The following is a 279,697-nucleotide window of genomic DNA, read 5'->3' as shown; positions in this document are numbered from 1 at the left end:
GTTTTTTGCTTTGTCTTGTTTTGTTTTCCATCAGTTTTATTTCCTCAGCTCCTCTGTGGGTGTTTGCTGTTGGGTCAGTGGTGAAGGTCGTGTGCTCTGAAGCTGGCCTGCATATCTGCTTCTTTTTTTTTTTTAATTTTATTTATTTATTTGACAGAGAGAGACACACAGCGAGAGAGGGAACACAAGCAGGGGGAGTGGGAGAGGGAGAAGCAGGCTTCCCGCAGAGCAGGGAGCCCGATGCGGGGCTCGATCCCAGGATCCTGGGATCATGACCCAAGCCGAAGGCAGACGCTTAACGACTGAGCCACCCAGGCGCCCCTGCATATCTGCTTCTTAGCTGTGAGACCTCGGTCAGACTGCGGAGCCTCTGCCTTCACTTCCTCGTGTGTAGAGTGATGATGATAGTCAATTTCAGGGGTTTACAAACATTTTCTGTAAAGGCCCAGATAGTAAATATTTTAGACTCTGTGGGTCGAGAGTCAAAATCTAGGAAAACAAACTTCTACCACTTTTTTATAAACAAAATTCAAAATGTAATTGTAATTGAGTACAGCATTTTGTAATGGGGGTCTACTGATGAAAAGAATGGATATCGTTTTGCTGAACTGGGGTTCAAAGTTAGCATTTCTGGTCATCAAAATAGATTGCGAATATGCATCTGTGAATGCTGGTTAAGTGCAGGACAGCAAATGAAGTTAACTGTTGACATCAGCAGTAGATTGAGTAGAGTCAATACTGATGAGAGATGCAAATAATTTCCATAGAGAATTTGCTATAACATGGATTAGCAGATTCCAATCCATGGTCTACTGAATTCATGTTTTCTCAGCTCTGAAAATATTCTTGCCTGCAGTTGGTTCTACGCAGACCGTGCGCACAGGCTCACTCTTCCGTCCCTTCCCAGCTCAGGGCCGAGGCATTGACCTTTCAGAAGGACACTTGAGCAATATCAGTAACATTGGAGGATTCATCAAGAATCAAGGGAAATCACTTTGTATCATTCGCCTCATTTTTAATTGACTTGATGTTGCTCCCAGTGCCCTTAGCTTTTAGAACTGTTCTCCAAAAGGCCGAGAGTCCTAAATTTATTTTCTCTGGACACACTTCTTCAACTGCTGCAATTAAACACAAGTCAGTGGCTTTCCTGGCTTGGTTAACAAATGAGCCCCTCAGAAATTTAATTGGTTGTTTCATTTTCGTAGTTAATTTTTTTGAAGAAATTCTGCGCCGTGTCGAGAGCGGTGCCAGTGACTCGGTGCGTAGTCTGATGACAATGACCTGCTGTAGTGTCATTGGGTAGTAAACATTCCTTTGCCAGCCAGTTTGATGATGCAGTAATCTACACTGTGCCTTTGAAGGGTGACTTTCAGGGTCCCCTTTTCTGGTTTTGTCACAATGGTATGCACTGGTAATAGGGTAAGGGAAAAAAATATGTATATACTAAATGGCTGCTTCGTGGTTAGGACTGGTAATCCTGGTGATCACCCAGGAAGGGCACTGCATTGACTTTCACAGATGTCCTCGCTTATGTGTTTTTCTTGTTTCCTGTACTGTTAGGATGTATTCTTTTTATTTAAGATACTGTGTTTTTCTCTTCTATGTTTTCTCTTGGTTCTTTATTGTAGTGTGTCTCTCTCCTCCCATATTTCCTGTTTCTTCCTTGGGAGCATATTTTTCTTTATATCTTTGAGCATAGTTAGAGTAGCTACTTTAGAACCTGTGCTGATTCCAACAACTTAGTCCTGGGAGTCCGTGTCCATCGGTTACCTTTCCTCTTAAGTGTGGGTCACCTAGTTCTGTTTCTTCAATGTCTAATACTCTTGGATTTATCTTGGAAATTGTGAATGATACAGACTGTAGACACTAGATTCTGTTATGTTTCTCTGGAGAGTGTTGATTTTTTTATTTATATTTAAAGCAGGCTGTAAACTCTGTGTCTCTGATGTAGGCAGCAGCTGAAACTTCCGTTCAGGTTGTTTCACCTTAGCTGTGCTGCTTGGAGTTCTCCAGTACACATGTGGCTCACAAGTATCCAGAGATTTTGGTAGAGTTTGTTTGTTTGTTTGTTTGTTTTGGGGGGTAGAGTTTAGACATAGAATTTGGTGCTCTCCTCCCTTCCAGGATTTCCTCCCATTCCAGCCTTTGTGGTCTCCACTTGAGGGCTCATGGTGTGGATGGTGTGGTCTGATGGACTTAAGGTAGTAAATTCTAGTTTCAACAAGGTGGGGGGGGGACCCTGTCAGAGAGGAAACTCTCTCTCTTTTTAAATGTTTTCTTTCTTTCTTTTTTTTTTTTTAAGATTTATTTGAGAGAGAGAGAGAGAGAGAGAGAGAGAGCATGAGAGGGGGAGGGTCAGAGGGAGAAGCAGACTCCCCACCGAGCAGGGAGCCCAATGCGGGACTTGATCGAGGGACTCCGGGATCATGACCTGAGCCAAATGCAGTTGCTTAACCAACTGAGCCACCCAGGCGCCCTGGAAACTCTCTTTTTTATTTTTTTTAAAGATTTTATTTATTTGACACAGAGAGAGCTGGAGAGAAAAAGAGACAGAGAGCAAGCACAAGCAGGGGGAACGGCAGGCAGGGGAGAAGCAGGCTTCCCACTGAGCAAGGAGCCTGACGTGGGGCTGGATCCCAGGACCCTGGGATCATGACCTGAGCCGAAGGCAGATGCCTAACTGACGGAGCCACCCATGCACCCCTCAGCTCAGATTTTTCTGACCATCATTTTTAAAAAATATTTCATTCATTTGGGGCACCTCGGTGGCTCAGTTCTTAAGCGTCTGCCTTTGGCTCAGGTCATGATCCCAGGGTCCTGGGATTGAGCCCCACATCGGGCTCCCTGCTCGGCGGGAAGCCTGCTTCTCCCTCTCCCACTCCCCCTGCTTGTGTTCTCTTTTGCTGTGTCTCTATCAAATATATAAAATCTTTAAAAAAAAAAAAAGATTAAAAAAAATTTAATTCATTTATCAGATTATTTTCAGAGTGTATACCCTGAATTTTGATTCAAGAAAGTTGGTATGCTGTTTATGTTTTTTTTTTTTTAAGATTTTATTTACTTGACAGAGAGAGAGCACAAACAGAGGGAATGGCAGGCAGAGGGAGAAACAGGGTCCCCGCTGAGGAAGAAGCCCGTTGTGGGACTTGATCCCAGGACCCTGAGATCATGACCTGAGCCAAAGGCAGACGCTTAACCAACTGAGCCACCCAGGCGCCCCGGAAACTCTTTATAAGGATACTAGAGAAGCTCCAGTCAATATAAATGTATGTACTTGTAATAGGTAAGATGGGGGCCAGGCTGACTGAAATTTAAATATTAGAAAGATGCATGGGGGCGCCTGGGTGGCTCAGTCTGACTCTTGATTTTTGGCTCAGGTCATGATTTCAGGGTCATGAGATAGAGCCCTGCTTCGGGGCTCTGCACTGGGTGTGAGTCTGATTAAGATTCTCTCTCTCCCTCTCCCTCTGCCCCTCCCCACCTCAAAAAAAAAAAAAAAAAGATATGTGATTTATGTTTCTGTCCATTCCTAAGGTGTTTCATGGGCTTAAACTTTTGATTTCATCTCTCTGTGGGTCCTGGTTGTTCTCAGACTCCAGAGCTGCAGCTCTGGGCTATCCAAAGCTTACCCGAGATGTGTTGATGCACAGAGCACACATGCACACTGAAGTGTGACCTTATTTGGTACCCCAAAGAACATAAGTAAATGAAAAGATGCATATCTTCACTAATTATCCGTGAAGTGTAAATGAAAGCAACATTGAAATATGTTTGCCTATCAGATAGGCAAAGATGAAAAAAACTGATAATGTACACTGTTGGTGACAGGCATTCTTAAACTTCTGGTAGGAGCAGAAGTTGGTACATTTTTGCAGTGCCACTTGGTAGTATCAGTATTTTAAAATGCTGAACTTTATTTTTCTTTCTTTTTTTTTTAAAGATTTTAAAAATTTATTTGACAGAGATACAGTGAGAGAGGGAACACAAGCAGGGGGAGTGGGAGAGGGAGAAGCAGGCTTTCCATGGAGCAGGGAGCCCAATGCGGGGCTCGATCCCAGGACCCTGGGATCATGACCTGAGCCGAAGGCAGACGCTTAACGACTGAGCCACCCAGGCGTCCCATTAAAATGCTGAACTTTAGATCCCATAGTCCTACCCCTAGAATTATTTGTACAGAGGTACTCACTCTGGTGATTAAAGATCCATGCCCAGAATTGTTTACTACCTTTGTCTAAAATTGCATATATGCACTGGAAATTAACATAATGTTACATGTCCTGTTTCAAAAAATAAAGATAGTATATATAAGCAGCAATCCAAATGTCTATCAGTAGGATTATTGAACTATGGCATATGCTACCATTAATGGTTTTTATGTGCTGACCTAGAAGGATGTTGAAAATAGCCAGAGGAACAAGGAGTCTGCAAAGCTCAGCACAGTATGAGCCCAGTAAAGTGTGCGTTTGTTTGCACTTCATCTTTGTCCGGAAGGACTTGCACCTAACTTCTCACAGAGGCCCTCTCTTGGGTGAGATAAAGGGGACTCATTTTTTATTTTGTATTATTTGTTTTTCTTTAAATGAGAGTGCATCACTTTTGTGTTTAACACCCTCTCCAGGGGTGTTTCTTGGAAGGAATACAGCACACACTCTGGCAATCAATGGACAGATCCCCAGAGTCCATGTTTAGCAACCTTCAGTGTCGTGGGGAATGAAGGGTCATCCCACCTCCTAATCCCCGGGGTTAGGCTTAGTGGTGGTAGTTGTCTCTCAGCCCCCTTGGGACAGCTGCTGTGCTCTGCGTTGTGGTTTCAGATGTGGGCGGCCTGTGTAAGCCCGCCGTGGGAGGCTCACGTCACTGCTCACTGCAGTTATATCCTGAATCAGGCTCAGAGGCTTTGCTGCAAACACAGGGACGGTCACTTCCAGGTCTGGAGGGTTGGGGGCCCCTCGGACTTGCCATGGGGCCCAGCAGATGCATCTGGGAAGGTGAGTCTGGCCGTCAAGTCAGCCTGAGCTGGTGGCAGAGAGGGCAGACTGCCTGCCATCCCTGGGCCCCAGGAAGAGCCTGGGGATGAACCTTGGAAGCCGTTAGGGGCATCACCCTGGTCTTACCTCCTCCAGTGTCCTGGGCTTGGGTGTCTCCCAGAGACAGCATGTTGGCCATATTTGCTGAAGAATGACAGGCTGTTGCTTCCAGGCCTCAGTATTGCTGGGCAGAGGGAAGGGTACTGAGTTTGTTAGGCAGAGTTTTTCGGTGTGGAAGAGACTCTGCTTCCTCAGTAACTGAGCGGGGGCTCGTCCTGGGGCCAGATGGTCTGAGCTGTGGTGGCCCGGAGTGGAGGTGAGGTCCAGGTGGTGGGGCTGGCAAAACCCCTTCAAACTCCCATGTCCGTGGGGGCCCTTCACGCAGAAGAGGAGCCAGAGTCCGGGGATCCCCCCTTGGAGCTGTGCGCGGGCAGCAGGTGAGGGTGGGATCCCAGAAGGGAGGTCAGCTCAGCCAAGCAGAGGAAGGGGAGGTGAGGGTGTGTGCTCATGTAACGTCCCAGAGCCCTCTTCCCAGGGGTCTGGACCTTTAACCCTGTCTAGAGGCACGGTCAGCATCTGTAGGGGTGTTCAGGATGCATTTCTTTTCCTGTTGGGGCTAGGTGCAGGGGGCACAATGTAAACTGGACGGGTCTCACCCTGGAAGAGCCTGGTGTTAAGAGGTAGCGTAACAGTGGGCTTTGCTGACGTGGCTGCAAAGGGGCTGTGAGGGGGTTTCTGGGCAGAGGAGGTCAGTTAACAGGTGCGGGAAGAGCAGGTGCATCATTTTCCCCCCTTTTGCCCCCAGGCCCCTCAGAACCCTTATTCTAGACCTTTCCCAAAGCATTACCTGCTCCCCTGCTCCTTTCCTGAGCTGACTGGCCTCACTAGGGGGTGTCTGGTCTGGCCCCAGAGACACTGGGGGGCTCAGGAGGACTTCATGAAGGAAGAGGCATGTGATCCAGAAGGAAGTCAGGCAGAGGGGACAGTATGACGGGGATTAGACCCGCAGGGGACCCAAAATGAGTTCCATTGGACCCCCTCTGTCTGTGTCCCTCAGACCTCCATCCTCAGCTCTCTTCTTCCTCCTGCCCTGGGACCCTCCCCCGTCCATGTCTTTGTCCACCTGAGGCGCGTCTGGGCCCAGCTTGTCCATCTCCATGGCCCCCAGACATGCGCCTTCCAGGTGCAGCCGCCCCTCCTGCTCACCCCTCTCAGGAAGCATGTGGAAGGTGCTCCCTGGGCCACCTCTCCCTCCCCTCAGCCTTCTCTGCACCTTGCCTGCCCTCACCCCACCCGGTCTTCTGCCTCCACCTCTCCTGCCCACCGTCCGCATCGCTGTAGGAAGCTCAGTCTTCCAGCCCTTTCTGCCATCAGTACTGGCGGTTCCCACCGGCACTAGAGTTGCCCACATGCACTTGTGTGGCCTAGAGCTGGGAGGGGGGACTCCTTCCACCTCCTGTCCCACTTTTTAGCACAATCCCCATGTCCTCATGTATCTGGTTCTTGGAATTTCTTCCTCCTTCCCCAGCGGAGAGAAGAAAGTGCTAGATAAGTGTGCACTGAAAGAGCAACCTCCATTCCTCTGGAGGGAATTTGATGGATATCACTCCCTTAAAAATAGAGTATGTGTAGGAGGGGACAGTAAGTGGATGCAGGAATTGGCGTGAAGCCAGCTTGGAGGGCGTGTTAACAAGGGCGCCCTGCTCTGGCAGGCAGTCCCCTGGCATCAGGTGAGTACTCAGGGTGTGAAGGCCGGGAGGGTGAGGGGCTGTGTCTGCAGGTCTGGCAGTGTGTGTGGGTTCTGATGCAGGGGTCCAGCTGCAAGGCCCTAGTGGTCAGACCTCATGGCCGGACCTTGACCCTGAGATCATGGAGGAGATGGGTCCTGAGATGGGCTGAAGGCAGTGTCCACAGACCTGAGGGGGGGGGCGGTGCTGGGTGGTGGTGTTAGTCATGCTCCCCAGCAGGACTGTCCCAAGGGGGAGACACTGGCTTCGGTCCTCCTGCTCTGACAGCCATCCTGCAAGATTGTCTGGTGTTGTCTGAGCTGTGATTAGGTCTCCCTGGTGTCATCCCAGGGCCTGTTCCAGGACCAGGGGTATGGGGATGAGGGTTTCTACACCGCCCGGCCTAGTGTCTGTTGTCAAGGATGTGGGTAGCCCCGAGGAAAGACAGACCAGTGGTGCCCTGGGCAAGGTGGGTGCTCCTGGGCTTGTGTGGCAACTGGTTGGACATGTGCCAAGAACAGAGGTACCAGGTGCCGGTGTCGGGCAAGCTGCTGCTGCCCCTGGCCTTGGCTTCCACACCTGGGGGGTGGGGTGGCAGCCCGCCCTGCCCAGCTCACTTTGCAGACGCAGAAGTGTTCTCTGTGGAAAGAGTTCTCAGAGGAGAAGCGGCCCTGTGTCAGTCTCTGCTGCTCACCCAGAAGGGGTCCTGGCCCTGGTAGCTCTCGGTCGTCCCTGCCCTGGGGCCTGCTGAGCTTGGTGGGTCTCCTGGTGGGCTCTGGACTCTGAGCCAGCTATGTGTGTGAGTCGGCCTAGAAGGCTCCTCTCTGGGATGGGCATCCTCTGCCAGCACAGAACCCCGGTCGCTGGGCCCGATGCTCTCGAACCATCCGCTCCTGGGCTGTGGCAGGGCTGGCCCAGTTCTGCAGAGACAGAGGGGTCCCTCCACCCGGGGCCTGGGTCCGCTCTCAGCCGGGGAGTGGCTGCCGTGCCTCAGGCCCCCCAGATCTCGGTGCTCACTCTGCTTCTGTCATCATACACGCTGACCGTGGGCTGATGTCAGGCTGCTTTGTCATCTCCACCCAATCACTGTGCGGGAAGGGGCAGATGCTGTTGGGGTAAACTTGCTGCAGTCTCCCGTGCTGTGGCTGGTGGTGCCAGATGACGAGGGTGCAGTCTTCCTGAGCCTGGATCTTAATGGGGGTCTGTCCTGTGGGTGCACGGATAGGCTGCTGGGCGTTGGGGTGCTGTCTGCTGCCTGAGTGTGTGCGCGCTCCTTGAGGGCTTACGTGCTGTGGTCTGTGAGCACATCTGCTGCTTTTTTGCCTCCTTATCACCCATCAGGCTTGCATAACCAGGCTGGCCCTGCTTCCTGCTTAGGAACTATCAGCGCACCATCTGGAGCTACAAATGGGGTGATAGGACATCAACAGCCTCCCCGCACCCAGGCACTTCCTAACACCCAGCCCCTTGGTCTCCAGCTAACCTCCGGTCCCCCCAAGGGGTCCTGTTGCTCAGGCTGGCACTCCAGCACCGTAAGCCTTGCTCCCCTGAGGTGCTCCCGCTCCCGGGGCAGGTGGCTCAGAACAAGGGTGCGGCCGACAGAGCTTAGGGAGTGCTGTCTGTTGCATGGACACCCCTCCGCCGTCCTCCTCCGTAGTCCTGAGTCAGAACACTGGAACGGGTCTCTATTTAAGGATACAGCAGGGAGAGAGGATGTGTAGATGTTGGCCGTGTGACCTTGGGCAAGGCGTTTGCCCTCCTTGGGACTCAGCTTGCTTGTCTGTAATTGGGACCGTCTCCCCACCTCACGGGCTGCTGTGGGAATGCAAGCGTATGATGCGTGCTACACAGTCAGCACAAGGTTCCCGTGACCCTGCCTCCCTGTGTGACAGGACCTGGGCCCAGCAACCGGGGTTCTGTGCTGGCAGAGGATGCCCATCCCAGAGAGGAGCCTTCTAGGCCGACTCACACACATAGCAGGCTCAGAGTCCAGAGCCCACCAGGAGATCTGTTGTTCAGGGCACCATGCTATACACTGTAGCCATATGGATCTTTCAGAGCTTCAGTTTCTTAGGAGTACAGCTCAGGCCGTGGTGCTCAATCCCTGAGATGGGACATGGGGAGGGTATAGGTGGTGACCTGCTCAGAGCTCTCAATGAGGAGCATGCCCCACAGGGAGCAGCCCTCCTGGGTAGGATCTCATGGGGAGCATGCCCCATAGGGAGCAGCCCTCCTGGGGAGGGTCTCATGGGAAGCATCTCATGGGGAGCATGTCCCACAGGGAGCAGCTCTCATGGGGAGGATCTTATGGGGAGCATGCCCCACAGGGAGCAGCCCTCCTGGGGAGCATCTCATGGGGAGCATGTCCCACAGGGAGCAGCCCTCCGGGAGGATCTCATGGGGAGCATCTCATGGGGAGCATGCCCCACAGGGAGCAGCCTTCCTGGGGAGGATCTAATGGAGAGCATCTCATGGGGAGCATGTCCCACAGAGAGCAGCCCTCCTGGGGAGGATCCCATGGGGAGCATCTCATGGGGAGCATGTCCCACAGGGAGTAGCTCTCCTGGGGAGGATCTCATGGGGAGGATCTAATGGAGAGCATCTCATGGGGAGCATGCCCCACAGGGAGCAGCCCTCCTGGGGAGGATCTAATGGAGAGCATCTCATGGGGAGCATATCCCACAGAGAGCAGCCCTCCTGGGGAGGATCTCATGGGGAGCATCTCATGGGGAGCACGTCCCACAGGGAGTAGCTCTCCTGGGGAGGATCTCATGGGGAGCATCTCATGGGGAGCATGCCCCACAGGGAGCAGCCCTCCTGGGGAGGATCTCATGGGGAGCATGCCCCCAGGGAGCGGCCCTCCTGGGGAGGATCTCATGGGGAGCATGCCCCACAGGGAGCAGCCCTCCTGGGGAGGATCTCATGGGGGGTGCCCTCAGCCCAGTCCCTTGCAGGATGGACCTTGGAGAGTGAGGCCCTGATGCGAGAGTTGAGCACTTGGCTCCTGATCTGCACCTGCTTCGGCACTTGGGTCGGCTTGGGAGACTCCGTCCAAGGAGAAGGAGGAGGTGAGGGCTGGGCAGTAGTGTCTTGTGAGGTGGGTTGGTGGAGAGCTTGGGGGGCAGGGCTGTCATCTGTCTCACTCCACAGGGAAGGGTTTGGCTGGAACCGTGCTGGGGCCTGTTCTCCAGGGACCAGCCTGGACTTCATTCCCACCCATGCCTCATGGGTCAGAGCCCATCAGCTCCCAGCCCTGCCCTTGATGCCTTCTGCTGGGATCATTCTTGGGGGACTGCCCTGTCAGAGTGTCAGCTGCAGGTCCTAATCCTGCCCTGAAGCAGCCACTGTGGGCTCCACACCCTCACTGTTCCCAGGGCTCGGGGCTGGATCTTTCACCTGCCTCAGCAACAACATCTTAAGGATTGACTGCCACTGGTCTGCCCCAGAGCTGGGTCAGGGCCCCAGTCCCTGGCTTCTCTTCACCAGGTAAGGTTGGAGGGCCAGGCTTCAGGAGGACCATGAGGGTGGGAGCCCCACGGGAGCAGCAGCAAGGGCCGGGCTGGTGCGGTGGCCCCTTGGTGCCGACTTACACCCTTTCCAGCAACCACGCGCTGGGCAGCGAGCATAGATGTGTCTTCCGGGCCGGTGAGTGCACCGTGGTGCTGCCACCCGAGGAGGTGCTCGTGCCTTCCGACAACTTCACCATCACTTTCCACCGTTACGTCTCTGGGAGGGAGCAGGTCAGCCTGGTGGACCCACAGTACCTGCCCCGGAGACATGGTGAGGCCTGGTCTGGGTGCCTTGACGGGAACATCCTGGCTTCATGGGGATTGGGGGGCAAGGTCCCATTGCCCTTAACCTCCACGGCCCGGTGAAAGTTCTGTGTCCCGACTAAGAGAGACCCCAGGGCTGGGAGCAGCCTGGGCCCCTGGGAGGGGAGGGCCCACTGCTGGCTGGAGAGATGGGGTTGAAATGCACTTTAGTCACAGCAGGAAGGACTCCAGTAAGACACTGGGGAGCATTTCCAGCAGGAGCTTATGAAGGAAGAGACAGGCAAGATTTGAAAATCACCCTGTCTGGCTGCAGGGGCTCTTGTCCCACCCGGGGCCTCACTGGGAGACAGAGACCTGCCCGCTAGTGAGGCCCCCGGCACCCTTCAGACCCCGCAGTCCTGGGCATGCTGACAGCCACAGCCACATGTCCCCTCACTCTGTTTCAGTGAAGTTGGACCCTCCCTCTGACTTACGGAGCAACGTCAGCTCTGACTACTGTGTCCTGACCTGGAGCGTCAGTCCTGCCTTAGAGCCCCTGACCTCCCTCCTCAGCTACGAGCTGGCCTTCAAGAAGCAGGAAGAGGCCTGGGAGGTAGAGCTGGCTGGCTACTCCAGGGGCCTCCCTCCTGGGAGCGGCAGCTCGGGGCCACCCGCCCCCCGCACTTAGGAGGGCGTCAACTTGGACTAATGAGGAGGGGGGTGATCAGAGCTAGGAGCGTGACTGCACACGTGTGTTTGTATGTGAGGTGAGTGTGCATAGGCTGTGCCTATGTATAGGGGTGGGAGTGTAGTGAGCCTGTTCGTGCACGTGCGTCAGTATGCACGGGGGTCGGGAGTGTGTGTGCCTACGGGCCTGCGTGGCGTGCATGGGTGCATGTGCCCACGTGCCTGGGCGCGGTCGTGTGTACGTGTGCCTGTGTGTTCTTGAGGGCCGATGGCCCTGTCCCACCCTCCGCACCTGCTAACTGTCCTCTACCCCACAGCAGGCCCGGCACAGGGCTCACATTGCCGGGGTGACCTGGCTCACCCTCGAAGGTGCCGAGCTGGACCCCGGTTCCAGCTATGAGGCCCGCCTGCGGGTCCAGATGGCCACCCCGGAGGATGAAACGGTGGAGGAGCAGTGCTATGCGGGCCAGTGGAGCGAATGGAGCCAGCCTGTGTGCTTCCCCTCTCCCCAGAGCCCTGCCCGAGGTGGGGGTCTCCCTCCCAGAGGGCCTCTGCTCCCTCGTGCGTCATAGTGTCCCCCCTTCCACCCTCCCAGAGCCCCCTCCCTGAGGCGGTCCTGCCCTGGATGACCACTCTCCCCTGGAGATCTGAGATTTTTAAGGAGGAAACAAACACCTGCCAAGCGTTGGGCTTCTTGGAACCTGTAGCTACTGTCTGTCCCTGGGAGTGAGTGTGGCCCAGGGTGGCACACCGGGCCTCTGCTTCCGTCTCTGGAGCCTGGACATGGTCTCACCTTCCTCGGGAGGGCTGGGCTGACCCTTGTGACCTGCTAGGGAGGGTGACTGGCCCTGATGACCTTGCAGATGGAGGAGGTGAGGCCCAGGGTTGGGTGATTCATGAGCAGGCATGACACAACTCCTGTGGCCTATGAGAAAATTTCCACTGTGGCCCAGAGCACTCCTATGGGGGCTTTGCCGTGTGGATTTGAAGGAACGTCCTGGGGCCAGGGAGGCTCACAAGCCTGGCCCTTCCTGCCCACAGGCCCCCTGTTCTCACTTCGGGGGCAACCCAACAGCAGTGCCCTTGTTGCTATACCCGTCTTTCTGCTGCTGACCAGCCTGACCTACCTCGTGTTCAAGCTTTCACCCAGGTCAGTAGCCAAGGTGTGCGTGTGCGTGTGTGTGAATGTGTTACTGTGTGCACGTGTGCGTGTGTGGTAGGTGGGGCATCTTGGGCCAAACCAGCCATCCCTCCCCTCCATCTGGTCCTGGACGGAGTGGGGGTTTTTAAGCCTCTGCCCTGGACCTGTGGAGAGTTCCCCACTTGTCAGGTGTGTTGGGGGCAGTAGGGCCCCAAAGAGGCTCAGAGGGACCCAGATTCACTGGGGCGAAGTCACCCAAGGTCCTCATCTCCTGCCTCTGGAGGTGCTCTGTGGTTTGCTGATTTTTAAACGCCTCCTATGAAAACATAGTCCTGTGCTCAGGACCCTGGTGAACGCCCCAGAGTACAAAACAGACCCAGGGCCCATTTGGAGTAAATCACTCATGTCAGGTTATAGGAGGGGGCCCGTAGGAGACCAACCAGGTGTGGACTGGCAGCAGAAAGGGTGAGAGGAAGTTGGCCTAAGGGAGCGGGGTGGGTGGTGGGTGGGGGTGGGGGTGGGGGTGGTGAGGGCCGAGGGTGGGGGTGTTGGGGGGGTGTGGGTGTTGGGGGGTGTGGGTGTTGATGCTGGCCAGATGTGACCTGGGAGCAGAGGAAAGCTCTTTAAGCATGGGAAATGGTGTGCGACAAGATCTGCTTTGTATTTTGAGGATAGAGTTTGGGGGTACAGGGAGATGGGGAGGACCCACCGGGAGGCCAGTGGTGGTGGCCAGGGGGCGGCAATTTGGCTGGAGAGGGCAGGAGAAGCAGAGAGGGAGCAAAGTGGAGGGAGCCACCAGGCCTTAGGAAGAGAAGCTGAGGGGGCAGATGAGCTAGGACCGGTGATCTGCGAGGTGGGGACCTGGAGGGGCCGCTTCCTCCCCTGGGAAGCTGGTGAGGCTGATTTGGACCTGTTGTATTGGAGGCCTGGGCTACCTCCTTGTGGGAGGGCCCGTGGCTCTGTTGCTCAGGGAGGAGTCAGGTGGGATGAGGACACAACAGTCACCCTGTGGCCTTAAACCCACCATCACTACTTACCCCGGAAAGGACGCGTGTCTTGGTGTAAGTCTGTTGTACGGGGTCATTAGCCTGGGAGGCCACAGGGGCACGTGTTGGGTTTTGCCCCAAGAACAGGTTTGGACCCAATGAGAGGCCAGAGAGGCATCAGCACGGATGAGGCAGGGCGGCGGGAAGGGGGTGAAGCTCCCACGGGGGCCTCACGCCTCCTGGAGCTGGGCCCCCGAGGACCCCTCCTTGGGCGTGCAGAGGCCTCCAGCTGTCCTCTCTTGGCCTCAGGGTGAAGAGAAGCTTCTACCGCAACGTGCCCTCTCCAGGGGCCTTCTTCCAGTCCCTCTACAGTGTGCACAATGGGGACTTCCAGGTGCGTGCACAGCCCACGGCAGGGGTTGGGGGAGGGGCTGGGGTCGCCCACGTGTCTGGCCTGCCCAGGATGTGGGCTTCGGGTGAGAGTTGGGGGCTAGTATGGGGCCTTTGTCAGTGCTTTGAGCTTTTTTGGTATACGTAGTGGGTTTAAATTTACACACTGTGTCTCAAATGCATCAGAACAATTAGCTTTATTCTCTCTTGCGGGTTTCTTTTTGTCTTGGGGTAGCAGCCCCTGGGAGGTACATGGTCCTGTTTTAGTGCAAACTACCGCCCGTCCCGGCTTCTCCTCTGAAGACGTCTGTGGGGAGGGCCTGGTGCTCGTGCTGTCCCTGGGGCCCTCAGTGGTCTGTGGGCTCCTGCTCTGGGGGTCACTGGGGAGTGCCTGGCCCCTCCTGGTCCCCACGGGTAGCATGCTGGCACACCCCCCATCTCCCCCTTTGTGGGACATCAGACCCCTGCCCTTCCCACTGGCCTGGTGGCCCCTGCCCCTTGGGTGGGAGGGGGCGGGGAGAAGCTCCCCCAAGTGGTCCCGGGTTCCCCACTGTGGGCAGAGGATGGGATGATATGCTTCCTGGGGTCCTTCCCCATCCCCCTGCCTCCCCCTTGTGTCTCTCAAAAGGGAGCCCAGAAAAAAAATTTAAAAAGGGAGCCCAGGTTTCAAGATTGTTGTCCAAAAGTATAACTCAAAGCTTAAAGCTGAGCATTTTGTCCTTGGTGGAGGCCACCTCCTTCTCCCAGACAGGGGCCGTCACTGTCAAGACCCCTGAGGTGATCGTCCTGGAATGTGTCATCTGGGCTGCATGCAGTTGGGTCCTGCCTCACCCCTGCTGACCACCATCTGGCTCCGCTGGGCTCCCCAAAAACCTCCTCTGTAGACCCATGTCACCTGCCAGGCTACTTAGACCCCTCAGGTGGTGGGCTGTAGCCACGGGTCGGCTCTCAGGGATCAGGGCAGACAGAGGGTGAGGTATGTGTGGTCCATTTGGTGGGGGTTCCTGGTCCCACCTAGGAAATACTTTCCTTTGGGAGGTGGGGGCCTCCTGTGGCTCCACGGAGGGATCCAGGTCTGCTGCCCTCAGCCCAAAGGTGCTGTTCCCACAGCGTCTCCCCGTGTGTGTGTTGGGGGGAAGGGGGGTCCAGGAGAGGGTGCCCAGCGTCTGTAGCTCGTGGGAGTGCCTGGAGCAGCAACCAGGGCTTTTCTCTGTCCTCAGCACCTGTCACCACCTGTACCCTGTGTCAGGCTGCTGTGAGCACCAGGCAGGGAGGTGGAGGATTGCTGAGGGTCCTGAAGGGACTCGGGGTCCCGGGCTGAGGGTGGGCGGGCACATGGCAGGCAAGATAGAATGTTCCAAGCATAGTTGTTGCTTGGACTCTGGGTGAGGACGTCAGGAGACCTTTCTGGAGGAGGAGGGGAGGCTGCTTCCAGGGAGAGTCCCAAACAGGCTGCCTGAGCCCTTCCCCCTCCCCCCCGCCCCACGCTCTCTGTTGTAGACCTGGATAGGGGCCCACAGAACCGGTCTGCTGCCGAGCCAGGACTGTGTCGGTTCCCCACGAGGAGTCTTGGAGCCTGGTGTCCAGGAGGTCATTGCGTGGCTGACCTACGACCCGGCGGATCCCTGGCAGTCAGTGGCCCTGGAGGAAGAGGAGGAGGGCCCTGGCGCCGGCCTCCCTGAGGCGGTGCTGCTAGCTGGGCATGTGGAACAGAGAGGGCAGCCTCCTGCCTACCTGCCACAGGAGGACTGGGCCCCCTCAATCCCCAGCAGGCCAGCTTCCCCACAGCCAGAGGGCAGCAGTGGCGGCTACTGGGCCCTGGGCTGCTCTGGGGACTGCCACCCCTCCACCTTCCCAGGAAACACCCAGAGCTCGGGGCCCAGCCCGGCCTCGGCCTGTGGCCTTTCCTGTGACCAGCAGAATCTGGACGCCTGGTGAGGAAGTAGTCCTGGGGGGGTCGGTCACAGCGAGAGGCAAGACCCCGCTGCATGCGTCCCGTGAGGACCGCAGGGCCTTTTCTTCGCTCCTACTGGGTTTGACCTGGAACCCCGACTTGGGCCAGCTGCATAAAGTCCATTTTGTGGAAAATGGACTAAAGTTTCTCTGAGAATGGAGCCCCTGCACAGACATCCTGTCTGGATGTCAGGCAGGGCAGACGACCCCTCCTCCCTCCCCTCCCCTCAGCAGCCTGCTACCCAGCCCCCACTCCGGGCCCACCACTTCCCTCCCTGCCCTCTGGCTCCATCAAGGCCCCTCTGAGCAGGGGGTGTTAGCCCCACACCTGTTCTGCCCTCACCCCCTTAAAGGGCCAGCTTGCTCCAGCAGACACAGATGAGGTGGTGCTATGACCTCTTTCCGTGCCCTCCTGAGGTACCTCTCCTACTGAGATGACAAGAACTGGCTGCTGGACGGGAGAGGGGCCCAGAGGAGGTGCAGGGGGATGGGCTCTGTCTGCTCTTGGGCTTTCTGGGGTGGGAGGTGCTGATGTTGGAAAGGGAGGATCAAATGGAGGCCGGTCCCTCTCTGGGTGCCCAGATAGAGAGGGCATCTCCCTGTGGGGCTCTGGTGACCCCTGCGGTCTGCACAGAAAAAAGCACCTGTGGCCCCAGGCTCCCCAGGCAAAGGCCCCCTCTGCGTCAGACAGGCATCCCCTCCCCTCTGCGTGCCTGTGGAGCCCCCGGGGTTTTGTGGGGAGCCTCAGCGGAGCCAGATGGTGGTCAGCAGGGGTGAGGCAGGACCCAGAATGTATTTTTAGCAGGTAGAGAACGGGAAGGGTGTAGACAGAAATGAGGTGCAGACATCTTCAGTTCTAACCGAGGATAAAAAAAAATAGCGTGAATCCACTTCCTGGGGCCGACCCCTGGGGAGCCCCGGGCTGGGGTATTATAGCAGCATCTGTGTGGCTCCTGTGGGTTCCCAGGGAACCTAGGCCACCCGCATGTGACAAGTGGCCCCCACAGCGGGGACGCCTCTTCTGTGTGGCCAGAGACGTTGTTCCTGTGAGTCACACATTTTCTGTCTGTGGCACCCAGAGACCTGGCTTTGGGCCGGAGCGTGAGCCTGCAGCCCCTTGGAGGTTGTGTGATGGTAGGTGAGCCATGCCTGCCCCTTCAGGACGAGCAATACCTCCTTGTGTTGCTGTGAGTTCACCTGAGCAAGTCACCTGCACACCTCCGTGCCCAGGAAATGCTAGCGTCCCCCTTTTGAGATGAGACGACCCTTGGACACCGTGTGCCGAGATCCAGTGTGCAGCAGAGCAAGGTTTGAAGACCTTGGAATGAGGAAGTTGCTGAGCCCTGGGCACTGAAGGGGTCAGAGAGCAGGTGACTGGGAACTGAAATCCTGATGTGGCTGGTGTTTCGAGGAGTTGGGGGCATGGCGAGGCTGGAGCTCAAGTGTCCAAAATGTGGCTGGCTGGACTGTGGAGGGCCTGGAAGGTCAGACTGAGGGCTGTGAGGGAAGGGAACTCTCCTGGGCAAGGGAGGATGTGCAATGGTTTCTCTTTCTTTCTTTTTTTTTTTTTTTAATATTTTTTTATTTTTAAGTAATCTCTACACCCAGTGTTGGGCTTGAACCCACAGCCCCAAGATCAAGAATCCCATGCTCCACTGATTGAGCCAGCCCCTCTTTGTTTTTCAATGTGGTGAAATCCACATAATTTAACCATAACTCTTGAAGTGTATAATTCAGTGACATTTAGTACGTGCATAATATGGTCCAACCGTCCTCACTCCCAAAGGAAATCCCCTTCCTATTAAGCAGTCACTCCCCACTGGGCTCTCCATGTGACCTATCCTATATAGCCCCTTGCCTACCTCCTTTCTCTGTGGATTCACCGCTTCTGAACATTTTGTATAAATGCAGTCATACATATGTGACCTTCTGCACAGCCTTCTCCCTCAGCGTAGTGTTTCTGAGGTTCACCCACTTTGCAGTATCGGCACCCCAATCCTTATTGTGGCTAAATGTTATTCCATTGTGTGGATGGACCACATTTAGTTTATTCACCCTTCTGTTGGACATTTGGGTTGTTTCCACTTTTTCTCTGTTGTGAGAAATGCTGCTGGGAATATTCATGTAAAAGTTTTTGTTTCAATACCTGTTTTCTATATTTTTGTGTATATTCCTAGGAGTGGAATTGCTAGATCATATGGTAACTCCATGTTTAGAATTTTTGAACTGCCAAACTGTTCTCCACAGTGACTTCAACATTTTCTATCAGTAATGTACTCGCATTCTAATTTCTCCACATCCTTACCAACTATTGTTAGTGTCCTTTTTTTTTTAAATTTGTTTTGTTTTTTAAGTTTCTTTCTTTAAGTAATCTCTACACCCAAAGTGGGGCTTGAACTCACGACCCTGAGATCAAGAGTCCCATGCCTGGGTGCCTCGGTGGCGCAGTCGGTTAAGTGTCTGATCTTGGTTTTGGTGCAGGTCATGATCTTGGGGTCGTGCGATCGAGCGCCATGTCAGACTCCGCACTTGTCGTGGTCTGCTTGGGATTCTCTCTCCCTCTCCTTCTGCCCCTCCCACTTGTTCTCTCTTTCTCTCTAAAATAAGTAAATACATTAAAAGAAAAAAAAAGAGTCGTGCTCTTCTGACTGGCCCCTTAAATCGCCATTCTGACTGGTATAAAGTGGTACCTTAGTGTGATTTTGACTTGCATTTCCCTGATGGTTGGTGATGTTGAGCATCTTTTCATGTGCTACTCCTGTATCTTCTTTGGAGACAAGCCTGTTCTTAATTGGGTTGCTTGTCCTTGTATTGTTGAGTTGTAAGAGCTCTTTATATATTCTGGATACTAAACTCATAGCAGATATTCCATTCCCAAATATTTTCTTAAATTCTGCATGTTACTTGGTGTCCTACATAATAGATCACTGCCTAACCCAACCCCAACAAACACATGAAAAGATCCTTAGACATCAGGGAAATGAAAATGAAGACCACAATGAGATGCCACTTCACACCCATGAAAATGGCTGCTCTCTAAAAAATGGAAGCTAGTTTTATTCACTTAAAAATGGTGAAAATGGGGCGCCTGGGTGGCTCAGATGGTTAAGCATCTGCCTTCGGCTCAGGTCATGATCCCAGGGTCTTGGGATCGAGCCCTGCATCGGAGCCTGCTTCTCCCTCTCCCTCTACTGTTTCTCCTGCTTGTGCTCTCTCGCTCTCTCTGTCAAATAAGTAAATAAAATCTTTTTAAAAACTGGTGAAAATGGTAAATTTTATGTTATGTATATTTTACCATAATTTTAAAAATAAAAATTAACGAAAAGAAAATTTAATGTTATGTGTATGTTCTCACTCCCTCAAAACAATCTCCCTAAGAACTGGTCCTGAAATAGTGACACATGTGATGGAGGAAGACCCTTGTCCCCTAGAGTGAGAAGGACTTTTCTCATGGACACTGCTACTTCAGACCAGACTTATGCACACACACCTAGCAGATCTCCCCCAGCAGAAGCGACCACTTCCCCCTGGCCCATCAGCACCTCCTTTCAGCACCCTATTCTCCTGGTCAACTCACCCCACAAACCACTCTCAATCACTGCTCTTTACCATCTCTATAATTTTTCCTTCCCAAATGTCATACACATGGGATCGTACAGCATGTAGTTTATTCAGATTGTCTTCTGTCACTAATATGCATGTGAGACTCATCCATGTCTTGGCGTGGCTCGTAGATCATTCCTTTCTGTTAATGAATAGTGTTCCATTGCACACATGCATGGATCTCACTTGGTTATTCACTCACCTGTTGAAGGAGATCCTGATTTGTTGGAAAGTATTTGGCCATTTTGAAGAGAGATGCTGTACATAACTGCAGGCTGGTTTTTGCTTGGATATATGTTTTTAGAGCAGTTGTCTAAATACCCAGGAATGTGATTATTGCCTTACATGGTGAGACCATGTGTAGTTTTGGAAAGAACTGCTAAAGTGTCTTCCCAAATGGCCGCAGCATTATACATTCCACCAGCAATGAATGCAAGTTCCTGTTGCTATCGCTGTTTGTTTTTCTGAAGATATTCTCTAGATATGCAGTGCTAGCTCATCGTTTTAATTTGCTTTTCCCTCATGACACATGATGTGGAGCATTATTCTGTATGCTTATTTGTCATCTGTATATCTTATTTGGTGAGGTGTGTGTTCAGATCTTTACCCATATTTAATTGGGTTGTTGGTCCTCTTTTTCACTCTTGGAGTTTGTTTGTATATTTTGCACTGAAGTCCTTTTTTTAGATGTGTTTTCCAAACATTTTCTCCCCATCTGTGGCTTTTCTTTAGTGGATCTTTCACAGAGTAGATAGTTTACATTGTACTAAAGTAAAACATCACCATTTTTTTTCTTTCATTGACTGGCTTTGGTGTTTTAAAACTCGTCACCAAACCCAAGGTCATCTTTGTTTTATTTTTTATTTTAGTTTTTCTTTTATTTTTACGTAGGCTTCATGCCCAGCGTGGAGCCCAGCGACGGGCTTGAACTCACAGCCCTGAGATCGAGACCTGAGCTGAGATCAAGAGTCGGACACTTAACCGACTGAGCTGCCCAAGCGCCCCTCCCGAGGTTACGTAGAGCTATAATTTTCACAGCTTTGCATTAAAAAAATGTATGTGTGTGGACCATTTGGAGTAAATTTTTGTGTAATTTTAAGGTCTGTGTTCACAGCCCTTTTTTCTCCCTGTGTTTTCTCATTGTTCTATCACCATTTGTGCAACAGACTTCCCTTTCATTATTGGGGTGCTTGTCCCTCTGACAAAGTAGGTGACTCTGTTGGCACAGCTCATTTTTGTTCATTTGTCCCTTCAGCATGACCACATTCTCTTCATTATTGCAACTTTATGCTGTCTTTGTTTTTTTTAAAGGATTTTTAAAATTTATTTTTGTGAGAGATTGAGAGAGAGCGAACGAGCATGAGCAGGGGGAGTGGGAGAGGGAGAAGCAGGCTTCCCGCGGAGCAGGGAGCCCGATGCCGGACTTGATCCCAGGACCCGGGGGTCATGACCCCAGCTGAAGGCAGACGCTTCACCGACGGAGCCACCCAGGTGCCCTATGCTATGTCTTTGGATCCACATATGAGGTCTTGAGTCTTATGTCGGCTAGTCTTGGTTTAGAAATAGTTTGTCGATATCTTTGATGGGAATTTGGTTGGGATTCCATTGAATCTGTAGAGCAAGTTCGAAAAAATTGCCAGCTTAACAATATTGAGTGCATTGCTCCTGAACAAGGAATATCTTTGCATTTATCTATGTTTTTTTCATAATTGAAGTATTTTTATTTTATGTACAGTGAATTGGCATTAAGTGGGTATCTTGGATATCTGCAGTTGAGGCAGGTATCCTGGATGACCCATTCAAGGAAGTTCACGTAATCCAACTTACTGAAGCCAGTGCCCTTGGCGAACCGACAGAAACAAGGGCAGCACCTATTGAGGCCGTATTTCCGGATCAGACGGCGTGGATTTGAGCAGAGGTGGAAGAAGGGAACCCTGGCCAAATTTCCTCGGATGGCTCCATGCTGCTGGTGCCCCATCCTGCTCTCTCGGATGCACCGAGGCACAAGGCACATTTATTTATGTGTTGTTTGATTTCCTTCATCTGTGTTTTAATGTTTTGAGAATATTTTTATGTATATTGTTAGATTTATACTCAAGAACCTTAATTTTCGTATGTAATTTTTTTTTTCATTTCACATCCCAATTTGTCCTATACATCATTGCTGATCACCTCAGTCGATCTAGGCTGCTATCAAAATATCACAGACCAGGCGCCTGGGTGGCTCAGTTGGTTGGGCAACTGCCTTCGGCTCGGGTCATGATCCTGGAGCCCCGGGATCGAGTCCCACGTCGGGCTCCCTGCTCGGTGGGGAGTCTGCTTCTCCCTCTGACCCTCCTCCCTCTCATGCTCTCTGTCTCTCATTCTCTCTCTCTCAAATAAATAAATAAAATCTTAAAAAAAAAAAAATATCACAGACCAGTGGCTCATAAACAATAGAAAGTGATTTCTCACCGTTCTGGAGGGTGCATGTCTGAGATGAGGGGGTTTCTGATGGCAGACTTCTTGTTCTATCCTCACTTGGAGGGAAGGCCCTGGCACCCTAACCTGTTCTAACACCATCACATTTTTTTTTTTAAAGATTTTATTTATTTGAGAGAGAATGAGACAGAGAGAGCATGAGAGGGGGGAAGGTCAGAGGGAGAAGCAGGCTCCCCGCCGAGCAGGGAGCCCGATGCGGGACTCGATCCCAGGACTCCAGGATCATGACCTGAGCCGAAGGCAGTCGCCCAACCAACTGAGCCACCCAGGCGCCCAACACCATCACGTTTTTCATGAGGATTCCAACACATGGATTTGGGGGACCACAAACTTTCACACCATAGTCCTGATATCAATTGACTTTTGTACATTTACCTTCTAGTTTGCTCTTTGTCATCTTTACATTTTCTTACCAAGGGACAGGAACAGTGGGCTCTATTTCAGTTGGAATTTCCAAATTATGACACTAGATACTCAGAACTCTAAATTTCAGAGATTCCCCAGACCTTTCCTGAGCGGGTGAACTGGCCACAGCTAAACTGTGAGTGGGTAGTGTCCGCAGCTTCCAGACAATTTGGGGTTGTGAGGACAAAGTAGAGAGATGGTCCTCGGGGCACAGGAGGGAGATCCATGGCAGGTTCCCCAGAGATGTGTCATCCGAGGCGAGCCCAGAACCCTGGGTGTCCTACTTTCTCACACGTTTATTTTTACTTTCTCCTGTAGCATTTCAGCAGGATGTATCTTACAGAATTGTCCCTTCATCAGGGCTTTGGCCTTCATAACCATGCCATACCATAGTACTTTTCACAGATTCTGCTTCTTGGAGACGAGAAGCACCGAGAGCAACTGGCTGCAAGTGTGTGTGGGGCTGGAGCAGGTTCATGTGGGACCAGCGGCCAAGGCCACCCTGGGCTCCACTCGAGGTCCTCTCTGTTCTGGTGTTGACAGTTGGATGCATATTGAGAAGTAGGTGTGATAAAAATCCCAATGTTATTTAAGCTTAAATATATTAGTTATACCAAACCTGAATTTCTTAAAAATTAACTTTTCTGGTTTTAATGGAAGTAAACTCGTCAACCATTTTTTTTTCTTTTGTTGAGAAAGTCACAGTTTAATTGGCAGCACATTTGCGATGGTACATAAAATAATGTTTATTTTGGAATCACAGGAATCCTACATTAGATGAACTATATAAATATAGCAAGCTTTGATAGAACACTCAGGTGTTTACTATGAACCCATCTGTTTCTGGGGAGTTTTCCAATGGGAGATTTCTCTTTTTTTTAAAAAGATTTTATTTATTTATTTGAGACAGAGAATGAGAGAGAGAGCACGAGAGTGGGGAGGGTCAGAGGGAGAAGCAGACTCCCCGCCGAGCAGGGAGACCGATGTGGGACTCGATCCAGGGACTCCAGGATCATGACCTGAGCCGAAGGCAGTCGCCTAACCAACTGAGCCACCCAGGCGCCCCTGATGGGAGATTTCTAAGCCTTACTGTGACCTTTCATGCTCATTGGTCTGTTTCTATTTTCACTATATCAGGGTCCATTTTGCTAATGTGCATTTTTACTTGGAAATTACCCATTTCCTCTGCGCTTCCAGTGTTCTCTTATTTGATTTAAAAAATTTTTTAAACTTTTATTTTAAGTACAATTGGCAATGCAGGGCTTAAACTCACGAACCTCAGATCAAGACCTTAGCTGAGATCGAGTCAGACGCTTAACCAGTTGAGCCATCCAGGCGCCCCTCTCTTATTTGACTTTTAATGTCTATTCTGTTTCTCTTTTTTTTTCCAGAATTGTCACAGTTAATGAGCCAATATTGATATCTTATTATTCACTGAAGTTCATATTGTGTCCAGTTTCCCTCTGTTCTGCCTTTGGGGCTTTAGGGTCCCAAGTAGGGCATCACATGATCACAGGTGGTCATCACGTCTCTTCAGGCTCTTCTTGGCTCTGACAGTTTCTGAGATTTCCCTTGTTTCAGTGACCTTGACAGTGTTGAGGAGGAATGGTCAGATGTTTTGTGGATTTAGCCCCACTTCTGGGATGGGTGGTTGAGTGTCTCCATCAAGCATTTGGAATTCTTGTGCATTGTTTTCTACTCAGTACCAAAGAAAAAAAAATCTATGTAATAAGTTATTTTTACCAGTGTAAACACCTGGGTAGTTATTTTAGGCGTTGGTTTTATTCCAGCAGTAGGGTGTTTGGTTGATAAATTTATTCCTGCTGTGGCACTTTCTGTTGTCTCCTGTTTCCCTTGACCTAATTTCAACTTGGTGGATTTTCATCAGAAGAGTTACAATTAGGGTCGAGGGAAAATTCAAAATTATTCAAAGCAGCCTTTTACTGTTTAAAAGTTGAGCTTGACTTTCTAGTTTTACTAAAGGTATCATGGTATCTTTTTATTAAAAAATTTTTTAAAGATTTTATTTATTTATTTGAGAGAGAAAGAGAGATAGAAACAGCATGAGAGGGGAGAAGGTAAGAGGGAGAAGCAGGCTCCCTGCTGAGCCGGGAGCCCGATGTGGGACTCAATCCCAGGAGGCAGTTGCTTAACCAACTGAGCCACCCAGGTGCCCCTCATCTTGATATTTTGACATGCCGTATTTGCTCTGTAGTTTCTTTGGTGGTGGAGTCAGAAGGAGAGTCTTTGGGAATTCTGGATAGAGGCATGCTGGTGGTGATGAAGTTTTAGACTATAAGTGAGGTTCAATGGGGTGGAGTCCGGAGCTGACTCCTAAGAGAGAATTCTTGAGATGGCTTTGGTTCAAATAAGTGGTTTATTAAAGCACAGGGACAGGACCCGTGGGCAGAAAGAGCTGCTGCACCGGGGTTGTGGGGGGTGGCTGATTATATACTATGGGTTGGGAAAGGTAAGGAAAAGGGAGGTTTCAAAAGGATTTTTGTACGTTAAAGAAGACTCACAGGATACCAGAGGCCTTGCCATTGTCAAGTTAAGGTTGTTGACCCCTCTAGTAATGCATTAACATTAAGATCGTTGGGAACTTCCTGGAAGAATGTCCCACATGTCCCACCCAGGAGCGGGGGCTGGGGGGAGGTTGCAGGGTGGTGGCTTATGCTTTGTCTTCAGCCAGCCTTCTGTTCCCTCATCATTCCCCCCTGGACAATTCTGACCTTTTAATCCTTAAGGTTGTTGAAGGTGGAAGGTCTCATCTTCTGTAATGTCTTCCTGCTGAACAGGGGCGTAGAGATGTTCCTACCTATGGGTCAATATTGGTCAGTTGGGGAATGTTTAGAGGAGGTACAAAAGGGGGAGGCAGCTGAATCCAACACGGTCAACATATGTGAACCTCCTTGAGTAGAAAGGGTCATGTGTTAGCTGGAAGTTATGGCGGTGAAGGAGTCTTTTGACGCCAGGCACGGAGACACCAGAAATGACAACAAAATAAGGTTAATACTATAATGAGAAAGAGGAATCTGAAGAAAAGATCTTTGATAGTTGACCTTTGATAATTTTCTTCCAGTCCAGGAGTTTAAAGCAATCACTAAAGGAAAGAGATGCTTTAAAGCACCCAGAAGTCTTTTGTGGTAACCTGGACTGTACACAGTATTCTGTCTTTATACTAGCACAAGTTCCACCGTGTGCAGCAGTTACAACATCTAAGGCCATTCTGTTTTGTACAAGTGCTTTATGCATTTGAGTCATTTCAGGATTTAGTAGAGGAATACTGTTTTGGGTATCATTTAGGGCTTTGACCATGTGTCAGACAACATTCTCCAGTCTCAAAGAGGTAACAAGGATGGATGCTAGGTGGTTATACCAATGAGATACAGAACATGTCCACCATGGTTTTAGATTTTAAGGGTTAGCTGGGTCGGTAAAGGTTTTCATAATGCGTCCATGGTGAGGGAGGTTGGAGGGAAGACTGCCCCTCCAGGTCATCCCTTCCTTGAGCAGACAGACCTCTGGGACTGCTGAAAACCCAGTAACAGTTTTGAAAGACATGCCATGGATGAACTCAGGCTCTGAGAAATATAAAACAATATTGGCTTTTAAGTTCAGAGCTGTCAGCTCAGAGAGTGGGGAGAGGTTCCCCGAGGAAGACTGAGGGGATGGCAGGCCAGGATGAAAAGGGAGACGTGGTTCTCCTGATTGGGGACCTGCAACCCACATCCAGCACCGGGCATCAACCTCGCCTCACAGGGGATCTACAGAAGTGTCTATTGGGGGACTGACGGGGCCAGAGCTGCCTTTCGAGAAGGCTACCCTGGCATCGGGTTGCACAGGGCAGAGGAGGAGGGCTCAATGGAGGAGAGGCAATACCCTGGAGTCCATGGCGCAAAGGCAGAGGCTCAAGACCATGTAGATGATGAAAATAGGAGGTGGCAGCATGGGGGCCGGCCAGCACAAAAGTGCCATGTACAGTGCCCACAGCTACAGTGACCGGGAGCCTTCTGTGCCAGGCGTGGCTGACTTCAGTGGGCTCCAGAATAGTCCTGACCACAACCCTAGGAAGTGTGCACCACCACTGCCCTCCTCTCCCCAAGAAGCTGCTGGGAATCACAGTCAAAGACTCCAGTCAGTCTTCACGGAGCCCAATCAGTGGCTCACACTATACACTGTCCCCCCTGGTGGCGCTCCAGTGCGATCCTCGTGCTCGGCCAGAGACTGCTGTCTGCCTTTCTCCACACAGCTCAACAGACAGGAGGGTGTCCCTGTTTTCCACAGGATCTGATGAGACTGATCCACAGACCCTACTACCCCACCCACCGCCAACACTCAGTGGGTCACTCGGGACCTCAGCTATTGTCATGAAGCTCACCATGCCCTATTTCTGTCACTTCCAACAGAAAGCCTGAGTCTGATCCGGGGCCATGCCCTGATCCCACGTGGTACCTTTCTTTTAGAGAAGGCCACCCCTCCACTTCCTAGAAAATGTTTCTAATGAAGTAACCAGTCCATCAGGACTATGGTGTGAACAGTGGTTCACAGCCTGCATGGTAGTAGTCAGTAATTCTAACAAGGGTTGTACCCCCCCTCACAGAACCTTCGTCTGTCCCCATGGAACTCGTGGTCTGCCCTCAGAAAAACCCCCGGGAAGCAAACCTTTAATCTGAATGCTCCCTTCACCTTCTGGTTCAAATCTTGTCCAACCACAATGATATGAAACCAGAAATCAATCACAAGAAGAAAATGGGACACTCAAAAATATGTGGAGATTGAAGAACATGCTACTAAACAACCAGTGGTCAAAGAAGAAATCAAAAGAAATTTTAAAAGTACCTTAATCCCCAAACCAGGCAAAGACCCTATCAAAAAGGAGAATTTCAGCCTGATATCCCTGATGAATATGGATTCCAAAATTCTCAACACAATCCTAGCTAATAGGAGCCAAAAATACATTAAAAGGATCATCCACCATGACCAAGTGGGATTTATCCCCGGGATGCAAGGGTGGTTCAACAAGCGCAAATCAATCAATGTGAAAGAACACCTTAAGAGGAGAGAGAAGAACCATATGGTCCTCTCAACAGATGAGGAAAATTATTTGACAAAATACAGCATTCTTTCCTGACTAAAACTCTTCAGAGTATAGCGATAGAGGGAACATTCCCAAAGTTCATAAAATCCATCTATGAAAAACCCACAGCGAATATCATCCTCTATGGGGAAAAGCTAAGAACCTTTCTCTTAAGATCAGGAACACGACAAGGATGCCCACTCTCACCACTATTGTTCAACATAGTACTAGAAGTCCTAACAACAGCAATCAGACAACAAAAAGAAATAAAATGTATCCAGACTGCCAAAGAAGTCAAACTCTCTCTTTTCACAGATGACATGATACTTTATGTGGAAAACCCAAAAGACTCCACCCCCAAATTACTAGAACTCATACAGCAATTCAGTAATGTGGCAGGATACAAAATCAATGCACAGAAATCAGTTGCTTTCTTATACACTAACAATGCAACTGTAGAAAAAGACATTAGAGAAACGATTCCATTTACAATAGTACCAAAAACCATAAGATACCTTGGAGTAAACCTAACCAAAGAGGTAAAGGATCTATACTCTAGGAACTACAGAACACTTATGAACAAATTTGAAGACACAAAAAGATGGAAAAACATTTCATGCTCATGGATCGGAAGAATAAACGTTGTTAAAATGTCTATGCTATCCAGAGCCATCTATACCTTCAATGCCATCCTGATCAAAATTCCAATGACATTTTTCAAAGTGCTGGAACAAACAATCCTAAAATCTGTATGGAATCAGAGAAGACCCTGAATCGCCAAGCAAATGTTGAAAAAGAAAAACAAAGCTGGGGGCATCACGTTGCCTGATTTCAAGCTATATTACAAAGCAGTGATCACCAAGACAGCATGGTACTGGCACAAAAACAGACATATAGACCAATGGAACAGAATAGAGAGCCCAGATATGGACCCTCAACTCTATGGCTAAATAATCTTCGACAAAGCAGGAAAAAATATGCAATGGAAAAAAGACAGTCTCTTCAATAAATGGTGCTGGGAAAATTGGACAGCTATATACAGAAGAATGAAACTCAACCATTCTCTAACAACATACACAAAGATAAACTCAAAGTGGATGAAAGACCTCAATGTGAGACAGGAATCCATCAAAATCCTAGAGGAGAACTTAGGCAGTAACCTCTTTGACATCACCCACAGCAACTTCTTTCAAGATACATCTCCAAAGGCTAGTGAAACAAAAGCAAAAATGAACTTTTGGGACTTCATCAAGAAAAAAACCTTCTGCAAAGCAAAGGCAACAGTCAACAAAACAAAGAGGCAACCCACAGAATGGGAGAAGATATTTGCAAATGACACTACAGATAAAGGGCTGGTATCCAAGATCTATAAAGAACTTCTCAAACTCAACACCCAAAAAACCAATATTCAAGTCAAAAATGGGCAGAAGACATGAACAGACACTTCTCCAAAGAAGACATACAAATGGCAAAAAGACATATGAAAAAATGTTCATCATCATTAGCCATCAGGGAAATTCAAATCAAAACCACATTGAGATACCACCTTACACCAATTAGAATGGCAAAAATTGACAAGGCAAGAAACAACAAATGTTGGAGGGGTTGTGCAGAAAGGGGAACCCTCTTACACTGTTGGTGGGAATGCAAGTTGGTACAGCCACTTTTTAAAACAATGTGGAGGTGCCTCAAAAAAAAAAATTAGAAATAGAGCTACCCTATGATCCGGCAATTGCACTACTGGGTATTTACCCCAAAGACACAGATGTAGTGAAAAGAAGAGCCATATGCACCCCAATGTTCATAGCAGCAATGTACAGAATAGCCAAACTGTGGAAAGAGCCGAGATGCCCTTCAACAGAAGATGTGGTCCATATATACAATGGAATATTACTCAGCCATCAGAAAGGATGAATACCCAACTTTTACATCATCATGGATGGGAGTGGAGGAGATCATGCTAAGTGAAATAAGTCAAGCAGAGAAAGTCAATTATCACATGGTTTCACTTATTTGTGAAACATAAGGAATAGCATGGAGGACATTAGGAGAAGGAAGGAAAAAATGATGGGGGGCAAATCGGAGGGAGAGACGAACCATGAGACTATGGACTCTGAGAAATAAACTGAAGGTTTTAGAGTGGAGGGGGTTGGGGGGATGGGTTACCCCGGTGATGGGTACTAAGGAGGGGACGTACTGCATGGAGCACTGTGTGTTGAACAAAAACAAAGAATCGTGGATCACTACATCAAAAACGAATGATGTATTGTATGATGACTAACATAATAAAATTAAATTAAATTAAAAAAATAAAAGTTGGGGCACCTGGGTGGCTCAGTTGGTTAAGCATCTGCCTTCAGCTCAGGTCCTGATCCCAGGGTCCTGGGATCGAGCCCCTGTTCAGTGGGAAGGCTGCTTCTCCCTCTCCCATTCCCCTGGCATGTGTTCCCTCTCTTGCTGTCTCTCTGTCAAATAAATAAATAAAATAAAAATAAAATAAAATAAAAGTACTTTGGGACAAATGAAAAAGAGAACCTAGGATGAAGCAAAAGTAGCTCTAAGGGGGAATTCATAGAAATTCAGGTCTTCCTCTATCCACAAGAAAGCTCTCCAATAAACAACATAATTTTACATGGGAAAAGAAGTAGGAAAAAAAAAGAAAAAACAAGCAAAGCCCCAAATTAGTAGAAATAAGGAAATAACAAAAAGGAATGTGGAAATAAATCCAATGGAGACTAAAAAGACAAAAGATCAATGAAAATTAGAGCTGCCTTTTTGTGGAAAAATAAACAAAACTGAGAAATTTTTAGCTAGACTCACCAAGAAAGAGGGAGGGTTTGAAAACAATCAGGAAAGAAAGATGATGGATTCCTGTCTCACATCAAAATCCTAGAGGAGAACACAGGCAGCAACTTCTTTGACCTTGGCGACAGCAACTCCTTGCAAGACATGTCTCTAAAAGCAAGGGAAACAAAAGCAAAAATGAACTTCCGGTACGCCATCAAGATACAAAGCTACTGAACAGCAAAGGTAACAGTCAACAAAACCAAAAGACAAACAACAGAATGGGAGAAGATATCTGCAAATAACATTTCGGATAAAGGGCTGATATCCAAAATCTATATAGAACTTAGCAAACTCACCACCCAAAAAACAAATAATCCAGTCAAGAAATGGGCAGAAGACATGAACAGACATTTCTCCAAAGAAGACATACAAATGGCTAACAGACACATGAATAAGTGCTCCCCATCACTTGCCATCAGGGAAACACAAATCAAAACCACACTGAGATACCATCTTACACCGGTTAGAATGGCTAAAATTAACAATACAGGAAATGATAAATGTTGGCGAGGATGTGGAGAAAGGGGAACCCTCTTACACTGTTTGTGGAAATGTAAGCTGGTGCAGCCACTCTGGAAAACAGTATGGAATTTCCTCAAGATGTTAAAAATAGAGCTACCCTATGACCCAGCAATTGCACTACTGGGTATTTACCCCATAGACACAGAGGTAGTGAAAAGAAGGGCCATATGCACCCCAATGTTCATAGCAGCAATGTCCACAATAGCCAAACTGTGGAAGAAGCCGACATATCCTTCAGCAGATGAATCGGTAAAGAAGATGTGGTTCATATATACAAAGGGTTATTACTCAGCTACCGGAAAAGATGAATATCTACCATTTGCATCAACATGAATGGAACTGGAGGGTATTAATGCTGGGTGAAATAAGTCAAGCAGAGAAAGATAATTATTGTATGGTTTCACTCATTTGTGGAATATAAGGAGTAGCAGAGAGGAACATAGGGACAGGGAGGGAAACCTGAATGGGAAGAAATCAGAGAGGGAGAAAAACCATCTGAGACTCTTGACTCTGGGAAACAAACTGAGGGTTGTAGGAAGGGAGGTGGGTGGGGGAATGGGGTAACTGGGTTATGGGCATTAAAGAGGGCATGTGTGGTGATGAGCATTGGGTGTTATACTCAACTAATGAGTCATTGAACATTACATCAAAAACTAAAGAAATACTATATCTTGATTAATTGAATTTAAATTTTAAAGAAATGTGAAAAAAATTTTTTAAAAAAGAGGAAGAATGATGAGCCATGACAATGAATACCACAAAAATACAAAGGATCCTAAGAGAGTACTATGAGCAAGTAGAGGCCAATACACTGGACAACCTAGAAGAAACAGATAAGTTCCTACCAACAACCTAGAAAGACTGAACTGTGAAGGAAAAATACCTGAACAGACTGATAATTAGTAAAAAGATTGATTTGATAATCAAAAGCCTCCCAACATATAAACAAATGTCCAAGATCAGACAGCTTTACTGAGGAGTTCAACCAGACAGTAGAATTAATACCAACCCTTCTCAAACTCTTTTAAAAATAGGAGAGGAGGGCCCACGTCCAAACTCATTTTATGAAGCCAGCATTATCCTGCTACCAAAACACAAGGACGCTACAAGAAAAGGAAAGGCCAATATCCTTCATAAACATAGATGTAAAATCCTCAACAAATTATCAGCAAATGAATTCAACAAGACATCAGGAGAATCACACAACATGATCAAGTAGGATTTATTCCAGGGATTCAAGGACGATTCCACATCTGCACATCAAACAATGGGATAAACCATCTTAACAAAATAAAAGATAAAAATCATATGATTGTTACAATAGATGGAGAAAGAACACTTGACAAGATTCAATCTGCATTTATGATAAAAACAATAAACCATCTGGGTATAGAGGGAACCTACCTCAACACAACAAAGGCCATATATGAAAAGCTCACAGCTAACATACTCAAGAGTGAAAAGCTGAAAACTTTTCCAGTGAGATCAAGGACAAGACAAAGATACCCAATCTCTCATCACTTTCATTCAACATAGTATTGAAAGCCCTAGCCAGAGCATTCAGAAAAAAAGGAAGGAAGGAAGAGGAAAAGGAAAAGGAAGGAAGAAAGGAAGGAAAAAGGAAAGGAAAGGAAAAAAGGAAGAAAGAAAGAAGGAAGAAAAAGAAAGAAAAGATGAACCCAAATAGGAAAACTGTCACTATTTGCAAATGACATGGTACCACATATAGAAATCCCTAATTATTCCACCAAAAAAAAAAGTTAGAATAAACAAGTAAAGCTGCAAGATACAAAGTCAATATACAGAGACCTGTTGCATTTCTTTTTTTTAAGATTTCATTTATTTATTTGACAGAGAGAGAGAGAGCAAAAGCAGGGTGAGCAGCAGACGGAGAAGGAGAAGCAGACTCCCCACTGAGCAGGGAGCCCAGTGTGGGTCTTGATCCCAGGACCCCGGGATCATGACCTGAGCCAAAGACAGATGCTTAACTGACAGAGCCACCCAGGTGCCCCAACTTGTTGCATTTCTGTATGCTGATGACAAACATTCACAAAGAGAAAATAAGAAAGCAATGTCATTTACAATTGCATCAAGAAAAAAATCTAGGAATAAAAGTAACCAGGAATGAGAAAGACCTGGTACACTGAACACGTGGTCGAAAAGGAAGGAAAAATGTGTATGTTGAGGGGGGGGTTTATGAGTAAAAGAAACGGAAGACGACATAAATAAATGGAAGCATATGCCATGCTCGTTAACTGGAAGAGTTAATAATGTTAACATGCCCATCAAAACCAAAGCAATCTACAGATGTGATGAAATCCCTACCTGAATTCCAATGACATTATTCAAAGAAATAGAAGACAGTCCCAAAATTCATATAGAATCACAGAAGATGCTCATGGACACAATTCAAAGCACTGGGGGCTGGACGTGGAGAGCGGTTCCCAGGAAGGAGCTGGTTGGGGTGCACGCCACCTCTGCAGTGGCTCCCCGCAAAACAGATGCTGAACGCGATGCTCACTTTTTGACTTTTTTCATAAGAGGGAAATCCTCTTCAGGTTTCTTACTGAAGCTGGGTAATGACCTAGATCTTTCAAAATAGCCAAGCATCTTAACGTGAACTTTTAAAAATTGGGGGATACTTGTACGTGAAAGTTACTGAGGGAGTAGATGTTAAATGTTCTCCGGGACACAAACATCAGCACATCCACCATGAAAGGCACCTTCCTCAGCATGTGGAACACGGACTACCTCCTACCCCCAAAAACCTCCTCCTTCCTCTCACTCAGGTCAGGACAACCAACCACAGCTGAGAGTTACCCCAATTCCTCCTTTCTCCCCTTCCCCATGTCTAACCCATCAGCAAATCCTGTAAGCTCCATCTTCAATGCATACCCAGGATAGGACTAACCACTTCTTCCAAGGCCACCTGTCTGCTCCACACTGGAGCCCATCTCTTGCCCGAGTTCCATGGAAAGCTTCATCATGGACCTCCCTTGCCTATCCTCAACCCTCTGTCATCGGTTCTCAACACTGTAGCCAGGATGGCCCAGTGAAACAGGGCCCCATGTGGTCACAGCCCTGCCATGGCTTTCTGTCTCCCTCTGTCACCTCCCTGAGGTCATGTCCTAAGCTGTCTCCTGTGGCCACAGGGCCTTCTTGCTGCTCCTGCACATATGTGCTATGCTCCTGCCCCAGCGCCTTTGCACATGCTTTCCCTTCCATTTAGAATGCTCTTGACTTGATATGGCTCACCTTCTTTAGATCTTTTTTTTTTTTTTAATTTTATTATGTTAGTCACCATACATCATTGGTTTTTGATGTGGTGATCCACGATCCATTGTTTTCGTATAATACCCAGTGCTCTATGCAGTACGTGCCCTCCTTAATACCCATCACTGGGCTAACCAATCCCCCCTCCCCCCTCCCCTCTAAAACCCTGTTTGTTTCTCAGAGTCCATAGTCTCTCATGGTTCATCTCTCCCTCTAATTCCCGCCCCCCATTTTTCCCTTCCTTCTCCTAATGTCCTCCATGTTATTCCTTATGTTTCACAAATAAGTGAAACCATATGATAATTGACTTCTCTGCTTGACTCATTTCACTTAGCATAATCTCCAGTCCCATCTTCACCTTCTTTAGATCTTGACTCAAGTATCACCTTCCTAGTGAAGAGCCTCCTGGCTCCTATGTGAATAGCAAGCACCACCCTTACCTCCCCTTCAGCACCCCAACCCTGTCTCCTGCTCTGTATTTCCATAGCAGTTATCACAGTCACCAGTCCATCTCGGCAGGGCAGAACCAGAGGCCCACACTGATGGTTTCACCACTGACTCCCTCCCATTTCCTGGTCCAAAGCCCTGGAGGAAAAGGTGCCCCAGGGCTCTTGCACAGCTAGGGGGCCTGGGACAAGGGAGAACACCTACTGCACCCTGAACACCATCAGGAAAATGAGCCATACGAGGAATCCACCTGCCCATGCAACCTGAAACCAGACACCTTCTTCATTTACAGGTGAGCACACATACTTCCTCTCCTTGCCCGAGGCGCTCATCTGAGAAAGCTGAGCAGAGACCCATCCCAGGGTCCAAATCTCCCTCTGGCCAAGGTCCTGGGAAACAGACATCTCTCCTCCCTGCACCAACCACCTGTGACTGAAGTCCAGAATCCTCCTGTGGTCAAGCAGAGTGGTGAATCTGGCACTCTTTCCTGTGACGTCATCACAAACCAGGCTGTGCTGCATGGTTTTCAGGAAGGAGCCTGCAGAAGGGTCAGCAGGCCGCCCAGGCTCCGCCTCAGTCTCACACATCAGGTTCCACTTGGAACTAGACCTTCATGGAGACTGGTGTCTTGTGTGGCCTCAGATCTGAACAGAGGAGCTGAGATTTCAGTTCCCAATGAAAAGTGACCTCTTCCACGCAGCACAGGAACATGGAGAGATGGTTTCTCAGGGGTGTGGCTCTGGAAGAAGTGCTTCTGCTGGCTGAATTCAGACACCATGCAGAGGACATCTGCCGTGCCTCCTCCGAGGAAGCAGGGGGCACACTGGGCAAGAATCAATAATGCTGCCTGTGGGCTGCTTCCCACCAACCACCCTGCTGAGCTGAGGGCTTGAGAACCAAAACAGGAAGCAACTCTCTGATCACATCTGCAGCAGGAGGGCTGGCCAGGGAGTAGAGCCCAGTCCCTGTCCCTGTAGCAAGCTGGCCTGCCCATCATGAGCAACGGTCCACCACCACGGCATCACAACCTCCCAGCTATCTGATCCCACTACCCTGCCAGGCTTAGACCTGCTCACACAGTGAGACACAAGACCCAGCAACATCTTTCCACTCCAGCTCAATGCTTCTCACAGAGAAGCAAACTCCACCCTCACAAATGTACTCATCATTAGCTCTGGAATTCCCTGGGTTGTGTCTACACTGACCCACACAGGTGTCCCATCCAGACCACTCCCCAAGTGCCCTAGGGTTTCAAGCTACTTCCAAGCTGCCCTTAGGAAGGCAGGAACTGGCCTGATTAGGCACACCAGCCAAGTGACTCCATGTGCTAGAAACTCGGACAGCATCCTCCCTGAATACCAACACTTCCAAGTCCGAGCTTCAAACCTTCACTCACTGGGCACTGAGCACCATTTCAACGTCGACACTGCTTTCAATTCACTTGTCTCCCATCCTTAAAGTCGGAAACCAAGCTCCAGTTACCACTCTAGGTTCCCTTCGGAGAAATAAGGCAAATGACAGAATAAAACACTACGTGTGCACAGCACACTTCTTATCAAAATATAATTCCTTGGCCTTTCTCATATGGGCAGCCCTACGTTACTCATACTAATGAGAGATGCCATGAGTTCAGTCATTATATATATATATTTGACCTTGTGTTTTTCCTTTTGATATTTGTATCTCAAAGTCAATGTCTATATTGCTTTCTTAAAATAATAATACTACTAATAATGACATGGTCACATAAGGGTCTGGATCTCCACAGCCACAAAACATGGCTCTGGTCCAGATAAGGATGAAGACACAACCTCAGCCAAGGAAGCAAAGCCCACACCCTCAGGGATCCCGACATGCCTCAGAGCTGAAGAATTCCTTTGCTACATGGAGTTGTCTGAGTACAAAGGATGCAGGCACCCTCCAGCATTCATTCTGTTTTCTTCATAAATTCTCCAGTTCAAGTCACAAGTGACTCACTGGGTCAAGCTTCCAGAGCCCAGGATGGGCCACCAGGTAAGCAGACCCCGTGGGGAAGGCTAACAGGGGGCTCGATTTCCTTTGGGAGCACGATGCGCCACTCCCCGAGCTCCTGAAGAACCTACACTCCTCCATGTGTCCCTCTCACAAAGGCCACCGCACCCTGTATCAGCTCTGAGGCTGTGTTTTACTTTAAAACATAATTTCTAATATCAGAATGTGGTTCACAGAAGGGAAAAACATGAACACCCACAAAGGATTCTTTTAATATTTCAGAAGATTGTTTTCCCATTGTTTAAGTAAAACAGGAAATAAAAGCACACAGATAGTCTCTTCAACTAGCAGGTCTGATTCACTTCACTGATTTAAAGAAGAGCAGGAAATAAAAGAGTAACAGATGTTCTGATGACCCATCATTTCCATCATCTAAGTTTTCAATTTCACACACATGCAAAGAAAGAAGCACGAAGAAACATCTCAGCCTGGCTACTCTGAGGAGTCTGAACTGGAGTACAGGGACACATGATGAGGTGGTGTGTTTTGGGTGAGGCTGGTGGCACAGAAGAAGGTGCTCGGCCAGCTCTCCACCTGTGCCTCACCTGTCCTCAGCCAGGAACCTGCTCACAGCCCTCACCTGTCACAACTCTCACATGGGAGACCCACAGCCACCCCTGCAGCTCATCCTGCCCACACCCTCCTGCAGAATGCACTCAGCTATCCTCCAGGATCCCTGTCAGCTTTCCCCAGACCTGGAACTCACCCATCTACGGCAGAGCTCCAGGATTCCCCCTCTTCTTCCAAAATGACACTGGCCCAAGGCTTTCATGGGAAAAGTAGAAAGCTACCTAAGAAATGGTTCACACCTATTTTCCTCTTCTGTCGTATTTCCCTCCACTTACCTTCCTACCTGGGCAAACTGTAAGTAACAGATCAATGGAACATAAACATGCTCTGAGGTATGAATCTTTCATTGTAGCCTTCTGAGGACTCCTTCTACAATAAAATACCACATCCTATGACAGGGGGTTTAAAAACTATTATTTACAGAATAATGCAGCCCAAATCACCTCATTTTTAGTTGCTCTTCATTAGGCAGAACCGTTTCTGTGTAAAAAGCCTTTTCATAGATATTACCTTCCAATAATTTCAGAAGGAGTCAACGGAAGCTCTGTGGGATAACCTGACTCAACCAGGGTCAGGCAAGCAGTTCCAGAACTCAACCCAGGGCTCCTGACACCAAGCTGCGTGAAGCCACTGATGAGGAAAGAGAAGGCTGGCTGAAGACAAAGCATAAGCCACCACCCTGCAACCTCCCCCCACCCCCCACTCCTGGGTGGGACATATGGGACATTCTTCCAGGAAGTTCCCAACGATCTTAATGTTAATGCATTACTAGAGGGGTCAACAACCTTAACTTGACAATGGCAAGGCCTCTGGTATCCTGTGAGTCTTCTTTAACGTACAAAAATCCTTTTGAAACCTCCCTTTTCCTTACCTTTCCCAACCCATAGTATATAATCAGCCACCCCCCACAACCCCGGTGCAGCAGCTCTTTCTGCCCACGGGTCCTGTCCCTGTGCTTTAATAAACCACCATTTTGTTCCAAAGACGTCTCAAGAATTCTTTCTTAGTCATCAGCTCTGAACTCCACCCCACTGAACCTCACTTATATTCTAAAACTTCATCATATGGTGCCCGAACGTGGGGCTTTGAGTCTTTACATCTGGACTCTGAGCTTTGGTGCAAAATTGGTGAGTACTTTCTCTCTTCCTTTACACTCATTTCCAGGGCTCTTCAAGGAGTATGGTCTGGTCTTACTGGAATACATTCATGCCAATTGCTCAGACTGCAATCCTCTAGCCTGTGGCTACTCTATGAGGAGGAGAAAGCCTGCCTTTTTGCTGGAAGTTAGTACCTGGCTGGGATGGTAATAAGATCCAAAAACTTGATGCCCTCTCTTTATTCCTGTCCTTATACAGAGTTGTCTGTCTTGGGCACGGGACAGCCACCTAAGTCACCAGGACAGCTGCCAATCTTAAGACGCCCGTGTGAGGTTTCCTCCTGATTTATCTAATGTGATCCCCTTCACATCCCTGGTCTAGCCACTTCTGGCCACGAGACCTCCACTGAGAGCCGGCTGAAACCAATATCCAATTGAATTAAAACCCAACCGGGTACCGTTTCCTAGGGAAGTTGGCTGTAAAGACTACATGTGTTGGAATGTCACTTAGACCATGATGGATTTCAATCTTTACTGTTTTCCATCAATGTCCTCTAGTAACTATTAAAATTCGGTAATTTCCTCTTGTAAAACTTTTCTAATATTTTCCATGGGTTAAGTTGGCAGGGCAGTAACACAACATTGAGGACGTAGATTAGTATGGCACGAGTGTTTCGGTCCATTCACCAGGCACCCATCGGCAGCCTAGGATGCGATGGGGAAGGGGAGGGATGCCAGCATCCCTCATACGGGCCTTTTATGGCAGGAATGCCTTCACAGGAAGGCAGAATGGTGATCAATAGTGATTTTTGTTTGAGGGAGGCCTCCAGTCGCTTTTAACGCCTGGAACCTCTGACATAGCCTGCGTGGGACACCACCTGGGAGTTGGGGGAGTATTTTGGTAATGGACCTTTTTTACTTTTCTGGGAGCATGGCCTTAGCAGGCTTCTTTGGTTCCCAAGGACTCTCCCTTGGGGTGCCTTTTTATTTATTTATTTAAAGTTGTTTTTTTTTGTTTTTTTTTTTTGACAGAGAGAGACACAGTGGGAGAGGGAACACAAGCAGGGGGAGTGAGAGAGGGAGAAGCAGGCTCCCTGCTGAGCAGAGAGCCCCATGCGGGGCTCAATCCCAGGACCCTGAGATCATGACCTGAGCCGAAGGCAGACGCTTAAGGACTGAGCCACCCGGGCGCCCCATCGGGGTGCCTTTTAACCCACTAGAAACAATTCGGGTTAAAAAACTTAGGAAAGCACTAAGCTCCTGTAACACAGCATGGCCTCAGTGGGATCCATCGGTTAGATCTCCTCTGCAGGAAACAGGGCACATGGACCTAGGGTAACTTCATTGCTCGTACCTAGGCCTTCATTGTTCTACACCAGGACCCCGACCTAAGGGCCTTTTGCAGAATCTGATTGCCCGGTGCGTCCGCTAGTAAACCCTCTCGTGACATATCGGATGATAATTATCTAAATAGGCCTCCTCCGACCACACCCAGGTTTCTGGAGGAAACAGGCCATTCCTAGCGAAGGGGACTCTGGCTCTCTCTCTCTGTTCCTCCTAATAGATGTGGGGGCTTCTCCCTCACTCGTTTCCTGGGTTAATGGCTGTAACTGGAGCCAAATGTGGTTAGTCTCCCTCGGGAGGGGGACGTTAAGGAATATTCCCAAGCAGCTGCCCAAACTCCCTTTGTTTCAGGGAAATTCCCTGTCTCCTCTGGCCCAACACAGTCGGCCTAACCCCTGCCCCCTTGTTGGCGGGAAAACATGGCATCTGCGCTCTAAATGATGAGCTCTAAAACCGGGAGCTCTTTCTCTGCCTTCTGGCAGCACTTTGCCTCTTCTGTCTCCCCCTCCCCCTTCTGTTTCCGCACCACCCTGGGGGCGGCCTGCATGACTGGCTTCTCTACCATCCTCGGTACCACGGGCACCAGGGCTCCTTCTCCCTTCACTGCCAAGGAGCACGAAGAGCAACCCCTGGACCTAACACCACCCACTCCAGATTTCCCCACCAGCATCTCAGGTAAAAATTAACAATGAGGAGGATCCAGGTGGAACATAATTCAGTATTTGAACTAAGTTAACTTTGTTGGTTTAATTAAGATAGACATGTCTTTCAAGTTATCAGCACTAAATGTGAAATTTATTCTATCGGGGTCTACTGAAGGTCAAATAAGCTCACATTATTTCTGTTGCAAGTTGTTAGCAAAAAGATGACTAAAATGATGGTTAATTGTCTCATCAAAGTTTTCATAGAAGTTAAGATAGCTTTCAAACTCTTTGGTAACCTGAAACTTTAAAGTTTGCTTGGATAATAAATGGGATTAATTCAATGGACATCTAGGTCTTTTCCAAATAGGATAAAATGCTAAATCATTGATTACTGGACATAGGGTTGTGCTTTTTCACTTCTTATTGCAAAGAAACTAAGGATATTTAAACCTGTTGGTAAACATGCTTTGTGCTTAACTGACAAATTTGCCATCTAAAGAATTCTGGTATAACAGTTCACAATTGGTTCTACTTAGTCTTCACTGGAGACTAAGGTTTCTAAGAGTGCAAAATTCTGCTAAATGTCATTAAGACGGATGGGATATCTATGGAAAGGAATTTTAGGTGTGGTCAGGATGGACTAAGACTGAAATGAATGGATTTTTTTTTTTAAGATTTTATTTATTTATTTGAGAGAAAGAATGAGAGAGAGAGCATGAGAGGGGGGAGGGTCAGAGGGAGAAGCAGACTCCCTGCTGAGCAGGGAGCCCGATGCGGGACTCGATCCCCGGACTCCAGGATCATGACCTGAGCCGAAGGCAGTCGCTTAACCAACTGAGCCACCCAGGCGCCCTGAAATGAATGGATTTTAAAGGTACACGGGCATAAGACTGAAATTCTCTTCTGTTCAAAAGACAAAGTTTCTTGAATTGTTCATCTGCTCTGTATAAGAAAATGTAAATTAAGGTTTTTTCTCGTCTGTCCAGAAAACCAGTTTCTATGTTTTGTCATCAGGCCTTCAATCACTTGGTTAAGACTTCTCAATATTAAAGGAGCTAAGTTTTGCTAACAACTATAGAACCCTACATATTTGCCTTTCAAATCTCTTATTGCCACCTTGGTTAAATAAAAATAATTGTTTTGCAATGATCTGTAAGCCTATTCAGGCGTGTGCTATACCTAAGGTTTTAACAAACTTCCCGAGATTTAAATTGTAAATGAAGTCCTTTAACTCATTAGGCCTTTTATTTGGTATGCTAAATCACTCCAAAAGTACTGTTAAACAAATGAGAAGCCTTAAGTTACATTTGGGTAAATGCTATTTTCTAGAGCTTATATGCAATTCCTAAATTTTAGTGTTTTAATATAAAGTCTTTATTACTTGATATTCTGGCTATTGAAGTGTTATGTGTCACAGAAATGACCTCATTTCCTTGCCAACTCTATTGTAAACTTGCATCTCATCAGATCTTTCATCATGTCTATTCTGAGTTGTATACTTGTTCTTATTCTCTTGCGAGTTTCATCTTAGAGGAGATTCACAAAAAGGACTTTCAGGACACACACAGGTATTCAATATCTTTAAAATCCTAAAACTAAAATGGGTAAGAATTTCCAGAACTAACTAAAGCTGCACTCAAACTAAGAAATAGTAACATGGGACTCAATGAATTAAAAAGATGATTATAGTTTTGGGACTCTTGGTTGAAACGTTGCTGGTTCTCTAATGTTTACTCTTCCAGACTAAGGAAACTCTCTTATCAATGACTTACAGAAATGTGATAAAATACTCATTTGTAAACAAACTGAAGCATTTAGCTTTTCTCTCTACCTGAACCCTCTAAAATTACAAAGGTCTCAGTAAGTATTCTTTCCTCCATGGCAATCATAGTCATTTGCATAAGTTCAGTAAGAATCTGTTCTCCTTGTAACAGGACACCATTGATAACATTGGTTATTTGACCAAGGCTTTGGCTGGAATGTCATATTTGAGAGACACATGCATAGACTCAGATATAACCAAACAGCTTTAAAGAACTAAGGTTGACTTTATCAGACCTGGAGCCATAAAGCCCCTTGACCTTGCTTACAGTTCCCAGAAGCCTCACCAGGTGAGTAGAGAATGTCACTTCCTGGCAGGTACAGGAACCTCAGGATACTTTAGGGATCTCCGTGAAGAGGAATTCGCCCAAATCTACAGGTATTGCCTATGTGTAAATCATCAGACATGCCTATGTCTGATGGTGAGTACTTGGCTCGGCTTCTGGCCGGGAGAGGCTACTGCAAGTTCAACCTAGAGATTCCTTCTAAAAGTTCCAGCAAAGCAGATTCTAAAAAGATCTATATGATCAATCACTATTCTTGCTGAGCTTATGCAAATGATTAGGCCAAGTTTGTTATAACTGGACTTGTTTTTCAAATTAGTCCTGATTTGGCTATCTCTGGAAATGAGTTATTTTAAAGAGAAAAATTATGTTTCAATAACCCACCTTTGCAGATGTTAAATCCTAGTTTTGATTATCCTTAAATGTTTGCTTAAGTTAGACAACTTGAGGTAAACTTCAGAGAAATTGCCACAATAGCTCATATAGACAATCTTTGTGCTTTTTATTCTAGGTGTTATACAGGATTATTTGAACAACTGGAAAATGGGATCGATTCCCCAACAATTGTATAACTCCACTAGCACCTTGACCAATTCTGTGTGGCTGGGATGATAAAATCATTCCCTAAAAGCCAGAGCACATCCCACTCCATAGGGTTAACTATAGACTTGTGGAGATAATGGATGACCCCACTTTCTTTATGATAGGATTGGCTAATGTACCTGGGGATGCCCTTATATCTTGACAAGTCTTCTCCCACTTGCAAGTGATTCCTTGTAATTAGGATATTAATGCTTTACCTCAAACAAAAAGGGCTTCTTAATGGTTTTGTCTCTCATAGTCATGTTTATCCTAGAAGCCACCTCTATGGATGTACAATTGCAAACAAAGGCTTTAGTTAAGCATACAACAGTGCTCCTGGTAAAAGGAACCTCCAAGCTCACTTTGGGACAGTCCCTGACTGGAATGACTTCCACATCAGGTTCAGAATGTCTTAGACACCAAAGGCCACCAATGGATGTGGGAAGCCGACTTATTAAACACCAGGCAATGCTTATAGATATGCCTGAAATAGCACTTAAAACCTGTCAAACTTGCCTTATGCCTGGACCTGACCATTGTACTTCTATATAGTGTAACTGTTCAGAGGTTCTTGAGTTGACCAGATTTAAGATGACCCTATTAAAATTGTGAAGGACAGCTGGTTTACTGGTGACAATAGTTTCATGGGAAAAGGAGTAAGAAAAGCTGGGTATGCTATAGTCAGTCTAACTCAGACTGTTGAGGCCAGAGCTCTGTCAGGAAACATGTGTGCCCCCAAAGCAGAATTGATAGCACCCACCTGTGCCTTGCTATTGACAAAACCCTTAAAAATATTTATACTGATTCAAATATGTCTTTCTAGTCTTATATGCCCTTGGAGTGATTTCTTTAAAGAAAAGGGGATTATTATCAAGCCATAACTCCCCAGTCAAATATGGGCCTGAAATTATTGCATGCTCAAAAAAATGGCCCTCCAAAATCGAGTAGCCCTTAAAGTCCTGACTGCAGTTCAAGGAGGCCCAGTATTAGATGGCTGGCTCCTGGATGGGACCCAATGGCTATGCAGCTCTAACCTGTGGCCATGGCTTCCCCCAGGCTGGATAGGCCACTGTACTCTGGGTTTTGCCTAGATGCATGGACGCATTATGAAAACCTTTACCGACCCAGCTAACCCTTAAAATCTAAAACCATGGTGGACATGTTCTGTATCTCATTGGTATAACCATCTAGCATCCATCCTTGTTACCTCTTTGAGACTGGAGAATGTTGTCTGACACATGGTCAAAGCCCTAAATGATACCCAAAACAGTATTCCTCTACTAAATCCTGAAATGACTCAAATGCATAAAGCAGTTGTACAAAACAGAATGGCCTTAGATGTTGTAACTGCTGCACACGGTGGAACTTGTGCTAGTATAAAGACAGAATACTGTGTACAGTCCAGGTTACCACAAAAGACTTCTGGGTGCTTTAAAGCATCTCTTTCCTTTAGTGATTGCTTTAAACTCCTGGACTGGAAGAAAATTATCAAAGGTCAACTATCAAAGATCTTTTCTTCAAATTCCTCTTTCTCATTATAGTATTAACCTTATTTTGTTGTCATTTCTGGTGTCTCCGTGCCTGGCGTCAAAAGACTCCTTCACCGCCATAACTTCCAGCTAACACATGACCCTTTCTACTCAAGGAGGTTCACATATGTTGACCGTGTTGGATTCAGCTGCCTCCCCCTTTTGTACCTCCTCTAAACATTCCCCAACTGACCAATATCGACCCATAGGTAGGAACATCTCTACGCCCCTGTTCAGCAGGAAGACATTACAGAAGATGAGACCTTCCACCTTCAACAACCTTAAGGATTAAAAGGTCAGAATTGTCCAGGGGGGAATGATGAGGGAACAGAAGGCTGGCTGAAGACAAAGCATAAGCCACCACCCTGCAACCTCCCCCCAGCCCCCGCTCCTGGGTGGGACATGTGGGACATTCTTCCAGGAAGTTCCCAACGATCTTAATGTTAATGCATTACTAGAGGGGTCAACAACCTTAACTTGACAATGGCAAGGCCTCTGGTATCCTGTGAGTCTTCTTTAACGTACAAAAATCCTTTTGAAACCTCCCTTTTCCTTACCTTCCCCAACCCATAGTATATAATCAGCCACCCCTCACAACCCCGGTGCAGCAGCTCTTTCTGCCCACGGGTCCTGTCCCTGTGCTTTAATAAACCACTTATTTGAACCAAAGCCATCTCAAGAATTCTCTCTTAGGAGTCAGCTCCGGACTCCACCCCATTGAACCTCACTTATAGTCTAAAACTTCATCACCACCAGCATGCCTCTATCCAGAATTCCCAAAGACTCTCCTTCTGACTCCACCACCAAAGAAACTACAGAGCAAATACGGCATGTCAAAATATCAAGATGAGGGGCACCTGGGTGGCTCAGTTGGTTAAGCAACTGCCTCCTGGGATTGAGTCTCACATCGGGCTCCCGGCTCAGCAGGGAGCCTGCTTCTCCCTCTTACCTTCTCCCCTCTCATGCTGTTTCTATCTCTCTTTCTCTCTCAAATAAATAAATAAAATCTTTAAAAAAATTTTTAATAAAAAGATACCATGAGACCTTTAGTAAAACTAGAAAGTCAAGCTCAACTTTTAAACAGTAAAAGGCTGATTTGAATAATTTTGAATTTTCCCTCGACCCTAATTGCAACTCTTCTGATGAAAAGACCAATCAATTATGAAACATCACCTTTGACAAATGACAAGACATCATCCAAGTCTGTATCTGACAAAAAAACCCCACCTAACTCTAGATGCTGGCCACTCAACCGTATCCTAGGCCCAACTCAATAAGCGCTGTTAGATTAAGGAACAAATCATATGTTAAAAACACACAAAGAGTAAATTTCACCTTCCCTTTCTAATAAAAGGTATTTCCAGGAAACATATGATCAGAATGTATCTTGTAAGCAATAAATGAACAGAGAAAATGGGATCCCCTGCAGTGTTCTACCTGCAGGGAAATTAAGTAACTTGCACCAAATGGAGAATGCTGACAGCTACTTAAGTTTTCCTTCGTGGCTCAACTAGAGAAAAGAGGAAAGCCCAGGAGGCTTAGGGTTAATGAGAAATTTCACCTCCAGTCCTCACATGAAGATGACATTGTGCCAAATGTACCTGCTGCTTTCTCTGAATGCTGACGTCCTATGACAAGGCGCATCACTGACTCAGATGCTGATGTCCCAAACTTTGGTTCTCATGGAGCCAGAGCAGAGAAGTGCTGTCAGGTGGGGGTAAGTAGGCCCCTCCGACCTATGGCCTGCACACCTACTTCGGTTTTGGGAGAAGGGGAAACACATACTACTTTTATAAGTAGTAATTATCTTCATTTTCAAGTAGACCAATGCCGTTGTCATTTTTGGAAAAGTAAAATTAGTCTTCCAAGCGAACACCTCAACTCATCTGTTTCTCATGCAACTTGAGTGGGGTCTGGTTGACTCCAGCCTCCAGGCCCCCACCTGGAGGACCCTCCTGCACAATCCTGACAGCAGGGGTGTTCCTGGCTCCCGGCAAGGTCAGCTGCTCTCAGACCTTCCAAGGTGGGGGATGGCTCTGAGGCTTGTTACTGCCACACCTGTGCACTGGGGAACAGGGACACCCTGCTGAACTCAGGGTGCTGCTCAAGGTCCATTACCTGCAGTGTCTGTGCCAGGGGACAGGGGACACCCACTGAAGTTGGAGACTGTGTGCGGTCCTTACGTGCACTCTTCTCAGGGAACACGAGAAACCCTAAAATGTCCACAACCCATCCCACAAAAGCTCAGGGCGCGCTGGAGTTCACGGGTCTCGGGGTACAGCCTGCTGACGGACATCGGGCAGAAGAGACTTTCAAGGGAAAAAGAAAACTTGTCTGAGTTCGTGGGATTAGCTCGGTCCCCGCGGCCTTCGAGGACCCCAACTCCCACCTGGGGCGCATCGTACCCCTGGGATCCCCCACCGCAGCCCACAGCGTGGATTCACCTGGCCAGGAACTCCACAGGTAAACTCTCTCTTCACCTGCCCCACCTCTGCATCCGGGGGCAGCTCCTAGTCCTCCCACAGAGAGGTAGCTCCACCTCCACGCTGTGATTGGTCGGGGAGGGTGGTGCCCCGAGCCCATTGGATGCCTGGCCTGCCTGTACCGGGCAACCCGCCCTCACCCTCCCGCCTCCCTGCGACTGGTCCTAGAGGCGCCTCCTCGCCCCAACACCTGGTTTGGCGGCACAGGCATGGGTGGGGTTGTGGCCAGCCCCCCCCCAACACTGGACCTTTCTGCGGACCCCTCTGGCTGCAGACCAGCCCCAGAGGACTGCCCCTTCCCTTTCCGCACCAACCGGGCCAGCAGGGGTGTTCCTGGCTCCCGGCAAGGTCAGCTGCTCTCAGACCTTCCAAGGCTTGGGCTTTAGGAATTGCAACGGTTCCCCACATTTCCAAGGCAATTTTAAGACCCAAAAAGGAATGCTCTAAGCGGGAAGAGCTTCACCTTATGTTCTCACCCATGGAGTGATAGCGCCTCTTGGACCTTCAAAGCATCCTTCTAGGGTGAGCCCGTTTGTGCTGGAATGTATATACGTATGCTTGGTTCTGCAGGGAAGCCTCCAGGATGAAGAAGAGCCGCCCTTCTGTGCCGTTGGAGTTGTGAACCAGGAACATTTATTTTTCACTTAAAAAGAAAACATATTGTTATTGTCGACACTAAATGAACAAACCCTTTTAAACACTTCAGAGAGAAAGGAAGAGTTTTATTCAAACCCAAGTCAGGACAGCGGCCTGGGAGACACAATCTTCACAAAGAAGGGAGTGCTCCCGGGAAGGAACATTTGGGTCATGTTTATATACTTGTTCTGTATTGTTTTACATACAGAGTAACACAACATCATGAGGAAGAACACTCCAGAAAGTTGCAGACTTTTTCTTATGTTTTCAGTATGTGGCAGCCAGAGAGGTTCTTTTGTTTTTCTTATCTTTATGTTTGCAATGGCATTGTTGGGTTACCATTTTCTTCTCAGAGCAGATGTACAATATGTGCTTGGGGCAGAAATTGGACCCCTGCTCTGAGGTTTTGCCCAGTCATTTTGAGCTTGATAAAATGTTAAAGGATAGCTTCCCTGGGAGCCCAGGATCCGGGGCCATGGATGGCAAAAGACAGAAGTTTCCAATATCATTAGAATTACTCCTAAAGGGAGGAACTTGAAACAAAAGTACCTTTAACAATAGTACCAAGAAATCAAAATGAATCCTACGGAAGGTTACCTGTTCCATGGTTAACACATGTAACAGGGGTGTTCACAGATGCTGGGCTCCCCCCCTTCTCCTGCCCAAATCTCTGAAGCACACATAATTTAAAGTCAGAATTTTAGAACTGCCAGACATCTTAGAGATGTCTGGCACCATTCCCTTAGACTACAGAATAAAACAGAGGAGCTCCTTGTCAAAACACTATTTAAACATGAAGTGCCCCTACAGCTTGGATACACTAAGTCCTTTCCTTGCAGATGTTGACTAATGTAAGTCATAGTCATACCATACAAACACTACGATGGTTGGGAAGTAAATAATCGTAGGTAAGGGAATATTGTAGCAATGTTCATAAGCACCGTCTCACTTTGTAGAAAAGGCTGAGCTGAGTGTTTTTAAACACTATTTCAGACCTGTCTTACAGCACACTCTGAACATACCAGAGCCTGAATCAATTAAAAAAAGATCTTTCAGTAACTTTAATATCAGAAACAGATTATAATGTCTCTATTCCTAGAGATCTTGGAGTATCTTACTCAAAGGTCCTCCACTGATCATGATGGGCATAGTTTAAAAGGCCAGCTGAATTCATTCCAGTTGGCCACACAACAAGAAAATCCTGGTACTTGATATGTTTCCAGATGGAGAAGACCAGAGATAAGAGGGAAAGTTCCGTGTATGGAATACCAAGGGATTTGGAGTCAGTTTGGAGATCCCACTTAGGTTTCTGACACTAGAATCCTCTGTGACTTGTATCATCTCTGAGCCCCTGTCTAACCACCTAGAAAATGTGACTAATAATATCTACATCATAGTTTAGAAGTTTAAGAGGGAGAATTCCACAAAGAGCCAGTGTGATGGCGCTCAAGGGCAGGTGCTCAGGTGCCACAATTACTATTTGGGTCTATTTCTTTTCCAGAAAAAAGAACACATGTTGAAAGCATATTTCTAATAGATGACTCAAAAGATGATTTTCAAACCTTAAGGAAGGTCAAGAAGCTGCTATTGTGTCATATTTCAGAAATCTTGTTGGACTGGTGAGGACAATACAATAGCACCATCGTCACTAGGAGTGTGGAGCTTCCCGTTTCCATACGGCCATGTTGTCCCTCTTAACCTCAGGGCCACCAGAAAGGGTAGCTGGGGTGGGGGGGGGAACACCACAGGCCAAGGCTGCCAGGTGTGGCTGAGGCAAGCAGAACTCAGACATAAGGCTCAACTCCTGTCTACCTTATAGTGCTCTTCACAGATAGAATGCTATTGTCTGTGAGCTCTGCTGTAGGAAAGATTGAGAATTTCCTTCGTGATTTCTTCTCTGACCCTTAGGATATGTAGCAAAGTTACATTTAATGTTTAAATATTGAGGAACTTCCTGCTTTTCTTTTCATTATGACTATGGCTCAATTCCCCTGTGGTCTAAGAATATAATCTAGTTAATTTCAGGCTTTTAAAATGTGTAGCCTTGATTCCTGGCCCAACATATTGTCTATTTGGGTAAATATTCTAGGACCACTTGAAAATAATGTATTCTGCACTAACTATGTAATGTTCCATATATGTCAGTTAGGTCACATTTGTTATCAATGTTTTGTCTGCTTTTTCTATCAGATTATGAGAAAGGTATATTAAAATCTTCAAACAATGCTACTCTAGTCAACATTGCATTGGGGAATCTACCAAGTGTTATAAGGCAAGAAAAACAAAAAGAATAAGAATTGAGAGGATAATTATGACTATTCACAGATAATACGATGGTGTACATAGAAAATCCAAAGTAGTCTATAAATACAACACTGTTAGAATTAAAAATGGCAAACTCGCAAATCTTAGAACCAAGGAAGCGATCCAGAAAACAGCCAGGGGGAAGAGATTTCTTACGTATGGAGGGAGGAACATCAGAATAACGACAGATGTGTCCACAGAGACCTGGCAAGCCAGAAAGGGCTGGAAAGACATATTCAGGGTACTAACTGAGAAGAACATGCGGCCAAGGATACTTTATCCAGCAAGGCTGTCATTCAGAATGGATGGAGAGACAAGGACCTTCCAGGACCATCAGAAACTGAAAGAATATGTGACCACCAAGCTGGCCCTGCAAGAAATATTCAGGGGGATTCTATAAAAGGAGAAAGACCCCAAGAGGAATATAGACCAGAAATTTACAGAGACAATCTTCAGAAACAACTTCACAGGCAATATCATAGTGCTAAAATCCTATCTTTCAATAGGCACTCTCAAAGTGAATGGCCTAAATGCTCCCATAAAATGGCACAGGGTTGCTGACTGCTGACTCTACAAGAGAACCATTTTGCCTACAAGAGACTCATTTTGAACCTAAAGATACATCCAGACTGAAAGGGAGGGGATGCAGAACCATTTCTCATGCCAACAGACCTCAAAAGAAAGCTGGGGTAGCAATTCTTATATCAGACAAATTAGATTTTAAGCTAAAGACTGTAGTAAGAGATGCAGAGGGACATTGTATCATGCTTAAAGGGTCTATCCAACAAGAAGATCTAACAATTGTAAATATCTGTGCCCCCAACATGGGAGCAGCCCACTACATAAGCCAACTGTTCACCAAAATGAAGAATCATATTGATCATAATACATTAATAGTAGGAGACCTCAACACGCCACTCTCAGCAATAGACAGATCATCTAAGCGGAAGATCAACAAAGAAACAAGAGCTTTGAAGACACGTTGAACTAGATGGACCTCATAGATATATACAGACCATTCCACCCTAAAACAACAGAACACTCATTCTTCTCAAATGCACATGAACTTTCTCCAGAATAGACCACATACTGGGTCACAAATCAGGTCTCAACCCATACCAAAAGATTGAGATTATTCCCTGCATATTTTCAGACCACAATGCTGTGAAACAGGAACTCAATCACAAGAAAAAATTTGGAAGGAATTCAAACACTTGGAAGCTAAAGACCATCCTGCTAAATAATGTTTGAAACCAATGAGAACAAAAACACATCAGTCCTAACTCTATGGGATACTGCAAAGGCGGTCCTAAAAGGGAAATATATAGTCATCCAAGCCTCACTCAAAAAAGTAGAAAAATCCTGAATGCACAAACTAACCTTACACCTAAAGGAACTGGAGAAAGAACAGCAAATTAAACCTAAGCCAAGCAGAAGAGAAATAATAAAGATTAGAGCAGAGACCAAGGAAATAGAAACCAGAAAGACAGTAGAGCAGATCAACGAAACTAGAAGCTGGTTCTTTGAAAGAATTAATAAGATCGATACACCTCTGGCCAGACTTACCTGAAAGAAAAGAGAAAGGACCCAGATTAATAAAATCCTGAATGAAAGGGGAGAGATCATGACTAACACTGAGGAAATAGAAACAATTATTAGTAATTATTATCGGCAACTATATGCCAGTAAATTAACTAAGCTGGAAGAAATGCATGCCTTCCTGGAAACTTATAAACTCCCAAGACTTAAACAGGAGGAAATAGACAATCTGAATAGACCAATAACCAGTAACAAAATTGAAGCAGTAATCAAAAACCTCCCAAAAAACCAGAGTCCAGAGCCAGATGGATTCCCAGGGAAATTTTACCAAACACTTAAAGAAGAAATAATGCCTATTTTTTGAGGCTGTTTCAAAAAATAGAAACAGAAGGAAAACTTCCAAACTCATTCTATGAGGCCAGCATTACCTTGATCCCAAAACCAGACAAAGACCCCATCAAAAAGGAGAATTACCGATCAATATCCCCGATGAACACGGATGCCAAAATACTCAACAAGAGGGCGCCTGGGTGGCTCAGTCCCTAAGCGTCTGCCTTCGGCTCAGGTCATGATCCCAGGGTCCTGGGATTGAGTCCCACATCGGGCTCCCTGCTTGGCAGGAAGCCCGCTTCTCCCTCTCCCACTCCCCCTGCTTGTGTTCCTGCTCTCGCTATCTCTCTGTCAAATAAATAAAATCTTAAAAAAAAAAAAAAATACTCAACAAAATCCTAGCCAGTAGGATCCCAAACAGTACATTAAAAGGATTATCCGTCATGACCAGGTGGGATTTATTCCTGGGATGCAAGGGTGGTTCAACATTCCCAAATCAATCAATGTGACAGAGCACATTAATAAAAGGAGACAAGAACCATATGATCCTCTCAATGGATGCAGAAAAACATTTGACAAAATACAGCACCCTTTCCTGATTAAAACTCTTCAGAGTGTAGGGATAGAGGGAACATTCCTCAATTTCATAAAAATCATCTATGACAAGCCCACAGCAAATATCATTCTCGGTGGGGAAAGGCTGAAAGCTTTTCTCTTAAGATCAGGAGCACGACAGGGATGCCCACTCTCTCCACTATTGTTCAACATAGTACTGGAGGTCCTAGCATCAGGACTCAGACAACAAAAGAAATAAAAGATCTTCAAATTGGCAACAAAGGCAAATTCTCTCTCTTCACAGATGATATGGTACTTTCTGTGGAAAACTCAAAAGAGTCCACCCCCAAATTCCTAGAACTCATACAGCAATTCAGTAATGTGGCAGGATACAAAATCAATGCACAGAAATCATTTGCTTTTCTATACACTAACAATGTAACTGTAGGAAGAGAAATTAGGGAATCAATTCCATTTACAATAGCACCAAAACCCATAGGATACCTAGGAATAAATCTAACAAAAGAGATAAAGGAGCTATACTTTAGAAACTACAGAACACGCATGAAAGAAATTGAAGAAGACACAAAAAGATGAAAAATCGTTCCATGCTCACGGATCAGAAGAATAAACATTGTGAAAATGTCTATGCTTCCCAGAGCAATGTACACTTTCAACACCATCCCTATTAAAATACCATTGGCATTTTTCACAGAACTAGAACAAACGGTCCTAAAATATGTGTGGAACCAGAAAACACCCCATATAGCCAGGGAAATGTTGAAAAGGAAAACCAAAGCTGGGGACATCACAATGCCTGACTTCAAGCTCTATTACGAAGCTGTGACAGCATGGAATTGGCACAAAAACAGACACATAAATCAATGGAACAGAATAGAGAGCCCAGAAATGGACCCTCAACTTCATGGTCAACCAATCTTTGACAAATCAGGAATGAACAACCAATGGAAAAAATACAATCTCTTCAATAAATGGTGCTGGGAAAATTGGACAGCCACATGCAGAAGACTGAAACTCAACCATTCTCTTATACCATACACAAAGATAAACTCAAAATGGATGAAAGACCTCAATGTGACACAGGAATCCATCAAAATCCTAGAGGAGAACATAGGCAATAACCTCTTTGACATCGGCCACAGCAACGTCTTTCAAGATACATCTCCAAAAGCTAGTGAAACAAAAGCAAAAATGAACTTTTGGGACTTCATCAAGATAAAAAGCTTCTGCACAGGAAAGGCAACAGTCAACAAAACAAAGAGGCAACCCACAGAATGGGAGAAGATATTTACAAATGACACTACAGATAAAGGCTAGTATCCAAGATCTGGAAAGAACTTCTCAAACTCAACACCCAAGGGACACCTGCATGGCTCAGATGGTTAAGCATCTGCCTTCGGCTCAGGTCATGATCCCAGGGTCCTGGGATCGAGCCCCACATCGGGCTCTGTGCTCAGCAGGAGCTTCTCCCTCTCCCTCTGCCTGCCTGTCTGCCTACTTGTGATCTCTCTCTGTAAAAAACACCCAAAAACAAATAATACAATCAAAAAATGGGCAGAAAACATGAACAGACACTTCTCCGAAGAAGACATACAAACAGCTAACAGACACATGAAAAAATGTTCAACATCACAAGCCATCAGGGAAATTCAAATCAAAACCACAATGAGATATCACCTTACACAAGTTAGAATGACTAAAATTAACAAGGCAGGGAACAACAAATGTTGATGAGGATGTGGAGAAAGGGGAACCCTCTTACACTGTTGGTGGGAATGCAAGCTGGTACAGCCACTCTGAAAAACGGTATGGAGGTTCCACCCAGCAATTGCACTCCTGGGTATTTACCCCAAAGATATAGACTTAGTGAAAAGAAGGGGCACCTGCCCCCCAGTGTTCATAAGCAGCAATGTCAACAAGAGCCAAACTGTGGAAGGGAGCCAAAATGCCCTTCAACAGATGAATGGATAAAGAAGATGTGGTCCATATACACAATGGAAGCTTACTCAGCCATCAGGAAGGATGAATACCTACCATTTGCACCGACATTGATGGAACTGGAGGGGATTATGCTAAGTGAAATAAGTCAAGGAGACAGAGACAATCATCATAGGGTTTCACTCATATGTGCAAAGTAAGGAATAGCATGGAGGACCATAGGGGAAGGGAGGGAAAACTGAATGGGAAGAAATCAGAGGGAGAGATGAACCATGAGAGACTCTGGACTCTGGGAAACAAACTGAGGGTTTGGAAAGGGAGGTGGGTGGCAGGATGGGGTAGATGGGTGATGGGTATTAAGGAGGGCACGTGTTGTGATGAGCACTGGGTGTTATACGCAACTAATGAATCGTTGAATACTACGTCAAAAACTAATGATGTACTATGTTGGCTAACTGAACATAATAAAAAATAAATAAATAAATATGCTTTCTGCATGAAAAACAAATAATGGATGCAGAATTTCAGATCTACAAGATGAAATGTTCTCAAGATATATTTCACAGCACTGTAAATATACTTAACACCTCAGGACTTCATACTGAAAATGTTTAAAATGGCAAAATCAATGTTATGATTTTTTCTACAGTTTTGTAAAAGTACATTCTGTATGATTCCATTTTTATAAATATTTTATGTATTTATTTTAGAGTTAGAAAGCATGGCACGAGAGTGGTGGGAGAGGCAGGAGGGGGAAGAGAGAATCGTAAGCCCACGCTGCCCTGAACACAGACCCTACATGGGCCTGGATCCCACACCAGGAGATCACATCCTGAGCTGAAATCAAGATCAGTGGCTTAACCGACTGAGGCACCATCCATCTCACTGGGCATTAGTATTGGTGCATTCCCTGCTATTTCCACCACCACCATGCTGAACACTCCTGAAAATACATCTGTGAAAAACTGGGCCAGAGTTTCTGCAGGGGGAGTCTGAGGCCAAACACTGCCAGGTGATGGGTACCCCTGCGGCCTGGGATGGGTGCTGCTCACTGTTCTGCCCCACAGGGGTGCCTGACACCCTTCTCTCCAGGGGACCTGTGGGGGCCTCCAAGTCCTCAGGCACCTGAGGGCCACCCGGCCCAGGAATTTACCTTCTCTAGGAGAGGACGGATGGGACATCTTTCTCTGGCCAGGAATAGGAACGCTGATGCCGGGAAAGGAGAGCTCTCCTGGACTAATCGCCCAGCCAGGCAGCTGTGGCCACGAAGTATGTGGAGGAGCCAGAGCGACTGCACTTTGGAGGGAATGAGGACCTTAGGCCAGCCTTGTGTGGGGCATGTGGGAGCAGCAGCCCCTGTTTCTTGGGGAGCAGGGATGTGTGCAGAAGGAAGGAGGCTGGGGTGGAGCCTTCCAAGCCACACCACAGTCTCTCCCTTGGTCCTGAAACCAGCAGGAAGGGAACCCTGAGAGTGGAGATGAGACTCCAGGAGGATTCCCATCCAGGGAAAGGGGGCCCTTGGCCCCTGGAGGGCACTGAAACAGCCAGCCCCACCGACCCGCAGACCATTTGCACAGGATCATCTCCCGCACTTCCTTAGCACGTTGTCCATGTTCGTGTGTGGACAATGATCAGCCCACTCAGTGCTGGTGCACTTCCAGAGGAGGACTAGAAACCTTCCAGTGCCTGCTCGTGGGTCAGAGGACCACCACCCAGAGAAGCAGAGGATGTCCCTCTTCCTCTGGAGCTGGGGAAGGCAGCCACCGTCCTGGGGTAGGACCGGGTCCTGGCGTGTGTTCTTCCTGAAGCCCCCGCCTTCAGTGGGTGTTGCTGTGCCTGAGAAAGGCCCCCTCAGCCCCAGAGTCAGGAGCAGTGAGGAGCTGTCTCCAGCCCTGGCTCAGGATCATGACCCGAAAACCATCCTGTCTTTGGGAGAACAGGTCACCTCCAGGAGCCAGGGAGGGGACTGGCCCCTCTCCCCTCCCCAGGTCCAGGATGCCCGGGACCCTGCAAGAGCTCTTCATTTGGGGTGCCTGGGTGGCTCAGTCGGTTAAGCGACTGCCTTCGGCTCAGGTCATGATCCTGGAGTCCCGGGATCGAGTCCCGCATTGGGCTCCCTGCTTGGCGGGGAGTCTGCTTCTCCCTCTGACCCTCCTCCCTCTCGTGCTCTCTGTCTCTCATTCTCTCTCGCAAATAAATAAATAAAATCTTAAAAAAAAAAAAAAAAGAGCTCTTCATTTGAGGAGGAGTCATGGAGAGCATGTGTGTCTCATCAGCCCAGCAAGTGAAGGAACCAAACTCCCAACAATGCTCAAGTTCTAACAGAAGCAGAACTTCAATGTACTATTTGGGGGCAGCCTCCTCCCCTCATACGTGGCCTTGGGGGACCCCAGGAAAGTCTTCCTGTTCTCCTTCCCACAGATGGAGGAGCTGGCCCCATGCCCCGGGGTCCCCACTGTGTCCCACTGCTGAGGAAGAGCCACCCATGGACAGATGTCAGCAGTGGGGTCTGCCACTGCTCCTGGGCTCCCAGCCAGGGGCCTGGCGGCTGCATGGAAAGACTGAATTGCTTTTGGGGGGAGGTGTGCTCACTGGCGACACCGCTCACCATCCCCCTCTGCACTCTGTAATCCAGGCTCTGTGCCCAGCGTAGGTCAATCACCAGCACCCCACATGTTCCTGCCATGGAAGCAATCATTCAGCATCAGGCCATTGCACAGAGGAGAAGAGCGAGGCCCAGAGAGGGGAGGCAAATGTCTCCAGTCACAGGGCTGTTCAGCAGAGGAGCCGGAAGGCCAGCGCTCCAGAAGCCCCGCTAGCCCAGCCAGAGACTCCCTGAGCCGAAAGCGAGCCCTCCCCTGCCTGCCCAGCCACACACTGGCCCCTAAGCTTCATCATGGCCTGTTCTTGGCCCTGAAGGCGTTGCTGGCTGACTAGGAGAGGAAGTCCAGCTGGTGGGACAGGCTATAGCTACAGGACAAAGTGACACGTCTGAGCCAGCAGGAGCCACACTCTGGTCTCCTTCCTGGAGCCTGCCCGGGAGCAGGAGTCTGGGTGCCCTAGGGGCCAGCATACGCCAGAGTCTGTGCTGACCAGGGAGCCATGGCCCCCAGGGAGAGTCCACTTTGCCCTCTCCCCCTTCCTGCCCGGCCTCACCTCTCCTCACTGTGGGGCTGCAGGACCCAGAACCAGGCCCCATAGGGCTGGCTCGGCTCCAGCTTAGAATGATTTTGCAGTCCCCAGAGCCCCTGGATGTCCTGGGGCTGGAGGGAGGATTGGCTGCAGACAAGGCCTGGGTTGGGGAGGATGAGGGGCCTTGTGGAGGGTGAAGGATGGGGCAGGGGCCGAGCCCTAGGGCCACTGCTCATGTCTAAAAAGCACTGAAATCCCTGAATGCCCACGGGGTCCCTCATTACAGTAATGACCCCCTTCACACTCGGGCATCCTGCTGGTGGGCCCCTCCACCCCGGCCTCCTTCCCACCCCTCTGACTCCAGCCAGGGCAGCAGCCAGGGACAGGCTGGACCTCTGTCTCAAGTCCTGCCATGAAGACAAGGCAGAAGGAGGGAAGGAGAAGGGGAAGGGGCAGATTGATCTCCCTGCCCTGAGTCGGCCTCCACTGCTGCCTCCAGGTCCTCTGGCCCAGTCCTGCACTTAGCTGGACCCTGGGAGGGAGTCTGCATTCCAGGGCAGCTGGGTGAGGGGTATTCAGTGACCTTTGCATACCCAGATGTCCAACCCACCTGGCCTTGCACCCTGAGGCTTGCTGCCCAGGATGGGCATGGTTCTGGGGCTCAGCGGATTTGGGGCCACAGAGTACTTGGCAGTGGTGAGGGCACATGGGGGACCAGTCAGGTGCAAAGCCATGGGTCTCGTGCATGTCCACTGCACAGATGGGTCATGGTCCAGGTGCTGTGTGGAGGTCCTCTGTGCACAACTGGCCCTCTCGGGAGGGAGGCCTGTGTGCTTGGTGCACCTGTCCCCCACCTACCCCTGGAGGAGTGGCCATGTTCAAGAATTTCCATGTCCAACCCTCAGGGACAGTTGGGATCCTGGGACAAAAGAGGGAGGGACTGGCCCAGGACAAATGAGGGGTGTAGAGTCCAACAAGCAGGGCTGCTCTCCAGTCCTAGGCCAGCCCCAACCCTCCCATGAGTCTCACTTTGGGGGTGAGAGCCCCTCAGATCCTTGGGGATAGCTACCCACCCCGTCCCATGTGGGGACAGGACCTTGGGTATCCCCAGGCAGGTGGAGTCATGCACACCTGCGTGTGTGCACGCGCGTGTGCGCACACACACACACACCACTGACTGTCCAGCTGGGGGTCGGAGGAGAGTACACACTGGGAGGGAGGTGAGTGACAAGGTGGGGGGGGGAGAAGAAAGAGGTCAGAGACAGCTGGGCCATGGGGCAGGGGCATCAGGACTCCTGGCAAGAACTCAGATCCATAGCATGGGGAGGGGAGACATACCAGGCTGATGGTCAAGGGTCCCCAAAGGACCCAGGGGGGTTGCCAGGGCACTGGGAGAGGACAGGATCTGGGGTCTGGTGTCCATCACCGCCCTGGGCACTTAGAAGTAGGAAGAGATACCCCCCAAGTCCAGACAGGGCTACAGCACAAAAGGCCTCAGCTTACTCTTCTGTCACTTGGGCTGTAGGGACAGGGTGTCCCTAGGGTCCCACAGGCTTGTAGGTTTGGACAGCCTCGGGGTTTGGGGAGCTGAGGACCCGTGTATGCAGAACGTGGCAGAGCACTGGACCACTGGTCTCCTTGTTGCAGCCTCGGGGCCCCCATTTGGAAGAGGTTCCAGAGTCAGTGCTCTGGTCAGTGTGAGGCCTTAGGAAGGAACCGAGCACCAGGACACGAGAGGGATATGGGACAACGGAGGCTTCTGAGGTTTCTCACATTGCCCCTGGAGCCCACAGATCCTGCTCCTGTGAGACACACAGAGACAGAGACAGAGATTGAACACAGGAGAGAGGGAACCAAGAGAAGTCACAGACTTTCCTCGATCAGCTTGGGAATGACATCCCGTCATTTTGCCCCATTCTATTCCTGAGAGCGCCATCCACCCTGGAGGGGAGGGGATTGCACAGAGATGTGTGACCAGGATTCGGGAATGCTGGAGCCACTGTGGAGACTGCCCAGCACATGGGTGCAGATGAGGCACTTGGACCAGGCCTAAACCTAATGGGAGCCCCTGAAAGCCTGTGTCTCGAGAGGACAAGGTCAGAATCAGTTCATTGCAACTTTCCCAGGGGTCTGGGAGACAGGCAGGAGGAGGGTGGCTTTGCCTGGACCCCAGAGTGGACCCAGGCCCCTCTGAGCTGTGTTCCATTGCCCCGCCCAGCCCCTGGCTCATCCTTGCGTTGCCAAGTGTGCACCAACCTCCTGTGATAGCAGGTATGGAACGTATATAGAGGTCCTTCCCCTGATGGCGTCCCTAGAAGTAGAAGCCAGAATACCCCAATGTGCAGATGGGGAGCCTGGGGAGGCCCTGAGAGGCACAGGCCTGGGCACTCACAGGAGCCCAGTCTGAACCCAGCTCTGTGTCCTCACAGCGGGGACACCGGCTGCACCCAGGCCTCCCAGGGGCTGTGGATGGGCTGTGTGGGTGTCACTGGATGGACGGGGCATGGGGTGGAGGGTTAGCATTGAGCAGCTGGGGGAAGGGGGCCCTTGGGGGCTCTTGTGTGAGGAGGTAAGGGGACCCCAGGCGGTAGTGACCTCACTTCCCTGACAACAGAGCCCAGAATTTGGAACCCGGGTAACCAGGCACCCACATTCCAGAGACAGCGCCCTTCCCAGCTCATTTTGTTGGAGATCCTTGAACGAAGAACATGTTTGCGTGTTGCATCCCGAAGTCCGGAGGCTGCAGGCTGAGGAAAGCGCACCCTGCCAACACTTCCCGTTGCTGGGGATGTCGTGTCAGGGCTCCCCGATGCCTCTGGCCATTTGGCCGGAAGGACTGAAAGGTGACCCCATGAAGCCCAGAGTTGGCCAGCCCAGCCCCACATGCTCTGATCAACCTGTGCAGCTCCAGGTCCCCTCCCCGTGTGTGTGTGTGTGTATGTGTGTGTAAAGAGTGGTCATGTAGGGGTGGGGCCCCCCTGAGCAGGAGCAGGCTGATGAGGGGTCAAAGTCCAGTGGGCAGGTCATCATGTTCCCACCCCAGGTCAAGGCTGGTTGGGTGGGACAGAGTGTGGGGGCGCTGCATCCTTCTGCCCAAGGTTTATCCTGATAGCCCTGTGGGGATGGATCACTGTCCCGGGTGCAGGGCTGTGCATGCACAGGTCTGTGTCTGATCTGGGAGCAGCAGGGGGACTGGGCAGGAAGACAGTGAGGATGGCTGGGCAGGGCTGTGATGCTTTCAGCCGGCTACCAGTCACTGTCTTTGCAGAAGGCCACAGATGACATCGAGAGGAGGCTGGTGGACATGCCCTCCTCCCTGACAGAGGGAGTGACCCCACAGGGCTCTCCAGGAGCAGGGCCTGGGGATTGCTTGGAAAGGCCTCTGACACCGCCCAGACCAGTCCCTGGTGGTCGTTCACTGCGCCCACGGAGGCCGAGCCCGAGGCTGAGAAGGCTGGGGCTGGGTGTCTGTGGTGTGTGGGGACAAGTCAGTGCTGCCCCCACAGGGAGGAACCCAGAGAGGCTGGTGTGGGGCCAGGAGCAACGACTGGGCTCAGAGTACCCAGCGGGTGGACTGCAGTCGGCGAGACGTCCCCGTGAGGGTTCCTTCCTGGCTGTGGCTTCTCTGGGAGGCCCTGGGCTGGGTTCTGTCTCCGCAAAGGCCCACGGAGAGCAGGCACAGGGGTGAGCTTTTCTCCTCTCACAGCTGCTCCACCATCTGAGCGAGAGCTGGCTCCAACTCCATCAGCAGCTCTGGAGGGAGGGGTGGTGCCTGCAGCGACTTCAGGAGGAGACTGGAGGCCAGCAGGTGACCCGGCACCCGCCCACGGAGAGCCTAACGTGGGCCAGGAAGAACTGGCACCTGCTCCTGCCCCAGCCCCTGCTAGAGCTGCTGCCCCTGCCCCTGCCCCTGCCCCTGCCCGTGCTCCCATTCCTGCTCCTTACCCAGGTCCTGCCATGGATCCTGCACCTGCCACTACGGCTGACCCTGTCCCTCCCCTTGCCCCTGCCCCTGGCCCTGCTCTTACACCTGTCTCTGCCCCTGGCCCTGCCCCTATCCTAACCCCTGCCCCTACTCCTGCTCCTGCAGGGCTCCCAGAGCCACATCCAGAGCCCACAGCCCCGCAGGGAGAGCTCCTTGTACAATTACCCTTAGTCCCATCACCTGACCCCGAGGCCCCACAAAAATGTTTCACCCCCCCTCCCCCATGTTCTTTCTCTCCGGGACATATTAACTGTTATTTTATCTTTCCATGTTCTGTATACTGTTTATTATTTGTTTTAAATAAAATTACTTGTTTTCAATTGAACACATCATGAGCATTAAGTACATTCCCAACGCTGTGCCACCACACCCTAGAACATTGCTGCAGATTATCTCCTTCCCCAAAGGAGTCCCCGAACCAGAAGCCCTCCCTGCCCATTTCTCCCCCAGCCCAGACCCTGGCAACCCCTAAGCTGCCTTCTCTCTCTGTTCCTTTATCTATTCCTGATGTTTCTGTAAGTGGAATCACGCAAGATGTGCCTTTGTGTCTGGCCACCTATTTTCAAAGGGGACTCGTTTTCTTCTGTGTTTATTTGACATAGAATTTCCCTTATTCGGTATTAAAATGCCCACTGGATTACAGATCAGACATAATCATAGAGGCAGGCCACTTTAGGAATTATGGGCACAATCTCGGGGCCGAGACCCCTGTTCCTGCTGGGACACCACAGCCTGACCCCAGACAGGAAACGGCTGGTTCCTCCTGTGACCCACACAGAAACCAGGGAAATGCAGAAAGCTGGAAGACACACCACAAAGGGCAAAAGCATTGCTCACAACCCAAGGCCAGAGAAAGGTTGCCCATGCCTCTGGTCCAAACTATGCTCCAAGTCACTGGGTTCCACAGGCACGGAGACCAAACACACGCAAGTCCAAGGGTGAGGATAGGTACGTGGGAAGTATGTATCAGAGATGCGGGAGCTCCCGGGGAAGGACTCGGGCAAAGGAAACCCTATAGGTGCAGCGCTGGTCACCCTCAGACCGGCAGGTATCTGGTCTGGGGACCAGCAGCCCTGGGGGAACGTGAGGAAGCCGAGGTCCAATGCAGGTCCCCTGGAGAAAAGGGTGACGGGCACCCCTGTCTGGGAGAACAGTGAGCAGCACCCATCCCAGTCCGCAGGTGTATCCCTCACTTAGCATGCTCGGCCTAAACACTCAGTGTGATGGCTCTACTGGAGGAGGGGTGGGGGGGGACGATGCCTGGAGGACCTGTGGCTCCACTGTCAGAGGTCGCCAACTTGATCTGTGCACAGGTGGGGAAACCCAGCCACACCCCAAAGAGTTTCTGGGAACAGTAGGCATCTCAGTGGCAGCTGACCTGGGAGATCAACCTTCCAAGTGCTTGAGGTGGGATCGAGCCACAGACCAGCACACTAGCCAGAAATGGAAGAAGGAGAACCAGTTCTTCATTTCAATAGTTTCTAAGTTACCGGTTTGTTCCTATGGTTAGTATACTTTGCATTCTGGGATATCTCTGCCTCTCTAAGGTCTTGAAAATGTTCTCCTCATGTTCTCTGAAAAGGAGAGGTTCTTGAAAAATCTATGGTTTATAGGTAAAAATCAGCCAGAATCGACTTTGGTTGGCACAGCCATGCTGGGAAAAGTATGGAGCTTCCCCCAAATACTAGAAATAGAACTCCGGTATGATCCCATGACCGGGTAGACACTTGCAGGAAATGAAGTCAGTTTCTCGAAGTAAGATCTACACTCTCCCACCCAATCTCCCCGAGGAGGGGTGGCCACCCTTAGCAACAGGGCACCCGTGGGAAGTCGTGGGCAACCCTCCCCTTGAGGCAGGTGCTTCCCTGCACAGGGGCTGCCCCAGGGCTGGGAGGTCTCCACAGCAGCGCACTGAATGTCCTGGACACCAGGAGGAGACGCAGTACAGCCCCAGGCCAGTGAGGGTCAGGACACACTACCCCAAATATGGCACCTTGGCAAATTAAATATAGAAGCTAAAAGAACTTTTGCATAGAGCAGAAGCAAGAAGGTCCCTCTGACCCCCAGCCATCAGCCCTTCTTCCCTGAAGCAGGTTGGAATACTCCCATGTGGAACTTTCTCTCCCTGGACCACAGGGAAGACATGCTTATCACCAGAGTCAAGGAATTTAGGGCCACGAAGGCTATACAAACACACCTGGTTAACCTAACCCTTATCTTCCTGGTTACTTCTTTACCATTGACCTGCCCTAGTCCAAACCCCTGTGTCTATCAATTCTTCACACATTTATTGCTTCTTTGTCTAAAAAGTAGAAGAGCCATCTGCTCCAATCGCCTCTGTTGGTCTCCATGTTCTTGTGAGGCTCCCACCAAAAAAACCAATACACTTTGCTTGCTTTTCTCCTGTTCATCTGTCTTTGTCAATTTCCAGACTCAGCCAGGGACTTTAAGAGGGTTGAGGAAAAGTTTCCTCTCTTGCAGCACTGTGGGGGGCAGGGGGTGTCAGGAAAACCCACTGCATCTTCCTGGCCTTGGTTAAAACCGACCTCTGCTGGGAAGCAGCACAGGGCTATGCACAGCTGGGGGAGCCCAGAGGTGCATGGAACATCTAGGAGCTACCTGGCCCCCAGCCAGGGGACTTGCCCCAGTGACAAGTCCAGGGTGTGATTATGAATATTACGAGGGAAGCATTAAAAACATCAAACTTCCCCACACCAGGCTTCATTATTGCTTCTCGTTGTAGTTGCTACGGCTGGCTTAGTGACTTTTCTGAACTCACTGTCAAGTCTGTGTTCCTTGTTGTGTGTGGCCACTGAATCCCTGTGCTGTTAACTCAGTGGCCATCCAGTGGCTGGGCAGAGAGGTCACCCCTGTTTCTGAGCTATGGGCTACAGATTGGAGGTCCCCACAACGTCCTCCTCGGGTTTGAATAATCTGCTCGAGTGGCTCACGGAACTCAGAGAAACATGTTACTAGATGGCCAGTTCATTAAAAGGACAGAACTCCGGGCCAGATGGAAGTGATGATCAGGGCAAGGTGTGTAGCAGAGGCTTGGAGCTCCCCCGCTCTCTGAGTGAAAGAGGCCTTTAGCCACCTCCACCCTGACCTTTGTCCGTACTTCCTAACTGATGATGTCCTTCCTTCGGGCTCATCTGTTAACTCAAGTCAAAGACCCCCTGGGCACCAAAACGACCCCTCAAGCAATAACCACTGCTGATGTCCTGGTGATTCCTGGGCACAGCCATGAATCTCAGCTTCTTCATGACGGCGCCAGCCCAGCAGCTGCGGGTCCCACAGGTCCTCCGGGGACAGCACCTAAAAGGGACTTGTGGTCCAGCAGGCACGTGTTCAGGTGGCTCTCATCATGCCACAAGGCCTCGATCCCACTGGCCAGGTCGAACCCTATCGCCTGGTGACAGGCCAAGGTCAGTCAGTGAAGCTCCACCACCGACCCCCTAAAAAAGGCCCCCATGTAGAAAAAGTCACCCTGGTCCCTGGGGGTGTGCGCCTGGGACTGTGGCTGATGCTCATAGCTGAAGTCCTTGTGGGCTGCCCAGTAGAAACCACGGTGCAGGGTGCTGAGGAGGGGGGACAGGATCTCCATGCTCACGTGGTCGCGGAACCTCATGTCCACCTCCGTGCACACCAGGTAGTCCACCTCACGGAGGAAGTGTGGAGTTATTCTTAGAAAATGTATTGAAAGCCCTCAGGAGTGATTGTGGAAGCAGCTGAAACGTCAGCAGGGTTCCTATTCTCAGGCTATTGAATGCAATGGCCCGGTAGGAGCAGGATCCCATGATCCCCAGGGGCAGGGCACAGGTTAGGAACTAGGAAAGAATATAACCCTCAGTTCCCCCTTCCGGCACCTGGCATTTGCTAGCACAAACATCCCCCTATTCCCTTATCCCCTGACTGCCTCCCTGTGTGCCTGCACGCAGGGGAGGGTGCAGGCCTGCTTTACAGCTTCAGGATACTTGCCATCCCTTTGTCCTCCTTTCCCACGCTTTGAGGCATCTGCCCTGGCTTTTCTGACAAAAAATGAAATAAAAGCGATGTGCAGAACCCAGCTGCTGCCACCCTACTTGCAGAAGCAGCCCTGCATGGCCGCTCAGATTGGGGTCTGAGAACTTTATTTCAGTGCACAATGACAGGAAGAGCTGCTTGCAGAAGCGGCGGATCATCACACGTGCTGCATGGACACGTCCTCCCAGCACGGGGCTCCGGGGACCTCGAGGACCACCACCCTCCGGCCTCCCTGGAGGGGCACATGGGGCCCGGCAGCCGGCTGATTGGTGAAGACGTAGTAGGTGACGCTCTGTCCCACCGTGAGGTGCTTCTCCACCGTCTTCAGGAACAGCTCCAGGAAGACCATGTATCCACAGGGACAGGGGACAGGCCTGGAGGAGGGTCACTGCCAGAGGCTGGCAGCAGGACCCCAAAACTGGGGTCTGCGCACGTGTGCACCTTCTTCAAGGGGGCAGGACCTGGGCCGCTTTAAGTAACAGCCACCCTGGCCTGTCCTGAGCGAGTGTGCTGGTGGGGCCTCCCTACCTTCCACTCCCAGAGATGGGGGCCATCAGCACCCCATCTTACAAAGGGGAGCCTGAGGCTTAGGAGGCTGGAAACCCATGCAGCCCCACAGTCATCGTGCTGGAGCTAAGAACATTCCCCCTGTCCTGAACTCCCGGGCAAACCCTGCAGGTGCCCTCCCCTGGCTGACCCCCTGCAGGTTCTGTCCCCACCTGCCATGAGTTGAGCACCTTTGGGCATAGCCCTCGTCTCTATGCCCTACAGACTGGGTAGAATCCACAGGGCCGGCCACCTGCCCCACTTGGCTTTGAGTGGGTTGTCGCTGGCCCCCAACAGAGTTGTCTCTGCCCCCTATAGGGTCCTCCCTTGAAGGCTACTGGGCCTATTGCTGACAAGGCCCATCAGTAAACCACTGGTATTTCTAGGAGGGGTCACCCTCGAACTCCCCCAGATCAGGAATCAGGTCCAGCCCATGGCCAGGGAAGGGGAAAGAGGACCCCTGGAAGAAGAGGGGGCTTGCTTAGGCCCAGCCTTGAATCCAAGTGTGTGAGCTTCTGGTCCGGGTCTACATCTCCCCGGCACCAAGAAGTTGCAAGTCTTGTCCAATAACCTCATGTGGCTGGTCCCCCTTTGAGGGGACTACCTGCTCCTCACAGTGGGGACAGCAGCTCTCCCATTGTCAGCAAGTGTGGTAAGCCCCTCTGAGACTGATTTTTTTTAAAGATTTTAATTATTTATTTGACAGAGAGAGACACAGCAAGAGAGGGAACACAAGCAGGGGGAGAGGGAAAGGGAGAAGCTGGCTCCCTGCTGAGCAGGGAGCCTGATGCAGGGCTTGATCCCAGGACCCTGGGATCACGACCTGAACAGAAGGCAGATGCTTAAGGACTGAGCCACCCAGGCGCCCTGAGGCCCTAAGGCTACTTCCCTGTGAGTGCCCTGTACCTGGCAGGTTAGTAAATCACTCACACAGGGAAGGCCAGTACTACATTTAAATAGGGGACAAGCACATACACCCAGCAGACACGAGTCAGGTCACCAGGGGGCAAGTAGAGGCCCAGCCAATGGGGGAACAAGCCACACATGATGCAAGGGGAAAGAAGAGTGCTCCTGGCAGAGGGCACAGAGAATGTAAAGGATTGGAGTCAGGCCCAAGGCACATATGGGACAACCACATAGCTGGGTGGCCCACAGAGGGGGGGCTGTGGTGGGAGAGGTGAGGCTGAAGAGGACGGGCAGGTGGGAACGGATCGCAGAGAGGCTCAAAGGTTATGTTGTGAAACGATCGATCTGGTTACCAGAGGAGAATGGGCTCTGTACAGCAGAGGATAGGGAGACCCTAACCCTAACCCCTAACCCTTACCCCAACCCTAACCCTAATCAAACATCATGCTCAATTTTGAGTACTAACAGCTCTACTCTGAACTCACAAACAAGTCCATCATGCTGGCTTTCACTCATTGCTCAGTATTATACTGAAAGTTCTACCCAGAACAATAAGGCAAGAAGTAAGGCACCCACATGTGAAAGGAAACAGTAGAACTAGGTCTATTCAGAGACCAGAGATGACATCATCTTATATAGAGAGCTTCTTAAAGAATCAACAAAAAATGATTACAGCCAGTTACCTAATTCAGCAAAGTTACAGGACAAAATATCAACACACAAAAATCTCTCTTATTTGTACACACTAGCAATGAATCATCCAAAAAGGAATTTAAGAAAACAATTCCATTTTAGGGAACATCAACATTAACCAAATACTTAGGAATAGATGTAATCAAGGTGCACGTCTTGTACACTGAAAATTACAAAACATTGCTGAAAGAAAGTAAAGGAAACCTGAATAATTCTGAAGACACCCCATGATGATGAAAAGACATACTATTGATAAGATGGCAATAGTACACAATGTAATGTGGAAATTTAATGTGTTCCCAAGAAAATTCACAAAGGCCTTTGGGAAGCCAATCCTAACAGTCATATGGAATTTCAAGGGACCACAAGATAGCCAGAACAATCTTGAAAAAGAAAATCAAAGGTGAAAGGTCATACTTCCAAAGTTCAAATCTTAATACAAAGCAACAGTAAATAAAACGTTGTGATACTGTCCTAAAGGTATGCATACACCCTGAAACAAATAATACATTATATGTTAATTAATTGAATTTAAATTAAAAAATTTTTTAAATAAAGTAACAATTTTTATTGTTATACATATGCTTTTAAAAAGGTATGCATACAGATCAGTGGGATTTAACTGAGAGCCCAGAAATAAACCCCTTCTTCTATGGTCCACTGAATTTTGACAAGGGTCGACAATATTACATTGGGAGACAATTGGTTATCCATGTGCAGAGGAATGAAACTGGACCCTTACCTCAGACCACATATAAACATTAGCTCAAAATAAGTAAAGGCTTAAATGGAAGAGGTAAAATTATAAACTCTAGAAGAAATAAATGGGGATAAATCTTCATAATCTTGGATTTAGCAATGCTTTTAGCTCTGACACCAAAGCATAAGCAAAGAAAAAATAGATAAAATAATATCCTCAAAATTAAAAATCTTTTCAGGGCGCCTGGGTGGCTCATTCAGTTAAGCGTCTAACTTAATTTTGGCTCAGATTATGATCTCAGGGTCATGAGATCAAGCCCCATGTCAGGCTCCATGCTGAGTGTAGGGCCTGCTTGAGAGTCTCTCTCCCTCTCCCTCTGCCCCCGACCACTCACACACTCTTTCTCCCTCACTCTGAAAAAAAATGTAAAAAAAAATTAAACATCTTTGTACACCAGAAGTTACTATCCTGAAAGTGAAAAGACAGCCCCCAGAAGGAAGGAAATATTTGTACATATGTATCTAGTAAGAGTCTCTTGTCCTGAATATGTAAAGAGCTTTTACAACTCCTCAACAAAAAGACAACCTAATTTTAAAATAGACAAAAGACTTGGATAGACCCTTCTCCAGAGAAATCATGGGGAGTTGGGTGTTTAATGCATACAGAGTCTCCCTTGGGGAGAATGAAAAAGTTCTGGAGAATGATGTACAACCGTGGGAACTCAGCTAAGGCCAGAGAAGTGTGTACCTAAAATGTTTTAAGTAGTAAATATTACTTATGCTTAGTCACAGTGAAAAAGTGAATGAAGGACTGATGCATATCACAACGTGGATGGACACTGAAAACAGCCTAAGTGACAGAAGCCAGACAGAAAATACCACTCAGATTAGAGCCATCTGTAAATGGCTCTAAATCCATCCTTAAATCCATCAGAGTTGTGCAAATAAGGGAAAGTCTCAGAGCAGTTCCAGAAAAAGAAAACTGGATCAGAATGAAGAAAGACATTTCAGACTGTGGGGCAGGTGGCGACAGTTGAAGTGGGTCTGTGGTCTGGGTTAAAATGTGGAAACCGTAATGATTTCCTCATTTAGGGTTATGTGGTGGTTTTGCAGGTGTCCCTGTTTGCGGTAAAACACACTGAAGCACCCTGTGTGAAGTGGCAAATGTGGTAAGGAAACGACAACTGGCGGGTCTGAGTGTGGAGATAAAGCATATTTGTGCTGCGGTGACAAGTTTACTGCACTTTGTAATCACTGCAGAGTCAATTACTCTTCCAAACAACCATGACAGCACCAGGTCACAGAAGCAAAGACGACATCAAACTTCGTGATGGAGCCCAAACCCTCCCAGATCCAGTTCACCCACCGTGGAGAGGCCACTCACCCTTGTAGGAGGCCACATGTTAGCAAGAGACTCCTGGGAGGATTAAATCGGCGGCCACCGTGTCTTGGGTACAGTAGAAGCAGTGGGATTTGGAATTCCAATTTTCCACAACGCTCCACCAAAAACTGGTTAGAACTGTGAAAATGCATGGAGGGGAACCTCAGTAAAGTGGACTGGGGATGCCAGAAGGGGAGGCTGGAGGGGGGAGCCTACCACTGGGTCAGTTACAGGAACAACTGTCAGTTACAGAGCCAACATTAGAAGCCTCCACAGGAGAGACTCATCAGTTACAGGCCCCAGAGGGAAAGATGTAGGTTTCATCTTCTCCAAGAAATCCACCACCCCTGCAGCTCAGCATATGAGAATGTTCCATCACCTCAAACCCCTGCTTTTCTCCAGTGGACTTTTCTTCAAAACAACCCTCCCAACTTCCCCCACTTTCTCCAAGAAATAATGTTTCTCTCCTTTCTTTCTTGCACTTGCCTGTGATGTGGCCGTACCTTGCTTGTCCCGGGTTGCAAGCCTCTGCTATTCCCAAAAAAACCCATTTTGCTGGTAAAATAACAGGCAGTTTTAGTTTAAGATTAACAGAACTAATAAATTCAATAAACTTGTAAGGAACAAAATCAATACACAAAAATCAGTTGCATTTCTATGTGCTCATAACAAACATCAGAAAGAGAAATACGAAGAACAATATCATTTACACCTGCATCAAAAAGAACACTATACCTAGGAATAAATTTAACCAAGGAGGTGACAGACCTGTTCTCTGACACCCGTGAGACACTGATGACCGACATCGAGGGGACGGGAAGACAGTCTGAGCTCAGGGAAGAACCGACACTGAAAATATCTACTCTCCCCAAAGCTGTCTACATGACAAGTCAGTGCCATCGCTACGAACTTCCAGCGGGGTCTTCACAGACACCGAACCAACCACCCTGAAGCGGGTGTGGGCGCGGGGAGGACCCGCAGGGCTGAGGCCGGGGGAGCACGAGCACAGCGGCGGGCAGCCGCCCCCTGACCGCAGACTGCCGGAGGAGCCCCAGGAACCGAATCCGTGTGGCGCATAAACACAGACCGTGGACCCCCAGAGCGGATCCGAGCCCAGAAAGGGGAGACCCGACAGCCCCGCGCACAGCACCCCCGGGACCCCACGTCACCGCACACAAAGCCACGCAAACCCCCCGGTCTGTGCAGCCGCCCTTCGTCCTCCGGGCCCTGTGAGCACGGACCCCCTCAGCAGTCCCCCTCAGACGGCTTCTCCTCACCTTCTCCTCCCACGGCGGGTCCTGAGGAGGCCGGGCTCCTGTCCGTGTGGACGGGGCCCCACGTCCTCCAGAGCGGATCCCGTCAGCGTGGATGCGGCCCCACATCCTCCACAGTGGGTCCTGGGGAGGCCGGACTCCTGTCCTGTGGACACCGCCCCATGTCCTCTAGAAGCCTCCACAGCGGGTCCTGTGGGTATGGACGCGGACCCACGTCCTCCCGAAGCCTCCGCAGCTGGTCCTGAGGAGGCCGGGCTCCTGTCAGCGTGGACGCAGCCCCACGGCCCCCAGAAGTCTCCACAGCGGGTCCTGAGGAGGCCCGGCTCCTGTCCTTGTGCACACCGCCCCGTGTCCTCTAGAAGCCTCCGCAGCGGGTCCTGAGGAGGCCGGGCTCCTGTCAGCGCGGTAGCAGCCCCACGACCCCCAGGAGCCTCCACATCAGGTTCTGAGGTCCGGCTCCTGTCCCAGCGGCTGCGCAGGCCGGGCTCTGGGCCAGAGCTGGGGTCGTGCGCCCTCTGCAGGCGGGGGAGGCAGTGCAGGACAAGGTGAGCTCAGCGTTCAATGGAAGTACCTGCTCGCTCCCTGGGTCCAGCTGAAGCCATTTAAGTCCTGAAAATTCAAGCTGCATGGAGCCCATTATCCCCCCAATTTCTCCAAAAATAGCTAAGGAACAACTAATTGGAAACAATATGGAAGGACAACAGTCCCTGACCCAAACAGTGCCACTGAACATGACCCTGCCCCTGACTGAACATGACTCTGACCTAAACTTGATCTCAGGCCTGGCCCTGACCCCAACCCTAGAGCCTAACCCTAGCCCCCAACCCGAACAATGTTCACAATAACCCAAAAGGTAGAAACCATGCAAATGTCCATCAATGGTGAATGCATAAACAAAGTGTGGTTAAGTGTTTGGGTCTGGGTTCAGCTTCAGGTTTGGGTCAGAGTTCTAGATCAGGGTTTGGGTTTAGGATCAGGGTGAGGGTGAGGGTAGTGGTTAGAATTAGAGTTTAGGGCTTTAGGCTTATGATTTAGGGTTTAAGACTTAGGGCTTAGGGGATAAAGTTCAAGGTCAAATTTGGGGTTTGGGTTCTTGCTGGGGTTTGGGTTCAGGGCTCATGACTCGGAGTTCTGGTTCAGGGTTCGGGGTCGTGGTTCAGGGCTTGGGTTCAAAGTTCAGGTGTGGGGTTCAATTTCTGGTTTGGGATTCAGGGTTCCAATTTGGGGTTTAGGGTCATGTCAGGTTTTAGGGTTAAAGTTAGGGGTTAGAGTTAGGTTTAGGGATTAAACATGTTCTTCAGCTGTTATGGACATAAAATTTCTATCTGAAGTTTCTAAATTTGAAATCTATTTAATCTGGGTGTCAGGAGCTTGTTCGGAATTTAGGGTCACAGTAACTGACTACCAACAGCATTCTGATGTTAGAGTCTCCCAGTCACCCAGAAGCTGCTTTTTTCTTGGTTCAAACATACACTTTGCAGAGAAGGGTGAGCTGGAGCCAAATTTGGGATGATTTCACAATGGTAGAGGAGTGAAACCAAATATTGTGGAAATAATCACGGAAAATGAAAGAGGAGACAAATCATTTGTCGACAACTGAGTCTTCCACAATAAAAACCACCAAGTTCCCAATAGAACCTGATAATGTTCCCTAGGAAGGACTATGGTACTCATTGCCAATACCAAAAGAGGGCCCCCTCCCCTGGTTTAAATAAATCACAGGAGAATACTTCCTATTTTGTTGTCAAAAATAAAATTTTATTATTTGGATGTTCCCATGTACAATTTGTGGGGGCATTGCCAACATTTTCCATTCTCAAATCCTCATCAACACACGGATAAAATGCAGGCAACACTGTAATGCACTGTTCATTGGAATACAAAGAACAAGGAGGGCTATTAGAAGTAATAAAAATATATCTACTATTAAACTCAGAAAAAGCACTCTTTATGGGCATTTAATGAGGATCCCTATCCATAAGATCTAACATCTCATCCTATGGAATCCACCCATAAAAATCATCAATAACAATAGCCTGCCAACCACTGTAACCCCCCTGCCATTTACCTATAGGCTTGTAATATACACTCCAACAGCTAGAGACACACTTCTCAGCAGCAGAACAGGACTTGCCCACTCCTGGGGGACCAACTGTTACAGTGATGTAAAAAAATCCCACTCCTTGGAAATCCCAGCTGTTAGGACAAAGGCACAGAAACTACACCCACAACTTAATAAAGGACAGACATCTCGTTAGCCGGATGCTGCAGATCACTACCACTCTCACGAAGTCACTCCACAGTGGACTTGAGATCTGTGCTCTTCCCAGGATTACAAGGTGCGCCACATTCTTCCAATACTCCATCCTTAAAACAAAACCTTTAACTGTCCTCGTTGGTCCTGTGTGCAGGCTCACAGTGAGCCCTGCAAAAGCCAGACACCTTCTTGAGAGCACTTAGCCTCTCGCGCCTATCCTAGCAGATGGAGGGTGCTGCTGTCCTCGACTTCTGTACCAACTAGAAAATACTTTGAACAAGTCTTGTCAAGTCCATGCAAAAGACATGTTCTTCATCTGCAAAATTATTGATGATGAAACACCACGGATTCCTCGCATCTTCTTGAACCCTGGTAAATTGGAGATACAGGTTGGCCAGAGCTTTTATCCGCAATCCCCATGCCCCCGCCCCGACACACACCCCACCTCGTGCATTCCAGACCAGTTTCTGTCAACTTTGCTCATTGTCAGCCATTGTCTCTGCAGAATAGTAGAGTAGAACTGAGGTGCCGGGACTGAGGTGCTAGGTCCTAAGCCAGCACCTTGGACCCACTCACTACCAGAAATCAACACTCATTTTATCAACAGATGCATCACAGAAGACATTGCCACCACGGCAATTAGAAAAGTCGTTACAGCAGAGGACCTAACAACCTGTACCAGTCTCCACGGCCCCACTCCCTGGCTCCAGGGATTGGCTCATCCATGTGTGTGTTTCCTCTTTGTTAGCCACGGTATGCAAGTAGGACACAATACAGTAGCATGCTTTCTGTCTCACAGTGACGGCCACGTTATGTGGTGACATGATGATATCAGAAAGAATCCACCGGATTCTTGTTCCACAGAACAAACTTCATCTAGGAGGACTCTCAAATCCCTTGTCCTGGGCACTATGCTCCACCGCAGCTGGGGGCACACGGAGGGACAGAGACTCACCCTGCCCATCAGGGTTTTGAAGGAGGCCTGCGGTTCCAAGACAAAAAATCCCGAAACCATTCATCCACCTATCAACCAGCCAGGCAGCTGTGAGGGAGATCTACTCCTAGCAGAAAGGACAGACAGAGAGACAACACATGACAGCATGGAGTGACAAGTGTCACTACAGAGGATGCTCAGGAGAACTGGGGGTGTGCAGGGTTGGCCAGAGCAGGGGCAGGGGACAGGGAATGCTCCAGAAGGATGATCACAGCTGTGTCACCACAGGGGACGCTCAGGAGGACTGGGGTGTGCAGGGTTGGCCAGAGCAGGGGCAGGGGGACCGGGAATGCTCCAGGAGGATGATCACAGTTGTGTCCTTGTGTGGCTACATGTGTCAGTGTGACTGGGCATTGGCCAGACAGGAAATGACAGGTGGGGGGGAGGTTGCTGAACTGTCTTCTGTAAGGCAAAAGTTTATTAATGAGATTTCTTTCAGTACAATTTCATTTTACATGCTTTTATGAGTCCCTAATGCTGGTTGTGTATGACATGAGGTGTGTAGTTTGCCATTTCTTTCAAGTCTGAGGTATCGGGCACAGAGCACACTTGAGATTTATTTTTGTGGCTTTCACAGTCTGATGACTTTTCCTGCCTTTATATCGTACCCACGGACAGGGAACAAAAGCAACACAGATCTGCACACTTTGAAATATCAACAGAAACCTGCAAACCCAGGTTCCCACAGGAGCTGAAGTTTAAGGACCAGAGTGACAAAAAGGGGAAGAAGATAGCAAGTAACCAAAAGAAGATGTCATGTGTCTGAGCTGGCCACCTTTTCTACCTGTCGGAAGGAAGCCATGCCTGACAGGAGGGAGCCACACCTGGACCTGATCTCTCTGTCTGGGCTGCCCTTGAGCAGAGCAGAGGATGTGCTGAACTGGGTGTGGATGTCGGGAGGAGATGGGCAGCTGGCCACGGATGCTACCTGTCAAGTACCTATAGGACCAGCTCCTGGTCTTCAGCTAAGGTTAAACAATAATTACGTTTAGTTACATATTTACTGTGACAGGAAAGGTGCTCAGTGCTTTGGGTGACTATATTTTCTCCCGTTTTATTTTTGAAAAACACTTTATGGAGTTATGACTGACATACAAAATGCTATACACAATTAATGTATGCAACTTGACCCTGAAGCTAACCCTAATATCTAGTTAAGATATGCTAGATTTAGAATATGGCTTATAAATTATATGATGGTTTTTAGGAGCTAGGGAATCCAGGGACCAACCTATTCTTATTCTCCCTTGAATTTGATAGGTTGTTAACACGTTCTGCCACATGCTATCTGGAGAGTGGCCACACGGGGGCAACAGTGAGTAAACATTAGGGCAAACCCGGCCACAAAGCCAATTTCTTCCTTCATCCTGTAAAACCTTGCTCATTCAATGTTTACAGATCATTCTATAGATTATTAAAAGTGTGACTTTAATTTTTTTTTAAGATTTTATTTATTTATTTGACAGGGAGAGACACAGCGAGAGAGGGAACACAAGCAGGCGGAATGAGAGAGGGAGAAGCAGGCCTCCGGCAGAGCAGGGAATGCGATGCGGGGCTCGATCCCAGGACCCCAAGATCATGACCTGACCGAAGGCAGACGCTTAACGACTGAGCCACACAGGCGCCCCTTGTTTAATTTTTTTAAAAACCAAACTAATTCTTTGAAACTGTTAAAAATATAATATGTTTTAAAAAAATCTTGGAGTTGGCTAGCAGATGAAGACCCAGGGACCTGGGAAAAGGCTCTTACTATTGAATATGTTCAGATCTAATGAGGAAACAGTATGATTTATATTCCACTTATTTTCACAAAGATTTTGTGTCAACTAACAGTATTGAACCCACACAAAAGAGTGCAGTTCAGAGGAAAACAAAATAAGAATCAACAGCCTCAAGAGGCAGAGAAAGAGCCACACCCAGGAGCAAAGAAGACATACCACGGAGGCTATGCTCAGGCTGATTTGCAGTCTGTAGGTACTCTGGAGCTAGAATGCCCCCGATGCCCCTGGGGGTCGTGGGTCAGGCAGAGCTCAAACTGTGATGCTGCCCTGTTGTAACCAGTGACAAGTCTCCTGGTCACTTCCTCCGTGAGACATCGCCCATGCCCTGACTACTCCTGCCTGCTTCTGGGAACTCCCATTCCTCTTTCTGACCCCGTTGTTTATTTTTCCCTTCACTTACATAGTATATAGTATGTTTACCTACATACTATTCTGTCATTTAAATGCTCTTGTCACGTTCTCAGTGCACTGTACTTTACATCATCCACCCTGATATATAATCACTTGTTGCATTGCATGACTTCACTGGGCACTAGGAACACCCTCACAGTGTCATGGGGCTAGTGTCCTGGGCAAGGTCCTCACTAAGCCTGCAGCTGTTGCACTGAAGGCCTGATCCAGGCACTGCTGTTCTTGTGCAAGTAAGACAGCACAAGGCAAATTAGCCAAAACCTTGGGTATTGGTTCGGAATTGCTCAGGGCCCCTCAGCCACATCAAACAGCATGAGGGCACACCCTGAAGACACTTGCTAATCCAGTGTTGCCCTAGGGAATTTCCATGGAACAGCCACTGGGTCAAATGGGGGAAGTCAGTGTGAGCGGGGAGGGTGAGAGTCAGAATTCCTGAGATAGAATCAATCTTGGAGACTGTCTAGCACTGAATAGGAGTTCATTATGTAGTTCTTCAATGAATAAATTAATCTAAAAACATTTCCTAATTTTAGAAATGATGAGCCTGAAGCTCAGATTAAGTGACTCACCTAAATTGTATTGAAAATTGGTGACAGAGCCAGACTGGGATCTGAGATGGCCTCCAGCATTATCCCCCTGAGTAGCTTTAGCTCGAGCCACAATAACCCATTTAACATTTCTGGACCCCCAGGCTCTCATGTGATGCTTCCTGGTGCATATTCTGGGAACAAAGGTCATGTCAGTGTCACAGAAACCTCTTACACTTGTTATAATGAGATTTTGTGAGGTCGATGAATCCCAAGCCATAGGCCATTTCAGAGTTTGTCTGCAGAGATATGGTTGGTGGGAAACCCACATGCTGACAGAGGGTAGAGGAAGATGGAAAAAGCAGAGCAAAAGAGGTCGGTGCTCGCTTCACTTCTGGCCCCATATGACACGGTGGTGTCCAGCAGGAAGAGCCCCCCAAATGCCCCCCAGAACCTTCACAGAACTCACCCCTAAGGTTTGAAGCTGAGCTTCATACATGGGTCATGAGCACTCCTGGCAGCTCAGGATAGAATGACACGCAACATAATAAAGCCACAGCACTGACAGATGTATATTCATGGAGCAATGGATTTCTCCAAATACATCCTGAAAAAGGTCAAAAATTCACTGATAAAACATTGATATTTTTAATGAAAAAGAAAGCCATACATATCACAGAATAAAACTGGTTCAATTAATAAATATTTATTGAGTATCTACTTTGTGCAAATGTATAGCTCTAGCTCTACCTGGGAGCTTGTAAAAAGCATGGGATACAATAAATGAATCAACAGTAGGAAGGAATGCTGGCTAAAAAGAGAACAGTGTGGGCTAAGGGGGCCATCATATTCAGAGAGGCCCATTAGGAAGCCCCTCTGAGAAGGTGGCATTTGAGCCAAGACCAGAATGAAAGGGAGAGCAAATCCATCTGTGAGAAGAACAACAGAGCAAGTACATTCCTTATTAACTTTAAAGATAAAACATAAATGTCGAGATGTTTTGACTTAGGTGTTGCTTTGGGACCTTCGGTTCTTCTCCCTAACTTTTTGGGATACATGCTTACTTTTCCTCACTAAGAAAAGAATGTCTAAGAATGTCTAAGAAAAAATGTCTTATTTAAGCACTGACATCTTTTATTAAAAGGCAAATAAATTAACTCAAGATAACCCCTAACCCTAACCCTTAACCCCTAACCCTAACCTAGAGGTTGAGTACTGTATTAGTTTTCTACTGAGGCTTGAACAAATTTCCACAAACTTAGTGGCCTGAAACAACCGAAACTTATTATCTTACAGCTGTGCCACCGAGAAGTCTAGTGTGGGTGGGCAGGGCTGTGTCTGGAGGCTCCAGGGGAGAATCACTCTCCAGGCCTTTTCCACCTTGTGGATGACTCCATGGCTCACAATCCCTTCCTGCTAGAAAGGAATGTGGCTCTGCTGAAACCTTGGTTTTAACTCGGCAAGACCTAGTTTTGTTTTGTGTGACAAGACAAAATTGTGACAAACACACCTGAGCTAATTTAAGCCACTACGTTGATGGTAGTTCATCATGCCAGCCATAGAAAACCCATGCACGAGTGAAGGTGAGAGTCAAATGCTGGGATGAATTCAGCGTGGAGGTGAGGGTTAGGGTCAGAATCCTGATGAGGTTAGGTGCAGGGTCAGGGTGGGGGTGAGGGTCAAGGTCACCCTGAAGGTCAAGGTTAGTGTGATGGTAAGCATCAGGATGAGCAGGGTCAGGGTCATAATCAGTGCTGCAGGGTTAATGTCAGGGTCAGTTTTAGGTAAATGGTCAGAGTAAATGTCAAATTATGACTCAGTTTGAACATTAGGGTCCGGTTAGGTTACTGTGAGAGTTGGGTCCAATTCAGGTTCAGGGTGAGATTGGGTTCCAGGTCAAAGTCAAGATCAGAGTCAGAGTGAAGGTAAGGGTCAATTCTGGGTCAGTATCATGGTGAATGCCAGATTCAGAATAAGGTTAAGGGTACACTGCAAGGTCAGTAACAGGGTAAAGGTCAAACTCAGGTCATTCCAAGGTCAGGGTCATGTTCAGGACCAAGGATAGGGTGAGTATAGGGTCAGGATCAGGGCCAAGTGTGACATCAGCATGGTGGCTGCAAGAGTCTTCCCTTTTTTCCTCTCCCCTTTTATTTACAACTACTTCCACATTCATAAGCAAACAAAAGTGCCTCTGCTCATCACACCAGGACACCCAGATTTCTATGCACCTGTACCTCAGAAAGTAGGTGGACAGGACTGTGAAGGGGGTTGCAAATCCAAGGAAGTTGATGAGCCTGCCCCACCCTGACTTGCTATGATTGGGGGAAGCACAACTGGAAATTACAAAACAGGGCAACACTCACTGAAGATAGAGAATTTGTGGAAGCCCAGCCAGCTGAGAGGAAAACCAGGCACACCACTGAAGCAGGGTAGAGATGGGCTTGGAGTCAGAGGAGAAGGAATTCAAGTTGGCCCCTCCCCAGGGCAACACTGGTGACAGCCTGCCCCTCAGTGCAGGTGGAAAGCAAAAGTGGTGAGTGAGTGAGTCCATGACCAGGGGAATTGGAGGAAGGGAAAGAGGCAGACAATAACCAAAGGCACTGGAGGAACGTGTTCCCTGCTGTCTGTTTCCATATTTCAGCAAGAGATGTGCCTGTGGATGTCTGGGAGCCTGCTCACTGTAGGATGCCCCTACTGGGGCATGGGCATCCCCAAAGCAGAAAGACCTTCTCCAAGGAAGGTCATTCATCATATTTGACATTGTAATGAAACTGTCAAAAGTCAATCATAAAGAAAGTATCTTAAAGGCAGCCAGGGAACAAAAGAAAGTAACCTACAATGGAGCCCCCGTTTGGCTATCAGCAGATTTTTCAGAAGAAACTCCATAGGCAAAAAGAGAGTGGAAGGACCTATTCAGTGTTAAATGATAAAAACTGCCAGCAAAAAATACTTCATGAAGCAAAGTTACCCTTCAAATAGAAAGGAGGAATAGAGGCTTTGCCAGACACACCAGAGCTGAGGGAGCTCACCACCATTAGACCAGTCTTGAAGGAAATGCTCAAAGGGGTTCTTCAGCTGAAATGAAAATAAATGCAAATGAAAGTCCATAAAACACTAGCAAAGGTAAAAAATTAACACAATCACAAATGGCAACTCTGTAGTAGAAGGGTGTGTTAACCACTTAATTATAGTTTGGAGGCTAAAGGAAAAGAGCATGAAAAATAACCAAAGTCACTATCACTTCTCAGTGATTTCACAGCATAAAAAGAGACACATTTTAACATCAAAACTAAAGGGGAAGAGTAAAAGTGTGGAAACTTTACAGGGAATGAAAATAAGGTGCTATCAGCATAAAAAAGGCTATCTTATATAACACATGTTGTTTGTAATCCACATGGTAACAACAAAGCAAAACTCTAGAGTCACAAAACAAGAAAAGGGGGAGACAAAATGCACTGTGGAAAACCAGCACTTCACAAAGGTAGATAGAAACAGAGGGGGGAAAATAACAAAGGAGCTACAAAACAATCAGAAGGCAAGACATAAGGTAGCAGGATTGAGTTCTTCCATATCAATAATCACTCTAAATATTAAAAATTGAATTCACCAATCAATAGGCAGAGTGGCTCCATGGATTAAAACACAAGAACCAACAGCAGCAGAACACGCATTCTCCCCAAGTGCACATGGGACATTCTCCAGAAAGGACCGCACGATAGGACACACAACAAATCTTAGTTCATTTAACAAGACTGAAATCATACCCACTGTCTTTTCTGACCACAATGGTATGGAACTAGAAATCAGTAAAAGGAAAGCTGGAAAATCCACTAATATGTGGAAACTAAACACACTTCTGAACAATCAATGGGTCAGTGAAGAAATCAAAAGGAAAATAAAAAATTATCTCAAAAGAAATGAAAATGGAAAGACAACATATCAAAACTTACAGAAGGCAGCAAAAGTAGCTCTGAAAGTTTACAGTGATAAGTGCATACGTTAAGAAATTGGAAAAACCTCAAATAAGCAACCTATCTTTACACCTCAAGGAAGTAGAAAAAACAACAACAATAACAACAACAACAAATTAAGCCCAAAGTTAGCAGAAGGAAGGAAACAATAAAGCACAGAGCAGAAATAAATGAAATAGGAATGATAAAAACAACAGAAAGGATTGATGAAACTGAGAACTGGTTCTATGAATAAGATAAACAAAATCAACAAAACTTTAGTTAGACTAAGAAAAAAACAAAAAGACTCAAATAAAATTAAGAGTGAAAAAGGAGACTTTGGGGCGCCTGGGTGGCTCAGTCAGTTAAGCATCTGCCTTCAGCTCAGGTCCTGAGCTCAGGGTCATGGGATCAAGCCCCATGTCAGTCTCCCTGCTCAGCATGGAGTCTGCTTGTCTCTCTTCCTCTCCTGTTCCTCCCCCTGTGTGTGCTCTCTCTCTCAAATAAATAAATAAAATATTTTTAAAAAAGAAAACGAAAAGACATTACAACTGAGACTGCAGAAAAACGGGATTGTGAGACTAAACGATTACAAGGCAAAAACTCAGATAACTTAGAAGAAACAGATCCATTCCTAGAAACAAGAAACCTACCAAACTGAAATCAGGAAGAAATAAAAAATCTGAACAGATCAATAGAGACTATAGAGATTGAATCAGGAATCAAAAACCTCCCAACATAGAAACCTCCCCCAGGACCAGACAGCTTCACTGGAGATTCTACCAGACAGTCAAAGAAGAATTAATACCAATTCTTCTTAAACTCTTCCAAAAAATTGAGGAGGAGGGAATACTTCCAAAATCACCTTGTGAAGCTGGCATTGCCCTGATACCAAAGCCAGAGAAGGACACCACAAAAAAAGAAACCTACAGACCAATATCTCTGATGAATCCAGATGCAAAAACTCTCAACAACATATAAGCAAACTGAACTCAAGAACACATGAAAAGGATTATGCATCATGAGCAAGTAGGATTTATCCCTGGAATGCAAGGATCATTAAACATACACAAATCAATAAATGTGATACATCACATTAATAAAATGAAAGGAAAAAAATCACATGATCATCTGAATAGATGCAGAAAAAGCATTTGACAAAATACATCATTTCATAAAAACCCTCAGCAGATCGGGTATAGAAGGAACGTACCGCAATATATTAGAGGCCATACGTTATGAGCCCATGGCTAACAGTATACTCGCTGATGAAAAATTGAAAGCTTTTCCTCAAGGAGCAGGAACAAGACGTGGATGCCCACACACACCACTCTTATTCAGTTTGGTGTTAGAAGTCCTTGCTAAAGCAATTAGGAAGGACAAAGAAATAATAGGCATCCAAATCAGGAAGGAAGACGTGAATCTGTCATTGTTTGCAGATAATATGATTCAGTATATAGAAAATCTGAAAGGCTGTTAGAGTTCAGTCAAGTTGTAGGATACAGAATCAACTTACAGAACTCATTTACATTCTTATTCACGAAGAATGAAACATCTGAAAAAGAAATGAAGAAAACTAACCCATTCACAATAGCATCAAAAACAATAAAATATTAGGAATAAATTTAACCAAGGATGTGAAAGTCCTGTACAGTGAACTACAAGACTTTGCTGAAAGAAATTAAAAAGAAAAAAAAAAAAAAATGGAAAGACAAACAAATGGAAAGACATCCTCTGCTCATGGATCAGAAGAATTTATATTGTTAAAATGTCCTTCTTGGGGGCACCTGGGTGGCTCAACTGGTTAAGCGTCTGTCTTCCGCTCAGGTCATGATCCCAGGATCCCGGGATTGAGCCCCGCATTGGGCTCTCTGCTCCTCAGAGAGTCTGCTTCTCCCTCTCCCTCTGATCCTTCCCCCTCTCATGCTCACTCTCTCTCTCTCTCAAATAAATAAAATCTTAAAAAAAAAAAAGATTAATCTTTAAAAAAAATAATAAAATGTCCTTGTTGAGGAAAAAAGAACAAAGCCAGAGATATCACACTTTCTGACTTCAAACTATACTACAAAGCTTCAGTAATAAAAACAGTATGTTACTGCATAGACAGACAAAAATAGACACATAGACCAATGGAACAGACTAGAAGGCATAGAAGTGAACCCCTGCTTATACAGTCACAAAAATATTCAACAAGGAAGCCAAGAACACACAATGGGGAAAGGACAGTCTTGTCAACAAATGAGGTGGGGAAAATTGGATGAGTACATGCAATGAAATTAGACCCCTAACTTACAGCAGTCACAAAAATTCACTCAAATAGATTAAAGACAAACAGAAGGACCCGGTACTATAAAACTCCTAGAAGCAAATGTAGGGAAGAAGCTCCTTAACATTGGTTTTGGCAATGATTCCTTGAATATGACACCAGCAGCACCAAAGACAAAAGTGAAAATGAACAAATAGGGCTCCAGGAAACTTAAAACCTTCTGCACAGCAAAAGGAACCATTAACAAAATGAAAAAGCACTATATAGAATGGAAGAAATTTTTGCAAGCCATACGTTGGATAAGGAGTTAATACTGGAAATATATAAAGAACTCATACAACTCAAAATCAAAAACAATCCAACTGAAAAATGGGTAGAACTAGACCTTTCTCCAAAGAACACATCCCAATCGCCAACAGACACATGAAAAGATGGTCTACATCACTCATCATCAGGGAAATGCAAATGAAAACCACAATGAGATATTGCCTCACACCTGTCAGAAGGCCTATTATCAAGAAGGTAAGAGATAAAAATTGCTGGCAAAGGTCTAGAGAAAAGGGAACTCTTTCACACTGCTGGTACACATGTACATTGATTCAACCACAATGGAAAACAATATGAAGTCTTCTCAAAAAATTAAAAATAGACCCATCAATGATGATCCAATGATTCCACTTCTGGGTATACACACAAAGGAAATAAAAACAGGATTTTGAAGAGAGACATGCAATCCAGTGTTTACTGCAGCATTGTTCACAATAGCCAATAAGTGCCCATCAACAAATGAATGGATAAAGAAGATGTGATATATAAATAAAATGGAATATTATACAGCCATGAGAAAAGAGGACATCCTGCCATTTGCAACAACATGATGGACCTTGTGGAAGTTTTGCTAAGTGAAATAAGTCAGGCAGAGAAAGACAAATACCGTATGACATCATTTATATGTGTAATCTAAAAAAGCCAAACTCGCAAAAATAGAGAGCAAAATGGTGATTACCAGGGGTTGGGGAGTGGAGAGAACAAGGCAAATGTTGCCTAAGGGTACAAATTTATAATGAATAGTGAGCACAGACAACAATATTATATTATAATCAACAATCTTGCTAGGAACCTAGAACTTATTCTAATGACTAAAAAGAATAATTATGTAATATGATTAAGATGCTAATTGTTACAATCACATTATGATACATAATGTATTAAGATACATAAATGTATCAACATGTACACCTTAAATTTACACAATATTATATATCAAATATATTTCAATTAAAAAAATGGATCAGGGTCAAGATCTGGGTGAGTCTATAGGGTGAATATCAAAGCAAGGCTGCACATCAGGGTCAGGGCCTGTGTCAGTTAAGGATTTGAATAAGGTGCAGTGTCGAAGTCAGGGTTAAGTGAAGTTTCATGATCAATACATGGGTGGATCAGGATCATGAGGGTCAGGAACATAATCAAGTCCAGCTGAGGTTCAGTCAGATCACTGTTAGTGGAAGGGTCAAGGTCAGTGTTAGAATGAGAATCAGGAAGAGGGTGAGGGTCAAATTCACATGAAGTCCAGGGTCAGGGTCAGTGCAAGAGTGAAGGTCAGAAGGGTCAGAGTCAGGTTAAGGTTGAGTTTTGTCAGCAGGGTGTGAGGGTGTCTCAGGGCCTGAATGACAATCAGGCCAATCTATCCAGGGTTGTTTAGTGTTAGAATCAGGGTCAAGACCAGGGTTAAGAGTAGGCTCAGATCTGTGTGAGGGATAGTCTGGGTGACGGTTCGGTTTCGGGGTCAAGGTCAGAGTCCGGTTTATCAATAAGGGAAGATCAGGGCTAGGGTCAAATTTAGATGACTATCAGTTTTATGGTCAAGGTCATGATAAGAGTCTGGGTGAGGATTATGGTCAGAGTCAAAGCAAGCGTTAGGGTTAGAGTTAGTACACGTGCTGCTGAAGCGAGCACACTCAGGGTTAGAGTTAGGATAAGGTCACACTCAGGGTCGTGGTAAGGGTCAGATAGCATTAGAATATTTTCAGAGTGAAGTTCTGAGAATCAGGGTTATGTGAGGGATGTAGCCAACGTCAGTGGCAGAGTCAGACATGATCAGAGGAAGGTCCGGGTGAGACCCTTAGGTAAGAGTGAGGTTGAGTGAAGGTCAAGTTGTGGGTAGGATTAGGGACAGCATTACTGTTAAGAGTGAGGGTAGAGCTTAGGAAATCAGAGTCAGGGTAATAAGTGAAGGTCAGATTTGGGATCAGGGTATGTGAGGTTGAGGTTCAGAGTTAAGTGTACCAGGATCGTGGTCGAGGTGAGGGTCAAGATCAGTGTCAGAGTGAAGTTGGTCAGCAATCTCTGCCCCACCGCCCAGCACCATGTGCAGCTTTTGCAGATGCCAGCTCCTGAAATGCTCTCCCACAGAGCTCACCTGCTTGGAGTCCTCAGTGCTGCCTAAACCTCCCTGCCCACCTTCATGGGTATACAAGTGTGACGAAGGCAGGGATCTTGGAACAGAATGTTTTGTACATTGATGGATTCCAATCACTCAGAAGAATCTGCGGCCTACAGTAGGTGCTCAATGGAAAGCTTATTTAATAAGCAATGAGTATCCATTAAGGTATTTCTGGAGAGAAAAAGTACATCTGGAAATAAACTGTTCACAGTAGTTCTCTCTGTGAAAGAATTACAAGAAACTTGCATGGTTGACTTGACACGTGTCCATATTGTTTCAAATTTTAAAAACTTAATGTTTATTTATAATGACCAAAAATGGATTTTTCCACTTTGAGAGAAAACAAAGAGCTCCAGGTAAAGTTCCTGGTAAAGTGACAAGAGACTCATTGCACTGTAGCTATTACTGAAACCCCAAACAACTGGCAGCCTTTTGGGGAGCCTTGGAGCATCCTCAAAGAAACCCTACTCGAGTTCTCTTCTCTAAGGAGGAAACACAAACCAAGAGGCAAGACAGAAGGTCTATTTATTCAACAGCAGCTTTGAAAAGGAATCCTTGAGACAGTGAGGGGACGTAGTTCCCCATTTCTACTTCACTCCTTTCCCACATGGTTCTGTCCTTTACAGGCTAGAGCCTGATGCAGAAAAGGTGACTGTCTTAGATGTACTTATACACGACCTTGGAGGGCACAGTCTGGAGGTGCAGACGACGGATGGGACATTTGTAAAAGTGGGACAGCAGAGTCTCACTGTAGCCCACTAGGAAGTAGAACTTGTGTGCAGGCAGCTGCCTCAGGACCAGGGCACGGATCTCCAACTGGTTAGCCTGGCGCTTTAGGATCAGCAGGTCATCCAGACACCCTGGGAAGGTGCCCCACATGAACTTTCGAAGGAAAATATCCTCCACTGTTCACTCTGCAGCATGATCCTCCCCATCCAGGTTACCTAAAAGGAAAAGGGAACCTTGAAGACTCAGCAGAAACTCCAGAGGTAACATCCAAGAGCCTGGGCACTCAAGTCCACCCCCACCATGGCTTCTTCTCTCTTCTACAAGTGGAATAAAAATAATAACACTTTAAAGTTCAAAGTACATTATTTCATTACATTCACAAACAAATCCTGTTAAGTAGGTATTTTGGTTATCCTGGTTTTGCAAAGGGAAGACTGAGGCCTTAGCAGGGCATAAAACTCAGATGATCCTTTCCTGTCTAGCTCTTTCCCACTCTTTCTGGATGTTTATAGAAGCATTGGCCATCCCTTGGCCCAGAGAGATGAGGCCACCAGCTACTTCTGAGACTGGGGACATGAGCTCTCTCACCATCCAGGGCCATGGCCTCAACCAGTAGATTCTCAGTGTAGATCCGGAAACTCCTACACCTCCAACAGTATGCCTGAAGAGTCTCCACACCCATCCCCAGATCCCCAGATCCTGAAACTCCTACACCTCCTACAGTGTGCGTGAAGAGTCTCCGCACCCATTCCCAAACCTCCACACCCATCCCCAGACTGCCACACCCAGCCCCAGACCTTAGAAACAGAACCTGAGGGGCACCTGGGTGGCTCAGTCGTTAAGCGTCTGCCTTCGGCTCAGGTCATGGTTCCGGGGTCCTGGGATCAAGCCCCACATCGGGCTCCCTGCTTGGTGGGAAGCCTGCTTCTCCCTCTCCCACTCCCCCAGCTTGTGTTCCCTCTCCCACTGTGTCTCTCTCTCTCTGTCAAATAAATAAAAAAAATCTTTAAAAAAGAAAAGAAAAGAAAAGAAACAACCTGAAAAGGGAGGGGGACAGGAATCTGTATTTTAAGTTCTCTAGACAGACAACTCAAGTTGAGAAGCCTCATACTGAACAAAACACAGCTGATTCTCCTTAGTTCCCAGTAGTTACGTTCTATAAAGTTACCATGAGCAATGAGTTAGGGAACACTGAACCCTCGCTCCTAGGGGAAACACAGAGTTAAGTTTCTGCATGCCCTGGGTTAAGATAGTTTGATCAACACATAAATATATAACCTTGTTTTGTGTGTGTTTCTGCTTAAAGACCCCTTGTTTAATACACATGACTGATTAACACTGAACTCTCTGCTAACAGCATCATAACTCGTGCGTGAAGGAAGCTTACCTAACATGCATATTTTCTCCCAGTGTATGTCACACCCTTCTTGTGCTTCACACTTCAGCATTAGGGCTATTTTATGGCATTGAAATCACCCACAAAAAGCACAAAACTGTAAACACAGGGCACTAATGGATCTCGAAAAGAACTCTTGTTTACAGCATGAACGAAAAGAAGAAGGCAGCGCCCTCAGTAGGGAAGGTGTGTGCAGGGTGCCTGCTCCGCCCACGTCCCACAGTGATTCGGGAATACGAAATCTGAGAATGAAAACCTCTGAATGAGGAGTTGAATCAAGCCTCCCGCACGTGTTTATCTGGTGTTTGTGTGATAGCCATGACTGAGAACTTCATCCCCGGGGCCCCAGGCACCACGGCCCCTCACCTGTGTGCAGCGACAGCCAGCCCTTGCAGTGGGCGATGTAATGCGGTGCTTGCACCTCCTCGTAGGTCATCGGCTTGTCCCCCTTGCCCACTCTGACTCGGGCCACCCGGTTCTAGGTGCACAGAGGGGCAGTGACTGCCCGCTCACAGACCCAAGCCTTGGTCCCCCTCCCCCACGCCCATGGCCCCTGCACTCCTCTGCCAGGGGTCCTCCATACCCATCCCAGGGGTCCCAGCCCCTCCACCCTTGGATCCATCACCACCACCCACCCCATCCCTCCAGCCCCTGGCCCCCAGGCCCCCTGGTTCCCTGCCCCCAAAGCCCAGGCCCCACCGCCCCAAGGCCTCGGATCACCAGCCCCTTTGCCCCATTTCCCGCACTCCCACCCCACTAGCCCGCCCCCTCCACCCCAGGGTGCCCTGACCACCAACCTGATCCAGGCCACTGCTACCCCAACCCCTGGGTCCCTGACCCCAGTCCCTCACCACCCCTTCCACCACCCCTGCCTTCCCCCGGCCCCTCTGCTCCCAGGATCCCCCACCACATACCTGGTCCACAGATCCCCAGTCATCCCACCCCAGACATTGGCCCCCAAAAACTAAAACAAAATCTAACCCACACATTCAGCAGCCCCCTAGACACAACCCCAACCCTGACCCTCACCCTAACCCTCGCGCTAAACTCAGCCCTCCATGAAGGTCGCCACAATGCCAGCAGTTTGGACTTTCCATTCTCCTGGACCCTAACCCTAACCCTAGGTTGGGTTCTGACACCACCTGCCCCAAAAACCTGGCTCCAAAGATTGAGGGATTTAGGACACCTGAGCAGTACCAGAGGACTCAGCCTGCAGCACAGAAGGAAACTGTGCCACATTTGGAACTCCAGAAAGGATTCAGAGCAGGAGAAATCTGAATGCCCACCGGAGCCAATCCCAGTGAACCCCCACTTTCAGTGGCCCCCTGGACCCAAATCCTGAGCCTGACACTCACCCTAACCCACACGCTCAACTCAGCCCTTCGGGAAGCTCGCCAAACAGTTGGCAGATGGGGCCTGCCATGCCCCTAGGCCCTAACCCTAACCCTAGGTCGGGTACTGAGAGGTCCATCCCCAAAGGCCTGGTTCCCAATCCCCTGGGATTGGGGACACCTGAGCCCTACCGCAGGACTCAGCCTGCCATCCAGAAGGAAATGGTGCCATTTGGGCCTCCAGAAAGGATGCAGAGCAGGAGAATCTGAAGGCAAACCCGGGCCAATCCCAGCGAACCCACACTGTGTGTTCAGCGACCCGCTGAACACAAACTCTGAGCCTGACACTCACCTTATCCCTAAACTAACTCTAATCCTAAACCCTAAACCATATCCTTAGCTCCTAACCTCTAATGCCTAACCCTCACCCTAACCAGAAGAAGGAAACTGGAGAATGGTAAAAGACATTTCAGACAGTCAGGCGGGTGGACACAGTTGAAGTGGATCTGTGGTCATTATTAAAATGTGGAAAGTGTAATGATCTCATTTCAGGTTATGTAGTCATCCGCGGAACATTGTCCCTGTTTGGGGTAAAAGGCACTGAAGTATTCCATATGAAGTGGCAAACATGTAAAGAAATGACAGCTGGGGAATCTGAGTGTCGAGGTAAAGAGTATTTGTGCTGCGGTGACAAGTTTACTGCACTTTGAAATCACCACAGAGTCAATTACTCTTCCAAATAACCTTGTCAGCACCAGGTCACAGAAGCAGAGACAACATCAAACTTCAGGATGGTGGCCAAGCCCTCCCAGATCCAGTTCACCCACGGTGGAGAGGCCACTCGCCCTTGTAGGAGGCCACATGTTAGCAAGAGACTCCTGGGAGGATTAAATCGGCGGCCACTGTGTCTTGGGTGCAGTAGAAGCAGTGGGATTTGGAATTCCAATTTTCCACAACGCTCCACCAAAAACTGGTTAGAACTATGAAAACGCAAGAAGGGAAACCTCAGTAAAGTGGACTGGGGATGCCAGAAGGGGAGGCTGGAGGGGGGAGCCTACCACTGGGTCAGTTACAGGAACAACTGTCAATTACAGACCCAGCCTTAGAAGCCTCCACAGGAGAGACTCATCAGTTACAGGCCCCAGAGAGGAAGATGTAGGTTTCATCTCCTCCAAGAAATCCACCACCCCTGCAGCTCAGCCAGTGAGAACCCTCCATCACCCCGAACCCGGGCTTTTCTCCAGTGGACTTTTCTTCAAAACAACCCTCCCAACTTCCTCCTCCTTCTCCAAGAAATAATGTTCCTCTCCTTTCTTTCTTGCACTTGCCTGTGATGTGGCCGTACCTTGCTTGTCCCGGATTGCAAGTCTCTGCTATTCCCAAATAAACCCATTTTGCTGGTAAAATAACAGGCAGTTTTAGTTTAAGATTAACAGAACTAATAAATTCAAACTTGCAAGGAACAAAATCAATACACAAAAATCACTTGCATTTCTATGTGCTCATAACAAACCATCAGAAAGAGAAATACGGAGAACAATGTCATTTACACCTGCATCAAAAAGAACAATATACCTAGGAATAAATTTAACCAAGGAGGTGACAGACCTGTTCTCGGACACCCGTGAGATACTGATGACAGACATCGAGGGAGACACACGGGGACAGAAAGACACTGTGCTCATGAAAGAACCGACACTGTGAAAATATCTACTCTCCCCAAAGCCGCCTTGCAGAGTCCGCGCCGACGCTACCGAACTTTCCCGACACCGAAACAACAACCCTGAAGCGGGTGTGGACTCGGGGAGAACCCGGCAGGGCCGAGGCCGGGGGAGCACGAGCACCGCGGTGGGTGTCCACTCCCTGACCGCGGACTGCCGGAGGAGCCCCAGGAACCGAATCCGGGTGCGCATGAACACAGTCGCTCACCCCGCAGAGCAGATCCGAGCCCAGAAAGGGGAGACCCGACAGCCCCGCGCACAGCACCCCCGGGACCCCACGTCACCGCACACAAAGCCACGCAAACCCCCCGGTCTGTGCAGCCGCCCTTCGTCCTCCGGGCCCTGTGAGCACGGACCCCCTCAGCAGTCCCCCTCAGACGGCTTCTCCTCACCTTCTCCTCCCACGGCGGGTCCTGAGGAGGCCGGGGCTCCTGTCGGTGTGGACGCAGACCCACGTCCTCCACAGTGTGTCCTGCGTGGATGCGGCCCCATGTCCTCCGCAGCGGGTCCTGTCGGCATGGACGCGGACCCACATCCTCCACAGCGGGTCCTGTCAGCGTGGACCCGGACCCACATCCTCCACAGCGGGTCCTGTCAGCGTGGACGCGGACCCACGTCCTCCGCAGCGGGTCCTGTCAGCGTGGACGCGGACCCATGTCCTCCACAGCGGGTCCTGTCAGCGAGGACGCGGACCGACATCCTCCACAACGGGTCTTGTCAGTGTGGACCCAGACCCACATCCTCTACAGCGGGTCCTGTCGGTTTGGACGCGGACCCATGTCCTCCACAGCGTTCTTGTCAGCGAGGACGCGGACCCATGTCCTCCACAGCGGGTCTTGTCGGTGTGAACCCGGACCCACATCCTCCACAGCGGGTCCTGTCGGTGTGAACGCGGACCCACATCCTCCACAGCGGGTCCTGTCAGCGAGGACGCGGACCCATATCCTCCACAACGGGTCTTGTCAGTGTGGACCCAGACCCACATCCTCTACAGCGGGTCCTGTCGGTGTGGACGCGGACCCACGTCCTCCACTACGGGTCCTGTCAGTGTGGACACCTCCCCATGTCCTCTAGAAGTCTCCACAGCAGGTCCTGTCAGCGTGGGCGCGGACAAACATCCTCCTGAAGCCTCACAGCGGGTCCTGAAGAGGCTGTGCAGCTCGGGTGAGCGCAGCAGAGGTAAGGCCGGCTGAGCGCGCATGCCCCAATTGGGTGGGCGAGTGGGACTCGGGCGCCCCCTGCGGGAGGTGGGGGCAGTGCAGGATGCGGTGCACTGAGTTCAGTGGAAGCATCTGCCCCCTTCCAGGATCCAGCTGAATCCATTAAATTTTGGAAATTCAAACTGAAATGGAGACAAATATCCCCTGACTTCTCCAGAAATGGTTAAGGAATATTTAAATGGAAACCATATGGAATGAAATGAAATGTAGGCACAAAGTTTGCAACTTAAACCAAAATTAACTCAAAACTGTAGATGAATTTAGAATGTAAAACTATCACAATACCTAGAAGGCTAAAACATGAAAGAAAATCTACATGACCTTGGATTTGGTGATGAGTTTTAACACACAACACTAAAAACCAATCCACAAAAGAAAAAAAAAATTGATAACATGTACTTTATAAAAGGAAAACTTCTCCTCTATGAAAAACCTTGCTCAGAGACCCAAAAGACAAGCCACAAACTGGGGGCAAATGTTTGCAAAACACATATCTGATGAAGCATTTGTATTCAAACTATACAAAAAACTCAGGACTAAACAATAAGAAAACAACCTGGGTGAAAATGGGTAAAGATCTCAACAGACACCTGGACAAAGATGTACAGATAGTAAATATGAATACAAAACTTTGTTCAACATCTTCTATCATTGAGAAATTACAAATTTAAACAACAATGAGATAGCACTGCACACAGAAATACTAAACTCCAAAAAAAAAAAAAAATGAGGATAACAGTTTCTGGAGGGTGAGAGATGAAAGAAACACTCCTTCATGATGGGGGAATGCACAAGATGAGGGAACAGAAGGCAAGCTGAGGACAAACCAGAAGCTGACACTCCCTCACCCCCCACTCCTGTGGGACAAGTGTGACATTCTTCCAGGAATCTCCCAACTATCTTAATGTTAATGCCTTGCTAGAGGGGTAAACAACCTTAACTTGACAATGGCAAGGCTTCCGGTATCCTGTAGGTCCTCTTTAGCATATGAAAGTTCTTTTGAAACCTACCTTTTCCCTTACCTCCCCCAACTCCCAAGTATATAATCAGCCACCCCTCACAACCCCGGTGCAGCCGCTTTCTGCCCACGGGTCCTGTCCCCATGCTTTAGTAAAATCACCTTTTTGCACCAAAGACATCTCAAGAATTATTTCTTAGTGGTCCGCTTGGGACCTCACCCCACCCAACCTCACTTATATTCCAAAACCTCATCACACACATGGCCACTGTGGAAGGCAGTTTGGCAGTTTTTTTTCAAATAAGTCCCACCTTAGGATCCAAAAACCAGACTTCTAGTATTTGAAAAACTATTTCAAACAAAAACTCACACACAATGTGCACAGCGGCTCTATTCATAATGGTTAAAAACTTAAAGAAATCAGGATGTCCTTCAGTAGATGAATCCATAAGCAAATGAGGGTGCATCCATGTGAAGGAGGCAGAATATGCCACCCCAAAATATGCCTCTCTGGCACAAGGATTATTTGGGGATAATTAATTTTACGAAACAGCAGACACAGGACAATCTCTAAAAACTGAGTAGAAATTGCCCTTTAGTGAGCAAAATTTACATTTATAAAGGAAAGCTCCATTTGTAAAGTGTCCCAGGAACAGAAGAATGACTAAATCTCAAGAACTCTTACCAAAGGAGAAGGCACAGACTTAAATCTGCAAAACAACCATACCCTCATTTACTGTGCTTGGCCTGATGACCTCCCTTAACTGGCCTTCCCACCACCCAAATTCTTTTTTACTTTAACCAAAGATGGCCTGTAGGGTGATGGCTGAGCCATTTGGGGAAGTTATTCAGCTCTCTTGAGTATCTCCTGTGTATACAGGACATATACATGCAATATGTAATTAAGCTGCTGTTTGTTTTTCTCCTGTTAATCTTATGTTGCAAGAAGGGGTCTCAGCCAAGAGCCTAAAAGAGTAGAGGGAACATTATTTTATAAAGTTCTTTCCCATCAGGGTGGTAGCTAACAGTTCTAATGACACCACATCTGTAATCTGGAACAGAGCAATGAATTAAATACATGGCAGGTCGTGGGAGCCAGTTTGTCACTGTTGCAGTGGGAAGTTACAGATCAGCAAAGGGAGATCACAATCCCCATCTGGTGACAGACCAGGTTGGAGACATCAGCGTAAACTCTATCTTTAGCTTAATATGGATACAGACAATTCCACTTTGAAATCTTTATAATTAGGTGTGTTTTACATAGGTTGGAATACATGTATATATTGCCTTGCATCATCCACTGAGCACATTTAGCTCCCACAGGTGAGACTTTAATAGCATTCTCTAATAAAAAGGAACCAGGGCTCTTTGAAGAAATTGCTGACACTAGGACTGAGACAGTAAATATAGGAACCAGGATGATCCTGAAGTAACAGAAAGTAAGGAGGTACCAAGAAAAAAACCCACAAAGATGGAAATATGTCAAAGGCAAACAGGAGCCAATGGAAAGCACTCTCAAATGCCAAAGCAGCAATGAACCAGTGGCCACACACTGAGGTGCTGGAGAAAACCAAAGACCTAAAATGACTACCCTGGTATCCACACTGGTAAAAATAAATGATTTGGTTAAAGGAAACCATAGGCCCAAAATGGAGTCACTTGTGTTAAGAGACCCAAGCCAGCAAACCAAGACTTGCTACCTAACCTAACTGCAATTTCACACACATACACCCCATGTAACTTTTAACCAGTCAACCTGGAAAATGTATCGAATGGCCCCTTCTGGTCCCCTTAGGAGGGTGACCTTGCCTAAAAAAATGCATCCTTTGCTAATAATTTCCTTTTTTCAATTCCCTCTCTGCCTTTATTTATTTTTTTTAAAGATTTTATTTATTTATTTGAGACAGAGAGAATGAGAGAGAGAGAGCCCATGAGAGGGGGGAGGGGCAGAGGGAGAAGCAGGCTCCCTGCCGAGCAGGGAGCCCGATGCGGGACTCGATGCGGGACTCGATCCACGGACTCGATCCACGGACTCCAGGATCATGACCTGAGCCGAAAGAAGTCGCTTAACCAACTGAGCCACCCAGGTGCCCCTCCCTCTCTGCCTTTAAAAACCTTTCCTTCCTTGTAGCTCAAGGGAGCTCCTTTCTATTTGCTAGATGGGATCCTGCTGATTCATGAATTGTTCAATAAAGCAGTGTAATCTTTTAAATGACTCAGTTGCATTTCTATTAACAAATTACATAGGTTTTTGTTTGGTTGTTTGGTTGGTTTTTTGTTTTTTGTGTTTTGTTTTGTTTTGTTTTTACAGATGGGGTTGAATAGACCTGTCCTATGCAGAATTCCAAATAATAGATGTAGACACTCAGCCATCCATCAAGGAGGAGGAGCTAACTCCTTCTCCCACAGTGTGGGCTCCACATAGAGTCTTCCTGCTCAAGAAGACACATCGTACACACATGAGAAAGAGTAACTTAACGGTGGGGAAGCCTGACCAACGCTGCCTCAGCCAGGTGACCAATGTTAACACAAACAGTGACAAGTGGCCTCCAGAGCACATTCCCTTGATACAAAGTGATGACAGAGCACTTTACTTCTGTGATCTGCTTCCTCAAAACCCATAATCCCCGTCTAATCATGAGGAAAACATCAAGTAAATCCCAGTGAGTGACTCTACAAAATACCTGAGCAGTTCTCCTCAACACTGCTGAGGTCATTAAAACAAGACAATCTGAGGGACTGTCACAGCCAAGGAGAGCCTAAAGAGACGTGATGACTGCATGTCACGTGGTGCCCTACACGGGATCCTGGAGCAGAAAAAGGTAGAACAGAGCAAACCTGAATAAAATACGGACTTGAGTAAATAATAATGTATCAATATTTGTTCATTAATTGGACAATTCTGAAGAATAGAAAAAGAGCATAAATTAAAGGTCAAATAAGAGAAACCTATTGCATCAGACTGGAAGCCTAGAGGAAATGGGTGATTTTGTAGTAAAAATACACATTAATAAAATGAAACCTTAAATAAGGAAAAACAAGCAGACCAATTAGCCATCCGGGGACCTCTTCCTCCTGCTGGTTCTCTCCTTGCTGTTCTGGGGTTTTCCTCTCCCGGGACAGAGAAGGAACAGGGACAGAGCTGTTCTAGAGCTCCCCTGAGACCTGACCCCCCCCCCGCCCCGCCCTGCTGTCTTGTCTCCCCCAGCCATGCTCCTCCGGGTGAGAACACCATGCACGGGGAGTCTCAGGGATTGTTGATTCTGATGTGTCACCTAGCACTGTCTGGATGGAAAGGGATTGGACACACGTACTGAAGTAAAATAAATTTTGATAGATAGATATAGATATAGGTATAGATATAGATATAGATATAGATATAGATACAGATATTTAGCAAGGGGAAGGGCAAAGGGAAAGGGAGAAAGAGAATCTTAAGCAGGCTCCACACTGGCGTGGGGCTGGACCTCACAACCCTGAGATCATGACCTTCGCTGAAATCAAGAGTCAGGCTTAACTGACTGAGCCACCCAGGCATCCCCAAATTTTCTCCCTTTAAAAGGACACCCAGCATGGGGTGCCTGGGTGGCTCAGTCAGTTAAGCCTCTGCCTTCAGCTCAGGTCATGATCCCAGGGTCCCAGGATCCAGCCCAAGTCGGAATCCCTGATCAGTAGGGAGCCTACTTTTCCCTCTCCCTCTGCCTCCCTGCTTCTGGTGCTCACTCTCCCTCTCTCATGCTTGCTTTTCTCTCTCTTGTGCTTGCTCTCCCTCGCTCTCTCAGATAAATAAATAAAATCTTTAAAAAAATAAATAATAAAATAAAAGGAGAAAATCTTGGCATAAAGACAAACGGAGAATGCAGTGTGAAGATGGACACAGACATTGCATTGATGCCTCTACAAGAAGGAATGACAAAGGTTGCCAGAAAACCACCAGAAGCTACAGGAAAGGCTAGGAACAGATTTTTTCCCTCATGCCCTTCAAAAAGAACCCATGCTGCTGATACCTTGATCTCACACTTCTAGACTCTGAAACTACACAATATTTTTCCATTCTTTAAGCCATACAATTTGCAGAACTTTGTTATGGTTGACCTAGCAAACTAATATAGGGACTATCACTAAATCTGGAAAATTCTCAATCACTTTGAAGCAATTACTGTAAAATATTTATTTGACTTCTTTTTCTCTTTCTTCTCTTTCTGGTATTTCCACTAGGCATATATTACGCCTTTCAAAATTGCCCCAGGGTTCTTGGATATTCTCTTCTGTCTTTTTAATTCTTTTGTCTTTTGCATCTCAGTTTTGACATTTTTTTTTTTAAAGATTTTATTTATTTATTTGACAGAGAGAGAGATAGCAAGAGCAGGAACACAAGCAGGGGGAGTGGGAGAACGAGAAGCAGGCTTCCTGCCGAGCAGGGAGCCCGATGTGGGACTCGATCCCAGGGCCCTGGGACCGTGACCTGAGCCGAAGGCAGACGCTTAACGACTGAGCCACCCAGGCGCCCTCAGTTTTGACATTTTCTATTAACCATTCTTCTAACTCACTGATTCTCTCTGTAGCTTAGTTCAGCCTATTGGTTAGCCAATCAAAAGGCATTCTTCATTTCTGTTATAGTGATTCCTTCCTTCTGCTAGCTAACTCCTAAAGATGAACAGTTAGGTTATTGATTTGAGATCTTTCTCATTATTTTTTTTTAAAGATTTTATTTATTTATTCATGACAGACAGAGAGAGAGAGAGAGAGAGGAAGAGGGAGAAGCAGGCTCCCCGCAGAGCAGGGAGCCCGATGCGGGACTCGATCCCGGGACCCTGGGACCATGACCTGAGCCGAAGGCAGACGCTCAACCATCTGAGCCACCCAGGCGCCCCTCTTTCTCATTATTTTAAGGTAGATGTTTACAACTATAAATTTTTCTCTAGGTATTGCTTTCACTCCATCCCATAAATTGTGATATGTTGCATTTTCATTATAATTTATCTCTATCACTAGGAAGATTCCAAGGTAGCAAGAGAGCACAAGCCACCTTCTTGTGTTAGCTTTCAAGTCCTTATGTATGTTTTCCTACAGACAGATTATTAACTTTATCATTCAGTGAGAAGTGAAATCATTATTTAATTCCACTGAGTAAAGAACTTCCTGGAGGAGGGGAAAATATAAAGCTCTTTCAAAGAGTCATGTTATGTTAAGGGCATTCCAAAAATGGTTGAGTGCCTTCTTTACAGAATGGGTAGAATAAATGGGGATGAAAGTGGAAGCATTATACAAGTTTGACATATTGTGATATCCAGTGCTGTCCTTCACAAAGAACTGAACTTAAACAGACGGCTTGAATACTCAGCAGAGAAGCCCACACAGCCTGTTTTTCACTATTAGGAACATCTCCGTAGCACAAGCAAAGTGTCCCTTCAGGAGCATAGCTTTCCAGTAGATGGGTCAATATTACAGTCTTCCAGGAGGAGGTTTGCCGAGTTCTTTGATGTGAATGACTTACTACCAGAGCAAATCAAAGCTAGCAAATACTGGGATTTCCTATGCATGGGGAAGCCAAGCAGTATCATCAGGATGTAATGTCAGGTTATAGAGATAACTGACTGAATGCTAGCCTGTGCAAGACTGTGGAGGGGTGTTCTTCCACTGAGGATAAAGTGCAGTCTTCTACAATACTGTCTGACTACATGAGAGTAATAGGATTTTGAAGAATGACTGTCAAGTGAATGGTCACTATACATAAATATTTATCACATACGTATGTATTAATTGAAATATAAAATAACCAATTCTAGTCCCTGCTCTGACTATGAGTATAGTATCATTTATTATCCCTCTTCTAAAGTCAACACTCAGTTGAAGCTAATGGAATAAAGTGCTGCTGCCCAGGGTCAAAGTCATTCTTCCTTTATGACTGGGTATCTCTATCCAATAGCATTGATTTTAATTGTTAAAGATGACAATGAAAGTCAGGGGAGGGGGAAGCCACATTGTTTTTTTACTTAGCATAAGCATAGGATTTTAATATTTACAAACTTTCCCCATATGTCATCTCATTTATGACTTAGATACTTAGAGATCAATCTTCCAAGAAAATTTTAATTTATCAAGGCAAATATCACACATCAGAGAAAGAGCTGTTGTCAAAGTAATGGTAAATCAAAGCAAGGAGGTCTGGAGAGTGTTAATGGGAAGATGAGTCATCTATTTATGATACTAATTTCCACAATGTTTTAGTATCACCTTCTCCAGTCACTTCCTAGTCCACTATACTATACTATCTTATTTACTTCACATCATTTACCATTATCTCAAATTATATTTCCTATCTTTCTTCATGTTTATTTTCTGTCTTCCTGCACTAGAATGCAGGCTCCATGAGAATAGAGACCTTGTTTGTTTTGCTCACCACCCTGCCTGAATAACCTAGGACAGTGATGGTCACACAGATGGTGTTTTCCAAAATAGGCCTCAAATTTTTGGGTCATGGATGTGGCTTTTGGAGTATCCTCTCCCTGTCATGAAGATGGTAAATCAACATGGCAGAGAATTAACTAGAAAGTCCAAGCATATTCACTGCCTGCAATCTCCCTGTGCAATATGCATAGCCAACTCAGAACAGAGAAGTTAGTCTATGTTCTGTAACTTCAAATTAAGAATCGGCATATTACCTAGTAAAGCGCTGGATTGAGGTCAGAAAAGTTGATTTACCTCTTGGCTCTGGCACCTTCTTACTCTGTAAATTTGGAAAAAGTAATGAAAGCTTCTGTGCCTCAGTACCCTGGGGTACCAATACCTATGTGAAAGGGCTAATATACTGCCTGGCACAAAGTAGGCATCTTTTTTAAAATGTTTTTTTAACTTGGTCATTTCTACCCGTTAGGTTTATCAAGACCATTGACATAACAGATTTAAGCAGTATAAAAACACAAAAATGCTTGCGATTTACAAGCTTAAATGGAAACAACTTTTCTTTTGATTTTTGAATTCTCACTGCAATGTATCTGCTCAGTCCATGCCACCACCTCAAATGACAGACAACTCATTATTCACTAACAGGCAGTTGGGCTGCCTGCTATCCAATTTCTACATCAAGTGATCCCACCATCAGTGTGCAGTGTTCCCTAAAGTGTGAGCCTCAGTTACCTGCCCAAGATCTACATGAATTTGTTTATTAAAGAAGAAGATGCCTCATCCTACCCAAAGATTAGATTTCCAATGCCTTAGCCAGTGAGGCGGGTTTTACAATTTTCATGGAAAGAGGAGAAGAAAGGTTTATAGTACACCCAACACTGAACTTCATTAAAATCCCCGTTAGGCATTGCTGTTGTTTTTCTGAAATTCATCTCCTTCATCTCCTCTCTACCTTTTCCCCTTCCATTTTCCCTCTCCCCACATTGCTTCTAAAATCACTCTCATGCCTGGACACTTTTACCTCCAGACCTTGGTTTCTGTGACCTCTCAGCCTAACAGAAGCCTGACAGCTAGCTGACAGCAATTGAGGGAGAAATTCAGGGACCACTTGCTGATACTCACCATGCCAGCTTCGAGACTGCTCCCACCCTGAAGCAGCTTCTCTGTTTTCTCCCATAAAAACAGGGCTGGAGGAGGAAGGTTACAGTGTGCATTTTGCTAGTAAATAGCACTTTCTTCCAAACATCACCCAGCATTATATCATTGAAACCCATTAGCACTGGCAGGGGAGGCCCCAACAGACCCCAACAGATCCCTCAGAAAGAACACCTCAGGGACGCCTGGGGGGCTCAGTCAGTTGAGCGTCTGCCTTCAGCTCAGGTCGTGATCCCAGGGTCCTGAGATCGAGTTCCGCATCAGGCTCCTTGCTCCATGGGGAGTCTGCTTCTCCTTCTGCCTGCCACTCCCTCTGCTTGTGCTCTCTCTCTTTCTGACAAATAAATAAAATATTTTTTAAAAAAAGATAAAAAGCTTTAAAAAAAAAAAAAGACCACCTTACAGACGCAATGTCTGAGCACAGAAACAAAGCTCTCAGTCTGCAAAGTCTCAATGATTTTAGGAGATCTCCAAGTTCTCACCAGGAAAGATGGATCATGGGGGTGCCTGGCTGGCTCAGTCTACAGAGCATGTGATTCTTGCTATCTGGGTCATGAGTTCAAGCCCCACCTTGAGCATAACCTTAATTAAAACAAAATAAAACAAAAAAGGCAGATTGCAAACTGTAAGATCCATCCAGGTAAATTTCTCAAAATGAAGACAGTGGGTTCTGATGGAAATGATGTCTTCACTTCTGGCAACTTTACCCCCAACTCTCTCTCACAAGTGCTTCTGCACAAAAATTTTGTAAAAGCACCTTTTCACATAGCCTCTGCTACTTTAGTCAGTTCTTTTTTTTTTTTTTTTTTTAATGTGCAGATACACAGTAAATGCTTGAAAGTAGATCTTAAGACATCAAGATGCAGGTTATTAGGACTCGGATTTGGATTCCTAGTTAATGGTTTCCTAAGTAAGAAATATTGGTGTTTAAGTAGTTTTCAGGGAAAATATAGTGCAAAAACAAGAACTTGAGGACGTTGTGCCACAAAATAAATATGACCCTAAACCAGTGAATTGATTTCTATTTAAACACAAAACAAAATTTTCCATTAAAATTATTATTATCAGGTATTTTCTTTTTTTTTTTTTTTAAGATTTTTTATTTATTTATTTGAGAGAGAGAGAATGAGAGAGAGCACATGAGAGTGGGAAGGGTCAGAGGGAGAAGCAGACTCCCTGCTGAGCAGGGAGCCGGATGCGGGACTCAATCCCGGGACTCCAGGATCATGACCTGAGCCGAAGGCAGTTGCTTAACCAACTGAGCCACCCAGGCGCCCTATTATCAGGTATTTTCAATAGTCTTGTTAGTTTCTCAGTCATAACTGAAATCATTCTTTAGAAAATTATTCCATTTTGGTATAATTTCTCAAAAATTAGATGGGAAAATGTTAGACTAGGAGCCAGCAGTGTGGTGTGGTTCGGCCATTAGTTTCTTCTTTGGTGATGAAGAGAATTGGACAAGACACCCTCCATGGGCAACTCTGAACACTTACAATGCAAAGACAGTTGGGAAGTAGCCCAGACTCTGTCCAGCATATCTGCCCCCCTATTGCTTCAGGGGTCTTGGATGACTCGGAGCCCATGACTAAGGCTTGAATGCCTTCATTAATAACCACTCATTCTGTTACCGGTTTTGATCAGGAAATCTGGAATTCTGATGATTTATTTTCTCAGGTTTTATCACATGGATCTAATCCAAATTTATTCCATAAGTCTAAAGAAAATGAAATAGCTTTGAAGCAGGGATACTAAAAACCTAAAGCAAACACTTCTGACTCAAAATGCATGTTGTTATAATTATTGATCAGTTCTTTGAACCCTGTTTAATCTTCTCAGGGTTCAATATATAAATAATGTCTAAAATGGTACCTTAATTCTTTTATGTTCATGATATGTCATGCATTTTTAGATTGAGACAGGTTAACATACAGTATTACTAAGTGAATAAGAATAATGTTACACAAAATCTTTAATTTTGGTACGAACATCTTTAGCACTTTGGGAAACACAAACACATATACACATACACAACTTTTTGAAGGGTATGAGATAGAGTTTTTCCTAAATAACTACACAATAATGGAGAATTAGAAATTGAGTAAATTACTCATATTTTGGAAATATCATTTAGTAAATAAAATATCTAGCCTCTGACCTGGCAAAGAGAATAATCCATGTCAAAGTAAAGACATATTAGTATTATGCTTTAATGCTCTTTAAAAATCTTCACGTTTAGAACAAGCAGAAAAAATGTTACTGGAATGGTAACTGGTTTTTTTTTTTAAGATTTTATTTATTTATTTGACAGAGAGAGACACAGCAAGAGAGGGAACACAAGCAGGGGGAGTGGGAGAGGGAGAAGCAGGCCTCCCGCTGAGCATGAAGCCCGATGTGGGGCTCAATCCCAGGACCCTGGGACCATGACCTGAGCTGAAGGCAGACGCTTAACAACTGAGCCACCCAGGCGCCCCATATTTTCCACTTTCAAAAGAAAAATATTTCATGATCTGATTTATACAGAAAGAAAAATTAGTCTTAAAATTTAGTCTTTTATTTACCTCTTCACACTGCTCAAGACTCACGTTCAACATGATGTAAAAATAAATGTTTTCTGAAAAGTTTCATTAAAAATCTCATTTTAATTTCTACTTTCATAATTGGCAACCACTTATTTCTTGAAACACTTAATGTGAAGAAATACTTTATCTTGGACACAGGTTTACAAAAGAGAAGCTGCTTTAAAGTACAATTTACATGAAGACCTCAATAGTGACAGTGTCTCCATTTTAAGTTACCTCAAAATGATGGCTCTACATGCAATATGCAAGTAGGTGGTTCTTTCACATCCCTGTTGTCTGTACCATATGCATGTAGTACTGAAAGTATTGATGCATGACCTGTAGGACTTTACAGAATGTACAGTAACAACTACTCTCCTGGATTCTTCATCTTCATTTTTTTTTTTTAAAGATTTTATTTATTTATTTGAGAGAGAGAGCACATGAGAGGGGGGAAGGTCAGAGGGAGAAGCAGACTCCCTGCCGAGCAGGGAGCCTGATGCGGGACTCGATCCCGGGACTCCAGGATCATGACCTGAGCCGAAGGCAGTCGCTTAACCGACTGAGCCACCCAGGCGCCCTGGATTCTTCATCTTCAGAAGCAATTACAAAGACCACCACTGTTTTCTGGACTAATGGTCTTACTCTAAATAAGTTGGCTGTGTCTAGGTCCTCTAAACAAGTGTTTTTGCATTTATTTTTTTATTTTTTTTAAAGATTTTTTTTTTTATTTATTCATTTGAGACACAGAGATACAGAGAGAGAGAGAGAGAGAGCATGAGCAGTGGGAGAGGCAGAGGGAGAGGGAGAAGCAGACTCCTGGCTGAGCCAGGAGCCCGATGTGGGGCTTGATCCAGGACCCCGGGATCACGACCTGAGCCGAAGGCAGACGCTTAACCATCTGAGCCACCCAGGGGCCCCGTGTTTTTGCATTTAGACGTTATATACTAAATATCCATTCCTTCACTCCTTTATTCACTGAGAAATAAATTTGCATTTACTGTTTGCCAGACACATAGAGATGACTAAGATACAGTCTGTGCCCTTAAGGAGATTATAGACTCAACATAAAGACAGCCATGTAAACAAATAACTTTAACACATTGATTGCATCAGCTCACTGGTTTATAATTTCATAGGTGTCTGTTGTTACTGTTGTTATTCACCCTTCACAGATGTCTAGTTTAGTGGTGTTATATTATAATAAGAATCAATTAATTCACAGATGAACCTTAATCTAACCACCAAAAAAAAAAAAGTAAAAAATCTCTAACTTAAAAAAAAAAAACCTTAAAAAACTCTAACCTAAAAAAATAGAGCTTAGAGTAATTAATTATCATTAATTAACTTAAACATACACAGGTTTTAAATGTTCTCTCAATCTAAAGACGGAGATTGACAATATGGGAAAAAAACAGATGATGCAAGTACATGCTGGCTACAAGGGACTCATTTAGACCTAAAGACAGAAATAGGTTGAAATAAAAGTATGAGAAAAGATATTCCATGAAAATAGTAACCAAGAGAGAGCAGGGTTGCTACTAATATCATACTAAATAGCCTTTAGATCCAAAAAGATTACAAGAGACAAAAAAAAAAAAAAAAAACCATATATAAGTAGAAGTTTCAATATAACAAGAAGATATAACAATTATGAACATTAATGCTCCTAATGACACACCATCAAAATATATGAAGCAAAAACTTCATATATTTTGGGAAGGGGAGAGATAGACAGTTCTATAAGGATAGTTAGAGACTTCAATTCCCCACTCACAAGAATGAATAGAACAACCAGACAGAAAGAAGGCAGGGAAGGAAATAGATGACTTAACACAATAAAACATTCATAGTAGCATTATTTATAATAAGTAAAATGTGGAAGCAACCCAAATGTCCATCCACAGATGCAAAGAAGAGCAAAATGTGGTATATGCATATACTGGAAGATTATTTAACTTAAAAAAAAGAAAATTCAGCAATATTGTACAACATGGATCAACCTTGAGGACATTATGCGTGAATTAAGCAAGTCACAAAAAGATAAATGCTATGTGACTCTACTTCCATGACATACTTAAGAGCGTGAAAATCATATTGATAGAATGTAAATGGTTGTTGCCAGGGAATGTAGGGAGGGGAGAATGGAGAGTATTGTTTAATAGGTATACTTTCAGTTTAACAAGATGAAGAGTTATGCAGATGGATGGTGGTGGCAACTACACAACTACACAATGTGAATGTATTTAATCCCACTGAGCTGTACACTTAAAATGTGTTACGATAATATGTTTTATGTTATGTGTATTTTTAACACAACAGCAAAAAAAGAAAAAGTTAGCTTAGTAGTATTATCACAAGTACAGTTATAATTTACTTACAACTTTGGTCAAATAAATGTCTGTATATTCTTTGTATGAAATATAAAATCTTCGGGGCACCTGTGTGGTTCAGTCGGTTAAGCTTCTGCCTTTGGCTCAGGTCATGATTCCCAGGTCCTGGGATCGAGCCCCACATTGGGCTCCCTGCTCCATGGGAAGCCTGCTTCTCCCTCTCCCTCTGCTGGTCCCCCTGCTTGTGCTCTCTCTCTCTGTCAGATAAATAAATAAAATCTTTAAAAAATAAAAACAGAAAGAAAAAATCTACTTACCAAGTCAAGTATAGGGCATTCTGGGAAAATGTCTATGACAACTTTAAAAATAAAAGCAAATAAAAATCAACAGTGTTCAGGGGTGCCTGAGTGGCTCAGTTGTTAAGCATCGGGCTCCCTGGTCGGCAGGAAGCCTGCTTCTCCCTCTCCCACTCCCCCTGCTTGTTTTCCCTCTCTCGCAGTCTCTCTCTCTGTCAAATAAATAAAATCTTAAAAAAAAAAAAAAGAAAGAAAACAGTGTTCAAAAGGGGAGAAAACAGAAAGAACAGAAATCAATGAAAACATAAACAGGAAATCAATAGAGAAAAATGAACAAAACCAAAAGTTGGTTTTTGAAAGATCAATGAAAATGGTAAGCCTCCAGACAGGCTAACTAAGAAAAAAAAAATGAGAAGACAAAAATTACTAATATAAATAAAACAAGAGATAACACTACAGATCACATGGACGTTAAACAGATAATAAGGGAATACTATAAATAATTCTATGCCCACAAATTTGATAACCAAAAAGAAAGATTTAAAAAATATAAGACCATTATGCTGCCTACAAAAAATTTATTTCAGAACTAAAGACACACAAAAGACTGACAGTGAAGGTATGAAAAAAGATATCCCATGAAAACAAAAATAAAAAATAAGCTGGGGTAGCAATACTTAAATAAGATAAAATTTACTTTGAAACAAAGACTATAATAAGAGACCAAAATAAGAGCATTACATAACAATAAAGGGATCAATCCAACAAGAGAATATAAAAATTACAAATATCTATGCACCGAACATAGGAGCAACTAAACCTATAAAGCAAATATTAGTAGATACAATGAAGGAAAGTACCAGTAATACAATAATAATATAAGATTTTAACATCCCATTTACATCAATGAATAGATCATTATGACAGAAAATCAATAATGTAGCAGTGACTTTCAATAGCACATTTGATAAGATAGACTTAACAGATATATACAGAATACTTCAAAACCAGCAGAATACATATTCTTTTCAAATGCACATAGAACACTCTCCAGACTACATCACTTGTTAGGCCACTAAACAACTCTCAATAAATTTTAAAAGACTGAAATTATATCAAGCATCTTTCCTCATCACATTATGAAATTAGAGATCAATTATAAGAAAAGAATCTGGAAAAAACACAAACACATAGAGGCTAAACAACATGCAACTAAATAACTGATGGATCAACAAAAAAATCAAAGAGAAAATCATAAAATACTTTCCAAGAAATGAAGATGCAAACACAACATTCCAAAGTCTTTTGAATGAGCAAAAGCAGTTCTAAGACAGAAATTTATACCAGGGGCACCAGGGTGGCACAGTCAGTTAAGTGTCTGGCTCTTGGTTTCGGCTCAGATCGTGATCTTGGGGTCGTGAGATTGAGCCCCACATCCGGCTCTGTGCCTGCTCAGCACAGAGTCTACATGAGAGTCTCTTTCCCTCTCCCTCTGCCCCTCCCACTCGTGCTCTCTCTTTCTCTCTAATAAATAAATAAATCTTTTAAATAAAAGAGAAATTTATACCAATACAGTCCTATTTCAAGAAGCAAGAAAAACATCAATTAAACAATCTAATCTTCCACCTAAAGGCTAGAAAAAGAAAAACAAATAAAACCCCAAGTTCCTAGAAGAAAGGAAATAATAAAGATCGGAGAGGAAATAAGTGAAATAAATAGTAAAAAAAGAAAAAAATAAATGAAACTCAGAGCTAGTTCTTTGAAAAGATAAAGAAAATTGACAACTTTAGCCAGACTCATCAAGGGAAAAGAAAGGACTCAAATAAATAAAATTAGAAATGAAAGAGAAGTTACAACTGACACCACAGAAGTAGAAAGAATTATAAGAGATTTCTATGAAAAATAATATGCCAACAAATTGGACAACCTACAGAAATGAATAAATTCCCAGAAACATACAATCTTCCAAAACTAGATTAGCAAGAAATAGAATACCTGAACAGACCAAAGCTAGTAATGAAATTAAATCAGTAACAAAAATACTCAACAAAAGTCCAGGACCAGATGGCTTTACAGGTGAATTCTACCAAATATTTAAAAAAGAGTTAATACCTACTCTTTTCAAACTATTTCAAAAATTTGAAGAGGAAGGAATGCTTCCAAATTCATTTGATGAGAACACCATTACCCTGATATAAAACTAGACAAACACTACAAAAAAAATTGCATGCATTTGACAAAATTCAACATCCATTGAAGATAAAAACTCTCAAGAAAGTGGGAATAGTGGGGACATACCTAAACATAATAAAGTCCATATATGAGAAACCAAAAGCTAACACCACACTCAATAGTGAAAAGCTGAAAGCTCTTCCTCTAAGATCAGGAGCAAGATAAGGATGCCTACTCTCACCACTTTTATTCAACATAGTATTGGAAGTCTTAGCCATGGCAATCAGAGAAGAAAAGGAAATAAAAAGCATCCTACTTGATAAGGATGAACTAAAACTGTCACAAAATGACATGATACTAAATATAGAAAACACTAAAGACTTCACCAAAAAAATATATTAGAACTAATAAATAAAGTCAGTAAAGTTGCAGAACACAAAATTAATATACAGAAATCTGTTGCATTTCTCTACACTAATAATGAGCTAGAAAAAAGAGAAGTTAAGGAAGCAATCTCATTTACAATCATATCAAAAAGAATAAAATATGTAAGAATAAGTTTAATTGAATAGATGAAAGACATGTACTCTGAAAAATATAGGCCACTGAGGAAAGAAATTGAAGATGATACAAATAAATGGAAAGATACAGCATACATATGGAATGGAAGAATTAATATTCTTATAATGTCCATAGTACTCAAAGCAATCTACATATTCAATGCAATCTCTACTAAAATACCAATACATTTTTCACAGAACCAGAAAAGTAATTCTGAAATTTGTATGGAACCACACATATACACACACAAATAGCCAAAGCAATCTTGAGAAAGACAAAGCTGGAAGTATGACAATCTTAGATTTCAAATTATACTAAAAAGCTATAGTAATCAAAAAAGTAGGGTAAGGGCACAAAAATAGACACATCAATCAATGGAACAGGATAGAGAGCCCAGAAATAAACCCATGCTCTATGATCAGTTATTCTACAGCAAAACAGGTAAGAATATGCAATGGGGAAAAGATAGTCTCTTCAATAAATGTATTTGGAAAAAGAATGAAACTTGACCACTTTTTAAACACCACATAAAAAAAAATAAACTCAAAATGAGTTAAAGATCTGTATGTAAGGCCTGACACCATAAAAATCCTAAAAAACAAACATAGAAAGTAAACTATTGGACATTGGTCTTAGCAATTTCTTTTGTATCGTCTCCTCAGGCCAAGGGCAACAAAAGCAAAATTAAGCAATTGGGACTACATCAAACTTTAAAGTCTTTGCCCAACAAATGAAACCAACAACAAAATGAAAAGGCAACCTACCAAATGGGAGAAGATATTTGCAAATGGTGTATCTGATAAGGGATTAATATCCAAAATATGCAAAGAATTCATACAACCAAACACACACATTCACAAAAAATCTGATTACAGTGGGCAAAGGACCTAAATAGACATTTTCCGTAGCAGACATATAAATGGCCAGTAGACATATGAACAGATGCCCATATTACTAATCATCAGGGAAATGCAAATCAAAAACATAATGAAATATCACCTCACAGCTGTCCGAATGACTAATATCAAAAAGACAAGAGATAACAAGTGTTGGCAAGGATGTGAAGAAAAAGGAACTGTTGGTGGGAATGCAAACTGGTGTAGCCATTGTGGAAAACAGTATGGAGGTTCCTCAAAATATTAAAAATAGAAATACCAGGGGTGCCTGGGTGGCTCAGTCAGTTGAGCATCGGATTCTTGGTCTTGGCTTGGGCCTTGATCTCAGAGTTGTAAGTTCAAGCCCCACATTGGGCTCCATGCTGGGCATGGAGCATACTTAAAAAAATAAACACCATATAATCCAGCAATTCCAATTCTAGGTATTTACATAAAGAAAACACTTACTTGAAAAGATATATGAGCCCCTTTGTTTGTTGCAGCATTATTTACAATAGCCAAGATATGGAAGCTGCCTAAGTGTCCATCGATAGATGAATGGATAAAGGAGATGTGATTTATATAATGGAATATTACTGAGCTATAAAAATAATGAGATTTTGCCATTTGTGACAACTTGGATTGACCTAGAGGATATTATGCTGAGTGGAATAAGTCGGAGAGAGAAAGACAAGTACCATATGATTTCACTTACATGTGAAATCTAAAAACAAAACAAAACAAATCAGAAACAGACTCATAAGTACAGACAATAACCTGGTGGTTGCCAAGGGGCTGGGGGAGGGGAATAAAGAAAATAGGTGAAGAGCATTAGGAGGTATAACTTCCAGTTATAAAATAAGTAAGTCATGGTGACCTAAAGTGCAGCATAGGAAATAGTCAATAACATTGTAATAACTTTGTATGGTCACAGATGGTAACTACACTTATTGTACTGAGCATTTTGTAATGTATATAAATGTCAAATCACTGTGTTATATACCTGAAACTAATATAATATTGTATGAAAATATAAAAATAAACAAGTGGCATACCTAGGCATACATCTAAAAAAAATATTTAAACATCTGAGGAAAACTACAAAATTCTGCCAAAGTCAAAGAACTAAATAAATGTAGAGAGAACCTTTATTTGTGGATAAGAAGACTAATAATGTCAACCTGTTTGTTCTTCCCAACTTCGCCTGTAGATTCTATGCAATCCCAGTGAAAATCACAGCACGTTATTTTGTAGTTACAGCAGAACTGATTGTAAAGTTTATAGGGAGAGACAAAAGACCCAGAGTAGCCAATTCTGTGTGGGAGAAGAATACAATTCCGAGACTCCCATTACTTCTTTAAGGCTTTCTCTAAACATATAGTAATGAAGAGAGTGTGGTATCACTGAGAGAAGAGACAAGTAGAACAGTGGAACAGGAGAGGCAAGATGCAGACCCACATAAATATAACCAACTGGTCTTTCACAAATGGGGAAAGGCAGTATGATGGTGCAAAAACAGGCTCTTCAACAAATGGTATGGAAACAACTCTGCATCCACACGCAAAAAACACAAAATGAATCTAGACAAACATTAACTCAAGATGGATCATAGACCTGAATGTAAAATGCAAAACTGTAAAGCCCCTAGAAGAGAACAGAGAACAAAATGTAGGTGATCTTCAGTGTGTGACAACTATTTATATACAACACCAGAGGCACACTGAAAGAAATAAGTGATACACCAGACGTCATTAAAATTAAAAACTTCTGTTCTGCAACAGACAATGTCAAGAGAACGAGAAGACAAGCCATACACTGGGAGAAAAGATTTGCAAAAGACATATCTGATAATGGACTATTATCCAAAATATACAAAAAAAACCTCTTAAAACACAATTAAAAGAAAGCAAACAACCCAATTTTTTAAATGGCCAAAGACCTGATCAGATACCTTGCCAAAGAAATTATACAGATGGGAACAATGCATATGGAAGATGCTTCACATCACACGTCATAGGGGAGATACAAAAGAAGACAATGAGATACCACTACAAATGAACTAGAAGGACCCAAATGGAGAACTCTGGTAACATTAAATGTTGGCGGGCATGTGGAGCAACAAAGGTCTCACTCGCGGGTGGAATGCAAAATGGCACAGACGCTTTGGAAGACAGTTTGGTAGGTTCTTGCAAATCTAAACATACTCTTACCACACAATCCAACCATCACATTTCTTGGTATTTATGCAAAGGAGTTGGAAACGTATGTCTACACAAAAAGCTGCACACGAATGTTTCCAGTAGCTTTATTCACAATTACCAAAACTTGGAAGCAACCAAGATGCTCTTCAAGGTAAATAAATAAATAAACTGTGGTCCATCTGGGCAATGTGATATGATTCAGGGCTAAAAATAAATGAGCTGTCAAGCCGTGTAAAGCCCAGGACAAACTTTAAATTCGTGTCACTGAGTGAAAGAAGCCAATCTGGAAAGACCATATTTTGTATGGTTCCAACAGCACGACATTCTGGAAAAGGCAAAACTATACAGACAACAAAAAAGGTCAGGGGTTGCCAGGGACTGGTTGGGAAGGAGGGATGACTAGGTGGAGCACAGAGGATTTTTAGAATCATGAAAATCCTCTGTGTGATACTATAATGATGGAGACATGTCATTATACATTTGTCCAAACACGTAGAACGTACAGCACCAAGAGTGACCTCTAAGGAAACAAGGACTTTTACTACAATGTGTCCGTGTAAGTTCATCAGTTGTGACAAATGTATGATCCTGATGACATGGATTATGCAGAGGTTGAAGGGACAAGGCATGTAGGAAATTCCTCTCCACTTTGCTGTGTTCCCAACACTGATCTTAAAAATGACTTTAAAGAGAGACAAAAGGGGTGCCTGGCTGGCTTGGTCAGTGGAACCCGTGACCCTTGATCTCAGGGTCAAGAGTTCAAGCCCCACATTTGGTGTAGAGATGACTTAAAAATAAAATAAAGAGAGAGAGAAAGAGTCTTAGGAAGTTGCTAAATGTGAAAGAAAAATTAGCACAGCTTAATGATACTAAGGTTTATAAGAAGATTACTTAACATATATCTGGATATGATACTATTTTAAATTTATTCTGACTTGTCTTACCTAGTTTAAAGTAATCACCACTGCACCAGCAACATCACTAACTCGTTGTGGAAAATGCTAACAAGTGGCACGTGGCCTGCTAACATGGCACATCCTTAATAAATTCCTCCGTGGACGACACTGGACACTTGAGAGAATAAGAAAGTAAGAACTGATAAAAATGAAGACAGCCAGCCCCCCTCCCATGGTGAGTGAGGCTCGGGCTCTGCTTCCCTGCTCCTCTCATTCACAGAGAGAAGAACACAGAAGAATAGAGTTGATGATTTAACCATGGCCTACAAATTTTAAATGATCACTTTCAACCTTTACTGAACTTGAAAACCGTACTATTTTTAGTACATTTCCGGTGTCAGTCAAGCTGGTTTAACCAGTTTTTCACTATTGGTAATCCAGGAAGGCCCAAATAGAAAATGTCCTTTGCTGACGTGTGTTTGTACACATCCGAATGTTTATCGTCAAATGTGGATGACGCCCTCGGAGACAGAACAAGGGAACGCAGTACTGTGAAAATTAGCACAGCAAGTGTTGTTCAAGAAAATAGGGCAAAATATTAACTACATTAGCAGATAAAGTTGGTGTCTTAAGGAAATACAAGAAAAACACCAGCAGAATAGGGCAAAAATACACAAAATATAACAAGACTGACCATGTGTTAGTAATTAATTGTTAAAGTTGGGTAATAAAACATAGCAGTGAATCATTCCATTCCCTTGACTTTTGTTTATGTTTTAAATTTTCCATAATGAAAAAAGAGAGAAAATCAGAAAAAAAAGTCCAATTTGTGTTTTTTAAAAACCTTCTTTAAACAATGAAATAAAAATTTATAAAAGTGGTTAGAATGCATATAAAGACAAGATGCATTTGTGGTAAAGCTTCCTAGGGAAAAATAATGAAACACAGAAGACTGAATTAATGCCAGTGAAGGAAAGGCCAAGAACAGGTTAACCAAGAACAAGTTGTGAGTTTAACAAAATGAATCAGCTCAGCCACGCTTGCGTGTCATTTTAAGCTGTTCACCAGATAAATGAGAAATCTCACTTGGGAAACTTAGCATGTTGGTGTAAACACACACACACACTTTCTGTTCCCCAAAATGAGAGAGAAGATTCATATGAGATTGTAATGTACAAACAAGTAGTTTGAGATAAATGGTTTGAGAAAGTTGGTTTGATCACTGAGTCCATTATTTCTTAAATCACTGAGTGCTAGGAAACCGTAAATGTTTCTAAAAAACAAATATGGTACCAATTCAAAGATAAAAGGGAGGTTTTTGTGAAAATGATATATTGAATCCAATCTTTTGTAAATAGAATCAAATTGAAAACAATAGTGAAGTTTTGAAGAACAACCCAGGCTTAATACTTAGTTATTTTTGTCAGTAAAATCATAGTATTGTGGAGGGTGGAGGAAACCTATTACATAGTATCCACTGTTTGGTCTAAAATAAAATGTATACCCTGCGTTGGGAAATTTTGTGTGAAAATTGTATCTGCGTTAGGGACTAGCTCCTCAGTGAAAGACCCTAACCTGAATAATAAGTGTGAGTTGTTACAGAAATAACGATGAAGGGGGGCGCTTGGGTGGCTCAGTTGGTTGGGCGGCTGCCTTCGGCTCAGGTCCTGATCCTGGAGTCCTGGGATGGAGTTCCACATCAGGCTCCCTGCTCGGCGGGGGGTCTGCTTCTCCCTCTGCCCCGCCCCCTTCAGTGTGTTTTCTCTCTCTCTCATTCTGTCTCTCAAATAAATAAATAAAATCTTAAAAAAAAAAGGAAAAGAAATAGCGATGAAGGGGCTCCTGGGTGGCTTAGTCAGTTAAGTGTCTGCCTTCAGCTCAGGTCATGATCCCAGGGTCCTTCGTAGGGCTCCCTGCTCACTGGGGAGTCTGTTTTTCCTCTCCCTACGCCCTTCTCCCAACTCGTTCTCTCTCTCTCTCTCAAATGAGTAAATAAAAATCTTAAAAAAAAAAAAAAAAGAAATTATGATGAAGAGTTTTTGGCCTTAGGAAAAGAATAAAAATCACAAGTATGCATATTTTTTCTTGCGTGCCCTCTGAACGACAAAAGCACAAATTCCCCAGCATGCTGCCCGTCTGGTCTGAGTTACTATGGTCCCGGTTTCTGCCCACTTCTCCTCCCCATAGCCCCCTGGGCCCTGTTCTTTACCCTAACATCCAGTTCCTATCTGAATTTTTTCCCTCTGAATCAACCCTGTCAACTCCTTAAATCTGGTTTTGCATAGAACAAAAGGTTTATTTAAACCATGTGTCTGACAAATTTTTTAAAGACCCCTAATTTAGAAGGAAGAAAAGCACACTTGAGGAGCAACTAATAATTTGTGATTTTCACAAAAAGGCCTAAGGAAAACTGAGGAGTATGCCTGAGTTGTTGTTTTTTTTTTTTTCTTTTCAGATTTACCGAGGTACAATTGAGACATAAAATTGTAAGGTGTTTAAAGTGTAAACCATGATGATTTGATACAAGTGCAGTGTGGAGGATCCCCAGTGAGCTGACACATCCCTCACCTCACTTACTCACTTGGGTTTTTGTTTTGGTGAGAACATTTAGGTTCTTTCTCTTAGCAAATTCCAGTTATACAATACATTATTATTAACCCATAGTTACCCTGTTACATCCTCAGGCCTTGTTCATCTTTACCAACCTCTCCATTTCACCCACCCCACAGCCCTGAGCAACCATGGTTTTACCCTCTATTTCTGTGAGATCACTTTTTATTAATCCCCATATAAGTGCTACCATGCATTAGTCTTTCTTTGTCTGATTTAGTTCACTTACTATAATGTCCTCCAGGTTCATCTATGTTGCTATAAACAGCAGGGTTTTCTTCTTTTTTATTTTATTTATTTGTTTAAAGATTTTATTTATTTATTTGATAGAGAGAGAGCATGAGCAGGGAGAAGGGGCAGAGGGAGAGGGAGAAGCGGATTCCCTATTGAGGAGGGAGCTCAACGTGGGTTTCTTCTTCTTCTTTTTTTTTTTTAAAGATTTTATTTATTTATTTGAGAGAGAGAGAATGAGAGACAGAGACCACGAGAGGGAAGAGGGTCAGAGGGAGAAGCAGACCCCCTGCTGAGCAGGGAGCCCGATGTGGGACTCGATCTTGGGACTCCAGGATCATGACCTGAGCTGAAGGCAGTCGCTTAACCAACTGAGCCACCCAGGCGCCCCGGGTTTCTTCTTTTTTAAAGCTGAATAATATTCCATCACACACACACACACACACACACACTATTTTCTTCATCCATTCATCCATTGACACTTAAGTTGTTTCCATACTTTGGTTATTATGAATAATGCTGCAAGAAACATGGGAGTAGATATTTCTTTGAGATAATGGTTTCATTTCCTTTGGATATATATTCAGAAGTGGGATTGCTGGATTACAGGTAGTTCTGTTTTTAACTTTTTGAGGAACTTCCATACTGTTCTTCAGAGTGGTTACACCAGTTTGCATTCCCACCAACTGTGCACAAGTTTCCAATTTCTCCACATCCTCACCAACACCTGTTGTTTCTTGTCTTGTTTATTTGTTTCTTGTCTTTTTAATAATAGTCATCCTAACAGATGTGAGGTGATATCTCATTGTGGTTTTGATTTGCATTTCTTTGATGATGAGTGATGTTGAGCATCTTTTCATGTGTCTGTTGGCCATCTGTATGTCTTTGCAAAAATGTTTATTCAGGTTCTTTGCCCATTTTTTAGTTTGGTTGTTTGTGGGGGTTTTTTTGTTTGTTTGTTTGTCTGTTTGTTTTTCTATTGTGTAATACGAGTTCCTTGTATATTTTGGATATTAATCTCTTATTTGATATTGGATTTGAAAGATTTTCTCCCATTCCATAGATTGCCTTTTCACCTTGTTGATGGTTTTCCTTCACTGTGCAGAAGCTTTTTTTTCTCACATTCTATTCACTGGCATGTATAGTAGCAGAAATAATACTGTAATTGAGGTTATAACAACTCTAAATTGAAACATATGAAGCAAAAAAGAACATACAGAATAAATAAATCATAGAAATATCCATGGGGAAAAACACTTGTGATAAAAGAAATATCTTCTGACTTTTAGCAGCATTCTGTTGGGAATTTCAGAAATTGAAATGTTTTTTATCAACTTTCACTAGTTTCCTGATTTAACTTTGTTTTCCTAGAACCTTGATGACAATATCCCAGACACATATAATCAACAAATGATGCTGTGCCCCATTTTTTAAAATTGCATTTGTTATTTACCAAAAAAAGAAAAAAAAATATTATAGATTTTAGAAATATTTCCTTCACACAGATTAATAAAACAAGTCTTGGTGTTTGTCAAGGCAATTTTTAGTTTCCCCAAAAATTTATTTTTGTGGAATGTTTTATTCTCTCACAGGGTCAGAGCATGAGCTTTTTAGTTTGATGTAATCCTGCTTGTTTATTTTTGCTTTTGTTGCCTTTGCTTTGGTATCATATCCAAAAAATAATTGCCAGGACCATTGCCAAGGAGTTTACCCCCTATGTTTCTTCAAGGAGTGTATAGTTTTAGGTCTTATGATCAAGTCTTTAATCCATTTTGAGTTGACCTTTGTGTATGGTGTAAGATGGTGGTCCAGTTTCACTCCTTTGAAGTGGTAATTAAGTTTTCCCAACACCATTTATTGAAGAGACTGTCCTATTGAGATGATCATATAACTGTGGTTCTTCATTTTGTTAATATACTATATCACATTGATTTGTGGATGTTGAACCATCCTTGCATCCCTGGAATAAATCCCACTTGATCATGGTGAATGATTGTTCTAATGCACAGTTGAATATGGTTTGCTAATATTTTATTGAGGATTTTTGCACTGATGTTCGTCAGTGATAATGGCCTGTCATTTTCTTGTAGTGTCTTTCTCTGGCTTGGTTATCAGGGTAATGTTCACCTTGTATAATAAGTTTGGAAAAGTTCTTACCTCTTCTATTTTTTGGTAGAGTTTAAGGATTGGCATTAATTCTTATCTAAATGTTTGGTAGAATTCACCAGTAAAACTATATGGTCCTGGACTTTTCTTTGTTAGGAGGTTCTTGATTACTAGCAATTGGTCTGATCAGATTTTCAATTTCTTCATAAATAAGTCTTGATAGCTTATATTCTTATAGGAATCAGTTATAATGTCATTTCTCTTTTTTTTCTTTTTTGTTCCTAATTTTATTTGAGTCCTCTTTTCTGGGTAAGTCTAGCTAAAGGTTTATCTATCTTGTTTATCTTTTTAAAAAACTGGCTCTTGCTATCATTGATCTTTTGTTTTTTTTTAGTGTCTATTACATTGATTTATTCTCTGATATTTGTTATTTTGTTTTTTTCTACTAACTTTGGGCTTAGTTCTTCTTTTTCTAGTTCCTTGAGATGTAAAGTTAGGTTGTTTGAGATATTTTTTTTCTTTTTCTTTAAATATTTTTATTTTTAAGTAATCTCCACACCCAATGTAGGGCTTGAATTCACAACCCTGAGATCAAGAGTCACACGCTCCACTGACTGAGCCATCCAGGCACCCCAAGATAGTCTTTTTCTTAATGTAGGTGTTTATGTCTATAAACTTCATTCTTAGAACTGCTTTTCCTGCATCTCCTAATTTTTGTATTCTTTATGTATTTATTAAAAGCAATTTTATTAGGGATGATTATGTTTACACACTCAGAGATTCAAACTTTCTTTTAAAATATTTACAAATCCCTTCACAATCGTTTGGTTATGGCAGTGGCTGTCCTTGTGATTTTAATGATAATGACATACCTACTTTTCTCTCAGAAACACAGAATCGTGGGGCGCCTGGGTGGCTCAGTCATTAAGCGTCTGCCTTCGGCTCAGGTCATGATCCCAGGGTCCTGGGATCGAGTCCCACATCGGGCTCTCTCTGCTCAGCGGGAAGCCTGCTTCTCCCTCTCCCACTCCCACTGCTTGTGTTCCCTCTCTCGCTGTGTCTCTGTCAAATAAATCAATAAAATCTTAAAAAAAAAAAAAAAAAGAAAGAAAGAAACACAGAATCGTGAATGGGAAAAGTGCTATGGACTAAACCATGCCCTCCAGAATTCATATGCTAAAGCCCTAACCCCCAGTTTGGCTGTACTGGGGTAAAGAAGTTGTTAATGTTGAGCTCCTGGGTGACTCAGTCAGTTAAGCATCTGCCTTCAGCTCAGGTCATGATCTCAGGGTCCTGGGATCGAGCCTCAAGTCGGGCTCCCTGTTCAGTGCAGAGTCTGCTTCTCCCTCTACCCCTCCCCTCCACTCATGATCTCTCTCTCTCTCTCATGCTCTTTCCCTCTCAAGTAAAGAAAATCTTAAAAAAAAATTGTTAATATTAAATGAGGTCATAAGGGTAGGGCCCTGATCTAATAGGATTAGTGTCCTTAGAAGAAGAGACCAGAGACCTTGCTTCCTCTCTCTCTCTCCCTCCCTCCCTCTCTCTTCCTTGCCCTCTCCCTCCCTCTTTCCCTCCCTCTCCCTCCCTCTCCCCACCCCACTCTCTTCCTGCCATATGAAGACGCAGTAAGGAGGCAGCCATTTGCAAACCAGGAAGAGAGTCCTTACCAGGAAACTAATCAACTAGCACTTTGATATGGACTTCCCAGCCTCTAGAAGTGTGAGAAAATAAATTTCTGTCATTCCGTTAATAAAGTTCAGTCTATGGTATTTTGTTATGGCAGCCCAAGTAGACTAATACGATGAGTAAATTAAAAGTGCTTGGAAAACAGGGCAGCTACATGCAAAAGAAGGAAACTGGACCGCTTTCTTACACCACACACAAAAATAAGAGCAAAATGGATTAAAGACCTAAATGTGAGACACGAAACCATAAAACTCCTAAAAGAGAACAGGCAGTAATCTTTTGGACGTCAGCCTTAGAAACATATTTATGGTTATGTCTCTTGAGGCAAGGGAAACAAAAGCAAAAATAAACTACTGGGACTGCATCAAAATAAAAAGCTTTTGCACAGCAAAGGAAACCATCAAGAAAACTAAAAGACAACCCATTGAATGGGAGAAGATATTTGGAAATGACATATCTGATAAAGGGTTAGTATCCAAAATATATAAAGAACTTGTACGACTCAACACCAAAAAAAAAAATTGAAAAAAATGAATTTAAAACTGGGCAGAAGACATGAACAGACATTTCAAAAAAGACATCCAGATGGCCAACAGACACAAGAAAAGATGCTCAACATCAGGAAAATGCAAATTAAAACCAAAATGAGATTTCACCTCACACCTGTCAGAATGGCTAAAATCAACAGCACAAAAAATGACAACTGTTGATGAGGATGTAGAGATAAGGAACCCTCATGCATTGTTGGTGGGAATGCAAACTGATGCAGCCACTCTGGAAAACAGTATGGAGGTGCCTTAAAAATTATAAATGGAACGATCATATGATCCAATAATTCCACTACTGGGAATTACTTACCCAAAGAATATGAAAATACTAATTTGAAAAGATATATGCACCCCTATGTTCATAGCAGCATTATTTACAATAGCAAAGACATGGAAGCAGCCCAAGTGTCCATTGACTGATGAATGGATAAAGAAGATGTGGTGTATATACATACAGAAATATTACCCAGCCATAAAAAGGAATGAGATCTTGCCATTTGCAATGACATGGATGGAGCTAGAGTGTATTATGCCAATCAAAATAAGTCAGTCAGAGAAAGCAAATTCCAAATGATTTCATACATATGTGGAATTTAAGAAGCAGAACAAACAAACAAAACAAGAGACAAACAACAACAGCAAACAGACTCAATACAGAGAAAAACTGGTGGCTGCCAGAGGGGAGGTGGGGGGGGTGGGGAAAAAAGGAGATCAAGAGCACACTTGTGATGACCATTCAACTGATGTATACAAGTGTTGAATCATTCATTACATTCAACACCAGTACAACACTGTACATTAATTATATTTCATTTTTAAAAAGCCCATATCCTCTATTAAACTTTATTTGTATGCTCTTCCTCAAGCTAGCATTTGTTATCAATTAATTTATTTTCTCCTCCTCAATGCCAGTTTTATAAAGCCATATCAGAAGCCAAAGAGGGAAAAGGAAAGAGTACGGATAAGATGCTGTTTTTATTATTCACAGTGCCACTACACATTTTATGCAGATGAGGGTGAATCTGGATGGAAGAAGGGTCCCTGGATTTAGCCCCACTTCTGTTCAACCCAGCCACCATTACATAGGTGAATTTTTGTATTGTGAAGGCAAAGAGCACATGGAGTCAGAAAGACTTGGGTGTGTGATGTTTGAAAACCTAGGTAGACATTCTGAATGATAGTTTCTTCATTGTAAATGATGATAATATCTACATCACAGAGTGTCCTGGCAATCAATAAATGGCTGCTATTATTAGTAAGAGAGAGTGTTGAATTCGGAGAAACCATGACATTTGAATAGGATTAGCAATAAAAGGTGGCCGCATTGCAGACCTTCATTGTCTTGGAGAACTATACACCTCAACTATACATGGCACATAGAGATGCAGTGTGAGAAACGAAAACATGAGGCTGTCTGTGCATTACTTTAAGGGGTGAAGAATCACACGCAGCCTCTGCTCCGTGTGGAGAAGAGCCGTTACTTTGCTCATTTCGAGAACGAGCTGCCACCTGTGCGTGGCCTTTGCTTGGCGATCTCTGCTGGAGCAGCATTTTGGTCCAGCCCTTGTCCTGAAGCACCCAGATTTGCCTCTGGTAGTCAGACTTTGTAAATACATCCTTGTGATTCCTAACACTCACATGAGCTAGAAGTTTCAGGCTTTTTTTTTTTTTTAAAGATTTTATTTATTTATTTGAGACAGAGAGAATGAGAGAGAGCACATGAGAGGGGGGAGGGTCAGAGGGAGAAGAAGACTCCCCGCCGAGCAGGGAGCCCGATGCGGGACTCGATCCTGGGACTCCAGGACCATGACCTGAGCCGAAGGCAGCCGCCCAACCAACTGAGCCACCAGGTACCCTAGAATTTTCAGGTTTTATCTACAGAAATGAAAATTTTTTATCCTTTTCATTTTCAAAATCCACCTTTCTTGGATTAATCTCATTTTCATGAAGATAATATAATTTCATTCTTATGATCAAAAATAAGTCAACAAAAACTGAGCCCCCACTTAGAACCTACTTGCTTATTAACAAGATGCTTAGAAGATTTTGCTTCCTGTGGTATAAAAATTCAGACACCCAGGCATTCCTATACACCAACAACAAGACAGAAGAAAGAGAAATTAAGGAGTCGATCCCATTTACAATTGCACCCAAAACCATAAGATACCTAGGAATAAATCTAACCAAAGAGACAAAGGATCTGTACTCAGAAAACTATAAAATACTCATGAAAGAAATTGAGGAAGACACAAAGAAATGGAAAAACGTTCCATGCTCATGGATTGGAAGAACAAATATTGTGAAGATGTCAATGCTACCTAGAGCAATCTACACATTCAATGCAATCCCCATCAAAATACCATCCACTTTTTTCAAAGAAATGGAACAAATCATCCTAAAATTTGTATGGAACCAGAAAAGACCCCGCATAGCCAGAGGAATATTGAAAAAGAAAAGCAAAGCCGGCGGCATCACAATTCCGGACTTCAAGCTCTATTACAAAGCTGTCATCATCAAGACAGCATGGTACTGGCACAAAAACAGATACATCGATCAATGGAACAGAATAGAGAGCCCAGAAATGGACCCTCAACTCTATGGTCAACTAATCTTCAACAAAGCAGGAAAGAATGTCCAATGGAACAAAGACAGTCTCTTCAACAAATGGTGTTGGGAAAATTGGATAGCCACATGCAGAAGAATGAAACTGGACCATTTCCTTACACCACACACAAAAATAGACTCCAAATGGTTGAAAGACCTCAATGTGAGACAGGAGTCCATCCAAATCCTAAAGGAGAACACAGGCAGCAACCTCTTTGACCTCAGCCTCAGCAACTTCTTCCTAGAAACATCGCCAAAGGCAAGGGAAGCAAGGGCAAAAATGAACTATTGGGACTTCATCAAGATAAAAAGCTTTTGCAAAGCAAAGGAAACAGTCAACAAAACCAAAAGACAACCGACAGAATGGGAGAAGATATTTGCAAATGACATATCAGATAAAGGGCTAGTATCCAAAATCTATAAAGAACTCATCAAACTCAACACCCAAAGAACAAAGAATCCAATCAAGAAATGGGCAGAAGACATGAACAGACATTTTTCCAAAGAAGACATCCAAATGGCCAACAGACACATGAAAAAGTGCTCAATATCGCTCAGCATCAGGGAAATCCAAATCAAAACCTCAATGAGATACCACCTCACACCAGTCAGAATGGCTAAAATTAACAAGTCAGGAAACGACAGATGTTGGCGGGGATGCGGAGAAAGGGGAACCCTCCTACACTGTTGGTGGGAATGCAAGCTGGTGCAGCCACTCTGGAAAACTGTATGGAGGTTCCTCAAAAAGTTGAAAATAGAGCTACCATATGATCCAGCAATTGCACTACTGGGTATTTACCCCAAAGATACAAAAGTAGGGATCCGAAGGGGTACGTGCACCCCGATGTTTATAGCAGCAATGTCCACAATAGCCAAACTGTGGAAAGAGCCAAGATGTCCATCGACAGATGACTGGATAAAGAAGATGTGGTATATATATATACAATGGAATATTATGCAGCCATCAAAAGGAATGAGATCTTGCCATTTGCAACGACGTGGATGGAACTGGAGGGTATTATGTTGAGTGAAATAAGTCAAAAAGAGAAAGACATGTATCATATGATCTCACTGATATGAGGAATTCTTAATCGCAGGAAACAAACTGAGTGTTGTTGGAGTGGGGGTGGGGTGGGAGGGATGGGGTGACTGGGTGATAGACACTGGGGAGGGTATGTGCTCTGGTAAGCGCTGTGAATTGTGCAAGACTGTTGAATCTCAGATCTGTACCTCTGAAGCAAATAATGCGATATATGTTAAGAAAAAAAAAAAGAAGAAGAAGAAGAAGGTAGCGGGAGGGGAAGAATGAAGCGGGGGAAATCGGAGGGGTAGACGAACCATGAGAGACGATGGACTCTGAAAAACAAACAGGGTTCTAGAGGGGAGGGGGGTGGGAGGATGGGTTAGCCTGGTGGTGGGTATTGAGGAGGGCACATTCTGCATGGAGCACTGGGTGTTGTGCACAAACAATGAATCATGGAACACTTCATCTAAAACTAATGATGTAATGTATGGGGATTAACATAAGAATAATAAAAAAAAACTAATGATGTATGGTGACTAACATAACATAATAAAATAAAATAAAATAGCTTGTTCTAGTGCTAAAAAAAAAAATAAAATAAAATAAAATTAAAAATTCAGACACCCAAAAGGGGCCAACTAAACTGGAGTTCAAAAGAAAAGAAATGGTTGACTTTTGTAGCCTATAAATTGGCATGCATTAATAGACGTAACAATTGCAAAATTATAGTCATTTCTACCTATATGCAAGCCTACATTTCATATCTCCTCTCCTTCACTACCCCACTACTTATATAATCCTGCCACAGTGCTACCCAAAATGTCAAAGGACACAGATTAAACCACCAATGAGTACCTTAGCATCTACCAAAAACAATCAGACTCTTGAAATAAAATATTTTGTCACTAAATGAGGAAATAGATCTTTTTCAGATGCTCTATTTTGACAAAGCTTGCTTAAAATATCTCAGAAAACTTCAGATATTTACCTATAAAGTTTTAGAATAAGTTTTACACACGTTAAAATGGGAAGCACATTTATTAACTCTAAACACAACAGGAGAGGGCAAAAATTGAATTTTACATAAAAATATTAATTTATTTCCCCTTTACTATTACCTGGTTTTCAAAAATAACTATAAATAATGCTATATAAGTGAATAAATAATACAAAGTAAATTAGTTATTTTCACCTCTATAGTAAGCCTGTCATGTGCCTTCTTAAATTTGTGTGTGTGTATGTGTGTGTGTGTGTGTGTGTGTACAAGAAACTTGCATCTGCGTGTATTATGCAGTCAAGGCACAATTCTGGGAAATCTCCTCGGCTGCCAATTAATATACTTAATGGGGAAATAAAGAATACCATGTAACTTAACATAATGACATGGGAGCCTTGAAGATAAAATTCTCAGTTCTTTAATCCTCAGGCTTTTCTCAATTAAAAAATAAAAAGGCAAAGCAAGGGACAACAGAACTCACCCACGCCCAGGAGAGAAAAAAGGAAAAACACACAACACAGCACAACAAAACAAAAAACACCCAGAAGGCGGAGAGTGCACTGAGATGTGGGTGCTCCAGGAGGGAGGTAGTTGTTCTAGACCCTTTCCGATGAGAGAAAGGGCTCTACAAACGGTGGGATGCAACTGGGATTGCTCTGCAGGTGGACTTCTTTGTGAGCCGGGCTCCCCCTCCCCCCGCGCGGCTGTCGGCAGAGCCAAACGCACCTGTTGTCAGGCTTCCGTGCGGGGCTCGCGGAGCTCAGCCTCCTCCCCGCAGGAGCGCTGAGGGCCGCAGGTGGACGCCCCCGCGCAGCTCCTCTTGTCCCCCGAGCTCTGCTCTGCAGCTCCGCCTCCGGGTCTCTACGGAGACTGGCGCCAAGAGGGAGAGGCTGCCTTGGTGACTCGGCCCGCACGTCCATGCAGACGACAGAACAACCCTGCGCTGGATGAGTTTCTTTCCAGCACGGCAGCCGCGCATCGTTTCTGCTACCGTGCAACGTTGTTCCATCACCATAAGGAGCTCTCTTGGCCACTGCGGCTCTTGAGGAGAAGCCTCCAAAAAGAGAACTAGGTAGATGAGGAGCATGGGGAAGGACAATGAGCTCAAGGACTATTTCCTCAATGTGCGGCTATGCCTTTTTTAAAATGTTAAACTAGTTTCACCTCATCATTTGAGAAGAGACAGGTGAATGGCTTTGAAACAGGTGTTGCTTGTCCTATGCTCAGCCTTGCTGTCATATTCAAGATGTATTCTAATGAGACTCAGATATAGTTTTCAGTTATTTTAAAGAACTAATTTTAAACTAACAACTAGTGAAGGTATAAGGAATCTAATTATAAGAGAAAAATATGCCCTTGACAAACTGGGAGAAACTTAATTTAGCATTTTAGTGGTCTCTTAAATATTTATGGCATCCTCTAACAGAAAGCATCAATAAGCTTTACGAGCCTCTAAAGATCTCTGCATGACAGAGGTAGGCTCTTTCTACACGGCTGCTATCCAGGTTCAAATAAGCACAATTTTGGAAAATAGAAGAGAAAAAAGAAACATGTTTCAGTTGAAAACTTTAGGACCTAAAGGAGACAAATACACTTGCACTAAAACATAGCCAGAACGGAGAGAAAAAGCCACTTACTTCAGAGGAATTGATACAGAATCTTTAATGATTGTATGGAGAAAGATTTGTCCTGGGCCAGAAACTCATGTGTATTTTCCTACTGCTGCCAGATAAACTAGAGGTATGTGCCTTCAGTACAGAAGTACTCCTTGAATTAAAAAGGCACTCAAATCAGTTTATTTAAATAGGAAATCCCCCTGTGTGCTCATATCTGTGTATGTGGATGGATATTTTCACATGTGAACAGAGCTGTTCATGAGAAAAGAGCAAACTTGGGTGGGAGCCTGCAGAGTTGTTGATAAATGCTCTGCCCAGCATCACTTCATCTCTAGAAAAAATACAAAGCAGAGGAAACCCAGAGCCACAGAACTGGCGGGCTTAAGAAGTAAGAGAACAAAATAACAACAACAACAATAACAAAAAAAAGAGAAAACAGAAAGCAACTACATAAACCTGGAAAGAAGTCAAGAAAAAAACAGGTGCGTGTAGCAAGAAAGAAATAAAAACCATATTTTCTGAGTGAAAAAGAAAAAGGGCAATAAAGATGAAATTGGACTTCTACCCCTTTCCACCTTAATAAAGAAAAATAAAAAAATTTGATCTTTTAAATCCCCTCTGGAAATTGGCATAGTTCCTTACACATAAATATATTATTAATTTTCTTGGTTATATGGGTATAATCAGTATAGTATATATTGAGTTGAATATATACCCTCCTTTAACTAAAGAAAAAAATGCACACCAGTCCATACCTCTGTGGAAACCAGCGTCAGGCAGCAGGGGAAACTGATTAGAATACTTCCTTACTAGAATGGGTGCTATCAGAACTCTATGCCAGCTATTAACTTTTCTCAGTAGTTTTTGACTACTCTTTGTCTCTAATTTGGTAGAAATGTAATGTGTTGAGAGCGATTTAATTGAAAATTATGTTCTTGTTTATAGATCTTTAGATACACAAATATCAATTTGAAGAGAAAGCTGTCCTCATAACTGCTGTATGTATTACAGACCTGATTGGAGGTTCATTCCCTGCAGCCTGAGGGGGACGGGATGGACTCCTCCCCTGCATTCTCAGGACTTTGATACTAGAATTCCTGACTCTGGGGGCTAGGCAGAAACTACACACCTTTCCCCTGCTCACATCCCTGCATGCACACTGGCCCCAGATTTGCTCAGACAATATACTCATGTCTACTAGAGAGATCAGGGGAGGCAACCAGCTGGGCAAACAGGCTTCAGGCAAATACTTTTCTCGTGAGTAATACATGGAGCACAAAATTCAGGGTCAGCTGGTCTCACTGTTCTTAACCTCCTGATGTAGATCATTCATATAAACTAGTTGGTCTGATTTTCCGAGAGATGTGACAGGAAGAATGAGGTAAAGTCTTTCAGACTTGTCCTTACATTCTTTTCTCCTTCCACAGCTAGGAAGAGGAAAGGGAATAAGAAAGGCAGGCAGGGAAAACTACTGAGTGCTGTCCCTGTGTCTCCGTATTTTGGATAAGGAGGGCTGAGCCCATAGGAATATAGGGTTCTTGGAAGGGGGAAACCACCAGCTCTATAAATGTGCCACCTAAGAAACTATTTTGGCCGCATGGCTTGCCAGGGGGTATATTCATTCAAAACCAAAACAGGCATAGCTAATCCACTCTCCCAGCAACCACACAGCAGGCTGCAGTGACTACGGGGCCATTATTCCTTCCAGCCAGGCATAAAAATACAGGCTCAGTATACAAGGAGGTTTGTTTAATGGTTACAATCGGAGCTCATGTAACCAAGACTCACAAGGAATCAAAAGGGGGAATTCTTTACAGTACTTAGAGATAGTGCCTTCTGGGAGCAAAATCTCCTAATGTATGATCAATATACGCAGAGATTTTATTCCTTTGTCTTTGGTGAATCCACTATGGAGTCATTTCCAGGGTTAAGCAGATCTGCTAAACACTCCTTTCATACTGATGACTTTCAAATGAAGGACTTGAAATTTAACTTTACCCAAGTACATCAACTTACATGATAAGCACATTTATTTCCTTTTAAAACACATCACTTGACAAGAACATAGTTTAGGAGAGAAAAGCTTTCCAGTTCTGCATTCTTGTGGAGAATACCAGCCAAGCGCAAGGGTTGACAGTAACCTCCCTGTTTGGGTCTGTAGGGGGGAGAGAGGCTCACTAACCCCGTATGGAATCTCAGCCGCATACCCTGATAAGAGGGTTGTACAACATCAAAATCTTACAAAAGGAACGGAAGAAAACTTCTTTTTTTTTTTTCCATAAGAGACTCTTTTTTTTTTTTTTTTAAAGATTTTATTTATTTGAGAGAGAGAGAATGAGAGAGAAAGAACACATGAGAGGGGATAGGGTCAGAGGGCGAAGCAGACTCCCTGCCAAGCAGGGAGCCCGATGCGGGGACTCGATCCAGGGACTCCAGGATCATGACCTGAGCCGAAGGCAGTCGCTCAACCAACTGAGCCACCCAGGCACCCCAGAAGAAAACTTCTGATTAGGATGAGGTTGTACTCAGGTGATTGGCAATCACGGGTAGCTATAAAAAGCCAGCTACTTATTGTTCTCTTCTGAGAAAGGAATAAAAGAACCTTCATTATCAGAATAGAGTCAATTAAAATATGGGAATTTACTTCTATTTCATGTTGTTACATTGAAAAACACTTAGAAAATATTCCCTGAAATGAAACAAAGAATATTTATGTATTTCATAATCAGTGGAGTTTAATGCTAGTGCCTTCCTTTATAGACAAGACATTAAGTGGAGTATGCCTTGTGTGTGTGTTGGGTCAAAAGTGCTTGACTTTTCTGAAATTAGTACAGTATGCCACAGAAGCCTTATACTAGTTTTGATACTTCATCAGGCGTGCTATGGAATCTAAATTCTATGGGGAAAATGTGATTTTATTTTCTACCCTACATAGAATTGTGTATCTTCATACATTGAATTTAAACATTTTTGTAATGAGGGGCTCCTGGCTGGCTCAGTCGGAGTGCATGTGACTCTTTTTTTTTTTTTTTAAAGATTTTATTTATTCATTCGAGACAGAGAGGTACAGAGAGAGAGAGAGAGTATGAGCAGGCGAGAGGCAGAGGGAGAGGGAGAAGCAGGCTCCCAGCTGAGCCAGGAGCCAGACATGGGGCTCGATCCCAGGACCCTGGAATCATGACCCGAGCCGAAGGCAGACGCTTTAACGACTGAGCCACCCAGGTGCCCTGGAGTGCATGTGACTCTTGATCACGGGGTTATGAGTTCGAGCCCCATGCTGGTTGTAGAGATTACTTAAAAAATAAAATCTTTAAATTTTTTGTAATGATGTCTGATAATACCATTTTTTAGATGAGTGCTAAAACTAATTACTATTCTTTTCCCAATGAAAATGATTGAAATTCTGCATTTTCCAGGGAAGAAAGCAAGCACTAAAATATTTTGTTGACTTTAGTGATTTTGTAAGATAGGGATTATACTGTTTTTAAAGTACTTTTTAAACACTTCCTCTGAAACTATTATACAGATTTAAAACTTTGATCCTAATTTTTTTTTAATTACCAAAAAATTGCCTTAGTAAGAATTAACAGACGTTAACCTCATCATCTGAACGCGGGTTTTATTTTAGGGGATCTCTTCACATACAGACAAGGACAGGGTTGCTAAAACCATGAGTAAAGCCCTCCTTGCTGCTGGCTGGGAGTGACAGCCTTGTTCCGCATGGAGTCTCCCTGGATCTTTCCTGGGAGATGAGGTCTGAGAGCAGGGCCATCAGTCCATAGAACGCAGACCTTCAGTGGGTGAATGAAGGGGGAGCATGCTTGACTGTGGCATCACACAATTAGGAGGCCTCCACAAAGGTGTGATGTCTTATAAAAGTGGGACTATAGGTGTGAGCCATCTCAGTGATAGTGAGGAAAACATAAACAAGTGACAGTTGAAAGAAAAAAATGTTTTCTCCTCTCTCATTTTCCATGAAGGGCGCAACTTGGAATTCTGTTTATTTTCTTACTTAGGTTTTAATAGGCGTTTTGTGTACTCCCTAAGATTGAGGTCAAGGTAACTTGAGTGAATAGGACACTCTGAGCAAACCTCCCTAGAAATGGTGTCCAGATGGACTCTGGTCGTCATTGTGTCCTGGACCTAGCATGGACACACGTGCACATCTCCTCTGACCCAGCAAATCTTCTTGGACATTCACACAGCCCCCTGCACACCCTGGCCCACCCCGTTCAGATAAGCCCATCACAAAACCCCGTCTCCCTGGCACCCCAGATCCTGCACTAAAGGAGAACAGCTAGCACAGAGAATGAGATAAAAATAGATTGCTCAATTTCAGTCTTATTTTTACAAAATTATAAATTAAATATATTTCACAAGTACTTTTATTCATGAAATACACCTGCTTAACATAAAGTTATATTAACTAAAGTCTCATATAGTGTCTGCCCAAGATTACTCCTCCCGCTCCAGCCATTAACAAACAACAAGGATTTCTCGTTGTTCCCTTGGGTTTTCAGTACCTGAACTGTCCTGTGTTGTTGCCATTGTTATCCTAAAGGCCATGAATACACACCATTCAAAAATAACTCCAGCAGATAGAAAAAAATCTAAATACAAGTGGGTTTGCTAATTTAAGAATCTACTTCAACCATTGGTAAAATAATAAAATGAGTAAGTTCAAAACACATTGTGTTTTTTTTCCTATCTGTGTCAATGTTTGCCGACAAAGAAATCCCAAGATCCCAGCCACTGAAAGATGACACGTTGTTGATTTGGAATGTCACTGTACAGAAGTAAAAGGAAACTTACATATGAAAGTAAACCCTGGGGCGCTTGGGTGGCTCGGTCAGTTAAGCGTCTGCCTTAGGCTCAAGTCGTGGTCCCAGGGTCCTGGGATGGAGTCCTACGTGGGGCTCCCTGCTCAGTGGGGAGTCTGCTTCTCTTTCTCTCTCTGCTGCTCCCCTTGCTTGTGCTCTCTTTCTCTCTCTCTCTGTCAAATAAATAAATAAAATCTTAAAAAAAAAAAAGTAAACCCTAGAAGTTGGAGAGGAATCCCCTTATTAACTTAATTGATTCCAATAATGAAATGCAATATTATGAAATATCTTCTGTTGTATTGAATTCTACTTAAATATAACATTAGATTCAGAATAAAGTCTCTAAGACAGGATATCAAAAGTAATGGGACATTAAAAAAAAAATCTTTCATCAATGTCACTCCCAATGCACTCCCTATCATAACAACAGTGGAATATATGTGAACACATTTCCAGCTGCTTTTGGGAGCACAGGAGAGTCAGCCGTCTACCCTCTACACTGATAAATCCCCTAAAACCTTTGTTTTCTTTTTTAAGTCAACGTAATACTCTGAAATGAACCTCTAAGGTTTGTGAGAATCTATCATGTAATTTGAATTAATTCATTGTGAGCTTAGAGTCACTTAAAGTATTAAATAAGTACTTCTCTGCCCTTGTGTTACTACTCACATTATTTACATATATTTTAGTTTTATTGAGACAGAGGAAGAGTTAATCAGCTATATTAAGAATTTTAATCAGAAATCAGGAAAGGCAAACCCAGGGTTAGAGCAGCTAGCCTATGGAAACCAGACCCCCAAGTGTTTTGTTGAATTTAGCAGAAATGCGGCTCCTGTGCCTTAGGAAGCACTTCTGTGGCCTTTTGACATGAGGGCCAGAGCACCTGGGGATGATGCTTCCCAAGGTGAGAAACATGTAACACTGAAGACCCTTCCTCATGGCTCTCTCATTTTCAACAAACCAAACCACTAGTAATTCTGCTGAGGGCTTATTTTGCAGAGCAGGAAAACAAGGAGGGGGGTGGGAAATCACTTTTGTTGTGCTTTTAAGTTAATTTAAGCAAAATAAAGATTTAATTTTGCTGTGCCTAGTATGCCAATGTTTAACCTTTGATTTAGTTGTAAGAGCTTTGCCTTGCATTAATTATATAGTGACAAGGAATTTAACACAAAGAAATCCCCTTTTCTTCCATTTTTTCCTGTGTTCTGTAAATGGGCTTCCAGCTAAAGAGCTTAGTTATTTCAGTGAGAAATGAAATCTACAGGGATTAATAAGGAAATGCCATTTTGTCTATTTATCACCTTTTAAATGAACGAATCTTTGGTAAGCACTTACTATTTACGCTACAACCCCCAAAACTGCTGTTTATCAGGTACCTAGTATGTCAGGTACATATACAAACAAATTATATGTGCGAATCACCCATATACTTAGATCATACAAGGGGTATGTATGTACCTTGCCCAGACCCATTACATGGTGTAATGTAACAGTGACATTACATGGCAGGTCCTGAGCTGTAATCTGAATTAAAATCAAAGCCAGATATTGTTTTCTCAAAGTCTGTCTAGGCTCAAATTGGCATTCTCACTGTGTCTGTGATAGGTCCTCATCCTCTGTGTGCAAGTTAATATTCAGAATTTTAAAGAATAAAGTCATTTGGCCACTAACAATTTTGAATATGCTTATGAATGTGGTTTCTGGCTCCCCACATAAGAAGTTTGGCAGGTACCACTCCATCCTCACAATGAGTAAAGGCTAACCTGAGTGAAAAATCAACAACTCTTCTTAGATCTGTAGGATGGGAGGACACAGGGCAAATACCCAATGCCAACCCACTCTAGCCATCCTGTTCCAACTAAAAGAGTAGAGAAAAAATACTAAAAAAAGCACTTGTGAAGTTCACAGTCTGGAGGTCCAAGCCCAGCCAAGACTGAGACCTGGCCGTGGACACGACCCTTCCCCTCCCCCAGCTCAAGACATCATTAACAGCTCCTTTTACCCATTACGTCATGTCCGGCTCTCAGGAAAAAAATGAAAAGCCACACTAAAAGGCAAAAACACAATTTGAAGCGACAAGTAGCAAAACTGGGCATGGCAGGAATGTTGGAATTACCAGTGTGGGAATTTAAAACAACTATGCTAATGGATGAAAAAGACAGCATGCAAGAACAGATGAGGAATGTAAGCAGAGAGGTAGAAAGAATCAAAAAGAAAAACTAGAGACCAAAAACACTGTAACAGAAATGAAGAATGCCTTTGATCGGCTTACTAATAGATTGGACACTGGTGAGGAAAGAACCTCTGAGCTTGAGGATCCATTAATAGAAACCTTCAAATCTGAAAAGCAAAGACACCAAGGACTGAAAAAAACACAGAAGATCCAAGGATGTGGGACAACTGCAAGAGTATAATATACACATCATGGGGATGCCAGAGGAGAAAGAAAGAAAGGAATAGAACAAATATTTGAAAGAAAAAGAAAAAAACACAACTATGTAACTATGTCTAAGCACATCATTTTCAAGCTACAGAAAATCAAAGATAAAGAAAAACCATGAGAAAAGCCAGAGGTGGGGAATGCCCTACCTATGGAAGACTGAAGATAGGAATCACATTAGACTTCTCGGAAGGCATGCAAGCAAGAAGAGAGTGGGGTGAAATACTTAAAGTATGAGAGAAAAAACCCAACCTAGAATTCTCCACCTTGTGAAATTATCCTTCAAAGGTGAAGAAGAAATAAAGACTTTCTCACACAAACAGAAATTGAGCATTTTTGTTACCAGTAGATCTGCCTTGCAAGAAATGTTAAAAGAAGTTCTTTAGAGAGACAGAAAATAATATAATAAAATAATATATAATTATAATATTATATTATCTAGGGCGCCTGGCTGGCTCAGATGGTTAAGTGTCTGCCTTTGGCTCAGGTCATGATCCCAGGGTCCTGGGATCAAGTCCCGCAGCGGGCTCCCTGCTCAGTGCAGAGCCTGCTCCTCCTTCTCCCTCTGCCATTCCCTCTGCTTGTGCCCTTCTATCTCTCTGTCAAATAAATAAATAAAATCTTTAAAAAATATATTATATTATCTATTATAATATATTATAACATATAATATATAATTATTATATATTAATAACATATAGTAATAAAACAATAATATATAATATAATAATATATTTAATATATTATAACATATAATATATATTAATTTATAATAATATATTAATAATAATAAAATAATAAATAAAATAATATAGGTTAGAAACTCAGATTTACCTAAAGAAAGGAAAAGGATCAGATCAGAGAAGGAGTAAGAGAAGGTAAGAGAAAATCTTTTATTTTTCTTATTCTTAATTGATCTAATAGACAACAGTTCATCCAAAATATTAATAGTAACAAGGTGTTTGCTTATGTGTGCTTAGGTATACTATATAGATATGTTTATGGGTGTTTATATATAAGTGAAATGAATGACAGCAGAGGGGTGGGAGAGAGAAATTAGGATTATTTTGTTATTATAGGATACGCACACTACCTGTCTAGTGTTATTTGAAAGTAGAATGGGGGGGGGTGCCTGGGTGGCTCAGTCGTTAAGCGTCTGCCTTTGGCTCAGGTCATGATCCCAGGGTTCTGGGATCGAGCCCAGCATCGGGCTCCCTGCTCAGCGGGAAGCCTGCTTCTCCCTCTCCCACTCCCCTTGCTTGTGTTCCTTCTCTCACTGTGTCTCTGTCAAATAAATAAATAAAAATCTTTAAAAAAATTTAAAAAAAGAAAGGAGAATGGGATTAGTTATAAATGCATATTGTAAACTGTAAAGCAACCACTACAAAAAGCTAAAAAAAAAAAAAGTACAACTGATAAGCTAATAAAGGAGAGAAAATAGGATCATATAAAACGTTCAGTTAAAATAGTTTTGAAAAGGTAGAAGAGACAGGTAGAAAAAGTAGAAGAGAAAAATAGGAACAGAGAACAAGGGCCACAAACAAAAAGCAGTGAAGAATATGGTAGATATTCATCCAACCATATTAAAAATCAGTTTAAAAGTCAATGTTCTAAATACCGAATTCAAAGACAGAGAATGTCAGAGTGGATAAAAAGCAAGGCCCAAGGATTTGTTGTCTACAGAAACCCACTTTAAATATAAAGACACATATAAATTGAATGTAAAGGGATGGAAAGAAAAGATACCAAAGATACTATGCTGACAGTAATCCAAAGAAAGCAGGAGTAGCTGCATTAACTTCAAACGGAGCAGACTTCAGAGCAAGAAAGTCATCAGGGATAAAGAAGTGTATTACATAATGACAAAGGAGTCAATTCTCCAAGAAGACAGAGCAATCTTGAAATGTGTCTGCATCTAACCAGAGAGCATCCAACTATGTGAGGCAGACACTGATAGGACTGCAGGAGGAATGGGAAAGTGCACCCTCTTCGCGAGACTTCAAGCCCCTGTTCTCAGAAATGAGCAGATCCAGCGGCCACAGCTGAACTCCAGAACAGACTTCATCAACGGGATGCCACCTGCAGGAGACCCGGGAGCAGCACAGGTGTGCACAGGGTGGGTCCACTTACAAGCAGATGTTTCAGTAAGTACCAGGCAGCCCTACACATGTATTTTCTCTTGGGATTTTATTACCACTTTCTCTTCTCTAGCTAAATGTATGGTAAGTGCACAGTATTCAATATATATCACATACAAAATATGTGTTAATTGACTGTGTATGTTATCGGTAAGGCTTCTGGTCAACAGTAGGCTGCTGGTGGTTAAGTTTATGGGGAGTCAAAAGCAGATTTTTCAATCGTGCAGAGGGGTCAGTGCCCGTGACTGTTTGAGGCTCAGTGGTAAGTCCTCCCACAGCGGCAGGAAACACATTCTTCTCTAGCGCATGCATAGCTTTCACCCAAATGGGCCATAACACACACTAAACAACACGCTTCTAAATAACACATGGGTCAAAGAACACATCTCAGAAATATTTTAAAATATTTTGAACTAAATGAGAATGAAAACACAACTTATCAAAATCTGTGGGATGCAGGAAAGCAGTCCTTAAAGAGAAAATTTTACCATCAGATGCATATATTAGGAAAGAAGAAAGATCTAAAATCAATCCTCTAAGTTTCCACGTTAGGAAACTAGTCTTATGACTACAAAAAATACAAAAATACAAATATTTTAATATCTAAATGTTATATGTACAGTACCTGTGAAGAAACAATATATATCACTCTGTAAATATATTGTTTATATATCTAGGTTATATATGCTACATATATTAGTATATACTAAGTATACATGTTATTTATATAATTGCTATCTCAATTATGCTTTAGTGGACAGAAAGAAATATTATTTTCCATTGTTCAAATAATGGAGAACAGACATGAATAAAACAAAATTGTATAATAGGAATAACGGCAAAATAAATGGGTTGCTATTTTTTTTTTTTAAAGATTTTATTTACTTATTTGACAGAGAGATACACAGTGAGAGAGGGAACACAAGCAGGAGGAGAGGGAGAGGGAGAAGCAGGCCTCCCGCCGAGCAGGGAGCCCGATGTGGGGCTCGATCCCAGGACCCCGGGACCATGACCTGAGCCGAAGGCAGACGCTTTACCATCTGAGCCACCCAGGTGCCCCTGGGTTGCTATTTTTTTAGCATGTTTTTATCCACAAAATAACAAAATCTTGACTCAGGATGAATCAGGAACAGAGTCTCGAGTCCACTTTACCAAACATCTCTCTATAATCTTGTATCCTTGTTGACACTAGATTATTCTCAAACATGTTAAATTGTTTCTCTCAAATTTCTTTTGTGAAATAAGGAAAATAATCAATAATGACTCTAACCCACACCAATCTGGCTTCTACGGTGAAAATGTTTGTGTGAAGGTCAACAATAAGCTGCAAATGCTGCCATCTGCCCTCATTTTATTTGACCTCTCAGCAACTGTTAGCAAAGGAGATCATGCCCTGTGACCAGAACACTTCCTTCTTTCTCCCCTCTGACACCACACAGAACTACCTTCAGCTCAGGTCATGATCCCAGGATCTTGGGGTCTTGGGATCGAGCCCCACATCGGGCTCCCTGCTCAGCAGGGAGTCTGCTTCTCCCTCTCTTCTGCCTCTCCTCCTGGTGGTGCGCTCTCTCTCTCTCTCTCTCTCTCTCTCTCTCTCTCTCTCGTGCTCACTCTCCCTCTCAAAAAAATAAAATCCTCAAAAAAAAAAAAAAGATGAACATGATTTTAATGAATTTCCTTAGTTTGGTTATGTGTGATGAAGATATACTAAGTTGTTTCTGACTCCTTTCATTTAAAAGTTAACATCCTTTATTATTTTCATTTCAAATTTAACAAATCTTTCCGTTATAGATAACACTGGAAAAGCAATTGGCAAACTATGTAGATTCAAATCTGAAGCAAATTCTCTAGCATAAAAATGGGATATCCCACAGAACTGCACACAAAGAAGAATGTGATTTTATAAAAGTAGCAATAATAAAAATATTTCAAATAAAATTAGAATTTAAAAACTTGTCATCCAGACTAAATTTTTAATGCTTTGATAAAAGGATTATTACTAGAAGAACATAATAGTTGTAACTCACGACCTGACCATAACTCTAGGATTCCTTCCCCTTATCCATCATCATCAACCCATTCTTTCCGGAATAGAATCTGAGCATCCTAGTTTTCTTAAAGGAAATAATAAATGAAATAACCAGGGTAGGCTGAATTGTGAATTTTATGGTCCTAAAGAGTAGATGGTCAAAGGGAACAATTTTTTTTCACTTTGGTTGACTCATTTGAATACAACATTTTGGGTTTCTTTTTCCTTGCTTGTTTTAGAGTTTTTTGCATGTCGAAAAGCCCTCACTTAATGAAGGTACATCTTTTATTTAAAAATTTTAATCTTTTGTTCAGATGGAGAGACTAGAAATTTAAATGCAAGGCAGGGAGGGGGGTGGTGTGTGTGTCACATTACAGGTAAATATTGAGAAATGCATTTGAAATGATACCTAGACTAGTCCAGACTTCAAATTCTGTCAGTAGATGATCCTGAACTAAAGTTTGTGTTGGGTTACTCACCTCTGAGTCTAGGCAAGACATTTTGTCTTTCTAAATCTCAGTTGCCTTCCAAGGGCACTGTGAGTCATGAAGTTTCGAGTTGTTACGGATGAGAGGAGCTAGTGCAGTGAAGGGCAGCTCACTCCCTACTGCACAGAGCTCAGCTTATTTTAGTTTGGTGAATAAAGGTCCTTATGGTGCAACAAACAACCAAGAGCATATTTACAGAAGAATTAAACTTTGTGACTATAATTCCTCACCATCATATAGAGATTTACTTACTGTCGTGAGATGTATGAGCTAAACATCACTATAATTTTCAATGTGAAATATTGAACTGACTTCTAGAAGTTGGCTTTGAGGTAAAACTGACTTGAAATGCTATGAACACTCTCTTCTAATTGGACTCCAGCTTCTTGTATTGGATTACCATTTTCCTAAAGGGCACGTTTATGTCTGGCTTCATTTTTACTTCTATTTTTCAAAAATCCCACTCAAGGAATCTGAAGATAATGCTATCAGGTTAAACAATATGAAAGCGTTAATATTCAATTTCTTTGACTGAGAAAAATGGCTTCAATTTAATATTACTATGAACAGTAGAGTTGTCCCTATTTGACAGAATAAATATATCCATAGAAATTTTAATTGAAAGGAAATGTTCTGATAACTGCATTATATGCTATTTTTAAATACCATTTACAGCCATACAGCAAATCGTCTAACATCAAATATTTTATTTTGAGGACACTTTTTTTTTTAATGGAATACAGGATCAAGAAAGTAAAAATATAAAAAAGGAAAAGTAAATCACATATAATTTTGTTTTCCAGAAATTAACATATTTAGTAATTTATCTGGTCTTTTTTTATTAATATGTATATTTATTTTTATATGGTGTGATCATTTTCTCTAATGTATACCTAGTTTTTTGTTTAACATAAAAAAAACCCTTTAGCAACAATTTCTTCAATGGTTACATAAATCCTATCTAGAAATAAATCCCTAGTTAGCCAAATTGTTACTGTGTGTGTGCGCGCGCGTGCGCGTGCCTGCACGGGCACAATTCTTGCTGATTTAATAGTCTGTCTACACAAAGGATTCCAAAATGTGTTTAACATGTAACAACTAAGCATCTCTAATAGAAACTCTTGGTTAGATATTAAATAGAAATAAACACATATGCATTTACAATAAACAGTAAGCACTGATTTCAGTTATAGACTTCACACTGAAACAGCTTTTTATTAGTATTCAGTACATTGGTAAAGATATAAGAAATTCTCTAATTATCCCCAAATCTCATTGCAATCTATAGACTCAATTACTTTCTCTTTCAGCAACTGTCCTTTAAAAAAAAAATACAGTACCTAAAAAGAAACCCCCAAACGCGCTGAGTTTCACTATTTCATTTACCTCCTTTGCCCGTGTTCTGGAGGAGTTTTCAAAACATGAATAAGAAAAGAGAAATGAGAGCGCGAGGCTGGCTCGGATGTTGGGCACCCGCCTTCTGCTCAGGTCCTGATCCCAGGGTCCTCGGATCGAGTCCCGCATCGGGCTCCCTGCTCTGCGGGAAGCCTGCTTCTCCCTCTCCCACTCCCCCTGCTTGTGCTCCCTCTCTCACTGTGTCTCTCCGTCAAATAAATGCATAAAATCTTAAAAAAATAATAAAAAGAAAGAAAAGAAAAGAAAAGAGAAATGAACACCAAAAGGAAAAGACAAGCTGCCCTGAGCGACTGTGTGAGGTGTGCGGTCGACACCCAGGGATAGGAGCAAACCCCCAGAGAAGCGGCTGGGGAGGGCGCCGGCAGCAACAGGAAGACACGCATGGCTTCTCACATGCAGCTGTCGAGGGAGCAGAACTTCCTGTGTTTGAAATTCTTCCTGCAGTTCAGTGGAAAAAAAAAATAGGAACTCGTGCTCCATGCAACTTGGCTCCGACTTGATCTGAATACTGCACATGAGCAAAAGTGGCCACCAAACTGTAGATGCACAGACAGTGACCAACTCATTCAGGAAATGCTTTGGGGCCATAATAACTCGTAGGAGAGTAACTTACCACAACAGTTACTTATTTTTCCTCTCACTGTTCTCCTAGATTCTGACTACACATACCCCTGTGAGATCTGAAGTGTTTTGTCCATGTTCCCTCAGCTCTCTAAGGGACTTACCACTGGGCAATTCAGTGCAAAGCAGTTTCCTTCCCACACTCGCCAGAAGATAAGAACACAGAGGGACATGTCAAATTTCATTATTTCTACGAGACAACTTTCTCATGAGCTGTTTTATTGAGAATTGTTACCTCTAATGTTCCTGTTCCCTAAGGGTTTTAAAAACTGCTCTCTAGTCTGTGGACGTTACAAAACTGAAACAAGCATCAAGGTAACACCACTTCTAATTTAATGTCAATCTCCCAAATCTGAAGGGAAGCTTCTCTACAGAAAACGGAGGCTCCTTCAGAATGAGATACAGTTCCAAAGTAGCGGACAGGAACTACTGAGATGTTTCCTTAAACGTGAGTTTGTGTGGGAAGGCACCTCACCATCCGACTACACCCGTGATGATGCTGAAGGAAGAGCAGCAGAGATCTCAAGTCCTAGGCACCTAGGCTGCTGGGTGTGCACGCGCTGAGCTGTTCCCACAAACCCAGTCGATGCGAGAAAATCATTCCCGCGGCATGCAGCACCCGGAAAGGCCTTCTGCTCACAGTCGCGTGTGACTAGCTGTGCTCATCCACCATCCCTAAGACCGCAAACCTCAGTCATCGTGGGTAAGGACAGGTGTTTCCTGTCTTAATGTCAGCCCACTACATGAAATCCTTCATAGGATGGTGGTGCAGCAGGGAACAGCTTTTGTCCTCCCGAAAAAAGTGACAAGATATTGAAGAGCTGTCCCTGAGGAGAAGGGGAAGGAGGTACATAAACACAGGTGCATTCCCTGGTGTATTAAATGTTAGTGAAGAAGAGGAGAAAGGTTTCTACCTGGAGCCAACAAGCCGGCTGCTGCCTGTGCATTTAAACCCAGACAAACCAACCACCAGATGGGGGGTGGGGAGCAGAAAGAAGATCAACCAGGAGTAAAGAGAAGGGTGCATGAACCAGAAAGAATACCTGATGAAAGAGCAGCCATGAAGGATCTTAGAACGGGCCAGCTGGGAGCAGGCAGGGACCACAGGCTTTCCAGGAACAGGTGTGGGGACGGGGACAGCACTGCAGTTCTCTCTCATGGGAAGTTGAAGGCCAAGTTAGTAAACCTTCTTCACTTGCAAAGGAAAACTGATGCCTGGAGATGCTGCTGCGTGCCAAAAGTTATATAACCAGTCAGAGGCAGCGTTGGGAGTGTAGCTGCTGGGACCAATGCAGGCGGAGATGTAAAATTCTTCTGTTGCACATCGTGGCAAGTGGGACAGCAGGAACAGTGGTAGTCCCCGGGACGTGTCCAAGGGCTTGGCTGCTGGAGCTGTAAGTGAGGAATGGGGAGATGCATCTGTGACTCACTCACGGCACATCCTTCTGTCCTCGGCTTCTCTCCTCCTGTGTGCCCAGCTCAAGGTCATGGTGACAGGGAAGCCCATTTCACAATCCTTAACCCATTTAATATCTGTGTTTACCTTGTAAAGTGGGTATTACTGTCCCCATTTTACAGGTGATAATGGTGAGAGTAGCTATTAATCGTGGAGCAGTTATTCTGGTCGGGTATTGTAATGGGGATAGGACATTTGTGTTCTCATTTACTCCTCTCAGTGACTCAATGAAATAGGGCAATGATATCATTCCTATTTTACAGATGACGGAAGTGAGACACGGATTCCTTGCTCAAGGTCGACAGCTAGAGAATGTGGCAGTTAGGGTTCCAATCCAAGCAATCTGATGTCAGAACTCCATGCTCCTGACAGGTAGTGATAACAGAGGCCCTTCCTCAACAGGTCTCGTGGCTAGTTGGAATGAGAACTCAGGTGCTCCAATGCCAAAGCCCGTGCACTTTTGCTATGTCGTGCTAGAGGAGAGAGACAGGGAAAAGACTAGGAGGGAATTTGGAGGGAATTTTGGAGGGAAAAAGACACACACCTACACAAACAGCCTTTTCAGCTTGTATGACGAGCTCCCAGTGAAAAGACATGGGGTTCTGCTTTCCTTTAAATGCCCTGAAGCAAATTAACCGGGGTGTGGGAGGATCTACTTCAAGTTGGTCCTGTCCATTCACAGACAGAAGCAGGAGGAGAGTTTTCAGGAGGCACAGGAAGGACCCTGAAGAAATGCCTGGATCCAAGGCTGAAGCCCAGGGCCCTAGAGGAGAGGTCTGAAGAGGGCTGTCCCAAGAAGCCACACAGGCACTGGGGGAATTCTGCTTTCCAGGGAAACAGATCTCTTAGTTTATACTGGAATGTTTTTAAAATTGAAATATGCATAATACCTGCTTCAGTCTGAGCCACAAAGGATGGCAACTTCTATGAATAGTAATTGCCATTACAAGGTTCAGTCCGCAGCTTTCCACTTTGGAAAACATGATTTTTAATCATCCACAGGCTATTAGGCACTTGGATACTAAGCAACACTAACGAAACTCATTATATAGTAATTTAATACCAGAATGCTAATTTGCTTGTAGGGAAGATTGGGAGAAACTATATTCCTATCTAAAACATCAATATCTAATATGAAAGGCTGGCAAAATCCAATCAGAAGCCAGAAAGGTACAGAATAAAATCAAACGAAGTTTGTAAAATCAAGGTACAGTCTTTGAGAACATTTTATTGGCCCCGAGAGTAATTATTCGCCTGCCGTCTGTAGCGGCCAGCACATGGACACTCACTTTAGTCTCTCTCTTTTATTAAAAAATAGTTCTTATCCTCTTGGTGGGGGGGCCGTAGTACACTTAAGAGACGTCACTCACCTAGACCACACAGTCCCATGGATGCAAGTTTGACTGCCATGCCTTTCTCTCCCACATCAGGAAGCGTCCCTGAAGGCGAATGAGTAAAAAGGGGTGCTACTACAAGGATAATCTGCAGTCTCACTCCCATGCTACATCTTTATTGCCAGTAACTCATTGCCATGCTAGCATCTTATACTGCAAACCTATCTGTTTGGTGGTTTTGAACACAGACAGGTCTTTACTTCCTAATTCCCCTTTCTGGACTGGTGAATTTTGAAGTGGGTGCTACGGAGCGCCGGGTTTCTCAGAGATCTCACAGGTGCTGTCTCTCTCTAAAGTACGTTCCTCCTCTACTCTTTATCTGTTTTCTACAAAGAATGTCTGGATAAGATCTCGTTGCCTGGTGATTGTGACAACGTAGTAAGTGTGAAGCAAGAATGACTCAAACTCACTTTGGGTCAGTTAGAGTAGTTTAGTCTCATTGGTAAGTAACACATTTGTAAGCCTTTTCTCACAATGAGCTACCCCACACAGATCTGTTTTACACTTCATTTCATTAGCTTCAGTTGCCCAAGAGTTATATTTTTTGGCTTTTCATATAAATTTTGGGATGTGAGCTATGTGTAGATTGCAGCCACAAATCTCTCTATACACTAAAGAAATCAACGGAAAATAAGATTCTATACAATTTAACTTTGTAGTTAGCTTTCTGAAAAGTAGATATTCTTTCAAGTGAGGGATGCCTACACAGTGTCATTCCATAAATGGGGAACAACCAGTCTCTCAGACTAGTATTAACAGTTTTTTTTTCCTGATTATAAGCAAAGATTTTTAAAAAATAAGATACCTGTAACCCAAAGACATATGCACTGACATTTTCTTCCATGGTATTTCCTTCTAATATTTAACAAAATGGAAATCATATGTATATGTGGTTTTATATATATTTTTAATTTTTTAAAAGATTTTATTTATTTATTTGACAGAGAGAGACACAGCAAGAGAGGGAACACAAGCGGGGGAGTGGGAGAGGGAGAAGCAGGCTTCTCACAGAACAGGGAGCCCGATACGGAGCTCAATCCCAGGACCCTGAGACCATGACCTGAGCCTAAGGCAGATACTTAACCGACTGAGCCACCCAGGCGCCCCTATATATATATATATATATTTTTTTAATATTTTATTTATTTATTTGAGAGAGACAGAGATAGTGAGAGAGAGCTCGAGCAGGAAGGAGGGAGAGAAGCAGGCTTCCCGGGGAGCAGGGAGCCCGATGCGGGGCTTGATCCCAGGACCCCGGGATCATGACCTGAGCCAAAGGCAGAGGCTTAACCATCTGAGCCACCCAGGCGCCCCCCCCCATATATATTTTTTAATGAACAGTTTCTAATGCTAGATTTTTAAAAATCTTTCCATTTGGCTGTACTGATACTGCAAAAAACATTGTGATGAACCCCATTCATTAATTCATTGAATATTTCTGAGTTCCAAATATTTGGAAAAAGCGTCTAACCCTGGGCAGTTGCACACCCCACTACCAGCTTCTTGCCCCCCCCCCCCCCCCCCCCCGCCACCCCGTTTCTCCCCCAGCGCCCTCCCTGGGTGGTGAGGTTCAGTGGTCTGCTATGCCAGACCCGTTTCTAAATATGTTAAAAGTGGAGAAAAAAATAACTTGTTGGAGAATTGTGTTCTCTCTCAACAAAGCCATGCTTGCAACCCTATTGTCTGGCAGCAGATTAAAATGTCCTATTTGGGGTGTCAGCAGTTTAGTATTAACTTTTCTTCTGTATACATTCTTGCTTTGACAATCCTGATGCCCTTCAAGATAGTGAGCCTCGGGCTAACTGGGGACCTTGTGCATGGAAATGCAAAGGAGAAAACATATTAATGTGCTTCAAGAATATTAGCCCAGGTATACGTACCTTTTCTGTTTTGTTTTTTTTTTTAAAGATTTTATTTATTTATTTGCGAGAGAGAGAATGAGAGAGAGAGAGCATGAGAGGGAGGAGGGTCAGAGGGAGAAGCAGACTCCTTGCCGAGCAGGGAGCCCGATACGGGACTCGATCCCGGGACTCCAGGATCGTGACCTGAGCCGAAGGCAGTCGCCCAACCAACTGAGCCACCCACGCGCCCAAATAAATAAAATCTTATTTTTTTTAAATTTTTTTTTTAAGATTTTATTTATTTGAGAGAGAGAGTGAGATAGAGAGAGAGAGCATGAGAGGGGGGAGGGTCAGAGGGAGAAGCAGACTCCCCGCCGAGCAGGGAGCCCGATGCGGGACTCGATCCGGGGACTCCAGGATCATGACCTGAGCCGAAGGCAGTCGCTTAACCGACTGAGCCACCCAGGCGCCCCCTTTTCTGTTTTATACACACATACATGCATGCATGCGTGTGTGCACACACACACACCCATGGATAGAGAGAACATTTCACAGCTCCTCTCAAAGTTTGGGACACTTGCATGTACAAGATTCTTTATTTCACAACCCTTGAGCTATTAACCTAAGTACAACATGATCTAATTAACATGTAGTTTTAATTAATGTGTTGAGAAGGACTACACTACTTGATCGGCAGAGCCACTAGTATGTTATTTAAAAGCAAAACCAGTAAAGTATGTTATTTAAAAGCAAAAACAGTAATATCCTGACAGGGCTCTGTCAAGTGCGGTGAGATCACCCATTTTATCTGTGGAAATCTTCCATTTAGCCATATTTATTGAGTGCCTGGGTATTCTATAGAAACCAAATCCTTTCATCTGTCTAGAAACACTAAACCTATAAACACTATATGTACACTGGGGTAAATATATCATTGAAAATAATTTTGTGTTATGGGGAAAATAAAGAGGTCAATTTAGATTGGGGGCTCAGGAAGGTCCTTTTGGAAGAAGTGACAGTTGAACAGATAGATACCTGAGGAGTAGGATTATCCCCAGGAAGATGGGAGAAAGATGTTCTATAATGAGAGGACAAACTTTGTACCATTCTGAGGTGGGACAAAGGTCAGTGAGACAGGAATGAAATGCATAATGAATTTAAATTTAGGTGTGAAGTAGGTGCCAGAAGATGCTGGGCCTTGTATGCCCAAGAGCAGGGTTTGATTTTATTCAAGATGCAGCAGAAAAATCATTGGTTTTAAGTAGGGGCGAACATGAACAATGTGTTTGTACATTTTTGCCTGTTTCTCAAATAGAATCTTTAGGATAGGTTTCTAAATGTGGACGTTTGGGGTCAAAGATAGGAATTTTTTTCAGGCTTGCTATTTCAAGAGTTCATACAGAGTCAGTTCATTAGTGAATGAGTGTCCATTTCTCTCACCCTCAATAATATAATCACTGAAGAATTCTGTCATTTGAAGAAAAGCAGTGTTCTGTTGTGTTGTCATTTTATTGTCAACTTGATTATTGGTCAACATTTGCTAATAGTTTACATTTCCTCTTTTATAAATTACCGATGATTTTTGTCCCTTTTTTGAGGGGGGTAATGTTGGTATGTATCTTATTGATATGAAGTAGCTTCTCTATTTTTTAAAGATTTATTTTATTATTTTTGAGAAAGAGAGAGAACATGAGCAGGAGGGGCAGAGGGAGAGGGAGAGAGAGAATCTCAAGCAGACTCTGCACCCAGTACAGAGCCCGACATGGGACCCGATCTCACAAATCCCGGACCATGACCTGAGCTGAAACCTAGAGTCAGAGGCTCAAATGACTGCGCCACCAGGCACCCTGCTTTTTGTATCTGAGGACTGTTACCTTAGCTCTCATTTATTGCAGATGCATTTGTATATACACATTCTCCCAGTTTGCTTTTTCCTTTTACTTGTACAGTCTTCCCACTTACAAGGGTAATTTGCTATTGAAAAAACATTCTTGTAAGTTGAAAATGCAGTTGCTATTACTTTAAATCAGAAGAAATGCTATGTGTTTTGGAGTCCCTATTCATGAAAAACATTGGAATGGACCTGTTTACTTCCCTTGTTTATGTTACAAGGTAATACAATGTAACACTTTCTATTTACCAATTTCTCTATAATGTGCTGTTTATTTGCATTCCTGAAGCTTTTTCATAGTTATTCTGCATTATATACTTAAGACTATGCTCTCAAGTCAATCTTTAATGCAAAACAAAAACGTAAAATCAAACATAATAGTAAAGGCAAAATAAATAAAAGCAATGCATTTCAGTAGCACCTGTGTGAACTCATTCTTGCTACATACTAGCAAACCAGGAACACACTGAGGCAAGGACTCAACAGGAGTCCCCAGCACTAGCTGTGAACTATCCCTCTCCACTAGTCCCAAGAAATCTGAATTGGTCCTCATATGTGAACAAAGCAGGAGGGAGGGTATTAGAAGACCCTCTTTATAAAGGGTCAAAGTTGTAACACCAAAGGGCGTATTTTTAACTAGGTCTGTATCTGGTTTTGACTTACAGGATTCATGTATTTTTATACAGCCAAATTTATCACTCTTACCTTTTGTGATAAAAACCATTTCTTTAGGACTTGGGATAGTCTTCTCTGCCTTCAATCTTACAAATACCCACCTATATTTTCTCCTGTCTATTGGAAAATGATTTTTAGTTTTTACAATGACATTTAAGTCATTGGGTTATTTTTAATGCAAGGATAGAATTTATTTTTTTATTTTTAAAAGATTTTATTTATTTCTTTATTTGACAGAGAGATAGAGTCAGAGAGCACAAGTGGAGAGAATGGCAGAGGGAGAGGGAGAAGCAGGCTCCTCCCTTGAGCAGGGAGCCTGATGCGGGGCTCCATCCCAGTACCCTGGGATCATGACCCAAGCCAAAGGCAGACGCTTAACCATCTGAGCCACCCAGGTGCCCTGGTTTATTTTTTAAAGAGACATATTTTCTATATCAATTTGTTGGATAATTCATGTCTTTCCTATTTAACTAAGACTTCTTAAAGCAGAAGCTGGAAAAAGTAATATGCTGATCAAGTCAAGTATTAGTTAAGCTGGTGGAGTTTGGGAAGAATTAGGACTGTTGTGGGTCATTTGTTGGGTGGTGCTAAGTTTCTAGGACTAGAAACATGTCCCGGTTGATGTAAACCACTCCTCACGGCCCACTGCTCTTCCTTTTCTCTTTTCTCTGATACCCTCGCCCTCTCCTTGCAGTCTGGCAGCTAAAATCATGGTATAACCTAAGTTGTATGGAAGTAACTATTTTGGTCTTCTGGGCCTCCCCCAACTCCCCACCCCAAATCATTGGCCCCAAACCATTGGCTCAGACCACATCCCCTCCTCCATATTCACCCCTCTGAGGGAATGAGGTAAATAAAACTGTTCTGGAGGCAAAATGGAACCAAGGGCTAAATTCTAGGCAAAACAAATAGGAAATCCGGGGATAAATTAACTTACATTAGATAGAATGAGAGATAGTATCTGGGTACAAACATTGAAATGATGCCTATACAATTTAATTGGAGAAAGATGTGGAGTTATGCAGTCACTTCTTTCCTTAAAGGTAAGCTTCCTTTTATACCCACATGAATTTGTCTTACTTGAGCAGCCTCCACGAAATACACAGAACCATGCAGTCCTCTATTTTATAGATGACTTTAAACAAAAAAGTGATTTACTTAAAGCTGTTTGTTGCTAGAATTCCTGGTCCAGCATTCAAACCTGGTATGGCTTGATTTTTTTCTGACACCCTTTAACCCATCTGCTGGATTTTAATGACATGTATTTATGTGTAAAATGAGTTAAAATTATTTCGTGACGTCTCTTGATCTAACCAAAAACTCTCTGAGATGTATCAGAAGCAGGGCTGTGAGTGGGTGCATCACAGAACACCTACGCAAGTACTACCCATTTCTAAATTCTTCGTCTTAGAGGCCAGCGATGAAAGCAGATTGATGAGTTGGATTAGAATCCCGAAATTTCCTGGACCGTCTCTTCCCAATGATTTGCAGGTACATATGTCCAAGGAGAACCAGAGTAAGAAATTTTGGTTGACAGGTCTTCCTTCCAAACTCCCAGTGAAGAAAGGTCATTAGGGAAAATATGCGACATCTACCTATCCAAGTCTGCTTATCTCTGAGACTTAGTAAACCATACATTAGGATCTTCTCTGTTAGATGCACAACTACGAACGAAAAAGAGAAGCTGCTTTGCCTTACACAGATTTGCACTGTTTTTGCCCAACTGATAATGGGTGGTCCTGTTCTTCCGACAGTCCCGTGTGTGCATGCATGAACCCGGGGAATCTAGCACCTCCCTGCAGGTGTTTTTGATGATCCAGTTAACGAGACATCAAAAGCAGGTTACCGGTTTTGCTCACCCACACCCTGACGCCCGCCCAGGCCCCGGCAGCTCGGCCGGCGCACGGCAGCGCACCCGGAGCAGACGTGGGCCCGCATCGCCCCCAGCCCCGCAAGTCCGAGCCTGGCGATGCTGCGAGCGCCGGGAGCTTTGTGCGCTCGGCTCCCGGCTCCCGCGTGCTCGCACGTACGTAGCCTTCACGTGTGTGCCGCTATCAAGTGCATGTGTGGATATGTAAGAATATGCTGAAGCAAATTCGGAGACAGGCGCCGAGGACAGGACGGAGGGAAGGTGGGTGTGGGTGTGGGCGTGCGCGGCGCCGGCCCGGCCGGGAGGGAGCCGGAGCCCGCGGCCCGCACCCCGCGGCCCGCACCCGGAGCCCGCGGCGCGGCCGGCCTGGCCACACAATAAAGTCCGGGGGCGGGCGGGCGGGCGGAGGTGCAGGAGGCCGGGCCGGGCGAGCGGCCGCCCCGCGCACACACCGCCATGTGAGCAGCGCCGCGGCCTCGCAGGACGCAAACTTTCCCCGGCGGCGGCGGCGGCGGCGGCCCAACTTCCCGCCCCCGGCCCCCGGGCCTGCCGCGCGGCGCCGAGACCCCGTAAGTGCGGGCGGCGCCGGGCCCCCCGCGCCCCCGCCGGCCCGCCCGGCCGCCGCCGCCTTCCCGACCGGGCGCGCGCGGCTCTCCGCGGCCGAGGCTTGCAAACATGGCGCCCCTGAAGCGCCGAGCCGGGGAGGGCGGCGGGCGGCGGGGAGCCGGAGCGGAGGCCGGGCCGTGGCGGAGCCGCCGGGAAGCCCGGGGAGGGGGCCGGGGAGGAAGGCGGCGGGCGGCGGCGGCGGCGGCGGGGCCGGGAGGCGGGGAGGCGGCGCGGAGGCCGGGAGGCGGGGAGCACCCCCCCGCGCGCCCCGCAGGCCTGGGCCCGGGAGGCGGCGGCGGCGGCGGGAAGGAGGCGGCGCGGCGGCGGGGCCGGGCGCGGAGGGGGAGGGCCGGGCGCGGCGGCGGCGGCGGCGGCGGCGAGGACCGGAACATAATGGTGGGAGACTCGGCCGCGGCGGGCGCGGGGCGCGGGCGGGGGCGTCCGAACGGTGGCGCCGTCGCTTTGTGGAGCCTGGCCCCGGCTGCAGCCTCTCTGGCAGCCGGTGCGGTGCGCTCGCCGCCCGCCCTCCCGCGAGCAGCCCCGGGCGGCCCGCCGGGCTTTGTGTAGGCGGGCGGGGGCGGCGGGGCCCGCGGGGGTCCCGCCCGCGCCCCCTCGCCCTCGGCGGGCCCGGGAGGGGCGGGCCGGAGGAGGCGGCGGAGGAGGACCGCGCGGGGCCTGCTCGGGCCGGAAGCCGGGGAGTCGCGTGAGCGCCGCCCGCCGGGCCGGCCCTTCCCGCGCCCAGGCCTGGGGCCCGCGGGTTGGGGTCCGCCGGAACGCGGCCCTGTGAGTGGGGGAGGGCGGGGGTGCGGGCGCCGGCGCGGCTCGTTGTGTGAGGGCGGCGGCCGCGGCCGGGCAGGGCGGCCCCCGAGCACCCAGGCGAGGCCCGCTCCGCGTCCCCTGGGGCCGGGTTACGCGGCGGCGAGGCCTGCGCCTCAACAGGTCCTCCCGGGGCCTCGGCGCGGCGTGCGGAGCGGGGCCGGGGGCTGCGGGGCTCGTGGGGCGGCCCGGGCCCCCAGCTTCCACGTGGACGGCCGCTCGCGCGGGGGTGCGGGCCGGCTGCATGCTGTTGGCGGTGCGCGCGGGGCCCGGGCGCGGGTGGGCTCCGGGGGGTCCGGGGGCGCCGAGCAGGTGCCGGGTGGCCTGTGCGGGGAACGGGCGCCTGTGGGCTGGAGCGGCAGTCCGGCTTCCCGAGGTTTGGGTCCTGGGTCCTCCGGTGCCCTGCATCCCCCTATAAGCCTGCTGAACGATCATCTGTTCGTTGAAAGGCAGAAAGTAAAACGCTAACTTGTTTTCTTTTCAACTAAGAAATGGAGTAGTTGTAGCTTACTAATTGTGGGATGCCTAACCTCTTCAGGTTTTGGGGTCATCGATTCTGATTAATGGTTTGAAGTTACCAGGGAGATAGTCTTGGTTGTACTTAAAAAGTTTGAATGCTTTCTGGTAAACAAGGTCACCTTTGTGATTTTTTTTCTGAGTTCTGATTTGTACAATAAGGATATAGAATATGAATTTTTGTTTAGGGGTGTTATTTTCCACGTCTTTGGCTGACTGGCGCTGGTTACAGGGATTATTTTGGTGGACTCTTCTTTATAAGATGGCTAGGCTAGAAAATCAAAGATCAGAAGGTGTGGGATGTGATTATGGCAGAACGAATACATTTTTTTCCCTTGCTTAACTCTACCTGTGGTTAACGGGATTTCTATCTTTTACATGGTACTTCCTCCCCGTAGATGTTGTTCATGTGAAAACTGAGTCTCCCTTTTACGTTCTATAAAGTGGGAAATTTATTTTTGCAGCTACCGGTTGTAAGGTGTTTAAATGCGCACAACTAGTAGTTGCTTTACAAAGAAAAATCACAGAACGTGTTAGTTTTCGCTCCTGAGCGCATGCTGAATATTCCTGGGACACGGTTATGTCGGTACTTTGGATGTCCTCTTGCATGTTTCCTTGAATTGACGCGTGTTTATGTAAACTCTAACCCTTTAGTAATTCTACCCCTTTTCCTTTAGGAGTGGTTTAGATGGTGTGTAATAGAGACACTCCTACCCTTTGGCATACTTGAGACATTAATTGAAATTAAGAATTTTAACATTTGTAGTAGAGGTATGGCTTGCTGTCCTAATAATGCTTCAAGACCTAAACCTCTGGTTGTCCTATTTTCTTTACCTACCTTTACCATCCTTCAATTGAATTTTACCTGGAAGACCTCATATAAGCAAAGAGGTTGTATCTGTGGGGAAAATTGAGTTAATGGCCAGACTTTGCCTTACGATAGTTACAAACTTTTCACTGTTTGAAGACCTTAATTTGTACTTAACACTGACTTTTTTTTTTAAAAGGGTGACTAGGTTTTTTTTTGTCCTTTAGATTAGAGAGGTAACATATAGCAAAATGACTGAAGCCAGATGGCTCGGGTCTGAATCTCTCCTCTGTCATTTTCTAGCAAAGTCACAGCAGGCAAATTACTTAAACTCGCCATGCCTGGTCTCAGTTTCCCCATCTGGAAAACAAGAGGGATAATAACTGTACCAACTTCATAGGGCTATGGATGCATGAATCACTATTAGACTAATTCAAGTCAGTTGAATCAAATTCAGTTTGGGTTGATAATTGGAACGGGTGTGGAAAGGAATGGACCTCTGAAATTGCAGCATAGCATGCTCATGTGTGCCTTGGTTACTAATTTGTGTGTGTTGGAGCATACCTCTGAATCCCTCCATGTGTTCACTTTAGTTATCCCAGAGTTGGAAAATAAGAATTTGTTATATTCCTCAGGGCTCACTAACTTGAAGCAATTTTTAAGGATCTTTTTGTCATTACTTTTTTTGCATTTATTCTCTTTATTTATTGGTAAAATACATGTATCAAAATGAAAATTTTAAAGTGTATAGTCTAGTGGTATTAAATAAATTCACGCTGTTGTGCAGAGAGCATCACCATCCATCTCCAGAATTCTTTTCCTTTTGTAAGACTTAAACTCCATACTCACTGACTCCCTGCCCCCCTCCCCCGGTGCCCAACACCCACCCATCATGACTTCTGTATCTTTGATGAAGGGTCTGGGTAACTGAAGCACATAGTGTAAGAGTTCTTATTTGAACCATTGGTAATCAGTGAATCATTTTCTCTTTTCCCACATCTGTCACCCTGTCTGCAACTGCTTCAGGTTATATGTTTTGTATTCATTTGTAGCAGTAAGACTTTCTGAATAAAGAATCACTGCTTGTTACCTCTTGATTTGATCATTGTGGAATTCATAATCCCTCACCAATATTTTCTCTAGGAATTTTGACAAAAATAACGGATTTGAGTTTAATTTCTACCTGTATTTCTTGCACAACAGCTTTGAGTTACTTTTTTGCAGTGGCATTGTCAAAATTTCAAAACAACTTAAATCTGCTTTGGTGCAGTGATTTTGTGGAGATGAGTAGTGATCTGAAAGTTCTCTGTTTCATCAGTGGTCTGTCCTTTGGTCTTGATTTTTGAAATGTTTTGGTATTCAGAAGTTTGTAACATAAATGAGTACCATGATACTATGTACCAAATAGAGAATGTTCACCAAGTCTTAGCCATTGTGCAAAGTTCTTCACATAGGCTGTTCCACTGTTAGAAATCCTATGAGTGATCATCTTAAAAGCACAGCAGTCTTCCTTTAAATTATGGAAGGCCCCACCACCTCCTAGCACACCCCCATCCCAACACACACTTACCAGCTAGCAGCGTTGTGAGAGAATGTGCTCTGTAGAACATAAAAGTTTGAGAATTCCTGTGATAGGAAGTAAAGTGATAGAAATGAAGTTTAATGGGAGGGAGATAAAAATCAAGTCTAAATACCCAAGAGTATGGCTTTTTTTGAATAAGCAAGTCTTAGCCGTAGTATTTTAGACATATTGTACTGCCTTAAGGAAAGATCTCATTGCACATATGTGTGCCTGTTAATAATTTTCCACTCAGAAAATTCTTAAAAAGTTATTTAGTTGTATTGTGAAAGTGCTATATAATACTTAATGTACAAGTTATGTACAAGTGCAGATAGTATGTATATTTACTTGGATGTTAAAAAATATTTTTGTAGTTCATTACTGGTAGGGACATTTAACAAATTGTTAGATGCTTAGATTTGCAAAATTGAGGTAAATATGTGGAACTTGTAAATATTTAGACATTTAATCTTTCATTGTACTTTTTGATTATATTTTCTATTCGATAGCTAAAAGGCTAAATATTTGCCTAGCTTTACATGAAATTAAAGAAATTACAAGGTAATGGAATACTGTTAAATCCACATTTTAAAGGCATATGGCTCATCTATTCAGAGAAGAGAGAAGTCTAGCAGATCCCGTTATGTTAAAAAGATGTGTATTGATGAAGACTTGTGTGGTGTTTTATTTATTTTGTAAACTGAGTATTTATAGTAGATTAACTAGTTTTGTTTTAAATGCCTTTGTCGTCGTTACTCCATAATTACTGTTTTGTAAGATTAAAGTATTGTGTTTTCTTATGATAGGTACAGTATGTTTTAATACCTTGAGTTCATTAATGAAACATTGTTATTTATGGAATCTACTATGTACTAGACACTTGCCAGGTAACAGTTACTGAAGCAAGGGGAGTGTGGCAGAAGAAAGTGTCTAAGTGCTTTGGGACAATGTATGTGAGTTACAGTATATTGCATTTGAGTTAAGATTACTTTTGAGGGTTTAACAGTGTGTTTTTTTTTTTTTTTAAGATTTGTTTATTTTAGAGAAAGAGCACAGGCAGGAGACAGGCAGACTCCCCACTGAGAACGGGGTAGGGGGGGTCTCGATCCCAGGACCCTGAGATCATGACCTCGAGATCATGACCTGAGCTGAAATCAAGAGTCAGACCCTTAACCGACTGAGCCACCCAGGTGCCCCTTAACACTGTTTCAAATTTTTTTTTTTTTTAAGATTTTATTTATTTATTTGACAGAGAGAGACAACAGCGAGAGAGGGAACACAAGCAGGGGGAGTGGGAGAGGGAGAAGCAGGCTTCCCGCAGAGCTGGGAGCCCGATGCGGGGCTCGATCCCAGGACTCCAGGATCACGACCTGAGCCGCAGGCAGACGCTTAATGACTGAGCCACCCAGGCGCCCCTACACTGATTTCAAATTTATTCTGATTTGTAACTTTGTGATTTTTATTATGTTCACCACTAAAAACAACTTTGTTGTGATTAATAATTTTTTATTTTCTCCAGATGTGAGCTAAACATTTAAGTGACAGGGATACCCACTTAAAATTTTTAATATTTTCTCCAGTTTGATCTACTTAATGTTAAGTAAATTTAAAATATAAAGAGGGAAGAATCTTCTTCACCATTTAGGCATTTATTGTGTAAACACAAAAGAAATATGTGTACAAAATTTTTAATGGGTATGTTGAGAGCTTGTCACCTAATACTAATTCCCACAATTGGGATAAAAAAATGCTAAGTTTTTTAAAAATCAGGAAGATACTGTGATTTATAGCAAGACAATCTGTCATGAATACATTTTAACTTGCATGTATATTCACATTAGGTCCCTTTAGAAGCTTACCTTAGCAGTTTTAGAAAGCTGGGTTTCATTGTAAACATCTTGCTTGTGGCAGCACCATTTTTTTTTTTAAGGGTCACTTAGGTGGGGCGCCTGGGTGGCTCAGTCGGTTAAGTGTCTGTCTTTGTCTCAGGTCTTGGTCTCAGGGTCCTGGGATCAAGTCCCCCATCGGGCTCTCTGCTTGGCAGGGAGTCTTCCTTCCTCTGCCCTTCCCCCTGCTTGTGTGCACACTTGTGCACACACTCATAAATAAATAAAATCTTTAAAAAAAAATAAGGGGGTGATGACACCTGGGTGGCTCAGTCGGTTAAACGTCTGCGTTCGGCTCCTGTCATGATCCCAAGGTCCTGGGATGGAGCCCGGCGTCGGGCTCCTTGCTCAGTGGGGAGCCTGCTTCTCCCTCTCCCTCTGCCTGCCGCTCTGCCTATCTGTGCTCTCTCTGTCAAATAAATAAATTCTTTAAAAAAGGGGGGGCCACTTAGTGAGCACCTACTCTCCCAGGCAGTTGTGTTCTTGCTTTCATCTTTGCAACAGCGAGTTGCAGTAAGGAGTATTATTGCAGATGATGTGATGAGTTACGTTGTTAATAGTTGTAAGTACCCTATAATTTACAAGAAGGCAGTGGACTCAGAAGGTACATTAACAGTGCGGGAGGTCACACAGAGTACAGGATCAGATGGGTTTTGCGTTCAAGTGTATGACTGCCGCACCTATATTCTGTTTGGTTGCTGTTCCCTTAAAATTCACCAACTACTGTGATCTTCATACTGACGTATCTTCATCCTCCAAATGTGCACTTATATTCCCGCAAAAGCACAGAATAGTAAAAGAATGTAACACTATGCCTGCTGCCCTTACAAAAGGAGGTGGTGGGAAGAAAGGAGTATTAGGTACCTCCTGGTAGTCAGAACGTTCCAAATGCAGAGTTCCTGTTAATTGTAGTTTCACTGGTAATAACAGCTAGTGATGAAGGGCAGGCATCAATAATGGGTTCTTTGTCTTACTGTTCCTGCTGGCAGCTCACACTAGGAAGATAACTTGGCATAGGGGCGCCTGGGGGGCTCAGTTGTTAAGCATTTGCCTTCGGCTCAGGTCATGATCCCAGGGTCCTGGGATCGAGTCCCACGTGGGGCTCCCTGCTCAGCAGGGAGCCTGCTTCTCCCTCTCCCACTTCCCCTGCTTCTGTTCCTGCTCTCGCTGTGTCTCTCTCTGTCAAATAAATAAAATAAAAAAAATCTTAAAAAAAAAAAAACTTGGCACAGGTGTTGGGGGGAACCTACAGTCTTTATTTTAATCCTCAGGCATAGAAGAGAAGGGTGAACATTTTCAGAGTGAAGTCCAACACGAGTGTTCTTGCTGTATTAGGGGAAGGCATTGTCTTGAGGAAGCTTTTAGCATTCCTTTTGCAGAATAAGTTCAATTTGGATGGAAGTAGCGAATTTCTTGAAAGTAGCACTAAGTGCTGAGGCTTTAGAGTTCAGTAGGTGTTTCCTTTTCCCTAAAATAAAGTAATATGAGCGACATATGGTGGAGAGAGAGAAGATGAATTGAGTTGTAGCATGAGCAGACCCAGACCATTGGTGCTTCTCAGAAGGGATGTTGGGATGGGATATTAAGTACGGTTTTCTCATTTAATAGCTGTGGAAAGATTTTTAAGAAGTCTTTTAATGAAGGGTAAGCATTGAGAAGGCTCTGCATGGGGAGACTATCTCAGCATAAAAGCTGTTAGGAAGTTCTCATGTTTTTTGTAGATTCTTGATTTATCTGCCTGTTGGTGGTTTTTCCGTCTCTGAGCTGCACCTGAGAAATGATATCTGGGAGATCAAGTCCTTAATTTGCAATTGGTTTTGATGTGTAGCACATCTACTTTAACTGCTAAGGCCTTCCAGTAAGAACAACTGAGGTTAATTTATTTGGGATTTCCATTGATACTGTCTTTAAAAAGACTTTTCAGGCATTTTATTTATCATTAGAGGTGTTCTCTTTTTAGATTATAGAGGATATAAAGTTCAAGGTGATTTATTTTTCTTTTGTACTTTTTTTTTTTTTAAGATTTACTTATTAGAGAGAGAGAGAATCTAAAGTAGACTCCCCGCTGAGCTGGGAGTCTGACGCAGGGCTCGATCCCAGGACCCTGGGATCATGACCTGAGCCGAAATCAAGAGTCAGACGCTTAACCGACTGAGCTACCCAGGCGCCCCTTTCTTTTGTACTTATAATTTAATATTTTTTATGTTTAAAAATATCACATTTAATATATAATGTCAGAATACCGGTTATCTTTTATTTTGAAATGCCCTCTTTTACTATTCTGCACGCCTGTATTCTAGATACACGTAATTTTAGGAAGCCTCTCACTTGCGATCTGTACTCATGTTGGATTGTTTCAGGTAAGAAACTTTGATTTGAGTGATTTGAAAGTTAAATTTTATTTTCTGAGGATTATTAAAAGTAGCTTTTAGTCTGTTATTTTCAGGTGACTTAAACTGAGCAACCACTAGTCCAGTTTCAAGCTGGGTTTTCTCCCGGCTCGTTAGTTCTGTGGAAACCAGGGTGTGTAGCAGGTGGGCTTGAAAGGGGAGGAAGTGGCCCGGGCAGCCTCCCTTGGTGCTGGTTGGTGGTGCGGGCGCAGCCCCGTCCACACTTCATCTCCCGCTGCTGTCGGTCCTCTGACTTTTTCTACTTGTATGTCACGTGACAAACACAGCTTTTAGAGTGTGTCGTCACATTTTCTTAACTGTACACAATTTTCTCAGTTTTAGATTACCAGATACATTCAGAAGTTGTAGTACTTGCTGTTGTTTGAAATGCATTTTAAATGGAGTGTTGTTTTTTTTTTAAAGATTTTATTAGAGCACGGGTTGGGGGGGAGGGGCAGTGGGAGAGGGAGAAGCAGGCTCCCCGTTGAGCAGGGAGCCCGATGCAGGACTCCATCCCAGGACCCTGGGATCATGACCTGAGTTGAAGGCAGACGCTTCACAGACTGAGCCACCCAGGCGCTCCTATGGAGTGTTCTTCGGAATTTCACCTTGAAGAGCAGCGTGGGAAATGTTAGACGGATGTCACCAGTAGGAGGCAGTATTTGTTCTTAAGTTGAGATACCATTTCCTCGAATGTCTAAATACTATAAATAATAGGAAGAGGATCACAGGAAGTTTGATTTATAGGGAGCAATTGAGAGAAATTTGAATTCTCCCAAATGACATGCTGACTTGAATGCTGGCCTACTGAGGCTAGGCGGCCACTGGCTCTGCTCGGGGCCTCTTCTCTGTGCCATGGCTTGGACACTTGTTGAGCAGTGAGTGGAGGTAACTGGGAGCCCCTCCTCCTCTCCTTCATCGGCCCCAGGGGATGCTGCTCACCCTGTCATTCAGGCTATTTTGGAGTCCGCTCTCCTCTCCTGCTGTCCTCTATGTAAAACTTACTTCAGCCAGTAATTCTGTTGATCCTTTCAGTAGTGATTTATATTTTAATGTAGTACTGGTTGTATTAATAATACTTTGTAACTTTTACTTGGGTATCCACCTTTCCCCTCCTCATTCCACCTCCAGTGCTGAAGTCAGCTCAAAATTTGCTTTACGGTTGGTGGGCATTTTTGTTCTCTGCCGAGTTTCGTCTTCACCTTATTGCCAACCCTCAGTGATCTGTCCCCTCAATTTGACCGCTTTAGCCTCCGCTAGTTCTTCTATTGTTTGTTATTACTGAAGCTTTACCCCGTAATCGTCTTCCCAGTTCCTTGACCTGACAACCCTGACTGAAGTTCCCGTGTAACAGCGTAGTGCTGGACATGGTGCGCGTAGATGGACAAAAGAACGCTGCTTTCTGTCTTCGTTGCCTGCATGGTGTAGGCACCGCACGATCATCTGGGCCCCAGATCCTACTTGATTTCTCATGTCAGCTCATCTTCCACTTTCCAGAATGACTTACTCCCCTGGGCGAGAGAGGGCCCGTGCAGGAAGTCCCGTACCCCACCCGGGATCTGCAGACGTACCTGCACTCCCCATCTCCTCAGAATCCTTCTTAACACGGCAGCCTATACAGGTGATATGAGACCAAGCCTTGTCATACCCTTTTTCAAGATTACAGGAAACACATTTTCACCAAATTAAAACTTGAAGTACTTTAGAAACAGACATTGTATTAAAATAACAGGTATTTGGCAGTTTAGCTACAGAAAGTGCCAAATTTACTGACAGACTTTGTCAGTGTCCTCCTGTTGCTATACACTTCACAGTGGAAGATGCGGAAAGTGTCAGGTTGTCTGGAATATGTAATCCAGTATTTCCTACGTTTTCAAAGGTAGTATAAACTTTGATATGTATATAACATCCGTTCAACAAAGACAGTGTAAGAAACAAGCCCGGACTGTGTGTTATGCAGTCCTGCTCAGAGGTCAGAGGTCAGCCTGAATGCATGCTTTTCTGGAGGTTTGGCATCGGTGCAGGAGTGCGTGCCAGGAGCCCACGTGCCGCGTAGTCTCACCCCTCGCGTGATTGGCGGTCTGTGATCTGGAAAATGGTCATGTAACTTCTTAGTTCTTCTGTTGCTCATTCATTATAATAAAAATATACATACAGTAAAATGAGATTTGCTCCTTCATGATCGTAAAATATCCTTAAAGGGACTGCTAAATAATTGAGGGTTTAACTTATAGTTGATTCTCATGTAATCAGAATGTACATAATGGAAAAGTTCAACTGCAAACTTTGGTCTAATTTTATGCATTAAAGAGATGGTATTTTAAAGGCAAATGTATTAGGAAGAAAGAGAGGTCGTTATAAACGGAGATTAAATTCATTCCAACATTTATTAGGTGATATGTGTTACTGTTAGTGTAAGCTATTTGCCGTGGATGAAATTGCCCTGTTTCCTGTGTCCCTCTGCTCTCTGTCCCTTCATCATGGTGCTCATACGTACTTAGGTTGGTCCTGAAGACAGAATGGTTATTTGTCCTTATTCAAGGTTAACGTTTACTAGTATACAATCTGCAAATTATGATAAAATCCCCTTAAAAAAATATTTGAGAAATTAAGCCTTCTCATAAACTCAGCATCTGCTAGTATGGTTGCTGTAAATGAGTGATCATTTAACAATGATTTCCAACACAAACATCATGTGCCCTGTTTTGTAGATTTTTAAGTTCCTAAAAGACAGTGATTGTGTCATTTTACCAGACGTGTTAGGAAATAATGTGATGAGCATATCCTTAGGTCAAGTAGTACGTCTTCTGTCTGGTGGCATCTGTTCCGTGCTGGCTCCGTCTAACTAGAAATATGGTAGAAGCTTCGGTTTTCTTCATATCCCCGCTTTCAGGGTGTTTGCGTTACAGTGTCCTAAAAATGACTATTTAAAGCATTTAAAAAGTAAAGACATTTTATTATAATTACAGTTGATTCTTTTTATTCACCGTAGTCCTGTGCTGTCAGGTCACCGCAAACACTGAATTCCCCAACCGGGATCCTTTGCCTGTGGGGGAAATACAGGCCTATGTTCCTGCCAGCTCTCGGGTCACATTTTTGTGAACCAAAATGCCATTTCCATGCTACAGGGTCATTTGCTAAAATCCTTGTAAAAAAGCCAGTCTCAATGCTGAAAACTTATTCTCCATGACCCTTTTACTGCATAAATTTGTCTGCCAAATTTAACTTTTTTCGCGGGGTGTCCCTTTTTGAAACACGCCAGCCAGCCAGCACTACTAGCTGAGGAAGATTCAGTGTTTTCCTAACCCCAGGTAACGTGACTGTAAATTTCCTTGGCTGTCAGCCTCACAGTGGTGCTACACTTTTTGATCTGTTGATCTGTTGTCCTCTCCTGGGTCCACAAATGTTGCTGCGTTTCCACCTTCTGTGCACCGTAGATCCTTGAGCACTTTCCAGACTGGCCTCAGGCACAAATGGGCACATCTTCTCTCCTCCCTGGTTCTGGGTGATGGCCCCATAACCATAATCGAGTACCTGAAGGATGCTTGCTTGACACCCCAGAGCCAGCCATGGCCTGCTGGGCTCAGCACAGCATTTCAGCACTATGCTTGGGCTGTTCACACCAGGAGATCACCAGCACAGCACAAAAATGCAAAAAACGTGGCATTAAGTAGCCTGCAGAAAGGACACCGTCGACAGTCTGAGCTGGAATAGGAGGCAGCCCCGGTTCCCCTGCAGCTGGGATCCTGCCCTGTCCTGAGCGCCCACTGGTCCTAAGTATGGATTTCAGCAAGCAGGTGAACTCACAAACGTGCAATATGCAAATAATGAGAATCCATGCTGATTTTCATGTTTGTATCTTTTATTTCATCCAAAAGTTCATGGCTACAAATAAAATACGAGAAAATTGCTCTTATTTTGACTTCTGTTAATTGGACAGTTTTCCCCTGTAGTTTTCTGTCTTTAAAAATAGAGAACACAGAGCAGCACTTGTGTAGACAAGGGTCACACATGTTAAAAAGAAAACAAACTTGAAAACATGTTTGGCCTCAAAAGCAGTCTTAAGAAAAGTGGATTAAGACAGGATACAGTGTTTGCACTTTTGGCTTTGGTTGAACATTAGAACAAGACCAGGGGCACCTGGCTGGCTGGAGTGTGTGATTCTTGATCTTAGGGCTGTGTGTTTGAGTCCCACGTTGGGCATAGAGATGACTTAAGACCAAAGAATCTAAAAAGGCTAATTCATATCCGTGGTAGCAGGGATCTAAAAACCCTACCCTTCATTCAGAGAAGAACTACCCTCCTGCACCATGACCCTGTCATCAGGGTGGTGGTCTGATATTTGGTGGGTAGACATTTAAAACAAATTTTAAAGGGAAAGGGAATCTTGAGAAACATGCACACTAGAAAGAGGTTAGTGTGTCAGTGACTGGTGAACAGTAAGGGGATAGACAATTACAAAAGTCAAGTCCACAAATGTAAGAAGCTTGACTGGTGTGTAAAGGTGAGTTTGCTCCCCGCGGGATTTTCAACAGTGTCTGGAGACATGCAGACATGCTTGATTGTCATGCCTTGGGAGATTGTCATGTCTAGTGGGTAGATGCCAGGGACTCTGCTGACAGCTTCCACAACACAGACGTCTGCTGCGTGAGAGGGTCCGAGGTTGAGAACCCTGGTGCAGGGCAGGCAGGTGTCTGTGTGCGTGATGATGACCGTGGCTTATCAGGAGAATGTGTGTTTGCTGTCTCTGTACTCAGTTTAAGCAGGTAGTTTGTATCTATCTAATTTTTGTTCGATTTCCGTCACCTTGCTTTAAGGAAATTTTAATGCTAAAAAAAAAATCACTTATTTTGAAGACTTACACATCTTTAAATTTTATTTATTTATTTATTTGACAGAGAGGGAGACACAGTGAGAGCAGGAACACAAGCAGGGGGAGTGGGAGAGGGAGAAGCAGGCTCGCCGCTGAGCAGGGAGCCCAATGCTGGGCTCGATCCCAGGACCCTGGGTTCATGACCCGAGCCTATGGCAGACGTCCAATGACTGGGCCACCCAGGCGCCCCGCATCTTTAAGTTTTTAAAAGTTCTTTAAATTCCAGTATAGTTAATATGCAGTGTTATATTAGTTTCAGATGTACAGTGTAATGATTCAACAATTCTTACATGTCTTGTTTTTAAATAAGGATAAACTAAGTATTTGTTTGTTATTGTTTTTTACTTACGTTAAGTCCTGTAACAGTAACTTGTTGGAAAGCTTTTTTCCTTGTCGTGTGATTAATTTCTTAACATAAATATGGTGATTAGAGGTATGCATACTTTAGCTTAAAGGTCCTTATTTAAATTTAAAAACTCTAGTGCACTCACCTTTAGATACTGTGAAAACCATAAATTTGGAGGTAGACTAGTAGATTATATTCTTTTGAGAGGTTTGGCATAGTTTGGTCTGCATTTTCATAAATATCCAGGACATGAGTCAGAGTACTAATTAGTAAAAGCACAAAGTAATGTGAGTCAAAAGGAATACAAACAAAAAATACCTTCGTATTAATATTTTATGTAGGCACAGATCTTTTCATAGATTTTATACGGCCAAGTTTCAAATATCAATCTTTGATATTTTTTGCTGGCAGAGGGTTAGGGTTATGGTTTTTTTCAACAGAATTTTATAATTTATACTTAATCACTGTTATTTTCTGTTATTAAGGATAACCTACTATGGGGATGCTTGGATGGCTCAGTCAGTGAAGCGTCTGCCTTCTGCTGGGGTCATGATCTCAGGGTCCTGTGATCGAGTCCGGCATTGGCTCCCTGCTCAGTTGGAAATCTGCTTCTCCCTTTCCCTCTCTCCCTCCCCCTGCTCTTTCACGTGTGTGCTCTCTCTCTCTCTCTCTCTCGCTCGCTCGCTTGCTCGCTCTCTGACGAATCTTTTTTAAAAAAGGATAAGTTGCTATGTACAATATTGAATGTTTGATACTAGGTCTTGGGAACTTGAGGAAAATAGTTTATAGATTTAAAATATATGGTGAACTGTTAATTACTGAAGCATAGAAGGTTCGTGTAATTCTACTTTTGTGTATGGTCCTCACTTGAATAAGACGATATGTCCTTTGGCTTCTGAGACTTGTGTTTTAAGTGCACAATTCAGTGGTTTCTAGCACATTCTTAAGATGGTGCTGTCCTTCCTCTGGGCTCTGTTCCTCCTCCTTCAGGGTCTCCATCCTCCCTGCGCTGTCGGTCCTCCTCCTTCGCGTGCTGTTCGTCCTCCATGCTGTCCCCCCCCCCGTGCTGTCCCTCCTCCTCCCTGAGCTGTCCCTCCTCCGTGCACTGTCCTTCCTCCACGCTGTCCCCCCTCCTCCCCGTGCTGTCCCTCCTCCTCCATACGCTGTCCCTCCTCTACACTGTCCCCCCTCCTCCGCGTGCTGTCCCCCCTCCTCCGCGCGCTGTCCCCCCTCTGTGTGCTGCCCCCCCGCGCTCTGTCCCCCCCCCCCGCGCGCTGTCCCCCTTCCGTGTGCTGTCCCTCCTTCTCTGCGCGCTGTCCCTCCTCTGTGCACTGCCCCCCCCCCCCCCCCCGCACGCTGTCCATGCGGATTGGCCCATCCTAGATGTTTCCCGTGGGTGGATGCCTGCTGCATGTGGCCTCCTGTGTCCGCATTCTGTCACTGAGCATACTGTTATCGAGGTTCCTCTACGTTAGAGCACGTGTAAGCGCTTCCTTCCTTTTTATGGAGGTAGAATTGACATGATGCCGTGTGTAAGGTGTACCATGTGTTGCTTGGATGCACTTACATATTTCCATACGATTACCACCATGGAGTTATCCAACAGCTCCATCACGTCACATAATTATGATTTCTGTTTTGTGGTGAGAACATTTAAGATCAGGCCTCTCAGCAGCTTTCAGGTGTATGATATGGTATGGTTAACTATAATTACGGTGCTGTGCGCTATATCCCCAGAACTTGTTTATCTTCCAATGGAAGTTTATACTGTTTGACCAACACCTTTCCAATTCTCTTTGTCATTGGCTAGGTCATAGCCAACTTCCTTCCTCTTTTGAGAAGCAGCTGAGAGATTTTAAAAGCATCTGCCTCGTTTCCCACATGAAGGTACCAGCCTGTGTGTTTGCGGCTGGTCTTCTTAGGTGTGAAGTGCCATCTCACTGTGGTTCTAATTTGCATTTTCCTAATGACTGATGATGTTGGACATCTTTTCATGTGCTTATTGGTCATTTGTTTATCTTCTTTGGAGAAATGTCTCCTTATATCCTGATATCTGTTCATGTCATTGTGCATGTTTTAATTGGGTTGTCTTTTTAACAAATTTAAGGTTATGCATAGAAGTCTTTTATCAGATATATGATTTGCAAATATTTTGTCCCTTCTCTGGATTGTATTTTCACTTTAGTGATGGTATCCTGTGAAGCACAAAAGCTTCTAATTTTCTTTTTCTTTTCTTTTTTTTTTTTAAAGATTTTATTTATTTATTTGAGAGAGAGAATGATGAGAGAGAGAGCACATGAGAGGGGGGAGGGTCAGAGGGAGAAGCAGACTCCCTGCTGAGCAAGGAGCCCGATAGGGGACTCAATCCTGGGACTCCAGGATCATGACCTGAGCCGAAGGCAGTCGCTTAACCAACTGAGCCACCCAGGCGCCCAAAACTTCTAATTTTCACGAAGCCTACTTCTTCTTTGCGTTTTTGCTTGAATGATTTCAAGCTTGACGCTTCATTCTTCTTTACACCTGCTTTGTACCCCACTGTGTGGGCGCCCCATGCTGTATTGAAGCAGTCAGTATTGCAGGGAGCACTGTGATAAATGGCTTTGTGCACATAACATTTGTGATTGTAAATGCATAAGCGATTTTGGTGGTTACTGCCACTTTCCCTCACATGAAGGCTGCCGTTTGTATTCCCACCAGCAGGGTAAGAGGATGGTGATTGCTCTGCAGGTACATAGAGGATATTGCCAGGCTCTTCTATTTCCGCTAGTCTGATAGGTGAGAAATGTTTAATTAAAATGGAGTAGATTACTCTTCGAATAGATTTCTGTAAGCACTTGGGGCTAAATCTGAACTTTTTATCTTGTTCCATTCTGTCTTTTCATGTGCTGGTACCCCCACTGTATTAATTGTATTTATTAATAATTGTGTATTCTTGCTAGGGCTAGCTCTTACTGTTTTTCTTTTTTTGGAAATTTTTGCTATTCTTCCTAGTGAACTTTTATAAAAATGTTTTCTTGCTCCAGAAAAAATAATTTTGAGTATTGTAATTGAAATTGCATTAACTTATAAATTAACATAGGAAGAATTGGCATTTTGATGATACTGAGCCTTTCTACCCAAGAACATGATAGATCTTTTCATCGATTCAATTATACATTTATGTTTTTCAAGAGCATTTTATAATTCTCACCATATTGGTGTCTCTCAGATATTTCAGTTTCTTTTATCTTCTGTTTTTGTAAATGGGATGCATTTTTATATTTCTTTTAAGTTTATTGTTCATGCACATGAAGGTGTTGATTGCTACATGTTACTTTTTTATCCCATTTTATTAAATATTTTGGTTGTCATTTTCATTAATTCTTTTTACGTTTCTGGATGCATAATCATATCATCTGCATCATGAGCAAATAGAGATAGTGCTACCCCCCCGGCCCCCCTAATTTCTGTTCTTCTGATTGTTTCCTGCTGTGTCCTTGCATTGGAAAATACCTCCAGTGCAGAATTCAAGAAGAACGGATGTAGTGAGGACCCATAACTCTTTATTTTAGCAGAGAATTCTCTAATATTTCTTCAGGAATGCTGGCTTTGTCGCTATATACATGTATATGTACATATAGTATCCCTCATTTTGTGTTTTTTACATGAATGGATGTTAAATTTTGTCAAGCCCTTTTTCAGCACCCACGGAGGTGATCACATTCTTCTAAGTTCTCATTAATTATGTTCATGTGTTTCCTAAGGTCGAACCATCACTTCATTCCTGGAAAACTGCATTTATTTTAATGTGCTGCTTGGTTCTGCTTGCAAGAAGTTTACTTAAGATTTCTGCAAGGCTATCCATAAACTTATATGTATTGTTTATTGTTTATAGTATAAGTTTGTGTGTTTATTAAATCTAAGATAGTCTCCATTTTACCCTGGCCCCTCTCGTGCTCTGTCTGATGTGGACTGGAGTCTCTCGGGGTCAGCTGTAGAGTGCTTGGCCCAGCAGTTTTCTCTGTCTGCTTCCTGTATTTGGTCCTGTTCTGGGACAGCACAGGATTCCCGGGGCTTCCTTGATTATGGTGTATTTATTCATATTAGTTGTCTGCAGATGGAAAGTCTCTTCACTAAAAATTCAAACTTCACTAGTTGATCATTTGAGTAGTTATGGAAATTCATGTTGAAAATGATTTTTTCTGGGGCGCCTGGGTGGCTCAGTCATTAGGCGTCTGCCTTCGGCTCAGGTCGTGGTCCCAGGGTCCTGGGATCGAGCCCCGCATTGGGCTCCCTGCTCAGCGGCGAGCCTGCTTCTCCCTCTCCCACTCCCCCTGTTGTATTGCCTCTCTTGCTGTGTCTCTCTCTGTCGAATAAATAAATAAAATCTTTAAAAAAAAAAAAAAGATTTTTCCTCAGAATTTAGAAGGTGCTCACCCATCATTTCCTGGCTTGCACATTGCGGTTGAGAATCAGACACATCCCAGTGTGCGGCCTCTCCCCACAGTTGTGGCAACCTGGAGGCGCTTCTGCTCCCTGTCCTCCTGCCATTCCTGCTCCAGGCACCTGACGAGCCCTTTCTGTCTGCTCTTCAGTGCTACGAGCTTTTCCTGAATCTCTTTCTCCCCTCCAGAGTCTCTTTCTGAAACTCTAGTTATTCAGATAGCATATGACCTGTCAGATTCTCTCCTCTGGTCTCCTATTGTGCATTTCTTGTCTTTTTGTTCTACGCTATAGGCCATTGCCTCTACTTTATCTTCTATTCCTTTAAGGGAACGTGTTATTTATCATCTTTAAAAATTTTCTCAATATTCCTGTTTATAGTATTCTGTTTATGGGTTCATAGATGCAATTCCTTTTCTGTCTCTTTGACATCAGTTATGTGTATTTTGAAAGTCCTTACTATTCCTGCATTTTCTGTTTAAGTCCCCTTTCCCCCCGCCCCCTTTTCTGTTTGCATGAAATGACCTTTTTCTCTTTTACTGAGAAGCTGTTCTCCAGTGTCTGGTGACCCTTGGCTGTCTGTCCATATTGAAGTGTGAGGCACTAGAAAGCTAGTTGAAATTGTGTATGGGCTTTACTGTAGGGATGTCAGGGGCCAGATGGCTGTTTCTTAGGTTCCCTCAAACGTCAGTGTCTAAAGGTCCTTTTTTGGGGCACCTGGGTGGCTCAGTCATTAAGCATCTGCCTTCAGCTCAGGTCATGATCCCAGGGTCCTGGGATCGAGCCCCACATCGGGCTCCCTGCTCTGAGGGAAGCCTGCTTCTCCCTCTCTCACTCCCTCTGCTTGTGTTCCCTCTCTCTCTGTGTCTCTTTCTGTCAAATAAAGAAATAAAATCTTTTTTTTTTTTTTTAAAGATTTTATTTATTTGAGACAGAGAGAATGAGAGAGAGAGCACATGAGAGGGGGGAGGGTCAGAGGGAGAAGCAGACTCCCTGCCGAGCAGGGAGCCGGATGCGGGACTCGATCCCAGGACTCCAGGATCATGACCTGAGCCGAAGGCAGTCGCTTAACCAACTGAGCCACCCAGGCGCCCCAAGAAATAAAATCTTTAAAAAAAAATAAATAAATAAAGGTCCTTTTTCTGAGATAATTTAATTTCTCCAGAATGTTCTCATTTGGCCTCTTGCCTGAGCTTGAGATCAGGTACCTGGAATTTGGTGGTAGAAAGGAGATGCCAGGTATTTACAATTCATCATGTAGATTTTTATTTAGCCTCTTATTTGTCGTCTGTATCTCCCCAGCACCCTTCTTGTTGCTGGCTGTACTTTCTGGTTCTTCATATTCATAGCCTGTATCCCCTGTTTCCTCAGGGGTGAGGATGGGTAAGCCATCTAAATGAACCTGATAACGCTACAGATCCAGGAGTCGAATTGCTTCTTGTCCAGTCTATTAAATAAGGCCATTTACTCAGCATCCCTGATTATCCCAAAACCTGCTGCTTCCTGTTTCCAGCGTTTGTGAAGTTGTAGGCAGGTGGCTTGCTTCTCATCATTAAACCCCTGTGTAAATTTGATCTCTGTTTGGCCAGAACATTTGTAGTTCCTGTATCTTTTTCCATTTTTTGTGGAGTATATGTTCATCAAAGATGTTTGTTTGGGGGCGCCTGGGTGGCTCAGTCCTTAAGCATTTGCCTTCGGCTCAGGTCATGATCCCAGGGTCTTGGGATCGAGCCCCGCATCGGGCTCCCTGCTTGGTGGGAAGCCTGCTTCTCCCTCTCCCACTCCCCCTGCTTGTGTTCCCTCTCTCGCTGTGTCTCTGTCAAATAAATAAAATCTTAAAAAAAAAAATGTTTGGTTTTGTTTGTTACTTTTAGAGAACGGGGTAGAATAGAAAAATCTCTATTCTGTCATCTAAGGATTACCTACTTAAATCAGATTCTGTTGCCACTCCTGTCTGTACCCCATCCAAGGCTTTCCCGTTGTGGCCTAAAATACATGTTTTCCCTTTGCACAGCTGGTTCTTTTTCATCATTCAGGTCTTACCTCAAATACAATCTCCTTAATTTTCTAGGAGAGTCAGGATTGGTTAGGTTCTGCTGCAGTAACAAGCGACCTCCACATCTCAGTGGTGTCGAAGAACAATGATTCCTCCTCATGTGATGCATCCCTCATAGATTGGCTGACAGCTCTGCTGTGCACTGTCCTCATTCTGGGACCTAGGATGACACAGCCCCCATCTGGAGCATTGTCATTACCCGTGGCATAAAGAAAAAAAGCATAGCAGATCATAGATTCTAAATCTTCCAAAATAGATTGGCATAGATCCTTTTTACTCAGAATCCATTTGCCAAATCTAGTCACATGGCCAAGCCTAGTTTTAAGACAGAGGGGAAGTGCAGTCCTCCCAGTGCCAGGGACAAGAACTGCAAGCATTTGGTGAGCAAACACTAAGGACTACCATAGCAACTTGACCAACCAAAGCAGAGGAGCTGTGTTAGGCAGGGTTCTCCAGAGAAACAGAACCCGTAGGACGCGTGCACGCACACAAACGGAGATTTATCGTGAAGGCTCTGCTGTGTGTTTATGGAGGCTGGGGGTGGGGGGGCCCCAAGACCTGTAAGCTGGAGACCAGGAAAGCCAGTGGTGTGCTCCTGGCCAAGTCCAAAGGCTTGAAAGCCAGTGGAGCTGATGGTGTAAATCCCTGTTCCAAGTCAGGAGAGGAGAGGAGATGGCCACCTTAACAGGTAGAAAGGAAAGGCACCTCCCTCCTGCCTCAGCCTTTTGTTCTGCCCAGGCCCCCCGTGGATCAGAGGCCCACTCACAGTGGAGAGGGAAGTCTGCCGAGTCCACGGATTCAGGTGTTAATCTCACCCAGAGACCATGTCTAGCCAGCCATCCGAGTGCCTATGGCCTGGGACACACACAAAATTAACCATCGCTGCAGCCTTCTCCTTGTTTCCTTCATAGGACTTGGCGCTATCCGAATTCATCTCGTTTTTAGTTTCTTGTCTGCCCCCCCCCCCCCCCCTTTCTGACTTGTCCATGATGGCCCTAGTACCTAGAGCAGTGCTTGGCAAGGAGCAGGTGTTCATAGACCCTGGATGCATGATGACTAGAGGACGGGCGTTTAAAAGAAGCACATCATGAAAGCATTTTCTACTGAAGAGACTTGATCGTAGAGCTGCTTCTCTCTTTTCTTTTATGCTCATTAAACAGAATTAGGCATGCTTTTAGTGTGAACTGCTGTAGATAGCTAACAGTAATTTCCTTTAATATTAAAGAGTTAATGTTTAGGTATTCAAAATATTTTAGAAAAAGTATTTAAGAAATCACCTCCCATTTGCAACATAGTGGATGGAGCTAGAGAGTATTGTTCTAAGCAAAAATAAGTCCGGGAAAGACAGATACCATATGATTTCACTCATGTGGAATTGAAAAAAAAACAAATGAGGAAAGAAAAAGAAACAAAGACTCTGAACTACAGAGAACACACTGCTGGTCACCAGAGGGGAGGTGGTGGTGGTGGGGGGGGTAGGGTGGGGGAGACAGGTGATGGGGATGAAGGAGCGCACCTGTGATGACCACCAGGTGATGGAAGTGTTGATTCACTACATTGTACACTTGAAACTAATATTACACTGTGTTAACAGGAATTAAAAACTTAAAAAATCTCAATAGAAAACAAAATTATGACAAAAATACAATGTATATGCTTGTAATTTCATAAATTTCCAATGATAACATCAGTTTAGATTACTGGTTAAAAAAAATTTCCTTGGCTCAACAATATGGGAATGCAAAATTAGGAGTATTGTCTAAAAGCAAATATTTTCACCTCTTTGTTATATAATTTCTTTTTTTTTTTTTTTTTAAGATTTTATTTATTTATTTGACAGAGACAGAACGAGAGAGGGAACACAAGCAGGGGGAGTTGGAGAGGGAGAAGCAGGCTTCCCGCCGAGCAGGGAGCCCGATGCGGGGCTGGATCCTAGGACCCTGGGATCATGACCTGAGCCGAAGGCAGATGCTTAACGACTGAGCCACCCAGGCGCCCCTGTTAAATAATATTTTCATGGGATACTTCTATATCTTTGCTCTGTAAAGAGAGAGACATTTGTGTTCTTTTTAATTAGTTTTACATTACAAAATGTTAAAAAAAAAAACAACCCAATCTTTTAATCTTTTTTTTTTTGGTGCAAAATGGTGGTTTTATTGAAGCACGGGGACAGGACCCGTGGCTGCCCCAGGGTTGTGAGGGGTAGCTGATTATATACTATGGGGTTGGGGATGGTAAGGAAAAAGGGAGGTTTTCAAAAGAACTTTCATATGCTACAGAGGACCTACAAGATACTGGAGGCCTTGCTGTTGTCAAGTAAGGTTTTTTTTCCCTCTAGTAAGGCATTAACATTAAGACAGTTGGGAGCTTCCTGGAGGAATATTATACTCTGTCCACCTGAATTATTTGTCAACAGGCTGCAGGTTATAAGGACATTTAATTTCATCTACATTTCCTTCTGAAAGTTAAGTTATTGATACTGCTTTTTCTTGTAAATCACTAAGACATTTGTAAGCTGAGGGAGACTGCAGGATTGGAATCTCTATAAGTTAACCATTTGTTTTCCTTCCCTTAGCTTTAGGGCAGTCAGCAGTACCTGAGGAATGTCACATATATCCCAGCTGGGCATGGGGGCAGGTTGTGGGATGTGAGCTGGTGCTTTGTCCTCAGCTTGCCTTCTGCTCCCTCATCATTTCCACCTGAACAATTTTTGACCCTGAAATCTTTAAGGTTGTTGAAGGTGGAAGGTCTCATCTTCTGTAACTTCTTCCTGCTGAGTAGGGGCATAGAGATGTCCCTACCTATGGGTCAATTATTGGTCAATCAAGAAATGTATAGGGGAGTTGTGAAAGGTGGGGGCAACTGAATCCAACATGGGCAGCATATATGAACCTCCTAGAGTAGAAAGGATCATTTGTCAGCTGGAAGTTATGTCAGTGAAGGAGTCTTGACACCAGGAAGGGAGTCACTGGTAAGGCTCCTGGGAATTCTGTGAGCAAGGTATCAGGCCAACATATCCAAGGGGCTCTATTGGCTCCAGGTCTGATAAAGTCGACCTTAGTTTCTTAAAGCTGTTTGGTCAGATCTGAGTCTATGCATGTCTCTTAAATACGACATTCCAGTCAAAGCCTTGGTCAAATAACCAATGTTTCAATGGTGTCCTGAGACACTGGTGGAGAAGTCTGAAGTCGTTGGTGTTAAGTCCGGGGGGTGCTCTTCACTCCTTGATAGCTAGGGTAGGAGCCATGGTGCCTGAGGTATAGGAACCAGCTCTACAGGCCCCACCCAAGGTGGTGTAGAACAGGAGGAGGGGGAGGGGAAGGCAGGAGGTGAGATGCCACCAAAAGGCAAAGAAAGAGTTCCCGATTCTAAACCTCATCAGCTCAGACAGATGAGCAGACACTGTGGTTTTTCCCACCAAAGTGGAAATATGCAGTCCATGTTGGACCAGAGAAGACAGGGAATTTCCCCAAAACAAAGGGAATGTCAGCAGCTGCTTGGGAATATTCCTTAAAGTCCCCTAAAGACTAACCACAGTTGGCTCCAATTATACCATTAAGCTGGGAAATGAGGGAGAAGCCCCCACATCTATTAGGAGGAGGAAGAGTGAATTAGTGTCCCCTTTGCAAGGGATGGCCTGAGTTTATTTGGAGGAGATATATTTAGGTAATTATCATCCAATATGTCAGGAGGGAGTTTACTAGCCTGGTTGCTGACCAAACATGTTCTACAAGAGGTCCTTAGGTCAGGGTCCTGGTGTGGGGCAATGAAGGCCTAGGTATGAGCAATGAAGGTGTTACAGGATTTCTTTTCCATTGGTGCCCATGGTTCTTTGTCACGCTGCTATGAAGAATGAAGAGGTAGACAAGGAGAAGAGTTGTGGGCAGTAAAGCAAAGTTAATTGAGCAATAGCAAAGTGATAGTACAAAGCTCCTGAAGAGGAAGGGGACCCGAGAGGGTTGCCCCTCCTTTAATCTTTTTAATCTTTCAGCCTTTTTTTTTTTTTTTAAAGATTTTTTTTTAGTTTATTTGACAGACAGAAAGGGAACACAAGCAGGGGGAGTGGGAGAGGGAGAAGCAGGCTGTCTGCCGAGCAGGGAGCCTGATGCAGGGCTTGATCCCAGGACCCCGGGATTATGACCTGAGCCGAAGGCAGACGCTTAACGACTGAGCCACACAGGCGCCCCATAATCTTTCAGTCTTTGACATCTTTCTAGTTCTTTCTGTCCCCACAGAAATGAGTAGTTACTAGCTTTACTCCCTTTTGTTTGCAGATGACATTCTTATGAAAGGGAAAGTATGTTTCTTCTTTGAACAGAAAGTTTTCACATTTTAGGAAGTTTAAGCTTTTTATATTTATGCTGCTGTTAGAAGTGTAAAGTACTAGAGTTAATAGAAGAATTTCTGTACATTAATACTCATTAGAGTTGGATAGATTACCCACTTTATATAAAACTGAAATTGTTTAGGGAAAGCAGGAGAACTAACAGTTTGGGTTTCACATTGCAGTTCCAGAATTTTTAGATCAAGATGATATGCCCATTTTGTTTGTTTAATCAGTTGTTTATAAGAGTTTACAACCCAAATCTCTTTCAGAATTTGATTCTTTGCAGACTTCCATTTTATGATGAAATCTGCAGTAGATGGTAGAGCTGTGCGTTTGGTCATTCCGTGTGTGCATGTGTGTTTTTGCCATGCCCAAAATGCACAAAGACATGTCTTGATGTAGATAGAGTTGACATGGAATATTATATTAGTTGTAGATGTACAACCTGAGGAGTTGAGACATTCATTTATTGTGAAATGATTCACCCCAGTAAGTTAACCTCTGTCATCTCACCTACATGGTTTTTTCCTTGTGATGACAACTTTTAAGGTTTACTCTCCCTTAGTTTTCAAATACGTAATGAAGTATTGTTAACTGTGGTTACCATGCTGTACTTTATAGGACTTGTATATCTTAGAACTGGACCTTTGTGCTTTTTGACCTTTGACCTCCTTCACCCATCTTGTGTCTCTGAGCTTGTGTTTTTTAAACTTCCACATGTAAGTGTGATCACAGAGTACTTGTCTCTGACCTATTTTACATAGCAGAATGCCCTTAAGGTCCATCCATGCTGTCACAAATGGCAGGACTTTGTTCTATTTTGGTTTTTTAAAGATTTATTTATTTGAGAGAATCTCTAGCAGACGCCACACCGAGTGCAGAGCCCAACACTGGGCTCGATCCTGGGACCCTGAGATCATGACCTGAGCTGAAACCAAGAGTCAGAGGCTCAGCCGACTGTGCCACCCAGACGCCCTTGCCTCCATTTTTATGGCTGAATAGCTCTCCGGGGAGTGTGTGTGTGCGGGCGTGTGTGTGTGTGTATCCCATTTTCTTTACCCATCTGTCCACGGACACACAAATCCTTTCCGTGTCTTAGCTGTTGTAAATAATGCAGTAATGATCATGGAGGTGTAGGTATCTCTCTGAGACAGCTATTTTATTTTATTTATTTGAGAGTGTGTGCTGGTGGAGTTGTCACAAGCCTTTAATCTGTTAAAAATGCAGTGTCTGTGAAGCGCAATAAAGTCAAGTGCAGTAAGAGGAGGTATGCCTATGTAGATATTCTCTGCTAATTTTTAGATCGGATTGTTTGTTTTCTTTTGGGTTGCATGAGTCCTTTTTTTAACATTTTTATTTTTTATTTATTTTTTTGGGGGGTTGCATGAGTTCTTTATGTATTTTGGAGATTAACCCCAAGTCAGATGTCTGATTTGCATATATTTCCCCCCATTCTGTAGGTTGCCTTTTCATTTTTTGGTGGGGGGGTTTGTTTGCAGGAGCTGTTTTAATTTGATGTCCCACTTGTTTATTTTTGCTTCTGTTGCCTTTGCTTTGGTGCCAAAAAAAAAAAAAAAAAAAACTACCAAGGGACCAATGTCTAGGAGCTAAACCCCTATATTTTCTTGTAGGAGTTTTTTGGTTTCAGGTCTTAGGTTCAAATCTTTAATCATTTTGAGTTGATTTTCTGTATGATGTAAGATAGTGGTCCATTTTCATTCTTCTTGCATGTGGCTGTCTTGTTTCTGAGTCTGCCTCTTCCCGATTGTGTATTTTTGGCTTCTTTGCTGTAAAGTAATTGACCATATATGTGTGGGGTTTTTTCTGGGTTCTCTGTGTGTTTCATTGATTTGTGTGCCTGTCTTTATGCCAATACCATACCTTTTTGATTACGATAGTTCTGTAGTACTGTTTTTGTCTTCAAGGATTTTTCTTCCAGTTTTACTGAGAAGTAATTGACAGGGTGCTATGTAGGTGTACACATTGTGGTTTGACTTACTTACATCATGAAACAGCTACCACAGAGTTTAGTTAACACCCATCATCTCACACAGATACGAAAAGAAGTAAAGGAAGAAGAGAAAAAGGGAGTTTTCCTTGTGATGAGAACTCTGAGGATCTCCTCTCAACAACTTTCAAACATACTGTACGGCAGTGTTAGCTATCCTAATACAGTTTGAAATCGGGGGGAGTGATGCCTCCAGCTTTGTTCTTCAAAATGGAAAAGTTCTCACCCCAATCTGCACCCCAAATTTCTATTTAGATATGCTTATTTATTTGCCTCCACAGGCTATGGTATTTTGCACTTTGGGATTACTAAATTCAGACTTAGTCATACAACAAATACTTGTCGAATACCTACTGTGTGTCAGGCTTGTAGGACATGGTGCTGGACGGTGATGGGCCTCTATCCCACAGAACACACAGTGAAGAAGGAAGAAGAACCAACAAGCAATTACAAGAAATGTGCTCTGTGAGAACCGCTCGGATCGGTACAGTGCAGGTTTTGTGTGAGCACATAGCAGTGGTTTTTATTTTTCAAAGGCTTGAAGCTAACTGTAAGGCCATTATTATTTCCCCACTTTATATGATTGAGCAATAGAAAATTGAGTACTGTCCTTTTACTAACTCTTTTGTATTGATCTCAGTAATATGGGATATTCTCAAATAGAGAATGTTTTCTTTAGTATTCTCTGGATTTGGAAGTACTCATCTTTTCAAATCTGACTAGAATTATCGCTCAATTGCATATGTTTTTATGTTCATAGTAAAGGCTAATTACTCCTTCACTGGTTTGGATTCATCTTCTGGCTTTCCAGAGAGGCTATATAGTCCTTCTCTCTTGGATAGTCAACCTTAGCCTTTCAAGTGAATCCTCTTCCTGGATCTCAAAACATTTTCAAGTCTTTCGCATTTGAAATGAAAGTTCAAATGTGTGTTTTGGCAAAACATGATGAATTGAACATGTATTCTTTCCTGAAATCCTATTAAAAAGAGTAAAGTATGTAAACCTATGAGGACAAAAGGGAATATAGCCTAGAGCATAGAAGAGATGTCATAAGCATTTTGTAAACTGGAAAGAAGTGTGTGAAGTGTTTTTGATTTAGCAGGCAGGATAGCTAAGTGCCTAAGGAGGGTAGGATCAGAATCATGCCAGTTTGGGCCCCACAGTAGTGGAAATCTCAGGAATTAGAAGCAGCAGGTTGCTCTGGTGGCAGGGTGGATGGCGGGGGGTCAAGAACCAGGGTGATTTGTCTTGGTCTGTGCAGCACCTTCCACCTGGCCCCTACTCTTTTCTGTCCTGCAGAACTCCTGAAGTGTATTATCTGCAAAGGGCAGACCGGAGCCATTCTGACCGAGGCCCAACAGAGATGGGTGATGCCACATGAAAACGGGGGTATGAGGAGGTCTAGACTTCCATCTGGCCATGATGGAGCACCAGCTCCTGGGCTTGCATTCCCATTGTGAACAGTAGTGAAACAGATCTGTGAATGGGTTGCAGGCCCCAGATGATCCCTGAGATGATCGCCCTGTTCTCTGCCCAGGGAAGATCCTGCTGGGGTCCCAGTGGTACACAGGATCCTGGGGGAGCAGTTAAATGTGTGGGTCAGAGCATGGAGAGGAGGAAACTGTGCGTGTCTCAGTAATGTTTGCACTGTCCTAAAGATGTACACACCAAGTAGTATTGACTTAGCCAGAAATTATGGTAGAACTGTTGAGAAGATGAAAGGTAGGATGAGGGTGGGGGGAAGAACATACGTGAAAGAGATTGACAGGGTAGGGTAATCACGTGATTTACAGATACTGAGGTGAGTACCAAAAAACAAGACTAAAGGTGGTTGACAGTGATCGCCTTAGGATAGCAGAGTTGGGTAGGGAGGGTTGGGAGTGTGGTTAAAACAAATCTTATGTATTTAAGTAAACTGAGGATAAATTTTGAACAAACCACAGACCACGTGATGTCCATCTCTTTCCAGCAACTCCATCTAATCTTTCCCTTTTCTTGGTCAGTCTTCTGCGGTGTGTTCTCTGCCATTTCTGCTCCTTCACCTCCACGGACTCCCTAAGCCACTCCAGTCTGGCTCTTGCTGGAGATCACCAGTGTTGTGTTGTGCTAAATCAGGTGCACACTTTTCAGTTCTTTCTGGGGCTTTTCAGCAGCACTCCACACTCCTTGACATCCTGTCTGCACGGACTTCTGGATCTGCCCCTCGGTCACGTCTTCTCTCCCCAGGCTGAATGTCCTTGGTCTCATCTTAGATGTTGGGCCAGGGTCTCTGCCCTGCTTCCTGTTCGGCAGTGATGGTTTTGGTCAGCTCATGCTCTCAGCTCCTCAGCACCTGGTCCGCACCTGCTTGAGGACCGATGTCTCAGAGATACCTAGACTTGGTAGGTCCAAAATCCGAGCACACAGCACTACCTTCTGCAGTCACACCCCGACTCCGTGTGCTGTGTAAGCCAGAAACCTTGACACTCACCTCGCCCTCGTTTTTGATTCCCAAAATGAAGTCCCGGTGATCTTTTCTCCTCTCTGATATATTATGTACACTGTAGCCAGGGGTAACCTAAAAAAACCATTATTTTCCAGAGCTCCTGTTGGCCTCCCTTTCCTTTTGCTTTTTCTCCCCTCAGGCTTCTCCCGCCCGCCCCTGCCTCCCACTGCCTTTCTGGCTCCCCCGTCCCTCCTCTGGAACCTTTTGTGCAATCAGATGAGCTCTTCCTGGTCATAGAAGCCAGAGCCCCGTTCACGTACAGGCTCTCTTTCCTGGCCAGTAGCCGCAGGGGAGGGTGTTTTCGTGGGTCTCGTCAGGGATGGTTTGGGTTCTGACGGTGGCATGTGGGGTCCCGTCAGGGATGGTTTGGGTTCTGACGGTGGCATGTGGGGTCCCGTCAGGGATGGTTTGGGTTCTGACGATGGCATGTGGGGTCCCGTCAGGGATGGTTTGGTTTCTGACCGTGGCATATAGGATCTCGTCAGGGATGGTTTAGGTTCTGACCAAGGGGTGGCTTGGGTTTTGACCGTGGCATGTGGGGTCTCGTCAGGGGTGGTTTGGGTTCTGACTGTGGCATGAGGGGTCTTGTCAGGGATGGTTTGGGTTCTGACCGTGGCATTTGGGGTCTCGTCAGGGGTGGTTTGGGTTCTGACGGTGGTATGAGGGGTCTCGTCAGGGGTGGTTTGGGTTCTGACGGTGGCATGAGGGGTCTCGTCAGGGGTGGTTTGGGTTCTGACGGTGGCATGAGGGGTCTCGTCAGGGGTGGTTTGGGTTCTGACCGTGGCATGAGGGGTCTTGGCAGGGATGGTTTGGGTTCTGACCATGGCATGTGGGTTCTCATCAGTGATAGTTGGGTTCTGACCGTGGCATGTGGGGTCTCGTCAGGGGTGGTTTGGATTCTGACTGTGGCATGTGGGGTCTCGTCAGGGGTGGTTTGGACTCTGACTGTGGCACGAGGGTCTCGTCAGGTGTGGTTTGGATTCTGACCGTGGCACGTGGGGTCTCGTCAGGGGTGGTTTGGATTCTGTCCGTGGCACGTGGGGTCTCGTCAGGGATGGTTTGGGTTCTGACCGTGGCATGAAGTGTCTCGTCAGGGATGGTTTAGGTTCTGACCAAGGGGTGGCTTGGGTTTTGACCGTGGCATGAGGGGTCTCGTCAGGGATGGTTTGGGTTCTGACTGTGGCATGTGGGAGTGGTGGCTGTGAGGATTTGTGACAGACGTAGGAGTGGGAGGAATACTTCAGGTTTTGTTCTGAACAAGGCCATTGACCTTCATGCACAGCCAAGAATCAGCACAGAGGCGTCCTGATAGTTGTGACTCCTGCTGTGTGGGTTCTGCAGACTCAGACACAGACGTTATCCACAGGTTGTGAAGGTGTTGGGTGAGGACAGAAGCTCGGCAAGCAGGGTGGTTACAGCAGCTAGCTTGAGGACGTGGCGGGAGCCCAGCTGTAAGTGCAGCCGGCCCCCCTTTCCCCTCCCGCACAGGCCGTCTGTCCCCGAGGGACAGACACGTCTGTCTCCAGGGCACGGCGCTGGCCCTGTAGGTGTGCGGGCAGTGTGACGGGAGGCAGAGGAACAGACCCCTGGCTCTCGGTGTCCTGCTGTCCAGCTAGAGGCAGGCGGAACCTAGGACCCAGAACTCCTAACCCCACCTGGTCCTGACACCTGTGTCCTCATCGACACATGGACTTTATGTGGATTGCACAGTAGTTGTCCATCAGAATTTCTCATGGCTTTTCAGACTCATTTGCCAAGTTGAAGAAGATACACATGTTCAGACATGGCTTTATTTAAAAGTCTTAGTCTTAGATTCTATGTAAATTTATCTTTATAGTGAAGTATTCTTATTATTTCTCCTAGAAGTGGACTGTTAAGTATATAAAATTCCATGAGGCATAACAGTAGGAAAAACGCTTGACTTTGTGCTGCTTATATGTTTACTGCGAAGATTATGTGTTGCTTTTCAGTGGGCTAAATCGCGTGGTGGTTCTGGTGGTTCCTTGTTGGCTGGTGTTGGGTAACGCATCTGCCAGAACTTGAATCTCGGTGTTGATCGTACTGAAGACTAATATATGTCATAAAAATTATCCTACTTTAAAGTGGGATTTAAAAACTCAAATAGAATGATCTGTACCTTTAACTTAATAAAAAAAAAAAATAGCCTACTGGCAGTAAATGATTACTGCAAAGACTACTGTAAAAGTCACTTAAAACCACAAAATCTATTAAAAGGTTCCTTTTTGACTTTATCTTATATAGTTTTGATTTACATTTCCCTAATAAATCCATTACATTTTCAAGGGATAGTCTTTTAACTGGTCCATTTACAGATCTGATGGTCCTATGCCAGGAATTGAGTGCAACGTATACCTTTTAAAGGCTTCATGGTCCTTTTAGGCATCGATTCAGGTCTAAGAACATAAAGCCAGAAGATTGCATGAACCCAAAGCACCTTGGTTTGACATTTTCCAACAATGAGCTGTTTTCTGGGCAGATGAGTTTCTAGAGGCCCCTGCCATCATCACTCCCCACTTCCCACTGCCCTCCTTTGTGGTGCATTTTGGTTTCAGTGACTGAACAAGGGAAGCACCACATACATTTTTTAAAAAAAGATTTTATTTATTTAGAGCAGAAGGAGGGGGGAGTAGCAGACAGAGGGAGAGAGAGAAGCAGACTCACCGCTGAAAAGGAGCCCGATGTGGGGCTGCGTCCCAGGACCCTGGGATCATGACCTGAGCCGAAGGCAGATGGTTAACCGACTGAGCCATCCAGGGGTCCAGCACCACATAAATTTAGGACAGATGCACTATTATGATAATTCAAAAATTTCTTGAAAGTAGAGTTTGCATTTCCTTCGAGTGAGTATGCAATAAGTGGAGGAGGACCAAGTAAGTCGATTTGTCTTCACCATTCCACATCTGCCCTCAGAAGATCTCCATGGAGTTTACTTTCCCCTCTCTGATTGTCAGGGTGTCCTTGGAATCTGTCCTGTGGCCGTCCTTCTCTTTGTGAAAGCTTAGTCTGGCTTAGCTTCAAGGTAGTAAGACACACAGACTTACATTTTTGTGTGTGATTCAGTCTTTTTCTTTAATTGTAACATCGATTGGCAGATACACAATCTAGATGGAAATGGTTTGGTGTTTTAACTTTTTAAGGCACAATAGCTCTTCAGTGTTTATAAGTCCCAGTTTCTTTCCTGTAGTTATATGCAAAATGATATGTGTGTAGAGAATGATTTGTGATTTACTTAACTAATAAATGTTATTTTTCAGTGAATTAATGTTTTCAGTGGATAAATACAGATAAGGATATTGTTTACATTATGTTAACCTTCTCCCTCTTAAAAAATTTTGGAAGAAAAACAAAGGAATGTGAGCTTGGCAATATTAGCATAATGCATGGCTCAGTGAATTGTCACTAAGTAAATATACCCATATAATCACAATCCAGGTGGAGAAACAGACTCTTTTTTTCTTTTTTCTTTGAGAGAGCAAGCACTAGTGGGGTCAGAGGCAGAGGGAGAAGCAGTCCCCGCTGATCAGGAGCTCCATGTGGGACTTGATCCCAGGACCCTGAGATCATGACCTGAGCTGAAGGCAGACACTTCACTGACTGAGCCACCTAGGCGCCCTGAGAAACAGACTCTTAACAACATTGCAGAATGTGCCCTCACCCCAGAGAAGAGAATTCCTCCTTGTCCTCACCTCTCTCATCTTAGATCCTCTCTGATCAGCTGTGTTTGAACTTTTTGTGTTTGGTTATCATGTATTATTTTGTGAGTGGCTTTCCTTTACATTTAGTTAGTTCATTCAGTTTCACTGTTACATAGTTGTTACTATGTTTCATGGTATGACTAAACCATGATACTTCCATCCAGTCCACGATAGTGGACGTTGAGTCAACTTCCAGCTTGGGGCTATTACAAATACTGCTGCTCTGAAATTCTCTCTTTTTTTAAAAAAGGATTTATTTATTTATTTTAGATCAAGAGAGGTGGTGGGGGGAGGAGCAGAGGGAGAGAGAGTCTTAAGCAGACTCTGTGCCGAGTGTGGGGCCCAGTGCAGGGCTGGATCTCGTGACCTGAGATCACGACCTGATCTGAAACCAAGAGTCAGATGCTTAACTGACTGAGCCACCCAATCGCCTCCACTGCTTTGAAATTCTGGTACGTGTATTTTGGTGACCATGTACATGCATTCTGTTGAGTATATATACCTAGGAGTAGAGCATCCAACTTTAATGTATAATTCCAAACTGTTTTCGAAAGCAGTGTACCAGTTTAGACTTCAATTAGCAGAGTATGCCAATTCCTTTGACTCATACCTTGCTTGTACTTGGTATTGTCTTTTAATTTTTACTGTCCCTAATGATACCGCTTTAAAAAGAAATTTTTAATTTTAATGTAGTCCTATTTAGCAATTTGCTGTTTGTGGGTTTCCTATATAAGAAAGCTTTCCCCATTTCAAGATCATTAAAATAGTGTGCTACACTTTCTTTAGAAGCTTAAATGTTTATATAATCTACTGGGAATTAATTTTGCTGTGTGTTGTACTGGTTGTCTGATTTTCTTTTCCCCAGATGGGTATCTAATTGACTCAGCATTGTTTATGGAAAGCGTCACCTCAAATCCATTGCTCTGCAGTGCCTTCTTTGTCACATAAGTCTGGTGTCCATGGACGCATGAGTCTTTTCTTGAGTTCTCTGTTAATTTCCATGAATTTATGACTCTTTGTCACCAAATCCTTATTTGACGCAGTTTTAATTGCTTGTAGCTTTACAATAAATTTTGATATATGATATCAGATCTTCCAATTATATTTTATTCATTATGGCCTTGTTACTTAATTGTTTTTATTACGGGTCATTTATATTTCCATATAAATATTCTTGACCATTTACATTTCCATGTAAATTTCAGAACCCTTTTGTTAATTTACACACAAAATTCTACTAGAATATTTATTGGATTTGCACTGAATTTTAAATCAGTTTGGGAAGGAACATTTTTATAATACTAATCTTATAATCTGTGAATATGAAGCATTTTTCCATTATTTAAGTCATTTTTACTTTTTCTCAGTGTTTTGTGGCTTTCTGGATAGAGATCTTGCATATCTTTTGTTAGATTTATTCCTAGATCTAACTTTTTTGGGTGATATTGTAAATAATATATTTTTTAAAGATTTATTTATTTTGGGGGGAGAGGGGCAGAAGGAGAGAGGCTTAAGCAGATGCTGTACTGGGCGCGGAGCCTGATATGGGGCTTGATCTCACAACCCTGAAATCATAACCTGAGCCAAAACCAAGAGTCTGATGCTTAGCTGACTGTACCACCCAGGCGCCCCTGTAAATAATATCTTAATTTTTTTCATTTACTCATTGTTATTAGGGTTGACCAACGAAAGACAAAACTGCAACCTCCAAATTAAAATGTATGCATTTATTTGGAATCTTAAGGATTGCCATCTGGGAGATAGAGTTGACTAAAATCAGTAGTGTGCTCTGGAGAGATAAAGGAGGTTAGAGGTTTTAAAGAGGAAAGAGGGAATTTATATAAGTTGTTTTGAATGAAATGTGATTGGTGCTGGTGTGGCTATAGTTTAATCTATACCTGATCGGTTGCTAGGGCTACTGCTAGGCAGGAAGTGCATTTATGGCCAATCTTTTTTTTTTTTTTTAAGATTTATTTATTTTTAGAGTGAGAGAGCGTGCACAAGCAGAGAGAGGAGCAGAGGGAGAGAGACAGAACTCTCGAGCAGACTCCCCACTGAGTGTGGAGCCTGTTGCAGGCCTTGATCTGAGGACCCTGAGATCATGACCTGAGCCAAAATCGAGAGGCCTACGCTCAAATGACTGAGCCATCCAGGTGCCCCTCACTTTTGTCCATTCTAACATGCAGCAGATGCCTTGGCTTTTAGCTGAGTTCAGCAGCAATTCTGAGAATTAGAGACAGGAGTTTTGCATAAGCCCCACTTCCTCTCTGATCTCCTGATATTGAAGACATTTATTAATAATATATCTGTAGATTTTTTTGGATTTCTCTATAGAGAGAAGCATGTCATCTCTGAATGACAGTTTTAATTACTCTTTTCCAGTCCATATATGTCTTATTTCTTGCCTTATTGCTCTGACTAGGTCTTCTAGTATGATGTTGAATAGAAGTGGTGAGTGTGGGTATCTTAACTCATTCTCATTTGTAGAGCTAAAACTTTTATCTTTTCATTGAGTCCGGTTTTTCTGCTGTTGGTTTTATGTAGATACCCTTTTTCAGATTAAGGAGTTTCCGTTCTATTCCTGTTTTGCTTTGAGTGTTTGGATGAAGAATTTTATCCATAGTTTTTCTGCATTATTGAGTTGATTTTATTATTTTCCTTTACTCTGTTAATGGGTGAACTGCAAGGATTCTAACAAGCTTGGTCACACTGTATTGTACTTTATGTATTTCTGGATTTGATTTGCTAATATTTTTATTAGAATTTTTGCATTCATGAATATGAATGACATAGGCCTATAACTTTCAATGTCCCTTTCAGGTTTTGATATCAGGGTTATTACATTATTGTCACATAACAATTTGTGACGTATTTCCTCTTTTTCTATTTTCAGAAAGTTTCTGTAAAGTTGGTGGTTGTTTTTTTTTTTTTTCTTGAAATGTTTGGTAGACTACAAGGTGGGAGCTATTTGGTTCTGGAGTTTTTCTTTGTAGGAAAAGTTTTAATCATTAGTCTAACCTTTTTTAATAGATAAAGACTTATTCAGGTTTTCTGTTTCTTCTTGTGTCTGTTTTGGTAGTCATTTGGTAGATTAACCAGGGGTTTATCAATTTTGTTTTTTCAGAGAATCAGCTTTTCCTTTTATTGAATCTCTCTTTTGTATGTTTGTTGTGTAGTTCATTGATTTCTGTTCCGTGTGTGTGTGTGTGTGTGTGTAATTTCCTTCCACTTTTTTGGTTTAATTTTTTATTTTAGATTTTCTTGAGATGGGTGTTTATTTTTTATTTTTATTTTTTTAAAGATTTTATTTATTTGACAGAGACACAGCGAGAGAGGGAACACAGCAGGGGGAATTGGAGAGGGAGAAGCAGGCTTCCCGCCGAGCAGGGAGCCTGATGCGCAGGGCTCGATCCCAGGACCCTGGGATCATGACCTGAGCCAAAGGCAGACCCTTAACGACTGAGCCACCCAGGCGCCCCAAGATGGATGTTTAGATTATTGCTTTTTAGTCCCCCCCACATTATGTATGCAGTTAGGCTGTAAATTTCAAGTACATCTTAAAACTTTTGATGATTAGTATTTCATTCCTTTCATTATATTTTCATTCCTTTTGTTACATTTCTTGATTTTTATTGTGACTTTTTTCAGTGACCTATATGTTATTTAGAAGTATGTTTTTTAGCTTCCAAAAACATAGGAATTCTTGTGTTATCTTTTGTTACTGATTTCTTCTTCAGTTCTGTGGACAGAAAGCAAACTGTATCATTTCAGTCCTTGGAAATTTGTTGAGACCTGCTCTCCCTGGTATGTGATCAGTTTTGTAAACATTCTGTGTGTGTTTGAACAGAATGTGCATTCTGTACTTGTTGACTGAAGAGGTTTATATAGATTAGGTCAGGTTTCTTAAATGTTTTTGTAAATTTTCTATGTATTTAGTAGTTTTTTATCAGTTGTGAGAGAGATGTTAGAATCTGTTATGATTGGATTTGTCTGTTTTTGTTTTGTACAATGTTTTGACAAATATATTTGACAATATGTTAAGTACATAAACCTTAGACTATTTCCTAATAAGTTGAATTTTTAAATTATAATAAAATGACCATTTTTCCTTAGTGATACTTAGTTATTACACTCTTCTTAGCTTGCTTTTTAAAAGAAATTTTATTTATTAGAGAAAGAGAGAGGGCACAAGCAGGGGGAGCTGCAGAGGGAGAGGGAGCAGGGAGCCTGATGTGGGACTTGATCCCAGGACCCTGAGATCATGATCTGAGCTGAAGGCAGATGCTTCACCAACTGAGCCACCCAGGCGCCACCCCCCCGCCCCCCAGCTTTCTTTTTGATAATATTTCTGCATGGTACTTTTTTTTCTTTTTACTCCTTTCTTTACAGACTTTTTGTGTCCTTATATTTTTGTCTTTTGAGAGCAGCATATAGCTGAGTTTTTGTCTTAAAACCAGGCTCAAAATTGCTGTCTCTTATTGAAGCTACTCTGTTTAGATTTAATGTAATTACTGATATGTTTGGGTTTTAATCTGTCATCATAATATGTTTTTTATCCATCTTGCTCCTTTTTCTTTCTTGTTTGTTGTTGGGAGTGGTGTTAATAAAGCATTTTGTATTCTCTTTTCCCCCATCTAATAGCTTGGTATTTATGTGTTCTTTTACTAACTGTTCTTTTATTAATTACTCTAGAGGCAGTAACTTCTGTCCTTGATGTATCAAGGTCTAATATAAGTTATTTTTCCCAGATAATGCAAGGAACTTAAATATTTAAATTCTGTGTGTGTTCCAAATCTAGAAGACGTTGTTGTTTTGTACACTCAGCATTTATTAGATTTCCCTACATCTGTTCCTTTCTCCTTGCTCTGTGTCCATTTTTACAATCTGAGTTTTCACCTGGGATTCTTCTTCTGCCCAAGGAACATCTCCACTGTTTATATTGTGGGACTACTGTGACGAAGTCTTGCTTTATATAAACTATATTCCCCTTTCATTTTTGTGGGCATAGAATTTTTGATTGGCAACTATTTTGAGAGCTTTTTAGACATTATTTCATTATCTTTTGACATCCAATGTTTTGACAAGTCCACCTGAAGTTGTATTACTGCTCATTTGAAGGTAGTATGGCTTTTCCCCTGGTGAGTTTATGTCTTCCCTTTTATCTTTGGCTTGGAGCAATTTTACTGTGAAATGCCTAGGTGTAGTTGTCTGCTCACTTGCTTTTGTTTTCTGGGAATGACTCTTGATTCTGAGACTCTTTGCCAGTTGCGGAAAATTATCAGCCACTATCTCTTTGAAAGTCAGTTCCTTTTCAGTCTTCCTCATTCTGTTCTTAGGATTGAAGTGAAGACCTTCACTTCATTGATGTGTTAGACCTTATTATGTCCATGTGTGTCTCTACTCTTGTGTCTCTAACACAATTGATGTGTTAGACCTTATTATGTCCATGTGTGTCTCTACTCTTGTTTATCCATGCTTTCTTTGGCTACTTCCTTTTGAAAATAACCCTCCAGTTCATGAAGTCTCTCTTCATCTGTATCAAATTTGATGGTAAACCACTCATGGAGTGCTTTAGTTTTAGTACCTTTTCAATTCTGTCCTTTCCATCTAACTTCTTTTCATTTCATGTTCTTTGCTGAAGTTATGACTCTTTTAATTTCTTGAACATATCAAGCATTGTTATTTAAAAGGTTGTGTTTAATAACGCACCATCTACACCTCTTCCTGCGGGTTGTTTCTAACTTTGTTTTGCTTTTCTTGCCCTTTGGTGATATCGTCTTACTCTTTGTGGGTTTGGTTATTTTTACATGTGTTCTAGATACTGTAATGAAAAATTATAGGAATGAAGTGAAATTCAGGATGATGTTATCCAGAGAGGATTCATATTTGCTTCTGACAGACAGCCAGGGGCCCCAGTAGTCCTAGATTACATTAATCTCATCAGCAGTTGAGATGATTTGAAGTCTAAGAAAAATGGTAGTTAATTTTGTAGTTAATTAGCTACTTTCATTTTTTGCTATGTAATTATTTTATATGTAAAGATTGAATGCTTTGTAGTTTTCTTACTCCTAGGTTGCAGCCCTTTGGTGTCCAAACTTAGTTTGGAGGATTACAGTATTACCCTCCTCCCATACCAGGCACTCAATTCTAATTTTAATCCTCTTAGCTGTGTATCTGTTCAAAGATTTGCTCATGTTCTTAGCTGCGAGTACAGAATTGCCAGGTGCCTATATAGGAGAAATGTGACTTACCTCTTGGTTTTTTGTTTTCCTTGATCTTAAATTCTGTAAGTTTTCAATTTTGTTAGTTCTTTGATGCCTTTCAAATAGATTTTTTTCTTTTCAGTTCAGGTGTTCAGGTTCTCATGGGCAGGTACTTTGCTATTACAAGAATGTAACATTCTGTTTAGTAATTTTTATTCCAGATCTAACAGTTAATGAACACATATACCTGACTGGTCATATGCAACTCAATTTTATTCAAAGTGTAGTAATTACATGTATAATTTTTTGTAAAGGACAGGTATAAATTAATAAGAGAAGTTCAGTTTTTCATAGCTTTTCTTTTCCTAACTTTCAAATATTATTAATAAAAACATGGCTGTAGCTCATCATTTTTATAATTTTAGGGTAAATACTATCTCTGGTTCATGGCAAACACCCATTCAGAGACTGATCAAAGTCAAAGATAAGTCCTTTAAAGGGAATAAATTCAGATTCATAAAAAACTCTTCACTGTATCATTTTCATTTTTCTTACATCACAGCTTATTTCTGGTATGTCTATTTTATTGTGATTAAAATATTTTTATTTTATGAAATGATTTTAAAACCAGTATCTTGGTCTGTTTGGGCTGCTGTAACAAAATACCACAGACTGGGTGGTTTATAAAGAGCAGACATTAATTTCTTAACAGTTGTGGAGGCTGGACATCCATTCCGGGTGCCAGCATGGTTGGGTGAGGGCCTTGCAACAAGGTGGACTGTTGACTACTCCTGTCTTACACAGTGGAAGGGGCCAGGGATATCTCTGGAGCCACTTTTGTAAGGCCTCTAATCCCACTCATGAAGGCTCCACCCTCATGACCTAATCATCCCCTAAAGGACACACCTCCTAATACCATCACCTTGGGCATTAGGTTTTCAGCACATGAATTTTGTCGGGGGACACAAATGGACACAATGGCCAGGTGAAAATTATAGTAGGAATGCAAGGCTCAACATCAGAAAATCCATCAATGTAATGTATCACATTAGTAGAATGAAGGAGAAAAACATTGTATCGATGCAGAAAGGCATTTGACAAAATCCTTTCAAGTTGAAAACTAGGACCGGTAGGACCTTCCTCAACATGATAAAGGGCATTTATGAAAACCCAAGCTAATACTGTAGACAGTGGTAAAAAACTGAAAGCCTTCCCCCTAAGATCAGGAGCAAGACAGAGATGCCCACTTTCATTACTGCTACTTAACATAGTACTGGAAGTTCTGGCCAGAGGAATTAGGCAACAAAAAGAAAGAAAAGGCATCCAAATTGGAAAAGGAGCAATAAAACTATATTTGAAGATGACATGATCAGGTATTTAGAAATGCAAAAGGAATCCACAGACATTACCAGAACTAATAAACAAGTTTGGCAAAGTTGTAGGGTGTAATCAGTTGTGTTTCAGTAATACCAACGGCGAACAATCAGAAAAGGCAATTAAGGAAACCGTTCCATTCACATTAACATGTAAAAGAACAATATACCTGGGAGTAAACTTAACCATGGAGGAAGAAACTTGTACATTATAAATTATAAAACATTGCAGAAGGAAATTAAGACCAAAATAAGTGGAAAGACATCTTGGGTTCATGAATGGGAAGACAATACTACCCAAAGCATTATAGAGTTCAGGACAATCGCCATGAAAATTCCAATGGCCTCCTCTCTCCCTCCCCGCCCCCCCCTTGAAATGAAAAAGCTGATTTTGAAATTCATGTGGAATTTGAGAGGGCCCTGGATAGCCAAAATAGTCTTGAAAAAGAAGAACAAAGTGGAAGACACACAGTTTCCTGTCTCAAAACTTGCTTCAAAGCTACAGTAATCAGGGGTGCCTGGGTGGCTCAGTTGTTAAGTGTCTGCCTTTGGCTCAGGTTATGATTCTGGGGTCCTGGGATCGAGCCCTGCATCGGACTCCCTGCTCAGCGGGAAGCCTGCTTCTCCCTCTCCCTCTCCCTGTGCTTGTGTTCCTGCTCGTGCTGTCTCTCTCTCTTTCAAAGAAATAAATAAAATCTTAAAAAAAACCCCAAAAACTACAGTAATCAAAACAATGTGGTACTGATATAAGGATAGACATACAGAATTTAGAATTCTGAAATAAATTTGTACATCTTTGGCCTATTTTTAAATTTTAATTCTAGCATAATTAACATACACTGTTATATTAGTTTCAGATTAATTTCAGTTTCAGTTAGTTATATTTAGTTTCAGTACTATGTATGATTCAACACTTCCATACATCCCTCAGTGCTCATCACAGCAAGTGCGTTCCTTCATCTATTTCACCCATCCCCCACCCACCTCCCCTTTGATAACCATCAGTTTGTTCTCTATAGTTAAGAGTCTGTTTCTTGGTTTCTCTTTTTCCTTAGCTCTTTTGTTTCTTCAGTTCCACATATGAGTGAAATCATGGTATTTGTCTTTCTCTGACTTATTTTGCTTAGCATAATATATTCAGGTTCCACCCATGTGATTGCAAATGGCAATATCTCATTCTTTTTTAATGGCTGAATAATATTCCATTGTTACATATATACCACCTCATCTTTATCCCTTCATCTATAGATGGACACTTGGGCTGCTTCCATAATTTGACTGTTGTAAATAATGCTGCTATAAGCATCAGTTTGCATGTATCCCTTTGAATTAGTGTTTTTGGGTAAATGCTTAGTAGTGTAGTTGCTGGATTGCAGGGTAGTTCTGATTTTAACTTTTTGAGGAACCTCTATACTGCTTTCCACAGTTTGGCCAATTGATTTTTGACCACGATACCAAGCCCATTCAATGGGGAAAGCCTAGTCTCTTCAAAAGATGGTGCTGGGATGACTGGATTTACACATGTAAAAGAATGAGTTTGGACTCCTTCCTTACACCATAGACAAAATTTCAGAATGGATCAATGACCTAAACAGAAGAATTAAAACCATAAGACTCTTAGAAAAAAACATAGGGATTAATCTTTATGACCTTTGATATTGCTTTGGATTCTTAGGTGTGACACCATAGCAGGAGCAATGAAAGAAAAAAATATATTATACTTTATCAAAACTAAGAACTTTTTTTCAAAGATTTATTTGAGAGCATGAGCAGAGAGAAGAGGCAGAGGGAGAGGGAGCCCGTTGAGCAGGGAGCCTGATGTGGGACTCAATCCCAGGACTCTGGGATCATGACCCCAGCCAAAGGGAGACACCCAATGGACTGAGCCACCCAGGTGCCAAAACTTAAAACTTTTATGCATCACAATCACAGGACATTATCAAAATGGAAAGAACTTAAAAATGGGAGAAAAAATTTGTAAAACATAGAGATTAAGGGGTTATTTAGAATATGTAAAGAACTACCAACTCACTAAGAAAAAGATAAACACCATTAAAAATGAGTAGAGGACCCCAAAAGACTTTTCCCCAAAGAAGATAAATAACCAATAAACATGAAAAGATGCTTAGTGTCATTAGGGAAATGCAAATCAAAGCCACAATGAAATATGACTTCACACCTACTAAGAGGGCTATGAAAAAACCCAAACAGAAAATAGGTGTTGGCTGGGACATGGAGAAATTGGAACTTTCACGCATTCCTGGTGTGCTGTGAAGTGGTATAGCCAGTGTAGAATGCAGTTGGGTGATTTCTGAAAAGGTTACATGTAGAATTACTATATGATCCAACAGCTCCTCTTCTGGGTATATACCCAAAGAATTGCAAGCAAGACTTGGACAGATACTTTGTTTTTTGCAGTTATTCATAGTATCTAAAAGGTAGAAGCCACCCAAGTGTCCATCAACAGATAAATAACGCCACTGAACTCTACACTTAAAAATGGTTAAAATGGTGAGTTTTATGTTACTGCACCATACTTAAAAAAATTAATCTGTATAAAAAGCCACTGAATTGTTCACTTCTAGTGATGAAACGTGTGTGAATTATGGCTCAATAAAGGTGTTATTAAAGGGTTAAGCCTTATTTCCCCATGCACATTTTGTTTTTTAAGCTAGTATTTTGTCAAATCCAGAAGTCTGGAAAGATCTTGCTTTACTAGTATAGCTAATAAAATAATTGAAACATGTTTGTTGTTATCAGGAATCTTGATCAATGTTTTGCATGCTATTATTTTCTGTTGTTTAGTGTAATTTGCTTTAAATAAACAGGGTAGGTTTCCTAGCAGAAGTGCTCTGTTTCGCAAGTTCTCCATGTTCTATACTTGCTACATATGGAAATTGGACAGCAGTGGATTGTTCTGGAGGCTCTTAGGGGAGTATCATTGCTCTTTAGTGTCCAGACTTAGTAGCCAACCAGTTATTATCATAGACTAGACTAGCTTTATTCCTCCTTTTATTTTTATTTTTTAATCTCAGGGCTTATTCAGGAATGTATTCAGTCAGTAAGTGCTTATTGTACACTGCATGGTACAAGTTAAGGGCATAAAGTTTGAAATACAGCCTGCTTTTAAAAAACTTGTTGAGTAACGCATATAAAATAATTATACAGCAACCAATAGCAACATGGCATTAATTGTAATTGTAGACTTTATGTATGTAGCTTGTTTTAATAAAAACTGAATACAACCTAATTGTAACTTTAACTTGATTATAACTATAAAGGAAGTTATAGTAAATAAATAAATATCTTTTGTGAGATAACTAACAAAAGACCAGACATATCAAAGAAACTAATGCTAGAATAGATTGGAATTTAGTGGATGATTAGAAGCGTATCACATGAAGAAGGTAGCGGGAGGGGAAGAATGAAGCGGGGGAAATCGGAGGGGTGGACGAACCATGAGAGACGATGGACTCTGAAAAACAAACTGAGGGTTCTAGAGGGGAGGGGGGTGGGAGGATGGGTTAGCCTGGTGATGGGTATTGAGGAGGGCACGTTCTTCATGGAGCACTGGGTGTTATGCACGAACAATGAATCATGGAACACTACATCTAAAACTAATGATATAATGTATGGGGATTAACATAAGAATAAAAAAATAAAAAAAAAAGTGTATCACATTTCATTAGAGAAGAAAAATCAGTAAATCGTGTTAGTACAATTGATTACCTCTTTGGGATAACTTTCTATATTTTTACTTTCTGTCATATTCAGAAAGTAACTCCACAGTTTTCACTTGGGCATGTAAGATGCTTGGAATTTGCCACTCCATCCTAATAACACGTAAAAAGCAGAACTGAAAAACCAGCGAAATGTACTGAGATTTATGAAGGCATTGAGGCCACAGGACAAAAGTTGGAGAGACAGAAAAACAGGACTTACTGGAGCAAAAACCCTCCCACAGAAACATCTGCAGGAACCAGTGCTGGCTAAGTAAACCTGAATGTAATTGATGAATTGCTGGAGGCTCAGGGTGGACAAGTCTGAGTTAAAAATCTAGGGGAACCCAGTCCTAGGGGTCCCCCACACTTTGGTAAGATTTACTATAGGAGTAAGGAGCTCTTAACTCCTTTACCCAGAAACTCTACCAGGCCCTCCCGGTGGATATTGGAGAAAAATCCCCTTGCCATTCCATTGGCAGGGAGGGGAAAAAGAACCATTTTAAAATACTCCAGAGTTGTTCTGTTCTCCTTAACAAGGCCTGCCTTCAAGAGAAGCTTTCACCAGAGCCTAACTGACCTAGGGAAGGGAAATACCCAGCTCTGGCTCCCTCTAGTAATCCTGTCCCACCTAATGGGGTAGACAAAGCTGAGAAGGACTTGGAAAGTTCACAGTGCAGGGGCACAGGCTCACCAAAACACTGACTTACCCTGGGACTCGAGAAAGCAGTCCCTTCCCCACACCTCACACTGCATTACTAAATGCCTTCTTATGCATTTCCTTTTACTTAATACTTCATGTCCGCCTTTTGAAGGAAAATAAAAGGTCCTACTCAAAGGCAAAACAAACACAAGAGATTGAGCTGGGGTGCCTGGGTGGCTCAGTCATTAAGTGTCTGCCTTCGGCTCAGGTCATGGTCCCAGGGTCCTGGGATTGAGCCCCACATCGGGCTCCCTGCTCGGCGGGAAGCCTGCTTCTCCCTCTCCCACTTCCCCTGCTTGTGTTCCCTCTCCTGCTGTGTCTCTCTCTGTCCTATAAATAAATAAATAAAATCTTAAAAAAAAAAAAAAAAAGATTGAGCAAGCATCTGAACCTGAGTCAGCATGGTAAGGATGTTGGAATTATCAGAATAGGAATATCTTAAAATATGAAGAGTTTATTAGAGAATGAGTGGGGAGAGGGGCAGAGGAAGAGGGAGAATCAGGCTCCTGTGGGGCTCAATCCCAGAACCCTGGGATCACGACCTGAGCTGAAGGCAGACACTTAACTGAGCCACCCAGGCGCCCTAAAAAACAGATTAAAATGCTAAGAACTTTAGTGAAAAAGTACACAACATGCAAGATTAGATGAATACTGTAAACAGAGATGAAAATTTTAAAAACATCAAAAAAATGCTAGAGTGCAAACACATTGTAACGGAAATGAAGAATGCTTTTGGTGGGATCATTAGTAGACTGCACGTGGCTGAGGGAGGAATCTCTGAGTTTGAGGATATGACAATAAAAACTTCCAAAACTGAAAAAGAGAAGAAAGACCAAAAAAAAAAAAAAAAAAATCCAAGGAAAATGGGACAGCTACAAAAGGTGTGACATATACCTAATGGGAATATCCACAGGAGAAGAAAGAACAGAAGCAGTATCTGAAGCAGTAATGACTGCAGATTTTCCCAAATTAATGTCCAACGCCAAACCAGATCAAGAATCTCAGAGAATATCTAGTAGGATAGGTGCCCTCAAAACTGCAGCTTAGGTAGGTATATCATTCCAAATCTCAGAAAATCAAAGATTAAAAAAATCCTAAAGAAGCCAGAGGAAAACATTATAAAGGAGCAAAAATAAGAAATACATGAGATTTCTTTTCAGAAACCATGCAAGCAAGGAGAGAATGGAGTGAAAAAGGAGTGAGGGGGGAACCCCCACCAAATTAGAGGTGTGTATTTTGCAGAACTATTTCTCAAAAGCAAAGGAGAAATACTTCTGAGACAAACCTTGACCGAATTTGTTGCCAGGAAAGAAATCCTTTAGAAGGAAAATGGTACATGCCAGAAACTTAGATATACATAAAAGATGATCATTGGAGGTTGAGTAAGTAAAGGTAAAATAAACTTGTTTTTCTTATTAATATAAAAGATATGTTTGTTCACAATAGTAACAATGTATTTGCCTTTGTGTTCTTATGTGCATCTAAATACTTATGTATGCTCATGCATCAGTGAAAGGAATGACACCAATGATAAAAGGAACAGAAGGTATTAGGAATATTTTGTTTTCAGGTCCTTCTACCTGTGAATCTGTATACTATTACTTAAAAATAGACATGGGTTAGTTGTAAATGTATATTGTGATCTCTAGGGCAATCACTAAAGAAAGTAACACCAGCAAAAGTAAAATTGATATGCTAACATAGAGAAAATGGATACATGTAAAGTACTCAATTAAAATGACAAAGAGAATATGGGTGGAAGTCAAAACTAGACAAGGGACAAAGGCATAGAAAGCAGTAACAAATATGGACATTCAACTATATCGAATAATCACCTTAACATGGTCTAACTGCAACAATTAAAAGATGAGATCGTCAGAGTTAATAAGACCCAATAATATGTTGTCTGCAAGAAACCCATTTTAAATATAAAGACATAAATAGGTTAAAATAAATGGGATAGAGGAAGATATATCATGCTGACACTAATCAAAAGAAAGTAGTTGTAGCTATATTAATTTTAGATGGAGCAGACTTCAAAACAAGGAATGTTATTAGGTATAAAGGTGAGTATTACATAATGATAAAGGGATCAGTACTCAAAGAGGATATAACAGTTCTTAATGTGTATGTGCCTAACAGCAGAATGTCACTGTATTTCAGGCAAAAACTAAGTCTGCAAGGGGCAATAGATGAATGCACTGTTATAGTTGGAGATTTCAACAGCCGTCTCAGAAATGGACAGGTGCAGTAGGCAGAAGATAAGTACACAGTTGAACTCAACAACAGTATTAACTGGGTATCAACAATATTTATAGACTACTTCATCCAATAGCAACAGAATATACATTCTTCTCAAGCTCACATAGAACACTCACATTCTTAGCCATAAAATACAACTTAATAAATTTGAAAAGATTAGAAATCATACAGTGTCTGTTGTTAGACCACAATGGAATCAAAATAGAAATAACAAAGATAGCTTGAAATCTCAAAATATTTGGACATTCAGCAACACACAGGCGGAAAAGAAATCTTGAGAAAATTTTTAAAAATTTTAATTAAATGAAGATGAAAATACCAAAATTTGTAGAATATAGCAAAAGCAGTTTTTACAGGGAAATGTATAACGTTGAATGTATATATTAGAAAAGAGGAAAGATCTGAAATCAGTATTCCAAGCTTCTACCTTAGAACACAAGGAAAAATTAAATCCAAAGTAAACAAGAAAAGAAATAGAGCAGAAAAATGAAATTGTAAGTAGGAAATCAGTGGTAAAATTAAGTCAAAAGCTAGCTATTTGAAAAGATCAATAAAACCAGTAAGTCTCTCAACAAGCTAACAAAAACAGATACAAATAACTAATATTAGAAGTGAAAGAGGAGCAAAAAAAAAAGGGGGTGGAGAGGAGCTATCACTACTGATCCTCTAGACTGTAAAAGGGTAATAAAGGAATGCTGTAAACGACTCTATGCCCACAGACTTGAGAACTGAGATGAAATGAATCAATTCCTTGAAAGGCATAATCTGGCAAAACTTCTGCAAGAAGAAATTGTGTAGGCCTATGTAAAATAAATGGAATCAGTGATTAATAAACTTCAAAAACAGAAAGCACCAGGCCCAGATGGGTTCACTGGTGAATTCTCCCAAACGTTTAGGGAAGAATTTATACCTTTTCTCCACAATCTTATAGAAGGTAGAAGCAGAAGAGTACTTCCTAACTCCTATGAGACCAGCTTACCATAATACCCCAAACCAGACAAAGACATTACAAGAAAAGGGACTAAAGGCCAATATCTCTCATGAACATAAATGTAAAAATCTCCAACAAAATATTAGCAAATTGAATCTAACGTTGTATAAAAAGTATTATGCCCCATGACTAAATGGGGTTTATCTCAGGTATGCATGGTTGCTTTGGTATCTGGAAATCAATTAATGTAATCCTCATATCAACAGGCTAAAGAAAAATCAAGTGATTAATAGATGGAGAAAAAAGCATTGGGCAAAATCCAACGCCCATTCATAATAAAAACCAGCAAACTCTCGGAATAGAGAGGAATTTCCTCAACACGATAAAGTCTACCTACAAAAACCCTGTACTAACATCATCATACTTAATGATAAAAAACTCACAGGTTTCCTGCTGAGATTAGGAACAAAGCAAGGATGTCTCCTCTTACCATCCCTTTTCAACATTGGACTGGAAGTCCTAGGTAAAGCAGTAAGACAAGAAATTGAAGTATACAGATTTGGAAGAGAAATAAAACTGTCTTCATTTACAGATGACATGATTACACAGAAAATCTGAAAGAATTGACCTGAAACTAATAATTATAGCACGTTGTATGACAAAAAATTAATATATAAAAGCCTATCACTTTCCTATGTACCAGCAACGAACAAGTTGAATTTGAAGTTAAAAACACATTACATTTATATTATCACCCCCAGAATGGAATACTTAAGTACAAACCTGAAAAATATGTGTAAAGTCTATATGAGGAAAACAGCAAAGTTCTGATGAGATAAATGGAGAGGGAACCCTTGTTCATGGATAGGAAGACTTAAATATTGTCAACATGTCAGTTCTTCCCAATTTGATCTATAGATTGCATGCTATCCCAATAAAAATCCTAGGAAGTCATATTTTGGAAATCAACAAAGTGATTCTAAAATTCATATGGAGGGGCAAGAGATCCAGAATAGCCAATACAATATTGAAGGAGAAGAACAAATTTAGAGATTTCAAGACTTACTGTAAAGCTATGTTAATTAAGACCGTGTGGTAGTGGTAAAGTAACAGACAAATGGATCAGTGGGACAGATGGGAGAGCCTGGAAGTAGACCCACATAAATATAGCCAATGTTCTTTAACAAGGGCAGTATAATGGAGCAAGTAAAATGTCTTCATCAAATAGCACTAGGATGACTGTGCATCCACATGCAGAAAAAATCGACCTAGACACAGACCTTATACCCCTCACCACAGTTAATGCAAAATGGATCATAGACCTAAAATGTAAAATGCAAAACTAAAACTTCTGGAAAATAACATAGACAACCTAGCTGTCCTGAGTATGGCAATGACTTTTTTGGATACAACACCAAGACACAACCCCTTAAAGTAATAATTGATAAGCTGGACTTGATTAAAATTAAAACCTTCTGCTCTGTGAAGGACAGTGTGAAGAGAATGGTAGGATGAGCCACATACTGGGAGAATATTTGTAAAAGACACATCTGATAAAGGACTGTTACACAAAATAGACAACTCTTAAAACTTGACATTAAGAAAATGGACCTGATTAAGAAATGAACAAAAAATTTGAACTGACACCTCACCAAAGATGATATACAGGTGGAAGGTAAGTGTATGAAAAGATGTTCAATATTCTGTGTCATTAGAGAATTGCAAATTAAAACAGCATTGATTTATTACCACATGATTGTGAGAATGACTAAAATCCAAAAAACAGGGACACCACCAATCGCTGATGGGAACGTGGAGCATTAGGAAAGTCACTGCCACTGCTAAATGGTGCAGCCATTTTGGGAGACCAGTTTCTCACAAAACTACAGGTTCTGTTACTGTACGATCCAGCCATTGCATTGCTTGTTATTTATCAAAGGACCTGAAAACTCACACAGGGTGGTTTTAGCAGCTTTATTCATAATTGCCAAAACATGGGAGCAACCAAGATGTCTTATAGTCAGTGAATGGGTAAATAAACCATGTTACATCCATACAAGGGAACATTATTCAGCACTAAAACGAAATGAACTATCATACCATGAAAAGACACGGAGGAAATCTTAAATGTGTATTGCTAAGTGAAAGAAGCTACTCTGAAAAGGCTGCATACATCCTCTATGAGTCCAACTATAGGACATTCTGGAAAAGGCAAAATGAAGGAGGTAGTTAAAAAAACCTGTGGTTTCCAGTGTTTGGGGACCCAGAGGGATGAGTAGGTGGAACACAGGATTTTTAGGACCGGGAAACTAGTCTGTATGATACTTGGATGGTGTGTACTTGTCTTTATGCTTATGTGAAAACCCATAGTGTGTACAACACCAGGAGTGAACTGTAAGGTAAACTGTGGTCCTTGGGGAAAATAGTGGCGTGTCAGTGCAGGTTTGCTGATTGTAACAAATGTGATTTCTGGTTTGGGATGTTGATAACGGGGGAGGTGGCAGATGTGTGTGGACATGGGACTCTTTGTGTTTCCTGCTGAATTTTGCTGTGAACCTAAAACTGATCTACAAAACAAAGTTTATTAGTGTTACTACTTTTTAAAAAGTTATTCTCAGATGGATAACAAGTCAATATTAAAAAATTAAAAAACAGGAAAATACACTTGAATATTTTTCTGACCTGAATGTGGAAGGACTTCTAATCAGGAAAGTTATCATAAAAGAATACATAGTTAGCTATATTTCTGTATAATTTCATTTAGTCTTTACTAAAAGACAAAAGTATTTGGGTAATAATATATAAACATGTTAATATATAAATGGAAAAATGGTATGGATAGACTATCAGTAAAAAGTAATTTAAAATTACGAGTAGACTTGGTGCCTGGGTGGCTCAGTCGATTAAGTGTCTGCCTTCAACTTGGGTCATGTTCCTGATCCTGGGATTGAGTCCCGCATCAGGCTCCCTGCTCAGTGGAGAGTCTGCTTCTCCCTCTCCCCTCTGCTCATGCTCTCACTCTCTCTGTCAAATAAATCAGTAAAAAAATCTTAAAAAAAATAAAATTACGAGTAGACTTTGGAAAAATTTCAACCTAACCTAAGTAATAATGACATTATACAATGAGATTAAATTTTATTTATTTTTTTAAAGATTTTATTCATTTGACAGAGCACCAGCAGAGGGAGAGGGAGAAGCAGACTCCCTGCTGAGCAAGGAGCCCAAAGTGGGACTTGATCCCAGGACCCCGGGATCATGACCTGAGCCGAAGGCAGATGCTTAACCGACTGAGTCACCCAGGCATCCCGAGATTAAATTTTAAATTACATGTAATATTTGATTAAATTACTTTAAAATATTTATAAAATATATTTGTTAGTGTAATAATAAAACAAAAACGTGAACCCATCTACCACCAGAAGCAGACATTGGAACATGTTTGATGCTGTGTCCTGGTGGGTCCTCTTGCTTTCTTTTCTCTGCCTCCCACTATTTTAATCTCCTTACTATCATGTTTATCAATTCCTTCAGGACACAGTTTTCCTACAGTTGTATTTGTCTCCAAGTATTACATTGTTTAATTCTGCTTATTTTTTAATTCCCTGATTTGATTACTTTTATCTTTTCCCCCGTTTGTAGCATTTGTCGGATATAAAAGAAGATACATAGGTGGAAGGGATTGCATTAAATCTGGATTTGTAGGGGTAGAGAGTATCAGTATCATCTGGGGGCTAGCCAGAGTTGCTTGGACCAACTCACACCCATTAGGATGGCTACTGTCAAAACCCAGAAAATTATAAGTGTTGATGAAAACGTGGAGAAATTAGAACCTTGTGCACCAGTGGCGGGAAAGTAAAATGGGGCACCTGCTGTGGAAAACAGTATGGCAGGTCTTTAAAAAGTGAACCCTGTAATTGCTGGGTCATAGGGTAATTCTGCTTCTGAAAGCAGAGTCTGGAAGGCATGTTTGTATACACATGTTCATAGCAACACGTGGAAGAAACCCAGGTGTTCATCCACAGATGAATGGAAAACAAAGTGCAGTACATCATGCAATAGAATATTATTCAGCCTTGAAGAGGAAGAAAATGGGGGGAACCTTGAGGATGTGTTGTTACGGGAGATATGTCAGACACAGAAGGACAAGTATTGTATGATTCCACCTCTGTGAGGGACTTAGTTTCATCACAAAGGAGAAGCAGAACGGTGGGTGCTGGGGGTGCAGGGGATAGGGGCTTAGTGATTACTGGGTGCAGAGATTCGGTTTCACAGGATGAGGTGAGTTTCGGGGCAGGACAGTGTTGGCAGGTGCACAGCGGTGTGGATGTATTTAATGCCACTGAGCCGCACGCTTAAAAATGGTGATGCTGATTTATGTGTATTTTGCTACAGTAAGAGAAATTGAGGAAAAAATTAGTGGGAAGCTTTTGGTTTTGTGTTTTTATTTTTTTTAACTATAAGCCTCTTGAGAATCACTTTCTGAAGGAGCTCCTCTTCCTAAAGGGAGCCAAAAAAAAGATTGAGGACTGAGTTAAATCTCTCCCAAGTCTTAAGGTGGTCGTCGTCGTCGTCTTTTCCTTCTTCTTTTGATAGCTTAATCTTTGCTATAACACAAATGAAGGCTTACTCTGGGACTTTGTTCATGTAACAGCTGGAAAAGTTGAATTTCATAATTTTGTATCAGAAGCTTGTCATGTTCCTAACTGCGAGGCCACCCTGAAAGACATGAAGAATGAGGCCTGTCCCTTCTTAGTTGAATGGGTAGATTCTTTTGAGGAATTTATAATTATTTGCACAAGGTGATACATCTGTGGAGAGACCTATAAGCACATTATAACTAGAATATACAAGAGAGTCGAGTTTAGTTCTAGGAGAGGGGTTGGTTAGGAGCAAGTCCCAGGAAGAGCAAAGAAAGGGCAGAGCACAGCTTACCCAAGGGGATGGAGGTACGGCGTTTCTGGGCAGACTTAGGAATTTTTTTTTTTTAAGATTTTATTTATTTATTAGAGAGAGAGAGCGAGAGCAGGAACACAAGCAGGGGGAGTGAGAGAGGGAGAAGCAGGCTTCCCGCGGAGCAGAGAGCCCGAAGTGGGGCTTGATCCCAGGACGCTGGGATCACGAACCTGAGCCGAAGGCAGACGCTCAACGACTAAGCCACCCAGGTGCCCCAGACTTAGGAATTTTGAGTAAAGTTTAGTAGTAGCATACACTCAGGGAAGAGGGCTGTGGAGTTGGATTTGGCCACGTCATTGAAGACCTTGAATGAGAAGCTGTCTGTACAAAGGATCTGAGGAACTCATTTTCTAGGATTTTCTTTTTATTGATAAACACCCAAATTGCTATCTTTTGATATCTAGCCACATTATTCATATTTACTAGATGGTGGAAGGACTTTTGTCTGACTGGCTTATTGCTATATTCCCAGAGCCTAGAAGAATATCTGACCTACGTTAGTGAATGCATGATTTTAGATTTCCTAAGAAGGGAAAATCTCCGTGGTGGTTCTTTAAAGAGATCTTGTCCTAATCGGTCAGGCTGGTTCTGTTGTTTTTATAACTGGTCTCAGACTTCATCATACTCAGCTTACTTGGGTTTGAGTTCTTTGCAAGGCTCTCTTTGGGCTCCTGAGCATCTCCCTTATGATATATGTATCTGTGTTGACTTGGTTCAGATTCAGGTAGATCTCAAAAATCTTTGGTTTTAACTTTACATCTGTTTTCCTGAACTTTACATTTGTGCATTATTTAATTCTTTAGCCTTGATTTTAACCATTTCTAGCCATTTGGTGATAATCACTTCTAGAGTTTCTGCTATTAGTGTCCCCCCTATGTTCTTTTGGTTGTTATATAAATAGTAATATCTACTATTTAGGTATTATTTTAAAATGCTAGCTTTGGTTTTATATATTTTCTGCAGTTCTGAATAAATTATTACTTGTACACATATGTACTTAGAAAAAACACAGGTTGAATTGCATGTTTACATGATGTGATCACTGCCCTGAGACCCTTGTGCTTCTGTTGTTACAGGCGTCATAGCCCTAATGAAACCGAGCAGTGATTTTTATCCTGGCTTTCAACAGCCAAGTATCTTTTAAAGAAATTAAGGAAATTTCTCTTAAATTTCCCCATATACTTATATTCTGCAGCGCTCCCTGAGCTGGAAGTGGTGTCCCCGGTGCGTGGACTGCTCCAGGATACCTTTGGACGGCATTGTCCTATCTGCCCTTACAGTTCGTGGTTCATGTGTATGTCAGACTTCCTCTGCCAGCGTCAGGCTCTTCTCTGGCAAGGACTACAGTTCTTACATTTTTACATACTTCACTGTATCCATATCTGTGCCTTACACAGAATAGACACCTGTTGTCTTTCAGATTGTGTTTTTCGTGGGAGTACGTGCAGAACCTGACGACTTGCACTACCGCAGTTCGCCGTTAGATGTCACTCTGTGACGTACTTGACATTCTTGCCCAAACTTCCCTCCCTTGATGCTGATCCCATTCAGGAAGGCGGCTTTCCTCAGCAGATGGTCTGGCTGAGAAGTTTCTGTACGTTTGAAAGTGGTTTCTTTCCAAACACACATTAATAAATTATAATTGCAGTTGTGACTGTCTTTTAGTTCTGCATCTAAGTCTGTACTGAACCCAACTGATTTTCCTTAAGTTTTCTTTAGAATTTGAATGCTGGCTTTATGTTTTGGTTATTCTCTCTTTGGAGCAAAGTCTACAGCTATTAGAAGTAGTGGTGGGAAGAAGTAGGATATTCAGGAATACCCTAGAATGTGCTTGGAATTCTTCTGTTAGCAACACACTTCTGAGAGATGCCTTATTCCAGGAGGCCGGCTGAGCCCAGACTTGTGGGAAGAGTCTCTAGATGAGCATTCATGGCGGCTGCCGGTTTCATTTGGGTTTGTCAGAGGAAGAGTGAGAACTGACTTGTCTGTGAAAAGAAATGTGGAAGCAGAGAAAGCCGACTTGCAGGCTCCGCCGGCCCATCATGGAACACAGGAACGTGTCAAGAATGAGTTTCCTTCACTCATTCTCCTCCTCTGAAAGATAGGAAGGGTCAGGTCAAGGAAGTTTGGTGTTCACCCTGTGCCCGAGGGCTGCCCACACTACCCTGTGTGATTGAGGGATCTGGCATCTCAGTGTGCAAGGACGTTCCTGACGGCCCAGCGCCTCGGTGCCCAGCTGCGAGTCCCAGTGTTCGCGGAGCCTCTCCTGCTGTACCACCACCCATCCGATATCCAGGAGGCAGCCCATATCCCCCTAGATTTGACACAGCCGGTGGCTGTTCTCCTCACCAGGCTCAGAATATTGAAATTTGAACGAAATAGTGGTATTGGTTCTGAATAATATAATGAACAGCCTCCCAACCCAAGCATGTGACTATTTCTGATGATGTGGGCCCACCCACGTCCTCCTCTGGGACACCAGCTCCCAGCCTTTCATGCCTCGGTTAGAAATAGATTCTGTTTATGGTTTTATTTGAAAAGAAAAAAAAAACGCTGTTTTCATTTGTCAGTATGTCTACATAAAATTGAAATTTTAAAACGATGAGTATCATAAACTAAGAACCAAAGAATTAGGACATTTGAATTCCATTTATATTGCTCTGTCATATTACAGTTACACACAGTGTAGTAACAAAAAGTGAAATTTTATGTTCTATTTTTGCTTTGGAATAAAATTGAAATGTACGTGTTCTTTGATATGTTAGTATAGGGTGACCACTTGTCCTTCTTGGGAAGACCTTTTTAACTCTTTGACCTTAAAATGTTATTCTTTATGAAATAACAAAGTGAATGACGGTTTTTGCAGAGTAACCCGTAATGGAGAAAAGTTGGTCATGCTACATCCTGTGTTAGTGTATTCCCCAGTAGTTGGGAGGTGCTGAGTCTGTTACTACACTGATGGTAGTTCATCTTGTAATCCATGCTTTCTTTCCCCTTATGTTTTTGTGTTTTCCTACAGTTACAGAAGTGAACAGGTCATGGCACGTCTAACAAAAAGGCGACAGGCGGATACAAAAGCTATCCAGCATCTTTGGGCAGCCATTGAGATTATACGGAACCAGAAGCAAATTGCCAATATTGACCGTATTACAAAGTAAGTACATTTAAGCAAAAATATCCTTGTAAAGTTTCCTAAAAGATTTTTTGGGGAAAAAAGGTCCAAAAATAACTTATTTATTATGCTCATTGACACATTACAAAGTAGCAGTCACTTTTTGCCTTGTATACACTTGTCAGAAAAACGAGAGAGACATAGACAGGCATTGTGTTAAGATGTTTAATAAACAAATACCAGAGAAGTAAAACATCACTGTGTACTGTTTATAATAGCTTTTTAATGATCAAACATTTTTTAACTCTTGGGATCAAATCTTTAAGTCTTTTTATTAAAAAGGCTTGCTGTTGTGTGCCTGTCTAAAGCACAGTGTTGTTGTTCATTGTTCACTGTGACTGGAGGACAAGTGTTCTGTGCAGAAAACACCCTCTTCTCGGTCCCTAGCCCACTAACCAGGACATCCTGACCATTTTGTCTTGTATTTTGGAAGTTATATTAAATCATCAATTTAAAAAAAGTTGGTTTTTTTTTTTTTCCCCTAGTTTCCAATGCTATTTATTTTGGTAGACCAAGATCAGGATAGGAAACAATCAGACTATTTTATCAATACTCACATTATAAGGGAGTCTTCAAATAGAACTTGATTTTATTTGTTTCTCTGAGTATTTTTAAGGGAATAAAGCTAAATTCATCTCTTTTTAAATGTTTGAGTGATATTTTTTGGTAATTTAGGTAGAATTTCTTTCTTTATTCTTTGTACAGATGATTCCTTAGATGCTGTATGTAAAAATGGGAAATGGGTGATTTATGAGCCCCTTTAATGAAATGTTTATTTTTGTCCTTACTAATAAGTAGTAGAATTGAGCACCACATATTTTTGTCTCTTACCTACATTCTCTTAAAGATTATAAAGGTTCCTCATGAGAGGATGGACCGGAGAAAGGGAGAGGGTGTTGCTGTGTGTTGCTGTAAGTCTGTATTTACCCTTTGAGCACTTAAAGTTGCCGTGCTCCTGCAGGCCAAGAGAAGAAAAAAATAGGTAACACTTAGGGGAAATAAGAATAAAATAAAGAGTATACAATAAGTCCTATTAGTATGTCCTTATAAAAAGCAAATAACTTGAGGGTATGTTATAAAGTACAAGTTATAGTGAGGTGGTATTGGCCTAAAAACATTTCTTTGAAACCTCAAGAATAAAAGCCGTAAGTATTTTCCTATGGCTGGGATTTTCTTTAAAAAAAACAAACAAACCATGGTTTATGTATATTTAAATTATTTATGGAAGAATGTGGAAATCAGATGCCGCTCTTTGGATTTAACGTTTAGACTTGGGGTCATTGACTGAACTCTAGCAGTGTCTCTCCCTCCCCCAGCATCGTCCTAGAGCTGTGGAGGTTTTCCCCGCCTGGGGTGCACCGTCTGGCCGTGAGGGTCGCCGTTAGCTCGTGGCCATGGCGGGTGCAGGCGACCTGCTGCGTGTGCACAGACGTTTGTCAGCAGGAGTGCGCACCCATGTGCATCTTGCATCCTGTCCTCTCTTCATCAGCACAGCCTCAGGCTGCCAAGGCTGACTTTTCTCCATGCGCTAGGGTCCGTAGATCTTAAGGGGCAGCTGAAGAAGTGTATTCACCTACCAAAAAGTTAACGTCCTATCAGTGTTGTCTAAAGATGAAAAGGAACTGAGAAAATCAGAGGGTAAGTGTTGGCAGGGGTGACGGCCAGTGTCTCTTCTGCCGTCTGAGCACCACTACACCGTGGCATCCGTACTTCTGTCATAGCCTGTGTGCCTAACCAGCTGGCCTGTGCCCGAGCGTCCGGGCCGCACTGGTGCCCTTGTCGCACCCTGGCCGGAGCAGGTTGGGAGGAGCGCTGCCCCATGATGGGGAGTCAGGGGTCTGGGCTGTATTCTGAACAGGTGAATGCTTTCCAAGTCTTTGATGAACTTTAAGTCCAGACCCTCTGCTCAGTTACAGCCGAGCCTGAACCTTGTTGTCTTTTAATCATTACGCACGGGTGACGTTCCTGACGGCTGTGGAGGAGTTACGGTAGAGAAGGCACGTGTGGTCGCGAGGACTCCTTCTCTACCGTGTCTGGTGAGAATGAAAGCTAGACGGCTTCCGGCACACCTGCACGTGTTTGGGCTCCCTGTCCTGTTGGGAAGCCTCGCAAACCCTGAACACTGGCATCAACCTCTGTGTGATGTTCTAGTTCTGCTTGTGTTTGTTTCTTCGAAAATGTCTTTGAGGTCACCTCCAGTCTCAAGGTTCTCATTCATCCTTGATTGTGATTTTCCTTTTTGTTTATTTATTGAAGAGACTGGTTCATTTGCTCTGTGGTTTCCCATAGTCTGGCTTTGGCTGGTTGCATCTTGTGTATTTGTTCCTCTGTGTTTCGTGGAAGTGGATAGTTGCCCTGGAGGCTTGAGTGGGGCGAGACCCCTTCATAGGTGCTATGTCCTCCTACCAGGAGGCCGTGATGTGGGCTTCTCGTGTAGTCAGGTTGCTAGCCTTGATGTGTCTTGGCTTACACCAACAATTCATTAAGGGTTGCAGAATGGTGATAATCTAATGCCATCTTTCTGTTGTAAACTGGAATACTTCTGTAAGGACACAAACTTGCCATCACATGCTGTTGAGCAATCCTCTGGTGTGTTCGTATCTGAAGGTAGAATAACAGGCTCTTTTCCTTTTTTGCCGGTTTTTTAAAAAAAACATCCTCTAATGGTAACTAATTAGTTTTTTAAGTGTCATTTGGAATTCATGCACTTCAGTACTTTTGATATACTTCAGTCCATTTCTGACAAAATATTTATGCTCAGATTTTTCTGTCTTCCATGGGTTTGGAGGCTCTCCACGTGGGCTCCTGAAGTGGCTTTCTGCTTTCTCACCCAACAGGATCTTTCAGGCTCATCTCTCTTGCAGTCCGCCCCAGACCTGGAACCTTTGATTTCTCCAAGGGGCTCCGGTTTCTGTCACATAGAAATTGTGTCTCAGAAGCATGTCTGGCCCTCTGTGTGCTCACTGCAGCTTGCTTGGTCTTTCCAGGCCCTCTCGTGGGCAGAGGTAGTAAATATAATTGTAAGAGGAAAAACACCTTATGAATGCATACTTGCATTTTTGTTGGAATTTGTGGCTACTGGGTTTTCCATAACTTCTACCAAAACTTTTCTTACACAGTAAGGAGGTCATGAATGGTAGTTACTCAGTTATGTATCCAGCATTATATATCCAGCATTTGGAGAGTAATAACACCAACACTGTAACCAGTAATGTGTTTCCTGGAAACAGTGTAGACTGTTTATCCCTGTTCTTAAACAGTTGTACTGATTCTGACCAGCCAGAGATGAGGCCAGCCGCCTGACATGCTCTTCCTCACCACTGAACGTTGGTTTCCCTCTGCAGTAAGTGTGTATCTCATGGTCCGCACCAGCCCTCTCTTGGTGTGCAAAGTTCATTCTCTGGTCGATTTCTTTTTTATATTCTTTTCCCCCAGTTTTGCTTAGATATAATTGACATATGATGTTGTGTTTATAAGGTATACAACATCATGATTTTGTATTTGTACCCACTGCAAAACAATACCTCAGTGTGTTCGGGTAGCATCTGTTCCCTCACATAGTCACACATTTTGTTTCTTGTTATGAGAACCTTTGAGACCTCCTCTGTTAGCACCTTTCAGATACACGGTCCATTATTACTAGCGGTAATCAGCATGCTATACCTGACATGTCCAGGACTGATTTCTCTTATAACTTGAAGTTTATACTTTTTGCACCCTTTCCTGTTTGACCCACTGCTGGCCACCACCAATCTGTTCTCTGTTTCTGTGCACTTGGTCTTTTTAGATAACACGTGGGAGATGAAACAGAGTTTGTCTTTTTCTGTCTGACTTATTCCACTTAGTACAGTGCCCTCGGGAGCCATCCACGTTGTCACAGAATGATGGGGTTTCCTTTCTTATGGCTGAGTCATTCCCTTGTATATACACGTCATCTTCGTGCACTCCTCTGTCAGTGGGCATGCAGGCTGTTCCCATGCTGTGGCTATGGTGACTAGTGCTGCCGTGGACGTGGCAGGGTGTAGATAGCTTTTTGAGATAGTGATTTCATTTCTTACGGATAAATACCCAGAAGTGGGATTGCTGATTGTATTGTAGTTCTATTTTAATTTTTTGAGTAGCCTCCATGCTGGTTTCCAGAGCGGCTGCACCATCTAGGACATTCTTAATCAAGACTTTGTGGGAACTGACCTTCGAGTGCTTGCTGGCTCGTCACAGCTGGTTGCAGCCTTTTTAGTACATCAGTTTGGCTGGATTTAAAATCCTTAACTTGTCTATTCCTTTCTCTGGGGTTTTTATATGTTCTATATGCTGGCTTAAAGGGCTTCTTGTGGTCGCCATGCACCCTAGGAAAGAGGCCTGCATGTTTTTTACCAGTTTCTTTTAAGTCTCTCCCTCTGTTTTTAAAATAGTTTTGTTCTGTTCAAAAAGTATAACTAACAGAAACTTCTTTAACAGATTCTGTTATTTGGGGTGGAAAGTACTTTCACAAAATGAGTCAGTCTGAAATCAAAGTACATATATGGGATTACGCTTGATTTGTAATTAGTGGTTAAGCTATCCCTGTCATTTAAAGGTGCATGTTTAGGGACGCCTGGGTGGCTCAGTCGGTTAAGCGTCTGCCTTCGGCTCAGGTCCTGATCCCAGGGTTCTGGGATCGAGTCCTGCATTGGGCTCCCTGCTCAGCGGGGAGCCTGCTTCTCCCTCTGCCTGTTCTGCCTGCCCCTTCGCCGTTTGTGCGTGCGGTCTCTCTCTCTGACAAATTAATAAAATCTTAAAAAGGTGTATGTTTATAATTTGGATTTGATGATAATGTAAAATTCCATAGTTCTCATTTGAGAGCTAAATAAACAGAAATAAATTTTCATCTCTCAGTAAAAACATATTTTTAGAAACTGAAGTATGTTTTGTGATGCTTAATCATAAAATTGAAACCAACAGGTCATTTTATCATAAAAAATACAGTAGTCATTTGAATGAAGGTGAGCAGAGGCAAGATTTTATGTAAAACAAGTATAACATTTTTATGCTTAAGATCATAATGTTAGCTCTTGTTTAACAGTTTTTAAGTCAAGGAACAAAGATTAAGAATCATAGACAGGGGCGCCTGGGTGGCTCATTTCGGTGAAGTGTCTGCCTTCGGCTCAGGTCATGATCCCTGGGTCCTGGGATGGAGCCCCGCATTGGGCTCCCTGCTCCATGGGAAGCCTGCTTCTCCCTCTATCTGTGCTCGCTTGCTCTCTCTCTGACAAATAAATAAAATCTTTTTAAAAAATGACAACAAAATCAGTAACAAATGAAATTTAAACTTTCAATCCCTAAGATTTCTCATATTATTCATAATTCATAATCGCATCATTTACGGTCACCTATATTTTAATATTCCCTAAAATAAGTCACATGTGTCCACTTCTGTTCTGTCTTAAACCCTCACATACTATTCACATCTGACTTGGATAATTATAAGGTGGCATTAGTGTTTCATAAAGTATTCTGAGTAATCATTATAATGTAAATGCATTCTGTTGAAGCAAGTATGGATTTTATGTTCATCTCTGCCAGTATTATGGGCTAGTTTGTACCATTGCGAGAGGTCAGATGACGTTTTGTGCCTGCTGGACAAAGCCAGTGACCCTTTCTGTTTTCTTGCTGTCTCGGGTACCTGCGACTGTGTGTTTCCAGAGGTGATGGTGCCTGACTCACGTGATTAGGCTGACATGGGGTTGGAAGACTTCCTGTTCCAGTTAATGTTTCAGATCAGGGCATCAGTGACCTGTATCGCTTACTCTAGGGTTACACCCCAGGTATAACTGTGCCCTCTGCCCTCTTTGACACATTTGCAGTGACTGCGTCCTCCTGGAGCACCACCTATCGCTACGGGCTGAGCCGTCTGCGCCCGGCTGGCTTCTCAGGTTGCACGAGGCACACTCCATCTCTGTAGTGACTTGTTGAGAGTTCACTCCATGAGAGCCGTAAGAACTGCCAAGTTACCATTTTGCTTTGTCTCTGTGTCAGTTTCTTTTCTTTTTTGGCAGACAACACAAAAATAAGGAGCACTTCCCAAATTTATGTGTCCTGCTTGCAAGGGACCGTGCTGATCTTCTGTGTGTCGTTCGGTCTTAGTGTATGTTCTGCCAGGGCGAACCCTCTATTGATTCCACTCCCTTACTGGGTTTGCTGGAGAGGAGGGGATGGCCATTGCCTGTTACCTCTTTGGAAATAAGTTATTTTGAAAAACTAGCAGTTAATATTATGCTGTAAATGCAATCTCAAGAATTCTTCACAGGCTCACTAACTGCACACCCATTTCCGTTTGTAATGATTTATTCTTTCTTACATTTCTTCTGTGGTAGCAGATTGGCAGGCACAATTTACCACTGTTATTTTATTTTACATAATAACAGCCTTGCAGGAGAAGTCACGGATTCTGAGCAACCGTAACGTACAGCTCCACAGTGAGCTTTCTCTGGTGTGCTGAATTCTCAGGGCACTCCTCTTGGCTTGGATTACTGTCTAGCTGTTTTCATGTTTGACATTTCTCTGCAGTTCTGTGAAGGAAACATACGGACAAGGCACAGAAAAGCGTAAACAACCATTCGAGAGTAAATGAGTGTGATCAAGTAATGGGAGAGGCATCGCAGACGGCCCAGGGCTCGCCCCACATGCTGGTCTGTACTGACGGATACACTCCTGGCCGCAGTCCAGGGGTCACTGGATGTCAGGAAGTCATGGAAGGCCTGTATTGGTTGGGCCTGGGAGGGCGGGTGGGATTCAGGCCGAGGAGAGTCCGAGCAGAGGGACTGGAAAAGGAGGTGAAGACAGAGAGGGCCAGACAGGAGGGCCTCTGAGGTCAGCACTGAGGTTTTTATCCTGGACCTAGAGGGCGATACCGAGTGTATTTGGAATGTGGACGTAGTGAGAGGAAAATACACTAGTTTCCCTCCCCAGAGAGATGGAACGTTCCCTTCAGGTCTGGAGTGGGCCTGCACCTCCCTGTTCCGGCCCGGGTCTGAGCCCGCCTGGTTCCTTGTCCGCAGTAGCAGCACGGTGCTGACTGGGCTTCCGGCCGCCCACACCTGCGGTCTCTGTTGCTTCCCATCACTGGTGTCAGAGGTGTTTTTCCAGAACACCATCTTATCAAATGCTGCGTGACTGACAGCTTCCTCTACTGCTCGCGAGCCCAAATTCCCATGCCAGCGTATTACTGCCTGGGCCTGCCACTTTCCACCCAGTGTGCTGTGCTCCAGACGCCCCGGGCCCCCCTAGAGGCCCCCGGATCCTTGGTGGTCCACACTCTCTGGGATGCTGACCCCCCTGGACTCATCTGCCAGGCAGACTCCTCTTGAAGTCATGTCCCCCAGGAGGTCGTTCCTGACCCCTCCAAGTGAACATAAGCCTCACCCCTCATCAGTATTTTTCTAGATTATAGGTCTCTCTATTCTTCTTTAAGATGCTGGTTTTTATTTCCCCATTGTGCACAAAGTGCAAATACCTGACTGAACAGGGCGTTTGTGTGAGCCCTTCGCATTAGACCCCGAGTGTCCTCCTTTTCATGCCCTGCAGCTCCCTACTCAGATTTCCATCTGGTGACACTGTTCTCTTCGGTCTGAGCACTCTCTTATTTTGATTCTTTTTTTTTTGTATTTTTCCTTCATTAATAGACAAAACCTACCCTTTTAAGATTCAACCCAAATATTCTCTCATATGATTCATTCCTCGGGATAACCTTGCTCTTGGTCACAGTGATGTATATGAAAATAACTTTTATTTTATTACAGACTCTTATTACTAAAAAAAAATTTCTGCTTCCTTTGCTGATAGTGAGCACCTTGCGGGTAGGGCATACATCTTTCCTCGGTTTGGATCTTAGTGTGAAGTGTAGCTGGGACAAGGAGGTGAGGACAGGTTTCCTAATAATACTCAGTTGCATTCATTGAAGACATAGTTTCAAGGAGGCTCAGAATTGAGCGTCGTAGTTATTCTGTGACAAGCCCTGTGCTATGTAGGATTTGTCTCTGTGAATTCTCCCAACTCCAAGAGGTCTGTTGTCATTCTCTTCATGTTGCTGAAGATGATGGACCTCAGGCAGGGAAGATCTTGCCTGAGGCCACAGAGGTTGTTGGTGGCAAAACTCAAATACGAATATAGATCTCTTTGATGTCGTAGTCCAAGCTTCTGATCATTCACTGTTTCCTTTGGTATTTGATGGACTTGTACCCTTGCATGTGTTGAAGACTTTAGTTCACTGTCACGTTTGTGTGCTTCCATATCACCATGTAACAACCCAGACATTCAGAGGAGCTTTTATTGTGGCAAAATACACATCTTAACCATTCTTAACTGTAGTTCAGTGGCATTAAATACATCCACACTGCTGTGCACCTGCCACCACCGTCCCTCCCCAAAACTCACTTCGTTGTGTGAAACTGAATCTCTGTACCCAGTAATCACTGAGCCCCCATCCCCTGTGCCCCCAGTACCCGCTGTTCTGCTTTGCCTTTGTGATGAATCTAAGTCCCTCACAGAGGTGGAATCCTGTCGTATTTGTCTTTTTGCAACTGGCTGTCTCATTCGGCATGATGTCCTCAAGGCTCATCCATGTTGTGGCATAAGGAAGATTTCCTTCCTCCTTAAGGCTGGATGATACCCCACCGCACGGAATGTGGTAGACCCCGCATCTTCTTACCCATGTGCTCGTCCACGGATATTTGGGTTGCTCCCGTACGTTTGCTTTTGTGACTAATGCTGGTATGAGCCTGGGTGGACAGAGCTGTTTGAGACCCTGCTTTCAGGTGTTTGGGGTTTATACCCAGAAGTGGAGTTGTGGGGTTCATACGGCAGTTCTGTTTTTAGTTTTGTGGAGGAACTTCCATACTGTTCTCCACACTGGCTGCACCAGCTTGCATTCCCACCAGCAGTGCACGAGGGTCCCCTGTCTCCGCCTCTTCGCCAGCACTTGTTATTTCCTGTCTTTTTGGGTCTAGCTGTTCTGACAGGTGTGAGGCGGTACCTCATTGTGGTTTTGATTTGCGTTTCCCTGGTGCTCAGTGACATCGAGCGTCTTCGCATGTGCTTATTCTTGTATCTTTGGGGATGTGTCTCTTCAACTTCTTTGCCCGTTTTTGAGTCAGGTTGTTATTATCAGAAGTTTTGTATATATTCTGGATGTTAATTCTTAACCAGATGTATGATTTACAGATATTTTTCTCAGTCTACTCTGTAGACAGTGTCTCCTGATGTACAACCTTTTAGAATTTTTATGAAGTCACTTCATTTTTTCTTTTGTTGCCTGTGCCTTTGGTCACATCCAAGAAATCATTGCCAAATCCAGTGTCGTGAAGCTTTTGTCCTACGTTTTCTTCCAGAGTTTTATCGTGTTAGGCCTTACATTGAGGTCTTTGATCCATTTTGAGTTAATGTGTGTGTGGGCTGTTAGGTAGGGGTCCAGCCTCCTCCTTTGCATGTGGAGATGCAGTGTCCCCAGCCCATTCTGTTGAAAAGACTGTCGGCTCCCCATCGAGAGGTCTTGGCATCCTCGTCAAAAGTCCTTTCACTATGTGAGGGTTTCTTTCTGGGCTTTCTGTTCACCTCCCCTCGTCCGTCTGTCTGTTTTTATGCCAGTTCACCTCCCTTCGTCCGTCAGTCTGTTTTTATGCCAGTACCACGTGGTTTGGTTACTGTAGCTTTTGTAGTAGGTTTGAAATGAGGAAGTGTGAGTCCTCCAGTTTCTCCTTCTTGTCTTCAAGATGATTTTGGCTATTTGGGGTCCATTGAGATTCCACATGAATTTTAGGATGGGTTTTCTATATCTGAAAAAGTTTGAGATTTTGGTAGGGATGGCACTGAATCTGTAGATGGCGTTGGGTCCTGCTGACATTTTAACAGTATGATGTCCTCCAATCCACAAACACGGGGTGGGTTTCCATTTGTTCATGTCTTGAATTCCTTTCAGCGGTATTAGGTAGTGTTTGTTGTGCAGGCTTTCCCTCCTTGGTTAAGTTAATTCCTACGTATTCTTCTTTGAGCGATTTTAAACAGAATTGTTTTCATCGTTTCCTTTTGAGATTGTTCATTGTTCCTGTTTTGTTTTTGTTTTTTTAAAGATTTTATTTATTTATTTGACAGAGACACAGTGAGAGAGGGAACACAGCAGGGGGAGTGGGAGAGGGAGAAGCAGGCTTCCCGCTGAGCAGGGAGCCTGATGCGGGGCTTGATCCCAGGACCCGGGGATCATGACTGAGCTGAAGGCAGACGCTTAACGACTGAGCCACCCAGGCACCCCGTTCATTGTTCCTGTTAGAAATGCAGCTGATTTTATGACTTTGCGTCCTCTACATTGCTGAATTCATCTGTTAGTAAAGCAGCTTTTTTGTGGAATCTTTAGAGTTTTTTATGTGCAAGATAATAATGTCTGCAGAGGTCATTTTACTTCTTATCTCCAATTTGGATGCTTATTATCCTTTTGTTATCTAAATGCTCAGGCTAGGAGGTGCAGTACTGTGTTTACTAGAAGTGATGATAGTGGGCATCCTTGTCTTGTTCCAGACCGTAGAGGAAGAGCTTTCAGCTCGCACAGCTGACCGTGAGGTTAGCTGTGGGCTTGTTGTATATGACCCTCACTGTAGTGAGGTGGTTTCCTCCAGGACCCAGTCTGGTGAGTGTTTTGCAATGGGAGGGTGTTGATTCTGTATGATGCATCTGCTGAGATGCGTCTGTTCGTTCTGTTAGTGTGGTGTGTCATCCTTGGTGAAGTGCGTGTGTTGAACCATCCCTGAATCTACAAGCACCTAGTGGCACAGCATTATTATTAAAATGTGTTTTACTCTAAGTTGCATAGTGGTATTGCAGGACACTTGGAAAAGAGAAAGCCAATGAATAATCACCTATAATTTCTCTGTCCAGTTTTGATTTCTTTCTTTCTGGTCATTTTTTTCCTCAACATTGTTTAATGTAGACCATGTTGTTACGTGGTCACCGTAAGTTATTATTGGTAATGGTTGGGCAGTGTTCCAGGTGGTGAGACTTCTGTCATGTGGTTTGCAAGGGAGGAGGAGTAAGCAAGGTAAACATGCATTGTAAGGTTCACATCGCGGTCATTTATTTGCCTTCAAAACAACCACAGGGGGTTGGCACTACTCATTTTCGCACTTGGAGATGCAGAAGTAACTTGTCCAGGTTGTGAGAGCCGCTGTCTGAGCTGGGATCTGTGACTTTAAAGGCCAGGCTTTTCGCACTGCACATACTCACCCCTCTGTACATCATCCATCGGTTTCTTGCAGGTCTGATGTCCCTTGTATAGATATGTGGTGAAGCCAACAATGGGGTGTAAGCTTGGAGGGGTTCACGGCAGTTAGTGCAGGAACCATGTTTTCGAACATACTCAGTGCCAGGTCCAGGCTGAGTGCCTTGTGTTTGTCATCTCCGTTGGCCTTCGTTCCAACCCGCCCGGTATGTGTGATCACATGCACGTCTCATTGTGCTCCTGTTTTGTTTGTTCCTGGGTAATTGGGTGTTTCCAGTTTTTGCTGTGTTCAGTAGTCTCCTTGCACTGTGTCTTACTGCTTAGAAGGATTGCTTCCCGATGGATACTCGGGTTGTCCTGGGCGTCCCTCCACCACAAACGGCCACCAGTGGGAACAGGAGGGATTTGTTAGCGTGTGTGTCCAGACACAGAATGCCTCCCTGACTGCAGGGTGTGCAGGTTTGGCTAAGCTCCCTCGAGGGATGCCTGTTCAGTAGCTGGACATAAGGGTTATACCCCCACGTGTCTGCTGGTACCTGATGCTGCTCATTTGCACACATGTGGTCACGGACATGTCCTAGTTTACATTTCTTTGTTCATTAATGAGATTAGACAGCTTATGACGTTCCCACAAGGTTTTGGCCTTTCTTTGCTGTGGATGCCTGTTCTCCTCCTTTACCTATTTTCCCACTGGGTTCTTGTCCTTTTCTGTTGATTTGCAGAAGCTCATGTTCTTCTGGACATTAATTCCTTTATGCACATCATGCTTTGTAAACATCTTTTCTAGAAGTTCTGTTATCCGTTTATTAATGTTTCCCATACTGTTCTTTGTTGAACAGAAAATTTTAATTTTGTAGTTATCAAATTCATTGTTTTTGGCCTAATGTTTTATGTTGTTGACATTTTTTATTTAAGGAATCCTTCTTAATAAGACCACAAGAATATTCTGCCGCATTTTCTTTTATTAACTTTAGAGTTTTACATTTCACAGTTCTTTAATCCATCCGTGGTTTCTCTCCATGCAGTGGGGGAAATGGTCCAGGTCTAGTTTGTTTTTCTCTCTCTAGTGAGTCTGCCTTCTGTTTCAACATCTAAGCATTGGAGTCAGAGACTCTTGTGGGAGATGATTGAGGGCCGTGAGTTTGCGTGGTAGCTGGGCCATGTTTGTGTGCCCTCTTCCCACCACTGTGTAAGCAGGGAGGGATTATCTGTGAATGCCAAGAACCCCAAACCAGGAAGGGGTACCTGGCATTCACTCATTCACCTGCTTGCTGAATGTTGCGTGACTATGGGCCCTTCTCCTGCAACCAGTTGTCCTGTCCACAGAGAGCATGCAATCTCTAATGGACGTGCACTGATCGCAGGGTCAGCTCTCCTGGTAACTATCTGTCTCCTCCAGGAATTTCCTTTCCTTCCTTCCTCTGTGAATGAAGGCCCCCATGGAGGGCCTTCTTTTTTTTTTTGGAGAGAGCGCGTGAGTGGGGTTGTGGGGGACGGGCAGATGGAGAGAGAGAGAATCTCAAGCAGACTCCATGTCCAGTGTGGAGCCTGACGCGGGGCTCGATCTCGAACCCCGAGGTCATGACCTGAGCTGAAATCAAGAGTCAGACGCTTCACCGACTGAGCCACCCAGGGGCCCCCGTGGAGCCTCCATCTTAATGAAGATACAGAACATTGTCGTCACCCCCAAAAGTTCCTTGTACTCCTTGGTGGTCATTCCCCTGCCTCCAGCCGCAAGCACTGATCTGCTTTCCGTGGCAGTGATTAGCTTTGCTTGTTCTAGAGTTGTTGTTTTTTTTTTTTTTTTAAGATTTTATTTATTTGACAGAGAGAGACACAGTGAGAGAGGGAACACAAGCAGGGGGAGTGGGGGAGGGAGAAGCAGGCTTCCCGCTGAGCAGGGAGCCCGATGTGGGGCTCGATCCCAGGACCCTGGGATCATGACCTGAGTCGAAGGCAGACGCTTAACGACTGAGCCACCCAGGCGCCCCTGTTCTAGAGTTTTATATAAGTGGAATCATACAATATATTCTTTTGCATGATTGACTTTTCTTGGTCAGCATGGGTTGAGATTCATTTGCTGTGCATGTTGGCAGTTAATGGACATACCATGGTTTGGGAATCATTCACCTGCTGGGGGCACTGGGGGCTGTTATGGTAGAAGCTGTGCTGTGCTCTCTTGTGCAGGTGTAGCTGATGTGTATTTGGGTCAATGCCTGAGAGCGGAGCACCAGTTCAGGGGCAGGCATGCTGGTGTAGCAGATAAGCGGTGAGGAGGGTGGTGGCGGGTGGGTTCTACTTTGTGTGTGTACGCTGTCTTCACATACATGGATCAGATGCACTTCGTGTGTTTTACCAGAACGTCACTTGTTCTGCAGGTAGAAAAAGGTGTAAGCAGAGTGCATCGTGCGTCAGATCACCTGTGGTAGATGGAGGTGAGGAGGGAGAGAGACAGGAGGGTCAGGACGTAGAGTGGAGCTGGGAGTGAAGCTACGGCAGGAAACTTGTCCGTGAAGCCCCAGGGCTTGTTAGGAAGGACGCGTTCCGGATCTGGCTTTCCATTTCCTTGCAGCTAGCTCGAGGGGAAGCCTCAACATTTGAACAGTGCCTGTAAGGGATTCCGTTGCTGAGGTTTCTAACGGTACTAATCTCAGAAAGGGGTGTATTCCCAGCGTTTTCGTATGTGTCTGTTGCAAAGCTCATGCTGGGTGGCAGGGTCTAGTCCTGTGTCGTGCCATGAGGCTGAGGCCGAGGCCTGGGACGCAGTTTTAACTAAGAGGTGGTGGCTCGCAGAGTGAGCGGGAGGGGAGCCTGCTGCTGCTTGTGCAGCTTCCTGGCTCTGGAGGGACCTGTGGCAGACATAACACACCTGCGCTGCCCCCAAGCCCGCCATGAGTTTGCATCTTCTTGTGGACACGGTTGCGCCTACCAGGGCTGCACCCTGCTCGTTGATGCCGTGAAATGTCCATAAATGTGCACGGACGGAGCCATGCTAAGATGCGTAATTCACCATGACTGAAATTGAGCCTTCTCAGCATCCGCTATTTTCCTGTTTGTGAAATGGAATCAGTGTTAACCAGAAAATGAGTAGGATGTGTGTCACACGGAAAATGTCTCTTTCCTCCAGATGAAACCTGCCTGATATTTTCTAAGTTTCCATCTAACAGTAAATCAACTCAAGATTTTACTTTACTGATTTTAATTAAAGTCATGGCATAAAAAATGTAATAATTGACAGTGTGCCATTTGGGGTAATTAAAATGGAGCAGTTTTTGAAACAAAAGGTCTTTTAATGCCTTTACAATTAATGGGGGAAAATGGAAAGGGTTTTTCTTTTTCGTTGTTAATTAATCCTCCCAAACCTTCAAAGTGTATCTATCAGCCCTGTAACTAGTTTTAACTAGTTCAGAAATGAGGGAAATCAAGATTTAACAGTTACGGTTAGGCAACAAGAATTATGAAGGGATGTAGAAAAACCAGCACGTTTCACTGTTCCTTGTTGGGCTTTCCCCGGAGCCTCTGTGGGGTCTGCGATGAGTAAATGGCTCCGTCTGGCGCTGAGCGCGAGGGACTGGCGCACTGTGGCCTTGGGCTGCCCAGCAAAGGTGCTTGCCTAGTGCGCGTCTCCCACTGCCGTGGAGGCTCTGGGTGACGCCGGCCTCCAGTTATGTGGTACTCACTGCAGACGCTAGGCAAACATGGCTTTGTGGGGTCTGCGTCCTGGAGGAATTTCACAGTGCTGACTAGTCAGATATTTTCACTCTTCTTCTCTGCTGCTTCCATGGTTTTCATCCTCAGAGTCGTTCAGCATCAAGAGATGAGGTCAGTGTTCAACGTTTATCTCCTTCCATGATTCTGATGTCCTCACCCCCTGAGCACATTCAGGTGTTCGTGGTGCAGCTGTGGGGCACGGCTAACTTTATCTAGATGGTCCAGAAGACCCTCAGGCGGGTTTGTTTGAATTTATTCCAGATAAAGTTCTCTAGATGCCGCGGTAGTGTGGAGCTGTTGATGATGTTTTGTCATCGACAAAGGGCAAGTCAGTGCGTTGGTGGTGGTTCCTTCTTCCGCAGATGGGTCGGATCATGCTGTTGTCTTGAGTGTGTCATCTCCAACAGGGGGGTACTAGAAGAATTAAAGGTAGATAATCAGGGGCACCTGGGTGGCTCAGTCGTTAAGCGTCTGCCTTCGGCTCAGGTCATGATCCCAGGGTCCTCGGATCGAGGCCCGCATCGGGCTCCCTGCTAGGCGGGAAGCCTGCTTCTCCCTCTCCCACTCCCCCTGCTTGTGTTCCCTCTCTCGTTGTGTCTCTCTCTGTCAAATAAATAAATAAATAAAATCTTAAAAAAAAAAAAGGTAGATAATCAGTTTCAGGAAATTATCACTTCTGAGATGTCTTTTGTAGAAATGTTAAATCAGCAGTGGCTGTTGACCACTTTGCTGCATGTATATTTTTGTCTTGGGACTTGGAGAATTAAGGCCGGGGGGGATGAGCCACGTTGGGCTTTGCAGTCTGTTGCTTGGATGCACCTGAGTGCTGAGCAGCAGTTGGGGGGGTTAGTATCCTAGCGGAGACTTTGGGAACAGACTACAGGAAACGGAATAGGTAGGATGGGAGAAAATCAAAACTTACTGAGAAATCCCGAGAAATTGAATATAACATTTACGTACTATGCTATGGTTTATGCTAGGTTTGGCCACTGCCCGTGCATCTCAAACCCAGTTTGCTAGTTTTGCCTCCTGATTGGTTGAAGGTACATCCCTGTGATGGGTCAGCAGCGTGTAAGACAGCGGGAGGCCTGGTGTGATCTTAACTTGCGTTATTAACATACGTATTTGCACACGGAGTAAAGCTGCCTGATGGTGTGAGGAAAGGAGCAGTGGGCTGGGGCCCTTTGCGGTCGTGAAGGTCAACTCCAAGGACTCCGTGTACCTGACTCAGGACAGTGGGGGCCTAAGGCTGGTCAAGCACACACTGGCCTGGCACGTCAGGGGGCGGCATTGCTCCGTACATACTCAGCATCGATGGCGCTCTGACTCCTTTCTACTTTCTGAGAAAAAGAGGTGAGAATAAGGAGTTGTTTGTGTTTAGGCCTTACTTGATGAGCTTGTGTTTGTAGACTTTTTCCAACTTACTGGTGATTTCTGCCACAGTGAACATTGAGCAAAGGTTGTGCGTTGCTTGCTAGGTCCTGGGTGTGCTGCCTAGACCACAGTCACAGAAGGAGCCCTCCGTCCGTGCTGGTAGGGACTTGTTACTTCCTGTCGTGCTTCCCGTGTCGTTTCGCTAACTCATTGTTTCCTCTCTGAGTTTTCTCTTAGATTTTGCAATCTTAATTTTATGTGTTTAAAGCTCTCTTTTCCCTTGTTTCTTCCGTTGTCTTCATTCATACTTAGCCCTGAATAGAGGATAAACACTTTGTTCCAGTTCATTCTTTCACATTATATTTAAATATGTGACTTATTCAGAATTTATGATGCACACCTGGATTATTTTTATCCAGATTGCCATTTAGTTATTCTACTGTCACTTGGTAAATATTGTTACATTTTCCCTTCCTTTGTCATGCTTGCCTTTCATATTGAGATTTTTGTGTACTTGGACCTGTTTCTAGATATTCTGATCTTTTGTACTGTTCTTTGATTTGAATGTTTCTGTCCAGCCTCATTGTTTTTAAATGGCTGTAACTGTCAGCAATGATAAGATTTAGTGCCAACCTCATTATTGTCCCTGCTCCAGTAGAGTATTTCTTAATAATCTCAGTGGGGCGGAGCTAGTCATTACTCATTTTTCTTCCTACTTAAAATATTTTTTATGATCACATGTTTCAATTTTGGATGCTTTTTAAGCTCATAACATCCTATATTGAGACATCTTGAATTTGGCCCCTGGGACAGAAAAAAGAATAGTAGAAACACGGGTGAAGCCTGAATAAAGTCTGTAGTTTAAAGTGCCAGGGGGCTACATTGTGCAGCGGTAATAATGAGTCTAAGAAACGTTGACGTGTCCACCACACTTACTGTGGGCATTATTTTGCAGTGTATGTGCAAATACTGCATCCTTATCTCATATACCTGAAACTATGTTCTATGTGAATTGTATCTCAATTAAAAAAATAAATTTTAAGGGGAAAATTAAGAACTTTTGATAATTAGATTTTTTTAAGAGGTTAACGTTAGGTACAGCTGGGTAAAGGACATATGGGGACTGGACTGTTTTTGCAACTCTCCTGCAAGTCTAGAATTAATTTAAAATAAAAAATTTAGGGCGCCTGGGTGGCTCAGTTGGTTAAGCGACTGCCTTTAGCTCAGGTCATGATCTTGGAGTCCCTGGATCGAGTCCCGCATCGGGCTCCCTGCTCAGCGGGGAGTCTGCTTCTCCCTCTGACCCTAACCCCTCTCATGTGCTCTCTCTCATTCTCTCTCTCAAATAAATAAATAATCTTAAATAAAATAAAATAAAAAATTTAAAAGATGATGTTGAAATTCTCTGTTACTCATTTATATATCCAAGAAGCATTTCTTGAACGCCAATTTTATGCAAAGCAGTATCTAAAATAATTTGTTGGGGCACCTGGGTGGCTCAGTCAGTTAAGTGTCCGAGTTGACTTTGGCTCAGGTCATAATCTCAGGGTCACGGGATCCTCAGGGTCCTGGGATTGAGCCCCACTTCCAGCTCTGTGCTCAGCAGAGAGTCTGCATCTCTCCCCCTCCTCCTGCATTCGTGCTCTCTCTCTCTCTCTTTGAAGATTGATTTATTTATTTAAACCAACTGAGCCACCCAGGCACTCCTAGCCAAAGCTTTTAAATGCATACTAATCACTTACTTACCCCTTATTCTAAATTGCCTAAACCCAAACTTCTCATTCAGAAAGCACAAACCCTTAGCATAATCCCCTCCAGCTCCATCCATGTTGATGCAAATGGTAGGTATTCATCCTTTCTGATGGCTGAGTAATATTCCCTTGTGTATATGAACCACATCTTCTTTATCCATTCATTTGTTGAAGGGCATCTCGGCTCCTTCCATGGTTTGGCTATTGTGGTCACTGCTGCTGGGAAAACTGGGAGGAAATCAAAGGGAGACAAACCCTGAGAGACTCATGACTCGGGAAAACAAACTGAGGGTTACAGAAGGGAGGGGATGGATGAGGTAACTGGGTGATGGGCATTAAGGAGGGCACGTGATATGATGAGCACTGGGTGTTATACACAACTGATGAATTGTTGAACACTACATCTGAAACTGATGATGTGTACTATATGTTGGCTAATTGAGTTTAAATAAAAAAGAAAGAAAGAAAGAAAACACAAACCCTTCCGTGGAGCTGTTCTCTCCCCAGGCTGTGATGGTTCCCTTGTTCTAGGGAGAACTGGTCCTTCATCCATGTGTGCTGCTGGTCATCCTGTCCCTGTGGAAGGGGCCCCCTGAGTCTGCCCCGTGGCCTTCTGTGTATAACCCCTCCGTCCCCAAGGATGGCACAGCTGCCTTCCACTGACCGCATACGCCACCAGTAAAGAGAAAACAGCTCTTCTGGGTCTCTACTGCATGTTGTACAGCTGTTTGCGTGCCTTCTGGGTGGTACACGTCAGTGGGGTCAAGTCCTTCCAGGAGTAATACGATGTGTGCCATTCTTGTTAAAACAAAACAGCAAACTGGGACTGGAAAGGAATTTCCTTAGCAGCATCGTATTGTAATTGTGTTTATTTATATTTGATAAAACACCCCCTTCAGCAGGTGTCAGGTTTAATGGTGAACTATTACAAGAATCCTTTGCAAAGTCTGCAACGAGGGTACCCACATTACCACCTGGCAGTGCTGTGCTGCAGGTCCGGGTGAGAGGTTAGCACGGTTCCTCGGGAGCTGTAGGAACCACCAGCCAGAAAATAATATATAAAATAAAATCCCCTTTTCAAAAGAAACAGAAAATACGCAGTACCTAGGCAAAAAAATCACGAAAAGCATGCAAGAATTTTAGGGAGAAAAATTATAAAACTTTGTTAAAGACATAGAAGATATAAATGAACAGATGTACCAAGTTCATCAGAGGAAAGACTTAATATTGTAATGATATTTATTCTCATATTAATCAAAATTTCAACCTTTTTCATGGATCTTGGCAAACTGGTTTTAAAATTATTATGGATGAATAAATGAGCAGGAAGAGCCAAGATGAGTTTGAGAAGAAAGGGGGGCCTGCCCATGACGGGCACACTGGTGTCGAAGGCTTGCCGACATCGCTGCAGGGGTGGTGGATGGAGGCTGCTTTTGAACAATAGAGGGACAGACACAGGCCTGACGAGGGCACGGTGGAAAGAGGTCTGCACCCTGCCCCTGCTCTCTGAGCTGCCCAGTTCTCTCTCTTAACCCTCCTGCATCCACCTCTAGAACTTATGCAAGTACAGACATGATCCTAGAATGTTTTTGAGAAACTACCATTTTATACCATGATTTTATTTACCACCTTTTTTCCTTTTTCTTTTTAAATTGAGGTATAATATATAAATAACAGATTAGCTTCAGGTGCTCAACATGATTCAGTATCTGTATATACAGCCGACCCTTGAACCACATGGGTTTGAACTACAAGGATCCATTTATAAATGAGTTTTTTTTTTTTTAAGCTGGGATAGTACTCTAAATGTATTTTCTCATAAGATTCTTAGTAACACTTTCCTTTTTCTGCCCTATTGTAAGAAGATAGTATGTAGTCCATTGAACATGCAGAATATGAGTGAATTGACTGTTTATGTTATCAGTTAGGCTTCTGGTCAGTAATGGGCTATTAGTAGTTATATTTTGGGAAGTCAGAAGTTATATGTGGATTTTTGACTGTGCTGGGGTCGGCGCCCTTAACCTCATGTTGTTCAAGGGTCAACTGTACTGTGACCACAGTACCTCTAGTTCATATTCATCATCTTGCATAGTTAGAAAAAACATTTTTTTTCCTGTGATGAGGACTTTTAAGATCTACCTCTTGGCAACTTTTGAATATGCAATACAGTATTGTTAACTATAAGCACATGCATTTTACCCCCATGACCTTTATTTTGTGGCTGAGAGTTGATACCTTTGACCCATTTCATCCCCCACCGCAACTTCCCACCTCTGGCCACCACCAGTCTGTTCTCTGTGAGCTTGAGGTGTGTGTGTGTGTGTGTGTTGGGTGTGCATGTGCACGTGCGTGTGCATGCATGTGTGTGGTGTATGTTGGGTGTGCACGTGTGTGCGTGTGGTGCATGTGCGCGCCTGTGCATGGTGTACGTGTGCATGTGCATGGGTGGGTGTGGTGGGTGTGTGCGTGTGTGTGGTGTGCATGGGGGGGTGTGTGGTTTTTGCCTTACATTACCCTGGTGATTAGTGGTGTTCAGCATCTGTTTGTATACCTGCTGGCCATCTTTATGTCGTTTTTGGAAGTGTCAGTTCAGATGTTTCACCATTTTTTTTTTAAAGCTTTTATTTATTTGAGAGAGAGTCGGAGAGAGATCACAGAGGCAGAGGGAGAAGCAGACTCACCGATGAGCAGGGAGCCCGATGCCGGACTCAATCCCAGGACCCTGGGATCATGATCTGAGCCGAAGGCAGACGCTTCACCGACTGCACCCCCCAGACACCCCTTGCCATTTTTTTTTAAAGATTTTATTTATTTATTTGACAGAGACGCAGCAAGAGAGGGAACACAAGCAGGGGGAGTGGGAGAGGGAGAAGCAGGCTTCCCGCGGAGCAGGGTGCTGATGCGGGGGGCTTGATCCAGGACCCCGGGATCATGACCTGAGCCAAAGGCAGACGCTTAAAGACTGAGCCACCCTCCCCCCCCCCGCCATTTTATAATTGGATTGTTTGTCTCTTTGTTACTGAGTTGTATGTTCTTTATATGTGTTGGATGTTAGCCGTTATACCCTAATTTTTTTAAACATAATATATCTTAGAGCTTACGTTATCCTAACATCTACAACACTGCTTCATTTTTTAATGATTCTACAATAATTCTTTGTATGGCTGTATTACAATTTAGCCAGTCCCCTAAGATTCATGTTTAGATCCTTTCTAATCTTGTTGGCAACAGTGCTAACATGGATTTCCTGTCTTGTATACGTGTTATTTCACACATGTCTACCTGTAGGATGAATTTCCAGACGTGGCTCCCAGGTGAACATGTTTCTGCTCAGTAGATGTTTGCCTTGCGGGGTGGTGTTCCTTTAGTGTCCCCAGTGAGGCGCTGCCCACCAAGCCTCATCTGTCGGTGCAGCATCTTCATGAACACGACAGATACAGAAGGTTCTCTTGTGTTTTTTTCTTAGTAGTTAGGCTTTTTTTTTTTTTTAAAGATTTTATATATTCATTTGAGACATAAAGATACAAAGAGAGAGAGAGAGCATGAGCAGGGGAGAGGCAGAGGGAGAGGCAGAAGCAGGCTCCCTGCTGAGCAGGAAGCCCGAAGTGGGACTCGATCCCAGGACCCTGAGATCATGACCTGAGTCGAAGGCTGACGCTTCACCAACTGAGCCACCCAGGCGCCCCAGTAGTTAGGATTTTTAAAAACACATTAGGAGTATGTAGAACTTAAATTAGGTCTTTCGGTTATATGTATTACAAATATATTTCCCAGGTTAGCATTTGTTTTTTGTTTTTATTTTATTATATTATATTTTATTATATTTTATTTTATTTTTGTTAGTCACCATATAATACATCATTAGTTTTTGATGTAGTGATCCATGATTCATTGTTTTCACCAGGTTAGCATTTGTGATTTTAACTTTGGTTATCCTGTTTTTCTGCTATGTAGAAATTGCTGATTTTATGTAAATTGTTCAGTCTTTTCTTAAATCACTCCAGCTTTTGTTTCCTATTAGGAAGGTTTTTCTCACACCATGATTGCTCTCCCATGTTTTTCTTCTAATGATTGTGTGGTTTTCTTTTTAATCTTTAAATCTGACTGATTCAGAATTTACTGATGAGGCACAGACTAAGGCAGGGCTCCATCTTTATTCTTTTTTCAAGTCATTGAGACCCTTGTTCTAATGTCATGTGTTGATTGATTGATCTTTCCCCCGCTAATTTGAATGGCACTTTGATCATAATCAAAATGTGTATTTGGGTCTCTTTCTGGACTTTGTGTTCGTTCCTTGGCCTGCTGTTCATGCACAAGTTTAATTACTTTGGCTCTATAATGTTTTAATATCTCATATTGCCCTGAAAGAATTTTCTTGGGAAGTTCTTTTTTAATTCTGTATAGAACTTTAGCACTAATTTGCCCACTTTGTGGTGGCACTTAATTAAATTATCTTAGGGGCAATTCGGATTTTGTTATCTTCCATTCATATATCAGGCGTATGTCTCCATCTCTGTCTTCTCCTCTGTCACATTTCAGAATTTTTTTCATCCAGATCTTGTCATTTCTCCTGTTTATCACTATGTATTACTGTCTTTCTTATTGCTCTTGTAAATAATAGGGGTCTTATTTTAAATCTCCTGTGTTTTTGGTTTGTATATATGAATGCTATTAATTTTAGTTTTATTAGTTTGTATCCACACAAATAATTGATTATATTATTTGGTTATTTAAAATAGTATGTCAGCTGATTTTCTTGTGTTTTCTAGATATGTAATCTGCAAATAATGATCATTTAAAATCTTTACCAACTTTTACGCCATTTCTTTATTCCAGCTGTGCTGGTTATTTCTTTTGGCAGAGTGTTAAGGTCATCTTTGAATATTCCTGATCAGGTTAAGGAAGTATTTACTCATTCCATTTTGTTAGAGGCAGGTTGTTGAATTTCACTAAATGGTTTTTTAATACATATAGAAATCTTCATGATTTCTCACTTTTGATTTATCAGTGGGATGAATCGTATTTATAGATTTCTTCATAATACTAAATCTTCAGAGAAATCCTGGAATTAAACACTTGGTTATGGTGTATTCTTTTGACTTTTGGAGTGTATTAATATATTAACATCTGTCTTATATTAATACTTAGTATTATTTTGTCAATTGAAATATTTAAGGTTTTTATAGTGTTCCTGTGGAACACTGGTTTTTCTGTACTATTTTTGTAGGGGTTTGTTACCATTATTCTAGATTCCTAGCTTCCCTTTTTTATTATGTACCGGAAAAGTTTAAATCACATTGGAGTTATCTGGCCGTTAAGAGTTTGATAGAATTGCCTTGTGAATATGTCCCTTCCTGGTGTTTTTCTAAGAAAGTTCTTTGCCAACTTCCTCTATTAATTTCTTTGGAAATTGTAGATTTCAAATATTCTGTTTTTTCTGTGGTCAGGTTTTGACCATTTATATTTTCCTAGAAAATTATAGTGTTTATCTTCTCTTTTTACACAGAAATGAACAAAATAGTTGCTTATAATTATTTTAATTTCTTTGTTACATTTGGCACTGGCTCTGTAGACATTTCTTAGTTTATATGTTTCTGTGCTTTGTGTCTTCACTGTTGATTCAATTAGCTAGTGATGTCTCTGTTTTTCCCTTAAGGGGCTCTTGGACTAATATTAGTTTTCGGTTTTTATTTTTTAACTGGCTCTGCTTTAGCTTTTTAGTTACTGTGCTTAGATTTTTTTTTTTTTTTTGCAGTTTTTAGATAACCTTTTTGATTCACTGGTTTATGAGAGTTTTACAGTTCTGTTATTAATACATGGTTTACTTTCACTGCAAGGAGCAAGTGTCTGCCCTTTTGGAATCTAAAATAAAGTTGTTTGGGGGGCACCTGGGCTCAGTTGGTGAAGCATCGGACTCTTGGTTTCAGCTCAGGTCATGATCTCAGGGTCGTGGGATCGAACCCCTTGTCAGGTTCCGTGCTCAGCAGAGTCTGCTTCTCCCTCTCCCTCTACTCCTCCCCCTGTGCGCACGCGCGCACACACACACACACTCTCTATCAAATAAACAAATAAATAAAATCTTAAATAAAATAAGGCTGTTTTTGTGTCTAGTTTTATGCTCAACTTTAATGAATTTTCCTTTGACCTGCTGAAGGTATGTTTTGGGTTTGAGAATAAATTGAACTAGATCTGCCTTGTTAACTAGGTCTTCTGTATGAATACCTAGTTTTTGTCTGCTGGATGTTTTTGTGCATGGAGAGAGGTGAAGTCTCATAATTCTGTATTCCTGTCAATATTTCCTTTATTTCTTACAGTCTTTGCTACAACCTATGCCCTGTTTTTCTCTTTTTTTTTTAAGATTTTATTTATTTATTTATTTATTTATTTATTTAAAAAGATTTATTTATTTATTTGAGAGAGCGAGAATGAGAGAGAGTACATGAGAGGGGTTAGGGTCAGAGAGAGAAGCAGACTCCCCGCCGAGCAGGGAGCCTGATGCGGGACTCGATCCAGGGACTCCAGGATCATGACCTGAGCCGAAGGCAGTTGCTTAACCAACTGAGCCACCCAGGCGCCCTAAGATTTTATTTATTTGACAGAGAGAGACACAGTGAGAGAGGGAACACAAGCAGGGGGAGTGGGAGAGGGAGAAGCAGGCCCCCCGCCGAGCAGGGAGCCCGACACGGGGCTCGATCCCAGGACCCCAGGATCATGACCTGAGCCGAAGGCAGACGCCCAACCGACTGAGCCAACAATTCTTATCCTAGATTCCAAATCCTGTTGGTTGCCGTGCTGGTCTCTGCTTCGTTTGGATTGCATTTCTGATGTGCCTGTGCCCGTTCTTGCCTCGTTTTTCTGAGTCACTTTAGAAGTGTGTCATGTAGACTGTGTTTTTTGTGTTGTGATTCAGTCTGTCTTTTTTTTTTTTTTAAAGATTTTATTTATTTATTTATTTGAGAGAGAGAAAGAGAGAGAGAGCACATGAGAGGGGGGAGGGTCAGAGGGAGAAGCAGACTCCCTGCTGAGCAGGGAGCCCGATGCGGGACTTGATCCTGGGACTCTAGGATCATGACCTGAACCGAAGGCAGTCGCTTAACGAACTGAGCCACCCAGGCGCCCCAGTCTGTCTTTTTTGTACTGTGGAGTTTAGCCAATGTGTACTTATTAAACAGACAAAGTTGGTTTTGGTCCTGTCATCATATGTAATATGCTTTCCATTTCTGTTGTTTCTTTTGGTGTTTTTATGTTTCACTGCATAATTTTTTTTTTATGAGTTCAGATAATTTAGAATGTTTGAATTTTTGTTCTGAGGGGTACCTTTATAAATTTGGATGGAATACTTCATTCTTGAGGTCTTCTCTGTTGGCTCCCTCCCGTGAATGGTGAGGACGTTAGGACACGTTCACCTTGGCCCATGTCCCTGCCCCCCCCCGCTGGACTTGGTGATTTCTGCTAGCCCTGACTTTCTACATCAGAGTCAAGCTGCACCAGCGACCCGCCTTCTCCCCTCGGGCTGTCCGTCAGCCTCCAGGTCTCTCCCGGGGCCCTGGTGGTTATGCTTGCAGGTCAGTTGGTCAAGGCTGAGGTACGCTCATCGTCACCCCCTCCTCTCCTCCTGAACCCTCCAGCTACCTGCACTGACAGACGGAGCAGCATCTTTGACAAGTTCGTGATCTTGTGAACAGAAAACCGTTGTCTGCTACACACTGCACGTTCATCAGTCCTCAGTTGGGGTTCACTACTTTTCTTCATTGAAATGTGTCCTTTGAATTTGGAAGGTGGATCCATGACGAGTACTTGCATTTGTTGTTGCGAAGGCTTTGATACTGAAATGACAGATGAATCTTGTAGGCGTTGCCTCTACGTCTTGTACACCTAGCGCCTCTCTGGGGAGGCTGCGGCTGGCCTGGTTCACCTTGTTCCATGCCTTGTGTGTGGATGTCCAGGAGCCTCCTGGTGGAGGGTGTTGGGGTTTGAATGGAAGGAATGGGAAAATAGCATAAATTCAAATATATCTGTAACATTGTCCTTAAGAAACAAGCAATGAAGCAAATGTGCCCTCATGTTAACATGAGTTCATAGAACCGGCGAATACAAGGGACCCTCCAGTAGTATTCTCTGTGGTCCAGAGTGTGTTTGAAATAGTACATTTTCTTAAAATTGAGTAAAATGCCATATGACTGTAAATCAGGGATTCTGTGTAGTGATCCAATCCAAAGTATATTTCATTGAAAATCACATTTTTGCCTAATGGATCCCAACATACATTCTTGTTTCTTTATATGTCAGCAGCCAGTCATGTAATTCTTACACGTTCTTTAGTGTCATTTCCTAAGTTTTGAGTCTGGGTATTTTATATTTGGAAGTCTTGGGACTGGAAATGATAACATTCTGAATTCTGAATTTGCAGACTGAGAGTGTGAGTTGCTGCAGAGGCCAGAGCTGCGTGGGATGTTAGACTAAAGTCTGTTAAGTGATTTCCGTTTGCTCCGTAAGGACTATTTTGAACAAATACTCCTCTAAATATACAAATAGAATTAAGCTTTAAAATAGCGTGATAATTAAAAGACAAATATCCAGGACTTTGTTTCTTCGGTAGGGCCCTCGTAAGTACGAGTAGTAACAAAGGAGAAATAAATCACCCTTGTGGATTTATTTATTGTCGAGTCCTAAGGGGTTTTTAATTTGTTTTTCCTCTGTACTCAGGTACATGTCTCGAGTCCACGGTATGCATCCAAAAGAGACCACGCGTCAGCTGAGCCTGGCTGTGAAAGATGGTCTCATTGTCGAAACCCTAACAGTGGGCTGCAAAGGCTCAAAAGCTGGTATTGAGCAGGAAGGATACTGGTTGCCAGGAGATGAGATTGTAAGTATATTTTATTTGATAAATTTGGAGATGCTGACTTTAAGTCTTTGAACATTATTTAACTACAACCCATAGTAATTCATTTTTAGAAGTTGACTAGTGTTTCACTTCAGTATTTCTTATTAACATGGAGGGCCTACGTTGGCAGGATGGGTAATTTCCTCCTTCTTTAGGAGGAAACTCACTTCTACAAAGAGGCTCCTTTCTCTGTCTAGGTTCCCTTGAATCTGAAAACTAAAAGTCCTCTTTACTGTACATGTAACTAATGGTCTTCCTGTTTTCTTCAGTAAATGTTAGTGCAGACTGTTTCATGTAGGATAATGTCGATGCTATCTAGACAGAGTGAATGGGAGACTCTCATCCTGGGCTGATGTCGTCTGCGCCCAGGGCCACCTGTCAGTAGGGCTTCTGCAGGAACTACGGTTCCTTGGATGGTATCCTCACTGACCGTGACCATAACCGGTTTGGTGGCGCTCCAGCAGAAATCAGGAAAGACAAAGCTCATTTTCTTTATATTTTGCCTAGTTCTTACTTTGACTCCCCTTCTAAGTGAGGACATTTTAATCTTTTACTTGGAACCTTGGGCATTTGTTTCTTATGTGTAAACATTGGTTTCGTATGTAATATTTTTATATTCCCACCTTTATTGGCCTTTGCTATTTCTAATACCTTGATTAGAAAAGTCTTAATATTTGCTAAGGAACATCATTTAAAGATGATAGGTTTCAAATATAATAGATACTGGTTTTTTTTTTTTTAGTTTCTAAAAGGAATCGATTTAGTAAGTAGGTGTTTTGAGAGTGTTTATCATGAATTCTCCAATGTCATAAAAATGACACAAAATTTTAAAATTGGTTCTTTGTGGGAACTTTTCCCAAGAATTATGAATTGTATTTCCCTTTCTGGCTCTACGGCGGATGTGACCGCATACAGGTTTGCTGTCCGGTCCCAGAGCAGCAGACTGACTGCATGTTTTCTGGGGGCAGCTGGTCTAAATGTTAGAGAAGTTGTTCAGTTGTAACACTGTGTTTCTAAGTTTAATCTGTGCCTTCAAAGTTTTAGGAAAGAAAATTCACACTTTCCACAAATAGAAAACGTGGAGGAAAGAATGTTTAATTTCACTGGTATCATTTGATCTGTGCACTTGAACTTTTCTCTTGAAAACTTAAGCGAGAATGTTTCTATCATAATAATTTCTCTGTTCACTTCCTCTCAGAAAAGTAGAGCTTTGTTGCCAGTAAAGAAACTTTGGGTGCCAAGTCCCAATAATTTTAATGTGAGGTGATCTAAACCGGTCTCCACCAGACGTTTGATAATTGATAGCTTATTATATACTGAAAATAATTCAGGTAATAGAAAATGTCTAATCCCAAACACTTGGAAATTTACAGACTTAGTATGGAAATTTCTGAGGTCTACATATAATCAACCAATAGTAAGTGCAGCTTAATCCACAGGATTTTGGTTTGTACACCACGTGTACATTTTTCATGCAAGAGATTTTACTTCTTACTTTTTAGGGTTGTGCCTCCCCATAAGCTTTTCTTCCTCTTCAGGTGGGTGTTTGACTCCCACGAGCAGCTAATGAGCTGTCCCGCCTTCACCGTTACGTTAGACTCTGTGTTCTGTATTGTACATGGACGTGTCCTTACTGCACGTATTTATAGCATCATCCCTTTTTTCTTTTTTCAAGATGAAATTTTAGATGTAAATCAAACAACCACTGTACAGGTTCTATTAATTCTGGTTGGTTCTTACAAACATTTCTTACACTAAGTATGCATGTTACAAGTGCAACCGGGTGTACGAAAATTGTGCCTAGTTTATAAAATAAGCAAGTACGAGAAATGGAGAAGCAGTGTAGTGTAGCAGAAAGAGGTTAGGTCTTACATGTTAACAGAGAGGGTTCCCCATCCCACCCCACGTGTTTATTTTGTTCTGTGACCTTGAGGAAATTTCTTAACCTCTGATCCTCATTCCTCACCTGTAATATGAGCATATTAATATGTATTTCACTTGATTGTTTTAAGGATTAAGTGAGATTATCTATATAAAGCATATAACCATGTACTCAAAGCGAGTTTTGGCCAGCAAATAAATATGCTTCAGAAATGTCTATAATATAGTGTAGCAAAAACACGTTTCTTACTAACCACACAAGCAAAAATTGTCATCAGGGTCTTTTTACTTTTAAGCCTGTATCTTCAAACACAAGGAGATGTGTAAAGAGGTTTCCCCGAGACACTGGATTTGTTTGAGGGGCAACTATGGAGTGATGAGATTGTGTGTGTCTCGCAAACCCATGACCGGATTAACCCATGCTCCCAGTGCTGTCATGCTGTCGTGGTCACGCACCGAGTCCTCTAGAAGGACACAGCTGACGTGTAGTCTGTGCATGCAGGCCGCTGTGTAGGGGCCGTTCTGACCCGCACAACCCCGGATGTGCACTCATCCCCCATAGCCAGCAGCGCTCGCGTGTTGGGCACCATGTGTCTCCCCTAGTGAAGCCAGCGTCAGGGGAGGGCCCCTGTTCTAACTCGCACAGAGGTGTTCTGTGGGCCAGCCCCACGTGCTGGAAGTTGAGGCTGGGGCCCTCCTTCATACTTTACATACCTGGTACATATAATTCTCTGAACACTGAGTTCTTAAATTGAAAGATGTAAGTTACTCATCTTGTTGTCTGTTGACTTTCTGACTCACTGTCAAGAGAAGAAGTCGAGCAGACATACATGGTCTTGGGAAGGAAAGGCATACAATTTTGTGCTTATTCCTTTTTATAAACCTTTAATTTGAAGTTAAAATATTCTTTTTTTAAAAAGATTTTACTTACTTGAGAGAGAGAGAGAGTGAGCAAGAGAGAGCACAAGCAGGGGCAGCAGCAGAGGGAGAGGGAGAGGCAAGCTCCCCGCAGAGCAGGGAGCCCGATGCGGGACTCGATCCCAGGACCCTGAGATCATGACCTGAGCTGAATGCAGACACTTAACTGACTGAGCCCCCCAGGTGCCCTGAAGTTAAAATATTCTTTACTCAGGAAGTTTTGTCATTTGAAAAATGGGTAGTAAAGCTCTTCTTTTCCTTCTATATTCTCTAAAAATAGTAGCTGTAGCTCAGAGGTGGGCAAGAGCTGATTTCCCTTGGTAAGTCCCCACGGTATGTTCCTGAGATACTCTGTGTTAGCATGGAGGTTGGACTTGTCTTTACTGCCATTGTGGTGGGAAGGAGAAGGTGGTCCTCACGCCTCTCCACTGTCACTGAGCGGAGAGCCTGTTGGGGTCACATTTGTATTCCACCTTGGCTGCCTTTTCTCCCGATGCTGATTTTTAAAAACTGATACAATTAAAAGATATGCATATCTTAAACACTATTTTTATTAAACCTAGCAATCATGTAATAAATGCCTAACGCTAACAATATGTCAGGATATAATTATAAATAATCTGTGAAGAGGAAGCCTGTATAAGTCAAAGACTGGCCTCTGTTGTACTGAGGTTCCTTCTGCCAGACTGGAATGATTTCTGGACATTGAGGTTCTGATCCCAACCACCGCTAGGCCCTGTCCAAGTGGTGAGTCACTGGGAGAAACTGTGACAAAGTTAGGCGGTAGATAAGCATCTTCCTGGTGATATTTTAAGTATGTCCATTTGAGAAAGCAGAAGGAAAAACATAATTATTAAAAATGAGGCCACTCTCAATTTTAAGTGGTTTGCTTAAATATTAGTCAACAAAGCAGCAAAAGTATCTGTGTACCAACCAATTTAAAAATGACAGTCTTGCTGAACCTGGGAGACACGCTTGTAAATTTTCTACAGTTTTCTTCCAGATTTGTATGTCATGAGTACTCACTCATAGGATCCAAGTAATTCTTCTAGAAATAGTTCTCAGAGCTTTCAAAATTATCTGAGTCAAGGCCAAGAGACCCAGGGCACAGTGAAACCTTGCGCTGTCTGACCATTCAACGTTTGGTTAGATCAAGGCTTTTTTCTTTTGATTTTTAAAGCAATCTTGCATGTTCTCCTAGATGGCTTCATCATCTGCTTGTGCTGGAGAAATATGCATGGAGGGCTACTTCAGTCCATGTGTGATTCTCACATCTTGAGAAACCTATTTCTTGGGCAGAATGTTACCATTGGCTGGGCTGAATTTGGCATTTAGTAGCTCCCTTTGTAGTAAAGACGTTAATTTCTCATGCCTTTAACTTCTAACTCAGAAGGTGCTCACTAGAGATAGGAAGGTCTTATAAAAGAATTCAGTGCAATCTAGTAGGGCAGGTAGCCTTGAGCTAGGGATCATGTGCGGATAAAACATCAAATATGTGTTTCGATGCTGAGACAGTTGTAATACCATCTATTTTAATGACTTCCGGCTTTCTTCGTGGTTTCTGGTGCAGAGTTGTGGCTCAGCCTTATTATTTGACAGGTACGTTTGATCTGACACTAAGTGATTTGGTTACCAGTGTCAGGGTTGACTTAAAAGTTCACATCAGTGACATGTGCTGTGAAAGTACAATTTTTACTCACCTCCCAGATCTGGGCTCGGGTCTCATTTCTTCTTTCCCGATTACTGCTATTTCAGAATCAGTATGTTTGTAGAGCAGCTGCCCCGGGACCCCTTGCACTGTCACTTAGAGCCCTCGGTCAGCTTCCTGCTGGTGACTCAGACACACCTGCACGCAGGAGCTCAGGTCCCAGCTGCCGTGCCCTGCGTCAGTCCAAGCACATTCTCCTGCCAAGAAGCAGGACCTCATGCTGCTTTCCAAGTAGGCCTAGGTGAAAAGATAGAATTCTTTATATTTTGCTTTTTCCCATGTATTTAAGGTTTTAACACTTATTAAAGAAGCATAATTAATGAAAATACACATTTTGTGGTTTCTTTGAAGGGATCACATGTTCTCCTGGGGATACATGGATTTGGCCTTAATTTGCAGAGGGGCAAGATTAGACACTTCCCCATCACTCTGTTTCTCCACATTCAAAATGGCCAGTCTAAAAGCATCTGTGATTTATATACCTCTAGAAACTTGTTACATTCACATCTTTTAGATGAGAGAGGATTGCATCTGTGTCTTTTCCTTCAGAAGTCACACCATCATACAGCCACAGCAAGAAGTGTTCTCTTAATTTGCTCTGGAAAAAATGCGAAGAGAAGCTGCTGAATTCAAGCAGCTTGACCGTCTCGGCCCACTTTGTAAATACAAGTATTGAACTGAGAAATGTTTAAATTTAGATCTTTGCATTTTTGTGGTTTAGTTGTCATAAATTAACCAATCATATGTTGTAAGTACCCTAAGTGCAAAATTTCAAGCTCGCTGGATACCATTGATTTTTTTAAGTGAAATATATTTTATTACATTTATGCTAATTATGTGCAGAACTACACATTTCTTCCAAAGATCCATTACCTGTCTCAGATGCAAAGATATACAAAGTCACTTATTTACAAAGTGAAGTATTGTCTGTGATTATTAATTAACTAGAAACCAATTGTACTATGGTTCTATGTGTATTCAAACTGTAATGTACTTAGAAATTATTCTTGATTTGGTAAAGAATTTCCATTCTCTTCAGTAGAGCATTTTGGATCATGCTATCCTGTTATATTCCATTCAGCTTTGTTTGACTGGTTGTGTGTGTGTGTGTGTGTGTGTGTGTGTGGTTCCTTTTTTTCCCTCCTTCTGTCTAAATTCTAGTTCACTAAGCAGTGTTATAATAGTTTTATTTTTTTAAAAAATAATATTTAAAATGACTGGAGATATTTAATCATCAAATTCTTAGCTCTCAATGACTAACTGATTTTGCATTGTATCCATGTTAAATACCACATCAAACACATATTTGATAAAGTAAGATTTATCTGCTCGTTACATGTAAGTAAGGAAAGACTTTAAAGGTTAGAATCTCTTTGGAATGTAATGAGGGTGGATTACAGGTTGGGAAGCCTAGTTACAGACACAGCTCTCCCAGCGAGCCCTCAGTCAGCAGTGTGTCTTGCTCTGTCTGGCTTATAGAAATGCTGTGTCAGCTGTCATCAGGAACTTAAAGTCCTGAAAAAGAAACTCGCACGTGTATTATTACAAACACCACGTCGTTACGTGACTTGTCCTCAAGTCATTTGTACGTCAGCAGATCCTCTCGGTAACCAGCTAGCACTTTCTGAGCATAACTCATTTCATCCTTACAAAAACCCTCTGATTGAGGCACTACTGTTTTGTTCATTTTACAGATAGAAAATGATACATAGAGAAGCTAAGTATCCTGCCCCAGATCACAGAGCCCCCCAAGGCTGGAGGCAGGATTTGAGCCAGTGTGGCTCTAGGGTCTTAAGCAAATGCTGTACGTGGTGACGGAGTAGGTCAGCAGGCTGCTTCTAGATGGTGGACTCTGTTCTCCCAGGTTCTGAAGACAGCCTGTGTGAACCTCACACCATGGTCAAGTAGTGAGTTTACCTTGTTCGCATTCATCACTCCCAAGTTTTAAAAAAAATCCAGCCTTGAGCCACTTTCACATCAAAAGGACATACATTCATGGTCTTGTGCAAATTTATAATGGCACAGAATTTGTCAGTGAAATGTTTCCCAAACATACTATAGGTTTCATGGCACATGAATTCTCTCTGAATTTTCTCTTTGTCGATTTGTAGCTTTTGTGTTAGTGTCAAAGTTATCTCTTAAACTAGTAATGAGTCTTGAGTTCGCATGCTACTGTCTTTTCATTGATGATTAGCACATTCATAGATTATCAATTGGTATCATCTACAAAATAATGTAAGTTGTATAGCAAATAATAGTTGACTGTGTACCAAATCCCTTTAGCTCTGTGTATTGCCTGATAATGAGCAACGTTGTAGTAGAGAGACCAAGATTATTTTGTTTTTATTTTGAAAGGCCTACAGTATGCAGCCTTTCTCCAGGACAGCAGCCCCAAACAAGGTGAACTGATTTTGCACTATGTTATTTTACTTTTTAATTCTGCCTTTTTTTGTATTACATTTCCATCTTTTTTTTTAGGCTATCTTAGTTTATTCTTGCTAGAGTTATTCATTAAGATCATACTGTCTTTACATTGCTTCTAGTCTTGGATTTTATGCTAGTAGGTTTGCATTTTTAAAACTTTCTGGAAGTATTGGGGTGTCATTTCACATAATATGCTGTCAATCAGGCTCTGTCTAGAGTAGTTTGCTGACATCTGGTGAAATCCAGTGAAAATGCACACTTACCTTTTGGCACACATTGAGTATTTCAGAAGTACTATATCAACGGATTGTGTTTACTTAAAGACAAACTGTAGGCAACTCTGCCTATAACAAACATGCTTATATCATTTATACCCATAACAACATTTCCTGGATTCAAAATCTAATAACTTTTGAACTTGACTTTTGCATGTTACATGTTCTGAGTAGCTACTGCTATCCTTAAAAGAATGAACAGCACATACATGCTGTTACATTAACAGGTATCCACATGTTTCTCTACTTTTACTTGATTTGAGTTATACATTCATTCCTACAGTTGTGAAAAACTAGGTCTAGGATTACACACTTTGGTGAAGAGAGATCCACTTTCCTCTTTGTGTCATGGTGGGATGGGTCAGAAGGCAGGAAGCACTTGGGAGACCTGAGCTGTGTGCCTTGTCTTGGTGATCCAGTTCCCATTTTGAGAATTACAGGAAGATGAATTAATATAAAAAAATGCAAATGATGAAGGATGGTTTCTTTTGTTCATAAAAAGTCAAATAAAAGCCATCGAAATCCTTTAAGATGTTTCTGAACAGCTATGAAGAAAATATTCTGAAAGACTTTGTTTCAAACTGGGAAAGAGTTCTTCTGTTAATTGAAAATAGACCAAAGTGTGTTGTCCTTGCTGAAACCTAATTTATCGACAATTTATGAGACAAAACTTGTAATAGCTTACGTGCAGCTTCCCACCTGAGCCCTGTGAGACGGGCACCCCCAACGACCGTTGTCACAGCCAGGGCCCACACGCACGTGTTGTGTCCAGCTTGGTGAGCTACGTTTCTTCTACCATGTGCAAATTAGGGTCAAATGTCAGAGCAATATCTTATGATTTTTTTAAGTAGTCTGACTGAAGTCCCTCTACCAAAATAAGTTTGCAGCAAATCTGCAGCAAATAACCAGAAATGGTCATGCTTTTTTATTACTTTGGTTGATAAAGGCCACTTTTTAAATAAAAAGCAAACCAAAAATTTACATTTTTGCAGAATTTGGTAATGTACTCTAGCCATGACTCTGAATATGGGTAGGAAGACATGAACTTGGGAAACTTCTCTTTTGAAGGAGTGGGTGGTAGGCCCTTTGTGAGGTCAAGCAGTGATTGTGATAAGTGTGGACCTTTGGTGCCAAAGGAACCACTGCTTCCTAGACAAGTCCCACGCTGAAGCCCGTGGGTTGGGGCAGTTACTGACCTAAGAGAAAACAAGAAAGCTGCCCAACCCCAGAAGCAGACTGTAGGCAGTGATTTATGAAAAGAAAAATGATGGTGGAGCTTAAGCCTGGAATTTCAGGGTCCCCATTGAAAGTGGCTTGGATTGCACTACGTGTGGGCTCCACCCTTGTTCATTTATTAACCACATCAACAGAGGAAGGTTGAGAGTTAATCCATCACTCTTAACACAGGTATTTTTTGATAAAAGCTAAGAGTGATATTTATGAGGAATGAATTAATGAATTAGTTCTAAATTAGGACAACTTGTAACATCTTCCTGTTTCTAGTTAAATGGCGTTGGCTGTTCACACACAGAGTGTAACAGAAAATGTGCGAGAGTACCCGCCCTTCCGGGGATAGTCCCAATAAGAAAAGAAGCCTACTTCCTTTTTTGTTTCTTTATGGTAATGTCCTTTGGAGAATGTGATTAAACCTTTAGTTTCACATTTTCAATTTATTTTTCCAAATTCAACAGACCCTGAAAATTTGACAACTGTCAGAACATGGACATTCTGATTAATGTTATTTTCAATAAAGCATCCAATACCATGGATGAGAAGATAAGAATAGTGAGCATCACCATTTACTACTATTCTCTCTGTTCCCACAGTGTGCTAAGTACTTACTATATTTTGTTAAGATGCAGAACAAAACAGAGGTTGGTTTATTTGAAATACTAAGCTGTAGGTACTGGTTTGGGGTATTCAGTTTACTAAAGAAATTATTCCATAGATTATATAAAAAATGAAAGATAATGTTAGAACTGGGATTGGCTCTGGACTTACTTCATTTGGGCTGGTTTTACTATCAGATCACCTTAAAATATTCTGAGTATTAATATTGTTTAGGAAAGAAACTCTAAAGAAGCAAATTTCTAGGTATTTTTCCCTCTTGTTTTAACACAGTAAATGTCTAAAATTGTTTTTAATGCCTAACTTCTGATAGACTTTAGTTTCAATTTTGTTCTTAGTTATTGCAGATATTGACAAAATGTCATACGAAATTATTTTGTATTTTTTGTAGGACTGGGAAACAGAAAATCATGACTGGTATTGTTTTGAATGCCATTTGCCTGGAGAGGTGTTGATATGTGACCTGTGTTTTCGTGTGTATCATTCCAAGTGTTTGTCTGATGAGTACAGGCTTAGAGACAGCAGTAGTCACTGGCAGTGCCCAGTATGCAGGGTGAGTACCTATGAGCTTTCATGTGCTGGTCAGAGGGTTGGAATTCACTGATAATAGCTGTGCAAGATACCCCAGGTGGGCGTGCCAGGTGAATGGATGATGGACTGGAGGGTGGGGGTTATCTGCTGAAATGATGGTGAATGAACACAGCACTGGTCAGTGCATACCCCCAGAACACCTGACATATTCAGGGTATGGATTGTAGAAAGTTCCAGTCACATAAAAATACACTTTCTTCCCTTATGTTACACTTGCCTCTGGATTGTGTGACTCCTGTCATGGCTAGCCTTTGGAAATCAAGGAATAGTCTCCCACACCAGGTTCGGTTCAATCTGTCCTTGCCACTCAGGAAACACAAGCCAGCAAAAGGCACATTGTTGGAAACATTTTGTATCTACTTCCCATTTTATATCCATGTAATGTCGCCTTTATTTTTTGTCATATCATGGGTTAGTTTATTCCTTGCTTGTATTTTATTTGGAGGGTGGAGGGATGGGACCGTTGTATATAAAGCATTCTAATTACTTAAAGCAAAATGAAACAGTCTCGTAGGAAAAATAGGGACTTTCCACAATTATTTTCATTCCTGTTATTTCCCTAGTGAAAAGTATACCTGGCTGTGCTTGTTGGATGTAGAACGTGGTGTGTGTGCGTACAAGTGATGTGTGACACCTGCATAATATGTCGCCGCATGTGGCGTTGACGGTGATTAGTAAGGGGTTATTTTGTTGCAACCTCTATTGTTTTGTATTTGTAATTGCTATGATCGTATTTGGAACCATGCCAGTTGCCCGGATTACTCATGGGCTCAGTTTCTGAATATACTTTGTATTACTTGAGTTAAATATTCATTTATAATGTAAAAAAGTTGTATCTTAATAATTTTTCCCTTCTTCAGTATTGGTCCTGAATTTCCTGCCAGCATGATGAGCTTCTAGTACTGTCTTAGTAACTTTGACTTTGTATTTTCTTAGTATACTTCATCTCACCAGCACCCTATACATGCACAGTGTATTACTCCGGTATACCTCATCTCACCAGCATTAGTGTTCAGGCTCAGTGTGTTACCTCGGTATACGTCACCTCACCAGCACCACTGTCCACGCCCAGTGTGTTAGCTCAGTATATGTCACCTCACCAGCATTACTGTACGTGCTCAGTGTGTTACCTCGGTATATGTCACCTCACCAGCATCCCTGTACAGGCTCAGTATACTTCACCTCACCAGCACCACTGTACACGCTCAGTGTGTTACCTTGGTATACGTCACCTCACCAGCATCCCTGTACAGGCTCAGTATACTTCACCTCACCAGCATTACTGTACGTGCTCAGTGTGTTACCTCAATATACTCACCTCACCAGCATTACTGTACGTGCTCAGTGTGTTACCTCAATATACTCACCTCACCAGCATTACTGTACGTGCTCAGTGTGTTACCTCAATATACTCACCTCACCAGCATTACTGTACGTGCTCAGTGTGTTACCTTGGTATACGTCACCTCACCAGCACCACTGTCCACGCCCAGTGTGTTACCTCAGTATACGTCACCTCACCAGCATCCCTGTACAGGCTCAGGATACTTCACCTCACCAGCATTACTGTACGTGCTCAGTGTGTTACCTCGGTATACGTCACCTCACCAGTACCACTGTCCACGCCCAGTGTGTTACCTCAGTATACTTCACCTCACCAGCATCCCTGTACAGGCTCAGTATACTTCACCTCACCAGCGTTACGTACATGCTCAGGGTGTTACCTCAGTATACTTCATCTCACCAGCACTGGTGTACACACTCAGTATATTACCTTGGTATACTTAATCTCACCAGTACTACACTACATACTTGGTAGACAAGAGATCATTAGGGTGGCATTATAAATATGGTGTGTAATGATGATTCATTATCAAATGCCTAAATGCTAGGTCATTGATAAATCCCTGAATCTGCATGTATCAGTATCAAGCCTCAAGCTGTAGACGTCCTCTTTGGTGTCTGCAAGAATTTGTGATGTCTCCATGAAATTAGCTTAACTGGGGGTGTGGAAACTGCACTAATATTCATACTTTATTTTTATGGATTTGGATTGTGCATTTTATTTTTTTAAAAGATTTTATTTATTTATTTGACAGAGAGAGACACAGCAAGAGAGGGAAACACAAGCAGGGGGAGTGGGAGAGGGAGAAGCAGGCTTCCTGCCGAGCAGGGAGCCTGATGTGGGGCTCGATCCCAGGACCTGGGATCATGACCTGAGCCGAAAGGCAGACGCTTAACGTCTTTAAAAGCAAATATCTGTTTTCTGGTAATAGTTAACACTTGAAGTAAGGTATTAATGAGATCTTAAGAACAAGAGCATTAAGGTAGTAAAAATACAAAAGAGGTGGGTTGCTGATCAGATAGGAGGGACTCTGGCCTTCAGGAAGTACAATTCCTGATGCCCCAGTGTCTTTACGGCCACAGATTTCATAGTACAGACTGAGCAAAAACACTGGGATTTTTGAAGATGGGTTAAACTTTATTGTGGCTGTTTTATATTCCTGAGTGGAAATTGAACAATTATACCTTTGAAGAAAATGTCTAATGCTACTTTTGTAGGAATTCACTGTCAAGTTGTCAGGTCCCATTTTCCACGTGTGTTTGCTCTGCTTTGACGGACCAGATGGTTTTTGTTAAATTTCAGAGAGTCACTGGACCACACAGAAACATGGTAGCCAAAGTGGCACTCAGTGTACCCCATCTTTCTTTCTATCCTTTGATTTTCCTTTAATCTTTGTCAGTTTGTACTTGCCCATGTTGTGAGAGGGTTAAGCTTGTGGCAGGGATGCTGAGTCAGTAAACACTCGTGACCCCACAGTGGTTTCATAGACTGGGAGAAACTCTGGGGAGGCTCAAAAAAACTATGTTGGGTTGGGGATGGTGAGTTTTATTTTGAGCTTTAAAACATCTAAAGAAATACTTATTTCTGTGTAGGATCTATTCTATTGTTAATTGTTACATTCAAGAAAAAGATACGTGCTAACAGTTCCTTTCCTGGGAGAAGGGGTCATAATAACCTTGACATTCTAAGGGGATTTCAAGTATCTTTAAGGAAAGGCTTGTGGTTGATTTGTGTTTTTAAATAGTGTCAAAACTTCAAGTAAAACAATTTTTGTGATCTAATATGAAAGTAACCGAGCAGATTTAAATGTTCTTGCACTTAATGAGCAGAAAGTGTAGAGACTGTGACGAAGAATGTGGTTGCAGATCAGAATATCACTCCCCAGTCTCCTTTTCCATTAGTGTTTGGAAAGAGTACAGATTAACTAGACACACTCATGAGGAATTTTGAAGATAAGATGCCCAGAGCCAAATTTCAGTGCAGGTTGAAAGAGTAGGTGGAAGCCATCCATTACTATCTAAACTTGAATATTTCTAGTATCTTATAGCGATCAGAAGACTTTTGTTTCTGTGTAAAATGAAAGCATTGAAAATGTCACTGAGAATTGGTCTCAGCCAGCAGTTAGCTGTTCAAGCAGCTTTATCTCCTGTATCTATTTCCAGATATTTTAAGAAGGCAGTGATAGAAAGTTTTCTGTATTTAAAATAATTATATTAGCATTCATAGTAAATCTCAAGGATCTCACAACCCTGAGGATATTTCTTTGGAATATCTGTCTTTCTAAAAACTAAACTGTACAGACAGGGTAGATTATTCTTGAAAAGTAGCCTCTGAATGTCAGGTTAACATTTTGCTTTGAAAAAATTCTAGTAACATACTGTTTTACACTCTTACAGGGAACTCTCATTCATTAAAAAAAGGGGGGGATTTAAAATTACTTCTTTCATAGTTATCTATAAAAAATTCAAGTAATTTAGAGGAGGATAAAGAAAAAATGACATTTCCAGAAATGCTAGGGCACAGCAGGTGGATGTCCTCACAGGCCTCTCTCTGTGTGCATGAGCACACGCATGTGTGCACATGCCCTCCCTTTGTCCTGTGACTGTGTAACTTCACATACGTGACTGAATGTAGCCAGTGTGCATCTATTCAGCACTGTCCCAGGTATGTTTAGTAGGGTGAGCCCTAGGTTATTCCCTACTGATGCACATTTCCATCGTCCCCACTGTCCTGTCTGACCAGCAGTATCGGCCTGAAACTTACCTGTCAGGGGCCACGTCCCCCCATGCCCAGAACCGTGCTACACTCACGCTCTCATGAACAGTCTTCTCGCTATAATTTATTTCTGTATGCAAATGAAGTTTGTAATTTGTTATAGTCGAGTGTGTTTGGATTTTATATTCCTGAAATAGCCATGAATTTTTCAGGACAAAAATGAGAAAAATCATAACTTTTAAGTGAAGGTAGCTTTTAAGATCTTATGTGGCCTAGAAGATACATCTTTAAAACACAGTATAGTCAATCGCTTATAAACAATAGGTATTTATGTAATTCTGTCTGATCACTTTCACAGAATAAATTTATTGAAGTGGAATTCATAATTTAAAGGATGGGCACATTTTAATTTATGATAAAAATCACCAAATTGCCCTCCAGAAGATTACACCTGTTTTTTTTTTTTTAAAGATTTTATTTATTTATTTGACAGAGAGATAGAGAGAGAGAACAAGTACGCAGAGAGGCAGGCAGAGGGAGAGGGAGAAGCAGGCTCCCCGCTGAGCAGGGAGCCCGATGCGGGGCTCGATCCCAGGACCCTGGGATCATGACCTGAGCCGAAGGCAGACGCTTAACCGACTGAGCCACCCAGGCGCCCCAAGATTACACCTGTTTATACCAACATGAGTGTTTTCCAGTTTTCTGTCACCAGTGTGATAGGATACAAATGGATGTCTCATTTCAGTGTTGCTTCATTTTTTACATAGTTTCCAAATCACAAAGTCACCTTATCTTTTGATGCCTTGGTCATTGAAGGCAGGCCTGCACGTGTGCGTTTGTGTCCCTGCATGGTGTGTGTGTGTGTGTGTGTGTGTGTGTGTGGTGTGCGCATGGATGTGGGACCAGGGGTTTCTTTGTGCATCTGTCTTGTATGTGCACATGTGTGTATGTGTGCACGTGCCTGTTGCATGTGTGCAAACATGCAGTGCATGCCTGTGTGCATGTATGTGCAGGCGTGTGCTTTCCCACGCATGCAGATGTCCATGTGTGTGCATGCACTGCGTGCTTTCTGCTGTGCTCCAGCTGGTAAACGTCAGGATAATGTTTGATAACTTTTCGAATGCTCTGTAATGTGTGGGCAAAGTAATGTGTTCTAAGGTCCCTGGATTACTGCTGAGCTTGCTGCGTGCTGCCAGGCAGACCTCTCTTTGGGGGTGCAGGGTATCTCTCTCTGCTGCCCCGTGGGATCACTGGGCCCTTGAGCAGACCTTATGAGGCCCACGACCCAGATTTCTATTTGGCAGATAATGAAAATGAAGGCATTTCACTGCTTTAACTAAAACTAAACCGGGACTCAGTGGCCATGAGGCGCCACCTGGAGTTTGATAGGTTGGCCCCAACGTGTGGGTGTTGCTGAGTTCTGGGGGAGCCAAGTTGGAGTCACTTGCAGTGTGGGACTTGTGCTTGCTGAGGTGGCTAAAGAAAAAACCATGATGAAAGCTATTTCTTGAAACTGGAGATAGAAATTTACTTCTGAATCCATTTTTCATTCTTTTTGGTGTGTTGGGAGTACAGTTTTTTTTTTAATTCCCAAAGTAGGCAGGTCACTCATTTAAAGTTCAGAATGAAATAGAACAAAATGCTAAATGAAAATACTTTGAAAACACGTACTCCTCATGGTGTGTCGACTACGAGACTGTAACTGCCCTTGCTTTCTGGTCTGTTTCTCTCGGTTAATGTGGGAAATTTGTGAATATTTTCACCCTGAACATAGGTGAGTCAGGTTTTCAACCATATTAACAAATCTGGAATGGAGAGAAGTAGAAGCTTTTTGTTTTTGTTTGTTGTATGGTAGACAATCAATATTAAAAAATACAAAATGAACATGAGCCAAATATTTTTTTACGGTTTTTAAAGCCAACTGGATCATATCATTTTTATACCAACAAAAAATAGAAAATTACTTTTTAAAAGATCTTTGAACCAAGTCCTTTATGAGGCTGTTGAGCTATTCATCACAGGCTTGACTATAGGAAAATGTGATGGGAACATTACTAAAGCCAAAGGGTTTTTAAAATTGGATATAGCATCTGACCTGGACCCAAACAAGAAAGAAAACCATACATTTTCTACATTGTCTTTCCATGGTGAATTTAAAAACATTATGGCCAGAAAGTTTGGATATGGGTGTGAAGTGTTTTGAGTGGTGGTATATTTGTTCTTCCTGATGTATCTTTTGCTGAATAAGTTAATTTTAATTAAACCAAACCTTTACTTTTTACTCTGAGAGATTAAGAGATAATAGTTGAGCTGGTTTCTACATCAGGATGATTCCAACTTAATCTAGATACATAAATGCTCATATGTGTTTCCAGTATTGATGAACTTAAAATACTTATAGAGTAGGCACAGTTTCCTTCTATTGTCTCTGCAAATGTCTGGGGGGGCGTGGAGAGGGAGGCAGATAGTATTTCTGTGGCTGACTGCTTCATGAAGCAGAGAATAAGAGATACTCGTTCCCCGACTGAAAACAGAGACTTGTAACTTATTTTCAGAAGAGAATGGAGAGGCATATCCCACCGAGGATACCCGTGGCCTCTGTGTTTCAGATCTCGTTCTTTAGTGTTGTATAGAAGGGGGAAGGAACGGGTCGACACAGGACCTGTGTTGTGTCCCAGGAAATTTCCTGAATATCCCTTTCCTATCCCCAATCTTTGTAATGCACAGAGGAGCCCAGAGGCCCCCACAGGGCGTTTGATGTTGAAGGATAAACTTCCTGATGTGCACAGCACCCCCCTCTCTCTAGTTAGTACTTTATTTTTTTTTAATTGTATTTATTTATTTGACAGAGAGAGAGAGAGAGAGAGAATGAGCAGGGGGAGGGGCAGAGGCAGAGGGAGAAGCAGGCTTCCTGCTGAGCAGGGAGCCCGATGCAGGGCTCGATCCCAGGACCCCAGGATCACGACCTGAGCCGAAGGCAGACGCTTCCCCGGCTGAACCCCCTGGGCACCCCTAGCCGGTACTTTAGCAATGTCTTTGTGAGTACATGGATGTAGTGGATGTAGAAACACTGCCACTCCTGACCGTACTAGTCACTTTGTGTGGAATTAATCTGAGCCTGTGCTTTGATAGACTGGATGCTACATGCCGATTGTATCATCTGAACTTAGGCAAAACTCGTCGACCTCAGTCAGATAGGAAGGAGTTGACTTCGTAAACATTAATACAGATACAGCGGGAGTACCATTCCATGCTGTTTGTGAATCGGGATGAGAAGTCTGGAAACCCTGCACTGGTGATTTTGGACCCACTTCCCAGCTGGGGAGTAGCTTGTGACCAAGTTGTGTTTGTCAACATGCTTCCAAGAACCCTCCTGAATTGCCCTCCGAACTCCAACATTTACCTGTGACTAAGAAGTCATAACCGTGACCGCTTAAGGGAGGTTTTTTAAAACTTAAATTGAAATTCCTTTAACTTAAGTATTTAAAAAAAAAAAAAAAAAAAAAAAAAGCTGTTACCAGAAAGCCAAGTGCACATGGCTGTGGGATTTAGGATGGAGCCACGGGGGACCCATGTGGTTAAATGCGGTGCATTGTACAAGCATACGTGGGTAAGCTGCGTTTTTGCCCAGTCACACTGTCGGTAGATGTGGTGCTCTGCCCTTCAGTCGTGCAGAGGAGAGGTAACGTCAGGGTGTTGGTACCGGGAAGGGGGGTGAAAAAGACTGAACACAGGTATATTTTTAGAAAATTATCCTAGTAAGTGATTGTCATTAAGGGGCTCCGGGGCTTCCGTGGTGCAGAAGGAGAAGTGGCTGGACTTCAAGCCCCTTGCCCTGGGCCAGCTCTGCTGTGCAAGTCTCATACCGGGGTTTCCTATAAATGGTGACTCTTCATACTCCATCATTACCCGTGGCTACGCAGGATACTGTAGAGCTGCTGGTTGCATGACAGCACGGGCAGTTTGTGTGCAGATAACATTCATCATGAGTCTTTTCTGTTGTGTGATTACAGATAGTTATTGAGGAGAGCTTGGAGCTTCCTGATTCCTCAAGTACCGTAGGTAATTTATAGGCAGATGTGGTTCTTCCTGCAGCAACACTCGAGGCCCCCTGCACCACAGTTGCCTGGGTGTTGTTGAGAACACAGCCTTGGGGCCCAGGACTTTCCAGCCGGTGACTTAGATGTCTGTGGGCTCACAAACATTGACAGGAGCCTTGATGCTTGGAGGCCAAGGTGCTATTTAGGTGTCAGCTGGGACTGAAGCGGTTTACACGCCACAATTGAAAAAAGCAGCAGAGAGTGGCCAGAGTATGCTAACCAGCTGGCTTCTGAACAACTGTTTCACACTTGGAAGGATTTCCTGTGGTTGAGTTCAGCTGTATGGAATATTTTCTCTAGTCGGCAGCGAAGCCAGTGATGACTGCTAGCAGTTCTTCCGCTAGTATTTATTGAGCACTTACTGTGTTGCCACATACTGGACAAGGCCCTGGCGAAGAGCGGGCTGAGCTGGACCCTTGCGGTCCCTGTTTTCACAGAATACAGAGTCTGTTCCAGGGGTTGGCAAACTCTGGCCCATGGGCCAAGTCAGGCCCGTCAGCTTGCATCCTGTTCACGAGTTTAGAATGGGTTTTGCGTTTTCAAATGGTTGAAGAAAAATCAAGGAGAGGAATAGTATTTTGTGACATGTGAAAATCGTAAGAAGTTCAGATTTCAGCATCCCAAAATGTTGCAAGAACACAGCCATGCTTGTGCGCTGTACGTGCTAACCTGTGACTGCTTTTCAGTTCAGTAGGAGAGTTGAGTGGTGCAGGCATCTACCTTGTGTCCTCAGAGCCTAAAATATTTAGCATCTGGCCCTTCACCGAGGTTTGTCGACTGCCGCTCTATCCCTGTGGCAGGAAGAATTCCCTGGATATTGGGGATCCCCAGGAGAGTCTGACGCCCTTTTGTGTAATCACAGACTGGGGGACATGGATTTGGTCAACTCTAGCAGCACAGATCTGGGATCTATGGAGAAGACTCCTGGACCTCTGATCGCACACTTGTTTCATTGGGTACTAGGTATGCTGGGATGCTGTTTCCACAAGCTCATTTTTTGCTAAAATACATTTCTGCAGCTGAAAAAGCTGGGTCTCTAAGGAACATTGAAAATTCCAGGCCACTCAGTCCTGAGTGTTTATTCCTGTCATGGTGCTTGGGCATCCCTGTCAGTAATCAGCTGGGCATCAAAGGTTACTCGTACCTTCTTTCAGCCAAAACCACAGTAAGGTCCTGAGTGCGGCTGAATTACCTGATTCATATTTTCTCTGTGTCATCCCCCTAGCCTCATTCAGTTTGCTCAGACCCAGCAGTTGTTGGTGACGGTGGGAAAAATCCCTTAATCAAGAAGATGTTTAAGATTTTCTATTATTTTTCCCCATAAGGAAAGCAGCCCCTTGGGCATCTGTCGTATGTTTGACAGCATCTTACTTTAGTCTCACATTTGTAACACACCTTCAGCCGTGTGATTATTGTCCTTTGGAAATGGTTACAACAACTTTGGCCATGTGATGCAGAGGCTCTCCCAATTATTTGTAGACATTGACCAAAATTATCCCTATGCTGCCAGGTGATGGGAACAGTTACCAGAACTCACTGGGCTGTATCTGAGCCGCACACGGTCGCAGAGAGGCCTTTCCTGAGAGGTCTTGCGTCCTGCAAGTAGACAATGCATACAGGTCTTCAAAGCCTGAGAAAAAATTGGGTCTGAAATAGCCTGCAGATATTTAAAAGCTTTATTTTTGTTTTTCTGACCTTGCTGTTAAGAGCAATCTGCTTCTTTATGTTATAAACAGAATAGCATTTAATTTCTGTTCAAGTGGCTTTTTCTCAAGCCACTTTCAGTGTCTTGGTTTGGCTGACAGGCACAATTGAAACAGTGTGTGGATGTCACCTAGGAAATCCCGAGTCTCACGGTGCCGCCCTGACCAGAGGCTGCAATGCTTCATTCATTTTTTCAGTGAAATACTAAATCTCTAAATTGTAACAGGAAAGTGTCAGAAAGCAAGCCCATAAGGTTAGCAAGTGTGGGAGCACCTTATGGCAAACGTTTGGTCTTGAGGAACTGTAGGGAGAGGCCACATGTGTTCAGGGTCTCTTGTTGGTGTGAGCTCCCCCAGCGGGGCCCACGGCCTGCAGGTGTGGGAAGCAGGCACCTGCCACCCCCTGGGAGTGCCTAGGGCAGCCAAGGTCCAGGCACAGAACCCTGTGCTGTCCCAGACACCTGCAGGAGGATCCATGTTTGTCACCAGATTTTGAATTGATTTATTTTCTAAGTCTTTAAACAAACAAACAAAAGGGGTTAGATTCTGACAAAGAGTGAAGTACTTCGTAGGCTGATGTTGAGAGCACAGAGAGGGAAAACCATCTTCCTGCACAAATGTGGAATCCCCAGTCGCTGGGAGAGGGCAGTTGTCCCGGAGTCCCCACTCCACACCCCTCTCTTTAAGGGCGCCCCGGGTTGAGCTGCAGGTATTTAAAGGGAGACCCAGAGGCGAGAGTATTCCCGCTCTGCTTCCTTGAGGGAAGGTCTGGAATAATACGTAGTGAGCACTGAAATTATGCTTTGTTACGTGAAGTGTTGGTTGTCTAGTTCCCGTAAATTGTATGTCACCTGTTAAAACAACCCTAACCCCGTGGATGGTTTTACAAGACTTGTAACCTGATAGAGGTTGATGTTTTATTTGAATTTACACAGATTTGTGATTTAATGATCAGACTGATATTTGGGATCAGCAGTTTTAGTAGCACATCCAAAATATTTTGGAGTTAACGTGATAGAGCATGGAGCTGGAAGCTTTTGTTTTTATTCTCTCTTTTTACGAGAATATAAGTTTCCCAAGGGGTGAAAAAAACTGCAGCCTTCTTGGCCTTTAACCCCTTCTCTTCCCCGATTCCAACAGTCCGTCAAGGTGCTCATTTATGTAGAGAGCAGTGCATGGCAGGATGTCCATGTTGCAAGAACGTTTGCCCCAAATCAGGAATAGCTGACCCCGAGAGTCCCGTGCACACTCCCCATGTGCATGCAGATGCACAAGTGTCCTTCTCAGTGGTGCTGGGTTTCGGGAGGGAGCCGCTGTAGTTCCCACGTGTGGCTGTGGGTCTTGTGAAAAATGAGGGTCCACAAACTACACCAGAGTTGTGCCCCCCCCGCCCCCCACCCCCGCCAAAGACTCTCAACCTGGAGTCCAGGAAAGGTCCTCACGTGGTAAGCTCCACACCTGCACCAGGGTGCTTGGTCTTGGCCACGTGTCCCAGCCAACTGAGGAACGAGCGGATGCATGAGTGAACAAAGAGATACAGAGCACAGGGACCTTCCCTCAGAAATCTCAGCTTGTGTGCTCGCTGGTTGAAGCCCAGCTGCGTTTCCCAGAAGTTCACCAGTATCTCTGGGTATGGACAGGCTTGAAAACTGCTCTGTTACTGGTATCACTTAGAAGCTGTGTGCACAGCGGCGCCTGGGTGGCTCAGTCGTTAAGCGTCTGCCTTCGGCTCAGGTCATGATCCCAGGGTCCTGGGATCGAGTCCCACATCGGGCTCCCTGCTCGGCGGGAAGCCTGCTTTTCCCTCCCCCACTCCCCCTGCTTATGTTCCCTCTCTTGCTGTGTCTCTCTCTGTCAAATAAATAAATAAAATCTTCAAAAAAAAAAAAAAAAGCTGTGTGCCCAGGTCATACATTAGTCGAGCACAACAGAAGCAGTAATTGTGTCAGAGTCCAGGTGAGAAGTGGGAAGAAGGGGCCAGGGTTATTTTTTATTATTTTTCTAAATTTTATTTTAAGTCATCTCTGCACGCATCATGGGGCTCAAACTCACGACCTCAAGATCAAGAGTTGCATGCTCTTCCGACTGAGCCAGCCAGGCACCCTGGGAAGGGACCACATCTCCAGGAAAGAACGTGTTTGTCCATTTTCCATTCAGATAACGTCGTGTGTGGGGGGGTGATCAGTTCATTCACGCCACAGCAAAGAATTCTTAGTTACCTGAGAAATGTTTGCTCCTTCCTCCAGTCTGTGACCATAGTAGGATGACTTCCTGCACGTACAGCTCTTTGGGAGCAGTGACTCCAGTGGGCAGAGGCCCGTCCTCTGGGGGCCCAAGGGGGTGAAGGCTCGGGACGTCTTGGCCACAGCTAGTCAGTCGTGTGAGGTGCTGCCTCTGTAGGGTAGGGGTCTGCTGGGAGGCCTCAGCCTCGACAGAGGAAATGGGACATTCATCTTTGTTTGCTCGCTGTCTAGGAAAGACGTGAAAGGGAGAATCCTGTCTTTTTCTCTTCACGTGAATTTAGATTTTCTGAGACATAAATTGAAAAACTTAATTAGCTCTTTAGGTCAGGCTGATAGAAACTGGAGTTCTTAACTGTTATGACAGACTCCATAACCCTTGAAAACAGATAAGCAGGTGTGCAGCTGTACTGTAGAATTCGTAGATGACATGGACTTCAGTAACCTTTTAAATGAAGAATAATGTATGTTGAAATTTACCCTTCAATATTACTAATTTAAAATGTTCCCTAAAGGGTTTTGGACAACTTTTTTTTTTTTGGTAGAACAAGTGATTCTACATCATGTCATTATTATGTCATCATTTGTTTTATCTGAAAATGGTTGAAGTTCTGAATATCAAGAAAAAATGCATAATTCTGTAAGGTATTATGTCAAATACAACAACTTCCATTTTATTGTCACATTAAATGCTATGCACGTTTCAAAGATTTCTTTGTATCAAATACGTTGGAAATAGTGCATCTTTTGATAGTCTTTGCATACTGTAATCTTTTATGTATAAAAGTCTTTTACATGAATACAGACCTGTAAATAATCACATTTTATATCTGGCCTTTTCTATTTTTAACAGAGCATCAAGAAGAAAAACACAAACAAACAGGAGATGAGCACATACTTGCGGTTCATCGTCTCCCGCATGAAGGAGAGGGTAAGTCCTACGGAGGGTCTCAGGACCTCCCAGAGTGTGCTCCAGTCCTGTCCCTTCCTGGCCAGGGAGTAAGGGACACGGAACCACTTACCAGCAGCATGAAGGGTGTAGAATGCTGCCGCCGAAGCTCCTTTGTACATAAGAGGCTTGTTTTGACGGGCATTTCTTCAGCTGCATTAGATTAGATCGTCACTGCTTCTCTCTGCTGATACATTTCTATTGGTTCATCTTTTATTTTTCAAAACCTTTAATTGAAGTGTAGTGGGCATGCAGTATTCTATTAGTGGCAGGTGTACAACACCATGATTTGACATTTGTCTACATAACTCAATGCTCCCCACTAAGAATAGTCACACAGTGTCATGACAGTGTTATTAGCTGTGTTCCCTATGCTGCCCTGTTTGTCCTTGTGACTTAACCTATTTTACAAGTGGAGGTTTGCACCTATTCCTGTCCATCCCTGACCCTCCCCGTCTCTGGCAACCACCAGTTCTCTGTATTTAAGAGTCTGTTTCTTTTGGTTGGTTGGTTGGTTGGTTGTTTAGATCCCATGTACACGTGAAATCATATGGTATTTGTCTTTCTCTGACTGGCTTATTCCGCTTAGCATAACACCCTCTAAAAACACCCTCTACTTCTATCAGTGTCAGTGCAAATGGTAGGTATTCATCCTTTCTGATGGCTGAGTAATATTCCATTGTATATATGGACCACATCTTCTTTATCCATTCATCTGTTGAAGGGCATCTCGGCTTCTTCCACAGTTTGGCTATTGTGAACATTGCTGCTATGAGCATTGAGGGGCATGTGCCTCTTCTTTTCACTACATCTGTATCTTTGGGGTAAATATCTAGTAGCGCAATTGCTGGATCATAGGGTAGCTCTATTTTTAATGTCTTAAGGAACCTGCATACTGTTTTCCAGAGTGGCTGCACCAGCTTATATTCCCGCCAACAGTGTAGGAGGGTTCCCCTTTCTCTGCATCCCTGCCAACATTTGTTGTTCCCTGTCTTGTTAATTTTAGCTATTCTAACTGGTGTAAGGTGGTATCTCCTTGTGGTTTTGATTTGAATTTCCCTGATGGCTAATGATGTGGAGCATTTTTTCATGTGTCTATTAGCCATTTGGATGTCTTCTTTTAAGAAATGTCTGTTCATGTCTTCTGCCCATTTCTTAACTGGATTACTTGTTTTCTTGGGTGTTGAGTTTGATAAGTTCTTTATAGATTTTGGATACTAATTCTTTATCAGATATGTCATTTGGAAATATCTTCTCCCATTCTGTGGGTTGCCTCTTTGTTTTGTTGACTGTTTCCTTTGCTGTGCAGAAGATTTTTATCTTGATGAAGTCCCAAAAGTTCATTTTTGCTTTTGTTTCCCTTGCCTCGGGACATATCCAAAAAATATTGCAAAGTTGATGTGCAAAAGTTTACTGCCTATGTTTTCTTCCAGGATTTATATAATTTCAGATCTCACATTTGGGTCTTTACTCCATTTTGAGTTTATGTTTATATGTGGTGTAAGAAAGTGTCCAATTTTGGGGCACCTGGGTGGCTCAGTCGGCTAAGCGTCTGCCTTCGGCTCAGGTCATGATCCCAGGGTCCTGGGACTGAGTCCTGCATCGGGCTTCCTGCTCAGCGGGAAGCCTGCTTCTCCCTCTACCTGCTGCTCCTCCCTGTCCCCCCGCTGCTTGTGCTCTCTTGATCTCTCTCTCTGTCAAATAAATAAATAAAATCTTCAAAAAAAAAGAAGTGTTCAATTTTTCCAGCACCCTTTAATGATGCTCCACATCATTAGCCATCAGGGAAATTCAAATTCAAATCAAAAGTGGTCCTTTCGTCCTTCTCCCTATTGTATATTCCTGCCTCCTTTGTTGTAGAAACATTAATATTTTTACATTTTTAATTCCATTTATCAAAATGAACATTTTCATTGATACTGTCTAAAACGAAGTGGAATTTTCCAAAATGTTCTTTCTATCAAACCCTAAAAATGTCACATTAAACTATATAGTACATGCACATTTTTCTGGTAAGTTCTATTGTTGAGAAATTTTCACTTGTCTCTCTCGGGCTGTGTTTGAAAGTGATGTATCTGCTGACCTTTCAGGCCATAGACCTTAATAAGAAGGGCAAGGACAACAAGCACCCGATGTATCGGAGGCTGGTGCACTCGGCGGTCGATGTCCCCACCATACAGGAGGTAAAGCCAGGCCCTTGGTCCTATTTCCGATACACCCAGAGCTCCCAGGTGACTCAGCAGCTCCCAACTGCACATGATGCTGGTGCCATTCTTCCCTGAGGGAGTGCCTGCCCATCCTCTTCCTAAAACATAAGCGGCAGGGCCCCTGTCGGGGGCATTGCTGCTGCATAGATGCCGTGTACCTGCTCTGTGCACACATCGGGCGTCCTCGGTGAACGGCCTGGTGTGAAGCCCCCTGTCGCTTCTTGAGAGGCCGTGTAGTCGGGTCAACTTAATGTTTCAGATTCGAGGATTCCCATCTGGACGTGGTTTCTTAGCTTGAGCATCTGCTACTCAGAGGCTCTGTCAAGGAAACATTAGAATAGGACTAGAGTCCTGGGAAGCAATGAAATGAACCTGAACACACAAAGATTGTAACCAGAAAACTTAACTATTCTTAGAGTTCTTAATTTTACCTTTCCTAGCCAAGGATTGTTGATGGGTTTGTTAATATGTAATTATAAGTTGCAATAAAATCCAGTTAAAACATTTAACATGTTTCTAGTTAGGGTTGCTAAATTACTAATTCTGTACTTGACGTGTCATTTTGAATGTAAGACCTTATGGTTGGCCATAATAGTTTATAGGGAGACCATAGGAATAATTCTAAGTCATTTTACAAGTTTCTTAATCCCTTGGCCGCAGGGAAAGACTGAAGGGGTAGTAGTTCAGTAGAAGAGGGGAAATGAAGGTTGGTCCCTATAAAGTGGCCAGCAGAGCCTGGAACAAAACAAGGAGTTTTCACCTGACCTCCTGCCCCCAGGTTTCGTGTCCTCAAGCAAAGCCTATTTTCCTAGACCCTAATGTCCTGAGGACACTGAAGAGCCCAGCTGCCCTTCCTGCCCCCCTCATGCCCCCACCTTTGCTCGGCTTCTTCTTCTCCTGAGGGCACCTCCATGCTTCCCCTAGTCGGGTCCTGTCTGATTGTAGAGAACACCAGCTGGGCTGACGGTGTCTTAGCTTTGTGTTTAGCAAGTGCCGTCCATGAACAAACAGCACTGTAAGGAAAAGAAAGAGGAAGACATGACTTTATATCTTCAGGAGCTTGCAGTATAGACCAAAGTCGAGGCCACGATGGTGCAAACGTTGGAAATCACAGAGTTGCTTTGAGAATGCTGGTTGTGTATCAGATCACCGGGGAGCTGTAGACCATACCAGTGCCTGGGCAGACCGAGCCCAGGGCAGTCAGAAATTCAGAGTGGGGCTCAGATGTCAGTATTTGTCAATAGGCCCCATGACCATCAATGGCACATAGGGGCAAGCACCTCCAGCAGGGGGCATCCTGCAAGCCTTCTTGAAGAAAGGACAACTGGAGTGGGTCTCGGAGGATTTCAACAGAAAGGCGGGATCTTAGCTATTCTTTAAAGGCCTTTGTAGTCTACATTATTTTCAAGCTGATTTCCTAAAAGTATCACCAAGATAAGAAAATGCCTCCCTGCTACTTCTAAATAACTTTGCCATACCCTTCTTCCAAAAACTTTGCCTCCCCTGCAAAAACCCCTCAAATTCCCTCCATAATCCTTCTCTCTGGCAGCTGAAGGCAAAGCAACAGAGAGCCCAGTGATGGAAATCCTTCGTATACAGCGTCTAGTGTAGGAGGAACCCTTGCGTGGCATGCACCTAGGACCTTATTTTAAAGTTATTTATAATTCACTTCCCAGTCCCACTTCAGAATTATAAATGTGTCTTCTTCGTGGTCATGGTAAAGCGTCACAGAGGCTAACAGTGGTTGTCTTTTTTCAGTCTTTGTACAGTGTGTTGTACAGATGGTAGGTGTGTAGTTCGGGTCTCCCTAGCGCACTGAGCAGAGCTCCCCTTCGTCACAGCGCTCAGAAGCAGTGTGTTTTCATCGCCGCAGAATGAGAGGTGCACGTGGCAGGCGGAGCTCAGCCGGCAGCTTAGCGGGGTGGGCGGGGGCCGCCTGACCGTGATATTCCAGCTGCAGGTGGGCTTGTCCAGGTCCTCACATGTGTCCCTTCCGTGCTGTGGGACATGGGAGCGGTCATAGTGTCCTGGAGAGTTCTGCTGTGTCCCCGTGCTCTAACCCTGTCTGTGTAATACTAGACTCTGTCGCCCTCTGCAGAAGGTGAATGAAGGAAAGTACCGAAGTTACGAAGAATTCAAAGCGGACGCTCAGCTGCTTCTGCACAACACCGTGATTTTCTATGGAGGTTGAATGGTTTTTCTTTTCTGTGCATGTTTCTCCATACTATTTACGTTCTGTGTCGGGAAATACCTTTGACAGAACATACATTCAAAACATTAATACCTTAATGATTTCTAAGTAATAATGTCAGGGTCTCAACTCAAAAATATTTGGTAATGTGGTTTTGGCTTATAAAAGTGGCCCAGAACTCCAGCACAGTAAATGATGAAAACGTTATTCCTTATAGTTTTAGACATAAACTTAGTTGAAGGGCTTTTTATAAGCACTTTGATTAATTAATGTCCCATCATTCCAAGGGAAAGATAGAGGCCGTCTGGACCTAGAGGTTCAGTGCTCTCTTGAAAGCAGCATGAAAGCTGCCCGTAAAATGTTGTTTTGCTGCCTGAACTTTATTTAGAATAGACATCTTTGTTTAAAATGGTACCTGTCCACTTGTGTCTCCCTGAAAGAAATGTAAATGTATTACTTGGGGCCGTCTTGCGTTTCTAGATTACTGGTAATAGGTCATCTCTGCCTTTAATTACAGCAGACAGTGAGCAGGCGGACATAGCACGGATGCTGTACAAGGACACCTGTCACGAGGTACCGCCCACCCCCCACAGTGCGACACCGGCCGCACTCCAGAGTTCCACTCTCACACGCCTTCAGCTTTGCCATTCCCCTTAAATATAGTTTTGTTTCCATGTCTGACATACATGGAAATAATGCTGCCAGAAATCCTGGGAGTTAGATCTAGTTGTTAAGTAACTTCTACGAAGAAAGTTTGTTTCCTCTTCTGTAACTGCTCTCAAGGGTGTTGGTTACGTGAGGCAGGCAGGTGTGTGGCACTGGGCAGACACTCAATAAATGTTAGCCTCTTTTTTATTTTTACGTTGAAGTGTAGTTGACATACATTGTTGTGGTAATGTCAGGCTTCCAAGTCCACCCATCATTCACTGCTCATCTGGACAAGCGTAGTGCTTCCCGCACCACACAGCGTCATTACACTGTGACTGACAGCATCCCTGCTCATCCCTGAGACAGACTAACTTTATGGCTGACGGGGCCCCCCACCCCCCCTCCCCTCTGCAACCACCAGTTTGTTCTCTGTGTTCATGAGTTGCTTTTATTTTTGTTGTTTGTTTGGTTGGTTTTTCAGATTCCACATATGAGTAAAATCACATGGTATTTGTCTTTCTCTGACTGACTTATTTCACTTAGTATAAGACTCTCTAGTTCCATCCATGTTGTTGCAAATGGCAAGATTTCATTCTTTTTGATGGCTGCGTAATATTCCATTGTGTATATACCACCTCTTCTTTATTCATTCATCAGTGGACATATGGGCTGTCTCCATAGTTTGGCTATTGTAAATAACACTGCTATAAACATCAGGGTGCATGTGCCCCTTTGAATTAGTGTTTTTGTTTCCTTTGGGTAAATATCTACTAGTGCACTTGCTGGATCACAGGGTAGTTCTATTTTTAACTTTTTGAGGAAACTCCATACTGTTTTCCAGAGTCGCTGCACCAGCTTGCATTCCCACCAACAGTGTAGGAGGGTTCCCCTTTTTCCGCATCCTCACCAACATCTGTCGTTTCCTGACTTGTTTTCTCATTGTGGTTTTGATTTGTATTTCCCTGATGTCAAGTGATACTTAGCATTTTTTCATGTGTCTGTTGGCCATTTGTATGTCTTCTTTGAAGAAGTGTCTGTTTATGTTTTCTGCCCATTTCTTGACTGGATTATTTGTTTTTTGGGTGTTGCGTCTGAGAAGTTCTTTATGCATTTTGGATACTAGCCCTTTATCTGGTAAGACATTTGCGAATATTTTCTCCCATTCCGTCGGTTGACTTTTAGTTTTGTTGACCTTTTCCTTTGCTGTGCAGAAGCTTTTTATCTTGATGATCCCAGTAGTTCATTCTTCCTTTTATTTCCCTTGCCTTGGAGACATGTCTAGCAAGAAGTTGCTGCAGCTGAGGTCAAAGAGGTTGTTGCCTGTGTTCTTTAAGATTTTGATGGATTCCTGTCTCACATTGAGGTCTTTAATCCATTTTGAGTCTATTTTTGTGTGTGGTATGAGGAAGTGGTCCATTTTCATTCTTCTGCATGTGGCTGTCCAGTTTTCTCAACACCATTTGTTGAAGAGACTGTCTTTTTTCTATTGGATATTCTTTCCTGCTTTGTCGAAGATTAGTAGACCATAGAGTTGAGGGTCCATTTCTGTGCTCTCTATTCTCTGTTCACACTTGATCTGTGTGTCTGTTTTTGTGTCAGTACCATACTGTGTTGGTGATCACAGCTTTGTAATAGAGCTTGAATAGTTTTGTTTCCACGTCTGACATACATGGAAATAATGCTGCCAGAAATCCTGGGAGTTAGATTTAGTTGTTAAGTAACTTCTACGAAGAAAGTTTGTTTCCTCTTCTGTAACTGCTCTTGTGATGCCACCAGCTTTGCTTTTCTTTTTCAGTATTACTTTGCCTATTCAGGGTCTTTTGTGGTTCCATACAAATTTTAGGATTGTTTGTCCTAGCTCTGTGAAAAATGCTGGTGGTATTTTGCTAGGGATTGCTTTAAATGCGTAGATTGCTAATATTTTCACAATATTTGTTCTCAGTCCATGAACATGGAATGCCTTTCCATTTCTTTGTGTCATCTTCAATTTCTCTTATCAGTGTTTTATAGTTTTCAGAGTGTACAGTCTTTGGAAAAATGTCTGTTTAGTTCCTCTGTTCATTTTTAATTGGATTTTTTTTTTTGGTTTTGAGGTGTGGTAGTTCTTTATGTATTTTGGATATTAACCCCTTATTGGATATATCATTTGCAAATATCTTCTCCCCTTCATTAGGTTGCCTTTTTGTTTTGTTGATTGTTTCCTTCACTGTGCAGAAATGTTACCTCTTTAAATGAAAGATTCACGTTTGAGTTCCTATATAGATTTTACAGGCAAAAAAACCCACACCACAAAGTTCTTATTTATACAATAAATGAATTACATATTAGGGAACGTTTTTTTGATTGGACACATTCACATGAAACCATACTGAATCTTGCAAAATTGTCTTAATTTATATAAAAACTCTTGTTTCTTGATTTCAAGTTTGACCTTTGTTTTTTTCTCTCATTTCAACAAATATTTATTGAGTGCTCTGTGCTGTGCAGTGTGTTAGGGATAAAGTGGTGGTCAAGGTACTGCTCTCTGCTCATGGGGCTTTACTCTGAAGAAAGACTCAAAAAAGAAACAGACAAAATACATGTCTTTACAAGTTGTGAAAGAGTGTTAGGAAGGCAAACAAGGACTGAGGCAGAGAATGAGGAACGAGGCAGGGTAAGAACTGCTGTTGTCGGTACTGGGTATTTATGATGGGCAGGTCAGCCCGACCTGTCTGAGGACATAGCATTTCATGTGAGGGCTGACCGGTGGGACAGCAGGGGCCAGGCTGGGAGCATAGGTCGGACATGCAGGTGGTATGAACGGGAGAGTGGCTGCTATCCCAGTATTTATTGAAAAATGAAATGGTTAAGCTTAGGAAGAAAATGCAAGACTGATGATGCACATGAGAGAGAATTTTGTTAATTACACGGATCTGTTTTATATAGTTGAATGTTCATGTTTTATGTAGGCTAAAATAGTTGCTTTTCTTTTCTAGCTGGATGAACTACAGCTTTGCAAGAATTGCTTCTATTTGTCAAATGCTCGTCCTGACAATTGGTTCTGCTATCCTTGTGTATGTGAAATTTTGTGATTTTCTGTTTTTTACCTCTTAAGTGTGTGATGTACTATTCTAAGGAAGTTTATTTCCAGTTTGCTCAAGGGTTACAATCCTTCCGAGATATTTTTCTATCATAGTGTATGTGGTTTTAATGAGCATAAAACCTGAAACACAGGGTTAACAACTTGGCATCATTATCCATTTCTGACTTTAAAATGAGGAACTTAAGAATAAACTCTGGGTCCCTTAATATATAACGAAGTGAATTTCTGCCTTTTCCCTCATTCTTTCACAAGAAGGATAAGGCTTTGCGTATGCTTGTAGCTGTGTGCTGTCTCCTGGAGTGACACGATTTCAGGAAGGGTGCTCGCTCCCTGTGATTGGAGGGACAGCAGCCAGGCCCTGGGCGCCAGGGGCCGCCTCTTCAGGACCTCACTGTGCTTCCCAGGCACGTGGGTGTCTCTCTGATTCAGCAAGCCTGGAGGAGGGCCTCACACTCCCATTCCTAACCGGCTCCAAGGCATTGGTCTGCACCTCCCAGCGCAGTGAGGACATGGTGTTTACCACTGTTACTCACATGCCTCGGCTGGCCATGGGGACTGCCTTGTCCATAAGTGCTGCAGGCTGTCTCTTCTGAGAGCCGAGGGTCCACATCGCTCCTTTTATGCAGATTGCAGTTTTTTGGTATATTTCTTTTTTTTTTTAAGATTTTATTTATTTATTTGAGAGAGAGAGAATGAGAGAGAGCGAGTACATGAGAGGGGGGAGGGTCAGAGGGAGAAGCAGACTCCCTGCCGAGCAGGGAGCCCGATGCGGGACTCAATCCCGGGACTCCAGGATCATGACCTGAGCCGAAGGCAGTCGCTTAACCAACTGAGCCACCCAGGTGCCCTTGGTATATTTCTTAAAGGCAGAATCAATCTGAGAAAAAGTTCTATGGGTTTAGGAGTTAAAAAAAAAATACTTTTGAGATAATGGACTATACTTACTAGGTTGTTCATTACTAATGATGTACTTGTATTTAAAAAAACAATGTGACAAGGTAAAACATTTTATTTCCAGATACCTAATCATGAACTCGTTTGGGCTAAAATGAAAGGCTTTGGATTCTGGCCTGCCAAAGTCCTGCAGAAGGAGGACAACCAGGTGGACGTCCGCTTCTTTGGTCACCACCACCAAAGGTGAGCATGGCCCCGCCTTCACCGCTGACCTCCTGGCAACCGTGGTGCCCGCCAGGTGGTCCTTGGTGTTCGGAGAGCCCCTCCGTTAGAAACAACCTGGAACTTACTCTAATCTGGAGAAACACGTTTTTTTTTGCACTTACTATCCATTGATTTATTTTGGTTAATTATCTTTTCCTTTGTTCTTGAGAATTCAATAGAATACATAAGTACAGGGGAAAAAATGAATAAAACCAGGAAACCTACCACCCAGAATAGGAAGTCACTAATACTTTGTCATTTCTACCTTCTGTTTTGTTTTGTTTTGTTCATTTGGGCTTGTAAAGTGTTTACTCCGTTCCAGTGGGTCAGCACGTACTGGACAGTGGCCAGAGACAGTGGTGGTAGCTTCAGTGCCTGACACGGTGGGACGTGGTGAGGTAGGAGGTTGGGAGGACTCCCGGAGTGTGGCCGCTCCGCGGTCCGTGATGACTGGACGTGGTCTCAGTCGCCTTAAAGCTCTGTTCGGGCCACACACATAGTCATTGACGGGAGCAGGAGGCCGTGTGGATGCTGTGATCTGAGGTGTGTTCAGGATTACACACATGTCACTCCCAGACCTTGTTTTCAACCTAGATTTTTGGGTTCCTGTTGCTAGGGAGGTGTGTATAGCAAAGCCTGAAAGTTCACCTTTTCGTCATGTGCGAATACATGTATCCCAACAGTAAAGAATGTGAACTGTACCATGAAATCATAGCTGCCTCCTTCGTTGTGATGCCAAGACCTTAACATTTATTGAGCGGTGAAGTATGGTCCTGAGTAATACTCACTAGTAGGGCTGACTGGACGCTGACAAGGGTCCCCAGACACGGCAGCCGCAGGGAAGGCACCGCATCCAAGACGTGGTCCGCAGGCCTTTGCGAGTCCTGCAGCGCCTCCCGTGTGCCTGACACGTGGCGTTTGTGCAGTTGTCACTGCTGTGAGAAGCTACACAGCAAGGGACTGCATTCCTCTCCATAGTCTTCGTTTAAATAGAAATTCAGTGGCAAGCATTTTTAGTGGAATTTAAATAAAGAATTTAAAAAATTAAAAAGAAATAAATGAACAAGCAAAAAAAAAACCAAGTTTAGTGGCAAGAAACCTGCGACTAATTTCCAAAAGAGTAGTTCCTTTACTTCCTTCACAGACAGATGCGTGCTTAGCGGGCCCTCTCGGGGCAGGAGACATAAGTGATGCAACGTGAACGAGCTGTGGTGGTTTTCGGTGTTCTCAGTGCATCACACCCGGTGTGTTCCGTCTGCCGTGGGAACAGGCAGCGCATGAGAGGCAGGGACGCGGAGGACAGCATCGCGGCTCTGCTCTGTCTCCCCGTCGCAGACCGTTGTCTAGTCCCTCACCCACAGCCAGGGCTTCAGTAAGACCTGTCTCCAAAGAGTCCTTGCAAGGGTTAACGAAACCTTTATACACAATCACTGAAGCAGAGTGCGTGGTTGGCAGCAGGGACGTCATAAAGATACGTGTTACTGCAGATCCCACGTGACGGAAGATCTAGGTAACATAGAAAAACCAAGAATTCGGGCGGTTTGTAAAATGTTCGAACTGTTTAGTGCCTGTGTTACAGTTTTTCATCCACGTTCAGACAGGCTTACACTATCTTCAACCATGAATGGTATTTTTTTGTCCTTTAGTATATTATTCAGATCATGTTTTAAGAGAACATGTGAGCTAATCTACTTGGGTTCTGAAGAGAGAATTACAACATTACATTACATTTCCAGAGGTTTTTTTCTTCTGAATTTATTATTTCCTGGAAGATTTAATCAAAACAGTTCTGGACAGATGGGACTCTGAGGACTTTATTGTAGAAAATACAGTTGACCCTCGAACAAGAGTGAGGTTAGGGGTGCCAAGCCCCCCCAGTCAGAAATTCACATCTAACTTTTGACTCCCCTAGAAACTTAACTGAGAACAGCCATTCTGACAACATACTCTGTATGTTATACATATTCCATGCTGACGTCGTGTGTGAGGCCCTGCACAGGACAGACCCCTGCCGTCCAAGGCTCAGCTGAAAAAGATCCATGACCTCACAAGAAATCCAGAATCCTCTTCCTTTTCTGCTCCTCATTACTATGTACCCAACACGATCCTTAAAGTAAATGATGAGGACGTACCTTTAAAGTTATACTCCATCTTACTAAAATACTGGATTTATCAAAAAATGAACCTTATACAATTATAATCATGAGTTTTAATGAAGCAACATGTCACACACCAAGAAGAGATGGCTCATAAAGGCCCGAGCTGCAAATTCCCATATTATTTTTACGACATTAACCATTTTTAAGTGATCATCTCGGTGGTACTGTGTACATTCACACTGTTATTCAGCGTCACTATTAATAAATACTTCTGCCACCTCATCCTGTCTTTATACATAGGTGGGAGAAAAAAACCTTATACAAAAAAATGGTCTTGGACTCGCCTATTCTGTATGCTCTGTATGGAACGCGCTGCCCTTCCCCAAGACCCTGAGCAAGTGTCACACTCCAGGAGGAACGGCTCCATGGGAGCATGATTCTTCTAGGATTTGCAAGGTTTCCTTCCCGAGGAAGAAGTAACGGGAGAGGTTGGGCCAGCCAGCAAGGCTGACTCCCTCTGCTGCAGGTTCCTGGAGGCAGCCGGGAGTCATGGGCAGGAAGAAGCACACCATTTTGAGTTCATTTGCCAACAGATCACCGAGCTGTCGGAGAATGTGTATGTTCAGGATCGACAGATGTGTAGATACAGCCAAATTAGATTCTACTTCTTTTTATTAGACTTACCCTACTTTGCAGGATGTTTTTTGTAGATCATATTGCATAACCCGTGGTCCTCTTTAAAGTGGAATCTGATATCTGCAGTCATGGAAGGGATTCCAAGAGAACAGCCCTGCCCGTATGAACCGCATGGAGACAATACGTCTCATGTTAAGAACAGATGTGAATCAATTTTATTATATCCAAGGGATAAGTAGACAATTTAAGGAGAAAAAATACTCTCATGGGTCACAGATCATCCCAGGCAGTCCACACTGCTAATAACAGAAATCTGTCTCAGAAACCCTGCTTTTAAAAAGTGAAAACATACTTACTGACTGCCTGGTACATAATAGACAATGAATATCGTTGACTTAAAGAGTAAATACGATACTAACTCAAGATCAAATGGCAGGGAGCTCCTCCAGAAGCCAGATTTCGTCTGTGGTCTTTGTGTTAGAGTTCGGAGCTTTTAACTATCGTTTACTTTGTAGGGTTTCTAATGAAGCATGTACTGTCAGGTGAGACACTGGGTGGAATATTTAAAAACATGTACGTGGCAGTCCCAATTTCACGGGTCCAGCTGCCAGGCTATAACATTAGGACCGTGTATTGAAATTGTAAAGCACATAGCTTAGCTTGTGCTGCGAGGTGGAGGTCTGTATTCATGGCTTAGGCGTATGTGCCGTGACTCCCTCGGTCCCTTTGGTCCTCAGGCAGGGGTCTGAGCCCCCGTCACTAGGCCACCGGTGGAAGCTGACCGCGTGCGCTTAGAAGACTAGGAAGAATAAATCTGTGTGTGAGGTGCTCTTTCCCCACTTGGTGCTCTAGAGAACATCTCGTGCACCTTACTGTTTTCTGTCTCATTTGTGCCCCTCCCTCTGCTGGGATTCTCTCCCCTCCTGTGGCACTCGCATCCTTTGAGATCCAGCCCAGCTGCCGCCCTCCTCTCTCCAGAACATCCCCGAGGCCCCCTGGCCACAACGCCGCATCGCACTGTCCTCACTTCTCGGTTGGGACACACTCCCTTCCCGGCAGAGGCTGTGTGTGCCGGCACCACGCAGTCCTGCCCCGAATCACCGGCTTACCCTAGCCCGTCTGGGCGCCAGCTCCTGCCGCTGTCGGGTGAGGCAGGATCCCACGGTCAGGCCCCATTTACTCTGGAGTGTGTCGTGCCGTCGGTGGGCACACAGGCAAGTCCAGTCAAGGTGTGAGTGCCTAGGAAAATGTTCTTGAGTTTTTAGCCTTCTTCCCAGCAGAGCTGCATGTAGTTTTGCATCCAGTAGTTTTGGATCAGTATTACACATAATTCAGAGACACTTTCATATCTGAGTTCTTGGCTGCTGAACGATAAATCATTAGTGATGATTTGTGTAGTGAATACGGATGTGCTAGCAATGTCAGGGAGTGGGGAACAGAGTTGGGATGCCCTTGTGTTGTATGTCCGATCTGTGTATACTCACGACCTGCAGCTCTCGTCTGCCCAGAGCCAGGTGTGAGCGCCTTCCTGGGCAGGTAGGAGCTGTGACACGCTGACCTGGCTAACGGAAGCTGTGGGCAGTGCTGAGGTACGCGTGAGTCGTCCCGCTCTGAGAACTGTTCTCACCCACTTCCTCCTGGGTGAGTGTCTGCATTGCAGCCGTCACCCACGGTCGCTGGGCGTGGAGTCACCCCAGGCCCTGCTTTGCACTGGATAGAGTGTACTAGCATTCTGGAAGTTTCCAACTGTGCCTCTGGTGTTTCTTGAAGGGCCTGGATCCCATCGGAAAACATACAGGACATCACAGTGAACGTTCACCGGCTGCACGTGAAGCGCAGCATGGGCTGGAAGAAGGCTTGTGACGAGCTGGAGCTTCATCAGCGCTTCCTTCGTGAAGGAAGGTTCTGGAAGTCCAAGAACGAGGACCGAGGGGAGGAGGAGGCGGAGTCCAGCATCTCATCCACCAGTAACGAGCAGGTGGGTGTCCCCGCGGGAGGCTGCCTGTCAGTCACTGTGGATGGGAGCGCGGTTAGCGTGCACTCCTCCCCTCGTACCACACGTTGGTCGAGCGCTCTGCCGCAGGAATCAAAACAGGCAGTCCACAGCCCGGGTCCTGACTCACCAGCGAGCCAGCCAGTGCGCAGCACGCCAGCCCCCGTCCCTGCCCTGTGCGGGAGCTCTGTGTGTGGGGGCTGCGTGGGCTTGAGGGGGCAGGTTACTCACGGCTCACCTGCGGGCCCCTGGCCAGTGTCCGTACTGTCTGGAATAACATGCTGCCCCTCTTATGATGCCCGCAGCTAAAGGTCACTCAGGAACCAAGAGCAAAGAAAGGACGACGTAATCAAAGTGTGGAACCCAAAAAGGAAGTAAGTGGCCCGCGTTGCAGCGTCCAGGTGGCATTGTGCTGGCCACGGTCATGACAGTTTGGTCCAGCAGTGCCCCTGAAACGCTGCCGTCAGGGGCCCCATCTTCTGCCCGCCCTCGTCGCTAGAAAAACGCGCACACCCACAGTCTGCATCTGAACTCTGATATTTACTCAGCATTATTGAAAACAAAGCATTTACCCAATCCTTCAGTTAGGTCAACGTTGAAAAACTGGAGGAAAGTATAAGCTCAGCCTTTCAAAATTACAGATTCATGCTCTAAAACCAGGTGTTCCTCTTGGCACAATTCCAGATGCTTACTCAGGGAGGAGTGGTTTAGAACTTTAGGATGTCTGTTAATGAATCTAGTCCACAGCACCGACTCTACATTGATAAGGGTTTTCTGTTTTATATATTTCTGTTTAGTCTGAGAAGCGAAGACCGTAGTGTTCATTTGCAACAAACTTATAGACAAAGTTCCTGTTTCCAATTATCGTGGCTATTAATTGCATAGACGTTTTTGGGGTTTTTTCTGTCGGTTTAGTTGTGCTAAAATACACAGAATTTGCCGTCTTGATTGCATGGGCTGTAATAGTAGCTCGTCACCATCGTTCTGGTCTGACCAAGCTTGCTCTTGAACCAGTGGGCGGTCGGGCGGCATTGTGTCACGTCTGCGTACTGTTCTTGTCCTATAGGAACCAGAGCCGGAGACGGAAGCTGTGAGTTCCAGCCAGGAGATCCCCACGATGCCTCAGCCAATCGAAAAGGTTTCTGTGTCCACTCAGACCAAGAAGTTAAGTGCCTCTTCCCCACGAATGCTGCATCGAAGCACCCAGACCACCGGTGACGGCGTCTGTCAGAGCATGTGCCACGACAAATACACCAAGATTTTCAATGACTTTAAAGACCGAATGAAGTCTGACCACAAGCGAGAAACAGAAAGAGTTGTGCGGGAAGCTCTGGAAAAGGTAAAGCTGCCCTCCCAAGGACCCCGAGCATGACAGGAGTTCTCGGATAGCGTTCCCGTGGGCCCAGCCAGGCAGCTCCTTTAAAACTAGGCACATCTTAAGGTGGCATTTTAATTAATAATAATACCTGTTTTCCTTCACCTAAGACGTGTACAGCCTTTGAGGAAATAAAGGGAAGAGGTACATCCGTTAAGTAGAAACTGTGGAGGAAGGTTCTTTCGGGGGAGGTGGTCCATGTCCATCGAGGGCGGACAGTTACGGGCTACCGTTTTCATTCCAGCTGCGCTCGGAAATGGAAGAAGAGAAGCGACAAGCTGTAAATAAAGCTGTAGCCAATATGCAGGGTGAGATGGACAGAAAATGTAAGCAAGTAAAGGAGAAGTGTAAAGAAGAGTTTGTAGAAGAAATCAAGAAGCTAGCGACACAGCACAAACAGCTGATTTCTCAGACCAAGAAGAAGCAGTGGGTAAGTATCTGTATGATTTCAGTCTGACTTGTGAACATGTTCCACCCAGTGTGCGGACGGTGAAACGCTGTGTGATGAAACTCAGCTCAGAATGACCTTGTGGAATATGGGATGTTTATACCTGAAATAAGGGCAGATGTGAAATGATCAGCTTTAAAGAATTTTTACATTTTTACTAAAAGTCCTCTCCTCTGTGAACTCCACGACCCACGTTACTGAGTATTGCTCAGGGTTATTTTGTTGAGTATATGAACGTTCAGTGCATGCTCATTGTGTCTGATGGACAGGACTTAGCCATCGGTGCACGTCCTGTGCCCTGACGTTTGCCCGCTAACTCCTGACACGCTTGGTGTCCGCATCACAACAGCACATTTTTAGGTTTTGCTGCATAACATTTATACATTAGATCCTTTTTACTCGATTTGCTTTCTGATGGCATCTCACTGGACTCTAACTCCTCTTAGAATCTGACACACGGTTCCTTTTTCTCCGTGTCATGTTTGTGACTCTTGCCCTAGATTGGGAGCTCTGAGCGCACCTGTCTACTTGTCTCAGCTAACTGTTGGGGAAAACGTTTTGGTCCCCAAAACTCATAACTTGGTTTCGTAATGAATTACTGTAAGAAGTGTTGCGATTCTTCACTGGATCCAGACTACATTTTGTGAAGAGGGTCTTTCTATGTCCAGTAAATGTTCCCTCAGGAAAGTGAATGTTATAAATACTGTGATAAAAAAAGGAAAAGGGAACTTAGCATGTAATTCAGAACTTGGTAGAAAAAGCAGATGAGTAAGGAAATAAATATCACCCAATGGGAATTAAGGTGTGCTCAAGATCATCACCACACACAGTCCCCGCACTCGTCTGTAATTCTGTCTTCACGCAAAGACAAGCAAAAGCTAAAAAGTGGGCACTAGACTTACGGGAAAAACCCCTGTAAGTTTACTGAAGAATCAAAGAAACGGGAAGAGGAGGCTGGAACAGGGAATAGCACACTGCTGTTTCAGCCTTTCCCAGCTGTGAGGCCGCCGGAGCGCCCCGCGGCACCCGGCTCTCCGCTCCCTCTGCGCATCTCCAGCCTGTTGCAACAGCCGAGTTGCCGTCTGTCTGCCGGGTATGTGTACCGCATCTTCTTTGTCCACTCGTCCGCTGATGGACACTTAGGTTCTGTGCTTTGGTGAATACGCTGCAGTGAAGTGGGGCTGCCGATATCTTTTCTGTGTCCTGATTTCATTTCCTTTGGACAGACACCCAGTAGTGGGATTGCTGGGGCGCAGGGTAGCTCTATTTTTACATCTTGAGGAACCTCCATACTGTTCTCCACACTGGCTGCACCAGCTTGCATTCCCACCAGCAGTGCACGAGGGTCCCCTGTCTCCGCCTCTTCGCCAGCACTTGTTATTTCCTGTCTTTTTGGGTCTAGCCGTTCTGACAGGTGTGAGGCGGTACCTCATTGTGGTTTTGATTTGCGTTTCCCTGGTGCTCAGTGACGTCGAGCGTCTTCGCATGTGCTTATTCTTGTATCTTTGGGGATGTGTCTCCTCAACTTCTTTGCCCGTTTTTGAGTCAGGTTGTTAGTATCAGAAGTTTTGTATATATTCTGGATGTTCTTTTTATTTTTATTTATTTATTTTTTTTTAAAGATTTTATTTATTTATCAGAGAGAGAGACAGACAGAGGCAGGCAGAGGGAGAAGCAGGCTCCTTGCTGAGCAAGGAGCCCGATGTGGGACTCGATCCCAGGACCCTGGAATCATGACCTGAGCCGAAGGCAGAGGCTTAACCGACTGAGCCACCCAGGTGTCCCCTGGATGTTAATTCTTAACCAGATGTATGATTTACAGATATTTTTCTCAGTCTACTCTGTAGACAGTGTCTCCTGATGTACGTACGACCTTTTAGAATTTTTATGAAGTCACTTCATTTTTTCTTTTGTTGCCTGTGCCTTTGGTCACATCCAAGAAATCATTGCCAAATCCAGTGTCGTGAAGCTTTTGTCCTACGTTTTCTTCCAGAGTTTTATCGTGTTAGGCCTTACATTGAGGTCTTTGATCCATTTTGAGTTAATGTGTGTGTGGGCTGTTAGGTAGGGGTCCAGCCTCCTCCTTTGCATGTGGAGATGCAGTGTCCCCAGCCCATTCTGTTGAAAAGACTGTCGGCTCCCCATCGAGAGATCTTGGCATCCTCGTCAAAAGTCCTTACACTATGTGAGGGTTTCTTTCTGGGCTTTCTGTTCACCTCCCCTCGTCCGTCTGTCTGTTTTTATGCTAGTTCACCTCCCTTCGTCCGTCTGTCTGTTTTTATGCCAGTACCACGTGGTTTGGTTACTGTAGTTTTTGTAGTAGGTTTGAAATGAGGAAGTGTGAGTCCTCTAGTTTCTCCTTCTTGTCTTCAAGATGATTTTGGCTATTTGGGGTCCATTGAGATTCCACATGAATTTTAGGATGGGTTTTCTATATCTGAAAAAGTTTGAGATTTTGGTAGGGATGGCACTGAATCTGTAGATGGCGTTGGGTCCTGCTGACATTTTAACAGTATGATGTCCTCCAATCCACAAACACGGGGTGGGTTTCCATTTGTTCATGTCTTGAATTCCTTTCAGCAGTATTAGGTAGTGTTTGTTGTGCAGGCTTTCCCTCCTTGGTTAAGTTAATTCCTACGTATTCTTCTTTGAGCGATTTTAAACAGAATTGTTTTCATCGTTTCCTTTTGAGATTGTTCATTGTTCCTGTTAGAAATGCAGCTGATTTTATGACTTTGCGTCCTGCTACATTGCGGTATTCATTTGTTCTAAAGAGCTTTGTTCTGGAGTCTTAGGTGTAGAAAACTCTGAAGATCAAACCATATGCAAACAGGTAAGTTTATTCAAGTATGGATCTCATTTTTTTGCCTGGTTGCCGTGGCTAGAACTTCCTGTACTCTGCTCAGTACAAGTGGTAAAAGTGGGTGCATTCTTGCCTTGTTCCTGATTTTAGAGGAAAAACTTTCAGTGTTTCACTAAGTGTGATGTTTGCTGTGGGTTTTTCATAGGTGGCAGTTTCCTTCTATTCCTGTTGAGTGTTTATCATGAAAGGGTGTGTTGCATTTTGTCAGATGCTTTTTCTACATCAGTTGAGATGCTCATGTGGGTTTTTTCCTCGTTGTGTTGCTGTGCATATTACAGATCGATTTTCGTATTTTGGATCACTCTTGTGTCACAGGACTATGTCCCACATGGTTCTGGTATAGAATCCTTTTACTGTGCTGCTAATCTTTTGTGGAGGATTCTGTCCCACTGTTCAGAAGGCATCCTGATGTATAGTTTTTGTTCCTTGTAGTGTCTCTGTCTTGCTTTGGTGTCAGGTTATGCTGGATTCACAGAATGAGGTAGGAAGTGTTTCCTATACTACAGTGTTAGGGGAAAGTTTGGGAAGGATTGCTATTGGTCCTTAACTATGTGCTAGAATTTACTAGAGTAGCCAGCAATTCCAGGGCTCTTTTTTTTTTTTTAAAGATTTTATTTATTTACTCATGAGAGACAGACAGAGAGAGAGAGAGAGAAGCAGGCTCCCAAGGAGCAGGGAGTCCGATGCGGGACTCGATCCCAGGACCCTGGGATCATGACCTGAGCCGAAGGCAGACGCTTAACCATCTGAGCCACCCAGGCGCCCCCAGGGCTCTTTTTTATTGAGAGATTTTTATTAGTTATTCAATATGCTTAAATTTCTTTGAGTTAGTCTTGGTAAGTTTTATTCTTCTGGGAATTTGTCCATTTTATCTAGTTCTTAAGTTTTCTAAGACGGAACAGTTAATAGTACTTTCTTAAAATCCTTCATATTTCTGTAGAATCAGTAGTAAGATCCCCACTTTCATTTCTGATTTTAGTAATTTGAGTTCTCTCAGTCCATCTAGTTAAAAGATTGAAAAGATAATAAAATTGACAAAAAAAACAACGTTGGATTTCACGGATTTTCTCTATTGTTTTTATGCTGTTTCATTTATCTCTGCTGTAACCTTTATTGTTTCCCTTAACAAATTTGAGGTATTGGCTGGTGTCCTTTCTCTTCACCTTGTAGGACTCCCCTGAGCATTTCTTAGAGGGCAGGTCACAAGTTCCCTCAGCTTTTGAGTATCTGGGAATTTTAAAATTTATCCCTCATGTTTAGAAGGACAGTTCTGCTGAATATAGGATTCTGCATTGACAGTATTTCTCTTTTGGCACTTTGAAGATATCAGCCCACTGTCTTCTGGCCTCCAGAGTTTCTGATGACAAAGCTGATGGTAACATATTGATGATCCTTTGCATGTGACAGTTTCTCTTGTAGGCTTCCAGAATTCTCTTTTAACTTGGGCTTTAGAAAGTTTGGAGATAACGTGTCTTGATGTGTGTCTCATTGAGGTCCTCTGACTTGGAATTCCTTGAGCTTCTTGGATATTTATGTTCACATCTTCTATCAGATTGAGAAGTTTTCAGCCATTATCTCCGCACATAATCTCTACCCTGTCTTCTCTCCTTCTGTGAGGTTCCCAGACACTGGACAGTGTCCCCCAGTCCCTCAGGTTCTGCTTGGATTTGTCTTCAGAGAATCAGTGTTTCAGTTAATGGACTTTGCAGCTCCAGATTTTCTTTTTGGTTTCTTTTTAATGGTATTTCCATTTTGTTCACACACATTAACTTTCTCCACATCTCTCTTTAGTTCTTTGAGCATCTTTAAAACAGCTATTAAAGTCTTTAATATCTCTGCTGTTAGGCCCTTTTCAGGGACAGTTGTTTTTTTTTCTTTGAATGTTCCTATTTATATACCTTCATTTTTTTGTTGTTGAGGCGGAACACTGGACATTTGAATCTAATTATGTGGTAACTCTGGAACTCTTTTCTCCGCCTTTTCAGGTTTGCTGATTTTTGTTTTGGCTGTCTTTGTGCTGAGAATCCGTCTGAGGCACAAACTTAAGGACTTCTCAGGTCTTTTCTGAGCCTCTCCTTGGGCGTGCACACTTTCTAAGCTTCCCCTTCGATGCCCTTAGTTCTGCGCATACACAGCGGCCACCACGCGGCTGGAGGTGGGAGGCAGTTGCTACTGTGCTAAGAGCTGAAATTGACCAAAATTAATCAGAATTTACTGTCCCCAACTTCCCCGAGAAATTGGAAGCCTTCAGGAGACTGCAGAGTTCCAGAATAGTTACTTAAGACCGATTCTGTCGATGCAGTTGTTGTCCACACGGGGAGAGATGCGTGGTGCTTCACACCCTGTCATCTTTCCCGAATCCGCTCTTTAGATTTGTATGCTGATGGGGATGAGCAGTAGAGTGAGAAGCTGATGTGCCAGGGACGCCCACACTTGCTGGTGACGGGCTAAATGCCGCGGCTTCCGTGGCCCCCCTGCTCCCGGCTGCTGGGCGTGGTACATGCCACACACTCGGATATTCTTGGCGACAGTCGTGGAAGGCTGAGCCACATGGATCCTGCAGGTCTAACCACGGTCCCGATTTCTCCCCTGCAGTGCTACAACTGTGAGGAGGAGGCCATGTACCACTGCTGCTGGAACACGTCGTACTGCTCCATCAAGTGCCAGCAGGAGCACTGGCACGCCGAGCACAAGCGCACCTGTCGCCGGAAAAGATGAAGGCGGGCTTTCCGGGGGCCTCCGGCGCGCACTCTTCTCAGACACAGCGGTTTTTGTTTCCAAGAAGCCAAAATTGTTTAGAATTTGCTTCCCATTTTGCACCAGCCTTTAAACACTTTTCGTGAAGAAATTTTGCACAGTAGTTTAAATCTTTTGTTAATGCTCCTCCGGAGTTTTTCAGGGGGTAAAAGTAACATCAGTGGAGGGTATTATTTTAAATAAATTTTAATTGAGAATTTGTTGCATTTTCAGCAAATTTTAAAACATTTTTAGGTTTTACAGAGATTTTAACCTTTAACAACAGATCTTTAAAAAAACAACAGGTGAAGACAAGCAAGTTTAACAAAGACACATTTAAAATAGATCTGAATGTAAGAACTACAGAACTGTTTCAGAAATAAAACATACTACCTTGATGTGGAATTTATTTCTTAACCTTGTTGAGCTGGTTTTGTTCAGCTTAATTTACTGTTTAAAGGCATTATCTGTTGGTTATGCCAGTGGGTATATGATTGAATTTAGGGAACAGGGTTGACACAGCAGGTGCTAGTCCTGCATATTTTTTCTTAAATATTTCCCAATTGTGTTTTTCATTATTTCTTTTCAATATATAACTTTTATAACAAATTATTAGCTTTGATCTTGTAGTTTAAAATTGCAGGGAACTGGGGTAATCTTTTACTGAGCTGGATCTTAGAGAAAATGAATATTTAAATTTTAAAGTTTGCACATTTCATCTTTGTCCTAACGTGAGTGCTTGTAACAAGATAAACAAAAAATAAAAAGCCAAAAACTACCTTTATCCATCCATGAAATTATAGATGAGGCATACAAATTTCTTTAATGCTTCCCTTCCCTCCCCAAGTATCATCTGATTGCCTATTATCTGGTGTCACCTCGTATATTGTAAATTAATACTAAAAGGAAAGAAAGCACTTAAGTTTCACAGAGGCCGTTATGTTTGTAGTAATGGGTCATTGCCTACTAATGAACTCCATCACTGTACACAGAATGAAGAATAATGCATGTTAATTTTCTTGTATTAAAGATGCCGTGATTTGTAAAAAGTCTGTATTTTGCGGAATGTCTGGATTAAGAAGCATTACCAATAGGAATGGATCGATAGTTGAATAATGATTTTTTTATACATAGATATATAAAATTCAGCCAGGAAAACTTAAATTACTTTTTTTTTAAATCTCGCCATTTGTTTTTTCAAAGACTGAGCTTAGACCAAGTCAAATTCCCATTTATCATTTAGTTATTTTTAAAGGTTAGAGAAATAATTTGTAAATATTTATTTAGACCTTTGATATTTATTAAAGCAATTACACACCATGGAAGTGAGAGAATCAGGAGGAAAACCTTTTTAAAAGTTTTCTCCAGGTTTGTCAGGGTCACTCTAAAGATGAAAATGTAACTAAGTCTTCTGTGAAATAATCCTCCATCCAGTCCTGATGCTGTTGAGGTGGTGACACGAGTTAATCGACAAGCTGCTGCCTGGCGGCCCACTCAGCACCGCGCCTGAATAAGGCAGCGACTGGGCGTCCTGTTCCCCTCCCCCCCCATTGCTGTGTGATCGTCAGCGTCGCCATGGTGCCGTGGTCTGACTGAGACGTTGTAACCGAGAACACTTACCTTCTCTGATTGTTTTTCAAGTTTTAAAACTTCGATCCACCCCTATGAGAGCAAGTTATTGTGGAAATATTTTTGGTGTAAAATCATTCCAGAGTATGTACTATTTAACTGATAGCTGCATGAAAGTAAGATTCGTGTTACTTTGGCTTTTTTGTCTCCGTTGACACGGTTGCACATTTCCAAGTTACTACAGCGTGAAAACTGTGTGTTAAAAAAAAAAAAAAAACAAAATTAAAAAAAAGAGATTGTGGCCTGGTTTTGTAAAAGTTTAGGTAAAATTACAACTGATTGTTTTAGGAATCATTATTAAAAATTTTCTGCAAATCATAAAGCTATATCAAGGTGTTGAGCTTAGCCACTATGCACATTGTAATTTACTCATTGTGGCTGTCCAGTTCTATGATGCATTCTGGCATTTTGTAAGCTGCTCTGACTAGCAATATATAGATTCATTTAATGTGTTAACATTGGTTAATAAATGTATTTAAAAAAACTGGCTTTAATAAATTGGTTTGCTATAGGGGAATGGGTGAAACCCGCAAACACAGCCAGATCACATGGTAGTTTACCATCGGTGACTTCAGCTCCTGTGGAGGGTCTTACTCATTCACATAAACATTTGAGTTGACTTTCATCAGCCTTCAAGAGACTGAAAGTACTTTAACTGTTTTGTGAAAAATTTAGGCCCATTTTCATAACCCTTATGCTCGGCTGAACACTGACCACATCTTGCAACTCCATCCCATGACGCCCATGTCTGAGAAGGCCGGTGTCACCCCCCAGATCATCATGTAGTGCATGGCTTAGGCCTCACCAGTACCTCGTTCCATGGTTCTCGACTCCAGAAGTTAGGATCGCAGGAGAGCTTGTTAGGGCGTTGCTGGGCCTCACCCCCAGCATCTGCCCTGCTCACCACTTCCCAAGTGCTGGTGACATGGCCATCCCTTCATGAAAAGCCACCTACATTCACAAAATGAGCTGCATAAAATTTTAGTATTTCACAGATTCCTAGGGCCCATCTACAGGCTCCCCACACCCCAGAAGGATCCAGGTCCCTCAGGTTACAAATCCCAATCCATGGGATTGGACAGGCAGAAGTTTGATGGGCAGGGAGGCAATAGGGGCCTTGTTGACCCCCAATCAGACCCTCTCAGATTCGTGCATGCAGATCACCTGGGAATCCAACTAAAACAGAGTCTGACCCGGTAAGTTTGGGGTTGGTGGAGCTGGTGTTCTGCCGTTTCTCATAATCTTCCGAGTGATGTTGATTCTGCTGGCCAAGGGTCACAGCGGAGAGGCAGGGTGTCGACGGGCATGTACATTAACAAAGCTACTGCGCTAAATAAAAACCACAAATAATGCTGTCAGATGAAAACCTTTAATGTCGGGCACATAGGTAATTTTAAATTTTCTAGTAGCCATATTAAAAGGGGCAGGTGACATTCAATATAATACATCTTAATCTAATATGTCCAAAATATTTCAGTATATAATATACCAATTAGACATTTAACATGCTTATTTGGCACCAAGTCTTCAAAATCTAGTTGATAGTTTTAGGCTTTTAGCCATCTCCATCTGGACCAGCCACATTTCATTCACATGTGGTTGATGAGTATCTCAAAAAAGACCTTTGTCTTAAGTAAGGCCCCATCCCTGCCTTACCTGTAGGCAGTACTCATTAAGCAAATGTATATTCGAGAGCCTACTCTATACCCAGCAGCTGACAAGAATTTGCCAGAACCTGAGCTGAGGGGAGGCTCCTCGTCTGTTTCCGAGTCTGAGACTTAGAGTGTGACATTTCAATTAGGCAGCCCTGGAAAGGGATCCGAGGGATTGCTATGGCTCTACATAGGGTTTGAACACTTTTATCCAGTCCAACTTCTTAATCTCACAGTGGAGAGAAAGCTGAGGCCCAGAGCTGCTCAAAGTCGAGACCCATGGTCCCAATATCAGCCCCTTGAAGACTGCAGGTGGCTAAATAAAGTCTTGCAATGGTAACAGTCCCCATCTTCCAGGAACAGGGCAGAGTATAACTGAAGGTGTAGGACATTAAGGGTATTCAGAAGACAGTGTAAACAGCATTAATTTGTTCACTCGTTTAACAAATATTTGATCTACAGCATCTGTATTAGATGCTGAGTATATAATCACGAGGAGAATAGACATTTCCTGTCCCCATAGTTTATGATCTAGTGAAGGCATTCAATATATACAACATTCTACTTAAAAACCAGACTTTA

The 279,697-nt window shown here is 43.8% G+C and overlaps 2 protein-coding genes, 1 non-coding gene and 1 pseudogene across 17 annotated transcripts; 2 read left to right on the top strand and 2 right to left on the bottom strand.

Moving 5' to 3' along the window:
• Positions 1-8,752: 8,752 nt before the first annotated feature.
• Positions 8,753-21,663, top strand: LOC123840628 (interleukin-9 receptor-like). The gene is made up of 8 exons (XM_064592179.1): positions 8,753-9,822; positions 10,129-10,240; positions 10,356-10,534; positions 10,974-11,119; positions 11,511-11,718; positions 12,235-12,343; positions 13,630-13,714; positions 15,211-21,663. Exons 1-8 carry the CDS (start codon positions 9,540-9,542, stop codon positions 15,646-15,648), a joined length of 1,560 nt encoding a protein of 519 aa, XP_064448249.1. The 5' UTR covers positions 8,753-9,539; the 3' UTR covers positions 15,649-21,663.
• A 42,637-nt stretch (positions 21,664-64,300) lies between these two features.
• LOC123840616 (histo-blood group ABO system transferase 2-like) lies at positions 64,301-65,517 on the bottom strand (annotated as a pseudogene).
• An 83,198-nt stretch (positions 65,518-148,715) lies between these two features.
• On the top strand, positions 148,716-277,767 carry ZMYND11 (zinc finger MYND-type containing 11). 15 transcript variants are annotated; one of them, XM_045874523.3, is made up of 16 exons: positions 148,716-148,868; positions 204,587-204,721; positions 231,524-231,683; positions 238,564-238,608; positions 241,147-241,308; positions 254,303-254,380; positions 256,489-256,581; positions 258,704-258,791; positions 259,314-259,369; positions 262,420-262,497; positions 263,545-263,663; positions 268,190-268,397; positions 268,718-268,786; positions 269,479-269,751; positions 270,032-270,217; positions 275,694-277,767. In XM_045874523.3, exons 2-16 carry the CDS (start codon positions 204,606-204,608, stop codon positions 275,814-275,816), a joined length of 1,854 nt encoding a protein of 617 aa, XP_045730479.1. In that variant the 5' UTR covers positions 148,716-148,868; positions 204,587-204,605; the 3' UTR covers positions 275,817-277,767. The 15 variants fall into 15 exon arrangements, with proteins under 15 accessions (XP_045730479.1, XP_064448248.1, XP_045730477.1 ...); XM_045874521.3 differs by lacking the exon at positions 148,716-148,868 and adding an exon at positions 148,930-149,176; XM_054507394.2 differs by lacking the exon at positions 148,716-148,868 and adding an exon at positions 149,490-149,609.
• On the bottom strand, positions 210,782-210,884 carry LOC123845115 (U6 spliceosomal RNA). Its single transcript, XR_006790955.1, has one exon. It is a non-coding gene; the product is annotated as a U6 spliceosomal RNA (small nuclear RNA).
• Positions 277,768-279,697: the final 1,930 nt, after the last annotated feature.

This window comes from Mirounga angustirostris, unplaced genomic scaffold (assembly GCF_029215605.1).
Source record: "Mirounga angustirostris isolate CCGP_5_RB_7025 unplaced genomic scaffold, mMirAng1.0.hap1 SCAF_5, whole genome shotgun sequence".
Classification (NCBI taxonomy): Eukaryota; Metazoa; Chordata; class Mammalia; order Carnivora; family Phocidae; genus Mirounga; species Mirounga angustirostris.
This window is presented reverse-complemented; position numbering and strand designations above follow the sequence as displayed.

Excerpts from the sequence above, each read along its gene's own strand:
- LOC123840628 (XM_064592179.1), top strand. The coding sequence starts at position 9,540 with ATGGGGAGCATGCCCCACAGGGAGCAGCCCTCCTGGGGAGGATCTCAT. Across the intron at positions 9,823-10,128 it reads CGTCCAAGGAGAAGGAGGAG|GGCTCGGGGCTGGATCTTTC; the intron begins GTGAGGGCTGGG and ends CACTGTTCCCAG. Across the intron at positions 10,241-10,355 it reads CCCTGGCTTCTCTTCACCAG|CAACCACGCGCTGGGCAGCG; the intron begins GTAAGGTTGGAG and ends CACCCTTTCCAG.
- ZMYND11 (XM_045874523.3), top strand. The coding sequence starts at position 204,606 with ATGGCACGTCTAACAAAAAGGCGACAGGCGGATACAAAAGCTATCCAG. Across the intron at positions 241,309-254,302 it reads GGCAGTGCCCAGTATGCAGG|AGCATCAAGAAGAAAAACAC; the intron begins GTGAGTACCTAT and ends TATTTTTAACAG. Across the intron at positions 256,582-258,703 it reads ATGTCCCCACCATACAGGAG|AAGGTGAATGAAGGAAAGTA; the intron begins GTAAAGCCAGGC and ends CGCCCTCTGCAG.